The following is a 288,358-nucleotide window of genomic DNA, read 5'->3' as shown; positions in this document are numbered from 1 at the left end:
ATATTTACATTTGTTAAGCAGGCCTGAAGAATATCTATACATTTTAAAAACCATAGTTACACATATTTGCACAAAGAAATGCACATTTCTAGTTACAAATCAAATTTGAAATGTTTACATACACATATATATGCTGTACATTAGTGTTTGAGTATGGTGGTTATGTAGAAAAGAGACAATTCTTGAGTAGTCTTTGAAGATAAGATAGTTATCTGTTGATCTTATGCTCGGGGGTAATTAATTCCATAGTTTGGCTGCTTGAACAGAGAAAGATATACCACCTATGGTCTTTTTCTTGTATGGTGAGGTTTTGAGGCGAGGTGCCAATCTTGAGCGGTGGTTTCTTTGTTGCATGTATTTGGTGATTGTATTCCTGATGAAAAGTGGTCCTGTTCCATGTTTTGCTTTGTGGGAGCTACAAAGCAGCGTGAAGAGGGATCTTCTGGCAACTGGTAACCAATGTAGGGCCCTCAGGGCAGAGGAGATGTGGGCTTGTGGCTTTTCACATAGGAGTAGTCTGGCATAATGTTTATGTTTCATATTCCTATAGGTTGGGAAGGTGAGGCCCACACTGCCCCAGCTCCTCTACAGGCATAGGGCAAATGGCGATTACTTTGGGGATCTGTATGGAGGAGGCAAGACAGCACAAGGCAAGGAAGTCCCTCACTACACAACTTGACCTTGACACGTAGGCTGTCTTGTATTGATGCACCAATGCAGGGCATCAGAGCACTCACACAAGGTGCAGTATTGATGTGATGTCATGACGCATGCTAGCATCCATTCACACATATACAATTCCTAAGTCATAGTGAAGGCAGAGGCCTATCTTGTACCAGATAATCCTGCTTATTTTCTGTTGCCCTTTACAGTTAATGTTATTTCCCATTTCATGTCTGTACCTCAACAGATCTCTGAGCTTGTTTGGCATTAGTCTCTTGATTGTTTTTCCTGCGTTGTGCTACCATTTTTAGATATATGTGGCTGCTATATACATCGTCTGGAAGTGAAATAGTTGTGAGGTAGCCCCCTCAAATGGTACTGGTGCGCCTGCGTCTACGTACATGTGCGGCCTGTAGAATAGCCACACAGTGGCCAATGCAAAAGGATGGGTACCCCAAGCAAAATACGTGGAGGAGCAAACATGGCCTTGGGTAGCGAGTGCTCCTGAACAATGAGGGGGTCTTATGCTTAAACCCAAGCACCTCATGATGAGATCACCATTGTAAGGACTGATTGTGTGTGGTAGATGAACTCATTACTGTACCCAATGCTTCGATTCAAATATTGGGTGAAATAGCTCCCAACCCCTAACTAGGCTGACTTTTATAGGCTAGCAGTTTTGGATTGTCATCTACGTGCGTCCAAACGCGCTGTGCTGCACCGTGGTGCAGTGGCGTAACACAGGCCCCCGCATCCCCCGCGGTGCAGGGGGGGGGGGCCTGAGCCGCCGGGGCCCCCTCTGCACAGTAGTCAGGCCTGGGAGCTCCGGATTCAATCCGGAGCAGGGCCCCACCATGTACCTTGCAGGGGGGCCCCCTCAACTTTCGTTACGCCAGTGCCGTGGTGCATGCAACTGGACGGCAGCCCACACCGTCTGCAGTCACGCTCTTCCAGCTCCGTAATGGGAACCTCCGGGTCACTCACAAGGAAGCAATTACAGCCCCCGTCAGAGCAGGATGCCGGATCTGTGGACAAACCCATTAAAGCAAACAGATCCCAAACCGTGGGGTTTTAAAGACATAGTGCAGCTTAAGTATAAACCAGGAACAGGCTGTTGCTGCTCAGCACAGCAGCCGTGTCACCCCGTTCCTTCCCTTACATCAAACAAGAGAAAGGCATGCAATTATATGACCCAAACACGTGTTTTTACTTCCATTAGTTCCTTGTTCTTTGCAACGCAGGAACTCTGATTGGTCGAGGTGTGGGAGGGTAAGACATTCTTGTTGCTAGCGGACGTGTCTCTTGGGAGAGCACACAAACCTGTCTATGTGTGTAAAGGCCTTCATGAGTCATCGCCCAGGGGGCCCGGGTGACGTTGCTCAGAAATAATACCCGAAATGAATGAAGTTACTGTGTGACTGCACAGTGCACGGGCTTCCACAGGCCTACCTTGTCTTACGAAGAAAGGGCAGTGCGCACACCTAGCAGGCAATGCTTTCAAAGTTCTATGTGAAATATTTTTTTACAGAGATACGCATTAAAAATGTTTAATAACATATTTGGAGTAGCACGAGGGCATACTATTTCTCTTTAAAGGCTTTGCAGTGGAAACGTTCCTCAGTTATAACATTTTAAAATGCAGACTTCATTATTTGCAAAATGATATTTTGTTTTCCAACACTTTTGTTCTCTATTATCATAATGACAGCCTTAAAAGCGCTCCAAAAGTTTATGGCCGCTCCAGCTGTGTTTACTGCAGAGAACAACTCTAGTTTCGCCTCCTTTGTGGGGTTTTAGCACTCAAGTTCAGTCACAACAAGCATTTACAATGCAATGGTCTCGGCAATATTATAGGTAAGAGCTATTGGTATTGCTCATTATTTTTTTATCGAATGAATGAATGAAAATAAGCTTTCTTTCGATAAAAACATATCTTAAAAGCACATACAAATATAGCATGGACAAATATGTGAGACCGAGAAATAAGCCGTAAAAATGTAATGTCGTCATATTCCCAAAACGAGCAAAAAGTAAAAAAGTACATAATAGACAATATAAATAAGACAATTTAAAAAGGGAATGCGAATAAACAGTAAAAACAATCAGGCTACTTGGTTAAGGGCTACAAGGGCTTTGGATCTTATAAGCCAAGACCACCTCAGAAATTTCGATATTTTTTTATCATTTTTGTATCCCTAAATAAATGGCATTGTCATTTCTATTGGCATTAGCTTTTTTTTTTGCATATGTGATACCTATTGCATTAGCAGAGAGAGAGTGATGTAGTGAGATAGAAAGAGAGAGAGAGAGAGAGAGTGAGGTATTGAAAGAGAGAGTGAAAGTGAGTTAGTGAGATAGAAAGAGTGAGGTAGTGAGATAGAGAGTGATTGAGGTAGTGAGTGAGAGAGAGTGAAGTTGTGAGGTTGTGAGCTAGAGAGTGAGGTAGTGATGTTTTGAGAGAGAGAAGTTGTGAGATAGTGAGGTAGTGAGATAGAGTGGAGTAGTGAGGTAGAGAGAGTTATGTAGTGAGAGAGAGTGAGGTAGTGAAATAGTGATGTAGTGAGGGAGAGGGATGTTGTGAGGTAGTGAGATGTAAGCAGAGTGGTGTTGTGATGTAGTGAGATAGAGAGAGGTAGTGTAAGAGACAGTGAAAGTGAGTTAGTGAGATAGAAAGAGTGAGGTAGAGAGATAGAGTGAGTGATGTAGTGAGTTAGAGAGAGAGTGAAGTTGTGATATAGAGAGTGAGGTAGTGAGAGAGTGAGGTAGTGATCTTTTTAGAGAGAGAAGTAGTGAGATAGTGAGGTAGTGATATAGAGGGGAGTAGTGATGTATAGAGAGTTATGTAGTAAGAGAGAGTGAGGTAGATAGAGAGTGAGGTAGTGAAAGAGAGGTAGTGAGGGATGTTGTGAGGTATTAAGATAGAAACAGAGAGTGATGTAGTGAAGTAGTGAGATAGAGTGAGGTAGTGAAAGAGTGAGTGTAAGTGACTTAGTGTATTTGAGAGAGAGAGTGAGGTAGTGAGGTGGTGAGATAGAGAGAGTGAATTAGTGAGTTAGAAAGAGAGAGTGAAGTTGTGAGGTAGTGAGAGAGTGATGTAGTGAAGTTTTGAGAGAGTGTGTTGTGATATAGTGAGGTAGTGAGAGTGAGATAGAAATAGATAGTGATGTAGTGAAAGAGACTGAGGTGTTGAGATAGAGAGAGAGTGAAGTTTTTAAGTAGTGTGTTATAGTGAGAGATAGTTACTGTGGTAGTGATATTGTGTTGCTGTGAGAAAGAGAGAGTTGAATAGTGAGTTAGAGAGTGAGGTTGAGAGTTAGTGAGAGAGAGTGTAGTATAGTGAGAGATAGTGAGGTAGTGAGAGATAGTGAGGTAGTGAGAGAGAGAGAGTTAGGGAGAGAGAGTGACAGAGCCACACACATACAAAGTGTATCCCCCAGACATACATACAGAGCCACACCTACAGAGTCAGCCAGACACAGATAGAGAGCTATCCACACAAATATTCAGAGCTACAGACATCCACATACAGAGCCACTGACTTACACATACAGAGCTAGCTAGAGACACAGAGTCACCTAACACACATACCGAGCTAGCCACATAAAGATACTGAGCCATCTATACACACACAGAGGCACCTATGCACTTATTGAGCTACACATACACTGAGCCACACACACGCACAGCTACACACATAGAACCACACAGACATACACAGACTTACAATGCAATACAATGCAATGGTCTTGGCATTGTTAAAGTTAGAGCTGTTGGCATTGCTCATGACATTCTTGTATGTTTTTGTTTTTAAAACATTTAAAGAAACGGCCTTGTTATTTACGTCAATAGCTTAATCACTCTCCAATGTGAGACCTATTGCATTTGCACCCACACACAGAGCCACACACACAGAGCCACCTACACATACAGAGCCACACACACAGAGCCACCTACACACACAGAGCCACCTACACACACAGAGCCACCTACACACAGAGCCACCTACACATACAGAGCCACTCACATAGAGCAACCTACACATAAAGTTACCCCCACACAGAGCATCCCACACACACAGAGCCTCCCACACACACACACAGCGCCTCCCACACACACACACACACACACACACACACACACAGAGCCTCCCACACACACATACAGAGCTTCCCACCCACACACACAGAGCCTCCCACACACATATACGCTACAGCCAGGGCTTTAAGAGGGCCGGGTCTCACCAGTGAAGAGCATCGGCAGTTTTTGAAATGGGGCCTTGAAACGGGTCTCTATCGGGCTCTGTTTTGTGCCCTGGCACCAGCGGTCCGTTTTTTGGCCAGTTTTGTGTCACAGCAGGCACATTGACGTGCGTGCTCACTTCTCTCTTGTGGAGAAATTAGCTTTAGCGTTGTACCCTTTAAAGATTTCCCTTCTCTTGTTTTTGCCAAATCGATGCTGTCCGGAATAGTTAAAATATGGTAATGACTAGCTCCACAAAGTGGTTTCGTGGGCAGAATAATTTCGGCCTCGCTGGATGCACGCGTAGTTTACAACACAGGCAAATTACCAAGGGCTAAATCTGAAGTTCTGCGAATCTCAGTCGTAATTTACGAACTATGCAGTATTTATGCAAAAGCCACTATTGTATGCAGGTGCCAGTGTATGGTGTAACTTCGCGAATAATCATGATGTGCACAGGGTCACACTGTGGAGAGCACTGGCGGAGATCTGTAGCCCCCAAGTATGGCACAGTATGGTGTGATGGAGTACCTATATAGCGCCTACTAGCCCTGAAGAGGCGCTAGAGCCGTGTTCGGAGAACAGCTCAGCGCATCCAATCCCTTTTCTTTTGCACTTTAGGACATGTATGCCTACATGTATGGGGGGGGCTTGTACAGCACCAGAACGCATACTATGAAAGTAGGCCAGATATGCTACTGTCCCCGGGCACCGAACACCCTGAGTGCTCTGGATCCAGTGGACACTATGCCATGGGGAGAGGGTGGGGGGGGGGGTGTAACATAGGACGATCACTCTACACCGCATTAAGGTTTTGAAACCTCCTTTTAAATCGTCTCGAAAATTCCGAGCGATCTCATAATTATTAACCTGATAAACACCTCACTGACCCTACTACCTACAGATCCTACAGTACAGTTCCCCCGCCCATGCACCCCCACCCCCACATCCCACCTTCGTCCAGGTAGCTGAGCCTCTGCAGCTCGGCCGGGACCCCGGCCACGGTCTCCAACCGTTCCTTCAGCTCCCGGAGCCGGGTCTGGGGGCTGCACCCGGGGACAGAGAACAGCTCCCCGCTGGCTTCTAGGCACATGGTGACTGTGTACTGCCGCCCGCCGTGGGAGGAGGCCAGCTTGGGGAGCCCCTGGAGCCGGCAGCCCGTAGCCAGAGGCCGGCTCGGGGAGGAGGCGACGAGGCCGATGGGGCGCGCCATTGCCAAAGCAGAGCCCTCAGCGCACCCGCCTGGTTCGGTGTCTTTGGGAGCGGGACAGACGCGTCGCTAGGTGACAGGGGCCATAAGTCCTCCTCCCCACACAGAGGAAGGCATTAACATCTCAAACGCCTCACTAAAAGAGAAAACAAAACTCATTCGGGCGGGGGACATTTTGGGTTGGATATCTGAGGCTGGCAGATTCAAAATAACGTTCATAATAATATGAAACCTTGCTCGCTTTTTACATCTACCAGTCAGACGCTGAATGCGTTTACACGATATGTTTTGAGAGTTCCGTAGTTATATTGTATCATTGCTCTTATAGGGCATACCCTGTTGCAGTGCCGCTGAAGAGCATCAGACGGGTGGGCACGGTGTTGTATAAATTGTTTTATTGTTTTCGAGTAATTGCGTTGTAATTACCTTTACAATATGCTTCTTACTCTGAGGCGCCGAAAAAAATAATGGAACCGGGAAAGAGTTTAATGTCTGTGTTAAAAAAAAAAAAGAAATCCGAACAAGAGACGAGAGTAGGGGGGCGAAGGACAGAAAGGCAGGGAGATAAGAGAGCATCTATGGAAAGAAAACACACACCGCCGCCTTTCTCCGAGGCGAAGCAGAAATGCCTTGGAGAAACGCAGCGGCGGTTTCAGATTCGGGGGCGTGTTTTTCTTTTCTCTCCTCTTGCCATTGGCTGGAGGAGAGAAAAACACGCCTAAAAAAGGGCGTGGCTAAAAAGTGGAAAGAAGAGCACGAAACACGCCCCCGAATCTGAAAAAGACGGAGCCTATTTGGAGGGACGGCTCTCTCCTCCAATGGCTGGCCTCCGTTTAGGAAGCTAGCCAATGGAGGAGAGGCAAAAAGAGAGGCGGGCTAAATAGCCACTCTAAGAATCATAAGATCTCCGGACTTCCGGTTCTGCCTTTGGCAGAGCGGACGGTCCCTCGACCTAAAAACAAATGGTATGCCCACTGCTTCAATTGGGAAAGAAGAAGTGCAGGTTCACACCCAAATAAACCGTGGAATTTAGGCGGGGCTTAGGCGGGTTTAGATGAAAACATGTAATGGGCTCAAGATCAAAGGTCGATAAAAGGAGTACCATCAAAACTGTGTAATAGACTAGTGACATCTGCGATGCAGGCCCTCTCTTACCCCCGTTATTCTGAAGAATTCATAAGTACCTGTACTCCGTACCGGTGAGTACTAGCCCGTTTAAAGCACTGTGTGTGACACATTTAAACGTGATGTTTGGGACACGGCATAGAGGCATGTTGCGCTCAAAATGGCAATTCCTAGCCTTGCCTTTTAGCCCTCCCTTTGCAGCCACTATTGTATCTCAGAGTCACATGGAACCTACACCTGTAGTCGAGCAACCAATTGTGGGCAGCAGATCTTCCAAAAGAGACAGGTGATTCTGTGATGAGGTGGATTTGTGATGACCTGATAGGAGGGGCTTGCTATCTCTCTTGGAACTGACAAAACAGGCAGGTTTGGTGTGAAGGAAGCTCCTACTGCCTGGAGGCTCCTGGTAGGTGCAGTGCGCCAGGGGTCGTCCATAGGTAACATGTTGATGCAGAAGAAGTGAATTGAGTTTCCTATCGTGGTTTCCAGGGTGTGCCAGTTTCAACTGGGCCTATGCACTGTACTGAGTGTAGCACAGAGGCAGCAGAGAGGAGATGAGGAGAAGAGAAAACCTCCTCAAATGGAGGCCAGCGAACCCCCGCAGAAAGTGACGGCAAGGCCACCTCCGGTGAAAAGGACCAATGGCGATTGGTGGCCTAGAAAATAAAAGCAAGATTTTTTTCAACCAAACATTGCTATCAAACTGATGAAGGGGTCAAAAGAGATAGCGGCAGCTTTGGAGATCATTGTGGCGAAACTAAACACTGTAGAAAAAATTGTCGGTGCTGTGGAGTCGTGTTCCAATCAATTTGAGCTGAGAATAGATGAGCTGGAAATTACAACAACTGCATTTAAGGCGAGAATATACAGGACTGAAGAACATTGGAGGCAGTGGAAAAAGAGGTGCAAGAGCGGTGGTGTTCCACTAAGGTATACCTGGTGCTGGTACCAGTTGAAAGTAACTTCCGAAATTAACTTCAAATACTGAACCCACATGGAGAATTGAGAACATTGAAGTCTTGAAGGTTTCCCTCCGTGGATGCCGGCAAGGACATCACCTACGTAATGTGATGATTTCTTGAACAACACCTGATTGACTTGTCCCATCCTGGACTCGCCCCGATGAAGGGAGCCTTTAGATTTCCTTCTTAATGGGACTAGGGAAATTGCTGTATCCATTGTCATGGTGATGCTTGCGGTTCCAGCACGACAGAGACCCATCTTCAAAAGATAAGAAGCTTTGAAACGTGTGGTAAATTCAAGGGATGGAGATGCTGCTTTTTTCGGGCTTTATAATGGTGACTCACATCAGCTGTTAATGATTTCAAAGAAATGTTTGACCATGGGAATTTCTTAAAATAGTGCAGAGAGTCAAAACATTTTTACACATATGGATGATTACAGATCTTCCATGATGAATGTTAGAGGTGGCTTCCAGTTGTACTTAGTGCAGTATCTTTTATTGTCTTGTTGCAGGGATACCTCCTCTTTTGGCCCCTCCAGAGTCTGTTTTGTTGTAATAAGGTTCTGTGATAAGGAACATGGGTTAATCATAAGTGACTCCTGCCTTCTCCCCTCCCTTTGTATTCTCTGCTCCCACTCTTCACTAAGATGGGTTTTGAAGGAGGGTCCAGCAACTACGTTGATCCCCAGGCTGATCGCATATACTTACCTAATTAACTTGGTGCTTCAACTAGACTATAAGATGAGCTAGAGATCAGCTGGTAAGAAATTAGCTTGGTGAAACAATGGACTGTGTTTGTATTTTGAGGTCAGCAATTACTTGGTGAAGGAATTTTTTGATAAAGCTAAAGGCATCAGGTACTGGAAATGTTTCTTCTAGACCACATATGGGGTTGTTGTGGCAAGAGTGTTCCTCATAACAGTGGCACAACAAAAGGTTTCCAGGCATTCCTGAGTTGCTACTTAAGTTGCAGTCTGTCATACCTCACAACAGTATGGCTGTTGGTCTAAGTTTCCCTTGGGAAAGCAGTAACAATTGTGTTTTGTTGAATTCTGAAATAAAAGGAATTTTCTTTACATGGTCTACACTTTCACTCCCTGGTACTTGTAAAGAACATGCTGAGGTTTTGAAAGCTGCAAATTGACTTCAGGTCCTATTGTTTATCACACGCCTGCAGTGACTGTGTCGGTTAGTTCTTTGTAATGAACCCCGCATATTAGGCTATGACACCTTCCCAGTAAAACAGTTAATTGGACTAGCACTATGGGGAGAGGAGTTGGCCTAATGGGTAGGGCGGTCGACCTCGAATCTGAAGAACCGGGTTAGAGTCTCAGAAATGACACTGAACATTCTGTGATTCTGGGCAAATCACGTAATTTCCCTGTGCCTAACAAAAACGAATGTGTCCTCATGTAACACAAATGGTGCTATGTAAAGCGCTCTGATACCCGATTCGGGTCAAGTTTGCGCAATATAAAACTCAGTGAAATAAAAATAAAAACTCATTCTATAGCCTCCAGGGCTCAAGATATAGAACTACGACAAGAAGAGTGATTGACCTTGCAGACACTTTTGATAAGTAATCAATACAGCTATTGCCTCCTTCTCCCACCTCAGTCATTTGATTCCCATATACATCTGATTCACGACTCACCCTTTCTTTGCTGTGGAATGTACTTCCTGACTGTGGTAGACAATCTATACTTAAAGGTAGGTAGGCCCGCAACTTGATGCAAGTTTTATCTAGCCTACCCTGTGGCTTCACCTTTATATTGTGCCCCAAAAACAAATGTCGAATTATGAGCTCATATTGATTAGAGCATTAAATACATTTTGATAACATTTTTACATGTTTAGAAGATTATGAAGGGACTATTTTGTTGATATAGGAAAAAAATCAAATGCATTGTTCATATGGAAGCTTCGAGGTCCTGTTGTTCGTTTTAACACAAATACAACTAGTGACAATGAAACAGGACTGACCTGCATCTTGAACTAAAAGAAATCCAGTGGTTCATAACATTCGCTTATTTTGATAGGATTGTTACCAAGATTTTGCCTAAATGGTAACACTAATTGCCGCTCTAACATACAGAGGGACCATGTTTCAGTGTATTGAAATATACCATAACCACGAGGAACTTGTGGCCATCAAAGAACTGAATAAAGCATGAAGAAATTTCTTACCAAGAGTCAGACGTAAAGTCAAACACACACAGTCATAAATCGTATTCTCCTTCAGCACTCTGATGTTCTCTAGCTAAGTTTGTACTATAAAATGCTCACAAATTAATACATGTATACATTCATACTGTACAAATGTGCAGTATTGACGGATCATACACAGCGCTTTGCAGTTCGTTATGCAATTCAATTGAAATGTTTATTGCAAAATTAATTATTGCCTCGGTTTTAATATAAGCAGTTCTGTGAAAATTCTCTATTGACATAAGTGTCTAATCGAGTACGGCAAGCCCATGAGTAGCGCAGTGTGTATGGTGTAGAGGTTGAGCATTTCTAAAGCAGTGTTTAATAATTGTAAGCTAACCTGTTTAATGAGTTTATAACTTCTGCTCCTAGTTTATCGCTTCACTGCTTTAGGATGTAGAACAAAGACTATCGCTGAACACATTGTCTTTAGAAAGTTGTTCTGCATTCTCATCACTGAGAATAATTTTTACATTAAAATCGCCTGTGAGTAAAATGAGAGAATCTCCTTGTTCAGCTTTAGTCCTATTATTATATTGGCTAATGTACAAAAGGACTCTTGCTTGATAGATAAAGCTGTGTTTACAAATATTTTATAGAACAAGAATCTATCCCCCTTTCCACTTGTTGAGTGAAATTCTGGATTTACCAAAAGTAAGTGGTTCAATATAAAGTTCAGCTTCACCACATTGTGTTCCAGGCTGTTGCAAATGAAGATAGAAGGCCCCCGGTGGAATGACCCTTGATTTGTTTCGTGCTGGTGTCATATGTGCTGACACAAGGAAATGATGGACGGAGCGCTGAAACTTTTCAGACTCTCACCCCCAGTCAAATATCTGGGTTGTTGAATCCATCATCGTTCTTTAGCTCACTTGGCCACTTCAGCCAAGTGAGCTGAAGTGGCATCTGCATTTTTCAGAAAAGATTGACTACAGGAACATATACGAATACTCAGAGACTTACAGAGAATCCTGCTCGCAACAGTACATTTACAAAACAAGATAAACTAAATTTGGTGGTCAGAATACTGCCAAGTCAATCCAGATATATGTATATTTTGTACAATGAAAGACAAACCATACTTATTGCTTTTAAATCACATTCATACCTCAGCGGAAAATCAGTTTGCTCCTATAGAGATAATACTGCAGTATTGGCTACAATTAATGAAAAGAGACCCACAGCCCATGAAAAATAAACTGATTATAGTAACACCAATGCCATCCTTGGAAGCTGCCAATAAAGCAAGCATCTTAAACTCACGTGCAGTACATGTCCATTGGGGCAGTGTGCTGCTAATCCGCAAAAAATGATGGGCAATTTGAGTACAATCCTAAATTAAAGACACAAGAATTCTTACAATATCCAGAGGTAATTTCTGAAGCTCCATCTTCAAAACAATGCCATGCGTATCATGCCTTTTTGTATAGTGAAAGATCAACGCATTCTGATACAGGCACAAAACAATGGTACTCCGCGGCTTGTCGTAAATAAATTATTACGAGTTTCAGAATTTCTAGAAATCAATACAATCATGCATGAAGCAAAAGGCTGAGTCCGTGGTATCAGGTTCAAAAGGGCTTTATTCAAATAACTCGAGTTATAGGGAGAATAGTTCCATCACTACAAGGGATCAGGACCAGGGTTCTCAAAAAGGTATTCTCAAACTTTATTCACAGAGTACAGTATATATATGTTTGTAATAATATACGTAAGCAAGAGCGCTTCAGGCGGAGCAAGAGAAAATGAGATAAGAGCATGTGGGCGTGTAAGTAGGCGTGAAGGTGGGCGTCCACTTGATGATAATAGGTAAGTGTCATAGGTGGGTGGATGCCTAGAGGGGGTTGCGTGATCAGCTGGAACTTTACTGGAACTTTGCCTTACTTGTGCTCAACTCGAGCATGACGTGTAACTGACGTGTAAAAGGGTTGCTATGCAACCGGGGAGTCTGTAGTCTAGAAGTGAGACCTTCAGTGTCAGGGTGACCAGCACATCTCGTATTATCCGATATCTAAAGTTTGGAGCAGGGACTGATTCGCGACATAGGTTGCCCATCACCAAGGGCCAATGTGGCATTTATTTCTTCGTTTACTGCTGAAGTCTTGCACGGGGGCTATGGGCTTTTCACTGACGTGAGCTTTGAAATCACACAAAAAGAGACAGAAAGGCTAGGCTTTCTCCTTTGCAGATGTCATGTTTATCCCTCCTTCTCCAGGCAGGAATGTGGTTTCGGTAGGAGTAAGCAGATAACCGTGCTCAATACTGTCTCGGACAGGGCCCCTTTGGCTGAGGCCCAAGTGTGCAAGGCCAAGGATACGCAGCTACAGCTTTCAGAGCGTTCTGAGGCCTGAAGCCTCTTTTCGGCTCTGGCTGGGCCACAATAATGGAAATGCAGGAAAACATGATGCAAACGTGTAGGCCTCAGAGCAGATTTGTCGTTTCTCTCATGGGAGACTGGATTATGGCAGGCCACGTTATAGCATAAGCATCATGATAGACAGGCCATGGAGGGAAAATACGTAGGTGACATGTATGTGCACATGAGTGTGGGGGAACACCCGGGGACACATAGGCCTCATGATATTTTATTTTCCTCAGGCTTCTGCGGCAGTGGAAGGGATATTTAGGAGTTGGGAATTGAAAATTGAAAAAAACATACATGGGAAGCCCTTGAATGACTCAATTGCACAAACTACAGAGCTAAATGCACTTCTCTTATCGTTGTAGAAAACTAGTTAATCAGTTCCTAACTTTATCATAAACGATTCATCATGTTGGGTGCAGGAATACAATGGTGACTTAAAACACTGGGAAACCAATAATGACAAAGACTCGCAAGGAAAATGATAAAGCTAAACAGCTTTGAGCGTAGATCGCTGCCCTTTAGCGACAGCTTCCATTGGTGTAGGTCCAGGATATGCTGGCACACCAGAGTCGGGGAGTTCATTTTAAAGTTTGTAGTGCATCATATGGTTCAGAATTATGAGGGCGCACAAAGGTTACTAGCTTAACTACATTGGAAAATACGTTTTGCAAGTCTTGGGTTAATTTGCCCCCCGAGTGCTCCACTTCTGCCACTACATTGGGACTTGGTAGTGAAACACATTGTGCTGAAAGAAAAACTTAGGCCACTGCTATACTGGTGCAGAACTTTGCATACAGATGCACTCATTTCATATAGTTCAGCTCGTGAAGAAGTAGTCAGATTAGACAGCCACTGTAGAATTCTCTGGCCCAAATATGTTAGATCTTGGTTGCATTTACTTGACTAGGATGAAGTATGGAACAATTCGAGAAGGAGCCCTTTGATAACCAATTGAAAACCTAAAAGAAAGCATTTATTATACAAAGCAGAAAGATAACTTTTTAACCCTATGCATGGATGCATCACTGGCAGCTTCTTAGACTTTAAATGTATATCTATTGTGTATGCCTGTGAAATCTGCCATGCAGGAGCACGTGTAAAGTAGCCACGATGACCCAGCTGAAAAACCAAAATTGAACAGGATATATACCCAAAAGTCCAGTCATCACACAATGAAAACGTCCTGCCTCCTGGCTTTTCGGTGAAGTACAATCACTTCCTAGGACACGCTGGGCTCCCTAAAGTTAGCATACCTAAAGTAGGACAATGCAACATACCAAATATGTCTAACCAATTAAATCAAATAAATGCCACTCATAAAGGGATAAACTCTATGCATGCTGCGGTATCTGCAATGTTACATATTCACCAGGAATGTAACTGGTGTCTGTTGATGCCAAAAAAACGAAACAATATGTCTTGCAATGTAAAATTTGTAACAATAAAAAATCAAACATCAACAATTGTGAGACGCGCCCCCCCCCCCCTCCAAATTTGCTGGACAAAGCAGTGTATCTCTTCCAAATTGTGTACCTGGACCACGTAATTCTGTTCCAAACAATAGGCAGATATATATATATATATATATCCTAATGGCAGTTTCCAGTAGGTAGTTATAGTTCGGATGTAGTTTCCATAGGAAGAGTGTTTTTTGATTTGCCAATCACTTTGGCGTCGTTTGACGAATCCTCGCAAAATTTTCAGAACTAGTTTGACACTAACTTTAGCTGGTCTTTTGAACATTTCGAGCTGATCCATCAAGCGGGAAGCAAGAAAAATGGGGAGTCCCAAAACCTGTTCTCCCCATGTTAATTTCCATAGGAAATTTTAGACAAGGATACAGCCTGAAATGCTGAACGAAATTGCACCAAATTTGGCAGAAAGTTAGCTGTTGGTGCAGAAAGTGACCATTATGTTGAATGGAGTAAATCCATTCAGTAGTTGCTGAGTTATTTAAAGAAATTTCCTGTTGAATATATAGGGACCCGGTGGATCCGCAACCCCTCCGGATCTCGCGCTGAGATCTGATTGCCTGCCAACTCTTCAAACCAGGAAGTGTTGGCAGCCCTCTTGTGACTCGTTGAACCGAGAAAACCATAAAAAAAAGAAAAGGGGGCAGGGTATAAACACACTGACCCCCCTTCGAGGTCTCTGGGGGGGGGGGCGGGGCGGGCCACAGGCACGCTGCAGGGGCAAAGAAGCAAAAAAAAAACCAATTCTGCGTGAGGCGCGCTGGATCCGTGAATCCCACCGAAAATGTACAAAAAAAAAAAAGCACGGCTTCCCGCGCTTCGTTATTTGGCCCCCGGGTGGGCCAGGTCCTGGGGCAGTGTACAAATAAAGGAGGGGGAGGCGCTCAAGCACCCCACCCCCCAGGTTTATTATGGCCCAGGGACCGCCACCTCCTCGGCGCTTATTTTATTTGAAATGTGGGGATGCCTCTTCGGCAAACCCCATTCCCTGGGGACCACTACCTCCCCAGGGCAAAATAAAACATTAATGGAGGGGGGCACATCCCCCCCCCCCCAGGCAGCCCTGGAGACCACCACCTTAGAAGGAGAGTTACACATTATGTTGCCTGCAGAACTCTGAGGTCATCCTTCTGGAATCAGGCGGCTGTCCCTAAGGTCACTCTTTCCATGTTCAGGTGGCACGTGGCTGGAACATCTTACCTGTGACTCTTAAACAGGTGTCTGATGTACTCACCTTTAGGAAGATGTTGAAAACCTGGCTGTTCCAGCAACAATCTTAAGGATTTCGCTCCCCTTTCAGGGTCTGCAACACTCTTAGCTCCAAGGTTCTTCAAGCGCCAGGACACTCTTCTTGAGTAGCTGGGCACTCTACAAATATTTTATATCATATCACCTCCCTGGGGCTAAAATGAAATTGGAGCGGGGGGGGCATGGGGCAACTAATTAAAAATTAAATACGTGGACTGCACAGTCACGGGAAATACCACCTCCCTAGGGCTAAATTAACATTGGAGGGGGACTGTGCAGCTCCCCTCCTGGAGCTAATAATAGCCCTAGAGACTCCCACCCCCCAGGGCCGCCTCCTGTAATGTACCAGGCTTCTCACCCCCGGGACATTGCAGTTTGCTATGACTAGGCACAAGCTTCACCGCTCCTGCCAAGCCATAGCAAACACTGCTCCGCTTTGAGTAATTGAGAGCATGTAAAATGCTCTCACTTATTCGAAGCAGAGCAGAACTGCGTGTTTAGCAGCTCCCTCTGTCCAAAAGCAACGCCGACTCCCCAAGACAGGGGGAGCCGGCAGGGACTGGGGGGGGGCATTCAGGCTCCCCCGCTGTCTCCTTTTTGAAAACAATAAATAAAATAATAAAATAGGGGCAGTCCCCGGGGGATGGGATCACCGGGGCTGAAATAGAACCAGGGGGGGGGGGGTGAGGGGGGGGCGCCCCCACTCCCTTTAATAAAAAAAAAAAGTTAAAAAAAAAGAAAGGCTGTGCACCGGAGGATGGGGTCCCCAGGGCTGAAATCTCTCCAGGGAAGGGGGGCTACACAGTGCCCTTCCCTAAAAATAACAAATAAATAAATACATTTTAAAAAACCCAGCAACTCCCCGGAAGCCCCACCACCTTTCTCCACCACTCTGCAAACGTGCCTCCTGGTGCGCGGCTGTTTGGGGATGAAGTCCCCTGGACTCGAGAAGGTCCTTGTGGGTGAAAAATCCCTCCTGTTACCTCTAGTAAGTCCCACACAGCAGGATTGCTAAGAGGTTGTCATAGGCCACGCCCCCTTTCTCCACCACTCTGCAAACGGGCCTCCTAGCACACTGCTGGTTGGGGGATTGAAGTCCCTCTAGCTCTTGAGGGGATCAGGACTAAGGTGCCAGCTTCTGATATGTCTCAGGGTACCCACCCCCGGGACATAGCTATGTGCTGTGGCTTGGCGGGAGCTTTAACCGCTTGCAGTGAAAATGCTTTTGCTTGTTGAAAGTGGGGCACTCGTCTGTTTCTCTGCCCGCTGTCAAGCAAGCAGGGAAACAGATAAATTGCTCTCAGACATGCATGTTTAGCAGCTCCCTGTGTGTGCAAGCAAAGCCGGCTCCAGGTCTTCCCTTGACCAGAAATAAGCATCCTGGGACCAGTTTCGGGGTAGCAACCCTCATCAGCTAGGCTAGCTTGAATCTGGTGGCATAGCGAGCACGGAAACCACATCTGAGCATACCCTTCCCACTTTGGGTGACAAATGCAAAAAGAACAGATGATGGACCGAATGCTGAATTGATCAAAGGCAGGGAGCCGGCAGGGATCGCAGGTGCCTTGAGGCTTCCTGTGGTCCCAGAGCAGGCTGGGTGCCCTGAGAGGGACCAGGGTCCCCAGACACATATGGCTGGGCCACGGCGAATGAGGTGCCTGGGGCCAAAATCAGCCTGGGGTGGGGGAGCCTTGTGGCCCCCTCCCCCATTAAATTATGGCATGGCCCCGGCGGATGAGGCCCCTGGGGCTGTGTGGCCACCCCTTCCCACACAATTTGTTTATATAGGCCAAGCCCTGGGTGATGAGGTCCCCGGGCAAAAATTGGCCCAGTTTGGGAGGCTGCATGTCACACTCTTCCTCATTTAATTTTATTTTTTTTATACAGGCCAGGCCCTAGGTAATGGGATCCTGGAGGACCAAATTGGACCATGCAGGGGGGCTGGGTGCCCCCCCCCCCCATTAAATTTAGGCCTGGCCCTGGGGGTTGGGGTCCCCGGGGCTGAAACCGGCCCAGGAGGGGTCTGGGCATCCCCCCTTACCCATTTAAATATAGGCCGGCCCCAGGGGGATGAAGTCCCCTGGTCGAAACCAGCCTGGGGATGAGGGCCGCCCAGAACCCCTCCCTCATTAGATTAAGGCCTGGCCCCTGGGATAGGGTTCCCTTGGCCGATATCCGCCCTGGGAGGGAAGCTGTAAAATATTTTTAAACTGGCCCCTGGGGGATGACGTCCCCGGGGCCAAAATCGGCACCTCTCACACACCCACTTACAGAAGTACACAAGGACTCACACGCCCACTCAGAGACCCACACAGGCATTCACACAACCACTTCCAGATCCATACAGGCATTAACAGACCCACTCACAGAGACTTACACACTCAGTTACAGACCTACTCAAACACTAACACTCCCACTCACAAACCCTGTCAGATAATGCACCCACTCACAGACCCACTTAGACATGATGTGGAGGTTGCTGCGGGGGTTGGTCGAATGCAATGCATGATGTGGAGTTAGAGGCCTTTGGGGGGGGTTGGCTGTGGCCAGGCCCTGTGGCCAACACCCACCGTGCACAGCCTTTAGGCGTGCACGGTGTTAGGTGCATGCAGGGGGCCGCCCGCTTGCCCTGTGGCCAACTCCCTGCTGCGTTAAAATAACCATAGAAATTCACTGAAAAAAGCTAAGGTTACAGGGACATTATAGTAGGCTCAGATTTCACTGGTACAAAACCAGAGAGAGTCAGAAGTTCTGCTGAGCTAGCAATAACTTGCACCCCCCGCAATGCACATCTTATGACCTCACATATTACATCACTCATGAATGGTCAGTGACATCACTGATGACCTCATCCAGACAAGCACTTACTCACCCACTGACACCCTCAAACTATTTGTGAAACAACCTGTCACACATACTCCCAGAACCATAAGCCACTCGCACACCTATTCACTCACCCATATATGCACTGACACACCCATTCACATACCCATACCGCCACTAACATACCCACTCACTCATCCAGGCAGTCATTAACACACCCACTCACTACTCCTAACACTCTCTAAGACAGACATTAAGCTAGCCATACCCCTACTTACACAGCCACTCACTCAGCTATATAGTCAGTGACTAAGACACTAACTCACCCACACAGGCAATAAGACACCCACTAAGTGAGCCATAAACACTCACTGAGACAGTTACTCATTGACAGATACAGTTACTGGCACACCCACTTACTCACTCATGCAGCCACTTGTATGTACACAGCTATGGCCTTCCCTCTTGGAATACAGTGTACCAGGGCAACAGCAATTGCTCTTTCTGGCAGCCCCCTCTGGCATACAAGGTGATTAACTTTTGGGCAGCACACGGGTAGACGGCTCGATCGGTATTGCAGCAAATATCATGGTGGCCCCCTCTTAAATACAGGGTAGGAGACTTTGATCAGAACACAGGCCAACAGCCCGACCAGTGTATTAGTGATTATAGCTTTGCGGCTGCCCCCTCTGGCAAAAAGGCATACGTGGTCGCCGACATTGAACAGAAAATGGACGATGGCCCGATCAGTGCAGTAACAATCATGTCCCACCTGAATTCAGGGATGCAGTCTCCTCCTGCTCACAGGGTCATCTGGTCTTGACAGGCAGGCAGATGCTTGTGTTCCAGGCTCCAGGGCATATAGTTCTGATTTCCTTCGTTGAAGTCCCCTTACCCAGCTGGGAGACTGGCAGTCCTTGATCCAAAGTCCCAAGTGGGGAGAGTAAGTGGCCTAACGGCTAGGGCAGCCGGCCTCAGAGCTAGAAAACCGTGTTTGAGTCTCAGCAGGGATGCTCAACATCCTGTGATTCTGGGCAAATCACCTAATATCCCTGTGCCGTACAAAGAAAATGAATGTGTCCGTCTGTAACGCAACTGGTGCTCATGTAAACCGCTCTGATACCTTCCGGTCTAGTTCGCGCTGTATAAAAAAAAGTCCTGGTCACACAAGACAGATGTATTGCTGAGCTTCTCCACGTTGAGGGACAGCCACTGCTGAGTGTTTGGCAGCTGACAATTTGAGAGACTCCATTTCCAGACACTGATGTGATTTAGTGTCTCCTGTTTTAAATTGCTCAGGAAGCAGTATATCACAGCAGGAGCAACACCAACCCAGATAGCTCCATAACACAGTCTATAGGAGGTACTCATGAATTACACCTCAATGTCACCCTCACACACACACATATATACGCAACAAAAGGTTGCAAAAACCTCCTGCCCTACTCTTTATGATTCTAATATTATCCCCATCTCCTTCCTGAGATGTGCCCAGTCCTCTTTCACCAGTGAACTTTTTAGAATCAAAGAGCCCTTTTGTAGAATGCATGGGAGCCTGGATTGCCTTTCCTCTAGTGAATGCCACACCCAGCTCACAGGAATGTGACCTACAAATGTGTCTGGGGGCTCCTCCACTTCTTCATGCCTTCTCTAGGCCTTGGGTTTCCAATATGGAACAAATAGGCCTCCATGCGTTGTACAACCCACAGTCACACATACATCACAGCACAATCCTAAATCATGTAAGCACACATACAGTGCTATAACATTATGTAGGCCATGGGTGAGTTAAGCACCCAGCAGTTGACCTTTACATAGGTGGGACGGTAGGCCCCACTCTTGTGACACAGGTAAAAAGCCTGTTCATGCAACTGATCCTCATTACTAAAATGTGGTATGCTGCCACCAATTTGCTCATGCTACTTAACTCCTAGTAAGGGCAGCAGCTGTTTACCACTGAAAAGGTTGGGGGCTCCTCCCGGTCTAACAGTTGTATGATGGAACAACGCATTGCCTTTACCACGCATTGCCTTTACAACACAGAATTTTACCACACATATACGTTAACCACACATGCCTTACCAACCTAAAGCAAGTATAGACCAGGGGGGTATGTGGAGGGTGTGTGTTACCACACACTTACCTTAAATATACATACCTGGCGTTGTAATGGCAAGCATGAGAAAGGCATATTCGTGGTAAAGGACTGCGTTGTAAAGGCAATGCAAGTTAATGGATTTGTGGTAATGGCATTGCTTGGTTCTAACCGCTTGCTAAAGGCTATTCCCCGGTCTTACAAGACCGCAATCCGTGAGACAGGACTAGTTCATGGTGCACACATATGATCCGTGTTTCAGCAGGACCAAAAATCAGCACTAGGGATCCAAATATCATCACATATAGGGGCAGTCATGGCAAGTGTGCACATCTGTTACCATGTGAGGGACTATTTCATCCCAACAGTTAATGAATTTGAGGTACAGGGATTGGAATTGGTTCATCCTATTAATATCATGTACCGATGTAGAAATGAAAGGAACAAAAGCAATGATATTACTGCCATTACCAAGGAGTAACAGAACAAAATAAGTGTCAGTAGACACAGTGAAACTGTATCATATGATCCATCCTGTATAGCAGACCAGTGCAACTTCTGAAGCCACCAATGACTGTGCAACCAGCAACTCAGTTGAAGAATGGGTTTGGCTTGGTTTCCCCTTCTAAAATTGAAGAGCAATCAGTCCAAAGCACAGATCAACAAGCAGTAAGCACCAAAAGAACTGTTAATAATGTGGGATTTCCTACTGCACAGCCTCATCAAATTTTAAAGTGAGTGAGATGAGAATTGTGAATGTACTAGTATGTGTATTGCTGAAGATTTGAATAAAGAATTATTAGAGTGTAAGGTTATTCATTTAAAAAACTTTATGTTAGAGAGTACACACTGTCAAAGAAAAGAAACTAATGAAAAGTCTATCCGTGCAAAATAAAGAGAAGAAATGTAAAAATAGTACAAAAGAATATATTAGAACACTTTTGGACGTATGTCTGGATAACATTGACATCAAGGTATACATGCTTTCTGTACATATTATATAACCGGTTATTAGAATATACCGACAGCTGTGAGTGTCTATTTCTGGGATCTGCGGTGAGGTTTCAAATATCTACAAATAGATCCTGCAAATATAGGTTTGTCTGGCAGGGTTGTATGACTCATAACGCTGTGTATCTGGATGAGCCTAACTCCTTTTAGGATAGGGTGACCAGGCGTCCAGATTTGCCCGGAAGGTCCGGGTTTTTCACCAGCTGTCCGGGCGGATTTCAGGAAATTTTGCTCCTGTCCCAGTTGTTAGAGAGGGTCAGCTGAAAACGGCGGGAGGTGTTTTTTATGTTGGTCAAAGCAGGGATAGTGAGCAGTTGTTTCTAGAAAGCGAGTTAATTACCAGGGAAGCTTCTGGGTTTAAAAATTGCATTTAATGTACGGTCTAACTACTTTAATTTTGTGCTGAGGAGCGCTGTCATTCTGTGCGCTCGCTTGAAGTAAAACGTAGTCCTTCTATTTTCATGAAATGTCCCGGTTTTTGGCTTAACAATTCTGGTCACCCTATTTTAGGAGAGTGCCACCTGTCTTTTTCTCTTTTCTCTGAAGGAGGTGTGCCAGCATTACCAGTTGGAGCTATGAAAATCAATCCAGTTGTGCTCTCTCACAAAAAAGGGGAGGTTCACACCAACCTGATATAGTAGAATTCTGTTACTGAGGTGCTTGCTGTGAGAATGTGGATTCCTAGTTGGAGAGGATGCGAATCCTCACCAAGTAATAATGTCACAATTCCGTGCCAGGTCCAGTTATGTCTCAATAATTTTAACTTGAGCGAAACCCTTGGTATCTGTAGCAGAGAGCATACAGGCTTAACTTAGGAGAAATCTGTAAAGCTTTTACCAGTTAAAATGCAGAAAATACAACTCAATAAAAATCCCACTGCAATATATAAAAATAGAGTAAAATGTAATGAACAGATAGACAATAAAATGCCAAAAATCTGATCTACAGAACAAGAGATTTGATTCTTAGAAGTTTTAACTCAAAATCGTGCCTAAAAGTGCAAATCACCAATCACGGTTATCTGGTCATATTAGACCAGATTCAAGTAAAAAGTTAAGGGTCAACTTGAGCTACTGCCGGTTGGGGACAGGGACCAGGTTTGGCCCAGTGGAAAATGTACCTACTGACTTTCTTTCTGCAGAAAAGCCCTCATCGACTGGTCGTCGGCTTGTCGGTTGCATGCTGGGTCCAAAAGAGTGTTTAATGACGGCGGCCCGGTGAAGCGTGGGTTCTCAGTTTCTCTTAGTGGGAGCCTTGGCTTTAGATGGAAACTTGGAATGGTTGTTATCAACGGTAGGGAAGTTCAGAGCGGACGCTGGATGCTGTTCGCTGTTCGCCGTTAGCCTCAGCAAAGTCCCTTTATGTTCGGACTTAGAAACTTTTCCCGGAAATCAAAATCCTTTCAGCCAAGGTAACCGGCAAGTTGAATCCAATCAGCTATTCGACGTCAGTGGCTGTGGCGTTGGCTTTGGTCCCAGTCTCGGCTGGTTCTCAGTAGGAAAAGTTCTGAAAAAGTTTCTAAGTGTCCCATCTTGCAAATCTTAAGGTCAAAGGAGTGCATTCTCACACCTTGTAGGGAACACTTGGGAGGTTAGGACACACTCTCCCAAAAGTCACCACCAGGGTCTAGGGCAAATGCAGTTGGTACTAGTCAATTGTGAATCAACATGTATCCAATGCAGCAAGAAAATCATATCAACACCAACAATTGGAACAGTGCCCACTTCCGCTAATTGGGAGAAAGCCTACATTTTATGGAAACTTCCCTTATTTTAAATCTGCACCGAAATACAGAAATGATGCCCAAACATATTTTTATAACCTGAATGGAACAAATCTCTCAGTTGTATGTTTACTTCTAGGCACAAGGTTATTTATTCATCTGAATTTTTAGATAAATATGATGAGAAAGGCCATTCTGTTTGGAATGCAACTTTACTTGCAAAATTGGTATAGGGAACAGAAAGTGGCAGATTCAATGGTCAGATACTTCGCTTCTTGCATAGTATTTTCCATTTACAGGTCTTGGTAAAGGTGAGGGATTGTCAACGCCTAAGATGCTGAAGGGTAATTATTCTCACTCCCCAAATTGGAAATAGCATTAAATGAACATGAAATTCAAGCATTATGTGATAAAGATAATTTCAAAAATGTGCCTCCTGAATCTGGGTGAACTTATGTTTGGAGTTTGCAAGCAAATAATTGTTACAACAGATTTGCTAAAGGAATAACAGGACAGTTGGAGAATAAAGTAGACACTAAATATAACAGAACGTACACTTACACTTCTAGTGTTGGTAAGATGTGTCAAAAGTGGTGAATGTTTATCACTAGAAGATCTAAAACAATAAGCAGATTCATTGCATAAAACTTTAATGTTTATGCTTTGCTTAAAGTTTCAAAAGGCCAGAAAAGTTTGAAAGTGCGGAGCTTGCATTATTGCATAACTCTGCTGCAGAAGCTCTTCAGAAGATAGGAGAAAGAGGTATAGAACACACTCACTGTTATGAGGCCTATAGAATTTTGAAGTCTGATACCTCAACACCTATAGTTTTTTCGGTATCACGTTATTGGCACGCTGTGTGGCGGAGGAGATGTTCCCTTACCTCATTTAACGCCTAGGGCCATTTAAACAGATATACCTATTAACCTTCATCACTAGTACTTTTTTAATCACTTAATTTTTTTATTCTTTTAGCCCTCTTTTAAATATTTGTCTTGGTAATTAATGTAATTTACAATGAAATATCATTTAATATGAATTGTAACTGTTTACTTCTATCTTTTTATGATGTATGTTTTTATGATCTACCATCTTTTATGGTCCAAGACCGAAATAAAGATCACTTTGATTGATTGATTGGTTGGTATAGAACATATTTAGGGAAGATTTACTGTAGTAAATAGTGCTTTAACTATGATAAATGATAATGAAAAATTATATGAAATTTTAGAAAGTACTTCAATTGTTTTTGATGCTGTGTAAAATATGACAAAAAATTATAGATATGAATAGGAACAGTTTAAAATTATATTTACCTCGCAGACCTATTTACAAGAAGTGAAATTGTATAGGCTTTCATGACGAAATTGAAATATTTTATAGAATCTGAGCAATCATCAAAATATGCTATGCATGCAAGAATCCACGTACAATGTAATTTTGGTACAAGAGTGTGAACTATTCCTTTATACTCTTAAAAAAATGAGTATTACACAGTTAATATAGTCATTTATTATGATGTCTACCAATATGTTACAAAAAAATCTGTAAATGTCAGATCTAAAAAACCTAACCAAAGGAATGGGGATTCCGCTGAATGTGCGAAAAAACAAGACCCCTGTCCGAGGAAAAGAAAATTCTTTTGAGTCCCCTCACTCACCCAGGGTTGCCCCTAGGTGACATGCTTCATCATTGGGGCCATCCCAAACAGCTGCTGCTTGGGGCGTGCTGCGACTTGCGGAACTACGTAGGAGCACTTTTTTGTGAAGAAATGTGTAGTGCAGTGTTCGTGGAGTTGTGAAAGTGATGTTAAAAATACCTAGCTAGTGAGCTAATATTTTATTCTCGCTCCTAGTTGGTATGGATAAAAAGGGGGTTAAATAGTAGGGAAAAGATATAGCTATTATGTGTATACAGGCCACAATATTCAGTCGACATGTTTCAAGGTAGCCCCTAAACCTCTTCTTCAGGACCACATGGGGACCATGCCCATGCGTGCCACTCCTTGTGAAAACCTATAATAAAGTGAGGATGCACACCTAATGTGTGAGCACCCGATTCAAAATACATACGGTTTAGTCTTTGACTCGTAGTATCTGTTCAGGGAATAAAACAGTGAAAAGTTAGCACGTAATGCCTGCCCACCTCTCACGCGGGCAGGTCCATACCCAATGAGGTAATCCGATCAATGTACTCTTCTATGGTTGGTGCCTTTAGAGATGATAATTAATGAGTGGTTTAATCTAATGTGACATAATAAAACACATCAGGCGTCTCCTTTGTGAGAAAGCATAGTTAGATGCAGAGATATAACTATAAAAACACTTGTGAAAAAGCTGGACACCACATGACATACAACATATAAACACAATGTTCTCAAAATTTCTGGAACATACGTATGCTTTGGCAATACTATGCCTCATGGTCTGCCAGGGTAGAGGGGCTTTTGGTCATACCCTAAAGAGATACAGAGCATTGTAGTTTAACGTGAGCAAAGAGAAGAAAATAAGAGAACTACCAGCAAAGCATATTGCTGTGTCTGCCCATAACTTGGATGACAGATGCTCAAAGAAACAGAAAAATAGTTCTTTGAAATGTCCGGAAAAACCTGTTGAGGAAAAGGAACTGACAATGTTGTGTTTACACATTATGCCCAACAATCCAAGAAGAGATAAATACACTTGCTGGCAAATATTATCAATCTCTTGTATGCAAATATTCACAAACTGACGAGCATAATCTCACTCTATCGAAGCAAGATTTAGGGCCTGATTACGAGTTTGGCGGTCCCAGTGCTTAAACACCATGGCGGTGGTCTGAAGACCACCACGGCAGCGATCTCCGCCCGCCCTTTTACGATGTCACAAATGGGCCAGCAGCGTCTTTCTGACAGCAGTGAATGTTTTTTCATATTTATCAATGCATGTGTGCATTTTCTGACTGCACACATGTATACATATGCATGACACATGTGAAAAACTACCTTCTACCCATTGCTAGAGTCTGGACCATATGTGCCCAGTCCAGTCAATAGGTAAATACTAAAAAAAAAAAACTTACCTGGATTTTGCCACCAAAAGGGTCATTTTCTTTGGTGTCAAGATGCTGCTGTGAAGGGTGAACCTGGAGGGAGGGATCCACACCAGAGACTGAAGGTTAGAAAAGGAAATGGGTGAGGATGCACCCCAAATCATTTGTTTCAGACGACTCGAAGCAGGTGGTATCACTGCCTTGGATGGCTGGCCAGCAAGCCAACTCTTAATTCGGACGGTGGAGAAACGTATATGTTCCACCCTATAGCAGCTGCTTTTCCCCGAACTACTCTGCGGCGGTTGGCGAATGGCTGGTAGCGGAGCTCTGGCGGTCTTTCATTCTGAAATTGGGAAACATTGTAATATGGCAGGCAGACCGCTAAGTCGGCGGCAGTGAATCCGATGCAATCGCCAAACTCGCAATCAGGCCCTTAATGTTGGAAGCAGCAAGTGATTACTTTGACAATTTGCACATAGTGCAATTAGAACAGTATATCCATGCTTGCTTATTTGTTCATTTATTGAAGAGCTAGGAACTAGTTTTCCTAATATAACGGACATAAAAAGACTTATTAAAATAGCAGGAAAAACATATATTTAGGGTTTTTTAAAGAAACATTAGGGTCAGCTTTGCATACACTAGGGTATATTCTCAGATTCTTCACATTTTTGGCTCCAATTCTGATTGTGCATGGAAGGGCGCCCCTTCCCCGCAAGTAAAAGAGGGTTAAATGTTTTGCTAATGGTACCGTGGATGAGTGTATGTTAAGCAAACTTACTGGGTGCCATTAAAACCTGATTAAATCTACAGTTGTTCTACGGCTCCACTCCAGTGAAGGGGTTGTTTGGAACTGGCAGCGTGAGTGTCATTCGTGAAGTTCATACTTTTAAAGCCCCCTCCCCAGAGAGATTAGATGCTACTTAAGGGTTAATTAGGGGCAGAAAAACTGAATAAAATTGTGCAAAATGAGCTAAAAAAACTCCTGGGGAAGGGCACAAATTTATGAGGACCTCACTCAGTTTGGTTTTACCTCAGAGAGGCTCTGGTCCGCTTATGCCTCAAAGTGGTTTAACACAAAAGTGAGGAGCATGAAGACTGGGAAGCAGCCACAAGACATTACCTGTAAATCCACCTCAAGATTCTTTTTACATATGCTTCTACGGGGGTGGCTTAGAGATGTATGCTTTGAGCCTTGATTCAGATTCGACTGCACGGCTATCTCATGTTATTGAAAAAACGGAATCCTGTGCGGACAATAACAAGGGGTAAGGTGACTAGACCGCTCCCTACACCGGGGCTGACAATGAAATAATGGGAGAGGCAGATGCTAACTTGTCAGCTCTGGTGATGGAATGTCTGATAGTATGCAGGTATCGGCAGAGGGGGTATCGGCAGAGGGGCGTTTGGGCACCCCCGGCTTGATCAAGGCTGCAAGATATTCAATAAGATTGAGAGCAAAAAAGCATGTGAGGACTAGTGCCGGAAGGATGGGGGCTATAATATTCTGATGCCAGTAGAGAACAGCCTCAGAATTGACAGCGGAAGGTCAGCCAATTGTAGCAAGGTTGGACGCTTCTCTGGACCAGATCGGGATCTCAGAAATGGGAAGCTTGCTTGCCAAGACTGTTACAAAGGATAAGATTGGTATTGAGCCTCAGGAAATTATCGTAAAGAGGTTAGGCAAGCTGCAGCTGCTGAGGAAAGTGCTTTATGTAGCCACACAACTCTGATCTCGGGGACATCTAACTTGATTAGCAGCGAAATTATAAAGCCTGCACTTTAAACCATGAGGAGTCAAGTCATGGGGGGGATGGATACCTCAAGCTCTGTATTATGGCTGCTTAAACAGGTATTGAGAGAAGTCAAAGGGCAAATTCAGCAAATTGACTTTGCAAAGAATTGAGGATCAACTGACGCAATTCGCAGATCTCTACGAGGAACTAAAACAGCGGGTATCCCTTTGTGAGGACAAACTTGAAACAACTTCCTCATTAAGCTCAAGATTGGATCAGTTGATCAAGTCCCTGTGGGGGAAGCAGGAATACCTGAAAAATCATTCAATGTAATCCAATCTAAGGCTTGTTGGGGTGCCCGAAGGGAAAGGGGAAAATTCTGGCATGGTGGCCCTAGTTGACTGATTTTTATGTTATGTTCTACCTGAGGACCCGCAGGATCCATCTAATATGTGGGCCCATAGAGTACCTTCCCAGATCCCAAAGATTGCGAGATACCCCTGTACCATTTTGGTTAATTGCTCGGATCACAGGGCGAAAGAGAGAATTTTGGACAAGGCCATAAGAGGAAGGAATTTTCTGTCCAAAATTAATATACGTTCAGGATCTTTTCAGATATGACAATGGCACTGTCTGCAGGCGCAGAGAATTCAAAAACATGATTGAGTAATTTTAATCTGCAAGCACTCACGCATTTTTTACACAAACAGTTACACATAAAGTACTGTTTAAGGGTAAGGCTCAGTCATTCCTTGCAGAGATTCAGTGGGTGGGGTGAATTGATTTGGACCGATGTATATTAATTACTTATCTGGTAATGGTGTTTCGATGCAGTCTCCTTGTTTTTGCATATCATTGAGCCTAGCTCCACGAGTTGGTTGGTTGTGGAAGGAGTGTAGGTAGGGGCTGGAAAGAAGAAACACTGTCATGGTGTTGTTCGCCATTTAACGGAAAGGGGAGCCTTGTGGGAGGAAAGGGTGGACCTCATGTCGTGGCTTGGGGGAGTTGGAGCCGGTGGGGCTGGTCCATGTGGAGTGTGTGGGGGTTTGGGGGTGCATTAAGAATAAGGAAGTTCAGTATCAAGGGTTTTTTCATACGTAGGAGGGCAACAATGTAATCTTATTCATTTCTACTGGCCATTCAGTTTAGTAGCTGTAAACACTTTTTTTCCAATCATGTGTACCAAGTATCTTATCTTAACTTTAAATTAAATCATCAAACATTTTGCGGTATCTTAAGATCCTTAGTTCAATTCAAAGACATCACTTTTTTTGCAGACCCAGCCAACACGTTTCATCCCCTATAGGGACTTCCGCAGGCCGTCTTACTTGACTTAAAGTAAAGATAAGAGACTTGGTATACACGATTGGAAAAAAGAGTGATTACAGCTACTAAATCGAATGTCCAGTAGAAAAGAATGAGACTACATTGTTGCCCTCCGACGTATTAAAAAATGTTTGTTCAGGATTGAGTTTTGGGAGCAGTGAGAACTCTGGGAGTTGGCACATTACCTAGAAATAGAGTGTCCTGTGCACTCCAAGGATCACTACTGTCACTTTTGTGAAAACCTAGTGTCAAGGGTTTGTTAGTGTTTTCATAATTTATCAGAATAATGTATTTTCAATGGCCTGAAGGTGTGCAGGACTGGACAGGCAAGACAAGTAGCAATGCCAGGACAAAGGAAACCAGGCCGAAGTTTTATAAACTGGTTAGGCCATGCACTCTAAGGCACTTTAATATAGGATTTGAGATGCATTTTAATAAGGCAAGTATGTTACTTAGGGTAGGACATGTTTTTATGTACAAAAAGAGGTGGAGGGGAGTTTTATGGATTTTTGCATTTTTTCCTCTTTTTGCACTTGTCCGCACAGTTGCACTTTTTTCTGAGCTTTTATTGCGCTCTTAGGTTGTTCTGCTGCTTGGGATACATAATTATGTAAAACGTTTTTATACATCCTTGTTGTAGTCTTAGCAAGAAGGAATGGTGAAGGTGTTATTTCTTAATGTGAATGGGTTGAACAATGTTAGGAAGAAACAATCGGTGGAAATTTGGCTAAAAATCATAAACCTATAGTGATCTTTTTGCAGGAGAGGTAAATCCCTAGCCACAGAATATCTAAGTTCGATATGTTTAAAAAATGGGCCGGTTTGAGATGCTTCTCTTCTGTGGAAGAAGCTCACAGCGGAGAAGGTACATATATCGGCAAGCATGTTCAGCTCAGTATAAAGCCTTGAGGGATGAAGAGAAAGATTTGGAGAACTGGATCAATCGTGAGCACAGAAGGTTTCTGCAGAATAGTTCTGCTATTAACTTGAAGCTGCTGGGGAGAGCAAAGGATGCCCTGCGAGATTATCATCATGGTAGAAAGTTTGCAGTAACCTCGACCTATAGCCTAAAGATCTACGAAGAAAATAATGTTGCTATTTCACTGTATGCCACTCCACTCAACTCTATTCCACTCCCCTACATTCCAATCCACTCTACGGCACATGACTCTACACTATTGCACTGTGCACCACAACATTCTACGCCAATCTAGTATATGCCAACCCACTGTGTGCCATGCCACTCTACGCCACTCCGTTCTACACTATTCCACTGTACTCACCTGTACGGGATGCCACTACACTATTCCACTCTAGAACACCCCAGTCTACATCATTCCACTAAATGCCACTCCAATTCACACCACTTTACACAACTGTACTCTATGCTATTCCGCTCTATCTCACTCCACTCTATGCCACTACCCTCTATGCTACTCCACTCTACATTACTCCAGGCTATTCCACATTACGCCATTCCGTGGTATGCTCTTCCACTCTACGCCACTCCACTGTACACCAATCCACTGTCTTATCTTCCACTATACGCCACCTCACTCCACTGTACACCACTACATTGTGCAATATTTCAGTCTATACCACTCCACGCCACTCCAGTGTACGCCACTCCACTGTGCCGCACTTAACGCCACTCCACTCCACTGTATTCAATTCCACTCTATGCCACTCCATTGCATGCCACTCCATTGCACACCACTCCTCTCTATTCCACTGTATGCAACTCCACTCTATGCCACTACACACTATGCCATTTCAGTCTATGCACCTACATCACTCCAATCTATGCCACTCCACTGTATGCTATTCCACTGTACGCCACTCCACTTCTCTTCACTCTACGACTCTCCACTGTACAACACTCTACTGTATGCTATTACAATGTACAACACTTCACTCTGTGCCATTCCACTTACACTACTCCACTCAACACTATTTAACTGTATGGCACTCCACTCTACACCACTCCAGTGTACCCTATTCCACTGTATGGCCCTTGCCTCTATGCCACTATACTCAATGCTATTCCAAGCTACACCATTCCACTCTGCGCTACTCCACTGTATGCCACTCCACTTTACACCACTCTACTCTACACTATTACACTGTGTGCCACTACATTCTGCCGAACTCCACAACACTCCATTCTACACTATTCCACTTTTCACCACTGTACTCTACACCACTCAAGTCTTCTCCACTCCACTGTGCACCACTCTACTGTATGACACTCCACTCTATGCTTTTCCACTCTACACCACTCCACTCTATGCTACTCCCCTGCATGCTACTCCACTCTACACTACACTATTACACTGAATGCAACTCCACTCTATGGTATTCCTCTCTATGCCACGCCACTCCAAATTATTTCACTCTATGCAACTCCCTTCTATGCCACTCCACTTTACACTATTCCAGTCTATGCCACTCCACTGTACGCTATTTCACTCTGTGCCACTCCACGACATTACACGCCACTCCGCATCTCCCCACTATAAGCCATTTCACTGTATGACACTACACTGTATGCAATTACACTGTACACAGCTCGACTCTATGCCATTCCACTTAATGCTACTCCAGTGAACACCATTGCACTGTATGCCACTCCGCTCCACGCCACAATACTCAATGCTATTCCAACCTACACCAATTTACTTCACTGTATGCCACTCCACTCTACAGGAATCCACTCTACACTACTAAACTCTATGCTATTTTAATCTATGTCACTCCACACTATTACACTGTACGCCACTACACTCTGCCCAACTCCACTTCACTCTACACCATTCCACTTTACACCACCATACTCTATGCCACTCCAGTCTTTGCCACTCGTCTACACCACTCCACTGTGTGCCACTCCACGCTATTCCACTCTACACCCCTCCAAATGTAATGTTCAAACTGATATCTTCACTTAACTATAACATCACTGTAACCTTTGTTTTTTCAGTGAATTTGAGGTTTTAAAAAAAATGCAAATTAAAATATTACCATATCCAACTATGATGTCACTTTATCCGTTGTTTTTTTCAGTGAATTTCTAGTTTTTTTTTTTTAACGCAAAGTACTTTTCATTACCATACATAACTTTGCCATCATCCCGCCGCACATGGCTGACCTTCAGCTGTGCGCAGCATGAGGTAGGCTCCAGAGTCTTCCATGTGCCCAGGCCCGGTGTCCAAACCCCTACCTCCACTCGGCCCCTATGTGCGGCCATCTCCTGCCATTCAATGCCTACAGCTGTCTGTGTGTGGCTTAGGGTTGGCCACAGGGCTAACTGCACCTTTTGAGTGTGAGATGTACCACCCTAAATGGCTATGGGTATGCCCACACATGGGTCCCTTGCCCACTGTGCATCTCGAACCAAACTGCATCCAACTGAAAAGCCCCAATCAAGGCAAAACCGGTTTTGGGTAGCTTGTGTTCCTGTTCAGGGAAGACCTGTCCTAGAAGTTCAGACAGGACTGTTTCTATTGGAGGAGGGTACTGATATGCAACTGGCTGTGTCCAAACCGAGTTGGCATGGTGGGCAAAATAATGAAGGGTTAGAATGCTACCACAAGGGATTGCCAGTGCTTAGACATTTTGCAAGCATCCTCCCGTCACTTTGGGTGTGTCTTTTTTCTATCGCACAGTCAGCCTTGCGACAGTGAAAAACAGGTTTGGGGCTTTTTCAAGTAAAAACCTTAAATATATATATCCTGCTTTTAAATTCTATGCAATCTGCCTTAGAGCTGGTGAGCGCTACATTAGGAGTAACAAAAAATAGGGGGGGGGGGGGGGGGTTGATCATGCAAAAAGAGGCATTTTCTTCCACGTGCAAACAACTCCCAATGCATTTAAAAATGGGAGGGGTCTCAGAATTTGCCAGTAAAGAATTGAGCTCTTGAGAAGTTCTGATTAAGACAGCTGGAGAGAGTGGATATTGGATGTTACCAAAGATATATGTGTCCTTGTCTCACTGCTCTGCAGTAGTTATGGCTAAAGATGCATATCAGAGTTGGGATAGGAGCCACTTTTTTCTATTTCTTCCCAAAGTTTTCTAGTAATGTCATTTGCCCGTTTGTTGTAGGTAGGGCCTGATCGGGCAAGTAATATGGCGTGAACACTATTTTAGAAATTTGTTGCGATGTTTGATGTTGCATTGACCGGCATGTGCACATATCTTTATCACAACTAAACCTATGCAGCTAATCAAAATGTACCCGATTGACACAAAGTCCCTGCCATGAGATCCTGACTCGAAACCGTTGTCTGATCCTCAATATGGGTCTGTGGAATGCTGGAAAGTGCATCTCTTTCTCAGGTTTGAATAGTTTATGTCACATTCCAGGTTTCAAGTTTTTTCTATTTATCGATGTATTGTCCACGACAGTACATGGTTAATGAAGATGAGATTAATTAAAAAAGAAGAGAGAACCGGACCACTGCAGTCCCAAAATGCAAGAAACCAATTATTCAGTACCTAGGGGTGTTACTCAATTATGTGCGTTGTCTCAATGTTCTATCAGTGGTCCCGCCAAATGAGAATGTAATCTGGTCTTCAAAGAGTGGTCAAACTAGTGGTCAAACAGTCACGGTAATCAAAGAGGTAGTCAGAAATCAGAAGCATTGAGAGCAAAATCCTTTTTTTTGATAAACCAATTTTATTGTGTTCTTGGTAACAACCCGCACCCTCCATCGCAAGCGCAACATTGCAGTAACCTTTACACACTATCTGCATCTCCCTGCACAATAGTCCATCACCCCCACACTATAATATGACCATCACTTGCCCCAAATATTGGCGTGTTTTTGTGTGTGTATCCCTAGTGTGGTATATTGGTTCTATTTTGGCACACTAGTGTAGTCCTTCTCGTGATTCTGCTAGAGTAGGAGGTTAGGGTGATTTTGAATTACGAGCAATGTTCTGCTTGGCTACCAATGTGGTCACTCTCACGAGTGTCCGCTCAAAACAGGATCTGCCAAGGCCCTCCACAAAACTAAGACCCATTTTCGGGGTGAGCACTACCGTTCTGTCCAGAACCTGGCACAACGTCCTCTCAACACCCTGCCAAAAGCCCAGTATTCGTGGACAGGCCCACACCATGTGAAAGAAGTCAGCATTCACCTGGGGACAGCGCTGTGAAAGTTTTCCAGCCCTCCACAAGCACTTGGGCATAAGATACGCAGCATAAAGGTAATATAATTGAATTAATTGCAATGTAGACGAAATGGCTAACTCATGGGGTCGATCAGAGTGTCTCGCTAGTCCTCATAATCTAGTGGGCCTGACTATCCCACCCATTTCTGGCAAAGATAGAAAACCTACGGTTTCACCAATGTGAAATACACAGAGGAAACTGCCCCTTTACCAAGACTGCCCATCAGAATTTACCTCAAGAGGGTTGTCCTTCGGTAGCACGGTCAGGGCTCTTATGTTTCATTGAAGTGGTCACAGGAATGTGAGAGAAGTTTCCCGAAAATCAAATAAGCCATTTAAACAGATACTGAAATCGCCTATTTCAATCCAAAGCTTCACACAGAGGTTGTTGTTGATGCTAGCCCCGTTCAGGCAAAGCACAGCAGACACCCCCATTCTCAAAGGCATGTTGTGGCATATGCCAGTAGAAATTTGTCGCAAACAATACGTGCTTTCAACCGAAGAAAGAAAATGTGGATGTGGTATGGGCTTCTGAACATTTCCATGTATTCCTGTATGGAAAGCCTTTTACGCTAGTAACTGATCAAGTTTTATTGACTTTCTTTGGAAATCCAAAAGCCAAGATACCTCCTCGCATTGAACAGTGGGGACTCTGATTGCAAGTGTATGATTACACCATTGTGCATCGTCCAGGGAAGGATCAAAACCCTGCAGACTACTTTTCCAGAGTGCCTATAAAAGTACAAGGTACTCCATCCAAGACGGCTGAAGCTTACATTCATTTAATTGTAAAGTCAAATGCACCATCTGCCATATCATTAGCCTAGATCATCACCAGCCTTGGCAAGGAGGGCAATCAGCCACCGGCTGATGGGCCAGTTGTTGAAGACTGTTGGTGGGCTGGTTTTTTGGTGACCATCTCAGTCTCCACCGCATGGGCAAAACTTCAACGACTGTGGTTAAAGCCTGTGCACTGTAGTTAAAGTCTGTACATACATATAATGAGCCTGACCTGACGGTGCTGCATTGACAGAGGCATGAGGTGCATCTGCCCTCTGACACTCCCTAGGTGTGACAGGGGCCTCAAGGAGCTGCTGATGGGAAGCCATTAGCACTTCCTTTGCAGGGGAGTGGGACAGGGGAGGGGACCAAAGTGAGTAGTAGGGGTTGGTGAGGACCAGCAAGGGGGCTCTTCAGTTATTTCCGTCTCCCCCGCATGGAACAGGCAGAGATAAATTAGTCTTTGCTGTTCTCCCTTTCCGACCATAAATCAATTATTGCAGTCAAGAGGGAGAGATTGTGGCATTAATCGACTTTGAAACTGGGAATCAGAGTTGGAGTCCCAGCGTCTGCTCAACATCCTGTGATTCTGGGCAAATCACGAGCCATAAACAGTCTGTAATGTTATCTGGTGCTCATGTAAAGCACTCCAATGCCTCTGGGTCAATTTCATGCTATATAAAACTGCAAGTATTTGAGGAAAGTGACACTTTTTTGCATTTACACCCTAGCATAATTCTCTTTATCGGAACTTACACAGATGTTAGCAGTAAAACAAAAAACAGATATACCTTTGACCAGACAGCTTTGAAGGGCCTTTCTTTCGTACTGTAAAAAATAAATTTTTAAAAGCTCAGGGTGAGGGTAAAAAGCAGTCTAGGTCTGTGCCATGTCCTGTTTCCCAGCAGACATTAATCAAACATCCACAGCAAACTAATAGATTAAATAATAGCACTTGAGCATGAGTTCCTACTATTTTTCATAATTGTGAGCTTCCAATGTATATTTTTTCCATTGGAAGCCCTATAAGCCTTAGAATACTTTCATTACTACAGAGGTTTGCCAACACCGAGCTCCATGATAGTAACTAAGCAGTTTATTGAGAACAGTTGCAATCTACAAATGCGGCTGCCTGGGTCGAATTGTGACCCCCAATACCGCCCTGATCATCACTGTCACAAGCCATGATAGTGGCATGCTGAAGCTGAAAGATATATGTACCCATCAGTCGTGGAACCGACATGCTCAACCTCTCACCAGTGATGGTGAATACCAGAAGTACAAAAACGTAAAAGATGAACGGTCTGTTGCTCAGGAAGGATTTATACTGTGAGGGTCGAGATTTCTAATTCCTGAGAATTTAAGACGGAAGATATTTGAAATGGCTCATGAAGGACATCGGGGTATTGTTGCCACCAAGAGAGCTCTCAGAGATAGAGTCTGGTTTCAATATTGAGATGAAAGGGTTGGAAAGGAACTCTAGACCAGTCATCTATGGAACTGCCTCTATACAAACAGTACACAACATACTCTTACCATGTCACAATTCCCTAAGCATGCATGGGAGAGAATAGCCATTGATTTCTTGGGTCCACTCAACAATGGACATCATTTATGGTAATTGTGGATGAGTACTCTCGATTTCCATTATTAGAGGATCTCTCATCAACAACTTATGAGTGAGTCATTGAGAGACTTGACAGCACTTTTGCAACATGGGATGTTCCAGCCATTCTGAAGTCTGCTAATGGCCCACCGTAGAGAATTTAAAGATTTTCTGGAGCATCTGAACATAAAGCATCAGAAGATCACACCTTTGTGGCCGCAAGCCAACGGTCTTGTTGAGGGTTTTACTAGTACGCTAAAGAAAGCAGTACAGTGTGCAAATTTTGAGAGGCTAAATTTGCAAACAGTATTGAATTCCAGCCTTTGAGCCAATAGATCAACACCTCCCGTGACCATGGGTAAAAGTCCTGCGACTTTGATGTTCGGGAGAGCAATGATAACCCAGTTACCTCAATGGATCAACAAAAGTGAAGGAGGTGATAACGCAACTCAAATGTTGGACTTGGTTAATACAAGAAAGATGAAAACCTATTCTGACAAGAGGTGACATCCAAAGAACATTGAATTTAAGACAGGCGATCTAATGATCACCTACCAACTGCGAAGGAGAAAATCTGATGCTGCACTTTTCCATTCTGTGCCCACCAAAGGACATCTGGTGAACTTCCCAGCATCCTGGGCAGTCTATAACCAGAGACTTTTTTCACTTTCCGCATTCGATTCATCGCTCTTCTGATTTCGTTGATGAAAGAAAGACTGAACCTGAGAAAATAACGGCTACCGTTACTTCTTCACCACCTTTGAAGTTCTCGGACAGTGAAGATGACAGCAACCAGATCAGGCTGAGTAATTAAAGTGCCAAGAAGGTTGATTGAAGGGGGGGGGGGGGGGCAGTGAGGGAGGGGAGGGGGGGGGGGGGGGGGGAGAGAGAGAGAGAGAGAGAGAGAGAGAGAGAGAGAGAGAGAGAGAGAGAGAGAGAGAGAGAGAGAGAGAGAGAGAGAGAGAGAGAGAGAGAGAGAGAGACTGTATGTATATATATATATATATATATATAGAGAGAGAGAGATATCTATATATCTATCTATACACACACTTGGTGATTTGTAAGAATTTCTCTTTTTTTCATTTAACGGAGGGGGAGTTGTAGTGTCTGGCGATATTTTAGAACTGAATCCTTTTGGCCCCTAAGTAACTCCGCAGAGCTGTGACGTAGATGTCAGAGCACACTGCGATGAAAGCTTGTTTTAGAATGTTTAATTCGCAGTTACACGCAGCAAAATAAAGACGTGTAATACCACACTTCGTGTGGGGGGTTACTGGTGGGTACTCTGGCTGGGAAGACAGTACAATGTATTGCTTAGAAACATTTTAAGTAATAGCAGTTGATGCTAAGACACTGCATGTGTTTTCAGCCAAACGCCCACAAATGATTCTACATAGTAACGACTGACTTGGAGCCTTTCTCACGGTAATGGTCTAAAGCCTGAAACTGGATAGATAAGCTTATCCCTCCTGAACACCCTTCATTTTTCAGAGGTGCTGGGACATTCTTCCTGCCATCTTAGCTTATATGGCTTTTCTATCAAGCATGTGGGCAATCATGACCGTGTGTACAGGGAACAGGTTTCAAGGAAAGAAACAATGGAATCTAGAGTGTGTCCTGCAACAGGTGTACGGCCTTCAACTTCCCGGGTCAGCTGTACGGCTACATGATTATTGAAAACTTATTGGAAAGATAATTATCAGGTAGATCAAACCAAATGTTCAAGGCTCCTAGGATTGTTGATAAAGGATTCTGGTAGCTACTGATTATATGAGGTTTTCTGGGAATTGTGGGTCACTATCTGGAGGTCTATAAATTAGTGCAAGATAGCAGGAATAGTTTTTGTATCTAAGACGGACTGTTTTGAAGTAAGTGGCTTCAGAGTTGATGAGTACTCATTTCTATATCTTCGTTGTGTATTATAACAACTATTCCTGCTCCCTTGTTTTGTCGGTTTTTTGACTGAGATTTTGTAGCCTCGAAGAACGGTGCAGAGTTATCAGCTCACATTCCTCAGGGAACCAGGCTGCTATGATGGAAAAAAAGGCCAAGACATTCTGTCTACTGTAGGTCGTGCCTTTCAGTTGCATGTATTAATACTGATCTCTGATTAAATAGCCTACCTTGGGGGTGGTCTGACTGACAAAGATGAGGAATGCTCTGTGAAGGGGGAAGGATTGCTCGAATGGGGGTGGGGGTGGGGGGGGGGGGGGGTTGTGAAGTGCCCAGGATATTTGTTGATATTTTGCAGAAGCCCCTCCACAGAGCATGGGCACCCTGGGCACTTCACAACACCCCTCTCCTTGCCCCTTCAGCAATCCCAGTGGTTGGCAGTGGCTAGCACATGGGAGTCGTGGGCTGTCGGGTCACAACACCATGATGACTGAGAGCTAATGAGCCGCAGGTTGCAGGGCTGCACATTTGGCAGTGGGCGGCGGCTACAGACTAAGATAGGTGCAAGGGCAGCACAGAGGAGCATGCAAAAGCGGCTTTGCCCAAGCAGCAAGAGCTTTCGCCGACGCCACTGGACACGGGTGAGTGAACTTTTGCCAGAGGCTTACTGACTATGGTCTGAGCATAGTGGCTACTGACATATGGTGGGTGTGGTGGATGCTGCTGGTGCATGCCCGGTGGCCATCTGAGGGGCTCTGCAACACCAGGTGCACGGGTGTAGGCTGGTAGCGCATGTAGGGAAACATCACCCAAGGAGAACGAGAATCAAGGTGTGGGCTTGGTGACAAGAACATTTGAAGACAACTGACCAAGCTGGAGCTCAATAGTGAGCCAGCACGGCTGGCGGAGCGTTCCCCAGCATCTCACTAAATCAGAAGAACAGAAAGGGAGATCCTTGACACACCTTCCATACTTCCCTATCAGATCAGAAAAAATGGAACTAAAAAGATTGCTTCATTTGGTGCATAAAGTGGAGGTGTGCAGGCTAACCAAATACCGAATGATTTTGAGGGGGGGCCACATGGAGAAAGGGCCCAACGGTGATGTGAAGCTATGCCTGATGTAGGCACAGACCCTCCAGGCAGAAGCCCGCAGGGCCAAATGCTGGTGGGTTGGTGGGGTCCAAGCAGGGTCCTACGCATCTAAAGACTTGACAGCAACCTTCAGGAAATGGCAGGGGTGAACAGTAAAAATGAATCATCAATAAAGGATATGTGCCAACAACCAGTGTAGAAGTGAAATGGGCCAAAACTTGGAGATGGTGATCGGGATGGAAGTGAGCTGCAATACAGGAGGAAGGCATAACAAAGAGTTTAGGTTTCTAGTGCAAAGTTCGGAGGATTTCAAGGTTGTGATACTTTGCTTCAAAGTAGAAAAGAAGCAAGATTTAAAATAAACATGCAGGAATATCACAAAAATTGAGGCAGAGTGGGCACTCTGGAGAGAGTGGTGGATGGGCAAAGTTCAGAAACCAAGGTCCAGGTGGCACACCATTTAACATTCGAGGATCAGCATAGAGTCCTCCAAGGGAAATGTGAAGACATTGAAAAGCGCTGCTGGCAGAACAATATCCATATCAAAGGTATCCCACATACAGTACAAAACCAGACAATCACGGACTACACCAAAGGCCTTTCTGTAGCTATCCTTGGAGAACCAGATGCTCAGGCACCAGGTACTAAAAGAGCGCACTGGTGACCCTATTGAGGCAGGGAAGCAAATTGGTCCCATATGTCGTGGGGAGGGTGCCCATCTAGAGGGACAATGAAAAAAACGCTTTGGGGTGGGGGGGGCTGTAGGGGGTCCACTATCCTACAATGGACAGAAGAATCATCTCTACCTAGATCTATCATCAGTAAAACTCAGACAAAAGGCTTTCCTTCTGGTCACTGAGAAAGGAAAACAGAATGCAAGTGAGACCACACTTTGAAATTGATCTTTACAATGGAGGGAAAACAGCAAGCTCTAACATTCAAAAACAGAAGTTATTAATGTTGAAAGGGAGTGACAAAGATAGTTTATCTCATGTTCGCGGAAACTTAACACCTTCACTACTCTCTGAATGGCAAACTGTGAAACACGAAAGATCCTATTCAAGATACAACAAAGCATAAATCCTAGCCGGGAGAGACAAAGTCATTCAATACTTCAGAAACAGTGGCAGCGACAAAACTGAAAGTCACTTTGGCAAGACCTTAAGGGGCCTGTAGTAACAGTGAGGGGTCCCGAACTATACATTCAATAGATATATTTTAAGCAAGCAGGGCCTGCAAAGCAGCTCACTGTTCTCAACAAATTAAAAGTATTGAAAGCAAACATATCATCTTCAGGAAACCCACTTAAGCAGAAAAGACTGGCATAGAATGAGATCCATGGGACAGTAAAAAAGCAAGAGTGGCGATCCTATGCACCGCCAGCATGTGCTATAATATTAAAAAGATTGTGAGACGCAAAAGAAATGGGAGTCCCCAAAGGAATGGATCTACCAGTGGTCAATGCAAGTCCCCATGCAATGGCTACGATTGCCCTTGGTTTGATCTGTAACTGTCGTCGGCACTAGGCCTAGCCACACAATGGTGCAGCGCTTTTATCAGCACAAGTGGGGCAATGCTGGGTGGTAGGTATTTTGTGGATTTCTGCGGATTCTGGAAGTTTCCATTACAGCAATGTCATAAAAATATGTGATTTTGGCAAAGTTTGAGGCTTGCATGGCGTTGTGGGTAAAAAAAAACACCTCATGGGATCCACGCAAGGCATCCCACCCTGGACTCCCCTAGATGTCTAGTTTTCATAAATGTGCAGGTTTTCTAGGTTTTCCTAGGTACCGTCTGAGTTAGGGCCTAAAATCCACAAATGCCCACTCTGAAAAAAACACAGGCCAGTTTTAAGTGGAAAAATGTGATTTATCCATGTTGCATTTTGGGCCCTTTCCTGTCGCAGGCACTGGGTCTACCCATACAAGTGAAGTACCGTTTTTATCGGAAGACTTCTGGGAATGCTGGATGGAAGGTACTTTGTGGCACCCTGCAGATTCCCGAACTTTCCATCACAGAAATGTGAGGAAAATGTGTTTTGTTGGTCACAGTTGAGGTTTGCAAGGGATTCTGGGTGAAACAACCTGGTGAGAGCCATACAAGTCACTCCACCTGGATTTTCCAGTTTTTAAAAATTTGCAGGTTTGCTAGGCTTCCCTAGGTGCCACCTGAGTTAGGGCCCAAAATCCACAAATATCCACTGTGCAAAAAACGGGTCCGTTTTTAGTGGAAAAATGTGATGCATCCATGTTGCGTTTTGGGACATTTCCTGTTGCGGGCGACAGACGGACACACACACTACTATTTTTTTAATCAGAAGACTTGAGGGAATGCTGGGTGGACGGAACTTTGTGGCTCCATTGAGATTCCTGAACTTTCATCACAAAAATGAGGAAAATGTGTTTTTTAGTCAAAGTTTGAGGTTAGCAAGGGATTCTGGGTTAAACAGCCTGGTGAGAGCCACGCAAGTCACTCCATCCTGGATTCCCCTAGGTGTCTACTTTTAAAAAATGTACAGGTTTGCTAGGTTCCTTAGGTGCAGGCTGAACTAAGGCCCACAATCCACAGCTAACCACTTTGAACAAGCATTGGCATAGCCAATAGGTCTCGCCTTTGGGACCCTATAAGTGTTTAGCCATGCAACAGTTGATGTTGTTACACCACGGATATTGTGCTGGATAACTAAACACATATAAGGTCCCTAAGGCGAGACCTATTGGCTATGCCAATGCTTGTTCTCTGTGCTATAATTTAGTAGCCAGTCTTTCAAGCTTTTAAAAATTGTTTTTTAAATGAATGAAGTCATCTGAAAACTATGGTTCAGATGGTTTAGTGCGAGTTGTTTTCAATGACAAATACAATTAAATACAGTAGCAGTGGCTGTTTTGTAATGGCATTGTACAGCATAAATTGTTGTTCTAAAGTTTAAACATGGCTGCCGTATTCAGAGCTAATGTGTTACCTATCTTGAAATAGTAAAATAATGAATCATTTAGTACAATACCATCCTATAATTGGCGCCTGGTTTTGAGGCAGTGGCCAGGAGTGTTGCGGCACTCTGTAGATGAAATGAGTGGCAAGCAAGCAGCCAATTAGCACTCTCTGTGGACCGGCATAAAATGAAAGGAGATATAAAAAGGATAAAGTAGAAAACTACAGTATTTTCCCATCATCCCTGAACCTGAAGCACACTAATTTTCAGCAGTATGAGCACATGGGATGAGACAAATGCTAACACTCCTAGGGCTAGAGAGCCAATGGCTGAAGTGGGCTGACTCACTTCTCCATGTCGTATGCGGTCATGGATGAAGGCAGAGTTTAAATGACACTCATTCAGACCAATAGCAGTCATTACAAGATGGCACCCTCCCGAGTGGCAGCGGCTCTGAGTGAGTGGAGGGCTTGGCAAAGCTAAAAGGTTTTCATAGATCACACATATTGCATTGCCAATGCTTCTTTTTACATCTAGTTTAATAATTGACTTTCTATCTTGGAGGGCATGAAGGCAGCTGCTATGTCCTACTAATATACCACTCTCCTAGCACCAGAAGCGTATGAATAGTAATCTTCGCTGGCCGCCAATCCATCACAAGTAAGGGCGGACTGCTCCTAGAACCTGTGTTAACATGCTTGTACCTCTCACCATCTGCTAACACATCATTAGAGCAAGAGGTGATGACGAAAGCTGCTGGATGTGTTCAGCCTGCAGAGACCCCATGCCGTCATAACTAGAATCTGTAGAGCAAGTTCCTCTGATGCTTGTGTTTTTCTAAAACCAGAAACATTGCTAACCAAACAACTGCAGATCAACAAGAACGCAATGCTTCTGTCATAGATTTCAGTCAAACCCAGTGCTTTCTGGGAGTTTTAGACCTTATTCACTTCAGTTGATTGGTTAATAGTACATCTGAAGCAATGACGTTTAAAGGAGAAGGCAAGAACCAGAGTATTGTGCTCTTTGTGATAGTCACCGTAACCTTTACAAAACCATGTATCTAGGAGATACTAGTAAACTGCAGGCTTTCACAAGACACAGCTCAGTGGCATCCATTTCCTACATAAAACCACAGAGAAGAACCCCTTCTGTACATGAAGCAGGACCCCATTACAAAAACAGAATTGACCGTCTGCCTTATATTACACAGCAGATTAGCAACAAAAGCTCACACAGAAGCACTCCCCGCTGAACACGAAGAAGCCCTGCAGCACCACGTACAGTTTGTTGGCTCCCAGTTCCATGCCTGGCTAGTTCATCCAGTCCAAGCCTTCCTTGTGTATTCTGGGACTAGGTGTCCCTGCGAGTACAATTTTAAAATAAAGGCTACAACTCCCAGAATGTAAAGCAAGACCATGAGCAGGAGGAACTACCCTTGTTTGGACTTAAGAAATTGTGGAGCTATGTAGGAATCAATGTCTGCTCTGGGAGAGGGTGGCGCTCTGAAGAAGGGGACACGGTTGTGTGCATGCACAGTGGCACAGGCTCCCTAAGCCCTTGCTGGCTTTAGGCAGGAAGCAGCGACATGCCTGGCTGTGAGGCTAGCCTGTCAATGCCTCAACTCAGCCTCCAGCTGGTCATGGCTTGCTTTACCTAGAACTCCTGAGTGTTGTGATTGCCAGCAGCCAGGGGCTTAAAAAAGCAGCACAATCCAACTCTGAGAGTAATAAAGGTGAGACCAAAGGGGACTAGCAGTGAGGAAGAAGCGGCCCTAATCTCAATTCTACATTGGACAGGGAGAGCTACAGGACAGGCTGGTAGCAAGAGAGGGACAGAAGCAACACAGTAAGTAGAGAACAACTTAGTCCCATCACCAAAACCTATTAATGGGAACACATATGGGAAATGTAACCTTCTACAAAAGGCCAGGAACGAGAAGGCCAGCTCATCCAACGAATGGAAGTCCTTAAAAACTACAAAGAAGCCAAAAGCGGAAGGGAGCTTAATGTCACACTCTCCATATACATCTTATGTGTATGTATGTAGTGTATTGCTAAATGAGGTCCACTACAAAACTAAAAAGGTACCGGTGACTACAACCTAAACCTATTTTGCTTCCAGAAAAATTAGATTGAAAAAGACTCTAATATTGCACAACACTCATTATTCAATGTCTGGCCTACAATAGGGACATACAAGTTCAGGAAAATGGACACAAAGGTCCATTGTGCATGAACGTCATATTTATAAAAGTGTAAATTAGGTAATGCGTAAATTACCTATGAGTAGTAAAGGAATGAACATGAATTGCTAAAAAGGTCGTAGAGCACAGACATGCAGAAGTGTAATTTATCAAGTCCGAATGTACACGTCTAATTCAATGGCCATGTGAATGGGCTCCCCGTGTGTAGACCAGCACACATTGCCTCCTTTGTTGGTAAAAGTGCCAGACACACTAATGACAAGCGGGCATTATTGCTCAACTCGACCAAGCAGCAGCTGATTAACTTGAATAGGTTGGGGCGACAGCAGAGTGTAAATTTTTCAGGAGGGTTTTCCAGCTAGGAAAATTAAGCAAAAAATGAGGTTCACCAGTACATTTTTCAGCAGCCCTTTCAATAAAAGTGACTAAAAAGTGGTAGGTTTTCCAGGCAGACACGGAGTACTCTTAAAATAATTGAGTCCCTCAAGTACACGTTTGTAAGCATGAACCTCTGCAACATTTTATGACCAAACCCCACAAAAAACAAGCATTGCGGCACCGGCGCTTTACTTTGAACATTAAAAGTAAAGCGCGGGGGCCGCGATTATAGTAAAAATAAAGAAATAGATGTTTTTTTCTATTTCTTTACTTTTGTGAAAGTCATCACGGTTCTAATGACCCGTGAAAGACAGCTGGCGGCCGGCTGCGCGCGTGAACGCAAGCTTGTCGCCAGCCAGCAGCACTTTGAAAACTCACCTACTAAATGTCTCTCCGAGCAGCGGATGCGCGCTGACTCAGCGAGACCTAAAAAACTGGTCAGTTTTGACTGGACAAATGTGATGTATCCATGTTGTCTTTTGGGACATTTCCTGTTGCAGGCACCAGACAGACAGACATACTGACAGACAGAGAGACACACACACACACACACACACACACACACAAATGTTATAGATCTATGTTGGTATTTGGGCAGGTTCCGGCCGTAGGCACTAGGCCTACCCACACAAGTGAGGTACCATTTTAATCAGAAGACAATAAGAGTAGTATAGAATAATAGAATATTTGTTATTACCAATTGGATTTCACAGCATTTGTGCCTTCCAAATGTAAGCCAGTATGCAAGAAAGAAGACCTTTTGAAAAATACCCTCTAAATTATAGCCTCGTACAGGTACCCACAAATTCTGAGATGTACAAATAACCACAGCTCCTAAATTCCATATTGTGTGCCCATTTTAGAAATACATAGGTTACTTTGATAACTATTTTTGACTCAACACATTTCACCATATGATTTGGTCTATGCTCAGTACACTTTAAAAAAACATTACACGGGGAAGCTCAGTTGCTGGCTCTAGGTACTTGGGTAACCTACAAACCCTAAATATGCCCATAACCAACAAGCATTTGCAATGCAATAGGTCTCGCATTTTCAGGAGTTTGAGCTATTGGCATTGTAAAGTTTAAGTTTGGTTTTTTAAAAACATAAATAAAAGGCACTGTCATTTATAATGCCAATAGCTCAAACTCTTATAACTGCGAGACATATTGCATTGCAAATGCTTGTTTAACATAGTGTGCATATGTAAAACAAGAGAGGCTGAAATGAGTAACTTTAAATTGTTACAGTAAGTACTCATTTCATCTCCCGTGGCTAAAAATCAATAAATGTGTTCTGTAATGGAACTGGTTATCGTGTAAAGCGCTCCAATACTTTCTGGTCGAGTTTGCGCTTTTAAAAAATAAACAGCCTGATGCCACATGTAAAGGCGCGGGCTGGCTGCTGGTGCTGTTGGCACCTAAGCACTTCACAGATACCGGCTGGCAGAAAAGGTGCATTGCTCAGGCAGCCACGGAATCACTTGAAAGGTCATAGCACAGACTACCCAAAGGTGCTGTGATGTCATAGGAGTGACTGTTTGTGCGCTAAGTATTCAGATAAATGTCCGAGATCTTAAAACGGTGCCCTTTGTCTTTGCATATAATGTGTAGATCTCAGACATTTCTCTGAATACTTAGTTATTATTTGGCACTGATCTAGCGCACAGTCACTCGTATGGCATCGCAGGGCATTTGTGTAGTCCGAGCTAAGACTTTTCCAGTGATTTATAGACACCACCGTGCTGGCCAGTATGATCATCAGAAACAGGCAGGGCGCGATCTTCATGCAGTAATAATGAAAGAGAAAATAATGTATGTAGAAAAATGTCTGAGCTCTTAAAATTGTGCCCTTCGTCTTTGCATGTAAGGGTGAATGTTTATGCGTTTTGTGATCAGCCGGTTAGAAGGTGCGAGATATAATGCAAAAATATATATTAAAGGAGAGGAAATTGTGGAGTATACAACAGCATTTTGTGTGTTTCATAGCTCATGTGGAAGTAGGGAATGGACAGATGCTCATACACATTTCTTATTTTAGCTTGGAAATTAGATATAATCATCCCTGAAGTGAAGTGTGCACGCAGCTTTTCATCCACAGAGGCTGCTCTTGGTAGGAGTCGCTTTCAGCCTTTTCTCAATATTTGGCAACATTGTTTCATTTAACATGGAAGACAACTCGAGGCGCGTATGCAGAGCCTGTTTCGTATTTCACAGGCTGACACTCACTTCGCGTTTAGCGCAGTGTTCTAGAAAGTCATGTTTGGGCTGGGGGAGGGGGAGCACAGGGAGAGAGAAGGAGACATGCGGGGGGGGGGGGGGGGGGAAGTCTGCTCTTTCCAGTGGTCAGTTGTTTAACGAGGCAGCCCTACACAGGACCTTGTGAAATATGAGCAGCTGTTACAAGCAGGAAGGGGGTGGCAAATGGTGTGCACGTTTGCGGCCGCTTTGATGTCCTCAGTGGCCGCGCGGCTCACTGAGGACATCAAAGCGGCCGTGAAAGTGATCAGGCAGTGCTTTTCAGGCTGCCAAATGGTGCGCGCGCCTGGCGCACATGCACTGTATTTGGAGGCCTGAAAAGCACTAGTTTGCACTTCCAGATCCCCCTTTTACAAAAGCTCTCGCGAGAGCAGCGCTGTCTCAGGCGAGACCTAAAAAGGGTCTAGAAAACGTAATGGTACATTGCTTTTGTGAATCGGCCATTGTGATGAAAAGTTACAGATTAAACCATTGTCACAAATGGCTGTTTTTTCCAAATCACTTTCAATATTTCTTTATTTCAACAGTTAGTTTATTTGGGAAAACCTTTGAAAAATGCAAGAACTGTGGAGTAAAATTAAGATTTTTGATTCTACTCTGAATGTTCCTCAAAGTTGGGAAGATGGTAACTTTGGCATAGCAAACACTTTGTTGATGTCATTTTTAACCCCTTCACTGCTAGGCTTCACCCCACATAGCCCCCCCCCCCCCCACCCCCACCCCGTGCTAAGCCTTTTTTTGGCTCTTTGGGGTAGTTTGCGCTGAGGCCCCTGTAACTTTTTGACCACATACGGCATCCACGCCACATTTGGGTGCTTTTCTACCAACACAATGGGGATTTTAAAGGTACCCACTTTTTTTGGATTCCCCAGGAAGGGACCCAGAAATTACCCAAACTACAGCAATTTGTTTTTGGGGGGGCGGAAAAATGGGCTGCCGATGAAAGCATCTTTGTTTTCCCTGCAAATAGTATCAACAAAGGGTTTCTGGTGCTGAAATCACCATCTTCCAGGTAAAATAATGCCCCACTTGTGTGGGTGGGGCAAAGGCCTGTGACTGGGAAGAGCCAAAAGCATAGAGATTAGGGGTATAGCACAGAGAATTCTAAGTGGCAATTTGTTTTTAAATTACATTTTTTAGCCAATTCTGCAGTGGACACCCACACAAGTGAGGTATCATTTTACTCGGGAGACTAAGGGAATGCGGTTGGGTAGGACATTTGTGCCGGCACGGTGATTCCACACAAAAATACGTGAAAGATTTGGGTTTTTTCAGCTAAATTTGTTTGCAGGGGAGTCTGGGTAGGAAAACATGAAGGATTCATGCAAGCGATACCTCGCATGACTCCCCTGGGTGTCTAGTTTTTAGAAATGTGTGGGTTTGGTAGTTTCCCAAGATAGCCACCGAGCCCTGGGCCAAAAACCCAGGTGACCCCCCATGCAAAACCAGGTTGGTTTGTAATAGGTAATTTTGATGTCTCCTCAATAAGTTTTGGGCCCTTGCCTGTCGCGGGTACTTGACCCACGCAAGCGAGTGAAGAAGCATTTTTATTGGGAGACCCGGGGAAACACTGGGTGGTAGGAAATTTGTGAATCCATGCAGATTCCAGAACTTTCCCACACAGACATTTTTAATAACTTTGAGGTTTGCAAGGGATTCTGGGTAACAGAACCTGGTGAGAGCTAGACAAGTCACCCCATCCTGGATTCCCCTGGATGTATAGGTTTGCTAGGTTTCCCTAGGTGCCGGCAGGGCTAGGGCTCAACATCTGCAGCTAGGCACTTTGCAAAAAAAAGGGTCCGTTTTAATTGTAAAAATATAGTGTGTCCATGTTGTATTTTGGGTCGTTTCCTCTTGCGGGCACTAGGCCTACCCACACAAGTGAGGTACCATTTTTATCGGAAGACTGTGGGGAATGCGCGGTGAGTGGAATTTTGTGGATTCAAGCAGATCCCAGAACTTTCCATCTCAGGAATGTGAGGAAAATTAGTTTTTTTTAAACTAAGTTTGAGGTTTGCAAGGGATTCTGGGTAACAGAACCTGGTGAGAGGCACACAAGTCACCCCATGGATTCCCCTTGGTGTCTAGCTTTTCACAAATATACAGTTTTGCTAGGTTTCCCTATGTGCCGGCTGTGCTAGCGCCCAAAATCCACAGGTAGGCACATTGCTGGAAACAAGTCCGTGCCTAGCGGGCTTTCTGCCACCCAGGAGGGGGATTCGGGGTGTTTGCCACGATATGCCCCCATGGGGGGGGGGGGGCAGAAAGACTGTGGCTATTTGTTTTGGGGATGGGGGCTTTCGTATGCCCATTCTGGGCAGCCCCCACGGATAAAAAAAAGCCAGCGTAATCGCTGGCTCCTAGTGGGCTCTGACGCCCCCTGGGGGGTAGATCAGGGGCTACTGCCCCCATCTATCTCCTGGGGGTGCAGAAAGACTGGCATTTTTGAGGGGGGCATTGGCATGCCCATTCTGGGCAGCCCACACCCCTGAATAAAAAATAAATATTCCCTGATGCCTATGGCTTTCTGCCCCTTCCCTGGAGGCACATGGAGGGCCTTTGCCCCTATATGCCTCTGGGGGGGCAGAAAAACTGTGGCAATATGGGGTGAGGGTATTGGCGTGCCCATTCTGGCCAGCCTCCACCCCGAACTTTGAAGGAATTAAATCCCTGGTGCCTAGGGGCTTTCTGCTGTCCGGGGGGAAGGGGGGGGGGGGGAGACTAAGTAGGGGCTATTGTCCCATATGCCTCCCGGGGGGGCAGAAAGACTATAGCATTTTTTGGGAGGGGCAGGCATTGGCATACCAAGTCTGGCCAGCCCCCACCCCATAGTATATTAGAAAAAAAAATCCCTGGTGCCTTGTGGGCTTTCTGCCCCTCCCCGTGGGGCAGATAAGGGACTACTGCCCCCATCTGCCTCCTGTGGGGCAGAAAGACTGTGGCATTTGGGGGGGGGGGGGCATAGGCATGCCCATTCTTGGCAGCTGCCGCCCCGAACTTTGGAAAAAAAATCCCTGGTGCCTAGTGGGCTTTCTGCCCTCCTCCGGGGGTCAGATCAGGGGCTACTACCCCATCTGCCTTTTTGGGAAGGCAGAAAAACTGTGGCATTTGTGGGGTTAGGGGCATTGGCATTCCCATTCCGGGCAGCCCCCACCCCAATGTATATAGAAAAAGAATCCCTGGGGCATAGTGGGCTTTCTGTCCCCCGGGGGGCAGATCAGGGGCTATTGCCCCCATCTGCCTCCTGGGGGTGGCAGAAAGTCTTATGCCTTCTTTGAGGGGGGGTGGAGGGGCATTGGCATGCCCATTCTGGGCAGCCCCCACCCCTGGCATTTAAAAAACATCTCTGGCGCCTAGGGTGCTTTGTGCCCCCCAGGGGGGCGGAGAGGCTGTCTGGCAAAATGTTATGAGAGGAGCAAAGGCACTTGCCCAAGGGGCTGCTCCCCCCCTCCCTGGTGGCTAGTGGGTGGATCCCTGCTTAGAGATCGCCCTCCTGGGGTGATCCCCAAGCAGAGATCCACTAGGGAAGGGTACCATTGAAAAGGGGAAGATGCTCCCCTTTCCAACGATACCTCTCCCATGTTTTTCGGTGCTTGGGCTGAGATAACCCCACAAGCACCGAAACTGTGAAACTGAAACCAAGTTTCAGTTTCGTTTTTACTGTAATGACAACAGCGCGCCTTGCTCGCGATCGTCATTATAAAGTGTGCTCATGACGGAATGGTTCTGTCATGAGCACACTTGCACTTAACAAAACGTTATGGAGGCCTTAGCACGAACTACTCTAAGTAGCCAAATAACAAGTGCTAGCTCTGTAGGTGGGAGCACAGGGAGTGGGATGGCCAAGCAGTTAAGGCGTTAAAGTTGACATACTTTTAACTTTTACAAGTCCTGGTACTGAAAAACTCTTAAATTCGTTTTTCACTTCTGCATGGCCTCGCTCTCGCTTTTAAAAAGATGCAATTTTCTTGTCCTAACCATTTGGTGCATGCTGCCTCCATCCTCAGTCACATGACTAGGTGTAGCTGGCAGTTGGTCTTTGATTATTGCTCCCAGACAGTGAGACAAAGGAGCATAGGTGTTGCCAGGATGGGCCATCTCAGACTTGATGAGTGGAAGAAGCTGTCACCTACCATGCTTGCACGTCACAAACATCCTGCCTGAGCACACTAACAAAGGGTTTGGCACTAGTCAATTGTGACCCCAGATAAGCTGTGGGGCCAAGACAGCGAGGCAGGGAATTCCAGACACAATTACCTAAAAATTGAGAAAATGGCAACTTTCATTATCGAAGATGGAGTCATGCCTACTTAAATCAGAGTCAAACCTTAGGACTTTACGTACGGATAAGTACAGGTTATTTGGGGGTTTGCTTAAAAGAGACTGGGATTGCTGCTTGAGTAGGATTTCACCCTCCCCAACCAGTAACCCAATTTCCAACAATAGCATATGGTTGACGGTCAGGGCTATGTATAAATTGGAGTAAATGTTATGGTTCCATTGACAGATAACACCATCAGGTCTAACAGAGTTCCCTCTGAAATGGTGAACTGACCTAGTAAGATATTTGGGTGATTATGTATCACCAGGACATTGCTACCATAATGTCATAGAACTATGGAAAATGCATGCCATCTATTAGAGACCTACTTTATAGATGGATTAAACTCTCACTTATGGTAGCAGGTAGGATTGAATTGATGAAAATGGTGGTTCTTCCTAAACACCTTGATATTACGCTGGCTTGAGTTGGTAGACTGCTGAAGATTAGTTGGGCCAAATTGCAGAAGCCATATGACCAGGGCTGCTTTGGCGCAACACATTTTGGTGTGTATTATTTGGTAGCGCATGCACCATTTTCCTATCACTGAATGCACAATTGTAGACAGGCCTCACATTATGACATGGAGAGAGGACTAGTCACGCCAATTCCAAGATAAGCCGCCCTGTATCAAAAGCAGTCTCAACCTGGTCATGAGATTGATACAGCTAGGTGCATGAGATAGGCGTGTCTGGCTGTATTTGAGGTGAGCATGGTAGTATATTCCCTGCATGCTACAATTGTACACTTCTTACATACCTAAACAGAATATAACCCGAAACTGAAGACACAACTGAATAAAAAGAATTTGAGAGTGATTGGGGATCTCTTCCAGAATCAAAAATGTATCATGTTTCAAGACTACCTGTGTTCATCCATAAATTCCTCGCTAGAAATTCTTACTTATTCCAATCTAAACGAGTTGCAAAGAGAAATGCTGCATTCTTTCCCAGAGTCACCGGCAGAATGGGACATATTACGTTTTCTGCTGGCAAACCCCTATCCAAAAAATGTGGTCATCAGAAAGTTTAACAGTATTAAGGGGGATTGGAGAGTTAAAACTCCTTACCAAGCTGAAATGGTCATGCGACATGGGAGTTGATCTATCGAGTAACAATGAGCCTACTGTTGTGAGCAGACCCAAGAGGTTTCCCCAATAGTACCCATAGATTGAATGTTAGACCAGTCAGCATTAGAATGGTCTTTCTCCAGACATTGTACCTATTGCCTCTAGTTTTTGTTGATTCTTGTTGTTGGCCTTAGACTCTGCACACTTTATCACTGCTTACCAGGGGGCTTAAGTGCATGTTCTTCTCCCATCAACTTGATGACATTGGTGTATAGCGGATTGGCATATTTTTGTGCTGGTAGGTACCTTGTAAAGTGATATACCATATACCCAGAGCCTGTTCTTCAAATGCTACTAGTGGGCTGCAGCATTACTTGTGCCACACAGAAGTAGCCTTTCAAAACTGTCTTGGGCCTGCCACTGCAGGGCCTGTGTGTGCAGTTTACTGCCACTTCGTCTATGCATTTAAAACCACTTGCCAAGCCTTAAACTCCCCTTTTATAAGTCACTCCTAAGGTAGTCACTAAGTAATCCTAAGGGCATGGTGCTATGTAAATAAAAGGCCGGAAATGTACTTTCATGTTTTGCATGTCCTGGTAGCGAAAAAACAGCCTTTTCCATTTTTTTTCAAACATGTTTCTATTATCATTTCATACCTTACATGTAACTCATAGCAATACATGCAATCGTTGTCTTCGCTTGTATCCCTTGTGTAGTCATTTCTTATTACAGAATCAAACGTAAAAGCAGAAGAATCATCACTGTGAATGCTAAGGAGTGTATTACCATGAGTTATGCAACTTATTTCAAACTTTTCCCCATATACTAGTCCCCCCACCCCCTGGATTCTCTTGTTTATCGTGAGGCCATTCCTCTCTAGGGAATTGTCTTATTAAGGTCCCATGAGTTTACCAATAGAGAGGTGAGACAGTGAGAGATCCAGGGTTAAAATACAAAAGGAAAGGTAGAGAAAGCAGGAAAAAATAAAAAATTTAAAAATAATATGGCCTGGTTGAGAACCCAGGTGACATCGGTATGTGTGTTCTGCCGTGACAAGAGCTCTAGAAGGAGTGGTTGCCTCCCTCAAACTTGGAAGAGATGTAGTGCCCTGACTCTTGAGGGGCAGGTGGTTAGCGGGAGCCCTTTGGATGGGTAACTGACAAGTGGGCCCCAGGTATATTCAAAGTTTTTGCATTAATTCCTGAAAATGTCACTCATGCATTCCATTACGAGTGCCTGCCATAAGCGTGCGTGCCATCAAGTCCTGGCTGGTGCCTCTTTCTTTTTCCAGGCTGCAGCTATTGCCTTCTTTGCTGCCCCCAAGCAAAGCCACATTATGGCTTGATCGGCCGTCATCTGATGTTTCAGGATTTGAGTCTCTGAGACTCAGGAGTGCAAAGTCTGGAGTTTCTGTGATCGGGTACCCCAGGATCTCTTTAATTTGGGCCAGAATTTCCATCCAAAAAGTCCGAATTGTCGGGCAATCCTACCATATACGGCAAACGTCCCCTAGTAAGCCACAGCCCCGCCAATTTAGGTCGGAGGTATTCGGGAATATCTTTTTTGCTTTGGTGGGGTATAAGTACCAATCAGAGTATCTTATAGTGTGCCTCTCGTTGCCCTAGAAAGTCGTTGTGTCGTCTGATGTCCCTCCATAAGCCTTTCCATTGCAGCTCTGTTATGTCATGACCTAACATACGTTTCCAGAATTCTGGATGTCGTTGGGGTCTAGACAGTAGTGTCTAACAGCAACGAGTAGTGAAATGAGATAGCCCCTTTTACTGTCCCCGCCCCCTTTATGTATCGTTCTATTGCCTGAGTTCCCTCGTGCTTCTTTCTCTGATGTCTGGTTGCAGGGCCCAGTGTCGCAACTGTATATAGTGAAAGTCTTCTGTGTGTGGGAGGTTAAAGTTTGTGACAGTTTTCAAAGGTCAGGATGTCCCAGTTATGGAAAATGTCCACTAGGGTTCTTTCCAGACATCGAAGGACCCAGTTGTAGCGCAGGAGGGAACACCGGGTTGTGATGTCTGGGGGTATATGTGGAGGGAATGTTGTCCATTCAGTCTGTCTTAGTATTGCGTTGAAATGGGGTTGAGGCCATTAGTGCATCCATCTCTGCTTCGGGTAGGGTCAGGTTAAGCAGGAAGGATTTGGTAAGGTTAATGCATAGCCCAGCCACCTCCTCGCAGCTTTTCAACTCTTCTTGGAGTGTTGTAAGGGAGCAATGTGGGTGTGTAAGTGTGAGAAGGATATTGTCAGTGAACAAGGAGATCTTGTGCTCATCGGGACCAAACTCAATTCCTTTGATTTGCCTGGTTCGATGCTGAGGACGGAGTAGCGGAGACAGTGGATAACCCTGCTACTTCTGCTTCCCTAGAGAAAAGGTGTCCGAGCTCGTCCCATTGACTAAGGTCCTGACTTTTGTAGCGGCAAAGTTGGCCCTTACCATGTTTATGAAGGTCTCACAGAAGTCAAAACCCTGGAGGGTTCAAAAGAGGAATGCCCAGTCCACTCTCAAACGCCTTCTCAGCGTCTAAGCCTAACAGAACTTCAGGGACTTGTTTTTTAGTGGACTTTCCTATGAGGTGTATCACCCTGCGGACGTTATCCTGTGTATGTCTGCCCTTAATAAAGACAGACTGGTCCGGGTGTATTAGTCCTGGCATCAAGTCCTCCAGACGGGTGGCTAGGATTTTGGAGTATAGTTTAGCATCGAAATTGAGGAGGGCTATCGGGTGGTAAGAGCCGCCCTGCTGTGGGTCTTTCATTGTTTTAGGACTCACTGTAATAAGTGGCTCTTGCATGGAAGGTGTCACCTGCTGAGTATTCACAATGTGGTTAAACAGTACGGACAATTGGGGAATCAGTTCTGCATTGAATGTTTTGTCAAAGTGGGCTGTCAGGCCATCTGGGCCTGGTGATTTGTGCAATTTTAGACCGGTCAGGGCCAAGCGCACATTGTCCTCTGTTATGGGGTCTCCTAGTTGTTCCTTCTGGGATGGGGTGACTTGTGGGAGGTCCACCTCTTTAAGGTAGTCTGCTTGCGCCTGCAGGTTACGTTGGTCAGCAGAGTACAATGTGTTATAGAAGTCCCCAAATTGTCCTGCTTTCTCGGAGTCTTCCCTTGCCTTGATGCCCGCTGGGTCCCGAATGTCCCCAATCTATTCCTCCTCCCTCTTAACCTGCAGCTGTTGCGCTAAGTGAGATCCTACCTTGTTGCCCTGTGCGTTTCAAGTCTGCTTGAGTCTCAAAAGCATAATTTCTGCTCTGTTGGAGTAGATCACCTGCAGCTTCCCTTTCAGGGCAGTTACCTTCCTCTGTATTGCCATTGTGGGGTTAGTCTTATGTGTATGTTCTACGATTTTCAGTTCTTATTCTAAGTTTATCCTTTCCTCTGCTCTTTAAGGGAGGGCATCAGTGTTATGCATTGGCCCCTCGCCACTGCTTTGAACGCATCCCATGTGGTTCCACATGACGTGTCGAGTGGGTTATTTAATTGGAAGAACTCTGATGGATGTTCTAAGTGCCTCTTTTAGTGTTTTATCTCGGGCTAGTGCGTTGGGGAAGAACCATCTTCTAAATGTCGGCGCTGGGTGGTACCAATCCAAGGAGGCCGACACCGGAGCGTGATCGGAGAATATAATGGGTTGTATGGTGGCATCTGACGTATTTATTCAGGGCTTGACTCATAAAAATGTAATCAAGTCTGAAGTAGGTGCGGTGAACGTGAGAGAAAAATGTATAATCTCTGTTGTCAGGGTGTGCCTCTCTCCATGTATTTGAATTTGAATTTAAAATTATTTATAAAGCGCACGTTCACCAGCGGTTTCATGGCGCTGCAACTAACAGAGATCTGGGCGAGGGAAGCCGAAGCTGATTTAAAAAGAAACAGAAACTGCTAATGAACTAGTTAAAAAATTTAGTAAACAAATGAGCTTTGAGCTGTTTCCGGAATTGCGGATAAAGAGTTAAGGCTCTAAGCTCAAGAGGCAGGGAGTTCCAGAAGAGTGGAGCAAGGGTCCCAAATTTCGATCCTCCCCATTTCTTCCTCCGGAACCGCGGGACTGTGAGAAGGGATTGAGTGGATGAACGCAGTTCCCTGGAGGGAACATAGGGAATGATCTCAGATGAGATAAAAGCCGGGGCCGTGCCCAGTCGTGCTTGGAAGGTGATGGAAGCAAGCTTAAACTGGACACGCGCGCGGACAGGGAGCCAATGTAGGGACTTGAGGAGGGGAGTGACGTGGTGAGACTTTGGAAGTTTAAACACCAGGCGCGCCGTCTGGTTTTGGATCTGCTGCAGACTCCTTAAGCTATATGCAGGTATACTTGCATATAAGGCGTTGCCGTAATCCAGGCGGGAGATGACCATTGCCAAGGTGATCAGTTTCAAAGCGTCAAAAGAAAAAAAACGGGACACCTTGCGTATAGTGCGCAGTGAAAGAAAAGAAGAAGAAACCACAGAACTAACCTGGGAGTGAAGGGTGAGTTGAGAATTGAGATTAATGCCTAATGTTTTTACTGAGGTAGAGGGGACAGGTGGAGAGCCAAGGGAAGGGGGCCAAAACAAGGAAGACCAGAGCTGGATGAACCACCCGTCAACACCAGCTCAGTCTTGTCTGGGTTGAGTTTCAGATGGTTGTGGTTCATCCAGTCCCGGATATGAATCATGATAGATTGGAAGTTAAGAACAGAAGCAGGGGAAGAAGACAGATTAAAGACAAGTTGGAGGTCATCCGCATAATTAAATACGGTGACCTCCATTTGCTGCAGTGAGAAAATAAGAGGGGCGATATAAAGATTAAACAAAAGAGGTGAAAGGGAGGAGCCTTGGGGGACCCCGCACTGAACTTTCCGAAAGTCCGCAGTAAAATCACCCAGGCGAACTGCCTGGGTGCGGTCCCTCAGGAAGGAGGATAACCATACCAGCGCGGTGCCCCCGATCCCCGCCGCCCTGACACGGGAAAGCAAGATGGTATGATCAACCGTGTAAAAAGCGGCTGAGAGATCGAGGAGAACCAAGGCCTGGGTCTGGTTAGTGTCCATTCCCTCCCTGAGGTTGTCGAGGACCGAGAGGACTACGGACTCCGTAGAGTGTGCGGGGCGGAATCCGGCCTGGCGGGGGGCAAGAACCCCGTACTTCTCCACAAAAGAGCTCAGAGCGCAGGTGACATGGCGTTCGAGCACTTTCGCCAAGAAAGGCAGGAGAGAGATGGGGCGAAAATTGGCAGGGACTGAGGGGTCTGCGCCTGGCTTCTTCAGGATGGGAACAATGACTGCTGTTTTGAGCGGATTGGGTACCACGCCCTGGGAGAGAGAACTATTGAGGAGGTGAAGGGGGGGGTCTGGACAAGTAGTAAAGATGTGACGGAGGATGTGGGCAGGGCAGGGATCTAACGGAGAGCCGGATTTGACAAGGCGAATTATGGAGGTCAGGGATTCCTTGGTCAAGGAAGGGAAAGTAGTGAGTTGTCCCTTGGGGGGAGGACACTGGGGATCCACAAAGGTAGGAGAGGGGAGAGGAATATTGGCTTTAATAGTGGCTATTTTCTGAATGAAGAAATTGTTTAGGGAGTGACAGAGTTCCTGGGAAGGGGTGGGCTTCAGAGTGGTTCTGTCGGAGAATGCCAGGTTGTGCACAATCGAGAAGATTTCCCTCGATTGGTTCTCAGCTGCGAGAATTTTTGAAGAAAAATAGGTTGTTTTGGCCGCCAAGATAGCCTTTTTATATTGAGTCAGAATGTTAATGAACTCCAATCGCAGTGAGGGGCAGTAGTTTCTCCTCCAGGCCCACTCCGCTCGACGTACCGCTAGTTTGGTGGCCTTAAGATCTTCATTAAACCACAGGTTGGCATCCTTCTCCCGCTTTGAGGTGACCCGTTTCAAAGGGGCAATAGAGTCGCAGCCTGAGGAGAGCCACTGTTCAATGGCCGTGAACTGGGAAAGGGTGGATAGACCTTGTAGGGAGGGGTAGGAGGTGGTGAGTAGGGTGGATAAATTTTCAGGGTCTATTCGCCCCCAACCGCGGACCCAGATGTTCTTAGGAAGTGGGGGCTTGGCCGGAGGATGTGTGGGAAGGGCAAATGAGATCAAATGATGGTCTGACCACGTACAAGGTGAGATGGATAGGGACTCTACGGGACAGTTCAAGGACCAAATCTGGTCTAGGATGTGACCCTTGACATGGGTAGGAGAGTGAATATGAGATGTGAAGTTAAGAGATTGAAGGGTGTCTGAAAATTCTTTTGAGGATGGGCATTCTGCGAAGTCTGAGGGCCAAAAATTAAAGTCACCCAGGAGCAAAATGGAGGAGTTGTTAACTGTGATCGTGGCCAAAACTTCCAGAAAATCGGGGAGAAACAATAAAGGGGATTGAGGGGGACGATAGGTAAGTATGCAAGTGAGGGGAGGTGTAATAGAGGTGGTACGGATAGCCAGGTACTCCGTAGTGGCAATATCTGGCAAGGAAAGAGTTTGAAAGGGGAAGTCAGTTCGGGCGATGACCGCAACACCGCCCCCAGCTCTACCATTATGGCGATCCGCACGTAGAGCGTAATATGCGGCTGGGAGAGTGGCCAATAGAACGGGGAGGGAGTCATCGCAAAACCATGTTTCTGTTAAAAAAAGAAGATCTGGTGCATGAAGGTCTAGCAGCACCGATAGTTCATGCGAGTGGGCTACTGCAGACCGGGTGTTTAAGTAGTATACCGAAAGGGTTTTAGAGGATCCAGGGTTAACATCACCCACAGGGGGGTGAGGGGGAATGTGTTGAAGGGGAAGGATGGCGGGAGAAGGAGCAGGAGACAGGCCGAGAGAAGAAATGCGGGAACAGGTAGTGGCTGGTAAAGACCATGGGCCCTGGAGGCTGCGGAGTTGGGCGGGGGAATGGGTGATAAATTGGGCAGAGTGACGTGCCCCTAGCCGCGGACGGGCGCAGACGGGCTTGCCTTAGGCGCGCCTTCGGCGCGCAATCGTCACGCCTGCTGCGCACGTCCGCTGCGCTTCCGGCCCATACACATTGTTTTATAGGGGCGTTTTAGAGGGAGTGGAGAAAAAAAAGGGGGCGTGGCCGGCGAAGTGGGCGGAGCTAGCTCGCTCGCTGTTGATGGCGGCAGCGAGGGAGGATTCCCCGTGACAGCGTCAAGATCGGCTGTCTGGGGGTCAAGAGTCAGGCTGGAATCCTAGCTTTAGTGCAGGTAAGTAAAAACACAGAATTACACAAGTTTTAAAATTCAATTAGCAGCACTCCCGGCTTTCCGCCTCAGGAGAATGTTAGTGTGTCTCTTAGTCTCATCTCCTGGAAGTCTTGTTTTAGCTGTTTCGGGAAGCTCCCTGTGGGTGTTCTGCATGGATGTGCGCTGTCAGTCCCCAAGTGCCAGGTGAGGTTGAAATCCTCCATTATGCTGGTCTCCCACTGCAAATCCCCCCAGTAGGGCTAAAGTATTGTATTAGAATTCCTCCCGATTTGTATTAGGTGCATATACTGAAGCTATTGTGCATTGTTTCCCCTGGATCCGGCCTCCTACCATAATTATCCTCCCCTCCTTGTCGGCTTTGTAGTCTTCGGGTTGGAATTTGAGTGGAGTGGAATTGCAGGGCGACTCCATTGTGTTTAGTGGATGAAGAGTATTTATATATTAACAGATATGCCTGGTTTTAGACTATGATCTTCCGCCCTCTTAAGATGGGTCTCCTGGAGTGCAATTATGTCGTAGTGTTGGTCAGTGAGGTATTTCCAGATCTTCTGGCGTTTAGAGAGGGCGTTCATGCCCCTAACGTTCCATGAGAGTGTGGTTAAAATCATTACTGTGAGGTGTATCTACGTGCACATTTGTGAACCTCCTTTTATACCCCACCTTTCCCTCCTCGGCTCCCTCTCCGACCAGGCCTGTCTTCTCCTGAATCCCTGAGCCATTCTCGCCACGTTTTGTCACCTGATTATGTGCTTCCCCGTATCCCCAGTCACCCAGGCCTCCCAAAAAAGGAATAAAAGACCCTAAACAAAAAAAGGAGAAAAGAGATCTAACTGTCTAAAACTTAATGATGGGACAACAATCCCCATAGTATTCCATTGTTGGGATAATGGTCATGCATCAGAGGAGAATTGGACCAATGTCAGCCAAAGTGTCTAAAGATGTTCACATTGAGAAGTTACGATCGTGAGGTCTCGTTTAGATCTGTTGATGTAGTTCCAAGGTATGTGGCCGGGGCCACGGCGTGTGTGTGGATCGATTCCGTAGTGGTCCAATAGCAAAGTTCATGCGGGGGCTGTTCCATCTCTAGTGTTTATATTGTTTCCCCAGTGTCCACTTTTAGGTCCCCTTCACAGAACCGGTAGTGGAACAAGCCCCCATGTTGGTGTGTGTCTTGTCGGTCATGGTTATTCATGAGTGTTCCAATTGCCATTGTTTCTTCAGTGCGTTGGGAGATCGGTGAGTACTCCATACGTTTCTGTTCTGTGTGCCTGTGGGAGTGTTTTCACTTTGGTCTCGACTAGCGTCGTCCATTGGCATCTAAAGCCCCAGAGGGTGTGTTCCTTCTTGAAGTCCGTTATGTGGCCTACTTAATTACAGAATTCAAAATCCAAGCCAAAGGGATAGGTCCATCTATATCGAATATTATCATGTCTCAGTTTTTCGGTGATGGGTCTAAATTGATGCCGTCTCATGAGAGTCGCTGGTGCAATCTCCTGGCACAGGTCACATTTGAATCCCTGGAACTCCACTGTATCTTTTTTCTTGGCAGCTTGTAAGGTAGCTTCTTTTGTATTGAAAGAGTGTAATTTCACCAAGATGTTGCGTGGTAAGGCCTTCTCACCCTGGTTGGGTCCTCCAACTCTGTTTACTCTTTCTAGTTTGATTTTAATGGTTGGCGTCACTAGTGTCTCTGCAAAGAGACCTATTATGAAGGCCTTGAGATCCGTGCCCTCTGCCAGAATCTGGATTCTCATATTCTTGCACCGTGACCTGTTCTCTAGATCTTTATTTTTCAGGAGGACCTCCTGTAGTTGAGATTGCAGGTTCTTCGAGGTGGATGTTATGTGATCCAGTTGCTACTCAAGGACTGTAGCCTTGGTCTCCCTATCCACCACTGTAGCTCCCACCGAGTCGAACGTCCTATTGAAGCGTGACAAGTCTGCCACTAAGGTCTGCCCTTAAGGTTTCTAGTGAGTTTTCCATGCCAGCCTTAAGTCCCTCCTATAGTTCCTGCTTGAACTTCCTAAGCGACGCCTTCGTTAGCGCCATTGCTGTCTTCCTTCCTGTGGCCGGCTGTGAATCTTTAGTGGACGAGGGGGGTGAAGTACGTTGAGACTGTTTTGCTGTTTTTTGGGTGGCATAAGGGTGCTCCGTCTCTGCGTAGTTTTGGTTGACGTCTGGTGCCACTTTGGAGTCGACTTAAGCGGTTGTGCAGCTTCCTGGTTGTGTTAATGTCCCCGGAAGGTTCGATCTGGTGTACTTGTCGAACCGGTGGTCGCCATAGGGCTTTGTGGGAGGGCCTCTAATTGTAACCTGGGCAGAGACCACTCAGCGTGTCTCGCATCCTACCCCTGCCCTCACTTGTCATGGTGGTGGGTTCTGGCCTTGTGGTTGTCATGGCACCCCTTATGCCTGTGGGCCTGTGCGTGTCCGACCAGTGTGCTTATCAGGCGGTATGCTCTCTGGACGTAGTAGTGCGGCTTAAGTTTGCTGAGAGAGCCCGCCTGCTCCCCTTTTCAGCCCTGTTGAGATGTCCTCTCTTATGGTCTGTCTAGCTGGCTGTATTCTGGCTCCCTTCTCACTTACCTTGTGCCTTGCATGGGTGCCATTTGAAGGTCAGGGGTAATGGGGCTAATGTTGATTCACCAGTGTTCTTCAATGCGGTATCCTGCCAGGATCCAAAACGCTGTTTGCAAAGCAGCTAATCAGTGGATCCACTGCCATCAGCACTCCCTCCTGCTGTTCGCATTTCACTAGGCCCCTCGGGGTAGCCAGTGCAAGGTCAGGCACGAGGGACTGCCGAACGGCCGCCAGTAATGGTTTCACCGGGGATTTCCTATGCTGTGCAAGCTTCAAACTTCGCTGCCGCTCAGTAGCCCCCACATCGTTCAAGCGCTGTCCACAGCCCTCCCGCTGCAGTCGTACCGGAGGGTCTCGTGGACTCACCTAGCGCTGCTCCCACTCTCCGCGTCTTCGGAACTGGTCGCCAGTGTGCCTTTCGACTCTGTGGGGGGAGTGGAAGGGGGTAGCGGCTCCACTTCCATCCTCCACCGAAGCTGTGGGTGCTTGGCTTGTGCCGCGCGGGCTTTCCTCTGCATCAGACGCGGGCATTCTCCTCAGTGGGGCCCATCTCTCACCTGCAGCTCATCTGTTGCCTTCCATCTGAGCACCGCCTCACCGTTTTGCCATATCAGATGTGTCCTGGTCACCCACACTCCACTGCCAGGTAGAAATCACTTATTCACATGTCAAAAAACTATTGTTTTCTTCTACAAATCAAGGTTCGACCGCAGAGCCATTGTGGATTATGTCCACACGGCCATCTTGGCTGGCCACTCCCCCGTATTTCATTTTTGATTACTGTGAGGCCTCCTCACAAAGGCTAGCATTGGGAATGCCTTAATACACTTTTAAGCTGAAATTCCTGATCAGAGAGGAGTAGCAATTTCAAGCTTCATATCTTTGGAATGGTAATAATGAATCCTACTTACTGGTGACGGATTTAACATTTCTGTTTTAGAAATGCCACTTTTAGAAAGTGGACATGTCTCTGCACTTACTGCTCGTTGTGCCTAACAGGCTGTAGCCAATACACGTGTGGGTTGGGTGACAGCTACACTTTATGTATTCCCCTAGACAGCCACCAATACAGGAAGGTGAAGCTCATCTGCATTCTGAGCACTCATCTGCATTCTGGTGGGTCTTCCTGGGCAGGGACGAATGGGAAGTGCTGACACTTATTCTTCAATAGGTAGTGTCCTGTCCACACACAAAGCACTGATTGAAACAATAGATAGCCAGGCAGGCCAGACTGGGTTGAAAGGGATCCTTGTGTACTTTAGATAACTGCTTTGAAGTTACCCCCTACATCAAAGGCACTTTTGGGCAAAAGTATTGGGTGTCTGACCCCCTAAACTCAGACACTTCTGGATCTTATACTGAACCTCTGTCAAAAGGAATGCTGTGCTGCTTAAAAGACTCAAATGAATTGTGTTTCTGGAAGCACTGCTTTTCTGCTTGTTGCCCTGCAGCCTGCTGCTCCCGGATTCTGCTGAAGGAGAGCTGTACTCTGCCTTCCCTCCAAGTGCTTGCTAGTTTGCCTCCTGTTTTCAGAAGTCTGAGGGACACAAAATAATTCCTGAAATTCTGCTGGGTTTTGGTCTTCTGTGGGTCCTACCTTTACCCTTGCCTGAGGTGCCCTCTCCAAGTTTTGGGCCTCGGAAGTGGGTCCTGCAGTTGTTTTGCTACAAAACTGCAGCATAATCACCTTTGCGCTGAACAGAACTGCCGCATGGCCTTTCAACGCCGTCGCAGAGGCTGTTCAACGACAGCGGTTCTACAGCCTGTGGTGCCCGATGATGACGTTCTGTGTGGCTCGACGACCACAATTGGCTTCACCTCAGCAAAGCTCGCCGGAGACGCAGTGACCCCTCTGTGTGAAATAGACCGATGCATCGTTCCCTCAGCATGGCCTCTTTGCTCCATCCAAGGTACTTTCTCTGCAGGCCCTAAACGGGTCCTGTATCCGGCCTGCCCTCCATCGTGGTAAGCCTGAACTTTGAATTTGCACCAGTCCCTCGTGACCTCAAGTAACCTTTTGACCGCTAGTGACTTTGAAGCACTGTTTTTGCATTTAACCTTTATAATTCATATCTCAACTTCTACCGATTGGATTTTTGTCATTTCGGTCTTGTTTTACTCAGATAAATATTCTCTATTTTTCAAAACCTCTATGGAGTATTTTTGTAGTGTATTCATTGTGTTACTTTGTGTGTGTGTTTGTATCTTGCACAAATACTTTACACTTTGCCTCTTTCGATAAGCCTGACTGCTCTGTGCCAAGCAACCAGAGGGTGGTTCCTGCCTGGCCTGGGTGCATACAAAAGCCCACCAGGCATCCCATTTCGAACACTGATACACTACGAATATCAGCACAGAGTCTTCTACATTGCTGTTTCTATGGTTCAAATGACATTACATATAATGCACACTGCAGTAGAAACTCAAGCCCGGATGTGGATTTTGTGCACCAGATCTGTGGATACCCAAGAGTGGCCCGGTTTCAGACAGAAGTGATAGAGGCAACTGGGACATTTATTAAAGAATAGCTTAATATTTCCCAGATGGTGGCCTTGCTGGTGTACGTGAAGGAGGCACACAAGCACAACAGGAAATTATCAGCAATTGCTATTCCGCTGGGAAGGAGCAAAGTGGTAATAACATTGGTGGGTAGGACAGGGCAAAAGGTTGCCTCGCTTTAAGGAGGGGATGTTGTGTGGAGAAATGGTAGAGCTTTGTGATACAAGTTTACGGCCTCTAGCCCAAAATAATTCTGGGCGCCCTTGCAGGCATATCTTGTTGGAATCGAAGATGAAGAAATAAACAATTAAGTATGTTATAGATGTTGTGGATCCCCTCATGGAAATGAAGGTGATAAGACAACACCGCCAACACATCTGCTGAATTTGTCCCATGATTGAATGCAAATATGAGGGAATGATGGGGCAGCCAGCTTGAACCATATGGGGGAGAATGTACTGATGTGGTTAATATTCAACATGGTCCTGTAATTCCACTATTATCATAAAATTGTGGCTATTTTGGCTGCAAAAAATATTACAATAAAAATCTTTTACATAAAAAAAAATAGAAAACTGAAAGGCAACAAGTCTTGGGCCAGGGGGCTACATAGCAATATTTTACAACAAGTTTTGTTCAGTGATTGTACTCATTCTAACACACGTATTTGATGAGATTAGGGCTGTTAGACCTGGCATATTGGCGTGGGTCTCCCTTCCATTTTTCACCGTTGCCTCATGTTTTTGCTGGTGTTAGTTGCTCAGGGCACTGTTCCACTGCTGTCCAGTGCCACAGTGCATGTGCTCCCTATTGTAAATTGATGCATGACTTGTGATTCCATGATTGGTTGGTTTGGTTTACTTGACTTGTCAGACCCTAGTACAGTGCACCAGGAGTGCCCAGGGCTTGTAAATCCAAATGCTGCTGGTGGGCTTGCAGCACTGGTTGTGCCACCCACAGAAGCAGCCTGTAAAAGTGTGTCTAAGGTCTTCCATTGCAGAGCCTGCGTGCAGTCTGGTACTGTCATGCTGACTGGGCAAGTGCACCCACTTGCCAGTCCCTAAACCTTCCTTTTTCTTCATATCAGACACCCCTATGGTAGGCCCAAGGGCAGGGTGCATTGTAAGGATAAGGTAGGACATGCCCTGGTGTGTGTGGCATGTTCTAATAGCGAATTACAGCCATTTTTGTGAGAGAGAGAGAGAGGAATTAAGTGTGAGGATGACAGGCGACAAAGGGAAACGAGGGCTGCAGGGGTAGAGAGAGAGACGGGGAGAGAGTGAAAGAGCGGGAAAACAAGAGAGACAGGCGGAGACACAGAGTTAGAAAGACATTCACAAGGGAGCATCTAAGCAAAGGATGAAAAAGATAGAGGGCGGACGAACGAGCAGCGCTTAGAGGCAAACAGAAAGAAACCTAAAACAAGAGAGGGCGGATGAACGAGCGGCGCTGAGAGGCAAACAGAAAGAAACCTAAAACAAGCATCAGCAAACACGCGGATGCAGCATCTGAAAGTCACAGAGAGTTGCAGAGACATCCAACGACAGGGAGAGAGGAAGAAAGTGCGAGGATGACGGAGAGCGACAAAGGGAAGCGAGGGCTGCAGGAGTAGAGAGAGACTCGGAGAGACGGAGGGAGAGTGAAAGAGTGGGAAAACAAGAGAGAGACGGGCGGAGACACAGACTTAGAAAGACATGCAAAGGGGAGCATCTAAGCAAAGGATGAACTAAGAGAGAGGGCGGACGAACGAGCCGCGCTGAGATGCAAAAAGAAAGAAACCTAAAACAAGAGAGGGTGGATGAACGAGCGGCGCTGAGAGGCAAACCGAGAGAAACCTAAAACAAGCAGCAGCTGTTTTCAAGCACTTGTGCTTGTGCTGACATCCGCCTTGCGGGAGCGAGCAGTGGCGAGCGGGCCATGTGTTTTCAATTAGCAAGTGCGCCGCTGCTCGCTCCCGCAAGGTGGATGCCAGCACAAGCACGAGTGCTTGAAAAGAGCGGACCGATTTCTAAAGGTCATCTCCTAGAGTAGCGCATGCACGCTGCCTAGGCGAGACCTAAACAGGCTTGAAGTTAGAGAGGCACACGCACATGCTGATAGTGAGGGGGTTATAGACAGGCAGAGTGAGAACAGGCAAAGAACAAACAGGAACAGAGGGAAAGAGACAGACAGACAGAACAGCAGTGAATGGAGAGAGGTATCGATGGGGAAACAGTGCAAAAGAGGGACGCCGACACTGGTGGATAGAACAGGGCAGAGAGGAGTAGAGGTTTCTATAGAGGTCTGCTGTTCAAACCTTCCACATAAAGACTGTCAGAACGACTTAAAAATGTCCAGTGCACATAAACAACCAACCAAAATGTTACAATCTCAGAATTAAGTTACCTGCATTAACATTATATCTGCAAAAATGGGAATTAGGATGCTGCATCCCAAAAACAGATTGTGGACACAGCCTCTGCCTCTCTTTCATCACATTGGGAGTTCTGACAGTGGGAAAATCCCTATCTCTGCAAAACTCAGAATGATGTACAGTATAGACTTCCATGGCAGAGTCTGAGAAGAACACAACCATCACTTTAGAAATAGCACTTGCATGTGCATAAAACAAATACAGAATATACATGTATTCAAATGCAAACTTTCACTTTGTATAGTGATAAAAACTCATCCAGATATTTAAACATTGTCCCACTCACCACTGTCCACGTTAGAGAGTATCTAAAGAACAGGTTTTGTCTTTCTTCAAGGGACGGTTTGGGACGGGTAAGGGTGTGCAGTGTTGGCTAAGGCTTCATAGAGGATGGTGTAGGGGTTAAGTTTACCTTTTATGAGGCCTAGCATCCTTACAGAAGTCCCCAGTGTAGTCACAAGCTTATGGAACATCCCAGTGTGTTTCATGAGAGCATTCCAATTTATTTGGGTCAAAAAAAATAAAACAATATCTTCCTAATAGTGATCTGACTCAAATCTTATCCACAGACCACAGTTTAATCTGCAATCTCAAAGCGGTGGATCGACTGTAGCCGGTGAATAATAGACTTGCATAGTTCTAATGATTTATAATGCATTTATAAGAGTTGGCTTTGCGAAGCTCACGGATAACTTCATCCTGTGGGAAACACTTGTTGGTATAGAACTCTCAGACTAAAGGATACTCTGTACTCTTCTTTGGATTGGATGACATTATAATGACGATAAAAACATAAATAACATAAATAGGATCCGATTACATATCTATTGATTTGGAAATGTAGTTAATAAAAATAATTAAAGACTCCAAACATGACATTGGTGTATACAAACATTCCATCTTAAAGGTGTGCTGTGCTAATCTCCAATAGAACGGATTTTTTTTAATTACCACCTCCGTACAGAAAGCATCTGCAATTATTGTACACTTTACACAGCAGAACTGCTCCGCTCTTACAATGCATTTGTAAAATGTGCCACACTTAACAAAACAGAGATGTATTGTATTTCTAATGGGTTTTAAAGACCGGACTTTGAAGCACCGTGCTGAAATTTACATAGTGATACTTTTATTAAGAAAGGAGTTGTTTACTCACATAAATCCTAAAGGAAAGGACGCCAGGTTACATACCTCAAGCACTAAACACTTGCGAATTACCAAACGCATCATTAGTAATTGCCAAGAGAGTGCAAGTGGCCCGTGCTTGGTATGATTCAGTGGCGCACAGTTGGGCCGCTTGGACAACTCTTTAGAAGCCAGGGTCGGGCACCGAAGGACCGGAAACAAGCATGGCTAAGTGGGGAAGTAATCACCCGGCTGCCTCCCTATCTGAAAAAAGAAATGTGAATGTAAGTTTCCAACATATATGCAGCATTTATTGTTCCCGGCAGGACCGGGATAATGCCTCTAGCCACGTCATCCAGGGAGGCGACTGGATGAAGGTGGAAGCTGCAGGCGTGGCAAATGAGCAAAATAAGAAACACACCACTTCAGGAAAACGAAAGAAAAAAGCCGTAGAACATATCGCGCACAATCTTCGTGAAATAAAAGCAAGAAGCATTGGCTGCACGAGCGGCCGCGAGGCGTGATCTGTGGGGGGGAGAAGCGGGAGTTCTGTACACGCACTTGGCCCCTTCTTAAATTGGATAAGAAAAATGGTGTGAAATAGCAGCAGGGAAGGGGGCGGAGAGGAGGCTCTGAAGGAGAGCGGCGTAAAGCCATATGGCTGCTTTGCACGGTGTGCACGCCTCGTGCCCTGTAACTCTATGCCAGCGGTAGCACTTTGATAACTCCCTTACTAAATGTCTCGCTAGCAGCGCATGTGCGCTGGCTCAGCAAGACCTAAAAAGGACCATGCTCCCCAAATCGCTCTACTTCTTTTAAACAATACCCCTTCTATCACACAGAGCTTAATAAAGCAATTCCAATCCCGGTTAAATTATTTCATATTGGCAGTGAGGAAAGCTACAATAAAACACACCACAGTATATTACAATATATTTGCCAACAGAGAAAGGAGGACTAGCAGTTCAGCACTTAATGTATTACTATCAAGCAGCTCAGTTTAGATTTCTCAAAGACTGGGTAAGGAATGAATCAGAAAAAAACCCTGGTGATGGATAGCTATATGAAAAAGCACAGACGTTAGGATTTATACTCCTCACCAATAACAAGGGCAAATTTAGCTGTGTGGGATAAGTTAGTGACAGCAAGGGGGGAAAAAGCCATTATGTTTCTATTCATGCCAATATACTTATTTCACCACAGAAATATTAAGGGGAGGAATCACATCCTAGTTAGAGAAGTGATGCATAATGGTGGGTCCCCTCTTCCACAAAGGGATAATTAACATTCAAAAACCTAAAAAAGGTAGATGGCATTAGGGCTCAAGAGAGGTTCCATTACTCTCAGGAATATCACTGGATACTGCAATCAAAGATGAAGATAGCCGCCAGGTAGAACAATCATTGGCATAGCCAATAGGTCTGGCCTTTGGGACCTTATTATTCGGGCTGGACTGTTCCCATGAGGCACAGGGTCAAGACTGATTTGCATAGGGCCATGTCTGAACTGGGGTGGCGTGGTGAGCAAAATAACCATGGATTAAACCCAGATCTGTGACTGGGGGTGAATGTTTTGCCAATGTGCAACATTCCGTCCATCATCTTGTGTGTTTTACTGTTCGCCCTATGTGGGAAGGGTATGCCCAGACTTGGGCCCCGTGCTCACTACGCCACTGGAGTCAAGCTATCCTGGCTGAAGACGGGTGAAACCCCGAAACCGGTCCTAGGATGCTTGATTCTGGTCCAGGGAAGACCTGGCTTGGCAGTTCGGGCTGGACTGTTCGCATGAGGCACAGGGTCAAGATTGATTTGCATAGGGCCATGTCTGAACTGGGGTGGTGCGCAAAATAACGATGGATTAAACCCAGATCTGTGACTGGGGGCGAATGTTTTGCCAATGTGCAACATTCCGTCCATCATCTTGTGTGTTTTACCTTGTGTGATTAGCCATGCAGCACATTATCCCCACTCACATGATCACCCACTCCAACACATAGCATACTGGGACCAGTAGGGCCTGCTAAAACAAAAAAGAAGAATAGCTGAGACAAGAAGTCTATGGTGGTGTGAACGGGTTCAATAATTTCTCCATTTGTTCATAGAAAAATTGTGCTAGTATAAAAAAAAAAGAAAAATGACAATATGGTTAAACGAAGAAAAACATCCACAAAAAGTAAAAAGCATGCTTTTGTTTCTTTTCTAACAATAGTAAAAATAGTAAGAACTCTCCACTTGCCACACAGCCGCATACTTATTAGAAAGAAAGCCTATAATTCGTGAAAGTTTAAATAAATAATGCCTAGAGGTTCTATTTTAGTAAACACCATGTTGAAAAAAAATTAATACAAGCAACTGCTCCTGATTTGACTAGTGCTTTATAAACTGCGCACCACTGTACCAGCACTACTGGCTTTGTGAATAGTTGTAAATTGCTTAAGATAAAAAAGCAAAAACTACAAAATCATTGTATATAATATGGAAAATGCGTCCGTTGTTATGTGTTATGGTGTGGCGTAAGGCTAGAGGTGCCGCTTTTGGAGCAGAGAAAATAGGTTCGAGACTGACTTCGGCTCAACATTAAAAGAGCTGAGTACACAATCATGCTCACTGAACACAAGCACGTATTGCTAGGACACAAGTCCTTAACCCTCGCACTGCGCCTACCCGGTGCGACTTACACCCCTGCCCCCACCCCCCCTGCCCCAATGGCGATCCCCCAAAGAACTTAGCCAACAAGAATGGTACAGTTGTGGTCGTTGTTGGCCGCAGTTTTATTCTGGTTACATACATCTGGCATGACATCGGTCATATCGGGTTATTTGCGAACTGCCATTTCTTTGGACACAAAGCCGTGCCCCCCCATTCGTAGTTCGTTGCACTTCCAGTTCGTAAAGGACCCGACCCCCCAACCAGATCTGTTGTTGTTCGTTAGTATTCTTCCTCTGGTCCAATTACCACTGGGACCACCATTTGGTTGGTCACCCAAGCTTTTCTGCGTGTAGGGAGGGGTAGCTTTCTCTCCCCCCGGAGTTAGGCCCCAACTCGCTACCTTTTGTGCCCTGCCGACAGGCCGGGTCTGGGCCGCGAGCGCCGTCTCCGTTTGCTACCCCTCTTTCGTTGGCCAGGCCACATCACCCTGCCGTGCGGCATCCCAAGGTGAGCGGCCCTCCTCCTACACACCGCCCTGTCGGTGTGTCTCGTTAGCCAACCATCGTACCGTTATTCCGCAAACGCTCGTGTTGCTGTCCAGCACTGCGACATTGCTGTATCGTAGGTGTGGGTGGGTGGGATTTGCAGAAACCACGTCGGTGCGCCGCTCTCCCTGCTCCCCGAAGTTAGGAGCGCCCTGGGAGAGCGGCCCCTTATATCCCTCATCTTCTTTTTCCCGCCGATCGTGCCTGCCCCCCCATTGGGGGGGTTTGCATCCTGTCTCGCCCCCCCATTGGCTGCGGGGGGGAGTGGTAGCCGCGAGGCCAGCGCGTGGGCAGGAGGGGCTACTGCTCGCCGCTTTTGGTCGCCAAGGGCGCCCAAAACCGGTTCCTTCTTGTCACCTTGGGCGCGGCAAGGGTTATGGCGCCGGCCCCTGAGCCTCTCCCCCCCTACGGGGAGGAACGGCGGCCTCTGCAATAACCCTCGCACTGCGCCTACCCGGTGCGACTTACACCCCTGCCCCCACCCCCCCTGCCCCAATGGCGATCCCCCAAAGAACTTAGCCAACAAGAATGGTACAGTTGTGGTCGTTGTTGGCCGCAGTTTTATTCTGGTTACATACATCTGGCATGACATCGGTCATATCGGGTTATTTGCGAACTGCCATTTCTTTGGACACAAAGCCGTGCCCCCCCATTCGTAGTTCGTTGCACTTCCAGTTCGTAAAGGACCCGACCCCCCAACCAGATCTGTTGTTGTTAGTTAGTATTCTTCCTCTGGTCCAATTACCACTGGGACCACCATTTGGTTGGTCACCCAAGCTTTTCTGCGTGTAGGGAGGGGTAGCTTTCTCTCCCCCCGGAGTTAGGCCCCAACTCGCTACCTTTTGTGCCCTGCCGACAGGCCGGGTCTGGGCCGCGAGCGCCGTCTCCGTTTGCTACCCCTCTTTTGTTGGCCAGGCCACATCACCCTGCCGTGCGGCATCCCAAGGTGAGCGACCCTCCTCCTACACACCGCCCTGTCGGTGTGTCTCGTTAGCCAACCATTGTACCGTTATTCCGCCACGCCGCAGGGAGGCTCCCGTCTTCTTGCGGCTCCCCCCCTACGCTCGTCCCCTTTTTTTTTTTTTTTTTTTTTGGGTGACACATATATATGTGTTTTTTTTTGTTTTTTGTTTTTTTTTATCTGCAACCTGCCAAGGCCATCGCGCCCCAAAGGTTGCCCCAGAACATCTTCATCCCTTCCTCGGATAGATGCACCCCATCTTTGCCATACAGCTCCTGGCGCCCCAGGTGAATCAAGCCATGTCTGATTGACTCCATGCCGTTGGCACTGCAAAATTTGTGCATGGCAATGTTCAGTTTCCTTCTGCTGTTCTCTACTGCTTTATGGGACTCTGCGCCCCTCCAGTGACCCCTGCTGACTATTTCTGACCAGATGATGGTTGTTCCCCCGAACGCCGCCGATGTCCTTACGAGGTCTTCCTGCATTGCGTGGCTTAACACTCTCCTCCCCATGCGTGTCAAGTCATTACCCCCGAGGTGGATAATCAGTATGTCTGGGTGCCATGCTGCATCCGCCAGGAGATGCTCGAGCGTCGTCGTCAGCCTGCTCCAGCTCATCCCTGGTTGTCCCAGCCACCGGATGCACGTGTCTCTGGGCCTTTCCGCCAGCCTGTGGCCCGTCTGCCGCCACCAAGTACCCATCCTGGCGACGAACGAGTGGCCCACTACCCATACCAGCCGAGGGCGTTTTCCTGTTGAACAATGGGGCGCATATCAGATCATCATACAGTCTCTCCTTTTTTTTTGGTTTGGCATTCCTGTTGCGTGCCACCCTGCCGTGCGGCATCCCAAGGTGGCATGCTGCGCGCCACTGACCCTGCCGTGCGGCATCCCAAGGCGAGTGGCGCGACCCTATCCGCAGGTTTAAAGCAGCTGCGGCCTGATATACGTTTTGTAGGCCCTGGACCGCCATCGGCCCATTTCTTGGATTCTCGCCTCCGGCATGCCGTGTTGTGATGCTGCCGTTGCTGCGCCGATCCTGAACGAGTGGGAGCGAATGCTCGCGAGGGCAGCCCTGCTTTATCCAGGGCTTGGCGCATCAATGTAGTAAACTGAAACCTGCTCAGGTTACTACCATCCTGATGCTTGAACAGCGCTCCCCCGCCTGTGGGGCGAGCCACCATGTATTTCCGCAGGCAGCACACTGCGCATGACCTGTTGCCCTGGATGCACCTCAGCTCCACCACCGCGCCCTTTCCCTCTTGGTCGGTTTTTGACCTTCGCAGCTTTATTTGCACTGAGGCTGGCCCTGGCTTGACGTCCTCCGCTTGGATGCCGCGCTCGGCCGGCCCCTGCCTCCTGGGAGCCACTAGCTCGCTAATGCGGAAGGCGCCAAAGAACGCCACCGAGAATGCTGCTTGGAACAGGAGTAGCTCAAAGTCATCCTTCGTGCACCATGATAATGCTTCCAACAAACTGCCTAATTTCTCAAAGTCTATGGGCCTCCTGCTGTCCACCCTTTTTCCTTCGGCCCGTCTCCACCCTTTCATGGCTGCTTTGAGGTACAAGGATGCTGTCGGGTCCTCCCCCGTATGTATTTTTGCAAAATGGGCCATAGCTGCAAGATGTGCCTGTGCCCAGGACCTTGTCTTTTTGCTGGCAAATGCCCACTGTATAAAGCGTTCTGCCGCCTTCCTTGTCCCCACCCTGTCGGTCAGGGACTGGACCCCACCTATCTCCATGACTGTTGCAGCGTACTTTCTGTAGCGCCTAGCCGCCTCGGGGGTAAGGGACTGGTTCACCAGGATCGAGAGATCTACCCCCCCAGGTCCCACAGGTGCGCTGGGAAAGGCGTCATGCATTTGTCTGCCCTGGGCGCCAGCTCCCTGAAACGGTCCATCTGTGACCTGGACAGGGCGTCCGCCACCGTGTTGTCCACCCCCGGGACATGGCGGGCCTTCACCTCCAAATTGCCTTCCAGCTGCAATTGAACCAACTGACGCATTAGCCTTAGGATATCGGGGCACCTAGCCGCCCCCTTGTTAATGGCTTGCACCACCCCCTTGTTATCAGACCATAGTGTTAGTTTCATGTTCTTTAACTCCTGTTTCCATATTGTCATGGCCACCACAATGGGGAACAATTCCAAAAATGTTATGTTGCCTGTGAGACCTATTCTGTGCCATCTCTCCGGCCACTGCCTAGCACACCACTTCCGGCCAAGAATTGCCCCAAATCCCGAACTGCCCGCTGCATCGGTGAACAAGGCTATCTGCCTGGCTGTTACCCAGCCCTCCCTCCATATGAGGACGCCATTGAAGATTGCGAGAAACTTATCCCACATACATAAGTCTTGTTTGACCCCCGTTCCTAACCGCACGTGATGGTGCTGGTGTGTGAGGCCTGCTGTCAACTTCGTGAGCCGCCTTGCGAACACCCTACCCACCGGGATAACCCTGGCAGCGAAGTTAAGCTTCCCAATCAGCCTTTGGAGTTCCCTGAGCGTAGCTTTCTTCTTACCGCACAGGCTTCTCACTTCCGCCCTAAAGTCCTCTACCTTGTCTTGGGGGAGCTTAGCCGTTCCGGCCACCGAATCCAACTCAATGCCAAGGAATGTGAGCTGTGTGGAAGGGCCCACTGTTTTGTCTGGGGCCAAAGGAATCCCTAGCGCCCCCGCCAGCTCCACAAACGCCGCCAACGTGCTCCCACAGATTGGTGACTGGGCGGGACCCGTGAACAGGAAGTCATCCAGGTAATGGAGCTTCCCCCCTTTTGGGTGTCTATCGTGCAGCGCCCATTCCACGAATGTGGTGAACATCTCAAAGTATGCGCATGATATGGCGCAGCCCATGGGCATGGCTTTGTCAATATATAGGTCCCCTTCCCACTGGAAACCTAACAGATGAAAACTGGAGCGGTGGACAGGTAACAGACGAAATGCGGACTCTATGTCTGCTTTGGCCATTAATGCCCCCCTCCCAGCCATTTTAACCATATCTATAGCATCGTCCACGGATGCATAGTTCACCGAGCATGCCTCTGGGCTTAGACCATCGTTTACTGAAGACCCTTCCGGGAAAGAGAGGTGGTGAATGAGCCGGAATTGCCCCGGCTCCCTTTTGGGCACGACCCCCAGGGGGAAGATCACCAGGCCCTTTTGGAGGTGCCGTGGTAGAGGGCCCTCTATCCTGCCCAATGACTTCTCCTTTGCCAATTTCTTGGTGACCACCCCTGGGTGCTGCCTAGTGGATTTCAAGTTCTCCGCCCCCCCCAGGGGAGGTGTGCCACTGAACGGTATAACAAAACCCTCCTCGAAACCTTTGACTAATGTTGCAGCGTCTGTTCTGTTGTGGTACTTATTTGCCAGTTCACGCAGCTGATGTACGTTAATTGGGGACCTGGCTAACTGGCAATCCTCCAGACCCCCCCGCTCCCCATCACTGCTTATTTTTCTTGTCCTTTTTGTCCCTCTTCTGATCCTGCTTGCCTCGGCAGCCAGCTGACGGGTGCCCACCCCCGCACTTGGAACATGCGTGCAAGAACTTACATGCTGCGCCCCACGTGCAATCTCCGGCATCAAATCTCCAGCAAATTGCCGCCGGGCCGTTAGATGGGTTCGGTTTCCCCCCGCCAAACTTGGGTCTGTGGAACGCCTTCCCCTTCCCTTTATAGGAGGTCCGAAAGGACTGGTCACTCTTTCCTGCCCAGGCTTTGACCTCTTTGGCCACTAGCATCTTATGTATGAACCCAGAGACATCCTCCTCGTTCCATTCCATCTCTGGATGTCTCTGCATCTTCAATCTGAACCCTTTATCGTATTCTAGCCACGCATCACCAGGGAATTGCCTTTGGGCCCAATGAATGTTAGCTTCATATAGCCATAAATCCGCTGCGCAGCGCGGGAATTTCTCTACAATGATGCATGCCATAATTCTGAATGCATCTAACCAATTATCAAAGTTTCGCTCCTTCCTGGCGCCGCGCCTCTCCCTCCTGTCTTCCTCCTTCCTATCACAGGCTGTGAGGTCCAACCCCTCCATTTGAACCTCCAGCAAGGAAAAAATATCTATGAACTCTTTCCGCCATATCCTTTCCTTGACCGCTACCGGGATAAGACTTGCCAGGCCCGTAGCCCTTGTGGTCAAGGACGCAGGGCCAGGGGATGGCCTGCTGTAGCCTTCAGTGGCCTGAGACTCACTTGCTGGGGTGCTTACGCCGCCAGCGTATCCCCATGCTGCCACGGGAGACCCCGCTTCGCCCTGGCTACTCTGCCCACTTTGTCCTTGCAGTCTAGCTTGCCGTGCCCACCCGGGATCTATCAGGTGCCATGGCAAGCCGGTCGTGTCCTCTGCGCGCTGTGTCCGGGCTTCCCCAGCACCCTGCCCAAGACCCTTCAGCAATAAAGGCGCCATTGATTTAACACATTCCTGCACAATAGTTGCAATATGCTCACCACTTGTCGCTCTGCTGGGCTCTCCCTCGCTGTCGCCTTTTGGTGCGCCCCCGGCAGGTGGGTTCCTCTTTTGCGGCTTCTTTCTGGGCACCTTCCTCTGAGCCAGCCCCGGTGTGGCGGTCTCCGGCGCTGTCCTCTTCAGCTTTTTCGGTGATGGTGGGTCAACGTCCTCCGATGCCTGCGTTTCCGCACTCTCCTCTCCTTCGAGGCCCAGATGTGGCTTCAGCCACTCCCTGCCGTGAATCTCCGCCGCTTCTTTGATGCGCTTGAGGAGTTCAGCAATTTCTTCCGGCTGCCCTTCTGCCATTGCTGCCAGCGGGGTGCACCAAATTGATTATAGCTGATCCCCCTTTTCCAAGCCCTCCGAGCCGGGCAATGCTGGTTTTTGTGCTGCTCGTGCCTTGCAAGGGGGAGGGGGCGCGTGGTGCGCGTGATGCCACCAAGGCCTGCCGGCCCGTGACCTATGCCCCCCCGAATCCTTCCGGCGCGTTTCAAAAGCCGGGTGCACCCGCGACTCGGCGCGCGAGTGTCGATGTAGAAAGACGGAGCTGCTCCGCCACGCCCGTTGATGCCGAGGACTCCGATGAGCTCCTCCCTCTTTTTACGGGTTGTTCAGGGGGGGGCCCCTGGATCGTTTCTTTTGAACCTGCGTCTGAAGAATGCCCGGCCCTTCACTGCAGTCCTCCGCTCCACCAACTGAGCTATCAAGGGCTCCACCGGCGCGCAGTGCGCCTGCGTCGCTGCTACAGAAGCGGAGCCAGCTGTTAGGGGCACCGACGGTCCCGAGAGCGGTGTTAAGAGGTGAGTCTCACTTCGGGGCTGGTCCTGTCCGTCCGCTCACCTCAAACCCCCACCGGCGAAGGCTGCAGGCGGGTCTCGTTCCTTGTGGCTCCGGTAGACTCTTCACCCAGCGCTCTCCAGTTACTGGAAGGGCGCTTCGCTCCACGGATGCAGGTCACGACCTGATAGTCCCGCCACTCAGCAAGTTGGCTGCCCTGGTCACCACCGTTCGTACCTCGCCGTCTCCTTGCGCAGCACTTCGTCCGGGCAGTACTTCGTCCTTCGTCCTTTGCAGAAACCACGTCGGTGCGCCGCTCTCCCTGCTCCCCGAAGTTAGGAGCTCCCTGGGAGAGCGGCCCCTTATATCCCTCATCTTCTTTTTCCCGCCGATCGTGCCTGCCCCCCCATTGGGGGGTTTGCATCCTGTCTCGCCCCCCCATTGGCTGCGGGGGGGGGGGGGGGGGGGGAGTGGTAGCCGCGAGGCCAGCGCGTGGGCAGGAGGGGCTACTGCTCGCCGCTTTTGGTCGCCAAGGGCGCCCAAAACCGGTTCCTTCTTGTCACCTTCGGCGCGGCAAGGGTTATGGCGCCGGCCCCTGAGCCTCTCCCCCCCTACGGGGAGGAACGGCGGCCTCTGCAAAAAAACGAGCGGCCAGCGGCGCTCAGGAGCAATCAGCAAGGGAAATCAGTGAGGAGGGGTGGGGCGATGAGAGGCTCGGACAGGACAGCAAGTACTTAACAGCGGAGAGGGATGATTGGGGGATGGGGAGAAACCAGCTACTGAGCGCGTTCGGAAAGGCAATAAATTGCTTTGCCAGACGAAAATAAAAGTGCTCTTCTGCACATTGTCATTATTTCCGCATGTCTGAAAAATCTCGACCACTCTCTCTCGGTCTCCTCTTTGATGCGTGTCGTATTTCTCATGATTTTGCAACCACTGCCCCAGCCTATCTCAAAGCATGTACAATAATATCAGATTTCATTGCTTCTCGATCAACAAAGGGCAGGGGTTGGTCTGTTTACTGTTTTGCTGAGTTGCGACACTAAAGGCCCTGCTCTTGATCACACTAGTATGAGCAAGCGGTGACCGACTGATCGTGATAATGCCAGTTTTCTGGGCAGGTGTTCCTCCTTCAGCGTCTTTTGTACTCTCACTTAATCATTAAAGGAACCAATTTAAAAGCGCTGCAGGGCCATGGCACTCTGTGATAGAAACCTGTGTTAATGGCAGGGTTGCCTTGCTTGAGTACTTTGGCACAGCGAGGAATCTTGGATTGTAGGATTTTAAATAAATAGTTTATGTGGGAATCGACCCTCAAAGGTCACATGTCGCGCGGGGGTGTGTGTCCGTGTAAGGATAGTTTGCATCTGGCTGCGTGCGCCACGCCCCTCGCTCTGATTGCTGTAAGTTGCCCTCTAAAAACTGACCTGGAAAAATCAAAGTGCTGCTAGCAGTGAGCCCCGTGCTGTGAAGCATGACCTGCTGTGTCACAGTGAAGCGACGAAGGCGGGCCTCTGCACGGATGACGTGGGGAGGGAGAGGTGTGAGCGCGCAAGACAAGTGCCCAAATATCTGGTGCATCCCGAAAGCGCTACCGAAACACATAATTCTGACTCGACCCGTGCCAGACCCATAATGCAAATTCAATTGTAAATGTAATTCGGCTGTGGATACATGTGCATCTTTTAATAACTAGTTCGAAACAATCTGTTTCTGCTCGCAGTGCTTATTGGATTCATGAAACCGCACTCTGTTCAGAAATCTCCCCATAGATCCAGTTATCTCATGTGCAGCAGCGTAGTGGTGCATTGCCGTAACCAAAACCAACCAGAACTACAACTCCCAGAATGCATTGAGTTGTTAAAGTAAAGTCAGAACCTGAAAATGGCTTTCCGCATGACATGGAACCATCCCCGAACCTAATCTAATACAGACGTAAACCGATTGTCCGTTCTTTGAAACTGGATACACGACAATTCAAGTTTGTGAAATCCAAACGTGCTTGGTACAAAAAAAAAAAACAATTAAGTGAGTGTGCTTTGAAAAGTAGCAGAGGAATAAAAGAAGCAGAGGAATAACAGAAGGGGCCGGCCATTGATTTAACGTTCTTTTCTCGTTGGGCTCTTAGACCAGAGACAGCCCCTGCACACTGTGCAGATTAAACTAAAATGATACACATGGTGCTCGGTTCAGAGTCATAAAATCCTCTTCCAGCTGTGAGTGCAACTGATATGGTGTTAGGAAAAACTAATCTGACTTACGAAAACAAAGCAGCTTTCCTGAAAAGCCCGGGTTAGAAGTTTCCCTTGCAGGGGCGGCCACAGATTTTCTGGGGAAGGGGTTCTTCCAAAACGGAGGTCTGGCAAGCAAGGAACTGGCTACCACCGCCGGATTTTGGGTTAAATCTTGGCACCTCCGAAATTCAATAAGTGTGTTGATCTAAGGTGGATGCCAGGACTAAAGGCTTTCAGGCAATAAGTGAAATTAACTGAGCGCGAGCCTTCACATGCCACACTCGACTGCAGAGCAGTGAACTGGAACCAATATGTTCCTCGCTAACTTCATAATAAAGGAGAACAAGCATTTAAAATGAATGCTGCTCTCGGAGGGAGAGGTTATGGTTCAGCGGTGAGAGGTGCCGACTCGGGAGCTGAGGACCAGTGCTGGAGCCTTGTTGTTGGCTCAACATACGTGCGCGCGCTTGCCTTGAAGTACGGCAAACACACAGTCTGAATATCAGCGCTCGGAAAAACAAGCATTTGCAATGCAATAGGTCTCGCATTTATAAGAGTTTGAGCTATTGGCATTGTAAAATTACAATGCCTTTTACTTATGTTTTGGTTTTAAAACAAATAAAAGGCATTGTCATTTACAATGTCAGTAGCATAAACTCGCATAAAAGCAGTGTGTGGAGTGCAGCAGTGTGCGGCGTGCAGCAGTGTGTGGCGTGCAGCAGTGTGTGGCGTGCAGCAGTGTAGCAGTGTGAGGCATGCAGCAGTGTGCGGCATGCAGCAGTGTGCGGCGTGCAGCAGTGAGTAATGCAGCGTGCAGCAGTGTGTGGCGTGCAGTGTGCGGCGTGCAGCAGTGTGAGGCGTGCAGTGTGCGGCGTGCAGCAGTGTGAGGCGTGCAGCAGTGTGAGGCGTGCAGCAGTGTGAGGCGTGCAGCAGTGTGAGGCGTGCAGCAGTGTGAGGCGTGCAGCACTGTGTAATGCAGCAGTGTGCGGCGTGCAGCAGTGTGCGGCTGTGAGACCGGCCTCGTGGCGTGGACCCTCCAGACCAGTATGCAACCCTGCAACCACCCCTGATCCCCCCCGGTGTCACAGACTTCCGGCCACCATGGCCCAATAAACCAGATGACCGGCCCGGGCCCCAGCAAAACCCAAGACACTACCACGCATGCCGGCCAAGGGATAGAGAAACCCCCAAGCAAGACCGGGAGGTGCCGTCTCTGTCACACCTCTGATCTCCTCCCCAAGGAGGGTTTCGATCGACCACCAGGCCCCCGGTGAGCGGGCGCCTCGCATGCTGGGCGTCTGGAGTCCCTCCCAGACCAACCTGAACAGATCAAAGGGCCGAGCGGCAGGAAATCCCAACACGCCGCCCCCGGGCACCCAAAACCCTCTCTGCGAGAACTCCGGACTTCAAAGAGGAGGGGGAGTATAACAAGGGGTGCTGGAGGGACAGGCGGCAGAGAAGACCTGGACCTCCGAGAGCCCTGCTGACCTGGTCGCGGCTCGACCGACATCTGAACCCAAGGACGCTACCGGAGCCCTGCTGTCGTGGCTCCTCGAACTCTGAAACCATCTGAGCCCTGCTGACGCTGTCGCGGCTCCTCGAACTCTGAAACCATCTGAGCCCTGCTGACGCTGTCGCGGCTCCCGAGAATCGGATATCACCTGTGCCTGCTGCGAGACTTGCGGCGTTTCTACCCAGAAGGAACGGCAGAGATTGCCGAGTGCACCCGAATCCCCCAGCTCGAGGATTGAGAGCTGCGCGACGGATACTCCACAAGAGACACTGACCCACAGACTGTCCCGCTACCCCACTACCCCCTTCACGACACCACCGCTGCTGGTGGCATTGATTCAACGGCTGTATCACGGATCATAAAGATCCCCGGAAACTATCGATAAAGAATAATATCTCCCTGAGAACTACTGTGTGGTGTCCCTCTGTTGAATAGTGTGAACTTAGCGGGTCCGATCCAACATAAGAACCCTTCTCTTTCTCGTGTCACGAAAAATAGCAGGAGGATGGAGCTAGGCGGGAACACTGGGCGCGCTTTCCCTCTTTCGCCTGTCATATCTATGTGTTATATTCCCGGTTTGAACTGGCTGCATGCTCTGCTGCTGCTATCTTAGGGCAGGGTAATGTGGTATAGGTACCTTACGGTGTACGACGTGTCTATGGGTGCATTTTAAGACCGGCGCTCCAATGCCGTCTGGTCTAATTTGCGTGATTGGGTCAGGCTGCATGTTTCATCCGTATCGAGTCGGTATTGCTTTCGATTCCGGGGGGGCGAACGCCACGCTCTCCTGCGCTGGCTGCTGCAGGCACAGTGCTCGGAAATACACACAATGTGCTTTAATGCTGCCCCCCCCCCCCTTTACAGGCGTCCGTTGCCCCGGAACCGCGTGGCGTGCAGGGGCCTCCCCCCCCCCCCTATTCACAAGGCTGGCAGAATACGCGGGACACAGCCAGACAGTGGGTGCGTGTCGTGTGGGTACACTTCCCGCATGTTAGGGTGGAGCGATGGTCATTCAATAAAAAGAATTATAATTATCTTCCTGGAGAGAAATCAGGTTTTTGTATAGTTGAGGTTTTGACTTCGGTGCAGTTAGTGCAGAGGGTTAATGGGCCTGCTGCAAAGAACGTGTGCCAGGTAGGTTGCAGAGTGCGTATGATGTAAATAGGTCAGCAGGTTACTGTGTTCAAAAGAGGCATCCTTTTGTGACTGGCAATGTATATCTTAAAGCCCTAATAGTCAACAGTGAGCTACGAACGTTCATCCTAGAGCTGAATAATGGAGTGCAAACCCGCCGAGATTATGTTCGTTATGAGGGTGCGGGGGGGGGGGGGGAGGGGGGGTAGGAACCCGTCATCGTAGAATGGGGTTGCGTCTTCTAGCTCACGGTCATACGTCACTGCCCCGGTGCCGCTGAGTGTACCCCGCTGTAATGTGGCCACCCTTCCATAACGTTACTGCTAACCCCCCTACACTGTTCGGACAGGATCCATTCGAGGGCAGGCTGCGCACTGCCCTTCACGCGCTGCTCTCATAGGACAGTTATTCCTTTCAGGGGCTCACCACGATCTCCGTTTTCTTGACATGCCACCATGTTCAGCTATCTTGTCCCCCGTCGCGGTTCCCTGCCGTCTCCTCCTGCCGTGTTTGGAAGTTTATTATGCTTAAGCACCGGATGCTGCGTTTCTTCCCGTGGCAATTCCAGGCCCCACATAAATGTCTAGATAACTCGGGGGATTCGTTATCTTCCTGGAGAGAGATCAGGAATTTGTATAGTGGGGGGGTTTTGACTTCGGTGTAGTTAGTGCAGAGGGTTACTATGCCGGCTGCAAAGAACGTGTGCCAAGTAGATTTCAGAGTGCGTATGATGTAAATAGGTCAGCGGGTTACTGTGTTCAAATGAGGCATCCTTTTGTTACTTGCAAGGTGTATCTTAAAGCCCTAATAGTCAACAGTGAGCTACGAACGCTCATCCTAGAGCTGCACACACACCGCAAAACATTAATTATTAGAACATTGGTTAATGTTGCAAAGAGGGTTATTTTGGCTAGAAATCGCCTGAGCTTGTGCTTCTCCACACCAAGCAACCTTGCACTACACTGGGTGATCTATGATGAGTCTGTACTCATTACGGTTTCTGGTAAGCGTTTTGAGAACCATAGGGCTGCAGGCAGACAGCATTTCTCGTCCTAGAGCATTTCCAATGTGCATCTCCTGTGCAACTCTTCCTTGTGTGGCGGCCAGGAATATTCAGACAATGTGGTGGGGCTCTCGCATAAGTATACAGTGCATGGCGGCCGATTTCTAACGTCTGCGGTGGCAAATTTAGGCATGACAAGCGTTGGGAAGCTCAATGGGTCTAGTTTTACTAGTTTTAGCTTTGGCCGATGGTAGTTTTCGTTAGCCAGATTCGGAATAGATGACTTGGCAGGACACTAGAAGTGGATGTCGGTATGTCCAAGTTGGGGCAGGTTTTCTTGTGATACAGGCAAGCTTGCATTGCGGCGCACCAGTGCCAATAGCTTTCGTTATCGGCCCGGCAGCATCGTGCATAGGCACGCATTTAATAGGAATAAAAACCCACATTGCTTATGCCCTTATGCAGTGTCTTATGCAGACTCCTGCGCCGCTGGCAATACAGCAGCTTTTCCGTAGGTCCACATGTAGGGCTTCATCTTTGTGTTGTCAGTTAAAATAAATTTTGAGGGCCAGCCGTACCTGCGCCACACGGTCACAAAAGTCGTGAGGCCGCTTCACCCAGCCATGTCTCTGGAACCATGCAACGCCGTGGCTCATTTTGTATAACCCAGTCTCAACCATGATGCAATGGTCCGCTTGTGGAAAGGTGTAACACAGAAATTGAGCTACCAATGTTATTATTGTAAGTTCAACGCTTGAGTCAAGAGATGCTGCTGTCTTTCATCTTTGCCTTGCTATTAGAAAACAGCTGGGGTAAGGTTTCTCTCAAATCAGTCATAGTGGCGGCTTAGTCTATAGAGAAGTTGCAGCCTGAGCTGTGTTGAGGCAAGTTGTAGGCCTGGGTTTGTGTGTCATACAGAACATCTTGAAGGTATTTTTGTGAGTTCCACGCTTAAGTCAAGAGATGCGGCTGCCTTTCATCTTTGCCTTGCTATTAGAAAACAGCTGGTGTGATATTTTCTGCAACTCAGTCATAGTGGCAGCTTAGTCTATACAGGAAAGGCAGCAGCCTGAGCTGTTTTGAGACATGCGGGAACCGGGTTTGTCTATCATACTTAAACATCTTTGAGGTTATTCTCCCTGTTCCACAGGGTGGCCAGGGAAAGCTCAGAGTGACATGGTTTACCGAGACTTAGCCTGGTGCCGCTTCTGCGACCTTGTGAGGTTTGTTTATGTATTGTATCATGGTGACAGAGGCTGTCACTGTTTGATAGGCACCAGGGCCAGATGACATTTAAGTGCATTGTATGCTGGAAACTAAGGAGCGGGTCCATTTAGTAAGCATAAGGAGCACGGGGGTGGGGCGTTTCTAGCTCTAAAAGGAAAGTTGAAGACAACCCAGTTAGGTTTCAGTGCAAGGCCACATTTGGTGGGGCAATACCAGGCGTAAAGCATTAAGCCAGACAGCCCTGGGAATTAGGCAGGCGTACGATTAGCTAAGATTTTGTTCAAACTGAGGGAGAGCATATCGACCACAATTAATTGTGGAACCAGAAAAAGCTTTACAAAGCAATGCTGTAGATTTCCGGTAGAATGCTGTATGGATAGGCTTCAGGGATAAGGCCATGACCTTTCTGGAAGGGGCATTCTTCTTCGACCTGTGTCGAACTGGGAAAGGAAGTAAGGCGGGCTGGATAACTCTTTATTCTACCTGCGTTGGCACATCTTGCCAGGAGTGATTGTCAAAGGTTTTGCCTTCAGCCAGTCTAGGTTAACACCCATCCACCCCAAGCTAATTGTTCATGGTGATATTGGGCCGCATTTACACAGCCCAGTATTTGGCCCCTGGGGTTGTCAGTGTCATGAATTACAAAATTTCACTGAACTGGAGGTGTGGCCGGGTTTTACACTAGCAGAAGTTTGGGAGTGCAAGCCTCCACCTAGGGGGTGGCTGACTGAATTTGATGAACTACTTCAAACGTTTCACAGCACTGCACGGGGGAGAGTGGCAATGACCTGTGCATACTTCCACCAGACACCCCAGAATGAGTGTCAATTACCTGTGCATACTTCAACCAGACACCCGTGAATGGCATGCCCTCATCTACATGGTAATAATTGAGAGAGCAGAGAGCGACCATACCTCTTGAATTTTGCACTTAAACTTTCTAGTAATGGAAAGGGCTTAACACCTTCTGAAATGAGCAGGACCAGAGATGTGCTGCTCTCCACTGACATTTGACAGGTTAATGGGCAAGGCTAGCGGAAAAGCCAGATGTATTGTCATCATTTAAGGCAGACGTGTCCCAGGTATTGGCAAGATAGAGACACTGCCAACCATGAAGATATGAACGAAATCATAACTGGGGCTCGCAACAAATTATTTGATAAAATAAGAAGTTTCCTCTCAAGCCACTATGTCGGTGCCACGAATTACCTAGAGCACAGCTACACCGGTATAACAAGGACTGTAGGCAAACCTATTAACTCCTTTCAGCAGCAATAAAGTCCAAAAGCTAGCTCCTATTCAACAAGCAAGGAAATTGGATACGCGGTCCCAGTGGAGAGCAAGAAAAGATTGGGATGAACAGCGGGAATAGTATAAGACTCTAGCGTCCAATTTAATGTAACTTAATTTGCAAGTAGAAAGGCTAAAACGAGGAGATGTTGCTAAGACATGGGTCAGTTTGCAGTAAACAATAGGATAATACGATGTGTAAGGGAGCAAATTTAGACACCCGAGATGTCAGCTTGTGTTTATATACGTAGGTAAAGTGGTTAACTCACACGTTACCTTCTCCCTGCTTATTGTGTTGTAGCTGTTGGGAACACAATTCCAAGCCAGGAAGGCACCTAATTTGGCCAATTGAAAAATCTTAATAGGACTGCAGGTCCATAAGCGCCTATTTCACCAATGCCTTGTTACCCATGCCATATTTTCCAGCCTGAGAAACAGATTTAGGTGTTGCTCTTCTCGCTCAGCCTTTCCTTGGAGCCAGGGAGTTAAGAAAAGTTCACAAATTTGGGTCCTCGAGCTGAGAGATGTATTCTTCGGCAGCTCAGTCAGTCATATTGGCTTTATCCGGAGTCATCATAAAAGGCGTCCAATTAGCAGTTACGATAAAATGTTTTGCCCTGCCGAGAAATCATGCAATCCTCGCAGCAGCAACTCAGGAACCATGACGCTATCTATACATCACCTTTGTAGACAGAGTGGAAATTAAAACCTTCTTCGTGCTAGGATATGAAGGGAATCGATGGATAGATGGATTGAAGAATTCAGCTATGGTTCAGTTCTGGCTCCATATGTAGGTGCTAGATTTTCCCATAATTACGTTGGGAAGATCTGCAGTGGCATCGCTAAGAAAGTTAAGAACACCAGTCCCGTCTAAGCTGAACGGCAGTGGGGCCAAAAGACATCCTTTGTTAGTCTGCCCTGGGCTTCTGAGTCATGTTGCAAATTAATGCCGTCATTTACGGGTTACAGAACAGGACCCCTAATTTAGCCCACTAAAAGCTGGCTCGCAGGGGCAGGGCACCTATAACAGCGAAAGGAGGAAGGGGGGCTCTGGCAGCGACGGAAGCCTCCCCAGAGCTGTGGCGGAGTTACAGGGCGATCTGGAGGCAGAAGGGTACAGTAAGGGTACCTCTGCGACAGGCGGTACAGTAAGGGTACCCCTGTCCGGCACAGTAAGGGTGCCCGAGCCAAGGTCCGGGAGCCAAAGGAGGTTCTGCGAAGACCGCGACGGCGCCTCGTTAGTCCTTCGGGCGGTTGGGGGGCCTGACCAACCGGGGGTGTGCCACAACACGCTCCGCCCCCGTCAAAAGGGGCAGGAGTATGCGACAGATCACGTGATCCAAAGGATGATCTGAAAATATGTGCCGCACTGCAGGGCATCGACCCACCGTGCGTGCTGGCTCGACAGGCGGGCGGAGCAGCGAGGGGCTGCTAGCCCTGGATCGCCCGTAAGATAACCCACTTATCGTCATACTTATGTTGTATGAAATAAACCTGCAGCAGTTCTTCACCCACAATAAAGTGTCAGTGTAATCAAAGGGTGACGTCTGTGCATGCGTGTTGAGTGGAGCGGATGGCGGTGTGGTCACTATGCCGCTGCCCGCGTCCCGCGCAGGGGGACATCAGCAGGGCAGCCTTCTAGTGGCCGCCCGTCGGAGCCTCTTCTCTCCCCCCCCCCCCCCTTTGCTCCGCCTAGCGTGAGGCTGCACCTCGGGGAGGGGAGGCATCCAATGGGACTGGCTGGGGGAGGCGTGCCACCAGGGTGGGCGAGGCCAGCCCCCCCCCCCCCCTTTTTAGGCGCCTCACCCCCTCTGATCTTCCTCTGCTTCCTGCGCCGCTCCTCCCGGCCACTCGCTTTCCCACCCTTTCCTCTTACCCTGCGCAGCGGAGGTAGCGCGCTATTTGAATGTTTTAATGTTTTTCCTGCGTTGCAGGCGGAGTTACAGGGCGATCTGGAGGCAGAAGGGTACAGTAAGGGTACCTCTGCGACAGGCGGTACAGTAAGGGTACCCCTGTCCGGCACAGTAAGGGTGCCCGAGCCAAGGTCCGGGAGCCAAAGGAGGTTCTGCGAAGACCGCGACCCGTTAGTCCTTCGGGCGGTTGGGGGGCCTGACCAACCGGGGGTGTGCCACAACACGCTCCGCCCCCGTCAAAAGGGGCGGGAGTATGCGACAGATCACGTGATCCAAAGGATGATCTGAAAATATGTGCCGCACTGCAGGGCATCGACCCACCGTGCGTGCTGGCTCGACAGGCGGGCGGAGCAGCGAGGGGCTGCTTGCCCTGATCGCCCGTAAGATAACCCACTTATCGTCATACTTATGTTGTATGAAATAAACCTGCAGCAGTTCTTCACCCACAATAAAGTGTCAGTGTAATCAATGGGTGACGTCTGTGCATGCGTGTTGAGTGGAGCGGATGACGGTGTGGTCACTATAAAAGAAGCCGAGGAATAACAGAAGACTCTGAACCGAGCACCATGTGTATCATTTTAGTTTAATCTGTACGATCCTAGGAACGAGACCCTTCCAGGAAGGGCCTCTTCACCCACGCTCGGCCTAACTTAGGAAAGGTGGGTCAAAGGGTGGTCAGGAACGTATTCCGAAGCCGCCCGGAGAACACCCTTCCAACATTTGGTGGCAGACGACGGGATCCGCGCCGACACCGAGAGATCGTACAGTAAACGGCTGACGCACAACAGAACAGAGATGGAAGAAGAAACCGCCATGAGTACCGCAGGAACCAACACAAGCCCGACGTTCCGAGATTATTATCGAGAACTAAAACAGTTCTGCAAAGACCTTGGAATCGCTACCACCGGATTAAGCACTAAAGAAGATTTCCAGGAGGCGTTGAAGACCTGGATCAAGGCAGGGGCTTCCCTGCCCCAAACCGAAGGAGACGCCCAAGAAAGAGGACCGCCAAACGAACCACAAAGCGTTCCGGTAAGGAGCAACGCCACAGAGGGGGGCCTATCCCTGGAAGAGCCAGCGGACCGAGAGAGGGGCCGCAACCATGAACTAGAACTAGCCAAACTAAAAATAGAGGGAGAGCTAAAATTGGCCGAAAAAAAGTTAGCCGTAGAACAATTACGCTTACAAGGTGAACTCGAGGAAAAGAAACGCCAGCGAGAACACGAAGAAACTAGAACACGAACGCAGCCTAAAGGAGATCAAACTCAAGGCCAATAGTGAGGAGTCCAGAAACACGGGAAACCAACCAACCTCCCCCGCGGGGGAACCAAAAGTCCACATCCTCAAGGATGTGGTGAAGGAATACTACAAGAACGACGACATCCAGCAGTGGTTCAAGGCCTACGAAGTCGCCATGACCTCCCACTGAGTTCCACAGAAGGATTGGGGGGCTGGCCTGTGGAGCCGGTTCCTGAGCGAGGGGAGAGACACCCTGCTGGACCTGCCCTCCACCGTGCTAAATTCCTACAGCCACATGAAAGAGGCCCTTTTAGCGAGGTATGGACTCACCCCCGAGATGTACCGGCAGCGGTTGCGAGACTGTAAAAAGATACCCGGTACTACGTGGGTGGAATACGTGAACTTTCACAGCAGGGCCCTGGACGGGTGGATCAAGGGCAGCAAGGTCTCCACCTTTGAGGAAGTATTTGACCTGATAGCATGGGAACACTTGGCCGCAAATTGCTTTGTGGAATTACGCCAGCACCTCCTGGACAGCAAGCTCACTGACCCTCGGAAACTGGCGGTCGAAGCTGACCGATGGGTGAACACCCGGGCCTCCCGGGGCCCCGTGGGAGACTACGGTCGCCACAGTCAGGGACCCCCCCGCCAGAGGGGCGGAGGGAACCAAGGCAGACCGAGGGAATCCCAGGTGGGCCCCCAGCATAGTCCCCCCAGAGGGCAACCCCCGCATTTTCCAGCACCACCTCCAGCCAGCACAGGGCCCCCGGGGAGGCCAGGACCCCGAGTCAAGATCACCTGTTTCCGCTGCCAACAGACCGGACACTATGCCAGTGACCCCCAGTGTCCCATGTACCAACGACCCGTGGCGACACTGTCCTCCAGCCCGACAAATGGCCTCCGTAGCCCTAGGGGAAGAGATGGAAGACTCCGAGGAGTGGGAACCGGCCGCCATGGCCCTGGTCTCCCTAGGAGACCGAGAGATGGTTCCCGGAACGCCCCTACCCGCCAACACGGAAAAATACCGACAACAAGTGACGGTCAACGGTCACCAAGTCGAGGCCCTCCGCGACACCGGGGCGAGTGTCACAGCGGTCCACTGTCACCTGGTCTCCGAAGACCAGATCCTGCCCGACGCCTTCTATCCAGTCATATCTTCGGACAATTCCGAGAGCCTCTGCCGGATGGCCCTGGTACCCTTCGGATTGGAGGGGGGTGGTGGGGGGGGGGGGAGGGGGATCAGGGGGGGGGTCACCGGAAAATTGAGAGTGGCCGTCCGAACCTCCCAACCAGTAGACTGCCTCCTGGGCAACGACCTCGAGAGCTCCCGGTGGGGGCAAGTGGAACGAAGAGCCCATGTGGAGATGATGGGCCTACCCGAATGGGTAAGCGCCTCCACGCGCTCCATGTCTGCCTGATCGCCTTCCCCCGAGGGAGTTGAGGCCCTACCCCTGAACCCAGTCGCCGTCCCCGAGGACCAGGACGCGCTACCCGAGCCCGACGACCCGCTTCCGGAAGAAGAACTCGTTCCCAATGACGGGCCAGCGTATCCATACCCCGAGCCACTGACCGAGCTCGTGGACCTACCCGAGATGGCCCATTGGCACTGCGAGGGAGGTCCCTCCCGAGAAGAGTTCTGCAGGGAGCAAGCCACCTGCCCATCCATCATTGGACCCCGACAGCAGGCCGAAGCCCAGGCAGCAGGCGACCAGTCCGGAACCCACTGGGTATATTGGGAAAGCGGCCTCCTGTACAGCAAACAGAAGTCGGCAGAGCTGGGATCGGCCCGGGTACTGGTGGTACCCCTACGCTTCCGAAGTTTCCTCCTAGGCCTAGCCCATGATGTACCCCTGGCGGGACACTTAGGCCAAGACAAGACCTATCATTGCCTGGTTACCCACTTCTATTGGCCCAAAATGCGAGCAGATGTAGAGGCCCACTGCAAGTCATGTCTCACATGCCAAGCCAGCGGAAAAAGCAGTGGGAAGCGCAAGGCTCTGCTACAACCCTTCCCCGTGGTTAGTACCCTCTTGGAGCGGGTGGGGATCGACATCGTGGGACCTCTGGATCCCAGAACCGCCCAGGGCCACCGTTTCATCCTCGTCCTGGTGGACCATGCCACCCGCTACACCGAGGCCATTCCCCCTCCGCACCGTGACGGCCCCTGTGGTGGGCCGGGCCTTGATGGGGATCTTCTCCGGCGCGGGGTTCCCTCACGAAGTTGTGAGTGATCGTGGCACGAACTTTATCTCCAAGTACATGAGGTCCTTGTGGCAACAATGCGGGGTGTCATACAAATTCACCACCCCATACCACCCCCAAGGCAATGGCCTAGTCGAACGATTTAACCGGACCCTCAAAGGAATGATCTTGGGCCTCGAAGAGCCCCTTCGCCGGAAATGGGACATCCTCCTCCCTTGCCTCCTGTTCGCCTACCGGGAAGTTCCCCAAAAATCCCTGGGGTTCAGCCCATTCGAATTACTCTACGGACACCCCGTCCGGGGACCCCTGAGCCTGGTCAAAGAAGGCTGGGAGACGGCTCCCCGGGGAACCCCTCCCGATGTATTCCGCTATATCCTGGCGCTCTGCAACCAGACCCAGAAGTTCCGGGAGCTCGCCAAGGCAAACCTCGAGGCTAGCCAGGAAGAGATGAAGCGCTGGTATGACCAAAATGCCATGCTGGTCAAGTTTCAGCCGGGCCAACAGGTCTGGGTAATGGCCCCGGTGAAACCCTGCGCCCTCCAAGACAGATGGACTGGACCCTTCAAAGTGGTCGAGCCGAAGAGCCAAGTCACGTATCTAGTGGACGTTCAGTCTCCTCGGAACCCCCTCCGGGTCCTCCACGTGAACCGCCTCAAACCCCACTTCGCGAGGACGGAGTTGAGTTTGCTCCTGGCCACCGACGATGGAACTGAAGAAGACACAGAGCCCCTTCCGGACCCCCTGTGTGCCAAGGAGAAAGATGGCTCCGTGGAAGGGGTGAGGCTTTCGTACACCCTCACCCCCCAACAGTCCAACGACTGCCGCAAGCTATTGAGACAATTCACAGACCTCTTCTCCATCACCCCTAGGGTCACCGACTGGTGCGTCCACAACGTGGACACCGGAGACAGCCCGCCGGTCAGACACCAAGCCTACAGGGTACAGGGTCCCTGACCGGGTCCGGACCTGCATCCAGAAAGAAGTAGCCAAGATGCTAGCCCTAGGGGTGATTGAACCCTCCAACAGCCCATGGGCCAGCCCGGTAGTACTGGTCCCGAAGGCAGCAGCCCCTGGTGTCGCCCCCGAACTGAGATTCAGTGTAGACTACCGGGGACTCAATGCGGTCACCCGAGCGGACGCTCACCCTATCCCCCGCGCAGACAAACTCATTGACCGCCTCGGGGCTGCTCGCTACCTCAGCACCTTCGACCTGACCTGCGTATACTGGCAAATTGCGCTCACCAAGGGAGCCAAGGAGCGGTCCGCCTTCTCCACTCCGGATGGGCACTACCGCTTCAGAGTCATGCCTTTTGGGATGAAAAATGCCCCGGCCACCTTCCAGCGGCTGGTGAACCGGGTCCTGGGCGGGCTAGAGGGGTTCAGCGCAGCGTACCTAGACAACATCGCAGTATTCAGCTCCCAATGGACCAAACACCTCCAGCACCTCCGACAAGTACTGTTGACCCTGCGCCAAGCAGGCCTAACCATCAAAGCCAGCAAGTGCCAAATTGGACAGGGATCAGTGACCTATCTGGGATACCAGGTAGGAAGCGGGCAGGTCGCCCCCCTCCAGCCGAAGATCGACGCCATCTTGTCCTGGGAACCCCCCACTACCCAAACAGAAGTCCGGGCCTTCCTAGGCCTCACCGGAGGTTTATTAAAAATTATGGCAGCATCGCCGGCCCCCTCAAAGAGTTAACCTCCAAAAAACACCCGAAGAAAGTGCAGTGGACTCCCCCGTGCCAAGAAGCGTTTGACGCCTTGAAAGCCGCTATATGTACCGCTCCGGTACTCAAAGCCCCCGACTACCCTCAGGAATTTGTGGTTCAGACGGACGCCTCGGAGCACGGCATCGGGGCAGTCCTCTCCCAATTCAACGACACAGGCATAGATCAGCCCATCGGCTTTATCAGCCGAAGGTTACTACCTCGGGAACAACGGTGGAGCACCATTGAAAGAGACCTTCGCAGTAGTCTGGGCCCTCAAAAAGCTACGGCCCTACTTGTTCGGAACCCACTTCCGAGTGCAAACGGATCATCGACCCTTACGGTGGCTGATGCAAATGAGAGGAGAAAACCCCAAACTGCTACGATGGTCAATCTCCCTCCAGGGGATGGACTTCACTGTGGAGCATCGCCCCGGGGCTGACCACGCCAACGCCGACGGCCTGTCCCGATTCTTCCGCTTCAGCGAGGAGAACCCCCAAGTGGATGGGTAGTTCTACCGCCTTTCAGCTGGGGGGGGGGGGCACGTGTGAAACCGGCATCGTGGCGTGGACCCTCCCGACCAGTAAGCAACCCTGCAACCACACCTGATCCACCCCGGTATCACAGACTTCCGGCCACCATGGCCCAATAAACCCGATGACCGGCCCGGGCCCCAGCAAAACCCAAGACACTACCATGCATGCCGGCCAAGGGAGAGAGAAACCCCCCAAGCAAGACTGGGCGGCGCCGTCTCTGTCACACCTCTGATCTCCTCCCCAAGGAGGGTTTCGATCGACCACCAGGCCCCCGGTGAGCGGGCGCCTCGCATGCTGGGCGTCTGGAGTCCCTCCCAGACCAACCTGAACAGATCAAAGGGCCGAGCGGCAGGAAATCCCAACACGCCGCCCCCGGGCACCCAGACCCCTCTCTGCGAGAACTCCGGACTTCAAAGAGGAGGGGGGGGGGGGGGGGGGGGGGGGGGGGGGAGTATAACAAGGGGTGCTGGAGGGACAGGCGGCAGAGAAGACCTGGACCTCCGAGAGCCCTGCTGACCTGGTCACGGCTCGACCGACATCTGAACCCAAGGACGCTACCGGAGCCCTGCTGACGCGGCTCCTCGAACTCTGAAACCATCTGAGCCCTGCTGACGCTGTCACGGCTCCTCGAACTCAGAAACCATCTGAGCCATGCTGACGCGGTCGCGGCTCCTCGAACTCTGCAACCATCTGAGCCCTGCTGAAGCAGTCGCGGCTCCCGAGAATCGGATACCACCTGTGCCTGCTGAGAGACTCGCGGCGTTTCTATCCAGAAGGAACATGCAGAGATTGCCGAGTGCACCCGAATCCCCCAGCTCGAGCATTGAGAGCTGCGCGACGGATACTCCACAAGAGACACTGACCCACAGACTGTCCCGCTACCCCACTACCCCCTTCATGACACCACCGCTGCTGGTGGCATTGATTCAACGGCTGTATCACGGATCATAAAGATCCCCGGAAACTATCGATAAAGAATAATATCTCCCTGAGAACTACTGTGTGGTGTCCCTCTGTTGAATAGTGTGAACTTAGCGGGTACGATCCTAGGAACGAGACCCTTCCAGGAAGGGCCTCTTCACCCACGCTCGGCCTAACTTAGGAAAGGTGGGTCAAAGAGTGGTCAGGAACGTATTCCGAAGCCGCCCAGAGAACACCCTTCCAACAGCGGCGTGCAGCAGTGTGCAGCGTGCAGCAGTGTTTCGTGTAGCAGTGTGAGGCGTGCAGCCCTGTGGCATGCAGCAGTGTGCGGCGTGCAGCAGTGTGCGGCGTGCAGCAGTGAGTAATGCAGCAGTGTGCGGCGTGCAGCAGTGTTTCGTGTAGCATTGTGCGGCGTGCAGCATTGTGCGGCGTGCAGCAGTGTGCGGCGTGCAGCAGTGTGCGGCGTGCAGCAGTGTGCGGCGTGCAGCAGTGTGCGGCGTGCAGCAGTGTGCGGCGTGCAGCAGGGAGTAATGCATAAGTGTGCAGCAGTATGTGGCATGCAGCAGTGTGCGGCGTGCAGCAGTGTTTCGTGTAGCAGTGTGTGGCGTGCAGCAGTGTGGCGTGCAGCGGCATGCAGCAGTGTGTGACGTGCATCAGTGTGTGACGTGCAGCAGTGTGTGGTGTGCAGCAGTGTGCGGCGTGCAGCATGCAGCAGTGAGTAATGCAGCAGTGTGCAGCAGTGTGTGGCGTGCAGCAGTATTTCTTGTAGCATTGTGCGGCGTGCAGCAGTGTGTGGCGTGCAGCAGCGTGTGGCGTGCAGCAGTGTGAGGCGTGCAGCAGTGTGAGGCGTGCAGCAGTGTGTGGCGTGCAGCAGTGAGTAATGCAGCAGTGTGCAGCAGTGTGCGGCGTGCAGCAGTGTGCAGCATGCAGCAGTGAGTAATGCAGCAGTGTGCAGCAGTGTGTGGCATGCAGCAGTGTGCGGTGTGTGGCGTGCAGCAGTGTGCGGTGTGCGGCGTGCAGCAGTGTGCGGTGTGCAGCAGTGTGAGGCGTGCAGCAGTGTGAGGCGTGCAGCAGTGTGAGGCGTGCAGCAGTGTGAGGTGTGCAGCAGTGTGAGGCGTGCAGCAGTGTTTCATGTAGCAGTGTGAGGCGTGCAGCAGTGTGCGGCATGCAGCAGTGTGAGGCGTGCAGCAGTGTGCGGCATGCAGCAGTGTGCGGCATGCAGCAGAGTGCGGCATGCAGCAGTGTGTAATGCAGCAGTATGCGGCGTGCAGCAGTGTGTGGCGTGCAGCAGTATGTGGCGTGCAGCAGTGTGTGGCGTGCAGCAGTGTGTGGCGTGCAGCAGTGTGTGGCGTGCAGCAGTGTGTGGCGTGGTTTGTAAACAAGAAAAGCGGACATCAAAGGAAGGGTGGGAGGGAACGAGCATATGGGGTGTGAGTTATAACGAAAGTTCTGGCAAAAGCAGTCTGCTGCTTTCAAGTCCGATGCCAGCTTCGCGCTTGAATGCCTCACATGCACTGGCCATAAACCGCATTCCTAAGGTCTTGTGCCCCTTACTAAATCTCTCTGCATGCGTGAGGCGGCGCAGGAAGTAGCTGGTGGCAAATGGAATGCGCGTGGTTGTGCGCGTAACCGCCACCCGATCCGCCTGGGAAGCCTTTGGGAGCATTTTCGGAAGCCCCTACATAAGTTTCACTGAGCAATCGCGTACGCGATAGCCAGGCAAGACCTAAAAATGAAGCTGATGAGAAGTGAGGGGGTGGGGGGTGCTTCACGCGCTGTAGAAAGCCAGATGGCAGCTGTGCACGTCGCACGTGCTTGTGCGCGTAACAGCAAGCTGGTGGCCGGCAAAAGCCTGTGGGTAACACTTTGAAAACCCCCTTACTAAAGGTCGAGCAGCTGCGCATGCGTTGCTCTAGGCTCGACCTAAAAACCGATATATAGCCCAGAAACAACAGGAAAAGGAGCGGGTCAGACATATATAGACAAGGAATGAGAACACATAGGCACACACATAAAACTAGGCGATTCACCAAAAAAAAAACATTCTGTAAGATCGTGTTATGTTGGTAACTAATCTTGCCCAAGAGGTATGAATGTGAGGAGACTTAGGGACCTGCTGGGTAGGTTCACCAAAGCAGGGACCTCAACCTTTATTGTGTGGGGTTGCAGTGAACTGACAAATTATTGGAAGATTGTGTTGGAGCAAATGACCAAATATATCAAGTGAAAATTTCCAGGGAACCGGGAGTAGTACTACTGTGGGCAGAAGGTAAGGGGGAAAGATCACTGGGGACACCCGAAGACAAACTAATAGTTATGGCGATAAGTAGCATTCTGGGTGGTCCTGGGGTGGTGAAAATCCAATAATGTTATACTTTGGCAGTACTGGATTCACAGGATGTGGGAACCTCTGGCATGGGAAAAGCTTTCACATCAGAAGATAAGGTGTATGAGATCGATTGGGGCCCTATGCTGGGTTACTTACAAACAAATTCAGGGAATTGATATCTCTGGGTAACCTCAGGGTGCTTCACTTGATTTCAGAAGAGAAACGCAAGAAGTGACTGGCGGGTCGGAATAGTTCCATCAAAACTCCTGATGAATCTTAAAACTGCCCAATAGGGGCTGCATGATACCTATGGGGAGGACGACGAGTTGGGGAGTTAGAGGGGAATGTTGTGTTATGTTGAGTTTATCTTTTCCTCTTTTTCCATACCTAAAAGGTAATGATTAATATGAACCTCGTTGGCCTTGGGATTTAGGGGAGAATATGTGAAAGCATGATATACCAAATAAACAGAGTTAAACATAAATAGCATAAATGTGTAGATACTACCCTGAAAGTATCCAAGATGATGAAATCCCAACAACTGCATGTTAACTATGGACCTACCTGTGGATGACTGATTACCTCTAACTTACACACACAGATGGATATTATACTTTATCACTACATGCTATGAGAAGGTCACTTGATGCTTTCTTTTAAGGTATGCAGCCCATTCCACAAGAGGCGAGGCAGCCATTGCTGATTACACAAGAAATGTTCGTCTTTGAAAATTGTAGACCAGTCACTTGGAGACTGCTGCATAACTTTGTGGAAGGCAACAGAGAAGACAGGAGCTGCTGCTGTTTATTTTAAATGAAGCCACGATTTGGCCAAGAGGACTACTATTGAGCGAGGGTAAAAATAACCGTATTCCCACATCGAGTGAACCCTGGCTGGGGTCTGGGATGTCATGTTACATAACTAATGAATACCGTTTTGGACACGCCATGTGTGTCTTTCTTTGAATACATTTAAGGCTAACCTTTGGTCTGTTTTAGTGCTGAGGAAGACCCGCCATGATGTATAGTGAATAACACTTGATCACAGGGTGGAAACGTCGACAAAATACCTTATGTTCTATGTCAGCTATCCTTGGAATATGTAAAGAAGATAAGGATACAGTGAACAAAACATTTTTGGGACATTTTGATTATTTGTGGCTCCAAGCTCTCATGTTTGTGTATGTGATCACCGGGAGATTTGTAATTTTCACTATGTATATGTGAATGTGATGTATTGGTCTTTGTGTTCTCTGGACAGCCGTTGAAAAGAGAAATATGAAAAGAGTTAGATATACATGTTTTGATATATGAAAAATAATATATTTAAAACAAGTTAAAGGTTGTGTTGTGCCAGTGGTTTTTGTAAATCATTTTTCTTTAAAGATGTGTTTTTTGAGTAGAAGAAGTTTCACACATATTTGAGGGATCATTTATAGGCCCTTTTAGTATTTAATGTTTAATGAAAAACATTATTTTACAATTACCCTTAAGGAGATTTCGTTCACCCGACTGAACTGTTTATAGCGCATAACTTTGTGAAGCACTATTGTTGTAATGTCTTTAGAACTACCATACAAATGGATCAGCCGTCTCTTTGCAACTTGTTAGTTTAATCATTATACTTATCCACTTGTTTCCCTCCTAATTCCTAGGATACTGGTCTCCTGGTACAATGTATGTGCAAGTCATTGTATTCAGTGGCATGAATATTAAAGAAGATTCAATGATAAAAAAGTCTCCATTTGTAATCCTAGTTCGCCGTTCATTAAAGAAAACCTCATTCCTACCCGGAAGTGACGGATGATGGATTTTGTTATTTGCTTTGTCTAATTTGCCAGCTGCCCGTCTTAAAAGGGCCGTGGAAATTCAATAAGGCTGTTGCGGATCTGTCCTCATTTATTGTATTTTACTCCACCAAAATAAAGCCTTCGCAACAGTGTTTCAGATCCGCTGCATTTTGTAAGCATAATGTTATTTTGGCAATTATAACTGGAATTTGAGAAGTACAGAAATTGCTGCCTTTGGTTAGGCCGTTGTTTAATATAATTTTAAAAAGAACTTCTCTTTAAACAACTGATCCAGGATCATGCATCAAAGCAGAGCTATTCAATAATTAACAATTAGTTAACAGCCTAAGGTGGATACTACCAGGTTTTATTTCCGTATGGATAGGTGTGCTGAACATAATGAGTACTTTTCTGAGGAATTCCAGGCCAAAGCAACATAAAATCCATTCAGCTATGGTAATGTTTACATCATTGTACCATTAAAACGGAACAAACTAAATTCGTGGAGTGCCGGTTACCAGCCAACAACATAACCTCTGCCATTCCCTAGTCCCAGTGAAGGTTTAGGGAATATGCTGCAATAATCTCTCTGGAATAATTTAATGCTCAAATGTGCTCCTATTATTTTATCAATATCAAAATGTTGCAAAATTTGCCCAAGCTCTTTATTGTCAAATGGAGTAAAATCTACAGTTCATGTGCCTTCTACAGAACAAAAACACTGGTTCATATTGTCAGCTATTTTGTGACCTACATGTTTCCTCAATTCTCAAGTGCGCCGTGCAGTCACTCTTTTTAAAATATATACTTCACATGCCAGTGTTGCATACCACTGAATCTTAATTAAGCTCAACTTTTAGACTAGACAAATGGACGTAACCAAATATTTTAGTGCTTATTTCTCCTTTATCTATTAGGGTTACCCAAGAAATCGAACTAGCCTCCTTCAGCTATGAAATCATGAATCCCCTTCGGCCCTGTAGTAGCTTAGCATAATTCTTCTTCTTGGCAAGACGCGTAGCTGGTGCATGGTTGCTGTCTGTTGTTGAATATCACCTCTACCATGCAATCATAATCTGCCTCGGCAGTGTCCATGGGTCAGTCAATGATTACAATGCTGATTTCAAACTCAAAGGAGGCTTCAGTGGGTAACTGTATTGAAGCATACGAATTAACCATAAACCGCAAAAACAGATTTTATATTAGTGTTTTATTCAAGGTTTATTTTTAGTGGTTTCAAATACAGCATATTGGGTTTTCTATGCCAACAGAATGGAAGACTCTAATGTACCCATCACACTGCTAAAAACAAAACGCAAGACTAGAAGAAAAGTCTCATTTAGGGTTTTTAAGCAACACCACTGTGCAGAAACAGTAACAATAACTGTTCCCCACATATGGCTTTTTCTAATTAGCTTTTCCAATGAAAGGCAATCACAACACAAAATAGGACATTGACTCGTACCAAGCGTTCTCCACATACAGGGTGAGCAAATATAAAGAGGGTGTGTAATGTCAAAAGGTAATAAACAAGACAGTTATGAAACACATTACTAAAAACTCCCTTTTACATACGAAGTCTGCATGCTCTGCAATGGACTGTATGCTCCGTCATGGGTAAACTTTGCGAATTTCATAAGAGATTATTACCTTTTACCTTAAAACTCATTATCTTTTACTTTAAGACTGGTAAACTTTTTCGAAAAAAGTCATCATGATTTGTCCCGTTATAAATAGAACTATGTAAAAAACAACAACAAAAAGTGCGACGGACACCTTGACCTTGAAAGCATGATTGGAACATATATCCGTGAAGGACCTCAGTGATGTGCAAAGGCAAGTGATTTCCCGTTTGTTTTTTCACCTCCGAAATGTCATCCTTTTCTCGAGGATGAAAAAGCAACATTAGCATCCCAGACAAACACTGAAAGGTACACTAGGTTTTGAAGGTAGCTATGCTGTCAAATATTTGTAAATGATTGCGCAGTTCCCAATTCTATGGCTCAAATTCAAGTCCTAAACCAAGCTTGTGGCCACCAGCGTTCACGTTCTTCCCATCCAGCAAAGCCGATAATGTCAATTTGATACCTGTGGGACAGGAGTAAAGAAATAAAAATGTAAGACTGCATCATAAGAACATCAGATGTCATAAAAATACCAGACGGAACGCTGCTATATATATATTTTGCTCTTTTCACCATTATTAACTAATGCATACTAAATGCAGCAATATGAAAAATGTTGGTTGTAATGTGATAACGAGGTTAAAAAAAACAAAATTGACTCCATACCGGAAAACCTTTTTTGCATCGTTACATTTCTGAATTGAAAGTTAATGTATTGTTTGTAATCAGATCTTTTGCTCTCTTCTGTGCTGCTGCTCAGCATTATTTAGGATGTTACTCATGAATGTGTGCCATTTATACTTAGGGAAGAGCGAACTTTAGTGGGACCAAGCAGTAGATGTGACCTGAGGCAGGTGCATCTTGCTGCTCTCCTCATCAGCATAGGGAGTCAGAAGGATCATTCATGAGCTATCTGGAGCTTCCCAAGGCCTGGATGGGCCTTCCATGTGGCAGCTCATTTAGCCAAGTAATTAAGATCTTAGGAGTATTTGATCAGATTGATTACCTCTACTGTCTATGGCATATAAGCGCTTACGCATTGTTGGCATTGCTCTGCAGCATATATCTTACAGATTCTAAAGTTCCACACCCTTCCTTAAACACACCACGTTTCCTGGCAGAAAAAACACCACCTCAGGAGGCAAACACAGTACACAAAGCTATGTCATCGGCAGACTTGAAATCATGAAGTGCATTAATTAACCCCTTCGCTGCTGCGGACATTCCGCTGCAGCGCTGGGGGGGGCAGGGGGGCAGCGCGGTGGGCCTGTGCTCATGACGGAGCCGCTCCGTCATGAGCCACAGTTGAGCTGTGCTCATGACGGAACGGTTCCGTCATGACTCCGCCCATTTGCGTTGTCGCCCCGCACAGGCGGGGAAACAGCGCCGCGCTGGCGGAGCGGCCGCCAACAGGATTGTCATGACGGAACCGTTCCGTCATGAGCACACGCCAACCGTGGCTCATGACGGAACGGTTCCGTCATGAGAGGGGAAGGGGTTAAAAGAGCAGGAGACACCATTTTCACACCCCGCAATAGATTGCACACACATTCACAAGTCTAACTCAGAAAGGACCAGAAAACGAACCCATCTCATCAAGGGACTCGCCATCTGCCATGGAAAAAAACTTTAAGCACTCTTACCCTTGGGGTACACACTACAGAGAGAAATCTACTGCCTTATTACTACCCATCTACTTTAAGGCCACACAACTGAATCGTTCCCAACCCCTCATCCTAAGGGCAGTATTTAATTGCTTCCTATTTAGGTTTGTGCTATTCAATACTTGAAAATATATTTCTCATTCCTCAAGCAGTTAAGTTCCAAAGCACAACCTCAAAGTAAAATAACGTTTTGTTTAAATAGATACATGCAACCCAGGGCAACGTCATGACTAGCTGAAGCGCAAGTTTCATACCCACATCAAATGAAGCTTAAGCCCTGAGATACCAAACTGGCCAAAAGTGTGAACAAGCATTTACAATGCAATGGTCTCGGCATTGGTAAAGTTAGAGCTATTGACATTGCTCATGACATTATTTTTGTTTGTGTTTTTTGTTTTTAAAACATTTAAAGAAACGGCATTGTCATGAGCAATGCCAATAGCTCTAACTTTACCAATGCCGAGACCATTGCATTGTAAATGCTGGTTTCCAGACTGCAGTGACAGCAGGCACATCATGTGCGGTGCTGTCATGAGTCATGACGTCATGCCAGATGAGCGTTGTAGAGAAAGGGAAATCCTTTAAATAGAGTCATGTTCTCTCTGGATTCCCCTTCTCTGTTTGAAACACATGGAGCAGCAACATTGTCGTGGTGTCAGCAGGGCTTTAAGCGGAAGCTTTTTCAATATTATATACAAGCCATAGTTGGTGCTTATTGATCTTATGCAACTAACAACCACCGATAAAGCCAATAGTCCTGACTTGCTGTAGGTGTAATGTTACTTGTTGTATTATATATATCTGGAAGCAATGAAAGAAACAGCAAAATACAAGTCGGGCGACACCCTAAGCTAATCACAGATTTTTAGCATACGTGTTTTTAACCCACGTCCTTAATTACATTGGCCACGCCCCTTTGAGAGATCCTCCCCCCCCCCCCCCCCCCCCCAGTTTTTTCATCCCAATTAAAGCCCTGCCCACCCTCGAAGGTTATGTTTCATCCCTCCCTTTATCACGGTTTAACAACTTCCTGTTCCTTCTTTGTCACTTTCCTGTCTCTCATTTGCCCCTGGTGAAAGTCTGATCATGAAAAATAAGTTCTGGTCCTAAGATATGAATGCCAGTGTGCCAGTGCCCACCATCTGCATCCAGGGACAAATTAAGCATTGCTTCCTTCCCCCACACTTAAAAACACAAACTACATCCCATACGGCAAATATGCCAAATTAACGTACACAGGCGTGTATGGCTTGGAAGGTCGTATAACCGTGGTAGGGCGGGTCCGGAGGGTTGCCACTGACGGGTCTGGTGTATAACGGGGGTCCGGAGGGTGGTGCGACTGGCGGATTTGGAGGGTTGTGACTGGCGGGTCCGGGGTAGTGCGGCGGGTAGTATGACTGGCGGCTCAGGGGTAGGGCGGCAGGCACGGAGGGCCGGGGTAACGCGGGTCGGGGGGGGGCGGGGGGGGGTTGACTGGCGGCTCCTTGGTATTACGGGGTCCGGAGGGTGGTGTGATCGGCAGCTCCGTGGTAGGGCGGGTCTGTAGGCGCGTGAGTGGTGGGTCCGTGGGGTTGTGACTATCGGGATAGGGCGGAGGGCCGGGGTAGGGCGGGTCGGGAGAGTTGTGACCGGCGGCTCCGGGGTAAAGCGGAGGGCCGGTCCGTCGGGTCGTGTGACTGGCGGGTCCGTAGGGTTGTGACTGGCGGCTTCGGGGTGGGGTAGGGCAGTTCCTGTTGATCATGATCTAGCGGGCGGCGTTGTAAGATGGCGCCCGGTACACAAGCGAGTGGAGTGTAGGCGGGTGCTACAATCAGACTGCGGGCCTGACCTTCGCCGTGGACCAGCGGGGACAGCTGCTCGTAAACTGGACCTTGCCTCAAGGGCGCATTGTGAATCGTCGCTGATGCACTGGATCTCCCGCAGCCTTGGCCAATGTGACTGATGGAGACGAACATGTTTAGGGATGCCGCCCTCTGGGTATTTGGGTATTGGGGCATGTGGGTCGTTTACCCTCTCATTTCCGCCATTTGACATTACCGGACCTTGCATGGCATTGAAGGGCGGAGGGTTGGGGATCGCTTTCGAGGAAGATATTCACTTAACATTTGCCGTTTGCAGGGCTCTCAGCGTCATCTGGCACTGTTGGGAAACTGACTGCATCATCGTAGTGCAAGGTTGCCGCTAAGGACAGTAGTGAATCCTCGCGGAGGTGATTCCTCTAGCTCTCAGCCAAACACCGGAAGACACCACTGCCTTTCTCCGAGGCAGAGCAGAAATGCCTCGGAGAAAGGCAGCGTCCTTTTCGGATTCGGGGGCGTGTTTTGCTGTTGTCTCCTCCCTGAGACTTTTCGGAAAAAACACGCCCCCCGATCCGAAAAGGACGGGGCCTAATCGGAGTGACTGACCTCTTCTCCAGTGGCTGGCCTGCATTTACGAGGCCAGCCAATGGAGAACAGGGGAGAAGAGGGGCGGATTGAAGCCCCTCTTCTCCAAGTCATTAAATCTCGCGAGCGAGACTGCGCAAGCGCATACTTCGCTAGCCGAGACCTAAAAAGGAGTAAACAGTTACCAAAGGACAACGAAACGAGCCAAAGATGCAGAGTTTGGAGAGAGTAAAAGGGGTCATTTTTGTGTCAGAAGGTCATATGAAAGTTAGTTTTACTTGGAGCAGGAAGCTAAAGTGGGTGAAGTTAGTCAGACGTTTGAGAAGGACAAGGCTTTTAAAAAGAGCAAGGACACAAATGCAGGAAGGAGGGACAGATGGGTGGGAGAGGGAGGTTGACTGATGTCTGTCAGAAAAGAGCAAGTCAAGCCAAGGCTGTCCCATTCTACCTGGCCAATCTTGGAAAAGTAAGGTTAGGAGTAAAAAAGGCTTTAGGATAAAGTTTATGAAGTTGCAAAGTGCACACAGAATACAATGCTGCCCTTGTCTCAAATAAAAGATCAAAATACTTTAAGATGAACTGCAAAGAAATAAAACCACACGCACTCCATCAAAAATGTGCAAAACTGAAGCATCGCGAACAGCATTGTACCACTCCAGAGCAATAAAGGCATAATACTGTGGCAAAACTCAAATATCCATTGACTCCTGGAATGATCTGAAAATGTAACTAGCCAACACAATTTAGGAAACCGCATGGATCTGCATATCTGTCTCCCATCACATCACTGACCATCCAGGTAGATGGAGAAAATGAAACCAATCAATGGTCGAATTTAAGAGCCCCAAAAAGCAAGTCAAAACATGTTTAAGTCCAATTTCCTGAAAGCATAAAACTGAACACGGCAGTAAGACGAAACCCAGGATTAAACAAAGGATAAGAGAAATCTTTATTATCCAGAACATGGCTACTTCCTTAGGTGGACACTACTAAGAATCAAGGAGCAAATGCCTGGCAGGAAACAAGCAACCGAGCTCAAGAGTGTGGCTGAAGGATCTAAATCTCATGTGGAGCTGTAGACCCGAAGAAGTTCAGCAATTACTCCATTATTGGGTGAGTTTGCAGAGGCTTAAGGGACATGGTGAGGTGCTCCAAGAAGTTCAGAAGAAAACCCTGCTTCCAAAGATCTCTCAGTGACCCAAAATTCTCTGAGACACGGACACACATGGAATGATTAGGGGAACTTAAGCTTGTTTGGTGGTAAAATGTACAGAATGCAGTAGAGGTGGGAATGCAATTTAAAGTACCGGTAATGTATTTCCTTTGTCCTAGGACTGCAAAGGGAACTAAAACAGTACATTTGGTTTTGATAGCTATACCAAGTTATGGAGGAATGAGCTAAAGGACTTTTCATGTTCTACCAAAGGGATCATTCACCCTCTCCTGGTCTTTGTGAATGTGCTCCTCCTAGGTATTCAGCCAGTTATAAAATATTTATTTTTTCTAAGAAAAATACATTTTCTCTTTTTCAAAGTAAAAGCACAAATAATGAAAATTCTCCTGGAGGAAAACTTGGATGACAGGTAGTAAACATTTCATTTATTGGAGCATTTTGGATGTTGGGCTGCAAATCCTAATACATAGTTAATGATACTGATAGTATTCATGTAGCACTGAACATCCAGTTGCCTTGAACCTTGTAGGATGACTCACGAAAACCAGAGGAAGATCCGAGTTTAGCTGTGTTAATATCTAATCAAATGTTTAAGAGAAATGTGTTCAGCATGCAAATGGCCTGGATAATTTTGTCTTTCCAAGAATAGAAAGATTGTTAATAGTTCAACTGTACGGCTGCATCTTTGTGTTATGATTAAAAATCATATTGTGGCAAAACCTTGAAATTCACACTTTTTGTCTCCTAACCCAAGGTAAGTTCTATGTTATTCTAATCTTTATAAAACAAACTACCAACCAATATGCTGCCTAGATCAACAAGTGTTTTGAGAGAAGAAGTCATGTAAAACAGTTCAAAAGATCTTTCTGGATACTTTCCATAAAACCCATTTTAGAGTTACAGAACTGGCGAGAGGCAAAGAAGTCTGTTTTAAAACTTAAAATGGCTGTAGGACATAAGATCTGGGTATATACTTTGTTAGAGGATTTTGATAGTCTTCTCACCTGCTGTGCTGCTTAAGTAAAACGTGTACGTCTGGCTTTTCTTCTAATGATGTTATAAATTAATCTCAGACTGAGAAGATTTATGCTCATCCAGGTGAACACTTACCCTTGGTTTGGTAAATCCTACATCTTTTACTTTTTTTTAAAACACCATTAACGGGCAAATCACAGGTTTCTCTGAAAACAGATGTGAAAAGTCTCCACAAAAGTAGTTCATGTTATGTTCTAATAAAGTTACATGTAAAACCTGAGATGTTTTTACAAACTTTCCTTCACGAGCTAAGCTGCAAGTACACCTGTCTCAATCAACGGGACGTGAGTATTGCTTACAGAGTATGGGGAAAACTCGTAAAAGGAGGATTTGTGATCATTACACATGGAACGTTTGAATCACTTTTTATTACAGTACCTAGATGTGATAAATGGATAAGGCTAGCTATTGATGGCGCATATAGACTCCAGCAGTGGAATGTCTGTGCTAGGACACAAAGTTCAGGGTAAAAAACGGTCTAATGGTGAAGTAATGCTTGTTACTTTGAATGCAGTCTGACAAACATAGGAGTTAACAAGGGCATAATTTCGGTTTTGCATATGTTCAGACTTACTACATAGTAAACATGTATTAGTTTCTCTCATGGTAAAGAAATTATAACATAATAAAACCAATTCATGACAGATGTAGAAAGGGAAAATGAAGGTGGGGTGGGTGAAAGGAGAGAAAGAGCTTTACATTAAAGCTGGGCTCTCAATGTGTCATGAAAAGGAAAGTAAGGTTTATTTGCCTTGGAACCCCAGTCGCACTCATCTGATTCCATACCTCTGTACTCACCTGGCTTTAGAGTCTGAGTGTACCCTAATCCAATCAGGCTGGAGTTATTCACTTTAGCCTGCAAAACAAACACGTTGCATTATCAAAATGTATTTAGGTAACTGTGTTCAAATAAATATACAGTTTATTACCAAGAAGTAAACAAGACGTCTGATTTCTGCATTGTATTGGGATTGTGAGAATATAGGTTTCTCCCAGATCTACTACAAAGAAAAGATAAGTTACTTACTTTTAATCTTAGTGTCCATCATAGCTATCCTCTTTAATTCAAACGCCACGCTCTTGGCAGTTTTGGAAGGATGAACACCTGTATGGAAAGCATTTCACAGGGAGCTATTTCGTTTATCTGACCTCTTATTTTGTCAGTGAAGTACATTAGAGCTTTCTTCAGATCTAGATGGTGAAACGATTTCTAAACTGGAGTGGAAGGATTAGGAAAAAACAAAACAAAAGGGAACATTTGTAAGGTAGACATCAATATAATTAAATGTCTCCCTCACAGGGTAATTACTGGCCGTTTTTTCACTCTGCTTGTGAACCACACATCTATTGTGAGCTTTAGCTTTGTGCCGCATTTGCCCATATTTTTATTGTGTGTCATCTCATTATTCTATAACCTTTGCTTAGTGTCTCTTGCTCCGTTTTCACTCCATGTGTGCTTCTCTGCCCGATTGTGACCTTCGTCTTTGTGCCAGACCTTGGTTTTACCACTTTTTTTCCACCCCAGCAGCACTCCTCACCTGCACCCCCCTTTCAGTCCTGCCCACTACCCCTGCACTCCCTCCCCCCGCTCCCCCAAGGACCTACTAAATGGATGCCCCATCGGGCTACCCAAAGGCAAGCCAGTACGTGCCTGTCCACACCTGGTCAGCACCCACGACTAGGGACCCTGGTCGTCCTCCCCCCTACCCACCTCTGCCATGTCCCACTCCATTGTGCTCTCAACCTCGACCACGCTTGCCGCACTGCTGCGACAACGCTCCACACAACATGGAGGAACGCTGACAGGTGCCTCCTGCAAGCTCTTATGCACTCTGACACCCTTACACCCACCACTTCCACACCAACAGTACTCCAGTACCTCACACTCGCACAAACCAGCCACCAGCTCCCACAGACCAACTGGACGTCCTGCTAGACTCTGGCATGGACATGACCCCCTTTCCCCACCGCCAAGTGGGTGCTCAGACCCACCAAGGGCAGCGTGTTGGCAAGAGAGATCCACAGTTGTGGAAATTATCCACAACTGTGGAAAAAAAGATGCTGTCAAGCCACTACTTAACACACCTAACCTGGGCTCCACTGACCTAAAAACTTTGACCTAGTTCTCTGCTGCCTAGCCCCGGCTAAATTCTTGGAAAAGCACCTGAACTCAGTTGATAACTTATCAGGAACAAAATGATCTGCTGTATGCCTCACAGTTTATGTTCAGGAGTAACCATGGGACTGAAACCGCGCTGCTGTCAACTATTAAGGACATCCATACCATGGTTGATGCAGGTCAGGCTACGGTTCTGATCCTTTTGGTACCATCTCTCCAACTTCGCTTGTGGATGGCTGCAGGAATTGGGGGTCAAAGACTTAGCAATGAAGCTCTTAAGATCTTTTTTCAGTGATAGGTCACAGATGGTATTAGTGGATCAATTTTGCTCTGAGTCCATCACTTTCCCTTGTGCGTTTCCTCAGGGTTCTTCCCTGAACTCTATATTGTTCAATCTTTAGGTCTCCCCTCTGGCCAAACTCATTAGGTGGTTTGGACTACAGGCTCCTTCATATGTGGATGATGCACAAATAATCGTGTCAATCATCAAAGATTCTGAGGTGATTTCCATAAACCTCACACATTGAATGCAGGCTGTAGCCAGCCGGAGGGAAAAAAATCTCACTCAATGGAGACAAGATGGAGGTCTTGATCTTCGGGTGTCAACCATCCATTTCGATCAAGCTCATGGTGGGCAGAAATGCTGGGTGCACTACCCACTTCTACAGACTCAGCAAAAAACCCTCAGAGTACTGATAGACAAAAACCCATCATTTGAGCATCAGGTCAATGGGGCAGTCTCTACCTTTTTTTGGACAATCAGGACTCTCAGGAAGGTGTTGCATCTCTCTACCGACGCGTAAGCAAGTGGCTCTGGAATTGATTTTATCTAGGATAGACTATTACAACCTGTTCTACTTGGACATCAATAAAACTGCAATAGCCAAGCTACAGCTGGTTCAAAACGCAGCAGCAAGATTGGCACTGGATATCCCTAAATTTCAGTCTGTGGCAACAGGGATATCGAAGCTCCACTAGCTACCTGTGAACAAAAGTGTGGTCTTTAAAGCCTTATGTATTGTTCACAAGGCACTGCAGAACACCAGGCTTGTAGATATTATTTCTATGTTTCAACAATCTATTCCTTCCAGACTGCTCTGATCTTCCAGCCATGATCATGTGACTGTTCGCAAATTTCGAAAGGCAAGGTGGGGAAGCAGAACTTTCTCGGTGGCCGCGTACAAATTATGAAACCCCCACCCCGTTACATCTCTGGGTCCATACCTCTTTCTGCAAGGCCTTACAACCTGGCTCTTTACATCTATTGGAGCTATGTGTCCGAGTTCTTTCATACCATTTTCCGCTTTTTTCTTCTTCATAACCCTATTAGCGCCTTGAGGCCTCTGGGCATTTATACGCAATTTCTAAAACAAATTCATTTAATTTCAATCACCACCCATGCAAGACGCCACACTCAAGCGTGCTCCTTAACCACCAGTTCACCAAACAAGTCACAGCAATATGGTACCTACGGCATGACCACGCTCCAGACCTGCTCTTCCCCAAAGAAACATGGTTAAACCCAACCTGTGCACTGGACATCGCTACAGCCATCCCCAACAGCTACAAGACTGCCAGGCAAGACCATCAACACACGCACAGAGTCGGCATCATATTCGAAGACACCATCAGCTGTACCACCTGCACAGACAGCCCCACCAGTTACATGGAGCACCTCGCATTTAAGATACGCATCACAGCCAACTTCTACCTGGGTGGAACCCTCCTATACATACCATTAGGACCCTGCACAAATTTCGTCAGTAACATCAGACTTAGTCGTACCCTCATCTTCAATACCAGCACCCTCATCCTCCTCACAGGTCTTAACTTTTACCTAGAAGACCACATGGACCCAAACTCTGTGGCCCTTCTAGAAAACCTCAGAAACCAAAGCCTAGCTCAGTACGTCAATGAACTCAACCACACCACTGGACATTTACTGGACCCGATTTTCTCCTGAATCAGCAACATTACAGATGCCAATCCAACAACTATGGGCAGACCATAGCTTCATCAGTTTCAGCATACAGATCCTGCACTACCACAGACCTAGCACGCCACAGCTGGAAAAGCACCATTGTACCCAAGCAAGTTGCAGAAAGCCATCAAGAACCTCAACAGATGGAATTACTGCATGTGCCGACACCCTGGTTCCCCTTAAGTGCAATCCAACAGCAAGAGCCTGACCACAGGCAAACTAGTACACAGAGGCACTTAGGCTGATGAAACTCCACTGTAAGAAACTGGAACACAATTGGAGATTTGAGACAGCACAAACAGCAGCAAGAAAATCTTCACCATCAAAGATTTCACCACCATCTCGTGCTGCCTCCAGCAACATCACCCCCATGCAAGACCTTTGCAACAAGCTCTCAGAATACTTATGTAACAAAATCACCTCCATAAACTGCAACTTCGTCCTTCAAACAGACCCAGTCACTGTCACTAAACTTATCCTGGAACCTGTCCGTGTCTCCCTTAACCTCCTGTAACCGAGCTGGGGGAGCCTGAACCTTGGGGTCACTCCTTAGTACCTTCTTGTGGACCCTAGCACAGCGACCAAGGTCCACTTCCTTAGGAAGCTCACTGGGGTCAGACAGCTTACTGTTAATCAAATGCTGGCAGAGTCCTGTAACACAGTCTAAACGTGCTCTTTTGCAATCACGTTATACAGACCCTTGATAATCCTACACATCGCTGCCCTTCACCCAACCATCCAGTGCCTTACAAAAATAATCTATACAATCCACTCAGGTCTGTGGGAATAGTTTCACACTGTCCCTAAACTTCTGCCTGTACTTCTCTGGGGTCAAAACATTGTTTCTGATCAAGACTGCCTTCAAGGAGGGATACCTCATCCGGTCACTCCCATCTAGGGCTGGTAGGGTGTCCCTCCGCCCTGTAGGGATAAGCTTCCAGACTAGCCCCAGGGATCTTGTGCATCAGCAAAGCAATCTCATAAGTTTCAAAACATTTATCTAGGTCATCTCCCACTCCATTATCAGGCACCAGGTCCTTGGGTCTGAGGGCACTGAATATATTCTGTCACCATCTGTGCTGGACTCAGCCCTTCTGGCTTTCACGTCCAGCTCTTTAAGGCTCAGCTTCTTAGCCAACATTACCTTTTCCCCTTCAGGACCAATCTTTTTTTCTCCCAAAGCTCGCTCCATTTCCAATTTAAGATTTCTTTCTTCTCTCCTGTCCTCCAGCAACTCTGGTGACAGGCCTTTGGTAGATACACTACTTCCTGTCCAGGGGGGGGGGGGGGGGGGGGGGGGGAGGGTGGGGGAGAAAGGGGGATGAGGGAACCACTGCTCTTGGCAGGGTGTGGCCCCTGGTCCCACAGGCAAATCCAGATTTTAAACTGAATCCTGGATCAGCTCCTGGTCATCCTCAATCTCCTGTTCATCTTCCTCTGGTCTCCCAGGCCCTGCTAGCAAAGCTTCTGCCCAGGCCATCAGCGCCTTTTGCTGCTCCACTTTCCTAGTGAAGCCCCTTGTGGAAAGCTCACCCTCTTTACAAAGCTGTTTAGCCAGACAGAGAAATTATTATGGATTTGTTTTTTTTACCAATCAGGGGAAAGGTTAAACTCAAATTGGTCTGAGATATGCTAGTAGTGTACACAAATCACTGTATGCATTGCACAAATACAAGTTCTATCCTCAACGCTGATCACCAATGTTAGAAATTGGGTTTATGGTTGGCAGAAGTATGCACCCTGTCCAAGCAGGAACCACAATCCAAGGCAGTGTAAGTCAGCAACACTTTAAATTAACCTGAGCTCACCCTCTGGCAGTTTGGCACTGAGCAGTCAGGCTTAACTGAGAGACACTGCGTAAAGTATTTGTGCATAACAGTGAAAACACCACAAAAGGACTCCACACCAGTTTAGAACAATAGCCAATATTTTTAGGAGTAAACAAAATAAAAATCCAATAAGAAGGAGACAAGATAAGAATTTTTAAAGAATAAACTGTTTAGTAGTGCTTAAAGGCAGATAGCCCCAGTTGGCGCTATCTGGTCACGCTTGACTGGGGCAAATGCAAAAGTTCAGGCTGACCACGATCGAGTGCGAGCCAGATACAGGAGCCACACTGGCACGCTGAACAGTACCTTGGATGTGTAAAGGATGATGTGTGGAGGAAAGGAGGTGATGTGTTGCTGTCGATCATAGAGATATAGGTGATGCGTCATTGGGAGCTACACAGAGTCCGAGGAGGTTGAAAGTCAAGATGCGATGGACATCGAGGCGATGCATTGCCATTGAACCGCTGGGCAATAGGCGATGTGAGCAGCATGAAGTGATGCGCTGGCGCCGAGCAAAGTCGGAGATATGTCAGAAATAGGGGACGATGCACTGCGTAGTCGGCAATGTTGTGTCCACGTTTTGGGCAGCAACGCATCAGTTGTCAAAAGAAATGCGCCAGTTACAATCCGCGCAATGTCGTCGATGCCAGGATTTTCTGGGTTACAGCACAGTTTACCACTTTTCAGAGCAGAACACACAGCAGACAGAGTCCAGGTGCTGGTTGCAAGCTGCGAGGTGGGGGTGGGGGGTCTTTGATGTACCTGAGACTTCAGAAACAGGAGGCAAGCCAACAAGCCCTTAGAGACACTTCTGGGATGTAGAGAGCCAGGTCCTTCTCACTCCCAGGCAAGAAGAAGCAGGCAGCAGGCCAACACAGCAAATGAGTTCAGCAAAGTTGCAGTCCCTCCTGGCAGCACAGCAGTCCTTCTTCCTGGTAGAATGTCCTCAGTTCTAGAAGTGTTCAGAGTTAATGGTGTTAGAGGTCCAGTATTTATACCCAGTTGGGCCTTTGAAGTAGGAAGATGTCAAGAGATGCTTTGAAGTGCACAAGACCCTGCCTTTCCTATCCTGGCTTCAGGCTCACTACAGGGGAGTATGCAATCCTTTGTGAAGGGACAGGACACAGCCCTTTCAGGTGTTAAGTGTCTGCTCCTCCCTCCCATCCTGCTGAGGATGACCCACCAGCATGCAGATGGCTACTCAGTCACACCTACCATTCCTTTGTGCGTGGTGCTCTAGGAAGGCAGCTGTCTTCCACCCAAGATGTGTATTCCAGAAACAGGCAGAAAGCACCAAAATGTTTAAGTAAGAAAATGTCAACTCTCTAAAAGTGGCATTTTCAGAACTGCAATTTAAAATCCAACTGCCCTATAAGTTGCGTTTTTTAATTGTGAGAAGCAACCAAATTTAGTTTTTTGATCTTTTCCCAATTAGAAACTACACTTATAAAATGAAACAAGGCAGTCCAAATGTTATGGGGAAAATGGGCCTTGCAGTAGTGAAAAACGAATGTAAGTATTTCACTACCGGGACATGTAAAACCTAAAAAAGTACATGTCTCACATTTTAAATACATTGTACATTGCCAATGGGCTGTCCTACCTTAGAGGTGACCTATATGTAATACAAATGAAGGTTTGGGCCTTGCAAGTAAGTTAACTTGCCTGGTTGACATGGCAGTTTGAAAACTGCACACACAGGCTCTGCAGTGGCAGGCCTGAGACATGTTTAAAGTTCAACTTGATTTGATGGCACAATCAGTGCTGCAAGCCCACTAGTAGCGTTTAATTTACAGTCCCTAGCACATGTAGTGCACTGTACTAGGGACATATAAGCAAATTAAATATGCCAATTGTGGATAAGCCAATGCTACCACATTTTAGGTAAAGAGCACAAGCCCTTTAGCACTGGTTAGCAATGAGAAATAGCACAGATTCCTAAAGCCAGCAAAATCAAATTCAGCAAAAAGGGGGAGGAGAAAGGCAAAATATTTGGGAATTGACCCTGCAGAAAGGGCCACTTCCAACAGCACGGCTGTTCAGTCAGCTATACTGTTTGCATAACTTCCGTTCCATAGAGTGGTTAGCAAACAATATGCAAAATATTATTTTGTAGCACTTGGATTGTGTGTCAGATGTATTTTTACAGGATGTCAGATTTGAATGTGCTTTAGAATTCATCATGACATATTATAATTATAAACTTTACTGTCGAGATAGTTTTCAAGTAGAGAATAATGATAAAGTTGAACACTTAATCTCTCCAGCTCATCCTGCACTTTCTCAGATTTCAAAAAATTATCTTCAGAATATAATACTTTTATTAGGTTAATTTTAGGGCCAGCTCACTACAATGTGGCATCATGTTACCAGATATTCCACAGGCTGAACCATTATTGGATATCTCTGTATCGGTGCTTAATTTTAGCTGGTTTTTGTTGGTGCTTGGCACCAGCACTTAATTCTCAACATCAACAATTATGACAGTCCACCACATGGTGACACTGTTTGTCTAATTTTGAGGTGAGCACAACATTAAAGTGTTTAAAAATGTTGTATACATAAAAAATACCAGATGCCCAGGCTAGATCTGTAGCTTTGGGTGGCCTGGAATAGTCTGAATTGTCACACTTGTAAGCGTGTGATGGTTAGTAGATATGTTGGTACTGGCACTGGCAGCGCTGACAGGTGCAATGAGGGGAGCAAACTACAATAGTCTACTGAGAGGGGCCCTGGAACTTACTTTTTTCCAAACTAAGCATTGGACTTAATGGCATACAGAGTCTGACATTGCCTTAATGCCAGGATGAAGGCAATATTCTTTAACAAAGATGTTAGCAGTTTGCTTATGTGCAAGAGGAGTTTATTTAATTTTGGAAAAGAGTACATTCAGTTCCAATATTGACAAGGTAGTCTCACTGAAGAATAGACTTTCTTGACTCAGTAAAAAATCATAAAGGCTGGAATGGTGAAAAAGTATATCTGAGAAGAATGTAGGCTGTAGAAGGTATTAAAAGGAACTTAGAGGCCATTCGTACATCATACTTCGGTATGAAAAGACGATAAGGTTGTTCAGATTATTGTTGGCATGTTCTTGGATCTTCCATGCTACTGAAACACCATGAGCAAAATGTCTTCCATCTGAACATACAGTAAGATATGGCTGGTGGTCTCAAGAAAAATGTATCTAGTGGACTATTTCATTCATTGTACTGCAGCTATTCAGGGGATTTTCTCTCAAAATTAGAAATAGCAGGACACTGAGATGAATGTTACTGCTACTCCAAGGCAGAAGATACGGTTGATAAGGAAACCTTCTTGGAAGCTGAACAAATGGTTGAAGACGGTTCAAGAAACCACATTGGCATTACATTCATGAGCAACCTCATTTTGTACACTCTACTTGGCGAGGAACTTCAGAAACAAAGAAAGAGGGAAAAGGATGTAGAAAATGCTATGCAGCGGATTAAGAGAGTATTGCCATCAAAGTCGGATTCTGGGTGCACAGAGGAAACGTCTCTACCTTCTGGGTTGTTGCTGTTGCAGATAGCTCAATTTGAGAGGGAACACACGCAGACAAATATTTACCAAACCTTTTGTTGCACAATGATGATACATTTGTCAAGCCAACAACGACTGCCAGAATATCTGACACTTACTCAAGAGGGTCCTGGACCTCGTTCCTCCTCAAATATTGAGGTGACATAGGATAGTTGTGTCATCTTTCTGAACAAGTGCATAGTCTGACATGCAGTAGAGAAAGGATTTAAGGACCAGATTGACTGCATTCAACACCATCATATGTCCGGATATGAAAGTGCAAGTCACTGTAGGAAAATGCCACCTTTTGACATGGTCACCCCCATTTCTTGCTCACTGGTATGGATGTTGATTGGTTGTTTACTGATGGGACCGACAATTGCAAAGACCCGACTTGGCAAAAAGCTGTGCATCCTCCCTGACACATGGAGGACTGTTCAGCACCTCGCCAACCATCTAGCATCTGTCTTAGGGTGGAGGGGCCATCCCCCTGCATCTATAGGCGCCGACTACGCTTGTCTAGTACATTGTTTTAGCTGGCTATCAGGCTCACCGAGGGAGCATCATGCCGGGAGGAGGTCTTGGGGATCTCTCCAGCGAGGTTCAAGACACTAGACCCTCCAGGAGCCCCACTGCACTAATTACCTTGGTACTGAAGCACTTGCAGCAACCAAGGCTTGTAAGTGTCCAGTCTGGACACCAACCTGCCAAAGGCGACCTGCATGACGAGGGACTTACGGACTAATAAGGCTTACACAGAGGCCCTGCGGTTTTGTTTTTCCTTCCTCTACTGATCAAACCAAGAACCGTGAGAACCTCCAACGCAAGTGTCCAGCTGGCCAAACACCTCTGCACCCGAGACCCACAGGCCGAGTTCACGACAACCAACTGCCCCACCTGTCTTTAAAGACCCTCACGAGCCAAGCTACCCTTTGGGTTTTGTCGGATTTGCCCCCAAGTCCCCCCTTGCAGCCTTTGTTTTCAGGTGCCCATTGCTATCAACGGTGTAGAATTGGGGCTACCAACCCGACCAGCACCTCTGCACCCAGCCACACCAAGGCAGGTAAACTAAAACTGATGGTGGTTCTTTGGACCTTGGTCCCCTAGCACCATAGTTCCAAAGGGCACCCCCGAACTTCGAAGCATATGTTTGCAGTGTACGTTTTTCCTCCCAAACCGTGTTCAAGGCTCATAACTCAAAAACTGTTCATTTGACTATTATTACTGTTTTCTTGTAAAATCCGTACGTCCAAAAGTACTTACCTGATTCCGATGATCTTGGTTTCTAAAATTATATAAAAATCAGTGTTATTGTTCTTGTCTCGGATTTCTTCTTGAGTGTGTGTCTCAACAGCTTGTGTGTACAACAAACGCTTAACACACTACAATTAGCCTAAACTGCTTGACCACACTATCACAAATAGAGCACGTGGGATTATTAAAGTAAGCCCTGTAAACCAATAAGGGTCTTCTGGACTTTTGCATGGTGTGCCATTAAATTGGAAATAACACTTAGTCAACTTCCTACATTAACTATCATATTAAAAGTAATTTGGTAATGGAAAACTAACTATTCCGCCATTTCCGCGTTTGGTAGCACTAGGACCCAGCATATCACCTTCACAGTGGTTAACCTGCTGTAGTTAATGCTGGAGGTCTCTGGTGGTTACCGGAAAGCCTTCGAGGACCTTCTGGTATGAATTTGCTTTGTGAAGCCAACCATCCAAGTATAATTAGTCATAGATCTCCATTGTCCATAGATGGGTTACTAACTAATCATGCATTTATTAAAGGAGGCAATAAACCTGGTATTCAAATCAAATCATAGGATATTTATTAAGCGCACATATCACTACAAAAAGTCTCATGGCGCTGGTGGATAACTCTGAGATGAAATAGATTTGGTGCAGTTAGATATCAAACAGCCATGTCTTCAACTTCCTACGAAAACAGTTATCATCAATTGTAATGCGTAAATGAAGGGGCAATTTGTTCCAGAACGTGGGGGCAAGGAAGGAAAAAGATCTGCCTCCATTAGTGGTGGTACGAATTCTAGGAGATGCAAGAAGTGCTGTGTTACTGGATCTCAAAGTTCTACCAGGTAGATACCAGTTTAACTTTTTGGCCCAGAAGCCCGGACCTTTTACATACATATTTATGCGTTAAGCAAAGAACCTTAAAACGTATTTGCTTCCTTACGGGCAGCCAGTGTAGGAGTTTCGGATTAGGTACCGATGAAGATCTTGGAGGAAGATTGAGTACCAACCTCGCTGCAGTGTTCTGCAAAAACCTGCATCCTTGCGAAAAGGTTATCATTTGTGGCAGCAAGCAAGGCATTCCCATAGTACATACGGCTAACAATCAGTCCCTTTCTCGCCTCCATCGAAATCCCATTTAAAAACTTTGCGCAAATTACGCATAGTACCAGAACAGGAGCTAACTGTCTTATTAATATGGTCTTTCATAGACAATTTATTGTCCATTTGAAAATCGAGATTACGCACCGTTGGAGTAGGACAGGGGCCAAGGTTTGAGGGCCACCAGTCATGTGACCAATGCTCATGAGCCCTGCCGTAAAGCACTCTCAGTTTTTTCTCCATCTAGCTACAGATGGTTGATGCACATCCAATTATCAATGTGAGACATACAGTTCTTAAAACGGAACTTCGCTTCCATTGGATTTGGACCAATGGCAATCAGAATCTGAGTGTCGTCAGCATACGACACAACATCAAAGCCATAGGATCTAATCACTTTGGCCAGAGGGGTCACATAAAAGGTTAAAGAGTGTTGGGACCAAAATAGAGCCCCGAGGTACTCCCATCCTGACTGATCTACTACACAAGATGGTTTCTCCTAACTGTACTATTGTAGTACGATCGGTAAAATATAGTTTTTGAGCCACTGTAAAGCCTTTCCCCTGACACCAATCTCCCAAAGCCGACGTTCTAGAATGCTGTGGGAGATGGTGTCAAGCGCTGCTGATAGATCTAGCAGGACGAGGATGGATGACTGCCCTCTGTCGAATGTTCGTCTGATGTTGTCCGTTACTTCCAGCAGACCTATTTCAGTACTATGGGCTGCCCTAAAACCAGATTGTGAGGGGTCCAGCAGTCCATGGCACTCCAAGTGGTCAACGAGCTGTTTGTTGACCAGTGACTCAAGCATCTTACCAAAATGGGGGGAGCAGCAATATTGGGCGATAATTAGAAAGAACTTTAGGGTCTGCTGTAGATTCTTTTAATATGGGCCTGACTCTGGCAGTTTTCCAAATTTTAGGAACTTCAGATTTTGACAGTGACCTATTAAATAAGTCGGTGAGACTGTCTAGCAAAGCTGGAGCTAAAATTGGAAGGATTCTTGGTGGCAAAGGATCGGTAGGAGAACCTGATTTTACTTTTATGATTGCTTTAGTCACTTCTTCAAAGCTACACAGAGTAAATTCTTCCATGATGTGAGGGGGATCCAAGGCAGTTAAGGAAAGATTCCCGGAAACATTGATAATGTTTTGTGGGGGAAAGGAATTATGAATTGCTATGATCTTATCGAAAAATTTGGAGAGGGAGTCTATCCAGTCCTGAGGTATCGCCGATTGCGGTAAAACGGATGGAGTAGTAAATTCTTTTAAGATTTGATAGAGCTCTTTGAGTTTGCCGCCTTCTCAATACGGTTTAGGAGAAATAAATTTTTTGTCTGTCTAATATTTTCCATATACTTGGTGAACATCTTTATATGATACGCGGTCAATAGGGTCTTAAGTTTTTCTCCATTTCCGCTCCGCAGTCCTACAAGAGAGCTTTGCTAACTTTAGTTGATTAGTGAACCAAGGAGCGGCTCGAGTTTTGACTAACTCTAGTGAGAGGGGCAATTTTGTCCAGTGCATTAGCTATTGTTCTTTCTAAAAAAACTGCTCTTTGATCAATGTTATCATTTAGACTGGGTTGAGTCGAACTGAAGTGAGTAGTAAAAAGAGGTAACGTAACTTTATGCCAAGATCTTCGCCAAACTGATTCCTTCCTGGGGACCGAATAGATAGTATGGTTAAAAATAACAAATTTTAATAAGCTATGGTCCGACCATAATAGTGGTAGTGGAGGCTCAACCCTAACCTTATCAGAGTTTGTTAGTAGTAAGTCAAGCGTGTGGCCCGCAGTATGTGTGGGCCCAGTTACCAATTGGACTAGTTCCAGGGTGCCGACACTGGAAATTAGCTGCTCTGTATCTGGATCATGTAATAGTTCCGCATGATGATAATTAAAATCTCCTAACAAGAGAAAATAATCGGAATCTAGTACATGTGGAGCAATTATCTCTAATAGCTTTCGTGAAAAATAATTTTTGGGGCCGGAAAGTCTATATACTAAGGCTCCTCTCCACGTTCCTCCCAACACCTTCCATTTTAAAACCACACAATTCCATTTTATTCGTACTTATAATTTCTAAAGAGGTGATGTTCACATCCGGAGCAGTAGCATAAGCAGGCCGCCTCCTCTATTCAATTCCCTGTCCACTCTTATTATGTTGTATTGTAGAGGAAAGGCAGTAACAACATCTGGAGAGGCATGCTCGTGCAACCACGTTTCCGTGATAAAACAAATGTCAGGTAATTCAGAGTCAATGAGACTCCATATTTCAACAGCATGCTTGGGAATAGAACGAGCGTTAAAATAAAGTGCTTTGAATGGTTTGGAAGTTTTGGAAGAGCTGGGGATACATGATACAAGAGTTTCAGTAAGGGGGAGCGGATGTATTAGAACATAAGATCCTTTGTACCCCACTAATTGTTATAGCTTCTGGTATAGCTAGGTATTTACGAGATGAGTGGTCCAGATCTTTCAACTCCTGGCTTGAGTATTTGAACAAAGTCATTTTGGAGGCTTACTAGTACGAGAAGGAAACCGGGGAACTATGATTAAGATATATCAAGCAGGGGTCATGGCAGCTGGCAGCGGTTGAGCGCGGACGGGCGCAGACGGGTTTGCCTTTGGCACGCCTTCGCAATACAATAATAATACAATAATACAATTTGTATTATGCACAAACTGCAGGCCCAGCAAGCCTGCAAGAACATTAGCGAAATCAGAGAAGAGGGCAATACACACACCACCGTGGAGAACAAACAGTAAGCCTTCCATTCTTTCTATCAGTCTCTAAATGCAGCCCACCAGACATCCACAGAGTGCCGAGAGGCGTTTCTGGAATCTGTCAGCATATCTCGATTCTCTGTGGACTCGGCCACAGAACTCGAAAAACCCATCTCAGAGGGTGAGATTTTGGAGGTCATCAATCAATACTTACATTCTAAAGCTTAGGTTTACCCACTTTTCTATATGTTTTGCTTCACAGCTTCAACTTATCCTCAACGCTATCTTCAATGCCCTCACAACAGAGAAGAGGGCCACTTAATGCATGACAGAGGCATTCATTGTGTTGAAACCAGGCAAGGACCCACCCTTTTCTCATTCTATCGGCCAATTTCCTTACCTACTCCGACATAGCTCTTTTCAAAAGTCCTGGCCGACCAAATCAACAAAGTGATGCCGGATCTGGTCCATACCAACCAAGGAGACTTCTTTCTTAATTGGGTCACATGATAAGACTAAACTCGCCCTATACCTCATTGATATAGCCAGGAAAACAGGGACTGCAGCAGTCCTCCCATCACTAGATGCTGAAAAGCAGTCAATAGGGTGGACTGAGAATGCTGTTCGAAGTCCTCCAGAAATTTGGGCTGGGCAATGGGATACTGGGGTGGACCATTGCACCTTACTGCAATTCCAGTGCCAAGGTAAAAGTCAATCCCAGTGCCAAGGTAAAAGTCAACAGTAAATCAACAGCACCTGTTCATATCCGCAGAGGCACCTTGGCCCCTCCTGCAGAAAATTAGAAATGACATGCAGATTTATGGCATCTTTTTCTGGTGAGATACATTTAAGGTGACAGCCTTTGCTGACAACATCCTCATGACATTCAGCACCTCAGTGTTCACTTTTTTTGATTTAATTTTTTTTTTTTTTTTAGAGTTATGTTTAGCGTAAACTAGACCCAGACAGAGTATCAGAGCGCTTTACATGAGCACCAGTTTAGTTACAGATGGACACATTAATTTTTGTTAGGCACTGTGAGATGTTATTTCTCCAGAATCGCAGGATATTGAGCATCGTTGCCGAGACTCGAACGCGGTTCCCCAGCTTCGAGCTCGACCACTCTGGCCGAAACGCTACATCCTCATTGTAGAACTTAACACCCTGATCCCTCTGAGGAATTTCAAGCAGGTGGCAGCCTACAGATATGACCAAATCAGAAGGCTTAGTCTTGGTGGGAGGGAATCACGCAGCGGACTCCGTAGCCGGAACAATGACATTTTGTTGGACAGCAAACTATCAAATACTTAGTCATCCTCTTGACACCAACCCTCTCCACTTGCACTAAATTCAAATTTGAACTGCTCTTGCACAAGGCTAAGTCTTCACTGTGGGGCCTGGAGAAGTCACTTTCTCTCATGGGTTGGGCACTTTGTGGCCCTTAAAATGACAAATATGGTGTATCGTATACTTCTTCCAAGCGATGCAACTCCTCATGAACAGGGAAGATACTGCTAACCTCCAGGTTGCTTGTATGTTGTCTGGTTTCGGACTCTTTGGCAGTAAAAAATGCAAGTAGGGGGAAGAGGTGTTCCCCTGCACTAAGAACTTTGCCCACATGATTGTGGCAGGGAGATTCTCTATAAAATACTGCTTTGTTGGGATCTTTTCCTGCACTGCCTTCAAAGTATCAACCCCACCTGACCCGAGACCTGGTGGCAAGGATGTGGAGACAGACTTCATTGTGCATATCCTGTTGTTATGTTCCTGTCGGAAGGACTTCTGGGATGCTTTTTTTCTGGCAATCTTTTGTCCTCTTTGGAAGACCCTCAGAATAATTGTATCCACTCCACTCCAATCCAGAAAGATTGCAAATTAATTTTCCATCTTCTTGCTGCCAAGCCCACCATTCTCTCTCTTTGGGGGCATAAACGACCCCTACATAAGAACTTTAGCTCTACAAGCTCTGGCATCTGCTGGCACACAAAAATATTGCATATGATTTTGTGGACAAACGTCAGATCTTTCACAAACTATAGGGCCCTGTCCTTTTTATAGTTGAATGCGGGATTTCACCGTACGACATGCCTGCAAACGAATCAAGCGTTAGGTCTGCTCGATCCAGTAGTGTTGCCTCAATTTGGATCTTCTGAAACTCTAAACACATGTGTAATGCATCGTTGTTTACCATGCAATTGGTTGGGGTGGGATTATGAGTAGAGGGAACAGGAGGGTTATTGTTTGGGTAGGTTTACTGTAGACAGCATTTCCCGATTGTTTATTTGTAAAACATCAGTAAAAATAATCGAAAGCAAATTCAAGTCAGGCGCTCACAAGCCCCCCCAAACAGAAGCCCATGAGTTAGAAACAGTTTATCAATACTACACCAATGACATTTGTCTTAAAGTGGAACTTCCAGTGTCTAGCTTTTAGGCTTCCTGCTATGGGCTTGCAAAGGCTGAGCTTCACAAAAAGAGTGTGCGCTCTCCATTAATGCATGCAATAAATCAATAAGGTGACCCTAGGCATCACAACCCTTAAAGTCCAAGAGGCTAGACAGCCTGACACACACACATTTTTGTTATTGTATGCAAGTGCTCCTGGAGACCAAAAAAGAAATTCTAAATTTTATAATTGTAATTATTAAGCTAAAAGTTCCGTTGATGGGCCACATTGTGACCAAGTCTGAGTCAATATCACTATAATCAATGAAGATCTATATAAAGAAATAAGGTCTACAATATTACTGCTGCTCTCATACTTACAGAAAAAGATGCATCAGAGTCAATCTGGTACTTGGCAGCTATTCCAAAGCGTGTATTGCTATTCCCAGCCGTCCAGGCAAGATTGACAGCTGTTTCCAATTTATCATTTACCTTTTGGTAAATTGATCCACCAAAATCTGTACCATCATTCCTGTGAAATAAAAGTGAAATGAGAATCATGAATTGGACTTATTACCAAATATATAAGCCACCCCTTTTCCCCTTGAGAGGTATGAAAGTATGGATCTGAAACGACATTTATTCGGAAACGGATAGCAAAATTGTGTTTACCCGGGTAAAATATTGAAGATAATCCAAGAGGTTGATACAAAAAGGCTTGTTTCGTCATATATGTACAAATGTTTTCTAAGATATTAGAAAACCTAAGGTGGTGTGTGGTCTTGTTCTTATATGAGCAACAAATCTTAACAAGATACAAGTCATATTTGGGCAGGAGTAACACTGTGTCTTTAGTGCCTGCATCAGTTAAATATTTTTACAGTGACTTGTTTAATTCTTTAAATTTCTATCCTTCAATAATGAGAAACGTGTAATTAGTATTATTGTTTTTAAATAATTTGCAATGTTACCTGGATTTTGAAAACTAGCAACTCCTGTCCCTACCATTGAAGCTTCTGGTAGAGCGCTTTCAGCACTCTATTTGTATGGGTGCATTTTAGTCATGGTTGTCATGCACCTACACACAAGTATATCATTTGCAGTGTTTTATGATTATGAACATGTATTCAGCACTCATTTGAACATCCATTGTAGTGCAATGTTATAAGATGATTATGTATGTATCGTCATGCCTGCATATACAGAGAGCAGGACGGTTTATAATCATATAATGCAATCGTTTTTTTTGTTTAAAGTTCCCGACTTTCTAGGTCCAAGATTGTACTTGTTTTTGCACCTCCTTGGCTTCTCAAGAAATAAATAATGAAATGCATGATGTTTTCAAGGAATAGCAGTGTTCTCATCCTACTGCAGGTATTGGAATGCCAACTGATTATTTTCAGATTGGAGAAGATACAATGAATGCTTTGAAGACAGTTGCAAGCGAGAAGGGAGGATATCTTTCGTGTCTGGCTGGTCTGGGAATCAAGGACACCACGCCGAACAAAGAAGTCTTAATTAAAGAGCGTGAACTTCCCCAGACAGAAAAAGTTACAATGGAAAGTTTTAACAGGATGAAACAAAGAATCGTATTCTATATTGTATGATGCGCAGGGACAGAGACCCCACACTTCTGCTAGCTTTCGGAGAGAAAGGAGCATCTTAGAAGTCGCTCCTAGCCTTAAGAACCTTAACCCATTTGACGTGAGAACTTCTCAGGAAGTCAACACGTGCTGACACCTTTGGGAATAGATGGAAGGGTATTCGATAGCATCTCCTACTAGTACAGTGTAGGGACAGATTTGTTTTTATTTCTAATGAAAAAAGATTTAGACTCTGCTTCTATCTTGAGCTGTGTCCTGATCCTTGAGCTCGCTATTTTATTTCTGTTATGCCGAATTACTTATATTCGTAGAATCGGCTCTGTATTAATTTTCCTATATTTCTATATGCTAATTTTATGATGTTTATACATCTTGTTATTCTTGGCCTCATAATAAATTGACAAACCTTACAGTCTGAGTCTGTGGTACTTTCAGGTAGGATATGGTCATTATGTTATGTAGTGTTTTTCCCCTACACCACTTTAGTAGGTAAATAAAAGATCCTGAGCGCTAATTGTTAGGAGGAAGACAGGGGTGCAATTTAGCATAATCACTTCTGTCTTGCAATTTCTGGTGGAGAGAAAATATTTCCTCCACATAAGCTTATTCTTCCCTGCTGGCTGCACTTCACTGAATTCTCGCAAAGTAATCCCTTCCCTGCTGAACCATTTATATATACCATTGAGACCTCAGACAGCCAACAAATGTTCTTATTAAAAGACTGAACAAAAATAAAATAACAGTAACACTTTTGCACCAGTCTTAAGCAACATATTCCTATCCTACAGAGGTACGTACCTAAGGCATAAATTGATATTAATGGATTCAACATTTTATGTGCAGAGTGTGAAACCTTGACAAGCCAGGCCCAAAAAATACAGATCAGGACGTTTTAAAGCAATTTTACAGACTAATATTAACCCTAGTGTTGTAGCTCTAGAGATTTATGGTTAGTTTGGCATTTTATAAACATGAAACAATTATAGGTGTCAAGAAAACTAAAGTTAAAAAAATAAACGCTACAGCTAACTGCAAAGTGATTCCGAGCGTTCAGAGCTCAGAGGCTGCGGAGCCAAGAAGGAGGAGATAGAAAGCATTGTGAAGCTTGAAGATAACTTCAAAGATTAAATCATGTTGCTTTGAAAATATTAGCCAATTATTTCGAATGGAGAAAAGCTTATCAGACAAAAGGATGGTCAAAAATCCAAGATCGAGATACGACTACGGAACAAAGATCTTTATCATGGTGCAGAACATTTACATGTGAAAGAAGTGATCCAATGTGCCCTTATATTTAGCACGCCAGGTATGGAATTCTACACGGTCTGTCTCTAGCTCAAAAGTATATGAGATATTACAAACACCTTTTTATTAAACTCTACTCACACATTGGTATGAAGCTGGAATTCATCCGTTTTGTAGCCGACTGCAAAGTTGCTTTGGGAAACTCTGGACTTAGTCGTTTCAAACGTCATCTGGTATCCAGCCAGCCACCCCTCATACCCGAACACTGCAGCTCCACGTACTGATGATCCAGCAATATCGAAATCCATATCACAGCCAAGATTAATGTGCTCTCGTTTGTAGGCAGACTTAATTTTGGCATTCTTCTTTCTAAACAAACCAAAACAGAAAAATAACATACAAAAAAAAAATCGTACAGTGATCTTTATGGCCTTACTATATTGGATGCCTCGATTGTTTCTTTTACATACATAGAATATGGACCTGATCAGTGTTTTTCGACGCTGTTGTTTTGTGTGCATGTCTTGTTTAGTAGGCACTTGTTTGCCTTGGGTGATGGATTACTTGTATATGAGCTTCTATTGGTCTAAATGGAGCAAGATAAGTTGATAGTGGGTTACAGATTTTGGCATCCTGAAAGTGAATGAAAAATAAGCTCAGATATGTGTAAACTATCAATTAAATAACAAGACACACCCCGATTTTAAAAGAACATATATTAGCAAATAAAAGCATCTGTATTGAATACCCATGAATCAAAAAAAAAAAAAAAAAAAAAAAAAAAAAAAATCAAGGAAAGATAGATTATGTAATGTGTGCTAATTGGCACACTAATATGAAATTTACTGTGCTTTCCAGGGACAGTAACTTTGAATTATGCAAAAAATTTAATAATTCCATGATGTCTTGCAATACTGTACAATTATGAAAACCTGTTTTCAAGAGAAAGTTAAAAAAAAAAAAAAAAAAGACGATTGCTGCTCTGTTTTAAAACTGCTTGGTTTACGCTTTAAAAAAGAAACAAATTAACTGCGCTATGTGAAGTACATAGACAAAATTAGGCCCAATTTACAAAGAAATGTTTTGGATGTTACACATCTCTGTAGGTAGCCAACATTCAGTGGATTCCCGCAGATCAACTGGAGTAGTTATGGAAATCTGCTCATGTGGTAAATATCCACAGGTAATCTTCCTCTACAGTTGCTACTGTGGATATGTCCACAGGGAGGGCAATGTTCAGAAGTAAATATAACATATGTCTGCCTTCGCAGAATTAACTATTTTTGTCTCTTTTTCGACCTGGAAGATATTATTCCTGCTGGATAAAACCGGCTTACCTACACTTGACACAATTTGGAGATTTTACGCACTCTTTACCACGCCTGAAGAAAACTAATTAACTATCATCCTAGTTCTCCCTCAAGGGTATTTTCTTTGAATTCATAAATTGAAGAATATCTCTGCCCATGTGCAGGATCCCAGAACACATCTTTTAACAATCTATTTGTAAACTGAAGCCAAAAACTATACAACACACATAGCTGACTAAAATATAGCATAATTCCTTAAAATGAAAGAAAGAAAAACAAAGTCGGAAACTAATCCTATTGGCATTACACTGCACATGAAGGAATTCGTGACACTGCTACACTCCTTTTAGGTTTCTGGAAGTTGCAGAATACCCTGCAAGGTAATATAGTTCATGTAGCACTTTGGGACACAGACTAATGCCTCTCAGGTGAGTAAGCCCTGACCCATGCAAAATACCATTAAGTCAATGAAGACCTCAAAGATAAAACAAAGGTCAAAATTGTCCTCAAAGTTGACAACGAGCAACAATGGTGGCAGGAAAAATATTTAATGAGGCCATTCCGAGACTGCTACTCAGTCAAAGACCACATTGAAAAAACTAAATAAGGGCATCTTGTCATTCTCCCCAGAAGTTTCTGCTTGGCGCTCAGGCAAACTCCCTCCATGTTTTTTAACCTTATAATCGAACATAAAATATCTCTCTCCTCTCAGCAGAAAGGAAAGTTGTTTTTTGAAAAAGACAATATAGGTTCCAGTACGTTTTGATTTAATATAAGCGAACTAATTTGTTTAATGTCATGGCAACTAGACAGGAATTTTCTGGACTGCACCAATGGGTATTTCTGTAATGGGTTACCTCTTCCACCCACTCATATTTGCTTCAAGCACAGGGACTGCGTGGGTAAGAAAATTGGGAAGGAGTCTGAGGGATGAGCCAATGTGAACTCTTTAAGACTCAATAATGCTCTTTTACAGTTACGAGTATTCGTTCCAGCAGTGAGGACTTCGGACAGCTGTCATTTCAGTAGGCACCTTGTTCAACTAACAGTGCCCGAAGAAGGATTTCGGTTCCACTAGAACAGCACAACTACATTTCACACAGACCGTTCCAAAAAGGCAGCAGCGCTACGGAAGAGGAATATTCTGTCACTGAACAGTAATAAAGGTGGTGGTCGAAGGAAACAAGCATTGGCATAGCCAATAACTCTCACCTTTGGACCTTATAAGTATTTAGCCATGCGGCACATTATCCTGGGTGCTGTGCCGCCAGGGATTGAAGAATTATACAAACACTACACATTGGGTCATGCAGTGGGTCATGCAGTGTGATTCAGGAATACATGCTTGTCTCCGGAAACATTTATGGTCACATTCCAAGGCTTTTTAATGCACAGACAAAGACAAGTGCCTCGATGCAAGTCAATAGCAATAGAACATTCTGCGTGCGACTGCATCACCAGATAATTGAACAATCTATGGAAAAAAGCAGTGAAGTACTTTCAAATGGCCGAGATGTCACATTCCTCCTCCTCCGGACCTCTATGCTCTAGGCACCCTTCTCCAGAATTTTCTATTGAAAACAGTGCTTGCAAAATCAGTTTACCAGCAAGCCCCCGCCCTATGTTACAGCCCCCTGGGTATAAGAGCACTGGACATAGCAACAACAAAATGCTCCATTTATCGGGCAGAGGGAAAATAATGAATAAACAGGGATGGTGACAGCATCACTTAATCTCCATGCACCTAAAAACAAAAAAATTAACCCGACCTTGTGTAATGTAACTATCGCTCATGTAAAGCGCTTCAACACCTTTGGGCCACTTGAGTTCGCATTAAAGAAACAAGTGTCAACTGCGACAGCAGTTGACCAAGCTTTGCCCTGAACTGTGCTGCAAGTTTAGCCTGCTCGAGGTCTAGTGACCGAGGCTTGCTAAAGCAACAGGCAGCAAAGTGGGAGAGGTTTGGGGGAAGTCCTTGCACTTAGAACTCAGAGAAAATTAAAGAGGTGGTTTTGAAAAAAGCGTCTGAAGTGTCTGACATTCCATCTCAGTATTGGGACCTGGAGATTAAGGGACGGGTGCTGAAGCTGAACCACCGAAGACAGGCAAACAGTGACACGAGCAGGAATGAAAGAAAAAAGTAATCTCTCAAGTTAACACAGAAGTGTAATGTTAACAGTAATTGGGAGGTGCTCTGTGGGAGGAAACTAAACACAAAACCGATGTACAAAGAGGAAGGATTAACCACTAGCAAGCAAGCATTTTTTTAACAACAATCGAAGGGACGAATAAAAAGGCAATGGGTGGGCTGTAATCCCAGAGTGAATACAGCCTCGACCCCGGGGGAAACTGGTGAGTGCACGTTGCCTGGGGGGGGAACTGGTGAGTGCTGTGCCAGAACTAAATTCAAGAGGTCTCCACTGAGACCAGCACAGCATGCTGAGCCCACGGCACTCAAGCAGCGCTGTAACTTTAAAGCAAGGGAGTAGCTCTTGTTTTTATTTTGTTTTCCCAATTATCGCTTGAGATGCTTAAAAGAAGTTCCATTAAAGTGGTGAACACAGCACTTTACCAATGGTAAACTAATTAAAAAAATAAATTGAGAGAAGAACAGGAAATAGAACACCTACAACCAAAAGAAATGAGAAAAAGTAAAGTGACAAGCACAAGGACCAATAAGAAGTGAAAGCGGGATGTAAGTCTCTTTAAAGATACACTCAATACAATAGATTTCACAAGCACGGCGCAAGCGCTGTGCAGGTGAAACCTAAAAATGGTACAGAATCATACACATTTTCTAAGAAGGGAAAGATCATCTTCATTAAGGACGTGTGCACCCTCTACAATACACACATTATCTGACTGCAGCTGCTGCCAAAAGAGGCACTGCGTTAACTTGCCAGAGTTCAATAAAATACACGTGGAAGACATCTTTCCGAGATCCTCCTGAATGAAAGCTTGGACAATCAAAGGTGAAAAATCTTCTGACGTTTCCCATCCCAGTAACTGTGGCAGTGGGTGTTGGGCGAGAACACAAATGGTGAATTCACCTGCACGCACGCAGGATTTTTGTGAAGAATGTTTGGAGTGCTACCTCCCCCTGAGAATTCGGAGAGGGTGGTAACGCGGTGCATTTTCCAGCACAATTGCTATCATAAATTGAGCAATAAAAATACCAGTATGTGCATGCGTTTTTATAGCACCACCTTAAAATATTTCAGATTTCCTGGTCTGCCGAGAAAGCCTGAACTCCCATGGGCTGGCCAGTGGTGCTCAGGGTCAAGATTATCCTGTGAAACATTTGTAAAATGATTGGTGCGTTACAAAAACAAATGATGCTACTGTATATGATAGAATTCTTATAGCTCAATGTGCATGTATGTCAGGATGAAAGGCGAGGAACATTGAGGATAATGGTCACATATAAAGGAAAGACCCAGTTGTTGTGTGGGTGCTCTAACAGCAGCTGCAGTCAGGTCAGGCATTGGAACACTTCCTTCACTTCTTCTCTGCTACAGAAGAATCGAAGACCGAGAAGTCACTGCAATATAAAGAGTTTTATTGGGGGGGGGGGGGGGGGGGGCTCATCGGTTGCATTATGTTTTTTGTTTCTTGAATCCTCCAGGACCTTATGAAACTTAAGCCTGGTGTTTGGTTAAGCTAAATATGAGAGAAGAGAGAAGCAATGGTACCTACGAGGGCACTTGCCTTCCTCTGTTCATGATTGCTCTATGATGCACTAAGACATCAGCACAAGAGGAAGTCAGAATGCAGCAAAATGTCAGCAAATTTATGTTGGGTAAAATGTAGCACCAGGGCAGCAAAATGCAATTTTGTTTGAGTGTGCTTCATTGCAGAATCACTTCAAGGTTGCTATATGAATTGGAGCATTACTGAGCCAAATAACCATCTTTCCTCAGAAGAGCTCATAAGCATTCAATTTTAAACATAACAGAATGCCATTTTATCCAAATAAATGGTTTACTTGAAAGTTTTCCCTGAGCCAACGATGACACTTGTTTTCATCATATCCAAGCTTCGGCCAAAGCTCAGTTTCTAGGATGATACGGTATCACTACTTTCTTGGACAGACCAGTAGTGATTAAAATGGAGTGCAGGCTTCTATCATTGTTTCGGATAACCACCTCAGTACTGGGTGATTCCCGGCGAGTAAAGAAACCCCTCGCTGCATCATTTTGTGAGATGGCAGAGTTGTCTCACTCTGGTGCCACATGCGCTCCCTAGAGGTCAGTGGCGGCTGGTATTGGAAGACTGTGAGGAAGGAGCTAGTCAGAAATTATTATATATATTTTTAAAACACACCCATCTGCCGCCTGCCGTCGCTGCCGCCTCCTCTCGGTCCTCTTCCCTGCTTCCAGGGCAGGAAGCAGGGTGCACCCGGCTCCCAGTCTCCCGATAGCCAATCACAACGCTGCACAACACTGCAATGCAGCGTTGCGATTGGTCTGAGCACCGTGGGTTGCGCTCAACCAGCAAATGGGAGGCGAGGCTGGGCATGTTCTCCATGCAGGCTGTAATGCAGCCTGCGTGGAGAACATGCAAATTGCACATTAATGTTTGGCCAGCCCCACAGGGAAAAAATAAAATGATAACTTAGAGTTACATTTTATTTTCCCTTTAGTGACACTGCTTAAAACTTTCTGTAAACAGCGCTCGAGCTGTAAACGTGTCTCTAGTCAGACTGGGTCACCACGGACTGAAAGGGAGAGAGGACAGGAATACAGAGAAGGAAATGTAAGGAGGGCTCGAGGGAAAAGTGGCCAGAGATCAATGAGGGAGTAGGAGTTTATAAAATCCTGAAGGGAAGAGTCAGGGGTCTTGAAGAAGAGTAGACAAAAAGCAGTTTAGGATGAGAGTTCGGGGACTAGTGGGGAGCATCCAGGGAGGCATGACTTTCCACTATGGGTCATGTTTGGAAGAGACATTTCCCTGCACAATAAGGTATTGGATCACCCTCACCTATGTAATACACGCGAGCTGCTTTCATAGATGTAGAGAAAGCAGAGAGTATGAAGACTGATCGAAATCTCACCGTACCAGCTCACAAAGGAACCGCCAGACTGATTCACCACCACATGGCTTTTAGTTATATGTAGCGTTGGAGTACACCTGCGGTTGGACTACAACAGTTGTTATATTTATCCAACACTGTGGCACTCACGTCTGAGTTAGTCCTGATTCAATTCGAATCGGGACCTCTTGGTTTCATGCGGTGTTCTGCAGCGGATTCTTTAGGCAATTGAGTTACCCCACAAGGAAAGCAAGGAACACCTTGTGCGCTGGTGAGGTCTCTTGTCACCACTTTTTAATAGATCTGGTCTCTGGTACAACACACGATTGTGGGTTTTGTCAAAGTTGCATATGCAGAAAATGCCTGATTTAATATGAAGCTGGTGTGGCTTCAGCATTACATAAGCATCTCTTTAGCAGACAATCATACCAGGTTACATGGGACCACCTACAACATTTCTTCTAGCTCACGCCAGGAGTGAGGAAAAATATCTGCTGTAAAATTTGGCTTGAAAGGTGGAGAGGAGCAATTTCGCCAAGCCAGAGACGGAGAGTGAAGGGAAATGGGACAAAAGAAATAACCATGAGATCTGGATTTACATGTATGGCTTCCAGGCAACACCCTTCTGAAAGGCGCAGGTGTGCAAAACGCTGCGGAGAGTGGCAGGGTGGGAGTGAAAGCCAAGCACTGACCAGTCCTCAAACCTGAGAAGGCATCAAAATGGGTCTTGCCGCTGGAACTTCTGAGTCTGGATCCCATGTGGATTTAAAAAATAAAAAAGGACATTCTTTAATGGTTCTACAGTACAATCTACATGAACAATGCAAAGCAGTGAACCCTTGATGTGAGAGTTTCCTATTGAGAGCTCATGTACATTGGAAGTTCTCCGAAGGTCTAACGCTCGGTACAATTTAAACGCTGCCAACTTGATAGCTTCAAGTCATGACAATTGTCATTCTAGAGCCCACGGGCAAGCCATGCCAAGCACTACATATCAGTCGTCACAAATTAACCTGGTTTAATTTTCTTTGATACAGTCTCACCTACGATTTGTTCTTATAGAATTGAACTTCATTTCCACAGGGCAGGTCGAGGGAGAGAAGAGCTGAGCAAGTTGTGAAGGCACAGTGTCACACTGCTGAATGAGACACATCCTATCCAATAGCTGCAGACTCCACCAATCCTTGGGGCATAATAAATGTAAGTACACTGCAAAGCAATAAAGTATAATCCTGGCGGCCTAAATGGAACCTGTACCTTTTATGGCCCACAGGGTCATACTGAGATTCCTAACAGCCATTAAAGTTTTGGAAGCCTCTTGTGAACGCCATTGTTTGTGAGGTCGAAGCGACTAGACCGCTCACCTGTCTAATTTGCTAAAGACATCATGGGGACATTCAGAAACCTTCCCTGGAAATGTATTCTGCCCATTGCTTACCACTGGATTTGTTACTCACATTTTCCGGCTTTCTATTTGCGGGCTTTATTTGTTTTAAGTCGTCCAAGGTGAGTTTGTCCCTCCCACGGAGGAAAGACTTTTCTCACCAACTCCCCTTGCATTCTTCCACAAGTGCTCCTCTGAGTAAATAGGCCTGTAAATCTTATTCTAATCTTGTCACATCTGCTGTGCATTCAACGACAGAGGTCAAATAGCAGGCTCCATCTTCTGGGTGAGCTTGGTGTTTCCTTTTCTTTGTCTGACGTCAAAGTGAAAGGATTTATGTGACAATCTTGCTAGATACAGGGGGTAGGAAAGGTTTTTTTTGTGGCACACAACATTTAAATGAACTGTGCAAGTACTTCAGAAAATATCAGAATTAGGAACACACATGAAGCACATTTTCGTTAATTCTTAAGTGTGTTGGAAAGAAATACTTTGAATATGATCAAAACGAATCATTACAATAGGTGATACAATTTCCATACATTATCGTTTGTGTGCTGTGCAGTCAACGTATTAGTCATTTCAATTGAAAATGTGTTGTCTGTAATGGATGTGCGCTACCACACCATGCATACTCTATTCTTCACAACTCCACACCACTTTACGCCTCTACTCTAATCTCTACCACTCTATGCCAATGCACTCTACGCCACTCCACTGCACTCTACGCCACTGCACTCTATGCCAATACAGTCAAAGCTAGGGGTCACCAACCTTTTCTGTTAGAAGCATCGCGAGCTACTAACAGTAATGATGTAATGGTTCCCACCCCTTTTAAGGTTGTTAGCAGTGATAACATCAGTGCATTAAGTAAGGTTGCCATCAGTAAAGTAAAAGAATAACATTATCAATTTGGAATGCTTCTATATGGGTATTGTATAAAAAATATAGCTCCAACCCCATGGCACAAATTAAATAATAGGATTAATAAATCACTCAACTCAAATAACCGCTTTAAATACATTTTGAAAATTCAACCACTTTTCTCCAAACATCAGCTTATGAATTATGAAAATATACACATTTTCATCTTGAATACATGCTTTTGTACTTTTGGTATGCATAGAATATTTCACCAAGCAAACGTTTCAAAAATAGTCTGGAGTGCCCCCAGCAGAGCTACTCACAAGTACCCGGAGAGCTACTGGTAGCTCACAAGCTACTCATTGGAGAAGTCTGCTCTACACTAATACACAAAACACCACTCTAATCAACTCTGAACCACTGCACTATATGCCACTGCACTCTACCCTGTACCAATCCATTCTACGACACTGTACTCTATGCCACTACACTTTACTCTGCTACACTGCATTCTATGCTACTCCACTATGCACCACTCTAATCTGCATTCTATGACGCTGCACTCTACATCAATATACTCTGCAGCACTCTACACCAGTCCACTCTATTTAATGCTTTTCCATGCAATTCCACTCTGCACCACTACACGCCACTGCACTCTACGCTATTCCAGTCTAGGCCACTCCAGTCTACTCTGAAACACTCCAATCTATGCCACTGAATTCTATGCAGCTGTACTCTATGCCACTCCACTGTGCACCCCTCTACATGACTCCACTCTAATCCATTACAATACACAACACTCTATGTCACTCCACTCTACAACACAATTCCACTCCATGACACTCCACCCAACTCTCCCTTACGCCACAAATGTTTAGCTTTGCTGAACAGCAGTCACACTGGTGTACAACATGGATAAAACACACTTGCAAAGCCAACAGCTCTTGCATAGGCGAGACCTATTGGCTTTGCCAATGTTTATTGACAGGTGTGTGCTCTCAACAGACCATGTGACGAGCTGGGAAAAGGTGGGGTGAATTGGCACCCCTGCTGATTGACACAAACTCAAGTAGCACAGGGATGGAACCTGAAACGCCCAGGCTGTAATCAATTAAATAGAGAGGGTGCCATGTGTCATGGGAGGATGTAATCCTACAGTCTAGGAGGCCACAGAAAACCAGGGCTGGAAAAAGGTAAGCCCTAGAAAACGTGCAATAGCTGAGACGCGCACTAGAACATGGGCCAGTAAAAAGTATCAGACTATCTGAACCCTCGCAAAAAGTGAGTGCAGTAGGTTTTGTTTTATATAAATAAAATAAGAGGTAGAAAACAAGTGGGAAGCAGCCCAGAACACCATGTTAATGAGCAGCAGCTGCACTGTGGTTCTATGCAAGACCTCGAATGAGACAGCTCAAAACGTAGATGGCAAATAGAGCTCTCCAAGCTGTGGACTGTTTCTTAAGCACATCTAGTAAGTGTGCTAGCACTCTCCAAAGAAAGAACGTTCCAATAATATTAATTCCCCTGAGAGGCATAGCTGCTGTTATTCCTAGCTAGCCAACATCTCCTTTAAAAGTTGCTTGAAGAAAGGGAGTGAAAGAGAAAGATGCCACAGCTTTCACAGAAATTAGAAGATGATGTGGACCAAGGGTCTTTTTAGATTCTTCCACTGCTGAAAGAGGTGAAGAGAAGCCTTTCGGAGCCCCAAGTTTATTGGGAGCAAAGATGTATTTTTTATGCGGTCACCTTAGGAGATGTACATGGAGATCCTTCTTGCACAAAGGTCTCCTTGGAGTGACCAGAGTGTAAAAATGGTGTGGGCAAAAGCGTAAACCTACAAGGTGCCTTCAGACTAGCTGAGCACAAGGATCCCAAAATGCTTTTATAGAGGAGTTGGATACCTCAAGGCAAAAGAGAACATACAGTCCATCATAGGCAAAAAAGGAACTAACGGGTCCAATTCCAGGAACAAGGCTCTAGTATGAATATAGGTGAGCTAATAGCAACAGCACAAAGTCCGAACTACTCATAATAAACTGTACTTGGCATTCAGAATATGGGAAATGATAAGTGGGGTACAAGCAGGCAAGATTGGGTCATTTTCCAAGGGTCTGTTTACTAATAAATAGGAGGCTCCACTGCATGCAAGCTAAAAGAATGTCTCCCTCGACCCCAGTGAATCCTGGAGGGCTGCTGAGGCAAGGAATATGGGGAAAGAAGCATGGGCAATCTGCAAATGGGCACCATAAGAAGATAGATTGCTACAGGAGAGTACAGAAAGCTAGATTGATCACCACACCCAGCCCTATACAGGCAGTCCACTCATTGGGGAGGCTAATTTTAGGGGCAAAATCTAGAACTACGACAAAAAGCATGCCATACTCTTTTTCCACTAAAGTCATTGGGGGCTTGGCATTTTTAAGAGAGGAGGTGCAAAATCCTGACGCAATGTGGCACCAAACTCAGAGCAAAAAGGCAAGGTGACATTCCACTAGCAGGCACATCTGCTGGCTTTGAGGTGAACAGCCACTTGGATCCATATTAGACACAGTGTGGTACGCGAACCAAGAAGGACCTTGTATGGCAGCTAGCCGAAGGGAGCTGGGAGAAGAGAGCTCCACTTTCTAGACGATGATGTTGCATGGGTGTTCTGCAATGCTAACAGACATGACAATATTACGTATAGGAAGCATTTTCTTGCTTGGCCTTTGATCCAAGGAACCACTCCAGGAGTAAACCATGAATAGCCAAATGATGCAGCTTTGTAATATGTGCTGAACCAAAGGATAAGGTGTTGTAGGCCAGTAAAGGGCCTTGATAGGCAGCATAAGCAGAAATAAACGCTTCGAAATAAAATAGTTGCCTTAAGAGGATGGTTGAAAGCCTGAAGCTGAGCAAAAGACATGCCCTGGGTTAAGTCTCTCTAGAGGAGAAACGTCAGCGAGGCCTCGCGTCAGTCAAAGAAATCATGGAAATCCTCAAATCAAAGACAGACATACAGGCATTCCAAGTGACCCCCAGAATACAACTCGCTTCTGAGGAAGAAGAAGATTCCAAAGGGTACTTCATTCTAGGACAAAGACTGAAAGAGAAATTCAAAAACAGATTAAGTTCTGAACAAAACTTCTTCCACATACAATCAAGCAGAGTGGAAGTATGAAGGGATGAAGGGGGTAGTTTCAACATACAATTAGGTCACATGTGATCCTCACTTCCAATTTACGGTTTTGCCTAGACAGCGCATCCGCTGTCTTTGGGAGACATGTTTACACACAGGTGGCTTATAGCCCGCCCATCATTGCATAATTTGAGCCAGTGGTTTCCGGTGCTCGGCACCGGCACTTAATTGTCAGCACTTGCTTTAGTGACAGTCTACCACATGGTGGTGCTGTCTGTCAAATTTTGAGATGAGCACAACAGTGTTTAATAAGTAAATATACATTAAAAATGAATAATACCTGCAGGTCACACCATTATTATAGCTTTGGGTAGCCTGAATAGTCCAAATTGTGTCACTTGTAGGAGTGAAACCGTTAGTGGTTGTGTTGGTTCTGTCATTAGCAGTGATGGCAGGGACAGTGGGTGGTGAAGACTGCAGAGGCCTCTCAAGAAGGCCCCTGGCACTTGACTTTTTTACAAATTAAGCACTGACACCCTTAACGTACTATTTGTTAGCTTCAGCATCGTTCTAATTTTATATGTCCCAGTTTGTCACGACATGCAGGAGTCATGTCCTCTTCTGGTGTTTGGCCCTCCCCCAGAGTATGGACCAAGAACTTGTGTCCTTTCACGCTCCCATTTTTTGAGCTACTTTTTAGTTTGCATTCAAGCACAGTACTTGTGTTTTTAGTCCGTCTCCCATATCCCTGATCATGTTGCATCTTTTCCCTCCCACCCCTTATCCTGCACTCTATGCCACTGCACTCTGCGCCATGGTACTCTACTCTGCGCCATTGCACTTTACGCCACTGCACTCTGCGCCATGGTACTCTACTCTGCGCCATTGCACTTTACGCCACTGCACTCTGCGCCATGGTACTCTACTCTGCGCCATTGCACTTTACGCCACTGCACTCTGCGCCATGGTACTCTACTCTGCGCCATTGCACTTTACGCCACTGCACTCTGCGCCATGGTACTCTACGCCACTGCACTCTGCGCCATGGTACTCTACGCCACTGCACTCTGCGCCATGGTACTCTACGCCACTGCACTCTGCGCCATGGTACTCTACGCCACTGCACTCTGCGCCATGGTACTCTGCGCCATGGTACTCTACGCCACTGCACTCTGCGCCATGGTACTCTACGCCACGGTACTCTACGCCACGGTACTCTACGCCACGGTACTCTACGCCATGGTACTCTACGCCATGGTACTCTACGCCATGGTACTCTACGCCATGGTACTCTACGCCATGGTACTCTACGCCACGGCACTCTACTCTGCGCCATTGCACTTTACGCCACTGCACTCTGCGCCATGGTACTCTACTCTGCGCCATTGCACTTTACGCCACTGCACTCTGCGCCATGGTACTCTACTCTGCGCCATTGCACTTTACGCCACTGCACTCTGCGCCATGGTACTCTACTCTGCGCCATTGCACTTTACGCCACTGCACTCTGCGCCACGGCACTCTACTCTGCGCCACGGCACTCTACTCTGCACCACGGCACTCTACTCTGCACCACGGCACTCTACTCTGCACCACGGCACTCTACTCTGCACCACGGCACTCTACTCTGCACCACGGCACTCTACTCTGCACCACGGCACTCTACTCTGCACCACGGCACTCTACTCTGCACCACGGCACTCTACTCTGCACCACGGCACTCTACTCTGCACCACGGCACTCTACTCTGCACCACGGCACTCTACTCTGCACCACGGCACTCTACTCTGCACCACGGCACTCTACTCTGCACCACGGCACTCTACTCTGCACCACGGCACTCTACTCTGCACCACGGCACTCTACTCTGCACCACGGCACTCTACTCTGCACCACGGCACTCTACTCTGCACCACTCTAGAATGCAGCGGCCTAGAGTTCCCTACACCACTCTACACTCGGCCATACTACCCTAGACCACTCCACACTTCTCTGCACCACTTCACTGTGCACCACTCTATGCAACTGCTCTCTACACCACTGTACTCTACCCCAGTGCACTTTACGCCACTCTACCCTATCCTGCACTACTCTATGCTACTGTGTTCTATGCCAGGCCACTCCACTGTACACTATGCCACTCCACGTTACTCCTCTCCACTGTATGCCATGGAATACACTACACTCCATACTACTCTAGGCTATCCCTCTCCACTCTAAGACACTACTCCATTCAACTTTACGCCAAACCAATGTACACCACTGTTCCCTACGCCACTATACCCCACTTCACTCTAGGCCAGGTTACTTCATGGCATGTAATTCCACTCTACCCATCTCTAATCTATGCCACTCTACTCATCTTTATGCTAATCCAATGTAACCCACTGCACTCTACACAACTCTACCCTATGCCACTCTACGCCAGTCCACTCCACTCCACGCTGCTGTACAACATGGCTGAAAGACAAAGGCAAAGCCAATAGCTCTTGCATAGAAGAAACCTACTGGCTTTGGCAATGCTGATTTAATTTTGCTTTGTGCTACGGAAAGAAGTTCTGGACTGCGGTCAGGATATCCTACGGTTCTCAAGGGTGTATAAACACGTGTGCTGCCGTTCCTTGTAAGTTTTTTCTGATACAGAAGTTTAAAAGCATACATCTTTTGCCCAAGTTCACTTATGCTTTGGCACTTTTTGGCGGCAGGGATCCTTTCTACTGACTAAGAATAAGGTGGAAACTGTATACCACTTAAGTCTTATGCTAGGTAATTGGAAGACTAAAACTGGGAAAATACGTTTTATTTTAACCAGATTTTAAAACTCAACATGGGAGATATCTTAATAAATAAGGAAAACCAAGGGACTAAGCTTGTTAAACAGGCCTGGCTTTTAATAGACTGGCCTAGAGTGAAGCGTTCAAAAAGTGACAACTTGGAGCCGACAAAACGAATCTGCAGTCATTATAGACCACTTCATTACACATGGTGAAAAGCTACTACAAACGGAAACTGGCTGTACCAGCTTCTCCTTTCCATGCGAGGTTAAAATGGGCATATAAATACTTTTAGAATAAAAGAAACTTCTTTGCAACAAGTTTTGGTCAAAAAAGCATCAACACTTAACGGGAGACGCGAATGGTAATACTTTGTAACGAAACAGGATGGGTCATTCAAGGCAATACATACACAAACATCTATAGTTTGACAGCAAAGTCAGCAGGAGGTCTAAGAAGCACGTATTAAAGCTCTGGAAGCAAAAGAGGAAATCTAAAACCACAGGAAGCTACTTACTCCAACTTGCAAACCAACAATCTGTTTGGTTAATCAATACCAGACAGGGTAGGTTTACAAGAAACTATGGAAACGCCAGTAGGTCTTAAGTGCGCAAATCAGAGATTTTTATTTGCATCTAAAAGGTGCAGTCACAATTCAACCACAATATTAACGTGTGCAGTATGTTCTCATTTACCAGCAAACATACTTACTATACCTTACCTTTTGTACCAGAGAGACCCTTTGTAAATACAAACCACTCCACCCCCCCAACAGTTACCTCATTCCCTTACTTTCCACTGACACTCTCTAAACACTTGGGGCCTCATGTAGGTAGCCAAATACCGGTCGGTAACGGCCGATTTTCGGTAATTATACCGTTACCGACCGGTATTTTGGCTATTGGTATGTAGGGGGACAATTATTGGTTTCGGAATTTACCGAATCGGTAAAATTACCGATTCGGTAATAATACAGAATCGGTAATGTTACCGAATCGGTAACTTTTCCGAATCGGTAATTTTACCGATTCGGTAAATTCCGAAACCAAAATCGAGATGTAGGGGGAGTGTGTGGGTGTGTTTAAGAGTCGGTATTTACCACCAACTTATAGTTGGTGGTAAATAATCAATGTATGTGTTTATGCATTTTTACGCGCGTAGCAGTGTGCAATGTGGCATACATACATGCCCTTAGGGCATGTATGTGTGCCACATGTGTACACATGGCCGAATCAGGGGTGCAACAGGGTGTCAATGTGACACCCTGCCACCCTTGCATGTGTTCACCACATTACCGAATCGGTATTTACCGATTCGGTAATGAGGCATACCTTCCCATCAATGGGAAGGTATGCCTCATTACCGAATCGGTAAATACCGATTCGGTAATTACCGAATTGTAACGAATCGGTAAAAAATACCGACTCATTACCTACATACGAGTTACCACTTCTAAAATACCGATTCGGTATCGTTCGGTATTTTAGAAGTGGTAACTGGTATGCTACCTACATGAGGCCCTTAGTCCCTTACCCTTTTTCTACAATCCATTTCTACTCACTCCCAATAACTAACCCTTACAACCCACCTATAATTCTCACACCATGCCATTAATACTGTGACCATAAAGTCCGTACCCTTATTATCATTTTCCATATGTCCTCTTCATAAATTGTTTGAATCAAAAATAATCTACTTTACTGCAGCAATATCCATGTTTACCAATCTGTCCACGATAATACTTTAATCCAGCAGATAATCAAACAGAGTGCCTCCTTACGCAGATCACAGGCGTGGTTTCACATGGTAATCACCGACTAGTGAAATTAGATCTAATTCAAGGGACTTGGTTTGATAAACAATTTATGTACAGGGCCGAGCTGTTCTCCTTCCTACAAGATACATTGGTATGGTTCGTACGTGTACATTTTTGTAGTTGCTGTTTAATTACAGGCTCAAAATCACCAAACTTCAAACTGAACAGTACACACTATCATGCACAGTAGTGAACCTTCCAGAAGGCCGACTTACCCAGTGTTGGGAGAAAATGACGAGTCAAACGTCAACTTCAGTCCTTTTGCAAGCTGAAGAGAAAACACATTCACCAGTTCATTTAGTAACACAAGTGGAATGAAGCCTGAACTTCAAAATTGTGTCTTTTCTTGCTTTAATTTGTACCTGGTCCTCAATTGTGATTTCGGTGCCCAGGGTATTGTCGGTGTTCCACTTCTCCGTAAATGTGAGGCCATATTCTGCCCATTTGTACTTTGTTTCAAGGCTCCCAGTAACTTTACTGGTCTCAGAGTTTGCTGAACCGGAGCTTGTAAATTCCTAAACACATTGAAAAATACATTAATTGTGAACATGTAAAATGAAGTGAATTTCGGTCTAAACATTCATAAAAAATTCAGATTAGAATATACAGAGTTTGAACCGTTTTTCATAAATACCACAAACTATGCTGCCTAAATGTGTGTTTTATTGTTAAGGATCCTACACCCTCACATGAGGCTCGGGGTAGATCGTCTGAAAGGCTGTATGAGATGGTGAACTAATTTACAAGTATGGAAATCAATGAATTCCTCAATAAGGACGCAAATTACAAACAAGAGTGATTTACAATTTGAAGGCCCCGTACGTGGAAATGTTATTCATTGTTTTTATTTACGCCTCCAAGATAAGTGTCTTCCATCCTACAATGGTAAATTTAAATAAAAAAAAGAAATGTTTGCTGCGTAATGCCATACATGTGCATATGTGTGGTGAACCAGGACATGTTTAAGTCATCAAAATGGGCTGCTGCAACGTCATGATACATATGCGTGCATGCATGAGAGCACATGCACACACTGCGTTGTTATAATATCTGTATTTGTAAAATGCACTACCACCCATTAGGGTGTTTTGGTGCTGAGCGGGTGTGCACCCAAGCCCACCTTGGTAGGTTAGTTAATTGAAAAGTTAGGTCTTCAGCTTCTTGTGGAACTCAATAGAGTGGGAGGCTGTTCCATGCTTTAGGAGCAAAGTAAGAATGCCCGGCCTCCTGATCTGTAGTGTGATGGCAGTAGAGGATGAGAGTGGCTGCCGAGCTATGGATGGTTTATAGTTTTCTAGTGATTTGCTTGGTGATATAGGCATAAAGAGTGCTCCCATAGTCCAACTTGCTGGTGACTATGGTGTAAGTGGCAGTTTTTCTATTGTTGCTTGGGAGCCATTTGAAGATCTTCCTCAGCATCTTCAGGGTGTGGAAGCAGGATGTAGTGACAGTATAGACTTGTTTGCCGTCGATGATTATTACGAGGTTCCTGGCGTGAGTGCTGGGTGTGGGTCTAAGTTCGGCCGGCCACACCCCATGGTGAGGTGTTCTTGCTGCAGATCAGTACTTCTGTCTTTTTGGTGTTGAGCTTGAGACACTTACCTTTCATCAAGTTAGTAAATTCAGGCATACAGGAGGTGAAGTTTTTCTCGTTTTGGTTTTGATTGAGAGGGAGAGTATGAAGTGCGTGTCATCTGCATAGGAGAGGATGCGGATATCATGTGCACGGATGATGTTGGCCAGAGGGATCATGTATGCATTTAGGAGGGTGAGGCTGAGCATTGTTGAACCCTGAGGCATTCTGCAGATGAGATTGTGGGTTCCCAAGGTATACGGTACCAGGCTGACAGCTCTTGGTCTATTCATTAAGAAGGAGCAGATAGATTGGAGAGCCAGTAATTTGAAGCCAATCTCATGCAGGTGCCGGATGAGCATGGGGTGTCCGACCATGTCAAATGCTGAAGAGAGGTCCAGGAGAAAGAGGGCTGACGCGTCTCCTCTGCCAAGGATCATATGGATGTGGTCTGTGGAGATGAGTGCTGTTCTGTACTGTGGTCAGGCCTGAATGCAGACTGTGGGGTTGAGAAGCGGGTGGCAGCTGAGGTAGTCGGTGAGGAGTCAGGTGATTAGTTTATCTAAGACCTTTGCCGGGTTCGGTAGGAGGAAGAGGGAGTTGTGGTTGGAAAGCGTGGCTGAACTGGCAGCAGGTTTCTCATACAGGGGAGCGATGGGGGATGTTTCTAGGTGTCCGGGAATTTGATTGAATTGTTGAAAGATAGGTGTTAGTGCTTAACTGATTGTTAGGAGACCTTTGATGAAGGGGTGGTGGGGGCAAAGGGGAGAAGCCCCCCCCCCCCCCCCCCAGTGGATTATCTTCATTATAGCAGCAATTTTGTGGGTGATGAGGTTAGGGTTCGTTCTTCAGCTTGATGGGAAGTTGAATTGCAATGGGGAATGGATCCAGTTGAGGGTCGAAGTTGCGGTGTATGGAGGTGATTTTCAACTGAAAAATTCAAAGAACTTGTTGCAAAGGTGTCGTGAGGTTGTGATTTTTCATGGTAAAATCTTTGAGGATGGCAAAGTTTTCCTTGCTGGTGTTCGTGCCAGCATCAATGTGTTTTGCAAGTGCTGTGTGCTTGGTATTTTATATATTCACTGCAAATTAGAACAGGAATGTTGCCTGAGAGTGCTGCCGTCAAAATATTATATCTTAAGGAAAACACTCTATGCTTGTCCACAGCAAGTTGTTTTGTTTTGAAAACAAAGTACTAAATGCATTTCATAGAAGTGGGCGAGCCTCTGAAAGCCAGGTCCGAACCAGATTCAGCTCGAGGTGCTGATGAAACCTCGAGCCCACGATGAGCAGAGCTTTCATGTGGCGTCTGCCTGCAACCTTTGCTATGGCATTAAAGCCAGAGCTTGCAACTTTTGAATTGGAGACCCAGGTTCAAATCTCTGTCAGCTGAACATCCTGGGAATTTGGGTATATCACTTAATCTCCCAGTGCCTTAAAAATAAAATGAATGTGACCTTGTGTCAAGTAACTGGTGTTTGTGTAAGGCACTCCAATACCTTTGGGTCGAGTTTGAGCTATATAAGAACTGCAGGAAAATACACAAAGAGGTAAGAAACACAGCTTTAACGTAAAAAGGAGAGGCAAAGTGTGAGAAGCTGGCCTGGTATAGGATGTCCACTAATGTAAGTGGGCACCCTGCACCAGTCCAGACAACCCTTATGGTGATTTAAGAGGTCTTAGACAACCTTAGAAAGCTCTCTAAGTGGTAGCTGTGGAGAGCAGCCCTCTTGTTTAGTCCAGAAGGAGTGTAAAGCAGCTTGTTTTACCAGAATGCAATCTTATAGTATAGATTAAGTGAAAAAGAACTACACAAGGTATTTATAAAAATTTGTATTTAATATGTAATACTCTCGAACACCTAGAAATATCTCCTACCGGGGTGGGGGGGGACCAAACCATATACTAAGAAAGTGGTGTAAGAACCACGACTCTGGTGAAGACAATGTTGAGAGGATGTAGAAGTGCTGGGGAACCAAGGTGAGTAGATAGGGACCCCACGGAGAGAGCGTGCAGTGTAGGAACATAATCGGGCGCTCCATACAACTCTACATGTAAGCTGCGGTTGGACCCTGAAGAAACCCCGTAGAAGACAGAAGGTTGGAGAGCCACCCCACCCGTGGATACCCTAGTACCCACGTTACCAACACCAGGGAAGCCGGGTGCATACCTGTGAAGGGGTGTCGGAAAACGCTGTCGAACCCAGTGGAGGACTTCAGGAAAGTGCCGCTCTTGAAGAAGGAGAAAGTGTCCGGTGGAATCCGAAGATGGATTCTAGAGGAGAGGTACCTGCAAGCAGAGGGAACAGAGTCTATGTCACTCAGGAGTGACCAGGAGACTTTGAAGACGAATGCCCTCCGATGTCGGATGTTGCAGGGTGGGTGACGATGACTGACTCTGCAGCTGCAAGGACCAGGCGACGCGGAGGAGGACCAGGAGCCGTGTACGAGCTGTCCCACGAAGGATGTAGAGTGCTGAGGGGTCGGTGTCCGGCCGGCGAACCAACAAGCCTTGGCAAATGTAACCACCGCAGGAAGTGAAGGAGCAACGTCGGAACCAGCAAGGTCCAGGGGACTCGCCACAAGCAGGGAAGTCAGGGCAGGCCTGAGCAATCAGGGGAGTCCAAAAGAAACAAGTGTGACCCTCAAGTGGACCCACAGGCCGCAGGCACTTGAGTCGCGAGAGGAACTCAAGCAGCTCACCGTAAGATGCAGGCCACGATGAACATGATGTGGTGTAGCTGAAGATTCTGGTCACTGGAGGTGATCGTGGTTGGGGCTACTTGGAGCCTGAAGATCTTCTTAGAAGGAAGCCAACAAGCTTTTGCAACTGCAAGTTGACACAGTGTACAGGGGTTCGGTTACTGCAACCCCCACAAGCGATACTGGCCTCAAACTTGGAGAGAGGGAGCTGTGGAACACCACCACCTGTGTTGCAGACCCTACAGAGTTCAGAGGAGCTCAGGATCAGCAGACCAGTCGACTTAATTGCAGTGCCTGCGAATACAGGGGAGTGACATCTTCACTCCAAGGGAGATTCCTTCAAGTGTCTTTGATGCTTCACAGGCCTTGGGAGGGTCCTGTATGATGCACAGGCAAAGACGATGCAGCAGAATGGAAGGGAGACAAAGTCAGGCCCAAGCTGAGTCCAGAGTACCCAGACGGTAGAAGAAGTGGTGTCTGATCTGAATCTTATCCCACGACGAATCTAGGGACCTACATCCAGGTTAACCCTTAGGTACCCTAGGGAAAGAGATGGGAAGATTCAGGAGACCCTCCCAAGGGAGGGTCTGGACAGGGGGCGTTTACTCCCATGTCCTTTGTCCAGTATTGCGCCAGAGTGGGAGTCAACGGCTCCCAGGACTGGTTTGAACTGGACTATGCATGGGGACATGTAATGTGCTCCTCATGCAGACTGGGTGGTGCTGGCAAACGCACCCACCCTACCCTAATACACTAAATCCTGTCTGGGAGGTGGTCACACCTCCCTGTGACAGAATGCCTATTGTTCTGCCTTCCCCTGCTCGACCTTGGCTCAGCAGCAGGAGGGCAGAATCGTGTTTCTGGTCGGCAGCAACCCTTTTGTGCTGTTCGGGTCAAGAAGGAGAGTCTAACGGAGGGCTCTTCCAGTGCTTGGAATCATATCTCCCACACCATTTACGGTGTGGGAGTAGGATTACAACATGTTTGATACCAAACATGAAGGGATTCGTTGCAGCCGTTTGAGATGTCATTTGCGTAATTACGCGGTGCCCATCTATATAGTATATGGCTGCTTCACTGACAACCTGGGAGAATGGATTCCGTAGGATGCAGGGGTGTCCTGCTCATGTAGGGGGCACCCTCTCACTTCAAACCAAGCACCCTGCCTTCAGGAATGCAGAGGGGAGACTTATAGGTTTTAAGTGCAGTGACCCTAGATATAGGAAACCTATAGCTTTAGTAAAAGGTGCAAGCACCAACTTACACAGGCTGCAATGGCAGGCCTGTAGTTCCATTTTGAATGGTCTCTCACAGGTGGCATAATACATGCTTCAGCCCATGGGAAACCTCTGAGGTACCTTTGCCCCGGGTACCATATACTTGGGACTTCTAAGGGCACCCCAGTAGCCAATCTGGGATGTACCCAAGTACTGAACATAATTTAGGGAGAAAGCAGATATACTGGGGTCCTGATTAGCAGGATCCCAGTCAGACTAGTCAAACACAGCTTAGCACCAGGCAAAAAGTCAGGGTAACCATAGAAGCAAACCCTACTTTCCTACACATAGGGATTCATTTCTTCATTGATTTGTGCAGAGGGAAACCAAAACACCTGGAACAATTGCAGCTTTCTGCTTAAATTGTGTAATCTTAGGCAAATATTTGATTTGACCAAAACTCCTTGTTCTTCATAGTCACATGTTAAAGCGCTTTCAAATGCGTGCGTTCAGAATACAAGCTGTACAAAAACAAATTGAGTTTTATTAAATAGACTATAATGTTGCGGGCTACATACAGGGTTCATACGACAACTGTCTTTCGTCTTGGTTCACTAATGGTAGTCCCCCAATGTGAATATAGGGGCAGATATGGTACCACATTCACTTTTAAAAAAGGGCACTTTTAATAAATGCTTCTTTTGAAAGAGGTTTGTTGCATGATTTACATAGCAAACTTTTTTGAGGGCTAGGCTAGTGCCTGGGCTGTAAGAGCCAAGCCAGACCCTTAGCTTTGCTCTCCCTGTTAATTTTTTGCCTCACACATCCGAACATTATATTAACTTGTTACTCTCCCACACCCACTCAGCTTCAAGCTATAAATACTGCAAGGAAGAACCACATGACATGGTACTGTAGCCAATTATTTTTTTTGCCCTACCATGGGGATTAGTAGAATACTGATGCAGGGGCTGAAAGATAGGAGTGATACCTTCTCTGCAGGAGACTTAATAAGTAGACTGGTAGCCACATTATCAACACACTATAGTCTGCTACCACTCAGTCTACAAAATGACTGTATGTGGCATCTGAAGCATGAACAAGATTATTGTAGAGGCCAAAGTTTCTATGCCAGACATAAATGGCATTAAATCTTGGTACTGGATAAAAGATGATCTGTGACTAAGTTTATCATCAATTATCCCACCAAATTTGTGGACCTGGGGTAGCATGTCACAGACATTAGGGAAACACAACTACCCTGGACAAATTGATTTAAAGTCTGAAATTGCTAAGTTATAGAAAAGTGATCCATCAGACATCATTCTCCGTCAGAAAGGGTGGAACTGGAAAATCATTGTTGGTTAGCATGTAAATACACGTGGGGGCCCTTAGCAAACATATTAGAGCACGGAGATTTGCAGCAGACTGAGTTGGTCAAGTGGCAAGAATTAATGTGCAGTACATTAGAGTTAGGGTCCCTAGTGAGGAGACAAAAATGGCCTAGTTTGACATCTTAAGCTCTCCCTAACTGAAGAGAAGCCTAGTCAGCTACTGGTTATGTCGTCATGCTATTTTAGGCATTAGGATCAGGAATCCCTTACCTAGAAGGAAATTTTAGATCGGGTAGTTTTTGTAGCAGTTTCCTTAAAACGCGGATTACATATACAGTTCACCTTTTCACAGGGAGTCAAATATAGACTGTGTGAATGATAACATAATGGTTGCTCCACCCCACTTGACTAAAGACCGGGTTGACTGGACGATGGCTTTCAATGCTCTTTCTACCAGTTCTGTTAATTTGATTCAAGGTTAATGACATGCTTTACTTTTCCTAACTTAATGATACTTTATCAAGTACAAAAGGATGTAATGCAAAGCCTACCTGCAGGACTTTGAATCTGTGGCTTACAGGATGCACAAAGCTTTAACCAGTGCACTTATCAATTGAGCTTTCAACAGCACCAACATTTTTCTCGTATACTGTAACTCATGCAAGGTAAGATTTAAAAAAAGAAATTGAGAACCGCAAAAATAAAAATAAAATCAGGATAGATTGGCATAGACAATGAATGCATACGGCTTTCCTCATCAAAAATGTGTGTGTAAATGCGAAGGGGTTATTGGTGTACAAAACTGAAAAAATCTGAGAATAAATATCACCTTATAAAGCAATAAATAACCAACTTTTTTATTTTGCCAGTTAGTCTAAGTCTTCTAACTTACTTTGTCATTACATGGCTTTTCAGCTGTACACAGTTTTGAAACACTGTCTTAAACATGACATGAAACAACATGTCCTACACTTTACGAGATAAATTCATTAATTAATGTAACTCGACTCACCAGTCCATTTTCAGATTTTGTTTTCACGTCAAGCTTGATTAAACCAAAACCTAAAAAAAAAAAAGACAAAAAAGTAACATGTTTGGTTAAAAGTAAAAGCTCAGTTTCTCCTTTACAGATGCCTCGTAGCTGCTGAATTCAATGCATGTTTCTGACCTTGGTTTTCAAAGTTCTGTGTACAAGCTCTTATTTTCGTGTATTTGTCTCTACATTCTGTAACTTTATCTGGCATGATGTCAATCAGTAGTAGGTCATTTCAAATTACCATGAATGGGTGTTTACAATCATCTTTCTGCACATCAGATTAGCTTTCAGAAGCGAAGGCAACAAGGTGCTGCCTCTATGTGAATCTAACAATGAACCTTTAAAGAGTCAACATTTCAAATTCCAATAATGTGCACCCTGCCAATGGAGTTTTTATGCTTTACTCATTTCCACAAGAGAAATGTTTGAATAGCCTAATATACTGTGATCTACACAGAGAGTGTGTGTATGTGTGTGGGTGTATGTGATATATATGTGTGTCTGAAAACGGAGGCATTGAAGGGCAGGTTCCAAAAGCAACAAAAGTAGATTTTGAAAAATACATTACACCTTGAGCACAGGAAATCATGCCAGCATCTTTTGAAAAAAGGATCAAGTCTTATCGCTTCAAACATTATTAAGCATTGAAAAATGCAGAGTTGCGAAAAAAAAAAAAATACATACAAAATTGGCTATGCAACCGCATTATCTCTGGCCCTGTCCCAAACCTACTCAAATGACTGCTGGTATCGAACTCATAAGATATATATGCATGCCACTGTCTTACCAAGTGATGTTGGAACAATTTTAAGAGTGGGGGTGTTGCCAGTAATGTGATTTTATGTTGTATCCAACCGTCGCACAAAAAAACAAGTGTAGTAAATGTACCACGCATATACAGCATGAGAGTGGTAAGGGTGTGGTATGTACCCGGTGGTGCATTTGGGGGCAGTGGTGCGGCAATGCACTGTCATTTGCAAACAGCACCTTTTCCGTTCAAATGTCCACTACAATTTGTACAGACATGCAGTTTCACTGATTAAACTACATGGCGCACACACGATAATGTGTGGAGATTGGGTTTCAGCCAATATGTATCATTTGTGCATCACCAAGTATAGTGTATTTTGATGTCTTTCCATCACACTTCAACATTATATGAAATGTGCTTCATTTGTGCTTTCCTCATTACGGAGTTATTTTGAACTATGGGTACAGTACATTTTCAGGTAAAGTTTCATGTTTTGAACACAGAACAACCAGGATAATTCTAAAATCGTCAGAAACTGCCTTCTCCAGAAAGAGGAGCAATTGGTTAAAACTCAAAGCAAACTTTCGTTTCCAGTAGTTTCTTACTCAGATAAAGGAAGTGGTGGGCATTCAAATGCATCCCAGAGTTTTAATTAACATGAGACAAACTGATCTGCTGCTTGGTAAGTAACGATTTTGAAAGTAAACATGCCAACTAGATTTGATGCATTTCTTAACGGAAAAAATGACCCCTGCTAATCAACAGTTAATGTCAGGTTGAGGAAACTGGTATGTAAGCAAATAATGTATTGCATGATTAAAAAAAAAAAAAAAAAACCTTACAATGAGAAAACAACCACAATTCGCATTGGATAACACCAACTTGACACAATCTAATAATATATAAATCCAAGGACACTATTTCTCGCACATTAAATCCCTTGAAGACAGAAGACGCTGGGATGGAATCCAAAAACTAAGTAAGCCTCAATGAAACCCGAGACAAAAGAGAATTAAAGCAAAAATACACCACTTCGCAGTAGGGCTTCAGGACTTAATCCCTTCCTCAAGGAACAGGTAAGGTACCAATAACCTTCTTCCCTCAAAGAAAATAGAACGCACACAGATTAAGTGCAATAAAGTCTCTTCACCCCTTGAGTATCATAATGCAAGTATATGGTGGCCCACCAGTAATCACCACCTTCTTCTTACTGCATTTAATAGTAAGCATGGGAATAGAATTGTTTGCTGGACAATTCTAGTAACGAGGCTTACTAGACGAGGCAGAGAACAATTTAAATGGTAAGAATGCACATAGGGAAAACACAAAGTTTCTTGGTATCCCATTCAGTGACCTCCAGCTCAAACGATCTGAGCTTTAATTGGGACTTCACTAGCACCCTGAAGCAGTACATGCCATTATATGCCATGCCACTGTTCCAAGAGCTTTCTATGTCAAGGACCCTATGATTCCTACTCCAAGCTTCTGTTCAAGGAATGAACAGCATAATAATAGAGCCCTATTTTTTTTAAAGAAATTTCGGGGCCCTCTTAGGGGAACCTACACTAGCTGACCATCAGAGACCAAGGGCTGGTTTTACAAGCCAAAATCAAGTCTAATCTAAGCCTGAGAGGCGGAGCCAGGAAAAGCAAACAGTATTCTATAAGCAGTGTACTTAAATAAAGCTATTGCACAAATATCCTAGGGCCAGTCTCTATCCTGTACCTTAAAAATTGAAATAATTTACACTTAATTACCTAAATAATCGATGGCGGAGGAGTAGGACTATGAAGTTTCACATGTACGTGCATAAACCAGGACTTGCTGTTGAAGCACTATTTCTAGTGACGTGAAGACTGGGAGAGCAGAGGTCATGAAACAAAGTGCCTCAAATGTTGTAGGTTGCTGCATGGTCTACCTCGTTATTGCTTAGCAACAAATTCCGATAAAGTGGTTTGCTTCTTCCAAGAACCTATGTTTTAGTGATATTTACATCCAACTTACTCAAATCTTCCATCTGACAATATTCTTTCAAAAGAGTTTTGAAAAAAAATGACAGTATCGGGGATGTAGTGAAGCACGTGTACAAGAACTTTGCTCATGAAGCGCATATACACACGCACACACTAATGTGAATGGCTGTCCTTCAAAAAGTCCATATACCATTATAAATCTACCTTCTGGATCTACTCGATAGGCTACAGAATTAATTACTTCCCTGATCCATATCAGTGCCCTTCTGGCATAAGATGAATATTTGGTGTAAAAAAAGCTTTCATATATACCTTCATACCCTCCACTTTAGTCAAGTATGTCTCTTAAATACAAGCTATCTCTAAGCCCTACCTGAGTAAATAAGTGTGCATCGAATACCTTTTCAGCGGAATCCCGGGTCCTCTCATAAATGCAGGTTAAAAACGATATATTTAAGTCTGCCCAACACAGATGCGGAAGCAGGACCACCCGACTAGGAGTCGGGGTCCTGCTGGCCGCATTACGATGTGATCACTTTCACTGCGGTCGCAATGTGTATTTCTTGTATTGCGGCATGTGCTGCGGGCTGCAGCTCATACCTCAATACAGAAAAAACACATCTGACCTACCCCTGCACCATGTGGCAGCTACCATGCGGTGCCTGCCACATGGTACAGGGATATGTAGGGGGGCACCATATCAGAGGTCCAAAAGGGAAGAGGGGCTCGCTATGGGCCCCTAAGTCACTTTCCGCCTGCCTTTTCATGGCAGGTTGATCGCCATGAAACAGCCAGCATAAAGGGACATTGTAATCCCTACGGCGGTGCCTGAGCAGGTACAGCCACTGATGTAGGGATTGCAGGCCCTCCGACGGTTGGATGCGTGGCAGTTGGTCTCTACGCCTGCCCTTCATCTGCCGTCATAATGAGGAGGGCGGTACTGCAGGGTCCGATGGCGGTGGGACGGCCATCGACAGCCTGACAGTGACGGCCCCACCACCATCGTTACGAGGCCCTTAATTTTCAGCACTGCCACTGACAACAATCCACCACATGGTGCCGCGGTTTGTCTAATTTTGAGATAAGCACAACAACAGAGCTTAATAATTCAATATTCATTAAAAAAGAATAATCTATGCTGCCCACATCATTCTTATAGCTTTGAGTGGCCTGGAATAGTCTGAACTGTCACACTTGTAGGAGTGTGATGGTTAGTAGTTGTGTTGGTCATGTCATTGGCAGGGGCAATAACTGGTGCAAGCTGAAGCAGCCTCCTGAGAAGGATACCGGCATTTACTTTCTTTTTACAAATTAAGCACTAGGTCAATTGTTTAGATCTTTGGAGACCCTGGAGCCCCAAATCATCTAGGCAACAGACACCGTTTCCAGAGCAGTGTTGGGGATTTCCATCCTTTTGTGTGTGCAATCCATTGTATTGCCCCTTACATATTTTCGTAATTCTGAATGAACCCCTCCACCCACGGTTTGCTGCACCAAACAGTAAATCACTTCCAGTATGGTGCTTCAGATAGTGCAGTCAGGACCTCATGCTGTCTGTCGTGAACAAGGAGGAGTAATATATCCACAAGCGTAGAGTCCACATGGCTAGGTCTGTCCATACCACTCTCCGCTTTTGAATGGGAAAGATGGGGAGGGCTCAGGTTCCATCTTCCTCAGGACTCGCACTGATTTTCCCCGATTGCTGCCTTTTCTACGTGTGTCTGCCTTCCCTGCCAGTTTCGCAAGGACTCTCTGCCTCCAGTGTCGACTCAGCAACTTGTGTCCCTGGCTCCGTCAGTACCAGCTCCACAAGGCGATACCTATTGTTCATCACTCCTAGCGTGTCTTGATTCCAGGACTCAACACAGCAGTTTAATTTGTGTCAGCAATGTTTCAGATCCACCCTGCCAGTTTTAGGGCTTAGAATGTCGACACCAGTGACAGGCTTTGTCAGGATTTAATTTGCAGTGATGGGATCTAGCAGGAAGTGTGTATTCAGCCATCTTGCATAGCTACGTTTGCCAATGTTTACGTTTTATAACCTCTGGAAATGATTCTGAATCCTTACATGCAGGCTCCTTGCCTCTCTGTTGTAAAGACAAGAATGTATTGCTTCTAAAAACTAAATACGATGCACCTGTGTATGTTTAAGATTAGGATTTGTTTTCAGAACTCTCAAACTTCAAGGTAAAGTAGGTAGCTTTTAGTTGGTTCCCGAGGGTGGTCCAAAAAAGCTTATGCAAAGCTATGACAAAGCTTATCAAGGGTGCTTGAGCTGGGGTAAAAGTTGGGCATGGCATGTTACTATTCAAGAGCGATGAGATCCTTTCAGTACTTGAATGAGCAGCTTGTACTGTATCATATGTCTGGAAGTTGGAGCCACCCTGCCATGTTGAGGCGAGATTTGTTCAGTGTCTGCAGATCACAAAGGTAATGGTTTTGTGAAAAATAGAATATATACTAGAGGAGTACTGCAAGTTGTCAGGGTAGTCTAGATTTAAATATCTGGATGGCAATGTTGGCATATTGTTCCGATACAGCACAGGTAGAACACATTTGCTGTTGAGAATGTAATGAACTAATCCAGTCACATGCTGGAATCACACTGCACCCATTCTTTCCTAGAAGAGAGGGAGTGTGTCAAGTTAGTTGGAAGATCATAGGTAAGGAGCAGCCATAAGGCAGATGAGGCAAGGAAATAGATGATGTCCATCTTTGAAGGTGTGAGCATAAAATGAGTGGCGAGCCACCCAGTGCCTGAGTACTGGGAGACAGCTGCAGATTTTAACTTGGGAAAGAGGAAGGGCACCATCAACTGGGATCTTGTCATTTAGTAATAACCTTCCCGGCACCCACATCACAAACACTGAACATTTACACTGCCGGGGAAGCAAAATGGCGGTCGGCTGAGGCCACCGTTCGCAGCACCATGACACAGTGAACCATGGCAGGACTTAAGAAGCGGCTGAGGGGAAAGGGAGAATGCTGCTGCCCTTAAAAACAATACTTGCAGCTCTTCAGAGAACGCTGGCAGATTGGACACACAGCTGTCAAACTGAGTATATGATTACTGCAGGACGACAGTAACTGTCCTCTGCCTGTTGTAAATTGAGCACTGCCTTGGAGGCTATCGACGCTCGCGGAGCTCACTCACCAGGAATTATGAAGCCCAAATCCGCTCCTCCCAGGGCTCAAGGAAAGAGATAGTAAACTCCATCGATCAGCCATAGCTCCGGGACAGAAGGCGCCATCTCTACACGCGGGGATGCTGAGGCAAGTGCTGGAACTATGCGGCGCCCTGGATGGCGAACACAGGGGCTGAACTGGAATGAGAACGCCTCAGAGGGGAAGGGGAGAGGCAGAGCTACGCTCCAGCAGCGCCTGCCTGGCCACACAGTAGCAAACCTGCTGAGGGGGTCATAGAAGCGTCCAGGGCTAAACAAGCCAGACGGAATCCTAGATGCAGACAACTCTAGTGGGAATGCAGAGATCATCGACGGATCTGAGGAACAGGGCGAGTCTCCCTCGAACTGCGGGAAAGTGGAAGCTGCGTTTACAGGTACACAGCAGCATCTGGAGGCCAGTGGGAACGGAAGGGAGATTATGGCAGGCATGAGGGAACAGAAGTAGCTGAGGGGAGGGGTGCAATGATTTAAGGAAAGGTTACTTGCTAAGTACGGACTCCCCTCAAACTGAAGCTAAATCAGACTTCTTGCAGCAAGGGAATGGCAAGGAGGGGGCGCCAATGGAAATAGGGAATCCTTTAAAAAAGGTACAAGAAAATGCACATCTTCAGCAGGATGCCTCTGGGTCCCTAGCTGGGGCTGGGCTGCATGCACAATATAGCATGGAAAGCCAGGCAGGAAGAAAAAGGAATGACTCGGAAGCCACAGACTGCTTCTTCTCCTTTTCGGATGGTATCTGTTCAGCGGATGAGTTTTTATCACTGACAGACTCTAGTGAAAGCTACAATAGTGAGGTGAACTCTGCTGCAGATAAGGCAACAAGCAAGAGGAAAGGAGCGCAAGAAGATCTCAAATGGGACTACTCTCCAACTTCCCAGCTGGTGGGTGCCGCTGCCGGGAAGCTAGCCAGCGAGCCGCAAGACAGTACAGTCTCGACGCCGGATGATCATGTCTCACTGTGAGGAGACAAGGCAAGACAGCAGACGCTCGCAATCGGCTCTCCGAAACATGCAAGGCACAGTCCGCAAAGTCGCTAAAGTTGCAATAACATCAGTGAGCGCCTAACTGAGCTTGAGGCAAGAACCAGAGACCTTGAGGAGGACCTAGCAGGGGCACAAGCACAAACAGAAGCGCATGAGGCCAGACTGATAGACATCCAATGGAAGCTAGAGGAGACATCCAATGGAAGCTAGAGGAGCAAGAAAATCAGCAGCAGTGGAACAACCTCTGCTTCATGGGCATTCCAGAGGGAGGGGAAGGCTCCGATATGCGTCTGTATATGATAGATCTACTTGGGAGGGCATTCCCGGACTTGGAAGGCTCGAACTGGCAACAAGAAGTTCAGCTGGCTCATCGAGTTCCCTTCAATATGAAAAATCTTGCTGGGTCCGATACGAAACCCAGGGCTATCTTGGTGTATTTTGGTAACTTTGTACTGTGGCAAAATATCTGAGAGAAGGCTAAACCAGAAAACAAGCAAAAAGTAGATGATATTGCCTTCTTCGCAAGGCCGGATTTCTGCCACAGCACAGTCAAAAGGCGGTGGCGCCTGAGGAAGATGTTCGCCTCATTTCAAGCCAAGGGTGCTCAAGCATATCTGATGAATCCTGCCAAGCTGAAGGTATTAGCAGGAGATAGTACACAATACTACACTTCGGAGATTAAAGCGAAAGAAGCTTTGGCAAAACTTAGAGGATAGGGATTGCAAGGACTTACTGTAAGGCAAGGGGACTGTAAACATAGGATCAAGCTCTAAAAAGGTGTCAACTGAGCAACTGTGCTGTGATAAAGGGTGATAAGAGGGGGCGATTTGCTGCCTCTAAGCAGGGCATGGAATGTTTCACAGCTGAATCTGATGTTGGTTTTCTGGTTCTCCTTTATACACATGTAACTAAATTACCTAAAGAGTGTAGCTATCACAAAGATTTTTTTTCTCTCTGTTTTTTTTTCTTTGTTTTGTTTTAGGATAATGACCGAGGTTTCACTGATTATGGTGCTGTGCTGCTCCATCGCACACACAGAGCTTCGGTCTGGAAGCTTCCAAGGTGGAGGGTGAGCAAGGGGGCTGGGTACTAGGAGGACGGAGGGCAACGGGGAGGGGGTCAGGGGTGAGGGACGTGGGTGGGTCAGAGGGGTGAGGGCGGGGGAAGAGAAAGTCAGGTAAAAATGCTATAGAAGGAAAAAACATATTGGGGAAACCTAAAATGCAAGGGCCTATAATGATAAACTCCACAGACCATTATGGATAGGAAAAGACTTAAGATCTGCTCAGTCAACGTGGGTGGGCTAAATGATAAAAGCAAGAGAGGCAGAGTACTTGAAATACTAAAAGCTATCAATTCGGATGCAATGTGCCTCCAGAAAAAACGCACATTCCCTGGAACAATAGGAGTGTTCTTGAGATCAGGGGATATAACCTGTTGGTATGCTCTACCCAGACCTCTATGATAAGAGGAGTAGCTATATATAGTAAGGGGTGTGCGGAAATAGCTAAGCAGACAGCAGCTGATACATGGGGGCGGTGGGCAATCGTGTCACTGGCCACGGGACTGACAGTGGGGACTATATACGGGTCAAACCAGGACGATTCTAAGGTTTGTTAAGAACTTGAAATAGAGCTGGTCTCCTGGCCAGAGCCGTTGATAGTGTGCGGTGACCTAGACATACACTTAGAGGTTGAAAAAACTCAGACCCAGAAATATGGAGGGAGGAAACCCCAAGTATTTAGGGCTTTGACTGCATTTAGAGCTAGCCAGGGGCTCATTGATGTGTGGGCAGAAAAGAACTTGACTGATCCAGGGTACACCCATTACTCTCATCCCCATAGGAAGCATGTGCGCTTGGATTACTTTTTAGCCTCAAGCAAAATACTGGATAAGGTCGAGATTAAAAAGCTACCACAAATCTTTTCGGACCATAATCCACTTCTGCTTGAGATTATATATAGGGCTGGGGTGGGTTAAGAAGCAGAGCACTTGGTCATTTGATAAAAAGTTGCTTGCTAATGAAGAGTTCCATGTGCACATAAAGCAGTGGACTACAGCTTTCTTTGATGCAAACAGATACAGTGCCTCATGTAGGACAGTATGTGGGACACCTTTAAGGCCGGTCTAAGGGGAGAAACGATCAGCTATGTGGGTCAACGCAGGAAACAACAAAAGGAAGAGGTTGACCTGTTGATAAAAAAGATAAAAAAGCTAGCAGGATTAGAGGCAGAGCATGTAGAATTGATCAGGAAGGGAGGGCAGGAAGACTCAATTAAAGACCACATGGTGAAGCTAGCGATAGTAAAAGCGGAAATCAATAGATTTTTTCAGGAAAGGCTGGCTCAAATATATCAGGCATATTGGGGGGAGATGTAGGAGTATGGGGAGTCAGCAGGAAGGTTGCTTGCATTGCGATCAAGACAAAAAAGTGCCAGGAATAATATTGTAGAAATAAAGAACAGCAACGATCAGCTTGTTACTGGGGCGGAAAAGATCATTGATGTTTTTCCATGAGTTTTATTGTAAGCTGTACCAAGCAGACTCTCTAGGAGCGAGCCTGATAGACCAAGGTGCTAGGTGGCCAGAACTAACCAAAAAAGATGAATCAACAGCTCAGGAGCTGGACAAGGAACTTACTCTGGAAAAGGTTCAGGAGGCTATAGGATCTCTCCCTGTGGGGAAAGCAGTAGGCCCTGATAAAATTCCGCTTGAAATATATAAAATTCTTATATATGAGGTTGCCCCGATTATGCACGATCTGTTTTTGGGGGTGCAGCATAGTGGGATTCTGCCGGCATCATGGCAGGGAACGAATGTGGCAATATTTCCCAAAAAAGGAAAAACCAACAGAAGTACTAGCCTCGTATCGCCCGATCTCACTTATGAACGCCGATGCCAAGGTATATTCGAAGGTTATAGCGAAGCGGCTACAGGGTGGGGTCATAGCGACATTGGTATCACCTTGGCAGCATGGCTTTGTTCCGGGCAGGGGACCACAGACTACATCAGGCGGGCCATTGCAATACTTGACATAGCAGAAGCAGAAGCTAGTGAGGTGGCAGTGGTCCTCCTGGATGCAGAGAAAGCCTTCAACTGGGTATCATGGCAATATCTTGGGTGCCCTGGTAGAGAGGGGGCTGGGCCACGGCTAGTGACTGCCATCCAAGTCATGTATTATAAACCATATGCCCAACTGCAAATAATGGGCAATACTTCAGGGAGGATTGAGATCGCTAGAGGGACGCAATAAGGGTGTCCCTGCTCCCCCATTCTATTTGCTATTTAGCTTCATTTATCAACCAAATCATACATAATCAAGCCTGTAAATATCAAAGGATATGAAACCAAGATGTTAGCATGCGCGGACGACATCGCAATAGTTACCATAGATCCGGATGCAGCAGTAAGGGAAATAGAAAGTATGGCGGAGGAATTTGGTAAGAAATCTGGATACCTCTTGAATAAGGGGAAAACCCAAATTATTTGTTCCTCTCACTGCCATCTACAGGATATCCGTAAAAGTGAAGCAGCTACCTATCTAGGGGTAAATATGACATCCGATATGGATACACTGTGGGCAATTAATATTGACCCAGTCCTGGAAAAGATGAGTGTAGAACTCAGACACTTGGGTCAATTTCATCTTACAATAATTGGTAGAATTAATATAATTAAAATGAAAATATTTCCTAAAACATTATATCTTCTACGGGCAATACCTTTGGAACTGGCTGAAGCCAAGATAAATAAAATTAATGCATTGTTTTCCAACTTTATATGGGGCTACCAAAAGACACGACGAGCAATGAAGTTTCTGACACTCCCTCGTGAGCAAAGTGGATGGGGTGCCCCGAACATCTTATTCTACTACTGGGCCACTATACGGCAGCAGATGGGCACTCTTCTTCTACCAGGTCAGGGTAGGACAGAGACTCTGGGTGTACCCACTATATACCAGCTGTCTTTAGGGAGCGAGGCAGAAGGGTTATTTCTGCGACAACTTGAACCAAGTTACTATAAAAAACAATGGGCTAAGTGTGTCAAGACGGCCTGGAAGGTCTGGAAAAAGGTGAGCAGGCTCTTGAAGATACCCAGGTATAACAGATACACTCCCTTGTGGCGCTCAGTTGTACTACCTGAAGCAATGTATGTTTGGATGGCTAGAAGCTGGGAACAGGCAGGTATAGACCGGGTTGTAGACTTGTTTCACAATACAGAGCAAATCTCATTTGCAGGGCTTGTCAAGCAGTATGGTATCAGCAACACCACAATTTAAGTATATGCAGTTTCAAGGGTATATAAAAAGTCTCTCCAGGGATTCTTTCAACCTGGATAAAATCACAATATTGGAAACGATAAGTCAACACTATAGTAGGATGAGGGATTACTATCAGGAATTAATCAAGACCCTTCCAGATGATATGGAGAAAACAGAAGCAAAATGGGCAGAAAATCTGGTTGACAAGGAGGTTGATCTGGACATGTCAATAGAACTAGGGACAAAGATCTTTCTCTCAGCGAACGTAAAGGCCCGCATTATAAAACCCTCTACAACTTATACTATACGCCAGCCAAGCTTCATGGCTGGGGGAAGAGGGAGAATGATAAGTGCCCCAGATGTGAAACAGAGCCGGCAGATATTATACATATGTTTTACTCCTGCACAAAACATACAACCCTTAAAGACGGTATAGAGGATTTTTGTCTATAGGCAATTAATAAGGAAGTTACTATCACCCCAGCCATGATGCTTCTACGGTACGACAGCCAGGCAAATCTTGATGCAGCACGAAGATTTCGTTTTTAGAACAGTAACTGTAGTATGGTTGTTGGTAGCCACAGCTTGGAAAGACAGAGCCACCTACATAGCAGCTATGGCTTCATCAGCTTCTGAATATTAGCTTGCAAAAAGTCTCATTGTATAAGTGTAAAGGCCTAAGCGCTATGAAGAAGGGTATGAAGTTATGGGAACCTCTAATGTTATGGTGGAATAACAGAAGCCTAGGGGGCAATCTGTAAAATCTATTAATATAAAAATTTTAAAAATGAAATGTTAAATCTGAAATTATTTTCTTTTTATCTTACTGTGACTTTTATTGTATGTATAACTATAATGTAACAGTACTAATATGTTTCCATGCCTCTACATATTTACCTGACTTTTGAATAAAAAAAAATAGTTATAACCTTTCCTAGTACAGAACTGCACCCAGAAATAGTTTCCCACCCCTCCTCCAGCAGGGTTCTCTTATCCACACAAGAAGCAGAGGGTTTTGAAAAGTTAAATTTACCATATCCCTTTGTGAACACATCTCTGGCAGCTTTCCCTAGGTCAACATAGGTCGGAGGGATGGCCATCTTCTGTCAAAAGAAAAGAAAATTTGTGTTAGCATAGATTCCTTCCTGAAAAAGAAACTTGGGACACATTTGATGTCCTATTAAGTGTAAATATATTGCAATGCTGTGAATAATTCTTTTAAAGGAAATTTTCATAAATATAATGCTGTCATGACTCTACCCTGTTACAAATGTGTTTTTTTTGTTTAAAATGCTTCGTTGAAACTTGTAACTGTTTATGCGAGAAGTAAAATCCATTAACTGCAAAATATTTAATGCCTTTACAATTTAATAAAATACATTTACATATTATGAAGAGAAATAGAATAATAACAGTCAAACAGTCTGTTATAATATGAAAAAAAACTGCATCATTCGCAAAAGGTTTTTAAATAATTCTTTTTAATTGTAGGAATAAGACCAGGTAGGGGTATAAAACGTAATTCGATAGATTATGATAAACCATAACTTGGCGAATACTAACAAGGTCTTGTGCCTTATTTCCTCATTGGAAATGGTTTTTAGTTACGTTACATTGTTTTGGAGCAGAAACTTCTCTTGCAAGGTTCTGAAGAGTGTGCACCCCTGTTCTGACCCTCATGTTGCGAGTCTGAATATTTGTGATTTTTCGTTTAGGTGCACCAGACAATCTGTGTATGAAGAGGGCCTGTCTCGGAATAGCAGAAACCGAAGGGGGCTCTGTGATAAGTAAGATCACATGTGCTCCTCGCTTTCTGAACAGGGATGTGGAGGACTGGCAATGGAGTCAGCAATTGATTATACCGGCAAGATGGACCTTTTTCCAGGTTGCCTGTACAGTGAGAGTGGACTACAGGTCTCGTCTGTTTAAAAATAATCTGTCAGTCCCCCATAACCGGAGGCCCTTCGCTCCATCCATGTGGGCCATTGAAGTCGCAAGTTATGTGTACCATAGGTTTGTGAAATATGATAGGATGGAAGTTTGCAATCTTTTTGTCCACACGTTTACAGAGTGCAAGAAAACATTGTAATTTCGCAACAGTTTATATTTCTGATGGACAGTTACGATTTTTGCCCTACAAATGCTCCTTAAAATTGATAGGTATCTCATTCCAAAAATCGCTCAAAATCAAAGATTTTGTTAATTTCAAAACATCACTTTAAAAACACGGCTACAGTATTCTGCACCAATTCTATGAGACCAGCAGATTATAGGGCAAGCAGAATTATTACAAAGCGCTACCAATAGACTCGCCTCTCTCTTTACCACGTAATTACATCCATTTTCTTAAATGTATTAGACTGCAGGTAAACATACGATTTAGAACTAGAGTTTAGAAATATGTGCAGCTTATATTTCCTTCTGAGAATAACCTGTAATCTTATGTTGATGTACTACATTCCAGCCTACAGTGCTAAGGTACATGTCAAAAGGACTTTACCTTGTAGTCATGGCTGGGTGTGGCTCCTCCTACCTAACCCTTACATGATTTGCAGAGATAAATTACACACACACACATTAAAGACTACATCAAAAATAGTTGTGTGTTTTATCAAGCCAGTTCTAATTTGGTTTTCATAATTTTCCTCCACTTTAACCCGAGACTGCCCTCTTTGCATCATGGCATCTCTTTTTAGGTTGCCACTGCTTGGAGAGGAGTTATCAATAACAGCTCTTTGAATACATAACGGGACTCTAAGCAATTGCAACATTCTCGCCTAAGGAAGGGATAATGCCCGAAATACACTGTGGGTAATATCACCATTACCTTTGGTTGCACAATTACAGTGTTGGAACAGGATTATATGCTTGGAGGAAAAATTGTAATTATGATTATGAGTTACTTAGGAATCATTGGGTCAATAAAGATATGGTTTTATAACTCTGACAAACGGCTGATGAACGTGAGCAAATAAATATAGTTGCTTTTTCATTGGTGCCCAGATGTCCATTCTAGAATCTCCAGATTGTTTTTTCCGAATATTGCATGTTTACCCAGACACAACAGACTTTTCAGAGTGCTGAAACTACATATTACAGCTACAAACGACATATAAAATATAATGTGATTGAAAAGAGGGGGACCATTAATTTATGTTTGATGTTCTGAGTAATAACAGTCCACATCCTCATCGGGCTCTCCTTTGCCATCTTCAATACAGAGAATGTAGAAGATGACAAAGGTGTCATACTATCCACATCTGTCTACTTCCAACCACTCAACTGTGGTCCCCACCATAATTTCTCATTTAAGTACTCACCCAATCTTTGACTATTTCTAAATTGGCACGGGACCGTTGCGCACAGTAGCTTTCCTACTCGCAGTAGCTTACTCATTCTTGGTGCCATTTCGGGGGTCAGTTACTATTTTTCATGGCCGTTGCTCACGCGAAATGTAATTAGGACCTTCCCCACCTGTACCTCGAGGTACATACAACAGGGTTGCCCCACCTGTACCTCGAGGTACATACAACAGGGTTGCCCCACCTGTACCTCGAGGTACAATAATACTAGGGGTGCCTCACCTTTTCCTCGAGATACAATACTAGGGCGTGCTCCACCTGTACCTCGAGGTATTCGATACTAAGGGTGCCCCAGAATGCGATCTGTGAATTGAAAGTACCACTACGCTTTGTACCATGCCAGATGCTCCACTGATTCGCACATGCTACCAATCTAGTCATAATTTTCATACCAAAAAGGCAAATATCTCTGAATATAGAGGAAACAGTATTTTTATGGGCAGCTATGTCTGAAGCATGAGTAATTTTGCAGCAAAACTACTCGTTTTAACTAACTGTATGATAATTGGATTTGCACATTAACGTATTTCAAAGTTATGATGTGTTTAATGTAACCAAGATGGTATGTGGGTCTCAAAAAGAGATTCAGACGTCACAAAGTTGCAAAACAAGAGACAATTTTAACTATGTACAAAACTACCTGAAGGCTTGGACCGGAGTGTTCATCACGCATTAGTCCCCTTAAGGGTGCCCAATTAAGACTTGCATGTTTCTGTGTATTCTGTGACGACCGCATACTAGCCACAAAAGGCATTCTGAGTCAGTGGCACCAGCAGGCCAATGAATGGACAAGGCAACCCAGCTGAGCTCATTCTATCAAATCAGGAACCGAGTGAACGAGGGCGAGTCCAGTGGTAGAGGGCGCTGTTGAGAGAGTGCCCTAAACGGTGTGAGGGCTCACCTTCCGGAAGCACGCGTAGAATGGCCCCTTTCCGGCTGGGTGCAGCGGAAAGCAATGGAGCCAGTGGTTTCTACACCGATCTTTCTACTACCACACAATGGAACATTTTTGTTTTAGAAGCGTTTAGATCTGTCTTCAAGCTCCGCAGCAGAGCACAACACTGTGCAGTTCAAAACGGAGACAAGTCCCTTTAAGCCCAGTGTTTAAAAATTGGCGTTTGCGCGCTCTAAACGTCGGGGTGTGACTTTTAACAAAGAGGTTCAGTGTGCTTAGAAACAGGAAAACGCCCTGGTCTCTCCAAACTGTTGGCAAACCACACGAAACATTTTAGGTATAGACTAAAGGAACGCAGCGGGCAGCTATCCAAGTTGTCTATTCACGTTTCATGCAAGAACAAACTGGTATGTGCGGAAATTAAAAGAATGCTGCCCTGGCAGTTGGGGTTTGCCAGAGGAGGGATGGGCAGAAACCTGTCTGCGTGTCATGGAAGTGTTTGATTTATCTGGTTCGAGCTACGAGTGTGATAAGAGCATTAACAGAACAATGACTTCAAATTACCATTCGCCGAGTGCATTATGTTTATTTGGAAAGCAGCAGGATAGCAACCTTTGTTGTCGGTGGCTCCTTCAGAAATTATCTATAGAAATGGACTCCACCGTTTGAACAAAATGAGGCGAGACAGCTTCGGTTGGCATGCATCTGCTTCGCAATGAAAACCATTCGGGGTGGACTGCAGCTCTGGTTTTCACAGTTGGTTTTAGTGGTCATGGTTTGCCCGGGAAAGATCTAAGTAAACCAAAATGAATTTAACCACCAGACAGTGAACATCTATGCCCACGCACGTGTGCTAGGGGTAACCCTGCCCCTGGATCATGAGTTGCCAAAATTCAAGTCACAGCCCATGGATGGACCAGGTGGGTTTAAGGCAACAAAGGTACTAGGCCGCTGCACTTTGAGGGCACAGCAGAGGGCCCATTATGATTCACAACATGCTCTGCTGCAATGTACTGATAACTGGGACGGTGATGACATGCAAGGATGGGCTTCCATAGGAGAATGATGCAACATTAACATCAAAGAAAAGCCATGCTGACACTTGTTGAGCCAATTTTACAAGGTCCACGGGGGACGAGCCAACTAACTGCTCGAGTTTGATATCAAACACTAACCTCAGCTGTGGTCAAAAGAACAGAAAAAAACTCAGGAGGAATACAAGGGATGATACCCAGAAACACGGCAGCTTCCTGTATAGAAGGGAGACTGAGGTTTACTGCACAGATGACAGACTTATCGAAAAAGTTTCTGTAAAAATCCGTGCCATCTCTTCTGGTGTCTAGTGGGGTCAGTCTGGACTCTGGAATCACTCGGTGAATACAAAGAAGGAAGGGTTCCCCCATTTTGCATTTTGGGAAAAAGACACTGTGGGATGATTTACAGAAGGGCAAGAAGGAACCACTTCAAAAGTGGGTAGGTGTACCCCTAACAACGCTCATCCCACTAGTAAGGGAGCAGCCAGGAGTCACTAGCAGGTACCAACCAGGTGTCCCCAAGGCATCCTCCTCAGAAAACTCTGGAAGAAGTGCGAAGAACTGCAGCTACTGTTTGAGACCTGTAAGGAACCTGAAAGCCTGTACCTGCTTCCACTTATACCCAGGACAAAGATGTGAACTTCAATGGTCATATGGCTGACCACCTGTGTGGCTACAGAGACGACAAGCTACAAGTGGCCTTTCCCCTGAAGTGCCTAATCGATCAGTAGCAGCTGTATCTGGAATCACCTGGTGGCCTCTGCTGGAGTGAGTCTTGACCCCCAAGTGCGTTTCTGAGGCTCCGGGACCCTTGGTTGTATGTAACTGTACTTCTCCTAACATCTCTAAAAAGTTGAGGCTTAGAAAACATTTGGACTTCAAAAGCTCTGGACTTCTGGGAGCAACCACTCAAGCTAATCCGCCTAAGGCAGGAATTCATTGGGCTGAAGAAACCGCTTTCTCTCACTTGGACTCTCCACAGCACCAAATCTTTTTTAGTGGGCCCTCCGCAAGAAGGTATCCAGCCTTGTGGAACTCATAGTCAGACACAGCCTACAACCTTGTCCCACTGTAGGATTCCGACTTCCACTCGAGGCACTACGTAAGAAGGTAAAATTACCAACTGGGCCAAACCTGGTTGGTGGACCCGACCTGCGCTCCATTGCATTTGGCTTGAAATCGCTCCCAAGTCCCGGTCTACGACGACCATACACCATCATTGGTGCTTAGTGCTTTTTCTCCTTAAATCTTCTTCACTTCATATTTCCGGTTCCCCTTACTGCTATTTTTGTCCTTTTGGTGTAATTTTAATTATTAAATTAATAATAACATTCTTACATTCAATAACAAGGGGGGCAGCTCACATATATCCCTAAATAGGAATAATGGAAGATGTTTAAGGCATATTGAAATTCAATAATTGTGTTGCATGGTTACTTTAGAGGTGGTTCCGGGTACAGAGATACAGATTTAGTAGTAGCGTGCAGCTGCCGGACTCTTGGGTGGAATAAAGTGTGGTAAGGGTGGGTGCCAAGCAATGGACGGTACAGCACTGGTGTGAGTTTGCAAGGAGTTGTACATGCAATTGAGGAAAAAGAAAATAAGTAATAATAAAGCATGCATATATGGGCTAGGGGAGCAATGGAAGAGCGGTGTTAGTGAATTTTGGTATTGTGCGGTGGTAGTGAGCTGAATGGATTGAGGAAGGAAAATGGTGCACCCCCAAGGAATGCTGAAGTAGAACTAAACACGTATTGCCCTCACGTCAGCAGTGGAACGACACCAGTCAACTAACTATAAGTGATGTAAAGCTGCAATGCTCTTGGGACGGGACAAACTCAAGAATAAGAAGGAACGTTTCTGAATATTGAACAGGGAACTAACAGACAAGAAAGCAATCTAATCATGAGCAATGGGTCCGACTTAAAAGCCCACTATGGATACTCTATCGTAGCCAATAAGTCTTCGATAAAACAGCTAAAACAGTTGGTAGGGGACGCCAAAAAATTAATGTGTAGGTTGAAGGGATTTGACATTATGGCTTGCTTTTACAAAAAAAAAAAAAAATAGTTTACATAGCAGAGGGTCACTGAGTGCAGATATTTTATTAACCAAAAGTCAATGTGACAATGGGTTAAAAAAAGACATCTCAGTCCCTGCACTGATCAGCCATACATGCTGCTTTCAAACTCTTAAAGCTTGTTGCATCACCATTCCATAAGTGCAGCTACCAGACATCCATAATTATGGCAGACTGGGACACAAACCTTCATGAGAAGTCTATTAAATACATATGCCACTGTTTTCATTTGCCCATCGAAATGCTGCAAAAATCTTGAACTATAGCTTAAGAATTAGTTATAACCTAGAACATTATTTGCAAAGCTTTTAGTCATCAGCTTTGCAGAAAAATATGAGTAATTGTAAAGGAATGAACCGAATAGGCTGGATGTATTTTATTTAATTTCTTTAGGAATTCTGGTGCCAAACAATCCACATATAGGATCTAACAGTGTGCATGCACCAATTTTTAAAACAATAAAAACAATACGCTTAACTGCAGACAAATTACAGGAATTAACCTTACATGCTCTAGCAATGTAGCTTTTATAAAGAGGGTCAATAGAAGAGGAGTTGATGCAAAGTTGGGCATCACTTTGAGCTTCAAATTTGAATGAATCTAAGACCGGACACTTACATAAACTACTATAATAACCCTAAATTCTGTCTTCTGGCAGACATGCTTCAAATACAGTTCCTTACACAGTTGTAATCACAAGCTGTGATACTAGCCAATAGGCCTGGCATTAAGTGGGTCTGCACAGAGAAGACAGATGGATGATTAGGAGGGTAGCTGTAGTAGTAATTTTTGAGGGAGACTCTAGATGAAAGGATGAATAACTATGGGACACGTGGACAGATTGAAGAGAACACATGAGCAGGGCGGATGAATGAGTACCTAGGAGTGTGAATGAAAAGATGAACAATGTGAAGAGGAATGGGTTGGGGAGTAATTCCAATTTTATCATGCACCTGCAGTAGGATGAGAGGACTTCTTGAGACTGTAGTAAAGGGCTGTAATGAAATTTCGAAATTATGTGTCGGGCAAGAAATGTTGACTTCAGACTGACCACGAACCATTGATCATTTTAAATGGAAGAAAGCTAGGGGATTTACACCATGTATTGCACGTTTATCATCCAAGTTGTTGCAATTTGATTTTGAACCAGAGTATATCCCTGGCAGTAAGAATGGATGTGTAGATTAGTTTTCACATTCGTCAGAGGTTGTCGAATTAAACACGGATGAGAATGAGGACGATAAGGAAGAATTTATTGTGGCAGCTGTAGATCTACCACAAATGTGTGCGATTTCTGAAAGTAAGTGGCATCAAGCTGTGAACAAGGATTCCTCCATGTTGTCAGTCATGAAATATATGGAGACAGGTTGGCCGAGAGGGAGAAATCCAAGTTTTGATTTCAAGATATCTGTTAAAGTGGCAGGTGACTTATCGATAGAGGATGGGTTTGTTAATGAGGGCTGGCAAGTTGGTTCCCCCAATGAGTTTAAGAAATGGCATTATTGTACGAGCCCACCAAGAAAAGTGGAGTAAAGGATGACGGAGGCAAGGTAAGATTCCTCAAGTACTTTAATACATCCGTTAATGAACACCTAGGGCAAAACATGGGCTGCGTCTGAACTTACAACTGCCACATTCACTTACAATGTTAACATGGAACTCACACAATGAGGTTCCAAACTCTAAATTCTACAATAACTACTACAGACTTCTGTTGTAGAAGAGGGAGCATCAGAGCGGATCTCTTCCCGATTAGCAGAAACAGCATACAGGGCAATACAGGGACCGGGTGAGCGTGAAAGGCAGGAGTAACACGGACATGTGTGCAGTTTTACCATCCACTTGCAGAAGCTGCAACCAACTACAAAAACACCTCTTTCTTGGGACCTTTAGACATTGAGTAAAAGGTCCCAGTGAGGAGTTGAGGGGTGGAGGTGGGGGAGCGGGGTAGTCAAGTTTTTGTACAGGAACTCCCCCTTTAAATCAAATCGGCACAGCACTCTGTTTCGGGAGCTGGGTGTGTAATTTAATCAGCACCAATATCTAGTGGAGTGGTTGCAGTCAGTATTCTTGGTTAGTGAACTGGCAGTATTGGAGCTGTATTTGGGTGTGACTTTTCGCAAAATTGTAAAGACATTGATGGAGCAGGTAGTGAAAAATGTTGTATACCTCCTAATTATATAATCTATTAACTAGATTATTAAACGAGTATTGCATGTATACTAATCAACATTATTAAAACTTGAACTACACATGGGATTTGCTATTTGCATGGCTATATAACTCTTATAACTAAAATCTGTACGCATAATAACAGTAGTATATGTGGTAATAGAATACGGCATGATATATGTTGCTTTTGTGATGTTTGCGTTCCTGATTTGGATCGAAAAGGTGAATATAATGGCTTTAAATGTCGATATATGCTAGATAAATACAAGCACATAGAGGGATTAGCAAGGGGTTAGCATTTGGATCACCAATTCCATGAATTAATTATACTTTGTGTTTGTTTCGCTTAAGTTAGCGTTTGGGCCTAAATCCAAGATGGCCGCTGACACCACACGACGAAGTGGCCACAGTCTCATGAGGCGCGGAGTGAGCTGCGCATGTGCAAGAAATCTCCTAAACCTCGTAGCGACCTTTGCACAGACTGTCCCTGGTCAAGGATGGCAAATGGGACTTTTGCCAAGAAAGGGGAACAATCAACCTTACAGTAAACCGGAACAATCCGATACTTGGTCTAACAAGTGACATCACCCCTCGAACTGTACAGAAAATCTGGGAATAAGAATCGGATGATCCCAACCAGCCAATCACCACCGTTCTTTGCCTAAAAATTGTATCATGTTAACCTGGCTTTTATTATAAAAATGAGGGGTGGGTTAGCAAAAGAGGTTGGTTCGTTCACTGGGTTTGTGACGCTTTTCCTGATGATCCAGATGCTGCCCGATTGTTTGATGACTGCAAACTTTTCCAAAATCTACAGGCTAAGATAGATGCTTGCATGGCTTCTGGTCCTTTGATAAATCTGAGTAGAGGACTTTGAGCTTTGGCCTGCTTTTCGGACAATTTACAGCAAAATTTGGTTATGCAGAGCCAATGAATTAGAGGACTTCAAATAGCCAGATTAGGTAAATATGATGTTCTGCGATTTACCTGAATTAATCAAGAAATTTAAAACTTTGACGAGACAAATGCAAATATAAATTCTTATGATAAATTTAGATAAACTATTATTGATTAACGAGAATGAATGGGTTTGTGGTTTTTCATTAAGAGAAGGATTCTGAATCTTAAAAATGTGTATTAGCTGGTTCTTAAATCACCATCAACCAATCCAACTAAATTGGTCCATTCGACCAAATGGGAGGAGTGCCTTGATGTATGAGATTAGAGATCAGTAGGCGAAAGATGTCAATGTATAATTTGTAAAATAACTTCTCTCCCTATAGGTTTTTAGGTATTTCCCCTCACATGTCCAGCGCTTGAATTACTCATCCCTCCTGTGTGCGCAGACTCGTGAGTGAGAGACGTACGAGTGTTGGTGTTATGGGCCCCACCAATGACTACGTGTGTGAATGAGCTAGTGTGACATCGGGTCTGCGACGCAGGGAGAGTATCGGTAAATGTTATTCTCCATTCTTCCCAGTCTTGCGCTGGATCAACATCACAAGCAGTGAGAATCTTTGGGCTCTTACTTACCCCTTTTTGCATGCTGTTAGGAGCTCCAGGGTTTGTTGAGGCATTTGAAAACACCCAAGAATTCCAGGTGCATGTTAACTGCGGCGTTTGAGAGTACCCGTGAGGCTGCCAGGCACTGTTCCAGGCGTGTGTGAGGTATGCGCGTGCAGTAGGCTTTGTGGTGTAACAGCTGAAGGGCTGGAACATGTACTGTTGGTTTGATACGGTGGCCGGCAGCAACACCAGGAATTGTGTACCTGCATCATGTTTTTAAGTGTTGTCACGACAGGATATTAGAGCAATAAATTATAGAATATCGGAGTCGCTAGGTTAATGTTGAGGAAAATGCAGTCATTATGCATCTAACTGGACAGAAAAGCATTTTTGAACATTAGTCAACGTTCTGGATGGCCCACAAGGTATTTGAGGTAAAGTGCAGACTTATGTGGGGTAAAGTAAACAGAGCTGTCTGATGTGAGGACAATGTACGGAAACATGAGGTAGACTTGAGCAGCGCATCCTGGGACTTTTGGAGTTGCTTTTAGAGTGAATGCGGTTCTTGATTGAAGATGATTGGGCCTTGGTAGCGCCAGGGATCAGTTAAGCAACCAGTGAGGTTTTGGAGAGAGGACCACACTGGTTTCATGCCGATACTCTGATTTCATATCTACCGGCAGTGTGCTATTTGGATGTTCGGGTGAGAGGTCACTCACAGGGATCTTTTTTTTTTTTTTTTTAAAGGTTTTTATTGAACAGAAAAAAGAATACAAGCATGGGCCTACAACCACCAGGGCCGGCCGCTAGAATCAAAAAGGATCACACAGTGTTAAAGTCATCAACCGACCCATGGTCCCCAGCCCATTACAGAAGCTCCGGATACTCCTAAGGGAATCAGGATACATACGTTTACCATAAATAACAACTAAAAACAAAAGGCGAGGCGTAGTGACATGAAGTGGGCGTCAGACTACAGCAGGGGAACCCTACATCCGACCACCAGATGGCGGTCAAGGGAAAGGAGGACTAAGAGGTCAGGGGGGGTCACGGGAGAGCCAGGTCTACACTCGGATATTCCAAATACGCAAGGAACCATCAAGGGTCAGGGGGACAAGGCAACCTCGGAAGTGTCCACCAGGGGGGGGAGCACAGATATTTCCCCGATACTGATTCCATTGCCCCCAGATTCTACCCCATGCCCCCGGTTTACCACGAGCCACATACACAGTCTTCTCCCTGAACATGCACCAGTCCATGTTCTCCTTCCATACAGACACGGTGGGCGGCCGCTGGGAACCCCAAAGCTGCGCTATATCTCTCTTGGCAATCATGTTCCCCAGGGCCGCCCACCGAGTCTGGGCCGCGTTATAATCATTGGGCTCCCACACATTCAGAACACAGCGACGCACCTCCGGCAACAGAGCCACCCCGGTGACTTGTCCCATTACCACATTCACCCGGCGCCAGTATTCCGCCACCTCGCGGCACTCCCAAAGGATGTGGAGAAAGGTGGCACTAAGCCCACAGCCCCGCTTACAGAGCCCGTCGTCAGAAAATCCCATCGAAACCAAACGGGGACCCGTCACGTAAACCCGGTGGAGAATCTTAAGCTGGACCAGACGGAGACGGGCCGGGATGGCCACCTCCTTAGGGGACGACAGTGCGGACTGCCAGTCCTCGTCGTCCAGCTCCACCCCATCTCCCGTCCATGCCTCCCGAAGACGCACCAAGAGGTCAGCCCGATTATTAATACGTTTTTTTATAAATTAGAGAGATAGTGCTGTCAGGCACGTGACCATCGAGTATGCGGTCCTCGAGGGGCGAAGAAGCCGGGACCTTGGTCCCTACCCCAAAGACCGAGAGCAGGGCATGCCGAACCTGGGCGTAACGGAAGAACTCCCTTTCAGTAAGCTCGTATTCACTCTGGAGCGCCTCGAAGGTTTTAACCGCGCCCTTAATCCATAGGTCTCCCACTCTGCTAATACCGATCGTGTCCCAACGCTCAAAGCCTTTCGTTTTCCAGAGGCTTCCCAGTCGGTCGGAGGCAAATAAAGGAGTGGCACAAGTTAAGCGCTCACTCCAGCCCATGGCTACATTAGCCGCCTTCCAGATCCTTACCGCAATCTTGGTAGGGCCCGTAAGGGTCCTTCCAGCCGAGCGGGAGTAAAGCGCCCTATTATAGTTACCGCCGGGAAGCAGGAATTTATCCATCTCATACGCCGGGTTCAAGCCAGGCGCATACGTGGCATGGTTAATGGCCGATAGCTGTGAGGCCCAATAGTACCGTCTAATGTCGGGAAGCGCGATGCCCCCGTCGTACCAGGGGAGAGTAAGCTTTGCCAGAGCGATACGCGCCCGCCCGTCCCATACCAGTCTCCTCTGCAGGCTCTCCACCTCCCGAAAGTAGGCCACCGGAATGACGTCGAAGGAGTTCTGAAGTGCATAAAGGAATCTGGGAAGGGACATCATTTTAAACAGCGCTGCGCGACCAAGCGGGGACAAGGGCAGCTTACACCACCGAGCCGTATCCTCCCTCAAACGCCGAAGTGGAAGCAGGAGGTTCTGCTCGTAGCGAACCGCCGGGTCCAACGAGACGTACACCCCCAGGTATTTAAAGCCGGACTGAGATAGTTGGATCGGAAGCCGAGGCGGCAAGAGAGGAGGGCCACCAGAGATAGGATAGACACAGGATTTAGACCAGTTAATCGTCAAACCCGAATTTCTCCCAAAGGAAGTAAGAACATCAAAGAGAACATTAAGCGACTGTCGCGGCGAGGTGAGATACAAAAGAATATCATCCGCGTACAACGAGACCCGATCCTCGAAGCCCGGGGCCCACCGGATCCCTCTAATCGAGGGCTCCCAGCGGAGCCAGGCAGCGAGCGGTTCCAAGGCGAGAGCAAAGAGCAGAGGGGACAACGGGCACCCCTGCCTCGTACCCCTACCGAGAGCGAAAGGCCGTGAGACCCGCCCATTGACAACCACCTGAGCCATTGGTCCAGTGTAAAGAAGCTTCACCCAGCCAAGAAATCCCTCCCCAAAGCCGAATTTGGTCAAGACAGCCCAGAGGAATGGCCACTCTATGGTATCAAAGGCCATCGTGGCATCCAGAGAAACCAGTACGGCTGGTTCGGAGAGGTACTCCGCCCTAGCGAGGGCGCCGTGGAGACGCCGCAGGTTAAGAGCGGTGTTACGATGAGGGATGAAGCCGCATTGATCAGGATGGATCAGATCACAGATAACGCTCAGCAAACGATTGGCGAGGACTTTAGCCAGTATCTTAGGCTCGGCGTTTAATAGAGAAATAGGCCTGTAGGAGGCACAGCGGTCTCGTGGCTTACCTTCCTTGGGGATCACGACTATAGTAGCCAGACGCTGGTCGGCGGGAAGGGAACCCGTCTCGAGGGACTCCTGGAACATACGACGGAGGAAAGGCGCGATTTTATCCGGGCGCAACTTATACAACTCAATAGGCAGGCCGTTGGGACCCATAGCCTTGCCAGAGCGAAGGGACCGAATCGCAGTGGCAATCTCGTCAACAGACAAGGGGGTGTCCAGCTGTTCACGGTCCTCGACGGACAGGCCGGGCAAAGCAATATCCCGCAGCAGAAGGCGAGAGTCTTCCTCATCCCTATCCGTCACCGGGGAGTACACGGCCCGGAGGTGGTCAGCGAAACACTCCACAATCTCACCAGGCTCAGTCACACACGCTCCATCCGAGGCCCGAAGCTCCGGGACCACACGATTCACTCTCTCCTTCTTGTCCAGCCAAGCAATCAATTTACCCGCCTTGTCCCCGGCGTCGTACAATCTACCCTGCTGCTCCCTATACATAGTCTTGGCAGCATCAGTAACAAGAGACCTGTATTCAAACTGCTTCAAGCTGAGGGCATGGAGCCCGTCCGGAGTGACACCCGCCTCCAAGGCCGACTCCAGCCCCGAGATGTCAGTCTCCAGCTTCACCACTGCCTCACTCTTGATCTTCTTAGCCACCACTATCTGGGCGAGGGCGTGTCCGCGGAGCACGGTTTTAAAGGCTTCCCACAGGGACATTGCGGACGACACCGACCCCTCGTTTTCAAGGAAGTATTGGTCAATCGACTTGACCAGGCTGTCGCGAGTCGTAGGGTCTCGCAGGTACCAAGGGTTAATGGGAGCGATCCGCCCTGCAACTCACAGGGATCTTGAATGTGTTGCCAGTGACTTTTTTTTCAATGCTATGCTGAATTTTAATTTTAAAGCTGTGTGGGAAGTGTACACATTATGTTAAGTGTTCTGTGCATCCCTATTTGGTTTTAATGCTATACTGAATGATTAAGTATGGTGTCCTGTCTACTGCTCAAATTTTGCCAATTGCTAAGGTCTGCTGCTAGTATATTTCTGTGTGCGTGCGTGTAGAGTGATTGGGAGTTAGTATTTTTGTACTTACTGCGATATGCAATGAGTTTAAATTTTGTGTTCTGCTCCTGTAGGAGGGTGCAGGAGTTTTAGGTGAAGAGTAGTGGTTATGATCGAGTCTGTGTTTTGAGTACCTACCCGTGGTCCTGTTGGTGTATGAACAAGGGGGTGAACTTGAAGCCTGCATGTGTATGGGGTATAGAGAGAGAGTTGTGATAGTCTAGAATTTAAGATGATCCTCCCTCAGGCGTTGAGGGGGATGTTGTAAGGGTCATGCTGTGGGGCACCCTAAATTTTGCAAAAGTTCTTCCCCAGTGGTTAAGGATTGTTTGTTTGTGAGGGTCATGTTGGGTTACAGCCTAAATTTGCAGAAGTCATTTCTCAGGGGTTAAGGGTTGTTATTGTTGAGAGATTCATGTGTTGCACCCTGAAATTACAAATGTCCTTCCTCGTAGTCCATCTTTGATTCCTCCTTCAGTGGTTGAGGAACCATACATGTTGCATTGTAGTCCATCTTTGATTCCTCTTTCAGTGGTTGAGGAACCATTTTTGCATGTAGCATTATGTGTGGCTATTATTTACTTTGCAGCCCTATATTAGTGTGTGTGAAGGGTTAGTTATTGGACTTCTCTAAGTAATTTATAGGGTTGAATAATTTAAAGGATTAATCGACTATCATTTTCTAGTTTGTATCGTTCTTGCATCTTGTTATTTTCTAAAGGAAGGAGATGTGTTATACTCCGCTAAGCTTTGGATGTATTCTGTGCACGTCTCCATTGTTCCCTGCTCTGCTCAACCAGTGTGTGATGTCATGGAATGTTGGTGATTAGATGGAGGCTGGGTGACAGAGTGGGCTGAGCAAGGAGGATACTGCTCCTGGTGGGGTTTACTTTAAGAAACTTGCAACCTGTAACTTACTTGTAATCCTCTTCAATAAATCTACAGTTTATTAATTTATCTAAAATGGCTACCTGATCCCTGCCTACCAAGTGGATATCTTTCGTTTACAATACTGGCAACGAGGATGGAATACGAACCGCCGAGTGTCTTTACAAAAGTTTTCAGTTACATTTGAATGCAATATAAAATCCTTCCGACAGTCGACAGGAATAAAATACACCCAAATTAGATTGGAATGCGACTTTTTTTTTTTTTTTTTAAAATCAGAGTACTAAATTAGGAGAACCAAATGTAGGTGGAACAGCTAATGACATGGTTAAGAGTTTACAGAACCATCCCTTTCATCGCACCATCTGAAGAAGAGGGGAGTGAAAATCTCATTTGTGGCAAGGTTCACAATGGCTGCTTCTTCTGCAGAAATAACACCCGGTCATTTTGTTTTATAGCGAGTTAAAACAATAAGTCAAGAATAAAAAGGGGCAAGAGGGAATTTTCTGAATTCTCCAACCCTTTCAACTAGGTGATGTGTTGTGGAGACAAAAAAAAAAAAGTGCTTGAGATTTGCCGGAACGTGTTTAGAAATAGTTTTTCAAAAATCATTAAAATTGCTCACTGCCCATCAAAATTGTGATTGCATGGCCTTAAAACGTGCGACCCATATAAGCTGCACAACAAGTACAAAATATGTAAATTCCTAAAGCCTTGGAAAAGCTGGTTTATAGGGAGAAAACTGGCTCATCGTTAGGCCACAGATAAAACCCAATAACTGAGTGAAGGTGTGATTATTACAGCATGTTCACACCTGGAATGTGCTTTCTCGCGTTCACGTTGCCCACCATGCACACGGGCGAAATAAACGCCCCAAGCATTACATGCAATAATCACAGGTTCTTTGTTTTAGATGTGATGCTAAGGGGGATTTATGTCCACCTCAAACGTGATTGCTTCCCCTCACTCAGCAAACAGTGCTGTCAGATCCGATTAGTGCAGGCCAAGACACTTCACAAAGAAGCAGAGCAAACTATGCATCTCATACTGGAAACATAACTGAGATGAGGAAAACATGGGTGTGACTGACATTAAAACAATGATCGCAGGCATTAAGGATGTTTCCAACAAACAACAACTAAACTACGCTCCAAAGTCAAGACTCTCAATCCTAGGGAATTCTCTTTCGAATGCTTGACCATGTCTGCATTTATGCCTGTTTGGCAACGGATGCAAAGCACGCGATTATTATTTACAATGCTGTCTGCCAAACAAAACCCCTGTCCTGGGTTGCTGACCAGCACATGATACTTTTAGCAAGAGAGAACACCACGGCACACTTGATAAACAACCCCCAAGCAATAGATAAAACGATAAAGTCGACCCTAAAGTCAGCATCAGGAAGGTCAAAGCTGGCTTTAGTTCAAAACTAAAGGACAACAACAATCTGTCTATAGAGGGCTTTTAAATCCAAACCTTAGAACTGTATTGATTGATCCCTGCCATAGCAACTAGACTGATCTATGGTAAATGGAGAGGTGACCATGCCTTATAGCGCTGGAACACTGCCGCTGATTAGCAGTGGCCAGAATGAATGACAGGTCAACAAGGGCCAGAGTGTCTCATGTAAAAGGCAGGAGTGGCTAATTTAAAAGCATTCCCTAGTGCAAACTCGACCTAGAGGTATTGGAGCGCTGTTCATGAGCACCAGTTACATTTCACAAGGCCACATCGAAATGTTTGGTAGGCACGGGTGGGGAGATTAAGTTATGTGCCTAAATCACAGGGTATTGAGCAGACGCAGAGACTAGAACCTGGGTCCCCAGCTCCAAAGTCGGCAGCTCTGGCAGTTTCGCCACATATAAGCAGTGCTTTAACCATGATAAACAAGCATTGGTAAAGCAAAATGGTTTTGCTAATGCAAAAGCTATTGGCTTTGCCAATGTCTTTCAGTCATGTGTCAGAGCAGCATAGCTGCTGTGCAATAGGACTAACATTTTGAATAAAAGCGCTGTATCCAGGCTTCCAGCATGTCTGTTCTTGGTAAGCTTGGAGAAATTAACCAGATTTTACTGATTGCAAAAAGGTTACCCATGCGAGAGTCATTAATTAGCCCATTGGCTGAAAAGAGTTCTATGACTCTCATGCCACTAGGCCTTTCCCCCTAGAATTCTAAGCCCTTTTTGGCTATTTGGGGTAGTTTGCGCTTAGGTCTCAATAACAATTTTTCCACACAAGTTATCAACGCCAAATTTGTATTTTTTTTCCGAACATTCTGGGGATTTCAAAGGTACCCAGGGTTTGTGGATTCCCCTTGAGGGTACTGAGAAAATAGCAAAAAATATAGCTAGATTATGGGTTTTAAGAGAAAAATAGGAAACAAGTGCTTCACACAGAAAGTTTCTGTTTTTTTCTCCTAAAAATGGCATCAATGATTGGTTTGCTGAGCTAAAGTCACCGTTTTCCCAGCTTTCAGGAAAATGCAGAGCCGAATACAAAAACATTTTTTCCACCACAGTTTTGGAATTTTTCAAAGAGGTAACCCATTTTTCTTAATTTTAGTGCTTTCGACCTAATCCCAGTTTGTGGTGGAAAGTGGGGTGATCCCAAAAACGCTATCGATTTCTAAAAACTAAACAAAATTCTGAATTCAGTAAGGGGTCCTTTGTGTAGATTCCCTAAAGGTTTTCCCAAAGAATTTAACTGTTGAAATAAAAATATTAAAAAACAAATAGTTAAAATGATTAGAAAAAGAACGGTCATTTGTAACAAGGTTTGCATTTGTAACTTCTTGTCACAATAGCTGATTTACAAAAGCAATATACCATTATATCTTCTAGAGCCTTCTGATCGCCGGGATATATAGGGTGTGTAGGTTTTCCAAGAATGCAAGGTACTCCGAGACAGCAACTGAAATGAACCTTACAATGTTATTTCATTGTGCACGGGGTATAGAGCGTGCGCTGCTCTGGAGGCATGCTGTAGTCAGGTAAGGGACTTGAAGCTCCACCCATTTCCCACCCACCTTTTCAATTGGCTGCTGTAACTGCCCTTACTAAATCATTGCTTTTTATTCATGAATAGGTTTAGTAGTCCCTCCTTGGTAACGCCTTGTCTGCATTTGTGACCTCCCAGGAGGACTGGACTTTCGACTGGTGTTGATACACAGTATGCTTTATCTAGGCTGTGAGCACTATTTTCTTTAATGATTTGCCCCTATTCCACCCACTACGTGGTTTCCTACAAGCAGCAAGCCACCCGCTTTTATTTTATTTACTAATGGCGGTCTGCTTTATCTATAGCGGCCTCGCTTCTTTATTTAATTTGGCAGGGCGGACCTCTTTAACATTAGCAGCCGCGCTACAAAACATTTTTTTTTTTTGCAGTGCAAGCCCCCATTACATTCTTTCCTTCACATAGTGACCGCGCCTCTCTTTAGACGCTGCTGCCGTATTCAGGTTACAGCGAGCGTGTCTAAAGAAAGGGGCGTGCCCACCATTAAAGTGAAAGCACGGCATGGGGCACTTTTACCCAAAAATAATTTGTGAATAAATGTTTGGGGGGGGGGGGGGGGGGGGGGGTTAAAAGCGCCCAATGACGTGCTTTCACTTTAATGGTGGCCACACCCCTTTTTTAGACACTGCTCGCTGTAACCTGAATAGGGCGAGCAGCGTCTAAAGAAAGGGGCGCATCTACTATGAATGTGGTCCTGCATTTGCGAGAGTTTGAACTATTGGCATTAGAAATTCCACACCTTTTATATATGTGTTGGTTTTGACAACACAAATAAAAAGTCATTGTCATTTACAATGCCAATAGCTTAAGCTCTCACAAATGCGAGACCTATTGCACTGCAAATGCCTGTCAAAAATGTTGGTAGCTGCGGATTTTGAGCCCTAGCTCAGTTGGCCCCTAGAGAAATCTAGCAAACCTGTACATTTTTGAAGAGTAGACACCTTAGGGAATCCAGGGTGGTGAAACTTATGTAGCTCCCAGCAGTTTTTCCTACCCAGAAGCCTTTTCAAACCTCAAGCTCTGACTAAAAACATACATGTTCTTCACATTTCTGTCTGTGGAGACATGAACATTTCCTGTCACAAAAATGATCTGACTTGGCAATGGGAATAGCAGCGTTGTGTTTGGCCAGGGATCCACCGCCACACAGGGAAATCTACCAAACCCACACATTTCTAAAATTTAGACACCCAGGGGAGTTAAGGGTGGCACCTGTATACGACAAATATTTCTTCCCTACAATGCCCTGTAAAACTCAAACTGTGTCTAAAATTACACATTCTCCTTGCATTTCATGATGTACACCTGGAATCAGCAGGCATTCCCAAATTCCTATCACCCAGCATTTCCCCACTTGTCCCAATGAAAATGCTACCCCGAATGTGTGGCTAGGTGTAGTGCTCGGCAACAGGCATGCATCAAACCAAGGTCAAGGGAGTCTCTCACTGACCCTGTTTTGAGTTGCGCCTGTCAGGAGCACTAGGCTGAGCCACACAAGTGGGGTAGAACTTTTAACAAGACAAGTGGCGAACTCTGGATGGTAGGAATTTTTTTGATCACTGAGTGAGGTTTCACAGAAATGCAAGGGAAATGTGTGATTTTAGTCAAAGTTTAAGATTTGCACAATATTGTGGGTAAAAAAAACCATCATGGGATCCGTACGAGGCACACCCCCTTCGAATCCCGTGGATGTCTAGTTTTCAGAATTGTCGGAGTTTGGTAGGCTTCCTTGTGTGGCTAGTGAGCCCAGGTCCAAACCCCTATTGATGATTTCTCCACATTGCATTTTGTATCACAGACACTAGACCCAACCACACAATTGGGGTAACATTTTTATTTAAGTGAGGAAAAGTAGGGTGGTGGTAGGCATTTTGTGGAACTTGCAGGTTTCCAGACGTTTATGTCACAGAAGCACTGTGTGATGCCCGGTCGAGCTGGCCAACCCCCCCGGGGGGGCGGGGGAATATTTATCTCCTGGTTTCCAGAGGCCTTTCTATCCCCTGGAGGGACTTTTGGGCCTGGGAAGGGGTAGCACTGGACAATTAAGAAAGGGCAGCTGCCACCTCGGAAAGTAGTCCCTGGTGTCTAGTGGGTTGTTCCTGCTTGGGGAACGCCCTCCTGGATTTTCGGGTGGGGGTGGGGTGTTGGTAAACGCGAGATGATGGGATAACAAAAGTGGGACATGGAGAGGGGGTATGTGGCTTGGAGAAGTGCTACATATTTCACACGCAGATTACATCCTAACCACGCTTGCAGGTAAGGTTGTTTTACAAGGGAGAGTGCAACCAAAACTACTTTGGGATTTTATACTTTTGGGGAGAATACACGTTCTGACATGGTAAACTATGGGTGGGCAGTAAGTCCACTGTATGTAAACAAAATGCCTTGCATATAAAGCGAATGCGCTATATTGGCGAAATCTAACCCTTGTATGTTTACCAATCGATGTCCAACTCACTAAGATAAATTGCTATAGAGCCAGCTAGACATGCGTTTTCTCCCAGCTTGTTGACCAGAATAAACATCTGAAGTACATATCTCTCAATCACATGGCAGCGACGACACAACAGGGCAGGTTTCGATCTGACTTATCGGCAACTGAGGGACTTTAGTACCTCAAACCAAAGTTGGCTTCTGCCGTTAATGCGGGTATTGGTGCCACATTCATTGGACCCAAAATTGAGCGCTACATGATTGATGAGGGTCACTTCACCACTCTCCTTGTCCTGAGGAAGATCTGCATGGCTGAGGTACAAAATTCCCTCGGTTGCCGATAAGTCTGATCGAAACGTCGACGCTACCCCCAATCGCACCTGGACCATGCTCCCTATTTTCCCTATCACCCCCATTTTCAGTCAAAGGAAAACTCTTCCTATAAGTTTATGAAAAATATATTGCAAATTAATGTTTTGTATATGGCCAGGTTGCATTGAACTGTTTATTTGATATCAGTTTTGTACAGTTTTGTAAATCTATGCTCTTTACTTTCTGCATACCTTGAATTCTCTTGACTCCTCATATATATCTGAGAACCCCCCTTTACACGTTCCTTAGAACACTTTCCTTCTTTCATAACCCTCTAAGGTTTGTGTAAACCTTGTTCTTTTAATTATTAAATAAATATATTGTAATACAACAAAGTGGTTTTTGCACATCTTGTTGTCTTGCTATAATTCAACGACTTATAGATGGTTGTGAGCTGACTATTGTAAGCTCTAAAAGGATGAAATAATAATTATCTCGTGGGGAGCCTGGCTTCAGGCTCGAGCTTTCAGTAGCTCGCCCAACTACTACATATATGTCACACAGCAATCAACACATCTAAAACAAGCCAGACCTGTTGGATTTTAGTAATTAAAATTGAAAAGGTTTCAATTCTGAAAATAGGAATGTGAATTAAATATTACTAAAGGTATGTGAAGAGGTTGTGGTTTGTGAAGAGGTTGTGGTTTTTGGAGTATCTCGTTACTCGAGTTATCCCCTTCACACCACTTTCCTCTGCATTTTCTCGCTCCGTTAGATCTTTTTTTTGCCCAACAACTTTCTGAAATCCATATGCATAACTCGCACTTTCCAACAATTACAATAGGCACATATGCGACCATTGTTCTGTGTGCTCTGTAGAGAGGCCAAGGAGTGTATGTGCATGCACACCTTTATGATTCACTGACAGATACTGTGAGAACCATGTAGCACCTTCTGTTTCAATTTCAGAGCTTTCAATCATGCACTGTAAAGCACCCACCCACAACCTGATTCACTCAGACACCTAGAAGTGACTCAGTTTAAAGAATGTACTGTAGAACAGTCATATACTGCTTTAAAAAACTACAGAAATACATCTTGAAAAAAAGAAATATTCTTAGGGAATGCAAGAGGAAGTAGCAGGAAATGTAAACAGGGACTGCATCGCTGACCTGGAATACCTTAAAGGCTTTTACAGACATTGAGAAATCGATCAGTGTTTTGGGAGTAAAGTTAAAGATATGAATAAAGAGCTCAATACGGATCAGGTTCAAATTTGTCAAAGGCGGATCTTGCCGGGTATCAAACACCAGGAACCAACCCAGTTAAAGCCCTACCTATAAACCTTATCTACTGAGTGCGTATTGATGGGTATGGCAGACATTTCTCCACAGTACATGTTCACACACACGCTCCATTGCAGATCATTTTCGACCGGGGGTTTGTGTGCTCAACTGGGGACCAGCACCCCTTTTTAACCTCGCCCCCCCCCCCCCCTGGCCGTTTACCGCCTCCCACCCCGATTGGTGAAAGGCAGGTCACATAGCACAATTACAGCCGCAGTTTAAACAACAAAAACGAGAACTGGCTTTAAATTGTTTTGATCTTGTTTTTTTCTAAAATAAACACTGATCATCAGATGTTTGGCAACTTATTTGCATGCTAAAGTTCACTGCAGGAAAGAATCTCTTTGTGTTTTTAGTCATCCTGAGCTACAACCTTTTTGTGTTAATCTGATATATACTAAACCGCTTCTAAATTGTTTTTGCAACAAATTACTAACTGTTTGGTGTGCTTACTTTTCTAATAGTCTTTTTTTCATTCTGCAACCATACTAACTCTTTTATATAAAAGAGCAATACACTGAGGATTTAAGCAATGTGTGGTGGGATTGTGTGATCGTGACTTGTAATAAGGAATAAAATGATCTCTGCCTTATGTTAAAAGGATAGTGCAAGTCACCTCGGAGTCCCATGGCCTTCTAATGGGAACTCGTCCTTTGGCCTCATTGCTCTATTTGTTCACAGAATTCCTTGGTGACTTGTTGTTTCCTAATAATGTACAGTTGAGACATACTTTAGTTCCTATATATGCTATAAAGATGGTCCATCCCCCACAAAAATTAGAACTCTAACACCCTGAAACTTTTCCCAGTTATGCAATTTATGGTGGTTAATTCATGTTCCTGCCGTGAACATCGTTTATGCCTAGGAAAGTAAATTAGCATTTACCCTTCCAATTTAACTCAGTACTTCAACCTAAAACTTCATCAACCTCCCACAGTTAAGGACGGGTACTGATCCTACCCAAGTGAACTGGCTACTGTGAGAAGTTGGCCTGATGTATGATGTCACTAGTTCTTTTTTTTTTTTTTTAATATATTTTTATTGGTTTAAACAGGGAAATCAAGAGAAACATAGTTACACTGTGATATGGGGAAAAAAAAGAGACGGTCATACAAACAATGGAAAAAAACCAATTAATCACTGCAAGTAGCATATTACAAAGCCAGCTATACACTTCAAAATAACGGTTAAGCGATACAGTAAAAAAACATCTCTAGATCTCTTCAGTTTCCCAAATTGGGCCCCATATCCGAAGACCTCTTCTTTTGGCTCTATTTCCTTTACACTTATAAAGTGCCTTCTCTAAATTAAAGACATGATGAAGTCTTGAAAACCATTCCTGAAAGGAGGGTGGTTCAGGATCCTTCCAATGAGTTGCAATGGTTAAACGAAAAATGGCCAAGGCCATAAAATAAAAATAAATTTGGGGAGAATCTAGACCTAGACTATCATCAATCCCTAAAATGATCAGAGTTGATGTTAGTCGTGCCGAACCACCAGTAACCCGATTAAGAAAATTCTCTATCTTTACCTTCACATTAACAAGTTTATTACATCCACTAAACATATGTATTATATCTGCAGGGCCGTAATCACATCTGGGGCAACAATCAGTTTCCCTTTTCCCCCAACTGAAGAGTTTAGCCGGGGTATAGTATAACCTAAACAAAGTTTTGAAATGTTGGGCTTTAAGGTTAGCTGCAAGAAATATTTTTTTTGACAGATAAAGAGACCTACAAATATCCACATCTGGGTCCCCTAGTAAGCCTGCCCAGGCACTTTCGGAACTGACGATATCATCATGATTAGCATTCAGCAAAATTAAATATAAATCCTTTATTCGAGGCTGCCTATGCCCAAGCCAATCAAGCATTGGTATATCGTCGAATCCAGTTAATTGAAACTTTGCGGTTTTAATAATCTCCCTAAATTGTAGATATTTAAAAAAAGTCTTAGTTTCCACCCCAAATTGGCTTTGAAGCTCTTGAAAGGATTTTAGCTTGGATCTCACGAATAAGTCTCCGATTAGATTTATACCAGTCAGTTCCCAGGTTTTTCCTAAATTATCATAAAATAAAGGTGGAAAAATAGACGAGCGCCAGATAACATGATATTTATGTATCTTGGGGATCCCCAGAAATTTACTTATTTTGCTCCAAACACTCCAGGCAGTTCTGACTATTTTGAACCGCGTTCTCTTATAATAGCTGCCATCTAACTGCCTTAATAAAACGCCTGGTGCATAGTCTCCTAATGCTAATTCATAGACAGATGGAGGGGAGTCCGTGTTATACTGTGCAGAGATTGTACCTGGTCCAAATTTTGGTCGAAATAAACTAACCATTTGCTGTAGCATTACAGCCCAAAAATAAAATTTCATATGAGGGATAGCTAATCCACCACGGTCTTGTGGCAAAGTCATCAACTTTATAGATCTTCTAATCTTTTTGTACCCCCATACAAACTGAGAAAATAACCCGTCAATTTTTTGAAAAAACTCTTTAGGGGGCTCAATTGGAATGCATCTAAAAAAATAAAAAATTTTGGGAAACATAGTCATTTTAATGATATTAGCACGCCCTATAATGGAAATATATAATTTATCTATGCGCTTTAAGTCAGTGCTAATCTTAGTTAACAACTGTGGGAGATTAATATCCCAGATAGTAGAGACGCCCGCACTTATATTAATCCCTAGATAGGTAGCCTCAGAGGATCTCCTATCATCGTTAAGCGGGGTATTATCAGAGCAAACAATCTTAGTTTTCGCAGTATTCAACCTGTATCCAGATTGACGGCCAAATTCTAATGCAAGAGCCTCAATACGGACCAACGCAGTCAGGGGGTCAGGAGTGATTATAGCGATGTCATCCGCATACGCTAAGATTTTTGTACTAAATCCCCTAACCACTATAGGTTTAATAGCCTGATCGTTAAGCATGGATCTTATTAGAGGATCTATGTACAGAGCAAAAAGAATCGGGGAACATGGACATCCCTGTCTGGTGCCACGTGAGATCTTAATTCTCCCAGATTCCATCCCCATCATTTGTATTTTTGTATATGGTTGTACGTACATTGCCTTTATGGCAGTCTGAATACGAGGACCAAAGCCATTAGAATTTAGAATCTGCCAAAGAAAAGCCCACTCAACCTGATCGAAGGCTTTCTGTGCGTCTAGTAAAATCAAAGACATTTGACCCCCCAACTGTTCGGTAATATCAAATAAGGAGATCACCCGACGCACATGATCCGTTGTTCCACGCGCGGGAATAAAGCCATGCTGCCATGGGCTAACCAAAGAAGCAATTATTATTGAAAGCCTGTTGGCTATAATTTTAGAGTATAATTTCTCGTCGGTGTTAATCAAAGAAATAGGTCTATATGAGGCTGGATTAACAGATGGTTTCCCTTTTTTCAAAAAAACAATTAAATTAGTGTCTTTCCAAGAATGAGGTGTAGTACCATGATATTGTACTGCTAAAAATAAGTCCAGAAGTATGTGTGATAGCTCGGAGTACAAAACCTTATACAATTCTATAGGAATTGCATCAGGACCAGCAGCTTTACCAGATGCCATAGACTGTAAAGCCTCGTCAACCTCCGCTTGTGTAAAATCTTTTTCCAGTTCCTGTAAAATTTCAGGGGTAAGAGTGGGAGTAGGGGTAATTAAACCCTGACCTGTGGCAGATTGTGGATCAGTCTGAGATTTATAAATATCTCCATACAAATCAGCAAAAACTTGAAGAATGTCCTGGGGATCTGTTACACTACTCCCGTCACCCCGTTTAACCTCCAGGATATTGTTAGCCGCCGTCCGCTGTTTTAATTTTAATGCAAGGTGCCTTCCGGTCTTTTCCCCATATTCGTAGTTCTCCCTGGATCGTGTTTGATATATTTTAGCATTCCTACTATTGTATATTCCGTTTAATTTAGCTTTAACCTTTATCACTTCTAGTTCAGCTAGCCTCGCAGCATCCTTATGTTTATTAACAATTGATCTAAGATGTAGTTCCTCATTCATAGAGAGGTCAGCCATAAGTTTCTGTACAGTCACCCTATGCTCTTTCCTAAGGTGTCCAGCAAAACTTATAATTTCCCCCCTTAAATATGCCTTGAACGTATCCCAAACAGTTTCCCTTGACGCACTATACCGATTTATGTCAAAGAACTGCTTAGTTGAACTCCTGAGATGATCTACAAATCCTTCGGTTACAAGAAGTTTCCTATCAAAGGACCATTTACTAGGACGATTCAGAAATGCCGAAAGCTCCACTTCTAAAATCAGCGGGTTATGATCTGACAGAATCTTTGGGATTTTCCGTATATTGGCATGGTCTATAAGGGAGGTAGAAATATAAAAATAATCTAATCTAACATATTTCTGGTGGGGGCAAGAAAAATAAGTATAACCGGCATCTCCTACTACCTTACGGGTCCACACATCAACTAATCCATGGCTCCCAGCAAAAGCTTTAAGAGCCTTATATACCCGAGGCTTCCTACCATCATACCCCCCCAAAGATATATCCGAAGTACCTAAATGGATATTAAAATCCCCACAAACTATAAGCGGGGAAGGCCAGGCTGCCAGCTCAAGCTCCAACTCACCCCACAAATCCGAATCATCAAAGTTGGAGCCATAAATTGTACATAGAGTTACCCTACACGGTAATAGAGCAATAGCCCATCTCCCCCACCTATCTGCTAAAGTTCGCTCCGTCTCTGGCATGCGAGTGGTAGTGTGTATAGCTACCCCTCTTGTAGTGGTAGTTTGACGCGAGCAGACCACCTGTTTAAACCCAGGGATACTATTTAACCCTCTTTTTTGAAAAGGTATATGTGTTTCCTGTTGACAGATAACATATACCCCCCATGAGCGGATAGCTTCGGCAGACCTGTACCGTTTACCAGCATCGTTCAACCCCCCTATATTCAAGGAACAAATTCTCAACCTACCCATCATAATAACTTTTATTCCAGTGCAGTGACTTAAAACATCTCAATAATACAGTATCAATCAACCTATACTCTTTACCAAATTTCCCTGATTTCCCTGAAATTTTTTTAACTCCCCCCCCCCCCTTACCCTCCCCACCCCACTCCCTAACCCTCGACTACTCACCCAACCCACCCACCCCACCCAAGCCACCCACCCTGCAAATGAAGGCAACAGACCAACCAGGTCTGTAGAGGATGAATGCTGTGCTCTCCCGAAAATAAACATAACTTAACTTCCTAAGACTTTCTAACACGCTCTCAATCATCTGAAAAAAAGAATAGCGGGGGAATCACCCAAAATCTGATATTAAGCTAATTACACCCCGGGTTAAACTTTCCCTCCTGAATCCAAAAACTCCTTTGCCTTAATCTCGGATGTAAAAAAGCTTGTGGTATCCTTCCAAATTACTTTTAAACGAGCAGGGTCTAAAAGAAAAGCCTGAGCTCCTTTCTCTTGGAAGGGTTTAATCATCTGACGTAGACGCCACCGGCGTTCCACGGTGACATGGCAAAAGTCGGGTCTAACAAAAAAAGAAAAACCCTCAGCTTTTACTTGGATATCTGGTCTAGCTCTTTCAAAAACGCTTTGCCTCAACAAAAAATTCCCAAAATATACCAATAGCGCCCTTGGTTTAGCATTAGGACGGAGAGGTGGACGAATAGAAAAGGGGACTCTGTGCGCCCTTTGTACCTCCTTATCCCAGTCCCAGCCAACCAAATCTGGCAAAGAGGTCTGCAACAATTGAACAATGTAAGAACGAGAGTCAGACCCTTCCTTCCCCTCTGGAATACCCAAAAATCTCAGATTGTTCCGCCGCTGAAAATTTTCCCCCTCCTCAAGTTTCCACTGATTATCCATTAATCGTGCCTCATGAGCATCTACTTGGCCTTTGGAACCAGCAACCTCTAATTCCAACACATCTGTCCGAGTCTCAATGTCAGTCATGCGGTCACTAATATCCTTACAGGTCTTAGCGACCTTCCTGATAGCCCCTTGGAGTTTACGATAGGCATTCTGTGACCTCTTGCTTTCCGCCCGGGACTCCTCTCGATGTGCTGCAACACATTGCATAATCGACTCTAATGTAGAAGGAGCTGCATTAAGCCCAGCTTCTGAGCCAGTAATTAAGTTGGGGTTAATACTGCCCATCAATTGATCTCCGAGTGTATAGTCCCAATTCAGATTCGCCTGTTTCTGGCCTTCAAGACTCGTTGGACAGAGATTCAGAGAACGTACCGTTGTCACAGATTCGGAGGCAAGATGGCGGCTGAGTGAGGAGGGAGGTGTTCAGCCGGTTGTGCTCTCCCGGAGTAAAGACGGAAAATTCTCTAAATCACGACGATATTTTAATGCCTCTAAACTAAGGATGCAACACGTTTCTGAGAGCCCTTGCTAAGACAAAGCAACTCATGTACAAGGAGTGTAGTGACAGAACGGATAACTTACGCGGCTGGGTTTCGGCACTGGCCCGATACACGGAGCAGCTGCTTCCTCGGTTGGAACGCATCGAGAGGCTCTGTACCTCCCGTTTGCCGATCACGGCTTCAATCTGTCCCTCAAACATGGGGCCAAAGGTGGTTCCGCGGGGGAAAGGTGCAGCGGATCGACCAGGGCAACCGGCAATTACTTCGGAGAATGACGCTCCTGGTCGCGGACGCCGACAGAAGCACAGCGCTCTCCCAGAGACCTCCGCAGACAGGAAGGGGAAGGGCGGGTGCTCTCAGCCCCAGCCACATCGGTCCTCAGTATCGGTAATCGACCTGCTGAGAGGGCAGGCTGCGCCGGCTGCCTGCAACAGGGATAGCAATGCGTGTGGCAATCGCAACGCTAGTGGAGACGGCAGAGATGATGGGGAAGAAGGTGGAGCTGGGGCTTTCGAACCACCAAGTAAGGAGCGGTGCAAAGAGCTGCCTGGAGGGAAAGAGGGGGGGAAGGAGCCCATACTAAGCATGGCTGGCCCGGGTGGCAAAGGCGAACCTTTGGACTTACAGCTTAATGCTGCTACAGTTAAACAGAGTGCTTGTCCAGCCCAGGACCAGGGCCAGGAGAGTCCGTTGGTTTCATTGGAGGGTGGGGGGGAATATACCCCCCGTTCAGATATCTGTGCCACTGCCAAGTCAGAGTGAGGCTTTGTTGGGGGAAAATAAGAGTACTCCTGTTCAGATGAAAGATCATGCCCCTAGAAAAAAGGGGGGTTTCAGGGGCCACCGAACTCCACGCCAGGATTGCGATAGGGATCTTGACTCAGAGGCAAATGACTTTTATTCTCTCTCTGATGTAACGTGGTCTGATGGTGCCTCTGATTCAGGCGGAGATACCCTGTCTAGCGATGAGCCACAATCACAGTCTAAAGCTAGATGTCACTAGTTCTAGTGTACACCTTATATCAGTCCAAATACCCTTATGGTGATTGGTTGTAAAGTCAACCTTATAGACCAGCTATCCTAGTGGTAGCATGGACAAGAGCAGTCTTAGGCTAAACTCTGAATGGCATGTGAAGCCAGCTGTGATACCATATATAATCCCTTGAATACCAAATGAAAGGACACCACAACAGATATATATATATAAAATAAAGTATTTATTCTAGTCAAACCCTCAGCACTCTTTATGAGATTAGAGGTAAGTACAACACAGTCTTATTTATGCATACATTAAGTCACACAGGTAAGTAATACAGTTAGGCCCTAGGGGCCACGCAAACCATATACTAAGTAAGTGGTATAAGGACCACTGTCACGGAAATAGGATAGGCCTAGGGAATCACTGGGGCTACACTATACTACCAAAGGTTAGGAAGTGGAAGGCCCACGGGATTCAGGTGCAGAGTGGAAACACTCGCGCGTAATGCGTAAAAGTCAATAGCAATAGTACAGTTTAGAATTAAATAGATTTAGGACACTTCCGGAGTAGCTAGGAAGTCGAGACTGGAAAACTAGACACTAGGATAGTCACTATCCTGATGAGCACCGGAGTACCCAAGTTACCTAGCCCACAGGCTGCGGGTGCATAGGGGTGAAGTTGCGTCGGGATTCGTCGTCGACTCCTATGGATGCCTGAAGAAAGATGCTGACAGGCAGTCAGTGAAGAGTGTCCGGTGGATCCCAAGGCTGGGATCAAGAAGAGAGGAGACCTGCAAGCAGAAGGGACAGAGTCAAGGTCACTAGCCAGTGACCACGTGGAACCAGGAAGGAACCAGGCGATGTCGTGAAGATTGCAGGTGAAGGTGAAGCTTGTCGCTGCAGCCACGAGGACCAGGAAGCGTCGAGGACGACCAGGACCAGGAGGCGAGCTGTCCCACGAAGGCTCTTGCTGTCGGCGGCGAAGTTGGACTAGGACTCACCAAGCCTTGGCAAGCGGAACCCACGCAGAACGAAGGACTTGCTTCTGGTGCAGACCAGGAGGGTCTGGGATGCTTCTCTTTTTCAAAGGAGCAGGAGCCAGTCTGGAGGAGCCAAACAAGCGCTGAAGATTACGGGATGCGTCGTCACAAAGGCCACTAGCCATCGGGCTAGCAACCGGACAGACGCGGCAAGCAGGAAAATGCAGAAGGGCCCCACGCAGGACTCGTGGAGTGTGGGGGGCTGGTCTTCGGTGCAGATGGTGCTTGGGGTTGGGGCTTCTCAATCCCCGGTGCACAACTTCGAGGGTGCCTCAGAAGCTGCGCTTGAAGATACTAGCCACTTTTCCCAGGTAGCCAGTCCCACGTCTCTCGTCGCCTCCACGGATCTCAGCTCTGCTGTGGATGTGGATCAGGGTCGGAGAAGTCTGGAAGTCAAGGCTCTGGTCGGGCTCTGCAGTCGGTTCCTCGTAGAACTTGGGCAAAGCAAAGGGTAGTCTCTTGATGGTGCCTGTTTGCACAGGGTAGCCACTCCTTGGCCACAAGGGAGATTCTTCAGTCTTCTTCTTTTGTCGAATGTCGAAGGTCCAGAGTTTCTGTTAAAGTTTGCAGGTTCAGGATAATCTAAAGTCTTGAGGCCCAACTCCCACTCTTATACTAATCTGGGGGGCTGGGATACCTGCTAGGTCACGCCTTATGGGTGGGACCTGGGAGGGGGGTGGTTACACCCCCTTCCCTTTGTCCAGTTTCGCGCCAGGACTGGGGCTGGAGTGCTCCAGCACCGGTTTGAACTGGACTATGCACGGGACACCTTGTGTGCCCCAGGCATGTCTCATTCCTTTCAGCCCTCCCTGCCCCAATACACTAAAGTCTGTCTGGGGAGGTGCTAGCACCTCCCCAAGCAGGAAACCTATTGTCCAAGCCTCCCTTGCCGGGATCACTCCCAGCAGCAGGAGGTCAGACTCGTGTCTGTGGCAGCAGCATCCATTTTGTGATGCTGGGGCTCTGGTTAACTTTTAACCGGGTAAGTAGGTTACAACATGTCTTCTCCCTCTAGAAGGGAGGGATAATATCCTCATCCCCAGAAATGGGATGGGGGTATTATTCCAAAGTGTTAGACACCTTACACGACATGTTTTGATAAAGCCAAACCATAGTTACCATAACCGTTTAAGATTATAAGGCACTTTAAGAGTATATGGTAGGCTATATCATAGAACAGCTATAAGGACATGGTTCCGAAAGCTGCAGACAGGCTCAGCTCATGCTAGAGCACCATCTCACATGTTACCAAGCACTCTGCCTCCAGGATTGTTAAGGCCTGCCATAGGAGTGGCTGATAGGTACACGTGTCTATATGTAAGTTAGGTATAGGAATACTACACCTAAGCAAGGGGTGATTACACGACCTTGCCCCAGCTGAGTGACCAGCCAGTTGTGTCATAATGGAAGGCCAGGGGTGGCATAATACATGCTGCAGCCCCTGGTAGGCCTAGGGTACACCTATGCCCTGGGTACCTAGGGTACACTGTACAGGGGCCAATAAGGTGATCCTATTCCAATGGGTTATGCACCTAAAGTACATAGTATCAATTTAGAGAGAGAACAGCAGGGCTGTGGGTCTGATTAGCAGGCCCACAGCCACATCTAAGTCGAAAACCAGTAAAGCAAAAGCAAAAAGTGGGGGTTAACATAGAAAGCAGACCCTACTCTCCTAGAGCTACCACTAATCATTCTTCTTGGAAACTGTGCCTCATTCCAGCAGGAGCAATGTTGAAAACGCTGAATTTGTGCAGGCAAGTATCACTGAAAATAAAAAGTGGTAATATGTACAGCGGAGGGAATAGGAAAGCTGGGAGTTATCAGCTTAGACTAGAGTGAGAGACCGATATAAACTTTTGGGGAGTAGGCTAAGAGGCAGGCTAGGTGAATAAACTACAAGATACTGAAAAAAAATATAACTAGTTTGAGGTTTCTATTGACACTGCAAGTGACTGCAAAATCAACTGATACGAACTCTTAAATACAAGCAATAGCAATGCCAATTGGTTGTGCTTACTTTACATGAAGTGTTACAGCAAACAAATGATGGACGGAATGCTGACAATGCAAACATTCTCCCCCAGTCAAAAGATCTGGGTTAAATTCATCATTCTTTAGCCCACTACGCCAACCCAGTTTGGACCCAGCCATATGCAAATCAGTCTTGACCCTGTGCCCCATGGGAACAGTCCAGACCGAACTGCCAGGCCTGGCTTGGCAGCTTGGGCTGGACTGTTCCCATGGGGCACAGGGTCAAGACTGATTTGCATTTGGCTGGGTTCAAACTGGAATGGCATGGTGAGCAAAAAAAACGATGGATTTAGGCCCAGATCTCTGTACTGGGGTGAATGTAGGACATTGTTCAGCATTTTGTCCATCAACTGTTGTTTTTACTTTACATGAAAGCAAGACCAACCGACATTGCCAGTGCTTGTTTATAGTAGTCTTTAATGCCTGTAAAGATTGATGTTAAAACTTCTAGCGGTGTGCAAAGCTTGCATTTTTTTGTGTATTTACATGAAATTTAAAGAAAATTAAGCGTAATAATGTGAAATACAAATCCATAATTTAAAGCAATATTTTAGCATAAACTGCATCTGTGTGTCAATTTTTGAGACAGGAACACATTTCATGGTAAAAATATTAGCACAAAAAGTGGTTGTTCAATTCATTAAATTAATGTCCAATTAAATACTTATTTTCATATTAAATAGAAGTATTTTATTTTTGATCTCCATGCATTCAAAGAAGTATTACAATATTCATAAGCAATAACACAATCCCTTGATGTCAGGGCTCTAGTGTTTTACCGGCAAATCCCTGTCCCACTCGCTCATTCCCCTTTCACTGGTGGCCACATCCAGGAAATGTTCACTAGTAGGCATTACTCAAGAATCCACCCGACTTTTAAAAGTAGGGCAAAGTGTCTTTGGGGCTGAAGCATCTATAGCAACGAGTCCCTCCGGGGCCCGGTACACCCGTAACAAGTCTTACCCGCTCCAGGAACGAGGAAGCGTTAAGCATCTCAGCGGGTGCCCAAACCGGGGGCACTCGCAATGCTTTAGTCCTGCTCGGGTTGAGTCAGGCTGCATGCCGGACACCAAGAAGGCACAGGCTCTCCCAGAGCGTGCATGGCCAGCTACAGCAGCGATCGGAGGTGCTCCTGTGCTGTCGGCAAAGTAAGCTCAACAATCTCTAACAGGGAAGGAGGTGGGGGGGGGGGGGGGGGGGGGGGGAGTTGTTCCTGGTACTCCCAATCTAGTCCAAGTCATGTGGAGATGCACATTTGGCACCTTCCTCAGTCCACAGGACAGGTCGGGCAGTCCTCGATGCATGTTTCGATCCAAAAGTCATAACTGTTCCGTTGTCCGGGCGACAGTCTGAATTTTGCAGCTCACTTGGTACCGGCAATCCCTCCTGGCATACAGGGTTGTTGTGGTACCTACTAACAAGGCACCAGTCACCTCTGAATGGTAGTCTATAACATCTCTCGCATTGTACAAGGGTCGCCATAATGATGCGGAACAGGTTTCACTTTCCTCGCACAGAATAGAGCTCTAGGCTATCTTCATGGCAGCCCTTTCCTGGCATAAGGCAGGAGAGGGGTGAACATGGGCAATGACGTTGGTGCAGCAACCATCTCCTCACACAGAGTCCTCTCGGAAGGGCTCCCCACTTGACTTCACACCCTCCAACACTCTCCCCTTACTCATAGGACACACTGGTCTTGGCAAGCAGGCAGGTTCTGGCGCTCAAGAGGAGGTGGTCTTGGTTTACCTTTGTGAAGTCCCCTCACACAGCAGGAGGGAGACTAGCGGGTCTTGGCCCTCAGTCCTGGTCACAGGTGAACATCTTACAGAGCTTTCCCTCCCCCACATAACCAGTCTGGCTGCTTGGTAGATGACAAATGTTTGGGGTCCCCACCTCCCTTTATTATAGTCCATTTCCAGACACCAAATTTGATTTAGGGTCTGCGTCTGACGTTTTATGTTAGGGTTCTGCTTCTATTTAAGTGTACACTTTCTCTCCCTCTTGAAAGGCTGTCTGTCACAGCAGGAGAGTCTCCTAAGCTGATCGTCCTACAACACAGGCTATGGGAATAACTAGAATTTGTGTGGGCCACAGAGATATTCCATCAAAATGTTAATCCAGGCCTGAGATGTGTCCAGGCCCCTTCCTAGTGATCTCACAAAATCAAAGAGCGGCCTTTGAAGTGTAGAGGGGGTGTCTCTCTCTATTTTCCAGTGTGTCCTACCTAGCTCACAGGAATGCAGCAATACCCAAAATTGTTGGGGGCGGGAGCTTCTTCTCCTCATGTCATCACCTGCAGGCCTGAGTTTCACAAAACAGAACCCAGTTTCCTCCATAAATTGTAATATTGCAGGCAGACTCGCACTCGGTGTACATACACAGCACACATACTATCCAGTACTGTCGCCTCTATGCATTGTGCCACCCCCGAAGCACATACATTCAGCACACACAATCACTCTGTACACACTGCTCAGTACTGTATCCTTTCTGTATTGAGCCAGGGTGTGCTATCTGCAAACCAACCCACCGATAGCACACGCATACATTATGGGCGCACGGCACAAAACTTCATCCTTCATTTATTATACTTACGGCAAGCGCACACACACACACCCCAAGCACAAGCGCTTTTTGCGCACGTACTGCACAGCAGTACGTCACTCATGTAATGTATTCCTCTCTGTTCTATATGCACCCAGTACATGCACTCACCATGCATGCACTGCACAGCACTGAACTTTAGCCCTACCCAGGAACACATGCATCTAGCACAGACTCACTACTCCGGCACTGCACAGCACTTTACATCTAACGGATGTAGGCCAAGGGTGAGTTAAACACGCAGCAGTGGAACTTTAAAAAGGTTAGGGAGTCTTTAGGCCTCACTCCAGAGACAAAGATTAAAAGTGACCTTTTCACTCCTACTGATCACAATACGGTACGCTGCCACCATGGCTCCTGTGCTGCTTAACTCTTGGTGAAAGCAGAAGCCTTTAACCACCTGAGGGTAGCGCTCTGCGCATCCCTCCCGGTCACACAAGATTGCAATCGGTGATACAGGCCTAGGTTATGGCACACACACATGATCCATGTTTGCCAAGGACAACAAAAATCATCATTAGGGATCCAGACAACAGTACAGTTTGGTTACTCAGCACAGGGGTATACGTTAATTGACGTGCAAAGGACTTAGGACTTTTCCATCTCAACATGATTGCTTGTGTCTGGACTTAGGCAGTGATCCAGGGATATTTTGCTTTTTTTTTTTTACATTTGAAAATATTATGATCTTATAACTTAACTGGTAAACATCTGCCTCTAGGATCTCACCTCCAGTGATTTGACTAAAGGGCTTGCCATCCCATGGGTAGAGTAGCTAAACTGTTTAATATTACAAAAGAAAGAAAAGAATAACCCATTCAATGTAATGTGAAAATGGTGAAAGTGTTTCTACATTAATAGCACACAAATATGTGCCCTAGAGTTATATTACAAGGCTACATAGACCTCTATAAAGCACACCCAAAACCATCAATTGGCCATGTACTACCTGTCAAAGAGCTCCGGTTAGTAAACAATCTGCGTTGGTGTATGTAAACTAATAATAAACAAAAGGATGGACACTTCATAAACAATGGTTCCATCAAATTATAACAGCCATTTTTCAAAATAGTTATCGTTTTCACAACAGACAAACTTTTTCAAAGGTCTAAGAAAAACCTGGTTACATGTTTTTTGGAATACCTGAAAATCAGAGTTCTATTGCACCCGGTCTGAAGTTGTTTGAACCGTCAGAGCCAAATGCCTTACTTAAAGAACAACTATAGGGAAAAAAAACACAGGGTTAGGCTGCAACTTGTCTGCTGTTGCCTGGGCAGTTCCAACTGCCTCTGACACCTGACTCAATTGACTATGAAAACAAATGAGGACTTGTCACCAGTCGATCCAACTGCCATCAGATCTGGTATGGCTGTGGGACTTATCCTCCAGTTGCCCTTCCCTTTACAGTCTGAAGACAGTCAACTCCAACTAACTAGCTGCAGAAGTGTCCCGAGGGTCAGGCAAGGTCCCTCATTCTTTGGTTTGCTTTCTGAGTAACTGAACACATAATGGGCCTGTAAAAGCCCTAAGATGGCAACAAAGGTGGCCATCCTAGATAAGTTTCTTATTAGTTCCTTTTGAATTAGCTGTCCTGAAATTATGATTATGTAGAGAAATTCCTAAACAGCCAGTGTGCATTTTGGTGAAAATTTTAGCATGATCCCTCCACTGTTGGAGATCAGCCCTTCGCCTAGAACTGCACTACTGTGTTTGGAGCTGGGGCATCATCAACACCTTGCTTTAGCAGCTAAAAGAGGGGGGAGGGGTGGAGATTTTGATGGACCTCTTGCCTGCAGCACAGCAGAAAAAGACTCAATTTACGTGAAAGGGTTGGTGGGTATGTGAGTGAAAGGATGTGTGGGTGAAGGGGGGATGGATGGGGAGTGAGAAGCTGGATTGCAAGTTGAATGAGTGAAAACCTGAATGGAGAGATGGCAAGATGGATGAGTGAACGGAAGAAAGGATGGATGGCTGAGCGATGAGTGCAAGGGTGGATTAATGGGTGGATGGATGGATGGCTGAGTGAAAGGATGGATGAATGACAGTGTGAAAGGGCAGATGGATCAATCAATGGATAGGTGGGTTGGTTGATGGATATGTGGATGATTGAGTGAAAGGATGGTTAAGTGAACGGGTGGATGGATGAGTGAAAGGGAGGATAGATGGAGTAAAAAGGAAGAAGGATGTATGAGCAAAGGGGTGGATGAGTAAAAGCATATATAGATGTGTTAAAGGGTAGATGGAGGGGTGGACGAGTAAAAGTATATATTGGATGAGAAAAGGGTAGATGGATAAATGGAAGGGTGGATGGCTGAGTGAAATGGATGGATGAGCAAATGATGGATGGATGAGCAAATGATGGATGGATGAGCAAATGATGGATGGATGAGCAAATGATGGATGGATGAATGACAATGTGGATGGAAAGACGAATGATTGAAAAGATGGATGAATGAAAGGGTGGATGTATGGTGGAAGGATGGGTGGGTCGATGGCTGAGTGAAAGGGTGGGTGAATGGGAACAATTGAATGAGCTCCATCCTGTCAAGAATCTTTGCTGTGTAGTATGTGCAAGATGACAAGTGTGTATGAGGGGCTGGATGACAAAGGTTTGATGGATAGGTTCGGGGACGGTTGAATAGGTTTTGATATGGATGGGCAGATAGATGAATTGGTAGATAGAATGTTGAGAGACTAAATAATGGATGAAAGAATGGATGGATGACGGAATTTAAAGATGAAATAGTTGGTATCAGTGGGTGGATGGAAGGATGAACGGATAGATGCCTGGAATGGATGGAAGAGACAAGAGAGCTCTTCTGGGGAGGGTCATTATGACTTGTTTCGCTTGCTTGGTGACATACAGCTTTGAAAGTGGGGGGGCATTTAAATTTTCTGACTACTCCCTTGGCTTGGAGACACGTTTCAGAAAAGGAAAAAGGAAAAAACAAAAAAAACAAAAAACACGATTTTGTGTCTCTAAAATGACCATTCAATTTGCAGCCTGCCCTCTCTAAATAAGACTAGTGGGCAAAGACTAAGCTGGATGTTCTGAATAACTGAAAATAGTCTCGTATCTCATGCTGCATATATCACTGACGGATGTCAGTAAGTGCTCAATACACAAATATAAATCAGTATCCTAAAACAAAGAACTATATATATATTTGTTTTATTACTTCAAATGTACTTCTGCCACTTCCAAGCATTGAAAATATAAGGTGTAAGTATTACCCAGTTTAATGGTACTCAATCTACCCATCCTGGAAGAATGGAATGTTAAGTCAGCCTTGCTGGGATTCACACTGAGGACCTGCAGATCACCGCATATTAAAGCAGACATGGTTCTACTCACTGAGCCATCCTGGTACAAAAGTCACATGCATAAAAACTATGTTGAAACGTGACTTCAACAACAAAAGGCCGAATCCACAAAGCACTGTCTATATTTAAGTGTAACTTTGTTATGCAAAAATAACCATGAGTGTTAATTAGTAATACTTTTTCAGAGAATCAAAACTGGTAGATTTTTTAATTCAAAGGTATACTTACGAATGCAACAAATATGCCAGCAGAGAGGCACCGTCAGTCACACTCACAAGCTGAGGTAATGGCGAGTGTGTGGGCCCCTCTGGGTGGGGTAACCTGTCATAGCAGAACACCAAACTTCAAAGGTTCTAGGTATTCACACGTCTTTTACATATTTAGTTCTTGAGTGGAAGCACATGACGAGTTGGTCCTGTCAAAGATCAAGTGCTCTCTAGGGCAAAAATCTTCAATAGCACACGTGCTACACTTGAGGAGAAATGTTTAATCCAGAGGAAAATCTACACGTAAATATTGCACACACCAGGATATAAACGAATGTTGTTGGTTTACTGGTGCACTCTGGTTCCTACCTGAATCCCCAGAAAGCCAGAAATCTGCTATAAATGCAGAATTAAACCTTATGGAACCAGATTATAAAAGCAGCACGTAACGATCCCTGCAGCGTAAGCCAGACCCATTTTTCTTTTGGTACCAATGTCCAAAATCCAACATGCCTACTGCTGCATAAACCTGGTCGACCCAGCAGCGGTCTCTCAATTTACATCTCAGCCAAGTTAAATGTTAATATAGTGCAACTGACATTTGAAGAAGATTGGATTTCTGGCGTAAGGATTGACAACCTCAAACAGACCGAACAACTAATCCTGATTAATATCTACATCTCACCAAGTGTCAGGGAGAAAAAAAAACGAAGTTTAACCATCTAATCCAGGTTCTGTGTAACATACAAAGTAACTATAAAAGACCAGCCTGCCTAGTAACCGGTGATTACAACACAAACCTCTTTCGAGATCATCCGGAAGAGTACGACGTACCGTGGCCAGATACTTTGGAACAAATAAAACCCACTGGCAATAAATACAGCAAACTAGGCGAATATATGGTGCTACAACTCAGTGCTCTGGGATACACAATCCTAAATGGTCGCTTCCCCAAGGATAATCCTCCCAACTGGACAAGATCAAATGGTCATACCCATACCTTTTTAGACTATACCATCTGTAACAAGGAAATCCTTCCCTTCATCGAGAATTACACCATAGTTGCTCGAGGAGACAGTGACCATCGTCCCCAAGTGACCACCTTGTCATTTCATTTAGTACACCACGCCATGGCAAGTTTGACTTCAGAAGGTAACTATACTGAAAATCTCAAAAGGCTGAAGTGGTCTGATCCGATTATACCAGCAATAATGAGCCAATGTAGAGCCCAGTGAGATTCAACGAGTATTGCTGCACCCCTGCCTACTACCTCATGGCAACTCTTCTCCCGGGAACTGCTTAAAAAGTCCAAAAAAGGAAACCAGGCAATAATAACAGCCGAAATCAGGAAATTAAAATCAGTACGTAATAGTGCTCTAAGACAACAACGCAGGCTCCCAGGGGAAGATCATAATCTTAACAAATATAAGCAAGGCCAAAAAGCACTTCGACATGCAGTATTCACCGAGAAAAAGAACCGCTCCGAGCAGTTCTGGCTAAAATTGTTACACGCAAGTAAAAATCATAACCCAAAATCCTTCTGGTCACTTGTTAATACTAAAATACACAAACAAGGAGGACAAAGTAGCGCTAACATCTCTGAAGCTGAATGGGTTTCCCACCCAACAACTCATTTTGAGGAATCAGAAAAAGACGTCCCATTGGCCAGACCACTAGCCACGGTTCCACAATCCAATTCACGCCAATCACTTGGCATAACGGATGCAAGGACTCTAGGAAACCATGTTGAATTAACATCGACAACGGATACGGAATCTTTGCTTCAGTCTATAGAACCGTCACAAAGTGCTCAAACAACTCTGGGAATCATTACAGAAAAAATCATTCGAATCATAACCGAGGGTCGTTCAGACGGAGCTCCAGGGCCGAATGGTCTCCCCCAGTTTCTGTTTAAACAGGATACAGAATTCTGGGCCAACCAATTGGAACCTCTTTTTTCCTACTGCCAGATCAAATCGGTAATACCGGAATCGTGGCAAGGCGCCATTATTCATCCAATCTATAAAGGTGGTAAGAGATCAGACCCAAAAAACTATAGGATGATCACCCTACTGGACGTGGAATCGAAATATTATGCTAAGCTGCTCCTTCAAGACCTGGCATCCTGGGCTGCAAAAAAATATCTTATACCTTTCAACCAGACAGGATTTTTGCAAAAATCAGGCACTATAACGAACTTGCTTACAATTTCTGTCCTGCTGGATAAAGTGGCGGCATCAGGAACGTTAATGCATGGCTGCTCCGTTGATTTTAAGGCTGCATTTGACCGCGTACCCCGAAGCAGACTATGGCTCAAACTGCGGAAATGGGGGATTCCACCGGCTTTATTACAAGCCATAATCGCGTTACACACCAAAACATGGGTCCGTATAAAACTCGGGGATGGATCATACATCTCAAGGAAAATACAAACTTCCCGCGGAGTGAAACAAGGGTGTGTGTTGGCACCCCTTCTTTTCAACCTTTTCATCTCCGACTTGTCAGAATCACTTGACGAAGTTAATTCTCACCCCCCAAAACTCGCCGGGACAAGAGTTAGTAATCTACTGTACGCGGACTACCTGGTCCTGCTTAGTCACACCAGAGTTGGCTTGCAGAGACTACTTGATTGGTTGTCTCTACATACCATTGAAAACGATCAGGAACTGAATTTAACAAAGACAAGGGCAATAACCTTTGGGCAAAGGAAATATCAAGGTGGCGGTTGGCGATATAACGGTAAAAATGTTGACAGAGCCCCTTCTTACAAGTATCTGGGGGTTCACCTGGACAGAAGGGGAACATTCTCTAAACATAGAGATGAGGTAGAAGCCAAAGCCCTGACAATCCAGGTGGCTTTTAAGACTCTTGCAAGGCAACTATCAGGCCCTAGTCTGACCCCACTTATAACTGTCATGAAGGCAAAAATCATCAATTTCCTCACCTATAGCCAGGAGATCATACGGGGGAAAGACAACAGCCACATAAATAAAATAATAACAAGAACATTCAAACAGGTGCTGGGTTTACCAAAATCCTCATCTCCCGCCCAAATAAGTCTCGAGTTTGGTCTTCAAGACCATCAAGCAGTAGGGCGTGGAGCGTATATCAGGCTGTGCAATAAGTTGCGTACCTCCGGAGAAGGAACCCTGGAGGCTCTTTTATGGGTGGAAATCTCAGCCGGCCAACTTGGCAGTTCATTCCGGCGCTATCTGAAAGATTCTTTAAAACTCCTCGACATAGAAGAAATCTGGTCCTCTAATCCATCGCAGCAGGCTCTTAAAATTCACATCAAAAGAAACGCCTGCCTTTGGTCCTTTCATTCGGATAGAGCCCAACTGGTGCAACGTAAGCACGTCTGGTCAATTTTAACAGGATTCAAGCCAGGGATTATGGCACCCCACCTGTCATGTACCTACTCAGTGCTGTGGAAAAAACGATTTTTGGCACTCAGAATGGGTGAAAGGCCATTCCTGTACCATCTGCCAGGATGGCGTTGTGCAAATCCCAAAACAACGTGCAGGGGTGTGGGAGTAACCCAGAAACAATCGGGCACGTGGTATGTCTATGTCCTGCAGTCCATGACGAGCGAAAGAGCTTGTTAAAGAGCGAATGGAATAAACTTGGCATTCGTACGTGCCGGCAAGCCATCCTTGCATCAATGAATCCGGATAATCCACAGCTCAACATCCGGTTCACCAAGTTCATTACAGGAACAGCAAGAAAATGTATACACAGTGAGCGTCAGCAAGCCATTAACGGTTAATTATTAAAGGACAGATTAAGCCCCACACTGTTTCACTTGATTTGCACACTCGTCCGCACCACCCAAGAACAGTAGAACACGGTCTTCGGCGTACGGTCCATCTTGCTTTCCCGTGTAATCTTGGAACCTCCATACATTGTACGCAGGGACCTCACAATATAAACGGACTCGCACCACTAGGGCCTTTACCACAAACACGGACTCATATTACAGTGTTATTAATTATTGTCTTTTAATAACTAATGTCTGCCTGCGGCCCTAGTAGATGATAAAATTAGAATGGAGGATTATGGCCCTTAACTGTTCTTTAATCACTCTTTTTAAAAAAGGGTTGTACCGTTTAGATGAGTTAATACTTTTGATCATTATAAAAAACAAGTTTCTAGGATTTTAAATTATTTGTGATGGCACACATGTAAATATTTTAATAACTATTCTTGATACACGTTATTATGGTAGCATGTTCACCATTGTAATGAATTTTCATTAATCAAACAATAAAGTATTCTCTCTATAAACATGCCTACAAGTTTCCTTACATTGAAATCCATCGTAACAGTCCCGAACCAATATCTGTAATGCCAACATGAAACAAAATTGTTCAGTAGATAAAGTTTTAAACTGGCAATACTGTGGAGAACAGAGATAAAAAGAACAGGTGTTCTTTAACACTCCCCTATTGGCTGTCACAGCAGGGTGAATGCACAACAAGCACCTCCCCATCTCTTGTAGTGAGGACCGTATTTGATGCTCCATGCATATGTACGTACACAGGAACACAGACAAATGCAAGCTGCAAACACAGAAATTCAACTTCGAGCAGATGACAGAAATTACTGGAGTCGCAAGTGAGCTCAAGGGAAAACACACAATGGCTCACCATGAACCAATTTTATTACAGGAAAGAGTTGATTATTTCATGCCCAGTAGAAAAACCAACACAGAAATGCTACATATGCCGGTCCACAACAGAGAGAAATTCGTGTGAACAAATCACCAAAAAGTAATGTGAGGCACCAGCATTTGGAGCACATCACAATAAAGTACGTTCTTTGGGCCACAGTTCGCTAAGTTACTGATGGTGCAAAGGTTAAGGTTTTAACTGACCAAACAATAAAACTTACTTTGACGGTGGAAACCTCAAACAGCTCCATCTAGGACGGATGCAGAGTGCAGCCGTTTTTAGCTATTCTAGGCGCTGTATTTAATACAGTCTCTCTCCTAAAGAAGCTGTCTGCCAATACAAGAAGTTGTGTGTCGGTCCAGCCAGTAAACAATCTTAAAAACCTTGCTTGACTATTGGGCGCCTACAATAAATCATTGATAAGGACGACGCCCCAGGAGCTTTTATAACTTGTATTTTAGGATGTTCCAATCTCAACTGAAACAAGGTGGCAATGGGTGTAGTCGTCGTCAATCTCAACTGAAACAAGGTGGCAATGGGTGTAGTCGGCGTCATACTCCCATACACAACAGGTGCACTTCATAAAGTATGTGGTCTCCTTCAGCTACTCACAAAGGCACTGAACATAGTTATTTTCTTTTTTTTTTTTTTACTCGGGAATGAAACCTAGGGGCACATCAAGGGCTTTATCTCTGCTTTTTTGGCTTTAAAAGCCAAAAAAGCAGAGATAAAACTAGCACCCTATCAACAACAGGGTGCTAACATGCAAATTTGCATGTTAGCACCCTTTTACTCTACGCTTCCCCTTGCATCTCTAATGAGATGCAAAGGGGGCGTTCCAGAGTAAAATAATAGGAGAAATGTCGCTGAGCGACATTTCTCCTATTATCAAGAATATCGCAAACCCAGTTAGAGACAAAAAAAGCAGCGCTAACCGCGGTTAACGCTGCTTTTTTACGTCTGGTATTTTTCTGATTTAGCCATGATATCCAATGGAAGGAGGATATCATGGCTAGGTTTGTCTGTCCCTATCAACAAGCTAACGTGAGATTATCGCTGGATTTCCAGCGATAATCTCACGTTAGCCACTTAGCGTGAGGATTTTTATCGCTATTGAGATAAGCGTTGCTAATAGCACGCTATCTCAGCGATAAAAATCAACGCTAGCCGGCGATAATTATCCTAGCGCTAAGTGCGCTTAGCGATAATTATCGCCGGTTGTTGTTGATATGCCCCTTAGTACTTCCGGGTGTAATCTAAGAAACGATGATCTAACTACCAACGCGTAATATGTGTTATTACTCAACTCAATTGAGCAAGTCATCGACCTCAGAGGGATGAAAGGTTTATTTAACACATTCGGGAGTCAAAACTGTAAACTACGTATTACACGTGTGGGGGGGGGGGGTACTTCAATCCAATTATCTATCAAAATACACCAGGCGCAACTGGGAAACTAGAAATAAATATTTGCTTAAGGTTTTTCAATCATACCTCTTCCGTTGCCCAAAACGGAAATACCTGTTTGTCCTGCATCCACCCCTTCTTCAATCCTGCTTAGGATGAAAACTAAATGGCTCCCCGCAAACCTGATCCTCGACAGAAGCGGCACTGCTCTCTCCTGCCACAACGCCTCTCCACATACAAACTGCCTGTCACACAAAAGTCTAGTTTCCCCTTCAGTGTGTTTGGCGGGAACTTCCACTAAACTGGACAAATCTGTACCGTCATCCCATTAAACAGTACCATGTCTATCATAGGTCCACCTTCATACAGGAAGGGCGTGGAAAAGGGTCTAACAGTCGACGTGATTCTACCTGCATGCAGGTGAGGAGAAGTTAATAAGATGTGCACATCCTTGGCTTTGGCGGATGGAGCCTACCTGAGGGCACTGTGCCCAGTTGACACAAAGCACTGACAGCACGTGCACGTAGTTGTACTCGGGCACTTTGACGGAAAAATGTTATCAATTCACTAGCAGCGCACTCTGTCGATTCCTGCTACTTAAGAACGGGGCAATGGGCGGCATTTTCTTCAGTAGATATATATCCTGGTTGCCCAGGCCATTCTATGATAGGCACAACGTGAAAAAAAAAAAAATCGGCATAACAAGTACTCGAGTTTTTGGCCCTGGTGTCATTAGCGAGTGGGAAGTCCCGCTTGACCCTGGTGCTTTAGATTTTCTGTGTTGTTTCGAGTGCAGGTGGATAATTTGTGCCACTCACCCATTAATCCCTAGACTCAAATGTGTATTAATTATCTACAAATCCAGATAAAATTTGTCGAATGAAACAGACTAACTGGCGTGGCATTACGCAAGGCAGTCGTAACGGCTCCATTAGTCTGTAATTAATCACAGGAAAAAAAGGTAGCCCTGTTGACTGTCTCCTTCGCTCGTGCAATGCATGCTTTTTATTTCCCTACTTCCTATTACTATGTAGTAATTTAGCTCACGTGCTAGAACATTTCTGAAGACGCCACATTTACAACGAATACAGCATTTGCGAGATAATAAATTCAAGAATTGAATCCGTAATGCAGAATATGATTTTGTATCCATAAAGCCCACGGGCAGCATTGTTAATTTAAAGCATTTGCTTTGAAATAGCTGATAACTAAGCCTTTAAATTCGAGCTGCCTGTTACCATACCTGGTGTAATACTGCAAAAGGCTGCAGTGTGTATATTTGCAAGCCGGTCTGTCTGCTGTGATCGCAGAGACAGCCGCATCGGGAAGGGCCCGTTCAGCGAAGCATAAAGTCAAATCCGACTAGGCCGCTCGTTCTCTACAATAAGGTCACCTCCAGGACTGTGATGGAGGGCCGCGAACAGAGGAAGGTCTCGCTGCGCAGACATCTGCGGCCTGCTCATGACCCACAAGCAATGCTGCTAGAACCAGCAGGATCTATTCTACTGGCTAAAAAAGCACGGATACAGAAATCCTACACAGCGTTTGGGGTCATTCGTTCACATTACATGTGGAAACGGCCTCATTACGAGAGACAATTCTTCAATAAATACTACTGTGAACCCAAGCAGTCAGTCGGCCGAGCAGGAGATGTAGATACCATTAATTGTCCGTGCAGTTTCTGCGGCATGGGGGGGGGGGGGGGGTTGAGGGGTTCTGAAATGTAATAATGAGTATATATCGGTATACAAAATGTACATACACTATGATCGCTCAATCACCTATTCGGCAAATTACAAATACATTTTACTGTACAGTGGAAGTAAAATTAAAGGAGCATGAGGAGGATTTTAACAATCGATGCCCAAGAAACAAGCAACTAGTTAAATACGGACTGTAGAATTAACACTTAGGCATCACTTGCCTGCATGCCCGGAAATGGCGTTTTTGCTACTATTTTTAAAGGGTACCGGATTATCAGTGATGAAGGGAGGGCATTTAAGTGCCACACCGAGAAATGAGAAGCGTATTTCAGTTACACGAAGGGGGGTGGGCTGAACAGGTAACAGCAACAGCGCGAAGGGAACTCTCCAATTTCTCCGGTTAAAATAAAAAGAGGGCTCGGAATGCCATATATGTGACAAAATAGGGATGAGTGAGGAAGAGATGGGAGTGGCATAACATGGTGACAGTGACCAAAGGGCACGTTAGAAATACAACTATGGATATGCATTCCGCACACAAGGATTGAAAGGGCGTGCATACTACACACGGCTGGGCAGGGCATGTAACCGAAACTGAAAGAGAGATGGGAAGGTCATGTCACTAGAACACACACACACAAGAATGGAAAGTTGTCCTGACACACAGGGATGGTCAAGACATATCCCATGAGCACACAAATAAACGGGAAGGACATACAAATTGCACGATGGTGAGACAGGGATATGGAGGACATTTTACAAGGGCGCACAGATAAATGGAGAGGGCATGTGGTGACATAGAGGGATTGGCAAATTATGTCCCAGAGACACAAACGGATGGTGTCGGGACCTGAAGGGCAAACCACGGTGACCTACAGAGGGATGATACGGTCACACCGACACAAGGGACGCGCAGCGCACCTGTCACAGGATCTCTCCTCCCACCCCCAAGCAACCATCAGAGATCTCCGTCTAAGCCCGGCCTGCTGCCACACGCGGAGGACTTTTATGTCCCAGCGGAAGCTTGTAAAACGTTGAAAAGATGCGCTTTGCACCGACCCACGCAAGAGGAGACGGACTAACCCCGGTTTTGAAGCACAATATGTAGCCGCGGTCGCCCGGCTTCGGAAATAGCCATTCTTACCTTTACTGCAAAGCCGTGGAGCTGCGACCGGGAGAAGAGCGACAGCAGGTCGAGAGGGGTGGGACTTCCGGAGGGCCGAATGACAGTGCGTGGGGAGATGGGCGGGTCCTCTGGGTCTCCAAGTGACGGGAGTAGAATGGGGCGGGACTCGCCTTACAGCTAGTAAACTATACAAGAAGACGGCCATTTTGGGGGGAAAAGCGGCACATTCGAGGCCGGGACCGGGTTTAGTACACCTAACATGGCATTCGCGCGAATGGCACCAGTTTGCGATATTGGGTATTTATGTAATTCGTGATACGATACGTTTTCTCTTCGCCACTGGAAACCCCTTTTTATACACGATTATCGTGTATAAAAAGGGGTTTGCTCTTCAGAGATCAGTCCTTTCTCCTCCTGTAGAAAACATGTAGAATACACAATTCCCACCTGAGCAAATAAAGATTGAACCAGCAGCATATCTACCAAAGGCAGAGGCTGTAAATTGTAATCTTGCTCTTAGGTTGTTCTTGTCTCTTTCGGTGATTTTGTCATGCTATGTTTTTGACATTCATACACTACCTTTACTATGACGACATATCGCATTTTCAGTCTCTCTCTCACACACCCACTACCCCCCCCCCCCCACCCTTTGAAAAAGGCAACTGGTGGAGTTTGTACTTGAGGAAAGTAGTAAGATTTTAACTTGGTTTTTAAAAGAACCTTCGAAATTCACTGGAAAAACAAAAAATAGAGAAATTCGCCAGTTATGTATATCTCCAGGACATCGCGATCTGGTTATTTAAATTTTGCAGCTATCAAGCAAAAAAATAGCAGCCTAAAAGAGCAAAGTTTGCAGGATTTTTGGAACAGGCACAAAATGCGCCTGTCACAAAAATATGTATCGCATGCAGAGCCAAAAACCAGAACCCACCCGCCTTGCAGCAGTAAAGAGGGATGTCTATACTAGTGTCAGAGAGGACAGATTTCAATTTTAAAGATGTTCTGTCTCTGACACCAAACTGACATCTCACTTCCTAGCGTGACGTACACAGTGGTATAAGGAGGTATTACTGTAGCACCTCCATCCTCCTCCCATCTTATTTTAAGGTGGCGGAAGGGCAGAAGTGGCTACTGTAACAACTCCATCCAGCACCGTATTCACTCTGTAAGTGGTGCGTGAGGCGAAGGGACGATCACACTGTGGCGGTGGCAGAAAAGCGGGTGCTGTGGGTGTGGTGCAGATCAGAGCTTCCGAATTCCCTCTACTTCCACGGACGGAGTGATCTCACAGTCACACACGCATACACACATCACACGCTGGTGGGGCCCATTACACCAACATTCATCCTACCACTCTTATCCGTGCCATGTATAAGGGGAAACACACCTTCTAATACCTATCCAATCTGCATGTACTTTGAGGTCAATGGCATCTGCTTAGTTGCTTAAAAATCTAGCGAAAAACATTTAATAGAATACACAAATAAATTCAATAAACATGACCAGAAATAATCACCCGACACAGAGATTCAAACAGAATTATTTGTTTATCTAAAATTGTAAGAAAAGCCAATTAAATGCAAATTCATTTCTCTCATATTTACCTATTCTGTCTAAATGTCAGATCCTAAGTCAGAACCGGTCCTTTGTAGAAGAATTAGAGTTTCCTGCCGTCATGTAGAGTCATCGTCCTCTCCGTCAGCATAGGGACCTCGGATCATCAGCACGGGAAGAAGTGGCGCTAGACCTCTCTAGCCTACTAATATTTATACTAAAATTTACATTCTGTAAAGTTACAATTTATTATTCAGAACGGATGAATGGCGGAAATAATGTCATCTTGGTACATTTACGCTACTGTGCGAGATTTTCTCACACATAGATTGTTCCAAATAATGAATAGGAAAATTGAATGTCCATGACTAATTCGATACATCTACGGATGTCTCTACTGGATAAATTTGTATCAAATGGTGGGATCATTATAAGTTCATGAAGTCAATATTTCAAAATTGCAACAACTCCATCTTCCAGGGGCACTTGGCAGATTTCCTGGACTTGTCATCATGCTCATGACTTTTCAGTTCATCGGAGGTGCAAGGTCACAGGCAGCGCGAAGCCTTTTTGTAAAATTTCCATCTACTCGAATGCAGGCTGCGGATGGTAGCCATTTTCGGGTAGGCCACAGTAGACAACTTAAGTGGAAATAGACATAAAACAAAATTACTGCACGGAAATGATTATGTAGTGTTATTCCCCTGCGAATACCCTCATGTGTGTGTATTTATCTAGCCATTTGCGACATCAAAAGCCATTAATGCATATTAATTATAAGCGCAAACACAATAACATCACATAAGCAACATCGATTTCTGTCAGTTTGCTCACCAACTTAGTTCACTTATTATTTCAGCCATGCAATAGCGTTCCCACGTGTAATTCTTTTGTTAATAAGGTTGGTTAGACAACATTTGACAAACTTTTAATAATTAATAATTAATCAGTAGTACTTTTAGTTATAACATGCGAAAATGAAACAGGTATTCGGTTTTAAAGTAAAAACCCTGCTCCATCAATCCCCCCTTTGGTGATATCTAATCACCACAAAAATCAAAACCCCAAAAATCAATTTAGTTTCCCCTTTTGGAAGAATTCAAAATATCTTCTTGTTCACTTTTTTTTTTAAACCCTTGTTTCCATCTCATCTTCCTTTTTAGGTCTCGCCTGAGACAGCGCTTTAGCGCTGCTCTGGCGAGACTTATAGTAAGCGAGTTTTGGAAGTGCAAACGAGTGCTTTCAGGCCTCCAAATACAGTGCATGTGCGCCGGGTGCTCGCACCATTTGGCAGCCTGAAAGCACTCGTTTTATTTCACTTTCGCGCCCGCACGGGCGCTTTGATGTTAGATCGCGATCGCGATCACTTTCACATCCGCCTCCCTTCCTCCCTCCATGATTGACCCTCTCCTGCACTATCTGAAAAACCCTTGTACTTTAGTGTTTCACGGTGAAAACAACCCGTGGTAGGCGTGCTGTGCTTCTTACCAACAACAGTGGGAGTGTGCCGATGCTTTAATCAAAACAAACACACATTGCAGCAGCAGGACACATCTGCACTCAACGAGTTAAGGGTTTGAAGGGGGGGAGGGGGGGCAGAGAGAATGAGACATGCTGGGCCGGTGGCGTTGCAAGGGTGGCATGGGCCCCAGTGCACGCATCGAGGCCCCCACTCCGCCTCAACCGCTGGTTAGGTAATACAATAAAGCGATAGTGAAGTGCAACCGGCCGCGCGGGTCCCTGGGCCCGGTGCCCCTGCACCTGCTGCACACTGATTGTTATGCTTCTGTGTAAGTCACAAATTGGAATCCTGACAAGAACCCTACGCATTGCATTCTTTAGATGTTAATAAGATGAGTGCGTTCAGTTGGGAAACAGTAACATGTTATTGATAGCGATTAAAAAATGATCGATGAGGCTATGAGATCACTATCAAATAATCCACATTATTACTCGTCGTTAGACTATGTGCTATCAACTGCTAGGACGATAGTTCCCCAGTGTTTAAAAGTAACTGGCAACAGCAGAGCGCTTCACACTTAATTAGGCAGGAAAACGAAGAGTCTATATCGCATCATGTGACATCCTTTTCATTAGATGTATTGTGAAGGCAAAGAAAAATGGGAAATAATTATTAAAAAAAGGTTAATTTTCAGTAGTCTATTCGCGATGCGCCGTATTTTTCATATTTTATTCAAATCTGACGGATGCACCTTGTCCAGAAGCTGTCTTTGGAAGTTACGCTTGGCAGATCTTAATATCATCACACGTTTTATTTTAGACAGAAGACATTTGTTTCATCACTTCAGATGTGTAATCTTTGGTGCCTTAAGGCGCTTTGCGGCGTTTTGCCTTGTCGTCTTTGACTTTCTCAGCAGTCGTGCCGTTTCTATTTGAGCAGCGGTCCTTTCGATAACTCGCTGAAAACTTTTGTATGGAATAGTTTACTTATGCATGTGTTATATAAACTTTACCAAATTAATTTGGCCAGTAATTGATAATGTTAATAAAGGATGGAATGCGCAGGTGCTTATTACATGCTTAGGACCCACAGCACTTTCGGATACTAATTTGCTTCCGCGCAGTTCTGGTCTATGAGCGACAGGAGCTCCCTTGTGTCTCAGTAAAAAAGCTTAGTGGAATCATGCACTCTATGCAGATGGACGCCCTCGCATGACCTGAAGGTTACCGGCCTGAACAGTGCAGGGCTCAGTCAGCCCATATCCTTCACTGTTCAATAACATCTGCGTTGAGTGATGGTTAACGGAAGCCGAGGGAGGTTCAGGAGCGTCACTCTGTACTGAAGGAGGGGCCGTGCTTAATACAACCCGGTGGTCTCCGGTGCTCCTCACTGGCGCTTTATTGTTAACATCGGCTCTTATGACAGCGACACATGGTGGCGCTGTTTGTCGTATTTTCTTTTGAGGAGCACAACATCTGTTGTTTAATAATTAAATATGCATTTAAAACACTAATACCCGCAACCTAACTATAAGAATAGCTTCAGGGGCATGTATTAGTCATTTTAATGTATATTTAAAGTTTAAACTGTCATACTTTTTATGGGTGTGATGGCTAGTAGTGATAGTACAGTCATTGGCAGCGCTAGTGGGAGCAATGGGTAATGCAGGCAACAGTGGCCTCCTGACAATCGCCCTGGCACGTCTGTTTCGCTTTTTTTTTTTACAAATGAAGACCGAAGTTTGGGCCTTCTGTGGTGCCCAAGAACATGTTAGTAAAGAGACCCTTTAACCATGCCTCTGGTCTGCTGAGGCTCCCAGTCGCCACACTATCGAGGAGGACACTGCCAAGCACCCTTCGAAGTCGTGGCCTGTGCCCTGCATATTTCAGTGGCTGGGGTAACTCGCCCTTCCAGGGGGCTTAGTTCATTACATAATTGGCCTAGCCACATGTTTACATCCTGCAGTGGGTAGGAAAAACTTAACAAACGGAGAAAAAATGTTTGTTCACGGTCATTCCAATATGTAATGTTGAATATAACATACATTACGTCATGATACGTCATCAAATGGAACCGCCAGCCTCCTATTTCATTTCATTCGCATCTTCTCAGCCACTCGATTTGTAAGGCTTTCAAGGGGCCTGATTGTTTGTGCATGCAATGATGTAAAACTTCAAAGTGGGATTTTTCAGCAGCATTTTTAGCAGCAACATAGACGGACGTTTCTGATCAATGGTGGAACGCCAGGTTTTCTAAATGACTCCATTATATACATCTTACGCTTAAAGCAAGTTATAGTGTCATTGAAATGTTCGTTTTTTATTAAAGCTTTTCTATAATTTTCTTTCATCTGAAATAGGATTTTTTTTCTTCCGTGACGCATTCCTATGCTTAGTTTTACAAACGACGTATCTTGTCGGGAATGTTTTGAAATGCTGTTAAAAGGCAAAAAACATCGCATTGCCCCTTGAAGCAAGAAATCTAAATTTTCTGATGGAAAATAGCCAAATGAAATGATGCTGCCCGGCTTTGCACTGTCACGTCTTCAATCGGGTGTAAATCTATTCATTTTTCATGTGACACATTATTTAAATTTAATTTCCAGTTGTTGCGATGCATAAGTAGCACACAGTAAAACGTTTTAAAGTTTAAGCAGGTTTTTCAAAGAACGGAACACAGAATAGATTCGGCCAATGCGATCTTTGAAATATGTGCACGGCAGCAGAGATCCAACAATTCCATCTTCACTTCAAAGTGATTTCGCATGCAAACATTTGTCAGAGTGGAGCCCGGGCTCACAAAAGATGCACGCTTTGATTTTATGGTGCGCCGCCATTTTAGCGCGGTGATTATAGCGCGCGTGCCAGGAGGCGTGCCAGTGACAGAAGGGCACCGCTCTGCCTTGTGTGACAAATGCAGTTGACACAAGATCCATATTAATGTTGTCAAGTTTGCCTTGATGTATTTAAGCAGATTTTAATTATTTTTTAGAGACGAAAGCCACGAAATATACGGCTTAATAGTTCTTCAAAGCAAGCCTAATTCAACGTGTGAATATAAAACCTCTCATAACAAGCATTTGCAATGCAATAGGTCTCGCATTATAAAAGTGTGAGCAGTTGGTATTGCTAATAATAATGCAACACTAGCTATTGGCATTGTAAATGATAATGGCATTTATTTATGTGTTTTTTTAATAAAATAGATAAAGGCATTGTCATGAACAATGCCAATAGCTTACACTTTTGCAAATGCGAGACCTATTGCATTGCAAATGCAATAGGTCTCGCATTTATAGGAGTTTGAGCTATTGGCATTGTAAATGACAATGCTTTTTATTGAAGTTTTTTTTTAAAAACATAAATAAAAGGCACTGTCATTTATAATGCCAATAGCTCAAACTCGTATAACTGCGAGACCTATTGCATTGCAAATGCTTGTTAGTTTATATATACATGCTTTCTCTTAGCTCTTCTAATTCTATTTCTTGTGGATCTCTTTCTGGTTTCTTTTGTCTCCTTTTAACATTTTCTTTTGTGATTTTCTTTTTATTTCTTCTATATCTACAACACATACACCCTAATCTAAGGATCAATAATGCAACAATTACACATGTTAATGGAAATAATATCTTACCAAAAATGGTACTACCTATTTTAGCTATAAAATTCTTAATAGCAATCATCTTATTAGCCATTCTAGTCCAGATACTTTCAGCTTCCAGTGGTACTAATTCTTCAAGCAAATCAGTAATATTTATGATATAAACCTTTAGATCTTTACTTTCGTCAGGAATGTAAGTGCAACAATGTTGAACTTTCAGCATTCCACAGACTCCACCCTCTTTTGCCAAAAGAATGTCAAGGGCAAGTCGATTTTGCATCGCCATAGCACGCAAAGCAACCATTTCTGTATTAACCAAAAGAAAGCCTCCTGCGGTGCTTGTTGACAAGCGATCCACCACTGTTGACAGCTTCCGAATGCCAAATGCATTCAAAGAAATTCCCACTGCTGGAATTAAAGCTCCAAAAATATCTCCTACAATCCCTGTCCATGTTTCTCTTCTATAGCGTGTTAATAAATTAGTTTGTTCAGCATCATCTACTCTATCCATGTGAAAAATCTTTGGAAAGACCAGGCCAACATAACATGTACCAAACCAATGGTCAGGCAAACGGTAATAAGCCTTGTTCCCACAAATATAATACACTCCCGGGAAAACTGGATCTTCTCCTCCTCTAAATCCCTATCCGGTTGCAATAAAGTATGTATTATGGCACTTACTCGTCCCCATGAAATAATAATCATACTGGGATCTCTTCCTGGTAATGCACAATTTTCCTTTCTGTGGGGCATCTATAGCCATAGTTGGGACTGGCTCCATTTTCTTTCTCAATATCCCACATTGTGTCACTCATTTTATGCCCTTCTGCTTTCTTGTGCATGTTCAATCTTCTTCTCTCAACCATGTCTAGAAAATTCTTTTCTTCTCCCTTCAAACTGCAAGTTAAATTATTTCTAAAAACATATTCTAATGTTAATTCTTTGGTTTCTAAAAAAAATCTCTCCTAAAGTGTTAGCTTCCTTTGCAGGTTTCATTGCTTTATTCATAGGCAACTGCCCAAGAATATTATCTCCATTAGAGATATTATAATCTAATTTCCCTAACTGATAAAATATACTAATCAGTACACTACAGGAAATTCCATACGTAGCCGGAAGATGATGATAAGTCACTCCTTCCGAAACAGAGGCAGGTAATTGCATGCAAACGTAGCAATCCCTTACTTCCATTGTCTTTACGTACTCATACAACAATTTAGAAAAGGCATTGCTAGAAAAATCATTAATTGACCTATCCTTATGTATATGTATATTGCTAGTTCTAGTCGGTACTATTTTCTGTGAACTTTTCCCTATATTAGTTTTGTTCTCAGTATGACCTTCTAAAGTGTCTATAGTGACTCTAAATGAAATCAATAGAGCAAGCACGCTCCAAAGCAACATTAATAAACCTGTACAGCAGCAGCACATCTTATACCATCTTTTCAGAAAGGTACATCTACTTTTATTATTCTCAGTGTTAGCCATTTTGTTAATTTGACCGTGTCTTTTGACTTAGCCTCTACTACTCCTCTACCGAACTTTTAAGGGCAGCAAATACCCAACAGATTATTACAATCTACTAATTTTTAGTATTTCTTTTTCTTCTCTTCTCAAAGTGATTTTCCTTGGATTTACAAAATTTGGATTTTCATCACTTTTCACTGTCTCTTCATCATCATCATCATCAAACTGTATCAGGTCCTGAACATCCGTCTCTTCTCCAATATCGGACAAGATAACTCTCAGGATTCCCACACCTTCTTCTTCAGCAACCTCCTTCAGTAAAGCTTCCTCTGGACTTCCTTGGCTGTCCGCCTCTTCTCCTTGTTCAGGCAGTGCCACATACGTCCATTCCGGTGACTTGTACCTCTAGTTTGGTTTTCTTATTCATTTAGTTCTCTCAGGTATCTTTGTTTCTTCTTCTTTGGTTGGATTTTGACTTGACACTTCGTTAACTTGTTCAGCTTTCGAAGCGTTAACTCGTGTCAGTCTGTACCTTAGTCTCTTTATCTTATTTGGCCATTAACCGATATTTTCTTGGATGTTAAGTCCATATATAGCTTTGAGCCTGCGATTGATTCAATCCAACCAACACTAGCAAAGAAGCTTTACCTGCAATTCAGATATGGCACTCTGCCTTTTTTTCACAATATTGGTAGGTGGAAAGGTGGAACAGCACGCCCCTGCCCAGGCTGCCGTTTAGAGGATGAGACCCCTATCCATGTTATCCTATTTTGTCCTGCTTACGCCTATATTAGGAAGAAATGGATTATTCAGTTGTGTAAGAATATGGGCATAAAACAATATTTGTTTTTTTTTAGAATACTAAAAACAGATACTGATCCAGTGATTGTCTTTGCAGTGACTAAATGCTTACATTCAATGTGGTTTTTACGAAGGAACTTGATTAACAATGATGTTTTGATTCATGATCAAGTATAATGAACTCCGAGAGAATAGCTATATTTTAACTTTTTAAGAATAATTTTGTTATATCAATTTTAGAATTCTGAAATTATTTATAAATTTTAAAGTAACAATTGTCTAACAACCATGAAATAATCGGTGATTACAGGTATGAAATGGATTGCTTGATTTGTTGTCTTGTGTACTTTTATGTGCTTTTATGGTAAATCTAACCGCAATAAAGCTTCAAACTGAACTGAACTGAACTTATTTGGCCAGAGATCACCTTTAGCATTTCTCTTTTGTTTTCCCTCTTTATTGTTTCTTTCTCCAAGCCAAGTTCTCTTTCTCAGAACTCGTCCTCCATGTATCTCATTGTCACTTTCCTCAGACTCTGTCTCAGTTGCCTCTTGTTCATTAACAGTTTTCTTTTCCCCAACAACTTTCTTTTCTCCAACAGTCTCTTTTTCCACCAATTGAGATTTCCCTACTTCTGTCCCTCCTCGGGTCTCCGACACGCAATCTTCTTGCTGTCTACTTGCCCCTTCACCTAGCTTGTTGTTGATGTGCCCTACACCTCCTCGGGGTTTTTCCGCAATCTGTCCCTCACTGTCTTTGTTTGTCCCTTTTTCTTCAATATTTATCTCAGGTGGAACTTGTCCAATTTCCCCATGTGATTCAGGTGTCTCTTCTGTTGGAATGTTCTTTTCTTTTCTTTCTTTCTTTTTGTGTTAGTCACTGTCAATTGGAACCTCGAGTAATTCTTCTGAGTCTGAACTTGCTTCTGCAGTTTGCACTGTTCTCTTCAGAACCTCTTCTGGTGGGATGAAAACTTCCCTTGACTCACTTTCCCCACTTTCAGGATTCTTTTTCCTTCTTACTGCCTCACTGTCTGCATCATCACTGGAATCTGATTCTTCAAAGTATTCTTTTCCAGTGCCGTCTCTTGGATTTGGAACTCTCAGTGTGTGACTTGCATGTATCCAATTTTTCACACCAGCACACTTCACAGCAGTCGTTGTGGTTAAGATGACTTGTCTTGGCCTTCCCCACCTTGGAACCAGGCAATTCCTTCTTCTGTGGACTTTTATCCTTACCCAGTCCCCTGGGCTCAGATCATGGGCTGGTTTCTTTTCAAGTGTGGTGGCGTCTTCTCCAACCTGGTGAAACACAGAATGAACTGCGTCAGCCAGGCCTTTACAGTAATCCAAAATCATGTCATCAGTTATTGTCATCAACTTGTTGACTGGTACATATGCATGTCTCATTGCACGTCCCATGATATTTTCATGTGGACTCAAACCTGTCGTTCTGTCTGGAGTAGACCTAATGGTCATCAGGACTAGAGGCAAGACATCGGGCCATTTCATTCCTTTGGCTAAGCACATTTTGCCAATTCTGTTTTTGATGGTACCATTCATTTGTTCAACCACACCAGAAGCCTCTGGTCGGTAAGCACAATGTAGCTTCTGCTGTACACTCAATGCTTCACAAATTAGACCCATGATTTCATTATAAAAATGTCCTCCTCTGTCTGATTCAATGGTTACTGGGAACCCGTACCTTGGGATGAACTCTCTTAACAGTAATTTGGCCACTGTTATCCCATCATTTCTTCTTGTTGGATACGCCTCCACCCACCTGGAGAACAAACAGACCACCACCAGGACATACCTCAATCTGTTGACTGGGGGCATTTCAATGAAGTCTATCTGCATTCTTGTGAAGGGTCCTCCCTCCCTGCCTATTGTTCCTAGGCTCACCACTGTTTTCTTTCCAGGATTGAATTGCTGACATATCAGACATCTCTGGCAGAGACTTTCTGCTATCATTCTAAACTTTGGACTGTACCAGGTTTGCTTAAAGGCTCTTATCATAGCATCCCTCCCCAGGTGTCCTTGGCCATGATACATCCTTGCCATTGTTGATAGCATGCTATTTGGCATGACTGGTCTTCCATCCCTATAGACCCACACATGATCTTTCTCTCTAGGTGCACAACCTGCTTTCACCCAATCTCTCATTTCTTCATCTCCTGCCTCATCCTGTAGCTGTTTTACTTCCTCCCATGTTCCCACCTCATTAGTAAACATCAAGGAACAAGAAGATATTTCTCTCTCTTTACACCTGTTAATTGAATGATTGTTTCTTGCACAGTATTGTGCTATGTCATTGGCGAACTTGTTTCCCACAGTTACAAAATCATCACCATGACCATGAGCAGCACATTTTACAACTGCTAGTTCTTTAGGCAGCTGTATCGCCTCTAGCAGTTTTCCAACCACTTCAGCATTCTTTATGGGAGTTCCACTTGAGGTCAGGAAACCTCTTTGTAGCCATAGCTGGCCGAAATCATGGACAACTCCGAAGCCATACTGGCTGTCAGTCATCACAGTCACTCTCACACTCCTCCCAATCTTGCATGCTTTTGTCAGTGCCACCAATTCTGCCACCTGAGCGGATTTAACTCCTTTCAAGGGTGATGCTTCCACAACTTCCGAGACTTTACACACAGCATATGCAGCACTCAACACTCCTTCATCTGTTCTCAGACAACATCCATCCACAAACAACACATGATCACTTTCAGGCAGTGGCAGATCTCTTATGTCTGGCCTTGGCTTCGTACAGTAATCAAGTACATCCAGGCAGTCATGATCAACGTCATTTCTCACTCCCACACATTCAGCATCAGGCAACAGTGTCGCTGGATTCACATTCACACATCTCTCCAGGCTTACATTGGTTGCACCAAGAATAATAATAATCCACATTTGTAAAGCGCGAACAATCACCCGTAAGGGTCTCTAGGCGCTGGGGTGACTTTCTCATAGTTAGTCAGCCGACTATGAGACATGAACTGTGTCCGGCTCCTTGTTAAAAGGATTGCCACATCATGAGGTACAAATACCCTTACAGGGTATCCCATTATGATTCCCTCACTTTGTTCCAGACTTTTGCAGGTAGCAGCTACTGCTTTCAGGCAACCTGGTAAACCCACAGCTACTGGGTCAAGAGTTGCTGAGAAATAGTTAATTGGCCTCCTCAGACGGCCATGTTTCTGGATTAACACTGAAAGTGCACATCCATTTCTCTCACTACAATACAGCTCAAATTCCTTTTCATAATCAGGCATTCCTAGGGCAGGAGCTTCACATAATCTGTCTTTTAGCTCTCTGAATACAGCCATTTCTTCTGGGTTTAGTTCTAATGGGTCTTTCACCTCACTTTTGGTCAATTTAATCAATGGTTTGGCAATCAGGGAAAAGTTACTTATCCACTGACGACAGTAACCCACCATTCCCAGGAACATTCTCACCTCTCTTTGTGTCATTGGGGCTCTCATTCCTCTAATGATTTTGATCCTGTCAATGGTCACTTTTCTCAGGCCTTTCTCAATATTATGTCCCAGATACTGGACTTCTTTCTTACAGAACTGCAGTTTGGCTGGAGATACCTTTAATCCTCCATCTGCCAAGTGATTCAGTAATGCAATGGTGTCTATTTCACAAGCTTCACGTATTTTTGATGCTACAAGTAGGTCATCAATATACTGGACCAAGACCGAATTTTCAGGCATTGTCAGACTTTCCAGAGATTTCTTTAGCAATTGATTAAATATTGAAGGGCTCTCTGTATACCCCTGTGGAATTCGGCACCATGCCAAAATCCGTTCTCCAAATCTAAAAGAAAATATTGGCTGGCTGTCATGATGCAATGGGATTGAAAAGAAAGCATGACACAAATCAATTACCGTATACCATTCTGCATCATGGGGAATCTGATACAAAATCACTGATGGATTTGGCACAATAGGACAACATGGCACAACAATCTTGTTAATTTTTCTCAAATCCTGTACTATTCTGAACTTTCCATTAGGTTTCTTCAGTCCCATTATCGGTGAATTACATGGGCTGCTCAATATTTCTCTTAACACCCCTTGCTGGATCATCTTTTCAATTATGGGTGTTATTCCTTCAATTATTTCAGGTGTCAATCTGTATTGCGGTATGTTTGGGTAAACCACTCCCTCTTTTACAGTAATCTTTACTGGATCTACATTTCTCATCAGACCCACATCTTCTCCAGTAAAATCCCAAACTGCTGCTTTCACTGTCTGTTTCAATTCTGGGGGTAATGCATCTGGATTAAATATTGCATATGTTCCCAAAGCCTCACATTCCCTGTTATCCATCGTCATTCTGTATAGAACATCCTCATCAGGTGTCTCAAAGGTTATTCCATCTGGAGTACAGAAAATAGTGCAATTCATCTTGCACAGCAGGTCCCTGCCTAGCAAGTTCACAGGACTTGTGTCACACACCACAAATCGGTGGATGTCTGAAAATTTCCCTATTCTAACCCTTACTGGTTCAGTAAGTAGAGTTTTAATCTGTGTGTTGGACACACCAACCACTTGGATTGCTTCGTCCGAGAGAGGAAGATTCTTTATATCAGCTGACCTGACAGTTGATCTCGTGGCCCCTGTGTCAACTAGAAAAGTGACACTTTCACCATTAATGTTCCCATCTACAAAAGGCCCTGCCTGGTCTATTTCTAGAGTTGGGCCAAGTACGCACTCTTCCTCTCCTCGGCAACATCAGAAGTCTCCCTCGGAGTCGCTTCCCTCATTTTTCAGCCAGTACTGAGAAACTGCGCTTGCGCGTTTTGGTTTGATTACCTGCTCTTCATCGTAGAATCCCGACTCTTGGCTGTACTTCTGAGATCCTCTTCTCTGTGGCAACGGTGGTTTTGGCACCTGATTCTGTTGCTTATCAGCCTTCTGCTGTTGCCGATGCTGACCACACCCCTCACTCTGCACCTGTGAATTCAATGATGGATTATCATCATTAGTAGACGGTGGATTCTTACACTCGGATTTCCAGTGCCCCAATTTTCCACAGTTGTGGCATGGGAACTTTTTCTTGGCTTCCTCGATGTTCCCCTTTCCTTTTCGATGTTCCCCTTTCCTTTTCCTGGACCAAACCTGGGTTTATTTCCTGGGTTATTTGCCTGTTCAACCAACTGGGCTTCCTGTCTTTCTGCAACTTTCACCTGTGCCCACATTGCCTTTTCTTTTAGCTTCCTCTGCTTTGCCTCAATCTCATCACTAAAGTATTTTGCATGTCTCAGAATCTCATCATACTTCTTACTCTGCCAGTCTACGGTGTGCTGCCGTATCATTTCACTGATTTCAGGTCCCAAACCATACACAAATCTATACACAGACTCAGATCCTTGTCACCCAGGTGTTCATCTCCACTGAACTGCTTAAAAGCTAGTATCAGTCTTTCATAGTAAGCATGGACTGATTCTTTCAATTCTTGGTGTGTTCGATCTATTTTAACCCAGTCTGTTTCCTTGGGGGGTACTTTATTTTTCAAGAAGGCCATAACCTGCTCATATTTCTTCATTACCTCCGGATCTGGAGCTCCTGTTTTTGGATCTCTTGGGTATTCCTTAGTAGGCCAGTCTATGACTATTTTACATTCTGCCCACAGGTCTGCTGGTACAATTATATCAAACAGACTATTCAGGTCAATCCACAGTACTTTTGACAGCTTTACAAATCTGTCGACCTGTCTGTACCACTCAACGGGCTTTTCCCTTAGTCGAGGGAAATCATTTGTAAATGATAAAATATCCTGTCTGGTCCATGGGACATGTACTTACCCACCTCCTGGAATCTCTCTCATGGGGTAAGCTGTCACTGCCTTCTCTTTTTCTTTCAGGGGGAATGCCGCGTAAGTTCTATCTGCCCCATCCTCTCGCTTTCGGTACCATCTGTCTTTCCATCTTTCTACATCTCCCCATTTCTTCAGCAAAGCAATCATTTCCTTAATCTGTCCTGTTCGGCCTGCATTGTTCAGATTCTCAATGTCCTTATCTGCAAAATCCACTCGGTAAGGCTTTTGTAAAGCTTTTACCTTATCCATGTCAATTCCCAATTCACTGGCTATTCCTTTCAACCTGTCATGTATGTTCTTTGCTCTCCATGTGATACTCTTGCACAGGAAGAGGATCTCCCCTTCCTGATAATTCTTCAGTGTTTCTGTAGGGATCGTTCCTACTATCATCTCTTCCATCTCCATACGTAGCCTAGCTACATCAATTCCCTGTGATTCCTTTTCTTTTCTTTGTAAAGTTTTCAGCCAATCATTCAAATCTTCAGCAGTTATCACAGATTTTTACGCACCCCCTGGTTCTGTCACTCTTTGCGGTTCTAAAATTGATCCTCTGTTCCCTTCCACACATCCAGAATTCAAACTTGAGTTAGCCTGCACACTCAATTCTCCTCCACATATGGTATGTCTCCACTGATTTTCTCCTGTTCTCCACTGTGTTTCTCCTGCTCTAATTTCTGCCTGCTCCGGAGGAACAATCAATCTATTGCTCACATATGGTACTGTCAAACCATTCTCACCCATCCTCTGCTCGGCATAACCGGGCCTATTGTCACAGGCACTGTAACTGCCTCCAGATTTTTAGTCAGTTCTCTGATTTTCTCTGTCAGTTCAAAGGTAGTTCTTGCTAGTTCTCTGGCCTTTTCTTCCTCAAGTTCATTCTCCTTTTCTATCTCTCTTTCTCTCTCTCTCTCTCTCTCTCTCTCTCTCTCTCTCTCTCTCTCTCTCTCTCTCTCTCTCTCTTTCTCTCTCTCTTTCTCTCTCTCTTTCTCTCTCTCTTTCTCTCTCTCTCTCTCTCTCTCTCTCTCTCTCTCTCTCTCTATCTCTCTCTCTTTCTCTTTCCGCCAGAGAACAACTGCTTTTCAATCCAGGGGTGGTACCCTCTGTCTTAATAATCCGCAAGGTGTCTCTCATCGGGGTCACTGCTGTTCCTACCTCTGGTTCTCGTCTATACGGGGGTGGTCTTTTATAGAGCATGTCCTCTAAGACATCATCATCAGACTCATTTGCCCCATATCTCCTGGGTTCTATATTATGTTCTTTCTCTGTACACTTTCTCCCTCCTGATTCCTCTGCCGTTCTTACAGGATATAATCCCTCGGTCATACTGGCATCACGCCACCTTCTCATCCAGTCATGATGGGTTTCGCGATCATACTTTCGCCCAAACATGTACCTGTAGCTACCCCCACCCCTCTGCTTTTCTCGTTCATGCATTTCATCTTCCCATTCAGTCAATGCCTCAAACTGCGTTGGCCTAGGCCGAGGCTCTAGATTCATCATCTGCTCCCGTAAGTTCCTTAGTATGGCCAGATTGAATGAACCATGTTCCGGGAACGCTAACACCCCATCATCCTTTGTATACTTCACCCAGTTATCTAACCAAATACAGGTATGATACCCATACTTCGCAACAATGAAGGATGCCGGGGTTCTTATCGGGGGCAATAACTGTCCTTCCCTAGTCACTATATCTTTATCCTTGTCAAACCAGTTCTTTACTTTACTAAGCAAGGATTTCTTCTTCTTTTCCTCAGCCTGGTAGTACATTTTTCTTATTTTCCACAAGCTGTTTGCTCTTTCTACAACTGTACGATCTCTTGTCCAATTGCAGCGCGACTCACACTAACGCACCAATCCTGGAGCGTCTACGTCACTGACTCAGTCCGCGAATCCCAGCGCGACTCACACCAACGCACCAATCCTGGAGTGTCTACGTCACCCTGTATGTCTCCCAATCCTAGCGCGGCGTACACTAGCACACCAATCACCGTGCTTCCACTGTTCTAACCCACTGTCCAATCACAGCGCGGTCTCCCTGACGTCAGCAGTCGCTGTAGTCGCTTCTGCTCCTGTCTCCTGTCCTTCTCGTCTACCCCTCCTTTACAAGACTACTCGGTAGACTTTGTTTCAACTTCTACGAGTCTGTTAGTTACAACATACAAACATCTCCATTGTCTGCTTCGCTAGCCACAGAACAGCAAAAGACCTTTCCCACGAGAATTCTGCCTTTCCCGAGAGCAGCGCTTACCTCTGCCCTACTACAGAATCGTTACTTCCGTTGATAAAGTAGCACATCCCTCTACTTTACCCTTCTAACAAGCACCAATTAACTGTATTCTCCGGAATGCTCCTAAGAGTTTCACAATTAACCAGAATGCCTTTTCATTCACGCACTTTCAGACCAGAAAATGTAGTTCATTCACACAGAATTCTGTCTTTCCCGAGAACAGCGAACAGTCTGTCCTACTACAGAATTATATCACACGTTAACAAAGCAGCGCTTACCTCTGCCCTGTCCTTCTAACAAGCTCCGAGAATACCTATTACCTCTCTAGTGGTAAGCTTTAACGGAATGCCATACGTATCCCTGAGACCTAAGACCAGAGCTTCACAGATAACCTTCGCTATCATACACACCTCTCTCACACAGAAAATATGTTTCTAATGGCAACACACGGCGATGCTACCTTATCGAACCCAGACAATGCAACGTGCAACTTCAATTGTCACACGTTTTCCCCTGTCTGCCTACAGGGCCAACAATCCCGCCTTTTTCCGAGAGCAACACTCCCTCTGCTCTACTACGGAACTGTTACCGACTCCCTACGTCCCAGAAGCCGTTCACACTACATAAAACTCAACACAACTTCAACTTATAGTGTTAGTACAAATATCAATCAATAATCAACAAGCCTATATACACGCAATTTCGCCAGACCAAGACAATAGCAAACCATCATTCTGCTACCAAGAAACTGGTGCAGATCAGAGCTTCTGAATTCCCTCTACTTCCACGGACGGAGTGATCTCACAGTCACACACGCATACACACATCACACGCTGGTGGGGCCCATTACACCAACATTCATCCTACCACTCTTATCCGTGCCATGTATAAGGGGAAACACACCTTCTAATACCTATCCAATCTGCATGTACTTTGAGGTCAATGGCATCTGCTTAGTTGCTTAAAAATCTAGCGAAAAACATTTCATAGAATACACAAATAAATTCAATAAACATGACCAGAAATAATCACCCGACACAGAGATTCAAACAGAATTATTTGTTTATCTAAAATTGTAAGAAAAGCCAATTAAATGCAAATTCATTTCTCTCATATTTACCTATTCTGTCTAAATGTCAGATCCTAAGTCAGAACCGGTCCTCTGTAGAAGAATTAGAGTTTCCTGCCGTCATGTAGAGTCATCGTCCTCTCCGTCAGCATAGGGACCTCGGATCATCAGCTCGGGAAGAAGTGGCGCTAGACCTCTCAAGCCTACTAATATTTATACTAAAATTTACATTCTGTAAAGTTACAATTTATTATTCAGAACGGATGAATGGCGGAAATAATGTCATCTTGGTACATTTACGCTACTGTGCGAGATTTTCTCACACATAGATTGTCCCAAATAATGAATAGGAAAATTGAATGTCCATGACTAATTCGATACATCTACCGATGTCTCTACTGGATAAATTTGTATCAAATGGTGGGATCATTATAAGTTCATGAAGTCAATATTTCAAAATTGCAACAACTCCATCTTCCAGGGGCACTTGGCAGATTTCCTGGACTTGTCATCATGCTCATGGCTTTTCAGTTCATCGGAGGTGCAAGGTCACAGGCAGCGCGAAGACTTTTTGTAAAATTTCCATCTGCTCGAATGCAGGCTGCGGATGGTAGCCATTTTCGGGTAGGCCACAGTAGACAACTTAAGTGGAAATAGACATAAAACAAAATTACCGCACGGAAATGATTATACAGTGTTATTCCCCTGCTAATACCCTTATGTGTGTGTATTTATCTAGCCATTTGCGACATCAAAAGCCATTAATGCATATTAATTATAAGCGCAAACACAATAACATCACATAAGCAACATCGATTTCTGTCAGTTTGCTCACCAACTTAGTTCACTTATTATTTCAGCCATGCAATAGCGTTCCCACATGTAATTCTTTTGTTAATAAGGTTGGTTAGACAACATTTGACAAACTTTTAATAATTAATAATTAATCAGTAGTACTTTTAGTTATAACATGCAAAAATGAAACAGGTATTCGGTTTTAAAGTAAAAACCCTGCTCCATCAGGTGTACCCGGAAAAGTGGACGAACAGCACGCAGGGGGGATAGAAAAGTTGGTCCCTGGATGTAATGGTGGTGTGTAATGGTGGTGTCATGAGCCCAAGTGGCACTGGTGGAAGGTGGGGAGTTAAAAAAAAGTTGGATGCTGGGCAATGGATGACAAAGGAAACTTGGACTATAACATACCATCTGAGTCCTGTATTGCAAAAGCAGCCGCTTGCAGAATGCATGCTTTCTCCTAATGGTTTGCATGCTGCACCTTCACAGAAGAGGAAAAGGTAGACAAAACCACTCTGTGCCATCCCTCCTTTTATTTACCCTGTGACAGTGCAGGATTATTTGAAGGAATGTTGAGACTGGCCTTTCTGTTTACATTTTGCAGGGACATTTTTTAAAATTCACAGGATTTTTGCAAAAGTCCTCATTTTGTGTGTCGTTGCAAATCGTGCAATTGCTAAATTCAGGAGGATTTGGTTATGCCTAACTGACATAAGTATAACTTGCACTGTTATAGATTTCAGATGTAATCAGTGATGTAATATGTGAGGTAATGGAAGGACGTTTGAATAAAATGCAGTTTAGGTTGTAATAAACATGTAACCATGTAGTATTAGTGTGCAAGCTTAAATAAAAGAAAAGTGCTTTTAGAATGATGAAAAATTTACACAGCTGCCATAGTTTCACGTACAAGGCCTCAAAAATCTTAAGTGGTATTGTTAAAAGTTTGTTCACTTAGAAATGCTAACATGAAATAATATTTTTCAGAAAATATGAGATCACGTACAATGGAGATATTGCAAAAATGTGTAACTTTTGGCCTCCATAAAAATATGCTGTTTTATAAAAGGATAAACGCAAAAATAACAATTGATAGACTGAATGCAGAACAATGTCATACATTCATCCCAGTACAGAAATCTGGGCCTCAATCCATTGTTTTTTTTGCTCACCATGCCATTCCAGTTTGGACCCAGCCATATGCAAATCAGTCTTGACCCTGCGCCCAATGGGAACAGTCCAGCCCGAACTGCCAGGCCAGGTCCTCCCTGGACTGGAAACATGCATCCTAGGACCCGTTTCGGGCTTTCAGCCCTCATCAGCCAGGATAGCTTGATTCCAGTGGCATGGAGAGCACGGGACCCATGTCTGGGCATACCCGTCACACTCGGGTGACAAACACAAAAAGAAAAATTGATGGACAGAATGCAGAACAATGTCATACATTCACCCCAGTACAGAGATGTGGGCCTAAATCCATCGTTTTTTTGCTCACCATGCCATTCCAGTTTGGACCCAGCCATATGCAAATCAGTCTTGTGCCTGCGCCCAATGGGAACAGTCCAGCACGAACTGCCAGGCCAGGTCCTCCCTGGACTGGCACCTAGGACCAGTTTCGGGCTTTCAGCCCTCATCAGCCAGGATAGCTGGATTCCAGTGGCATGGAGAGCACAGGACCCACGTATGGGCATACCCGTCCCACTCGGGGTGACACACGCAAAAAGAACAATTGATGGACAGAATGCTGAACAATGTCATACATTCACCCTAGTTCAGAGATCTGGGCCTAAATTCATCGTTTTTTTGCTCACCATTCCATTCCAGTTTGGACCCAGCCATTTGCAAATCAGTCTTGACCCTGCACTCAATGGGAACAGTCCAGCCCGAACTGCCAGTCCAGGTCCTCCCTGGACTAGAAACATGCATCCTAGGACCGGTTTCGGGCTTTCAGCCCTCATCAGCCAGGATAGCTTGATTCCAGTGTCATGGAGAGCATGGGACCCATGTCTGGGCATACTCGTCCCACTCGGGGTGACAAACGCAAAAAGAACAATTGATGGACAGAATGCAGAACAATGTTATACATTCACCCCAGTACAGAGATCTGGGCATGAAAGGATAACATTTTATAAAAAATGATTCACATATTTCTTGTAGATTGTATTTGAATACAACTGAGTGTTGCAATTGGTTAGAATTTAGTGCTTTTAAAGGGGAAGTTGTGCATCCATACACATTAAATCAGCACATAATTTATACAGTGACCTCTTCAACTAACTTGTAGTTCCTTTTCAGAATATGTCATTGCAAACATGTTTTATTACTCATTCAAAAAATGTTTAATCTTCTGCATAGCCTATTGTGTGGACTTTAGTTTTGAAGGATATAATTGTACAAGCATATGTGGTAAAGTAAAGCCATAAGCGGAGCTGAACCCTGCTCTACATTTCTGGCAACAAATCTATCTAACACAATTGATAGACTATTGTTCTTCAGGTGATATGATGCAGAGTAATATCATTCCCAGGAAAACCTTGGACAATGGTTGGATAGAAGAAGACAGAACAAGCAACTATTGCAGACTTTCAAAAAATATTTGTTTATATAAGTAAGTATTCCTAGATTAGGAGAGGCTAACTTACTGACTTGCCAACCCGACTGCCCCTTCACATTTGCAGACATTCTTTGTCCATTGAGCTTCGATTGAGAACCTTATCCCCTTTGCCCCAGACCCTGTGCTATATTGTGCTAATACTCTGTTGAGTTTCTTGAACTTCTCTTCATGGGACATTCTGCTTTGATATTTCTCATTTATTGAACTGAATTTGCTGAAGTTTTATGCTTGATCTCACTCTCTCGATATAGAGCTCTTCATATGTTCTATTTGACTCCTTTCTCTCATTTTTAGAATAGGGATTCTTTCCTTTATGGAATGGGCTTGTTGTTTTTATTACTTTATATACTTATTTGATAATAACCTGATTTATAATACTTATTAATGAATAAAATGATTATCTTATTAAAGGTGAGCTACTAAAATATTTTGAACTAATAAAACCTTTAAAACTTACCTAATTCTCTTCATTCACTCACACTTAAATTGATTACCGATTATAAATTGTTGATATATTGATCATTTGATTTCTCTTCCCGCCACAATGGCCAAGGTCCACACGACTGGCTGAGCGAGGATTATCCTGGATGAATGGTAAACCAAATAAAAATTCAACCTGATTCTCACTCTGGCATTAATAAGCAGTGCATCACAGCGGTACCAGTTATATTTATGTCAATTACGTAACAAGTACACGGACCAGGAGTTCTTGGGGGAACAGCTATTATCAAGTATTAGCTTAAAGACTCCTTTCAATGTGCCCTTCTTTGATTTTTTGACTGTATTTCAAGCAGTGTGCTTTACCTGCTAGATCTTAGCGAATCAGCCCAAATTTCAGTCGTATTTGTGGCCTTGAAGTGTTCTGTGGGAGATGAAATGGTTTTCAGAAAGTACCCGGCTTCTGTTGTATCCAATGTCTTTGCAAAGCTTCATGGACATCCTTGATGACCATAAATCAGATGATTCTAATAAAAAACAAAGGCCACCCTACTCAGTAAGAACCAGTTCTTTCAACACTATCAGAGAATGATTGGTTCTTATTGGAATAAAACATGTATAACTAATGCATTAGGTAGGCACAGTGGCCAATAAGACTGTTGAAGGATGTTGATAGAGAAGATAACACAAAAATGATCACACACTTGTTATGGCACATAAATTAGTCATCTGTATTTATACATATAAATGCAAATGGTACAGAGTGTCCCACATGAATGGAACCAGAGAAACAAAAAGAACAACACAGTTGTATGTACAAAAAAAGCAACAACAAAAAGTTTCCAAATATCACATAAACAACCAAAATAGGATAAATAACTTTTTCAAACAAGCCCTTTTAACAGGATGTATGACGGAACAATGAGGGCATTTACCTCAAATGCCTTTACAGAGATGGTAGAATCACAACAGTGTCTTTACAAAGCAAGTCTTTATAATGACTTTTTTTACCACGAGTACGTCTTTACCACGAAAATGTAATTTTATTTACAGGTAAGTATAAGTCTGTCTGTCTGTCTGTCTGTCTGTCTGTCTGTCTGTCTGTCTGTCTGTCTGTCTGTCTGTCTGTCTGTCTGTCTGTCTGTCTGTCTGTCTGTCTGTCTGTCTGTCTGTCTGTCTGTCTGTCTGTCTGTCTGTCTGTCTGTCTGTCTGTCTGTCTGTCTGTCTGTCTGTCTGTCTGTCTGTCTGTCTGTCTGTCTGTCTGTCTGTCTGTCCGTCCGTCCGTCCGTCCGTCCGTCCGTCCGTCCCTCCCTCCCTCCCTCCCTCCCTCCCTCCCTCCCTCCCTCCCTCCCTCCATCCATCCATCCATCCATCCATCCATCCATCCATCTATCTATCTATCTATCTATCTATCTATCTATCTATCTATCTATCTATCTATCTATCTATCTATCTATCTATCTATCTATCTATCTATCTATCTATCTATCTATCTATCTATCTATCCATCTCTCTCTCGCTCTCTCACTCTCTCTCTCTCTCTCTCTATATATATATATATATATATATAAATATATATATGAAATAATGAAATAGAGCATGCAGTAAAGTATAATACAATTATAAATTATAAACAGTCTCTTCCGATCCACGCAGCTCACACCAAATTATAGTGCAAGGAGTCTTGAACTCTCTTTTCTTCAATTAATCTTTATTTTAATTTTCAATCAAATGCATCAGCCCAGCCAACGCGTTTCGTCAAACATGGACTTCATCAGGGTTGGACTTAAGTCTTGAAGATCACTGAAGCAATCTTCTAATGCACTTCATATATGCCGGTATTCCCAGTGGCGTCTGTTAGTTCTTGAATGTATAAGGATTATTGCCTTCTATCCATACTGGCATAATCTCTGTTCATGTACGAAATGCCGTCTGTCTAGCCGTGGCCACAGTTCTGTGGATGATATCATCACTGATGTCATTTGAGATGTCATCAGTGATGTCACTCACCATGTCATGAGTGATGTAATATGTGAGGTTGTTGTGTAGTTCCTATAAACCTATATAGGATCTGTGTGTTTAGACAACATAGACTGTAGGAGCGGTATTCAGACTGATGCTAAATGCCCCCACCTGGTATGTTAGCTTGTATACCAGCTAGCTCACAGTGCCACTAGAAACCCCTCTTACCAAGGAGAGAATGGTTCTTGGCAACTACCGTACATGACAACTCTGTCCCATCGGGGATCGTGCAAACAGTACAGTACTTTTCTCTCAGTCACGCGTGCTCACTTTGTCTCAGAGAGATACACAGAATAAAAGGTGGGGACATTTTCAATAAATATTTATTGAACCAGCGTCATTCTAGTGTAAAATAGTTGGGCTGAAACAACTATAAGACAGAAACAGATATAAATGATTATAAGCACCAACAGAGTAAAAGGATGGCAGATCTGTACCACAGAGCTAAAACAATGAATACAGACAGGTATAAAAATACATGACAGTAATAATGCGTACTAGTACGATGCAACCCTAACTAGATGTACCTAACTGTACCTAGCATGTATGTAGGTGTAGAGCCAAGAATCCCTGTAGGATAAAGTCAACCCCATTACCTGAAGTGATAGACTGTGGAACCCCATTTTGGTCTCGAGAAGGACACCCAGCAAGGGATGTCAGACCACTGCGAGCTGGAGTGTCTGCGTTCAGGAACCTCAGCGTCTTGCGTCAGTGTGTCAGCATGAAAGTCCTTTTTTTCCTCTCCCTGTCTCAGCAAAGATATGGTGTTTATATACCCAAAGTGGTGCCCTCAGGGGAGCTACCTTGTTGTGTCATGTCGGACTTAGGATGACGGAAGGAATGACCCTTATACATAGTTATTATGCAGGAGATGGCAGTCCTGCTGAGATTCCAAGAATACTTATGCATAATGAATGAGGCTAGTTTTCAGGGAAAACCCCACGTCCTGTAAGCAGTACCCTAACTAGGTAAAAGGTCCGTCCCAAGAACTGTTATGTAGTGTAATGGTAGGGGAAATATAGGTGAAAGGTTTGGTTGCTACCTGAGCCGATATTGGGTACCTATATGAAACATAACACCCACTCCTCATCCTGCCGGACGACATACTAAAATTTTAATGTACTTCTAGGCATTTGTACGCAAACAAATAACTAGTCCATAAAAATAAGGCATAAACATTTTTAAAAAAAATGCTAAAATTGTATTTAATCCAAAAAACAAAACGGTGCCAATGCTGCACTTAACTCTACTAGAAATTGGACAATGAACTGAATGAAACAGTATCACTAACAACCCCTTTTTCCGTTGGGTTTAATCCAAAATATTTTCATACATTACATTAATCTTTTCTCTGTTATCAAAACATAATTTTAGCATATCAAAAGAGAAACCAACATTACAACATTAACATCGACATTTTTATGTCCACTGAGTATGTTTGATGAGTGTGTTTGAGGAGTATATATGGGTGATTGTTGTATGTAAGTGTTGGTGTCGCGTAAATGTTCAAAAATCAGTATATAAAAATGTCGATGTTAATGTTGTAATGCTGGTTTCTCTTTTGATATGCTAAAATTATGTTTTGATAACAGAGAAAAGATTAATGTAATGTATGAAAATATTTTGGATTAAACCCAACGGAAAAAGTGGTTGTTAGTGATACTGTTACATTCAGTTCATTGTCCAATTTCTAGTAGAGTTAAGTGCAGCATTGGCACTGTTTTGATTTTTGGATGATATTAGGCTTGGCCTTGCTGCCATTCCGCCAAAACCCGAGATTGTTCTTAAAATTGTATTTAAAGCAGTAGAAGTCATACTAAAATACGTTTGTATATATAGTTCGAACAACTATGAGTGTCTAGAAGCCCTGCCCTTCAGTAAAAAGAATAGTGTTAGGCGTTCGAAATTCCAAATTTTGGTTGTTTTGAAGAAGGCCACATTTTTCCCAGCACACAATGAGCCAAATGTTTATGTGTCCTGGCTGGGAGATGCAACATCACTGTTGGTTGCCATCGCAGACGTTGGTCCCTGCAACACCTCGCAGATCAGGTCAATCGAGCACAGATGATCTTCTGTATTGTCCTATTTACAAAGAGAGGGGACACTAGGAGCTAGTTTAGATGTCCAGTCCGAAGATAGCGAGAGACGCACAGGTGCATTGGCCCCTGCTACATTGAGGAACCTTCTCGAGTGACTCTCTCCGATCTCATGGGGTCATACCCAAGTTTTTAAGGAAAGTATTACTCCTTCTAACTGTCCGGCGGCACTGGATCAATTAGGCCGCTGTACACATTTCCTCTAAATAATTGTTTGGTCCTGACGAAGCGCTCTGGATCTCCTCCTGAGATCATAGAAAAGCGCAAAACATGTTGACCGGAGAATATAATCCATTAGGGATATATTATCTATCTAGCTACAAAGGGACATAATATCCCTTAGAGCAGCACCACACACTTTGTTTTTAGCAATGACAGAGGGATCACTTTAATAAAATTACTCACTCTCCCTCCAGCCATTTTTTTAAACACACCTTAGGACTTCACTGCCACTTACACCCACGCACCCATACGGCTTCATCAAAAGATCTCCAACAAAGAGACCCTTTGGGGGACACGTTGGGTATTGCAGCACCGGCCCGACAAGAAGCAAAAGCCCAATGATGAAGCATGACATCCTTCGGGGTGTGTGAGGGCATTAAGATGAGGACACACTGTCCCCCACACATAGAGTAGCACTCGACTCGAGTACCTCTCTTCTCCCTCCATTACGTTTCTTTATAAAGAACAGTGACTCCCTTTATGATATAAGATCTTCTGTATTGCCCACAGCCGATGCTGGGGAAGCCTGAGTGTTTGTAAAGGAGCCGGTATCCGTTCCAACAGGATCTGAAGCACCCTGTCGTGGCTCTAAAATTGCAGACATTAACATGGAAATATCCTGAGGACACAGCAGTACATGGGCTATTATCGGGTCCAGTAAAGCCTCCATGTCCGGTGGCGTAACCAATGGAAGTGTTAGATAGAGATCCAACACGCATTCTTGTCTGCAGAACAGGCACCGTAGGACAGACAGAACACAGCCAATCCAGACTGGTCTAAAGGACAGAAACCAAGACTCGCTCAATTCAGAAAGGCTAGGGGTGCCCAGATGCAGTACCATGCGATCACAGTATCAGCGTTCCAGGAGCGTTCTTTTCATCTCCGTGGTGACTGAGACGTCCATTGCGTAGCAGAAAAAATACAATCAGGATTCCTGCTATTAGTAACAGGATCAGCGGAAGTCCTCCAAAATGCTTCAGAATACAAAGTGTATGAAGTTTGGAATTACTCCGAAGACTGTCTGTAAGGCGCTTTCCAGTCCAAAACCTATGGTCTTAAATAGATGTACTATACCCGTCGTATTAGACATGTTTAAAAATACGTTGTACCATTTCGTGAGATGGAAAGGGCAGTTTGTTCGTACAAGTGCCTGTATCTCAGCTGAGGACCTTGTGACCTGAAGATCAAAAGTCTCTGGCGGAGATTAAGGGCACAGTTTTCTGTAAAAGCATGGCTTTCATTCGGCTCAGAGTATCAAACCGTATAAAGGAAACTTTCAACGAAGGCCAAAACGGCACCTCCCTGACTGTGTGGGTCCGTGGAAACAATACTTGCATACAACAAGTAACCATGGAGTTTACACTGACAAGATATGTGATGCCCGGAAGCATCCCACAACCTTGATCTTACAGCATCAAGTAACTTCCATTAGAAGGCAACTTGAACACCGGATTAATCACGGTAACCGGGAGACCTTTCAAATGACAGGATAGGGTTGCAACTGAACCGTTACAGACCCCGTGAAGCATGATATCCTGGCAGATGAGAGATCCGCTTAACCCCTTGCATGCCCGCCCCTTTCCCCGCCCAGTGCCGCGCTTTGTATTAGCGGGCGGAGTTCATGACGAGCTGGACTCGTCATGGGCACAGCGCCACCGCAGCCCATGACGAGTCCAGCTCGTCATGGGCACTGAAGGGGTTAAAGAGTTTTTGCAGTTTGTACCGCATGGAAACACTTCCATGTCCCCACCCTTGCATCGAAATCTATACGGCAATTCCCAAGATTCCATGATGAATTCCTCACCCATCGCTTCCTATCTGTCTGCCTGTTGTTCTAGGCAATACGGAAACTGGAAAGTTGTGACCAGTAATGTTAAATGGCCATGGAATAACCCTTCTGTGGATGGTAACTCTGCCACAGTGAAAGGTAACTGGTCCAGTTTTTCAATATGCAGCATTGTATATTTTGCTCCCCTTTGTGCCATAATTATCTGCTTCTTAGATTGGATGCAGAGAATAAGGACGTACTGTTGATAAATCGCCAAGGCACATAACCGGAACGCAATGATTGTAGCGTCCAGCTTAACAACATAATAGAATGTAATTGAGACTGTCCATGCTGTAGTATGGACAAATCCTGTTCTAGTATATCTATAGCAGAAGATACAATGTTGCCCAGTGAACAAATCCTGGATATTAATGTAGTCATACCATTATCAATTACAGCTAATGCTTTTTCTAGGTTAATTCTATCAATTTCACGGACTCTCTCCGCGGCTTTCTTGTTGAGAGATCTTCCAGATTTCATTAAAAACAGCGTATAAGAAACGTTTCTGACATGGCTTTCGGGGGCCCAATAAAAAGTCCCATAGATCCATGTCTGGATAAGCGTTGTTTCACCTGGGACAGTATTGAGGTTTTTTTGCCAATCGAGGCATAACTTCCCAACACTGTATGAAGTCTGCACCCCGTATGTTCTCGTTGTACATAGCGTTGGTCCAGCCTATGGAAACGAAACCCTTCGGTGGTACCTCTGAATCTTGTCTGACATCTATTTGTGTCTGTAGGCCAAACTAGCCATCCCTTCCAATTGTGGTCTGATGAATTGAAATGTATGCTGTCATCTACTGTGTCCCCACCATGTCTTGTAAAGTTTTGCCACCACTCAAAGTGTGATGGTGAGGGAATCCGAGGTGTGTTCAAGTCTTTGTTCTTGGTTATTCTAAGACAGGAAGTCTGTTGCACAGTGTCGTTCAGAAATATTATCTGCTGTGGAATGAGGCACACTCGAAGCAGTGCTTCCGTTCCCTGAACTTGCCATTCCTTAGAACCCTGACTGATTTTATGTCAATAGTATCCTTCCATAAGTTGAAACGCTGTTCAGACAGTTGGGAAATAAAGGATGCAGAGTGAATCTGTTTGGTATTAGTTAGCATATTTTTCTGTGCAGTGGTAGATGCAACCTTAAAGTAGTATGAGGTCAGGTCAGAAGTGTTAAACGCTGAAAAATATGAACATTTCTGTGCAAACGTTCTCAAACTACTTTTCGGAGATGTTGGGCATTGTTCCCATTGGTGGTATGTAAAAACATTTCATGGGATACTGGATTTATGTTAACAGTGATGACCATAATGTTGGTAAAAGTACATTGTGTCATAATCAGTTGTGTCCTTTACATTTCAATGCTTGAAAATGCAACGGATTATTGTAAATCAGACAACATATTATTTACAGTTTCAAAATCTCAATCGTCAGAAAATGTACTGGAGGTAATGATATCATTTAAAGAAATTTTGAATACATGAGGTATTTTAAAAAATTCTGTAGCACCAATTGCATCATATGAAATTCTGTCCCAAACTATACCATCAGGAATTGGAACAGCTGTAATGTTCACGTAGGACAGGTCACTATGCTCACAATGAGATAGCGTATGAGGTTTCAGGACCAAGTTCATATTTGATACTGCAGAGCATTCTGGGAGATAGTTATTGTTCATGAGTAAGCAAAATACAGTAACTAGGCCAATCCATAATAGAAAAAACAGTATTCTAGTTATCATCCAGAGTTGTAGCAATGGTGAGACCAGATAAGTCTTTTTCGGAAAAATTTAAAAATCATGAAGCTGTTGCTTACGGGAAACTGGAGCTGGCGTTGTCTCAGGTTCACTAGGATCAAGAGAGAAGGTATCAAATCAATGAAGTAGCCAGATGCAGTTTGATTTATTTTTGGTAGCTCAGCAGGTTTAGTTGAACTGGCAGGCGTCTCTTGTAGAGGCATATTTATTTAGATATCGGTGGTCGGCCGAATTGATATTTGTCGTGCATTTGTGTTTTGATGTTCTGTTTCTACAGGAACGAGTTCCATTTCATTATTGGAATGTCCGTTGCTAGGTATTGGTGACTCTTCAAATGTTATGAGTCTTTCTTTCTGAACTTCCTGTATGGTAGCGAGAGGAGAGCGTCAGATACCCAGGAGCCCACGAGGCCTACTATTCAGTATCGGCCACATAGTGTGGTTTGATCAGATCGATGGAGACAAATCTCTTTTCTTTTTTGCGGACAAGAGGCAGAAGAAGTACTGGTCTTGTTCCTTCAACAGCCAGGACAGGTACAGGCTTTCTATATGATGGCACACATTTTTTGTTGTCCACAATCTTTTCTCTGACCAGATCCCCGACTTTAGGGATCCAGGCAGGTCTTGCCGTGACTGATTTGACTTCCCCAGTGGCGGTGCGTTTTACTTGCATGTTGCTTTGTAGTGCCTGGAATTCATTGATATCATGTAAAACAGCCAAACATTTATTGATGCCAAATGGTTTTTCATCCCCCACTTTGCTTTCATAATCGAGATCAGGTACCCACATTCTCGTTCTAAATAGGACTTCGTAAGGAGGGACACCTCCTAGGGAACTTCTTGGCATATTGTTAAGGGCTTTCTGGACCCCATATGGGTGATTGACCCAACTACCAGCCGATCCTGATACCCTTCCTGTTAAAGATTGCTTTAAGTTCTGTTTCTTTCCTTTCCACGACCGAATTTCCCTCGGGTTAGTACAGAGAGGAATACTGCAGTGCAACACCCAAACTTCCAGTGTATTCCTTGTATGGCCTAGAGCTAAACACAGGGCTGCAGTCAGAATGTAATGTGCCAACTACGTATGTCCTTATGAAGGCCAAACCCACAGGAATCTAGAGCATGAATCCACTGCCATCAAGATATACTTGTAAGCCCCATCTGATTGTAGGGGGCCGTAGTGGTCCAAATAGAGACAAGAGAGTAGTCTGTCTGATATTAGTAATGGTGTCTGTGCGGGACGTGCCATGGGGGAACCCTTCATCTGCTGACAGATGTCGCACTTTAAGACATAATTCTTCATCTGTTTACTTAGTCCTGGCCACCAATAGCGTTGTTTCAGTAAAGAACCCGTTGCGGTACCTCCTGCGTGTGCAGAACCCAGCCCCTCATGGGCAGCTACTATTAAGCCTAATCTGCGATCCATGTTTGGTATTACTCTATCCCCCACTCCGGGAATTTGAGCATACGGGATGTTATTTGCATCCAACTCGCCTTTCGGTAAGGCTGTACTGTTTTTGTGTGAAGCATTGACAGCTACCAATATCTGTCCGTCTAGTCTCGTACTTGAACGAGTGATTACAGCTATGGCAGCAGTTCATACTGCCCCTTTTGCGGCTTCATCAGCCAATGAATTCACTTCAACGTGAACACCATCACATTGATGACTCAGCGTGTGTATCACGTGAGCTCTTGGTAGTTCATTTTTCAACTTAGCTACCTGTTCCCATAGCAACTTATGCTTAATGGTGCCACCTTTTGAGTCTTTAAACCCACTTTGACCCCAGTAGTGAAGATATTCATTGTATGACTGGACACAGTAAAAAGAATTGCACACAATCAGTGTGGGGAATTCTCAATCTGTATTTATTAGTGCCAGTAACAGTGCTTTTAATTCTCCTAGAGACTGTGTCTTCGTACTGCTAGGATGGATCTTGCCTTCCTGCATACAACCCTTCACAATCGCACTGTATTGTTTCTTACTTCCTATGGCCCGCTGAGCAGATCCGTCAGTATAAATAATATATACATACTGATCTAGGGGCATTATTTAATTCAGGAGAGGATATTCTTCTTCATATTGAAGAAATGCTTGTGTCTTAAGTGTAGAGTCAAATTTGTAATCTACATCTGTGGCAGTGAGAGAATTAGCCCATTGTATCCATCTTGGATATAAAGCTTTAGCATTCAGAATGCTTACTTTTGTAACTGCTTCTAAGGCCGGTACTGGAGTAACGACAAATATTCGTTTCCCCTGAGTAAGTGCTCTTTCTCTCAGTACAGCAGTCTGTACTGCTGTCAGAACTTTTTCTGTAGAAGCAAAACGTATTTCAGCGTTTGTGTACAAGTGCGATTTGTATGCTATGGGTACTGTTTCGCTTTCATTGAAGGTTAGGTAAGTTTACCCTGATTGACTCGCTATAACACAGATCACCAAATTTGTGGTTTTTACAAATGTGTGTAGGTGTTTTGAAACTATCATGTCAGCTTGTAGGAAAAAAGGATATCTGTGTGTTCCTGTGTCCAATGCCTAACTGAAAAATCAGGTCGTATTAGGTCGTAGAAAGGTTTTACTTTTTCTGCGTAATCTAAAATGTATGTTGTGCCAAAATTTAAGAATCCCAATATGGATTAGACGTTTTTCAATGATTTAAGAGGTTAGAGCAGCGCACACTGTTCTAAAAAGTTAGCTGCCAGGTTTTTCCCCTCATTTGAAAGCTCATATCCCAAAAATAGGACATTGAGGTGGGCTATTTATGATTTTTAAAGTTAAATTTATAGCCCTCAGAGGGGAACCCCAAAATTACGTTGCTCCCCCTGGTCAAGTGATCCTTTAAATCATCATCCATCAGATAAATATAATCTACATAGGACAATGCCTCTTCATCCAAATTCTGAAGTAACTCTGTTACCCCAGCGGAGAACAACCCAGGGCTATTCTTATACCCTTGGGGGAGTCGACAAAATTGACCCTGAGAATGCTGTCAAATATCTGCTCTCAGGTGCTAACTTATTGCAGAAAAATCCATTTGAGATATCTAATGTCATTTTGTCCACACAATGTTATTCATTAATGCGGCACTGTGTGCATTCTGTATTACAAATGTTTAAGTGCATGTGTTCAGATGTCTGTAGTCTAAAATTAGACTGTATGAATTATCTGGTTTCATTACGGGGAACAAAGGATTATTAATTGAAGAGGTGCAAGTTTCAATAACACCCTGGTATTCAAGTTAATCTAGGATCTCCCTGACCTGTTTTTTCACTTCTTGTTTTATTGGATAGTGTCTCTGTGGAGTTGGAGTGTTTTTTACTGGGATTTCATGGTGAGGTGACTCAGCATCCCACCCAACATGGTTGGGATATAATGCGGTAGCAAGTGCTACTGCCCACGCCTGCGTGTATGAATGTTTTAAGTATACTGGAACGATGTTAGAAAAAGCTGGTAAAATTACTGTTTCTCCCTTTGGGCACTCCATAACTACTTCAGGCGGCCAAAGTTTTTCGGCTAAAAGGATGTCATATCCATAAGTCAGGTTCTCCTAAAAGAGACCTTTAATTTTTCTGGGTTTGTCCCACTCCATTTGGAGTGTTATTTCATGTAACGTATGCGGGACACTTACCCTCATATCAGGTGTCTCCACCGTGATATGTTCGTTCAACTCCGCTGTCACCAGAAATTCCATCATGTTCTTGCGAGATAGTGTTACTTCTGCTGCGCCGTCTAGCATCGTGAGAGCCCATTCCCCGTTCAAAAGTTGAGTCCTCAGAATTCTGGGCATGTCTAACTTTAAGACCTGCTACTTTCTTCTTTTTAAATTGAGGTTTGGATTTTGGTTTCTCTTTTTTTTGGAAGTATAGTCTGAAGCGCATTGCGTGTCTGTGGACTTTGTACGCTCTTCTTGTCTGTGTTCTGACCGTCCTTCCCTCTCTGAGTTTTTTAATGAACCCTGAAAGGAATTAGAGGAACGTGTATCAGTATCCTGATATCCGTCAGGTTTTTTAACGTTATCACGATTCCTAAGGTTGTACCTCCTTTCGGAGGGCTCCTGTTGAGGAGACCCACCCCTGGATTGTGACATATTTTCTCTATTATTTTGTTTTTTATTATTATCCAATTTTTTCTTGGAAGAATCAGGTGCTTGCTTGGTGTTCTCTTTTTCAGGACCATCCATGAGTTGAGGTTTTGTTGCTCTATCTCCCAAACTATTTCTACCTAATTCAGTATAGGTGTCTTCGATAATTGTAGGTAATTCACGTTCCTGCTGTAAAGGAGTGAAACCCCTCCATCGTTGGCATATTGCCACTGCTGCTGCCTCCCCTTTTATGTTTGCTAATATAACAGCTGATATATGGGCAAAATTTCCTAACATTTGCATTCATAAGTTCAGAGCAGGTTCTGCTCCATACTCATGTTGTATTTGTGTTAATACATCTGGTCTTACTGCTAATGAAAGGATACCATGAGTTCTGGTATATATGACAACGAAAACTGTACCCCAAGATATACAATCCTCTATCTGGGGAGCTATACCCATTGGCAAGCAGATTGTTAGCATTCTGTGTCTTTCTTGAGGCCTTGAGTGTGACAATACTGCCTCTAAGTGTGTTATTTTCTGAGCTATCCAAAATGGCATTCCCTCATGTCTAGTGGGCATTTTACCCATAACTGCGTGTAAAGTTTGTGGATTTATTTTCGTTGTAGATCCTTGAATGTGTGCTGCTGGTGTAGCCCTTGCTGGCTGAAGTGTGAGTGTTCTCATCACAAACTGTGTCAGGTTTCTGTAAAGTTTTATTATTTCTTTATCAAGTGGACATAAGTCTGCTACTGGCATTGTGTCAATGTCTGGATGTGGTGTGTAAGCCACAAGGACTGGCCAAGTTGCTCCATCTTGATCCAGCAATCTGGGACTAATAATTTTCTACAGACAAGGCTCAATTTCATTACCCAACAAGGCCCTTCACGCTGGGTTAGTGAATTACTGAACAATTACCAAACTTACCAATGACCAAATTTTATCTTCATTTCTAATATACCAATTATGCCGATGCACTCTTTATATAGTTGACAGGGTTTGGCAAACTAATACTTAGTTCGAAAAAAAATTCTAATACAATTAGACTGAACACCTCTAATAAAGACAGACTCATTTATGTATTTATAATGTTTTATCTAGATAATGTGTAATAAATGCTCATCAATACCAAAATACAGTACAAATCATAGATCATCACAGAGTAACAATATCAGAGAAATAACAACAAAAATACATCTCAACTGACAGTGCATAAAGGAGTGGAAAGGCGAAGAGACAATAGGTTCAGAGACAAATACATTTGCAAATGATTATGCAAATTCAGTTTTATGTCTATACTAACCCAATTGAAATAAGAAAACTACTCTCTGGCCATGAGAGCTGTAAGGCCCCTCAAAAAGATTTGATGGGGCAAAGACGAAGTCAGGAATCAGGAAACAGGAACAGCCAGCTCAAGAATGGGAGGCAGCAAATAAGGCCTCTCCTCACGCAGGTAGGAAAGCAAGCCACCAACTAACCTAACCCCTCCCACCAGGAACCTCAATTATACCCTAAAACCCAGATGTCCAACCCACATTTGTGTCAGAACAAAAGATTTCTCTACACATGATTGGTTAAGGAAGGGGGTGTACTGTCACACCATTCTCATCATTTCCATTCCACTCAATGTCTTATTATTTATTTCTTCAATGTATCTACTTCCACCCTAAGAAATAGAAATTCAAGCCACTGTCATAGTATTAATTTCCTACATTCTGGTCATGTAACAAATTCTGTATCACATTTGTCCACTTGTGCCTCATTCAGAGGAAATGTTCTTTCACTCGATGAAAAAATAGTTTCTTCATGCAAACTCTTGGCAGACACACAGGACTTGTGAAGGACACTTGTCTTCCACCTTCCCCTTCTCGTTCAACATTATTTTCAGAATTTATACTCATTTCATTAACCTAAAGTTTCCTGCAAAGCAGAAAACCATTCTTCTATGGAAAATAAACACAGGCATTATTAATCACTTATAATGCTTTCCATTACGCACCCACCCAGTGCTGCATTTAACCATGCGCAACCCGTTTTAATATTATTTTCCTAGAAGACTTTAAAATAGTGCACAAAAACAGCATTAGTCCTTTTATTTTCATTTGTCAAGAAGCAATTGCAGCCTACTCTGGGGTTTTGGTCCGCGCTTGTGCAATAGCATTTTCCCTCATGTTAGGCTCTTTTCCACATTCGTTTTCACCGCACACTGTTAATCAATGATGACCTAATCACAACCATTTCAGTATCAATCATCAAAAACCACCAGCAGTATCTGTTGATAAACGATCAACCACTGTGGACAATTTTCTAATTTTATGTGAATTTAATATGACTCCAACTGAAGGTATCAATGCTACAAAAATATCTCCCACTATTTCTGAAAAACTCACTCCTCTCTTATTACGTATTAATCCATTCTTTTTTTAAACCTTTATTTACACGAAATGAAAGGCACAGTCATTATTCCTTTACATGCTGCAACTGAATGACATAGTCCACCGTTTGTAAATATTTGGTTATCTTGTATAAACATCACAAAAACATTTGTACTTAATCTATTACATACATAGCGTTACCACATTTAGCATTGGTCACAATTAATTATTCAAGTTCTTGAGGTATTAAGGATAGTTCACAAATATCTCCTCTCTAAGTATTCCAGCTCCCCCATTTTTTAATCCATTTTCTAGGACATCCCCTATGAACATACACTGTCTTTTCAGACACCATGACAGTTTCCATGTCCTTATACCATTCCGCCCCACCCCAGTGGCTGGCAATATTTCTCTTGGCTATCATGATACCCAGAGTAGCCCAGGTCTGCAATGTTGAGGTCAAATCTGTGGCATCCCAAATATTAAGTAAACAGAATTTGGGCTCCGTAGAGACTGGGTTCCCACTTACCCTCGTGATAAGGGACATAACTGACTCCCAGTATGACGCTGTTACAGGGCATGTCCATATAGTGTGAAAAAATGTGCCTACCTCCCCACATTGTCGCTGGCAGAGCGGGTTGTCTGCTCTTCCAATCTTACAAAGGGTAGTTCTGGTGTAATAGATTCTATGGAAAATCTTGAATTGTACAAGACGTAGTTTAGATGCGATCGCTACCTCTCTCGGGGACGCCAGCGCCTCCTGCCAATCCGTGTCATCCAATTCACCCAGGTCTGCCTGCCATTTGTCTTTAAGCTTCTTTATCGGATCTGGAATGTTATTGACAATTTTCCGATAGGTCAGGGATATCGCTTTTTTGTCCATGTGATCCGTGAGTAGTCTGTCATCTAGTGGGGAGGCCTCAGGCAGGGTGGTGTCGGGGGGAATTGCCGCTTCAAGACCGTGTTTAATCTGTTGGTAGCGGCAGTATTCCATACCTCGTTTGGAGGTGTGTAAATGTCATCATTGTTCCCCGCACCCAAAGGTTGCCCACCCTAGATATCCCAATAACGTCCCAGTTGTGAAAGCCTTTACTTTTTTCTAACCTTCCCAGCCTTTCCGTAACCCAGAGGGGTGTTGCTCGTGTGATGTTGTGCCATCCTAACTTTTTTCCACTGTTTTCCAGACCTGGATTGTATGGTTTGTCGGGCCCATCATGGATCGGCTCTTGTTATAGAGCGCCCAATGAGGCCCCGTCACCCCAAGCTGCAACCTGTCGAGGGCATAAGCTGGGTCCGTGTGGGGGACATGAATCCACTGATTTATCACTGTCAGCTGAGCGGCCCAATAATAAGACTGTATGTTCGGGAGTGCGATGCCCCCATCATACCAGGTGCGGTATTGTTTCACCATAGCTATACGGGCTGGTTTATTGTCCTAAAGGAGTTTAGTAACTTCTGCCTCAATGGCGCGGAAGTAGGTCTGGGGGACTGGAAAGGGTGCATTTTGGAGGGGGTAGAGAAACCTGGGGAGCGCCATCATTTTGAAAAGTGCCGCTTTTCCCAGGAGACACAAAGGCAGCGACTGCCAGTGTTTGGTATCGCTTTGCCACCGTTTCAGAGTGGTTTGGAGATTTAGGGTCATAAACACTTCTGGGTCATGGGTGATATGAATCCCTAAATATCTAAAAGTGCCCTCCACTATCGTTACTTCGCAGCCAACCGGGAGGAGTGGGGGGGACCCCTCAGGACGTAGAGCACCGATTTCGTCCAATTGATCATATATCCGGAATAACGTCCATAGGAGCCACAGATATCTAATAGACAGGACAATGAACGTCTGGGGGAAGCCATGTATAAAAGGATATCACCTGCATATAGAGATATACGATACTCATATTCCTCAGTCCATCTAAGTCCTCGAATGACCAGGTTCTGTCGGACCTAGGCCACCAGAGGTTCCTGCACTAGGGCAAAAAGAAGGGGCGACAGCAGGCAGCCCTGTCTCGTGCCGCGATGTAATGGAAAATCCCTCGACCTGTGCCCATTGGCCACTATATGGGCCATGGGAGCTGTATAGAGTTGCCGGACCCAGGAGCAAAATTCATCACTCCTGCTGTATCCGGCTTTAAAGGTTAGTGGTTACCTGTCGGGGTCTGACACCTGGCAACGCTGCAGACACTGAGTCCACTGTAGCAGAAAAATATGCCACTGGACGACGAGCCATACCATGTGTCTGCGTCAAAACTGAAAGTGCACATCCATCCTTCTCACAACAGAACAATGCAAAATCTATACAATAATCTGGCATTCCCAATGCAGGTGCTCGACAAAGACTATCTAGCAACTCAACAAAAGCCTTCATGCTTTCTTCATCCAGTTCGATCGGATCGACTACATCTTTGTGAGTCAATCTCTGTACTGGCTTGGCTATCAGTAAAAAACCCTTTCATCCACTGTCTGCAGTATCCAACCATGCCCATAAACATTCGAACTTCTTTCTGTGTTCTGTGAGGACCCATTTGCAAAATCACAGCAATTTGATCTTGTGATACTTTCCTGATTCCTTTCTCAATTTTATGTCCCAAATATTGAACTTCTTTCTGGCAAAATTGCAATTTTGCTGGTGACACCTTATTCCCACCTACTGCCTAATGGTTCAGTAGAGCAATTGTATCAGTCACACATGCTTCTCGTGTCTTTGATGCCACCAATAGGTCATCGATGTATTGCACCAATACTTAGTCTTCTGGCATAACCAATGACTCAGACACTTTTTCAAAATGTTATTGAAAATTGAAGGACTCTTCGTATACCCTTGAGGAACTCGGCACCATGCCAAAACACGTTCTTAGAACCGGAAAGCAAAACGATATTGGCTATCCTGATGCAAGGGTATCGAGTAAAAATGCTTGGCACAAATCAATCACTGTGAACCATTCCGCATTACAGGGAATTTGGTAAAGAATTACTGCTGGGTTTGGCACTATCGGACAACAAGGTACTACAATCTTATTAATTCTTCTCAAATCTTGCACAATTCTATACTTGCCGCTCGGTTTTTTAATTCCCATAATAGGTGAAGGACTCCCTAATATCCCTCTTAGAATACCCTGCTCAATCATTTGCTCAATTACAGGAGTAACTCCTGCTATGGTCTCAGGACTCATTTTATACTGTGGTGTTTTCGGAAGTTTTGTACCTTGTTTGACCAAAATCTGAATTGGATCAACACCTTTAATTAATCCGATGTCTTTCCCTGTAAAATCCCACACATCAGTCGTCACTGTATCTCTTAGTTCAACAGGCAAATCATTCGCTGTAAATAAAGGATAGAAATCATTCACTTCTGTCCCATGCCTTGCTAACATCCCTTTGAAAGCAACATCCTCATCTGGTGTTTGAAAAGCAATACCATCTGGTGTACAGTAGATGGTGCAATTCATTTTACACAGTAAGTCCCTACCTAAAAGGTTCACCGGACTTGTATCACACACCACAAACTGATGTAAATCTCTAAATTCTCCAATATGAACTTCCATTGGTTTGGTCACCGGAGTTCTAATATACTTATTTGAGACTCCTACAACTTGGATAGTTTCTCCAGAGAGGGGTAGGTTTGGAATTTCTCCTGCTTTCTCAGTACAACGGGTAGCACCAGTGTCCACAAGGAATGTAATATCCTCACCTTCCACTTTCCCATCCACAAAATGACCTGTCTGATCTACCTCTACAGGGCTTGACAAATGTACTCGACCGCTCGCAAATGCGAGTGATTTTTGTGAAGGGCGAGCCAGTTTTCAGGCCTACTTGACCGGCCTGGCGAGTGCTATCTGCCGCCACTGCAGTAGCAAGTGAAAGGCTCTAGGGGGCAGCACGCACCACCTAGCATAGTGGTGGTGGTGCGGTGTGCGGTGAAGGCTCTAGGGGGCAGCAGGGTACGACGCCAATCAAGTGGTGGTGCGGTGTGCGGTGAAGGCTCTAGGCGGCAGCAGGGTGCACGCACCACCTAACATAGTGGTGGTGGTGTGGTGCGCTGCCTATCGTTGTGTGGGTCCCAGGGCCGTCAATCGTGTAGCACGCGTAAAGCGCTACCAATGACGGCCCAAGACATAATTTTGGCCTGCCCCCGCGCTGTGCTGCTTAAAGTGCAGCAGTGACGCAGCACGCCACCACACGCTCTCTTCAGTGGAGTCGGGAGTGCAGGGCGATTTGGCTTGCCGTCTAGGAGAGGTGAGTCGCAGTTTTTTCCATTAATGTATGATTATGGTGATGTTGGGGGATATAACGCAGATAGCATAGGAATTGAATGTTCATGAAATTAGACGATTCTTCTCACCATTTTGCATTATTTCTTTATAGTTCTCTGCTCTGCATTTGTAACTACATAGGGTACTATGGAAGTACAGACACCACAATTTATCTTTCTCTTTCGCGCTGCTGAAGTACTTTTAATGAGGGGCCTAGAATTCCTCCCTTACTCAAAGTAAACTCTTTAGCGTTACAGTCATTCTTTAAACACCGGATCTCAATGAATGAGCGCAACATCCTGTGATTCTGGGCAGATCATTTCATCTCCATCATGTGCCTATCAAAAATGAATGCATCCTCATGTAACGCAACTGGTGCTCATGTAAAGCGCTCTGATACCTTCGGGTCAAGTTCGCGCAAATACTCCGAAAAAAATGTAGGCAGACAATCATAGGAAGAGGGGCTGTAATCTGCCCTAAGTTAATGACGCTGCCTCAATTTTCCAAATCGATAGCCATTAGCTGGGGAAGATTTGAATGTTGTCATTTATGTAGCTTAGACCCAGCTCACTAAGGCAAATGAAATGTGGGGTGGAAAGAGGGGCAGATAAAAGCTTTAAAAAAAGCAACTTTCCTGTGTTTGAATTACTGAAAAGTCCCTGATGCCCCAATCTACCGCCTCGTATGTAGCGACCGGTACACATTGCATGGAATAGATTTGAAGCATGGGAGCAAATGCTTGGTCCCAGGGGGGCAGGGGCCTAATTGCTGGAGGCGTACTTTTTTGCAAAGTGACAGGAAGGTATAATTCATTACCACTCACTGGCCGTAGCTTTTGGCATGATTAAGGTTGTGGGCGTAGCTAATTCTGGGACCTTAAAGAGAGCGGCCTTTCCCTTGAATCTGGACAGGAGAACGTGTTATCTGAAGATACAAATGAAATTAAATGAAATGTCTTCCCAGAGAGCTTATAATAATCCTGCTTATGCAAGTTGCATTAGAACATTGTGTGATGAATGTACTATGCTGACACTGACACTGTTTCTCGTTGCTCAAGTGGGTGTATTTGTGAATATTTGTATGTTTCCCTCACCTTCATTGCTTGATTTTGCTTGCAAGAAAGTGAGTACTTGCGTGTACTTCTAAAGGCGCTTGAGAAAAGTCCTTTTTACCATACTGGTAGTTAAGAACTTGTTTTTGTAAGAGGGAAGAGTGTATCCACCAAGGTACACACCATCCTATCGTGGGAGTTAAGTCAGGTTCTTGGTACATTGATTTTATCACCCTTTGAACGTATTCATAAAGGAAGTTTAAAGAAAAATACTGTTCACACATGTTCTGTTACCTATCATGTCTTTGCCCTTGCACACACATAGTGTTCGTCGAGTAGCATATTTCTTATCATTAAGTGTGGGGAGGGGTTATGATAGTCTCCTCCCTCCATCAATGTTGGTAATAAATAGCTTATTATAGTCTGTGCGTCTGCATATGTGTTTCACACCATGAGATTTATGTATACTTGTTTCAACAAAAGGTATTTAACCAAACGAGGATGCAAGTGTTTAAATGTATGCAATACGTTAAAAACCCAGTGAAGAGACTTTGTGACTATTAGTAATTTCTTATTTAATTTTTTTGTTATATGCAATCTGTGAGCCAGTAAAGTGTTTTTTTCCTGACAGTTCTTGTGCACTGTGGTAATAAACTCGAATTGCACCTTTGTATTGTAGTAATTAATGTCTGAATGTGCACTTATTAGTACAGTGACACTCATCACCTAGGTGCGGATTGTGCAGATTGTGTGACCGCTAATTACGACACCTCCAGTTAAGTTTCCCCCCAAAAAGTACGTTTAGGCCCAGAGTTAGGCCCTGGGAGGGGGAGTGAGCTTCACTATCGGAGTTGTTTCCATAAAAAGATGGCGCAATTGCAGGGAACAGCCTCAGCTGCTAGAATCTACAGGGCAGACCCCAATGTCACATTAAAACTAGACTATTGGTTTTGTCAGTGCCTATGCCAGGAGTACATTTTGGCAAGATTAAGGTTGTGTCCAGATCAGAGAGACCTGGTAGCAGGATTTTCTAATATGTGACAGTAAGTATGCCTGACCGGAGACGTTTTAACTGCTATGTGCGTGCCTGCCTGCAGCCTGGCTTAAGCAGTGTTGCAGCTGGCGTGCTGGTGAGCCCATGTGTCTGTGGTGGGTAAGTTGACCTTGCCTCCTTTTCTTTTGTTAGTCTTGTTGTTGGTGCATTGCTGTGATGTAAGTCCACCTTAATAGTAAGTTTATTTGTGTAGCGGAAATCCTGTCTTGGGAATTCGGAACAACTGGTGTGTCCTAGTAGTCCAGTGCCAAAATGAAAGTTGTCCCATATGAGAGCAAACTGTTATAATGGCACAAGCGCACCTGCATCACTGAGGAGCAAATGCAGTATTTGTGCAAGTAAATTCGGCAGTCTGAGAGTGAGTTTTATTATGAGGGCTGGGAAATTTCCATACTACTAACTGAGAGGAGTGAGCTTGCACAAAGCAACTCTATTATGAGTAGCTGCAGATGTTTAGAAATTAGTTTTTGATCGTTTCGCTGACATAAAGGGCTGCAAATGCACAATTTGGCCCCTTTATTTTACTGTTTTTCTTGCAGAGATGAGTGACCCCCGGGTAGTTTGAGCTTGCTCACTTGCATTGCCCACTGGCCAACAAATATACTGTAACCTGCCCCCCTAAACAAGCATAGTCTCGCCTTTGGGACCTTAAAAGTATTTATGCAGCACAATATCCTTGGTGCAACAACATCAACTTTTGCATTGGTAAAACACTTATATGGTCCCAAAGGCGAGACCTATTGCCTACCATCTTAAAATTGTACTGAGAACTTTTGCCTTGCTTAGGGTTTGCACACCCGTTTCGCATCTATTCATTAAGAAGGGTAGCATAAAAAATGTCAAGCGTCACAGTCCTGTCTCGGGGATCTGACTTTAAGTTACTAATTCTCAGTGGGTAAGGGAGCCAGTACTGTTGGTGTGTTTTTTGATGTGAGTGCTAAGACATAAGTTTAGGCTGAGTGGATTTCTTTTCAGTTCTGACTTTAGTTAAACCGTTAGGCAAGACCTTTTAACTTTACTGAAATTACAGGTTTAACCCTGCCCCCATCTGCAATACATATTAGAACCAGCACTTCTCAAGAGCAGACCGGTTAGTCCCGATAGTGAGTTATTTCAGTTGAAAGCACTGGTTGTGTTGCACATCGTTCAGTACCATTGATTATTATGGCTTAGAGCGCATTCCAAATTGGGGTGCTTTTACAGATCTGATCATGCACAGCATTAAGTAATTGGAGCCATGATCTTTAAATTAATTATGGAAAGCAAATGTTAAGCCTAGTAGTTTGTACACAGACTTCATGTTATTTTAAATTAGTTACAGTTATTGTTTTTGATTCTAGCTCAGAGCGGACAGAAGCAGTGCTGGCTATCTAGTGAGGACAAGGCAGACAACAGGCAGAGAGTGCAGCTGCAATGGCAAACATCAGGTTGTGGTTGGGAAAACCCACTGGAGCTAAAACGCCACTGAATAATGCAGGAGAGAGTTCAGCAGTTGAGAAAAGGAAGTCATTAGAAGAAATACACCAAAAGCAAAGGGAGTATGATCAAACAAAAAGACAGAGAGTTGTACAACAGAAATGGCTTGAAGATTTCAAGTGGGCAGTGATTGAAGAAAAGGAAAGTAATGGAGCTGTCCTAGTCGAGACCAGTTTTAAAACATCTCAAGTTTTGTATTGTGGAGTTTGCAGGAAATTTCCTCATCTCGCAGATACTAAGTCTTCCCTATATGTTGGTGTGACAGAAAAATTCAAAAGGGAGACGTTGGAATGGCACAACAAGAGCAAATCACATGAAAAATGCATATTACATGAAGCTGCAATTCAAAACCCACAGGAGACCTGCATAGCCAAATCGATCACAAAAATGCATGAAAAAAATATCGGGCACTTAAACATTTTATTTAATACAGCCTATTATCTTGCAAAAGAAGGTGAGGCTTTTATTAAGTTTCCAAAACTCTGCACACTGCAGAAAAAGAACAATCCTGAATGGAATTTTGAAAATTATACGAATGATCATGCATGCCGTAACTTTGTAATAGCAATTGCAGAGACCCTAAAAATGAAAATTCGATCCCAGATAGAAAATGCTAGGTTCCTCAGTGTTCTGTCAGATGGGTCAACTGACAAAGGAATTCAGGAACAAGAACTGATGTATGTACGATTCGTTTGTGAAGGCACCCTTGTTACCCATCTGTGTGACATTGTCAGCATGAAAAACTCCACTGCATCCGGAGTGAAAAATGCTTTAATAGTTGGCCTGGAAAGCATGGGCATATCTCTGGATATTCTGAGCCAGAAATGCATTGGTCTGAATACAGATGGAGCTGCTGTGAACCTCGGTAGTAAATCTGGTGCTGTGAAGCAGCTACTGGACGAAGTCTCCAAACATCAAGGATGGGACAATTGCGATCACATTGCAGTTGTGCACTGTGTAGCTCACAATCTAGAGCTTGCTGTGTGTGATGTTAAAAGAAAAAGTTCATACATATCCAAATTTGAAGATGTGCTCAAAGGATGTTTCAAACTATATTATTATTCACCTAAGCGGAGAAGGGAACTTAAAGAGATAGCTGATAATCTGGAAGAGCAGTTAAAACATTTTGGTGGCTTGCAGCAAATCAGATGGGTAGCAAGTCAGCACAGGGCAGTAACAGCGCTTAAGACAAACTGGGAATCTACAGTACTTCATCTTGAGTACCTTGCTACTGGTAGTGATGAATATTCAAACAAAGCCAAAGGATTGCTTCATGACATGAAATCAGAGAAGTTTCTTTATTTCTTGCACTTCATGATAGACTTCACAGAGCTGCTTCAGCAAGTGTCTAAGGCATTTCAACAAGAAGACAGTCTTATTTCTGAAGTTGCAAGAAGGATTGAGGTGCTTCAACAGAAGCTAATACAGCTGAAAACAAAGCCAGGAAAAGCACTAACACAATTTCAATTGCTTTTTAAAGATGGAAATTTTGCAGGGGTCCCGTCACTAACACAGGCAAAGCCTGCTAGAAAAGGCAGCTCTAATGAAACTAATGTCAAGGAAGACACTACTGAGTTAATAGAGAATGCTCTTTCTTTTATAAGTGACAGGTTTTTGAAGCACATCTCAGGCAAGCCACATTCTTTGTTTAACATTTTTGATTTTACTTTGTGGCCAGACTCTGTTGAAAAGATTAGAGGTTTTGGGGATCAAGAATTTAAGGACCTTGTTACATGCTACAAAAAGGTACTTACTGATGAAGAAATTCAGTCTGCCCCTGGAGAGTGGCTAGATTTTAAACTGTACGTCTTTCATCGGATGACGTCGCATAAGCCTGTATCCCTCTTCACTCAGTTATTGAAAAAATGTTAAACATGTCCTTCCAATTTTAGAAATCATGCTTTCCATCAGTCCAACGACAGCAATATGTGAACGGGGGTTTAGCAGCATGAACCGAAAAAAAAATGAGCTCCGTACGTCCCTTAAAAGTGACACCATGTCTGCTTTAATGCGAATCCAAGTAGATGGGCCGGAGTTAGACACTTTTGATCCAAACCCAGCCGTTTTGCATTGGCTTTCAGCAAATCCAGGAACAAGACATATTATGGGCCACAAACATCCTTGTCAAAACAAGACTGTTACTGAGTCAGAAGATAGCGACTGAGTTTATTGCTACTGACTCTCTATGTTCAAATCAGCACCATTTTCCTTAAAAAGTTAGTAAATGCTGGTGCGTTGTGTTTTACCATTCACTGTTTGGTGTCTGTCAATGATACTTCTGACAATTTGCCATGGTGGAACAGCTGTTTGTCTACTTTGGAGACACTCACCCCCAGTCACAGACCTGGGTTGAATCCATCATCGTTCTTTAGCTCACTGTTCGCCACCCAGTTCAGGACTGGCTATATGCAAATCAGTCTTGACCCCTGTGCCTCATGGGAACAGTCCAGCCCGAACTGCCAAGCCAATGGACTCCTGACAAAGGCCCTGGCACTTTTTTTTAATACAAATTAAGCACTGCCACAGCTACAGCAATCTAAAAGAAACTTTGAGGACTTGGCAGCACAAACTGATTACAAAATGAGCTACATTCTGCCTCAAAGCTGACGGAGCGCTAATGCAAATACAAGTGGACAGCTCAAAAGTTGACACTTTCATCCCGAACAGTAGTGCTTTCGCTGAGAGGAAACACAGGACAATGACAATCACATTGACACAGCCTTCCAGGTCCATGAATATGCAAAACTTGATTACATTTCTTCATCACCTCTTCTGAAGGCGCTCCAGTTTTAACATCTCTAGGATATTCCTCTTTTGGCCAAAAGTCTTTTTTAAAAGACTATGGGCCATATGTAGATAACCTAGAAATACCGATTCCTAAATACCGAATTTTACCGAATCGGTATTTAGAAATCGGTATTTCCTATGTACCTAATTTTTCGGGAACTCTTACCGATTCGGTAAAAATCGGTAAATGTTTACCGGTTCTACAACACCGACCGGTGTTTCCGAACCGGTATTTACCGAATCGGTAAATACCGATTAGGTATTTACCGATTCGGTAAATATCGATTCGGAATTTACCGATTCGGTAATTCAAATGAACAGCAATTGAGGAATCAGCCAATCCTGTGCAAACCCCACCCCACCCAACCAGGAAGTGGCCACACCCAGGCAGGTGCACACAATCAGCTGACTCTGGAGAGGCTGGGAGTGCAGAGGAGAGCAACAGAGCCAGTGCCGGAACTTGCACAAGAAATCTGACACAATTGCCAGCCAGGACTCAGAGAGAGATGGAGGGGAAAGCAAGAGGAAACTCAAATTCAGTCCAAAGGAACTGCAGGTACTTGTGAAGGAGGTGGTGAAGCAGCACAATAAGCTTTTTGGAAAGCAGTCCCTGCAAGTGGCAGAATCAGAGAAAAGAAGGATCTGGCTTGGAATCCAGGCGCAGGTAAATGCCATAGGAGTGACCCCCCGGGACATTGATGTGCTGAAGAAGCGGTGGTACGACATCCGTATCATCACAAAGAGGAAGATGGCTGATCTGAAGAAACAGGCCAGCCGGACAGGAGGAGGAAGGAACAGGGCACCTGCCCTGACTGAACTTAAGGAGCTCGTGGAGTCCACGATTGAGCCCGAAAGTGTCGTTGGGATTGGGGATGCAGACAGCTCTGCCAGAGCTGCTACCAAACAAGGTAAGACACATGCACAGCATTGTGCCCCCCCTTCCCCTATCCCAAATCCCCAATTGGGCAATGGGAATCCCACTCCAGTACAGGTGTTTGTGCATACCAGCAATGCATTATGGGAGATGTAGTCTGTGAAACCCATATCATGACAAGAATCGCACAGAACAACAAGGCATGTGACACACATCAGCGATAAGCAGGCAGTGGACAATGAGATAGTGTTGCAGAAATGTATTATGATGTTAGCAATGCAGGGCTGCAGGTACACTGAGCTGATGTTGAATTTCTGTCCACAGGCGATACTTCGCGCAGGACTGCTCAGGAGAAGGGAGAGAGGGCACCCCGGAAGGACGGCACAGAGAAGGCATCCACGAGTGCTGGGCAGACAACAGCACCACAGCCAGCCTCACCACCACAGCCAGCCACGCCACCACAGCCAGCCTCGCCACCACATCCAGCCTCGCCACTCCTGCTGGCCTCACCCGCATCAACACCACCTGCATTGGTCAGGTCTAGGAGGCGTGCTGTTGCCAGACTGCATGTGTCAGAGTCCTCATCAGAAGACTCGAGGGGGGAGGAAACATTCACTGTGCCACTGGATGGTAGCAATGCTGGTTTGTCCTCCGCCTCTGAGGGAGCACACACAGGTGCCAGACGCCGCCGCAGGGCTCGGGTGCGCAGTCCACCTCCACAGGGTGAGAGCCATGGTGTATTCTTAGGGCTGGAGGCCGCCATGGTGAAGGTGCAGCGCCTACAAGGCAAGGCAATCCAGTCAGTACAGCGCCAAATGAAGGGCCTCAATGACACAATGGGCAACATTGACAGGGGCATAAGCTCAATGGCTGAGGGCATGAGGGAGATGGCTGCGGGCATGCGGGACATGTCCCAGTCCGTCATGCTGCTGTGCACAAAAATGGATGAGGACAGAGCAACACGGCGAAGGGAGAGGCAGAAAATTGATCACCACACAAGGGCAGTGAACCGCCTCGCAACTGCCACTTCTCTGCTCTGCAGGCGCTCCGTGGCAATGCAGGAGGGGCTTGCGCACTGCAGCAATGATGTTTCAAGGGGGCTGGTGAAGGTGACCAGTGCACTTGAGGTGCTGCTTACAAGCCAGTCTGCCACAACTGGTGCTGTGGATGCTGGGGACAGCGAGGACACCACCAGTAGGAGCAGCATTACCCCCCCTGTCACAGACACACGGAGGAGCATCAGATGGCATGGGGCTGCCACTGGTCCCACAGCCAGTGAGGACACTCAATCACTGGCATCCCGCACTGTAGTGCGTGGGCGCAGACGCTGATGCAGCACACAATTACAGGACACAGTTGGGTGAAGGAACCCTTGACTTCCAACTATGGATGTCACCAATTTGATAGGCCAGTTTTGCCGTTGTGTTGTGGCGTAGTGCCGGCTAATTAAAACTACGTCATAGCATCCAACTACTGGCTGTGTCCCCTTACTTACTTAGAAATAGTTGCATGTGATCTCTGCCCGTCTCTCTCTCCCATCTGTTGCTGCTGCCACTCCTGCTGCGTTGGGCTCTGGCTGTGCAAACTCATCATCATTGTCCTCAAAATCTGTTATTTCCACCTCTGTACCTGTCTTTGTGGCAAGGTTGTGCAGCATTTCACAAGTGGCAATGATCTTGCAGCAGATGATGGGTGTGTACTGGCGTGCGCCTCCACTTTTGTGGAGGCAACGGAACCTGCTTTTCAATAGTCCAAACGTGCGCTCCACCACGTTGCGTGTTGATTTGTGTGCCACATTATATCGTCTCTCACTCAGGGTTGATGGGTGTAGGTAGAGAGTGAGGATGAATGACCGCACGGCATATGCACTATCGCCTAGGTGAGTAAGAGAGTACCATTAGTCACATACCTCAATACACATTCATATGCGGTAAGTATTAGGGAGTGTCACAGTGATTTACCTAGCAGGTATCCTTCTCCAAATTCTCCGGCAACCAGGCGTGTGTAGATCCCACTGTTCTGGAAGATGTAGGAGTCATGGGTGCTCCCAGGAAACTTAGCTACGATATCAGTGATTATGTTGCCTGCATCGCAGATTACCTGCACATTTATGGAGTGGGTGGACTTTCTGTTCCTGTAGATGTGCTCAGTGGCTGCTGGTGGGCAGATTGGAATGTGTGTGCCATCAATACAGCCTATGACATGCGGGAACTGTGCCATCTGGTTAAAGTCGGTCTTTGTTTTCAGCAGTTCAGCCTGTGTGTTTGGGAAGCTAATGTAGTGTTGCATTCTCTGCATCATGGCATCCAGGAACTTCCTGAAGAAACGGGACAGGCAACTCTGGGATACCCCACCTACCGCAGCTATCACCCCCTGGTAACTGCCAGATGTGAGTAGATGTAGGCTACAGAGCACCTGCACATGTGGTGGTATGGCATGCGCCCTTGTTGTTGGATGGTCTAGGAGTGGGTGCAGGTCCCTTATCAGGTCCATGATGGTTTGGGCGTGTAGCCTGTACCTTTCATGTATCTCAGCCTCAGTCTGTTGAAAGAGTGTGATGCGCTGTCTGTAAATGCGTTCCTCCCATCTCCAAATCCTCAGACATGCTGCCTGTAGACGTAGGTGCCTTGCAATCACATACAGAGCCGCCATGGTGTTCACGCTGTTGCATTTTGGGATTGCTTATATGCACTGTGGCTGATTACCACCTGCTTTCACTCAGTGTTAATTACCGACTCTTAAATACCGAATTTCATGGAATTCGGTAATACCGAATTTACCTACATCTCTTTTCTCGTTTTACCATTTCATATTTACCGAATCGGTAAATATGAATTCGGTAATTATGAATTGGAAATTTAGAATTCGGTAAAGATGAATCGGTATTTACCGATTCATAATTACCGAATCCTTCTTTTTGGACTCCTACATCTCAATTGGCTAAATACCGGTCGGTAACGGGATATTTGCCGAATTTCGGCCGTTACCGACCGGTATTTAGCTACCTACATATGGCCCTATATGTCCTGTCTTGACCAAGGAATGTGAACATATCCACCACCCGGAACTTATCTCATTGGATATATCATTTCAGCAGGTTCTGTCTCTCTTAACGGAAGCAAAGGAGATGCAGTCACACCCTGACTTGCAAGTGTTTCTTCTTTCGTTACCGCCCATCTACCTTTCCATTGTTACAATTTACCTTATCTTTTCAGAGTATTAATCAACTCCTTCATTTGCATTCGTTTACCAGATGCATTCAAACTCTCTAGATCCTTATCGCTAAAATCCAACCTATATGTCTTTTGTAAAGCTTTCGATTTTTCAATATCCACTCCATATTCCTGTGCTGCTTCTTCCAACCTCTCGTACATTTTTCGCTTTCAATTTAATATTCCTATACAAGAATAACAACTCATCATCCTGATAGTTACTCAACCTCTCCGGACTTATTGTACCAATAATCATTTCTTCCAGATCTACTCTTAACCTACCTATATCTATACTTGGTTTGGACTTACTAGGTGCCATTCCTCTAATCCAATCATCCAACTCTTCTGGCGAAGGTCCCACTGAACCCTCTGATACTGAAGTTGTTTCTCTCACATTTGACATTAATTTTCTAGGATCAATCTGAACTCTCCTTTTTGGCATTTCAGACACATTCCCATTTACTGGAATGTCAATCAGTGACGTACTCATCTCATTTGATTCTGGTCCACTAACATTCCTAACAACATTCACTGGAACTGTCAATGCATGCACTCTTGAAATATTTTGTCCTTCACTATACAATGGAACTATAGGACCAATTGTCACCGGAACTGACAATGCTTCTGCCTTTAAACTCATCTGATCAATTTTCTTAGTCAATTCTTCCTTTGTTATATTGAGCATTTGGATCTCTCTCTCCTGTGAACCTCGAGTAGCTGATGAAGACTGTAAAGCTAATGGAAGTTGTGAAGCTTGTGGTACCTGTGGAACTTGTGGAACTTCTATTTTAATTAATGGTTCAGTTGGAGTAATCCCATCCGGACTCTCCTGATATAGTGGAGGTCTCTTCAATAACATCTCATCTAATAACTCATCATCAATTCCATTTGGATACATATCTAGTTCTGAAGTCTTTACATTATTCTTTTTCTCCTTGCAATTTCCACCAGCTTGTCCCTCAACAACCATTACTGGGTATAATCCATCTGTGATTACTTCTCTCCTCCACCTTTTCATCTGAGCATCTCATTTAGCTTCTGAATACCATCTCTTTGTATTCTTATATTTCATCCCATTCCTATCTCTCACCCTTCGGTACGCCTCATGTTCCCATTCCTCAAGTGCCTCATACCGCATAGGGCTAGGATTCGGTTTTAACTAATTCATTCATCTTCTCAAATTTTCCCAAATTCTTACATTCAAAGTACCATGCTCTGGGAAAGCTAAAACTCCATCATCGTCTGTATAACTCCCCCAATTCTCTAACCATGTACACGTATGATATCCACGCTCTACCATCATAAAAGAAGCAGGCGATCTTGGAGGAGGTACAGGAACTCCCTCTCTAGTAACTATTGGCTTGTCGTTTAAATAAATCTTGTATCATTTTTACCAACTTAATTTTTCGACTCTCTCTTTTCACTAAATATTTCAGGAATCAAGGAAATCCTTCTGTAATTCTGCCCACTCTATTTGCTCACACTTGTCCAATACCAGCGCAACTCACACCAACCGACCCATCACAACACAACACACACCCGCTATTCTGACCAATGCCAGTGTGGCTTGTTGTAAGGTCAGTATAACTCCTGCGACGGACCCTCCCTTTATAAATGAACAATACGGCAATATACTACAAAGTCTTTCTAAATAATTTCTTATTAGAAACGACACAAAACGCTGCTACTTTGTCTGCTCCACTAAATGAAGATAGTTCAATCATTCAAGAGATCCTTTTACATCTAGTAAAATAACAACCAGCGTCACTCTACTCTCAGTCAAGTGGAAATAGGTCTTGGTACTCCTTTAGGCATATTTCCTAAAGTTTCAGAAGAGGACTTCACTATTACATGCAGCTTACTCACTTTCTTTAGAATAGGTCCCTTAAAATAATATCAGCAGCCTTTCACTGTTTGATATTACAACAATAGACAAAGTACTTCTCCTGTGCGATACTTTTCAACACGCTTCCTCTTCCCCTGAGGCTAAATCAACCTCCCGGGATCTTAGGCAACTCCGTATCCGTACTTCCAAACTACATAAAACAAAGACGCTAACACTTTATATTAGTAATCAAAATCCATAATTTAACCCCTTCGACGCGCATGACGGAGCGGTTCCGTCATGCACGTCGGTTGCGCTGTGCGCATGATGGAACCGCTCCGTCATGGCCCCGCCCGCGCACAGAACCTTCAGCGTGGCGCGGAAATCCGCGCCGCGCTGAAGGGGTTAACCATTTATTTGCCAAAATAATCAATATAAACCATCATTTCTAATATACCAATTATGGCGATGTAATCTTTATATAGTTGACAGGGTTTGGCAAACTAATACTTAGTTTTAAAAAAATACTCATAAAACTAAAATGACCACCTCTAATAAAGACAGACTCAATTATGTATTTATAATGTTTTATCTAGATATTGGGAAATAAATGCTCATCAATACCAAAATACAGCACAAATCATAGATCATCACAGAGTAACAATATCAGGGAAATAACTACACAAATACATCTCAACTGACAGTGCATAAAGGAGTGGAAAGGCGAAGAGACAATAGGTTCAGAGACAAATACATTTGCAAATGATTATGCAAATTCAGTTTTCTGTCTATACTGACCCAATTGAAATAAGAAAACTACTGTCTGGCCATAAGAGCAGTAAGGCCCCTCAAGAAGATTTGAAGAGGCAAAGACTAAGTCAGGAATCAGCAAACAGGAATAGCCAGATCAAGAATAGGAGACAGCAAACAAGGCCTCTACTCACGCAGGTAGGAATGCAAGCAACCGACTAACCTAACCCCTCCCACCAGGAACCTCAGTTATACCCTAAAACCCAGATGTCCAACCCACATTTGTGTCAGAACAAAAGTTTCTCTACACATGATTTGCGTCTTGTCCATTTCACTCAATGTCTTATTATTTATTTATTCTATTTATATACTTCCACCCTAAGAAATACAAATTCAAGCCACTGTCAAAGTATTAATTTCCTTCATTCTGGTCATGTGGCAATTCTGTATCACATTTGTCCGCTTGTGCCGCATTCAGAGGAAACGTTCCTTCACTCGATGAGAAAATTGTTTCTTCATGCAAACTCTTGGCAGGGACACTGGACCTGTGAAGGACACTTGTCTTCCACCTTCCCCTTCTCGTTCAACATGATTTTCAGAATTTATTTTCATTTGATTAACCCAAAGTTTCCTCCAAAGCAGAAAACCATGCTTCTATGGAAAACAAACACCGACATTATTAGTCACTTTATAATGCTTTCCATTACGCACCCACCAAGTGCTGCATTTATCCATGCGCAACCCGTGCTAATATTATTTTCCTAGCAAACGTTAAAATAGTGCACAAAAACAGCATTAATCCTTTAATTTTAATTTGTCAGGAAGCATTTGTGGCCTACTCCAGTGTTTTGATACGCGCTTGTGCAATAGCATTTTCCCTCATGATAGGCTCTTTTCCACATTAGTTTTCACCGCACACTGTTAATAAATGTTACTGACGGTTCAATTCGAGCAGGTTTTATTTCGTGAAAACCCTGCTCCATCAATCTCTTCTGAGCGGACCGAGTCTCACTTTTTCTTTTGTGTGTGGGAGGGCGCCTTTAAACCAGTTTATGTGCTTCTGGCAGGTGAGCGGAATTTCAATGTCCTCATACGGACAGTATTCATCTGGTGTTTCATCTTCCGTGTAAGAATGAAATGTATTTGTGCTTGCATCTGCTTGTGGGAATTTAATCCATGAATTGAATACCTCTGTTCTATATGATTCGTTGACCTCAATCACAAATATTACTGTCTCACCCCTAGCTGTGACTGCATATTCTGCTAGTTTTAAAGTAAGGGAAGTTCTGGCATTTTCTGAAATGTTTATTTCACCTTCTTGTTCTTCCTCCCCAGCTGCAGCACGTTGTGCGTCTTTGTCAGCCATTATTTTGAAGAAGGAAAAAGTTTCAAGGAAACTGAGATGAGGTTTTATGCACAATAGGAACTATTTGTCCTTCAAGCTTGACAAACCTACAGCCAATACATAGGATATGCCTACTCAGCTGTGGCGGAGAGTTTTCTTCCCACTCCAGACGTCTCTGGAAAAATGTGAGTAGGGGTCTCTGAGAATGGCATGACTGAACTACTCAGATTTGACCGTTAACCAACGTTGGCGGCGCCATGTCGTGTAGTTCCTATAAACCTATATGGGATCTGCGCGTTTAGACAACATAGACTGTAGGATCGGTGTTCAGACTGATTCTAAACACCCCCACCGGGTATTTTAGCCTGTATACCAGCCAGCTCACAGTGCCACTAGAAACCCCTCTTACCGAGGAGAGAATAGTTCTTGGCAACTATCAAACATGACAACTCTGTCCCATCAGGGATCGTGGAAACAGTACAGTACTTTTCGCTTAGTCACTCATCCTCACTTTGTCTCAGAAAAATACACAGAATTAACAGTAGGGACGTTTTCAATAAGCATTTATTGAACCAGCGTCATTCTAGTGTAAAATAGGTGTGCTGAAACAACCATAATGTCGGGGCTGGAACTCAGAACCACAGAAAAACCAGAATCCACAGGAGCGAGGATAGTGTCTCACTTCTCCTATCTAGGTATGTTCTCAGGTCTGCACTAAAAGTAAAAGACCAAGAGGAATACCCAAAAGAAGAAAGGAAACGTTAACAGGACCTCGCAGGTTACGGCTTCAATTGGAGAGGTATTGGTAAAGGGAAGGCGAGACTGTAGTAACAGAAAACAATAAACAAGAGAAAAAAAGAAAAACGTTAATCTCCCTGTAGAAAAAGAGAGGTAAGAACACTGACCTATAACAACCACCCCAATTGTGTGCTCTCCCAAACTTACACAGCGGTAACTCGCCCAGACAGTTAGGATGTTGTTCAAAACAGATAAGTAGCCACACGGAGTACCTCAGTCTTGGTGCAATCAAAGAAATGGAGATTATCCGTGGAATGAGGGCAGGTCCAAGAGGCTGACTCAGCAGGAAAAGTACAAGTTGAACATCTCAAATGAGGCAAATCCAAATGAAGTGTCAAACCAAAACAGCGCAATATTGGTTGACTCCGGAGATTCAAGAATCCGAAGCTATCATTCTTAATGCCCAATTAAGCACCCTAGGCGCAGCCGCGCCGGAACTCGGGTGAAAGGCTTGCAAGATACACACGAAGAAAACAAAGAAATAATTGTTCTTACTTGGGAATCGTGTGTCGGATGCTTTGCGCAATAAAGTTTCTCTTGACCGGAGCGTGTCCAAAAGGAAAAAGAGGGAGGGCTTCAGTGAATGACGACAGGTTCTCGTTACTGAAGCGGGTTGGGATTTATTTACCGATATGCGGAGGACAGCAATTGGAAGGCGTGCTTCCCCGCACGTGGGGATAGGTCAAGTGAGGATGACTCCAACGAAGTATAAGAATCCAACGTCGGGTTGTTGCTGGGACTCGCAGGAGCAGCGAAGCGGGATCTCAAGCGGGATACACACTCGTAGGCGTCTCATAAACAGGAGTTCACTGTGTGGTGAACGGGGGCTTAGAAAGCCAAGCACTGATTTCCCGTCTCCCGAATCGTTTTGAACTGGACGCGCTAGGCAGCTTGGGAAGGCACACAACCCCTCCCTCCAGCCTCAGGGTGTTATGGGACTTGTAGTGTGGTGTACGGGGAGAATGTCAGAAGGCAAGAGGCAGAACGGCTAACACATAAGACAGAAACAGATATAAAGGATTATAAGTACCAACAGAGTAGAAGGATGGTAGATCTCTACCATAGTGCTAAAACAATGAATACAGACAGTTATAAAAATACATGACAGTAATAATGCGTACTCCTACGATGCAACCCTAACTAGATGTACCTAAGTGTACCTAGCATGTATGTAGGGGAAATGCCAAGAATACCTCTAGGATAAAGTCAACCCTATTACCTGAAGTGAGAGACTGTGGGACCCCGTCTTAGTCCCTGCGAGGGATGTCAGACCACTGCGAGCTAGAGTGTCTGCGTGCAGGAACCTCAGCGTCTTGCGTCAGTGTGTCAGCATAGAAGCCCTTTTTTTCCTCTCCCTGCCTCAGCAAAGATGAGATGTCTATATACCCAAAGTGATACTCTCAGGGGATCTACGTTGCTGTGTCATGTCGGACTTAGGATGACGGAAGGAATGACCCTTATACATAGTAATTATGCAGGAGATGGTAGTCCTGCTGAGTTTCCAAGAATCCTCATGCCTAATGAATGGGGCAAGTTTTCAGGGAAAACCCTACGTCCTGTAAGCAGTACCGTAACTAGGTAAAAGGTTGGTCCCAGGAACTGTTATGTAGTGTAATGGCAGGGGAAATATAGGTGAAAGGTTTGGTCGCTACCTGAGCCTATATTGGGGTAACTATATGAAACACAACAAGGTCATAAGTAGTGCAATGCAGTGGCGTAAGTTATAGTTAGCTCAGGTAACTATAACTGCTGAATTTCTATGTTTTTGTACGAGTGAAATCTGAGCCTAACTATAATGTCCCTGTAACCTTCGTTTTTTCATTGAATTTCTAAGATTTTTTAAGTCTGTGATTTTTTCAGTGAATTTCTACGTTTTAAAAGAAATTCTATTTCTTAACTATAACATCCCTGTAACTTTTTTTGTGTGTGAATTTCATTGGTTTTAAATTTTATTTCCAAAACTGTAACCTGTAAGCTTTAAGAGTGGCTGTGTGAGTGGCTTTATAGGCGGGGGCTGGGTGTGTGAGTCTTTGAGTGGGTGAGTGAGTGGGTGTGTGAGTGTCTGAGTGGGTCTGTGTGTGGTTGTGTGAGTCTCACAGTGGGTCTGTCAGTAGCATACAAAATAATTGATCACCTAAATTGTCTTCAATGGGGCCATCAGACACAAACACCAGAATTATTCATTCTTGGCAACTAAACCACGTTTATAAAATATTGAGAGACAAGCATGTGCATTGGAATGAATTCAGTGAACGTTGGGAGGAGTACAGGCCCTCAATTTGGTGTGATTAGTTAAAGGTGGAAGGAAGACAAGCAAAACACTGATCTGATCTAGACTGACTGAGCGAGTGAGGAAATCTCTTTCATTAACCCCTAGTGTCACAACTGGCATTCCAGGTGTATGCTCTACGTGTATCAATGAGTTTTGCCCCTTTCTTATAAGATCTGTGCTGCTATGCTCTCTTGGGTACGTACACAGCATGCTCCATGATATCAAGGGTGGCACCAGGGTCGTGCAGCTAAGGCCTTTTGGAGACGTCATTCCTACGTAACTAGTAAGTAGAACGAAACCTGGGAGAAAAGAACAAAAACCCAGCATGTTAGAATAGTATCTGATGGTTGAAAATAGGTAGGAGTGATTCAGTCACTCGTGAACCATCATACCTCAATCCTGTAGAGGCAGGTCTCAAATAGTATTGTGATTTGTGACCAGGGCCACGGTTTCTATTCCACTCCTATTCAAACTTTAGTCTTTTTCCGTTTGTTACACCTCTTCTCAGCCACCCTTGACTTGCAAAGGGTAGTCATGGAATACAAACCTAGCCAACTAACTGTCCCATTTGGTGTTGGTTACAACCACTCCCGTGACTTCCAAATCTGGTGAGGCATTGAATAGCTCTGATTTAGCGATATCACTAACTCAATACTTGTTGAATGACACCAAATATCCAAATGCAGCAACGGTGGACCTCCTATGCCGCACCTCGTGCCAATTCCTATACGTGAGTTCGCTGTGCAAACTACCCCTGCGCCAGCCGTTGAGTGGCATCACTGTGCTCCAGATCAAAAACTAGTATGACAAATGGGGGTGCACAGCTCAAGAAGTCCAATAGGCCAAGATTGATAGAAAAGTAACTTCTTTATTCCCAAAAATTCTTTAAGATCATCAGATATAGAAAATCCAGCCAATGCGTTTCATTCCCATATAGGGAACTTCATCAGGGCTGTAAAAGTATAACACAAACACATATTTATTACACTCAAATCATAAGACACAGGACTAAAACCAAACACATTATACCAAAAAGACTATCTAAAGGGAAAAAGAGAGAGAACACAAAAATCAAGCACTTAACTGAACCATATAAACAAACATGAAATCATATTTACAAAAACATACAGATTTAGACATTTATTTAAAAATGATTTGTGCATTGTGTACTACCAATGAACAAGAAGTATAAAACATGTTGAGCTCTAGCGGGCCGTAAGTACAAATGCTTATTTCACCATAACAGAACTGTTAAGCCGATATCCTTCTTAATTGTACACCAAAAATGAGAAATAGCATAAATAACTTTAATTTCAATGTACTACCATGAACACTCAAACACATCCCGTCTATGGTTAAAAATGGACAGAATTAGAAGAGAGCAGATCAGAAAAGAAGAGAGAGGAGAAGGAGGAAAAAGAGGAAGAGTCACATTTAAAGTTTATAACAAAACCAATTCTAAATTTGAGAGAGAATAAAGTGAAAAAATAGAGTGGAAAAATATAGACAGACATAACACATAACATGTCTTACCAAAGAAATATATCATTTGTAAAGTACAAACCACAAAAGTGCCAATAGTATTTATTAATAGCTTCAGATCAGTTGGCTTCTCACAAAAGACAGTACGTTCCTATGACGGCCTGCGAGAAAAACATACAATTATTGGTACTGAAAAACGTACTCGCCTACATCAAAATATGTACAAGATGTTGATAGGGGGTAAGAGTAGAACATATCTAATACTGATATGAGCAGCCGGTTGGATGAAGGAAGAATGCAGGGTACCGGAGAGAATGACTCCACCCTGGTAATAACGACTTCAGTTGGTCATACTTGTTGAATGACAACATTTTGCGAGTGATTCTAGAGTCACCTTGTGTGGCTGTCATCATAATGCACCCCTTTTCATAAGCTCAGTTGATGACCAGGTTTCAAATGGTATTTTGAAGTTTCCAACAGGTCTTGAACAAGCATGTGATCTCCTTGCCTGATATCAGACGATGAAGCACAGACTGCATACTGTTATTGTGGCACTACTACCTGTCTTCTGTTTACAGTGTACTTTATTCCTCAAAATCCATGACCTATCATTAGATAGGGTGCTGGTAATGTACGGCTCACAAGGGCAGCAGAAGGCCTTTTCTTGATGCATGTACTGTAATTGTTATGGTTTGAATTGGAATCTCGAGTTATCTACCTGCTCTTGAACCAGCTTGTGATCTCCTCGCCTGATGTCAGACGGAGAGGTCCAGACTGCACACTCTCTCTTTGTAGTACTTCCTCATGACTGTTTCCCATATCCTTTAGAACTCTAGATCCATGGCAGATTCACCGCTGTGGTACTAATAATGTGTGGCAGATGAGGCCAGTTGAGGGCATTTTTTGGTTATTGTTTGTTATGTTACGTTATTGTCATAATATTCCCAAAGGAATATGATGAGGGTCACTGTGAGATCTTACGTTTTTTCCTTTGCAATCCTTCCTTTATTGTTCAACTTCAGCTGTGGCCGGCATGGCTCAAGGGTGGGGTGGTAGGGGGCGTTGTGCAGGGAGGGGGGTGTTAATTTAATTTAATTGTATTGTAATTGCATTTATATAGCGCTTACTACTTTCCGACGAGGCGTTGAAGCGCTTTTTCGGCGAGTAGCACACTACTCCGAACCCATAATAATAATTATTTTTAAACGTACCCTTCCGCCGGCCGGGTCCCGCATCTTCTCGGGTCCTGCTCCTGCTCTCCTGCCTCTGGCAGGAACAGGAATCAGGCAGCTTCCCTCCCCTCCCCATAGCCAATCACAATGCTGTAATGGCAGCGTTGTGATTGGTGGGGATGCCGCCCAGCCAGGGGCTTACGGGAGGCCATGTTCTCAATGCAGGCTGCGTTGCAGCCTGCATGGAGAAAGGGCAGAGTGCGCATGACTGGTTTGGGCAGCCCCAGAGGGCCGACCAAACAGTCATTGCACTCTCAGGAGTGTGCACACCACTCTTCTTCTGATCACAGAGCAGCCCCGCTCACCCGCCCACCCGCAACCAAACATAAAATGGTAATAATGGGATGAATTGCATACATTGCAACAATAGTCAGCAAGAATACCACCCATCCACTGACAGGTGAAACAGTGACACTCACTCATTCTGCTGATTGCAACACCACCAATGTGATTTACTGCATTAAATGCCTTTGTGACCTTTTGTACGTAGGCCAAACAGAAAGGAAAGTTAAAATAAGGATTACAGAGCAAAAGAGCATAATACGAAATGAGAATAAAAATTCCAATTTGGCAATCCATTGTCATGAACATCACCACAATATTGCACAATTGCAATTTTTAGTGCTGGAAACAGTAATGACCAAAGCAGGAGAAGAGTCCAGTAAAACGTTGCTACAAAGAGAGACTTTTTGGATTCAAATGTTTAAAATGATGACACCGCAGGGTCTCAATGATCAACTAGACATGAGTTGTTTTCTGTTAGAACAGTACTGCTGCAGATGTATATTAGAAGTCAAATTAAGCTTCATCTAGTTTTTTACAAACTACTTCAAACATGACACTTAGATCACAATAAGGTAGTGGTTTATCACATGAAACACAGATGTCAAAAAAATACCCTTTCAGGCTTAGATTGACGAATAAATTATGCAAAAAAGAAGCAGAGAACTCTGGGTAGTTCTCAAGCTTAAGTGGAAAGCAGCTCCTGTATAGAGCACTCTCTACACCAGCGACACTCTAGATCTGCTCACCTCAAATGTCTGCTTTTCTATCAAAGTCTTTAAGCATAGGATTAGCACAGTGCTATCCACGCCGAGATAGAAATGGACAAAGTCTTTTGCCATTTCTACAGCAAAGTCTTTAAGCATAGGACTAGCACAGTGCTGTCCTTGCCGAGCTGTAAAATGACAAAAGCCATTTACCACTCCAGGCACAGTATTACAGCTTTGAATTGGTAAATACCAACCAAGCCAACCTGAAATGAGGGTATTTTTTTGGCTTATACTGGGTGCTCCCTTGTGTCTGGACAACGCTATACCTCTCTGAAGAGCTCTAATTAGAGCGAAACACTGTGTCAGGGGTTGCTTTTAATCATTTCAGGTTGGCTTGGTTGGTTATTTACCAATTCAAAGCTGTAATACAAGCTTACAATAATAATGGTATTGGATCGGAGAACACAGCCTGAATGGTTTGTCAAGAGGTTATGTGTAGGAGGTTTCTTCATTGGGCACTCATAGGCAACTATGGATTAGGCATTTTTGTTTCAATATTTTGTGAGATTTGGTTTATTCATTTGTTTTTCAGTGGCCCCTAACAAAGGGATGTGAGGTCCTGAAATGTACAGGGCAGGAATAACAGTTGTTGAAAGAACTCTCATCTGAATGGTTGGATAATGATCATTATATTAACAAATAATGTTGTGCTAACAATCATGGAGATTTATTTTTGTTAAATGTCATATACACAATATGTATCATGAATGCAATGTAAAGTTTTAACATTGTAAAAATGATTATGTTGATAAAATAATCATAATACAATCATATTCAAAAGCATAGGAGTACCGGTATTATATGATAACATAATCGGTTGATATAACCAAAAAGCAATCGTGTATGTTAAATGCAATTAAAGCAGTGCACTCAGGCATCTTCAGGCTCTATAGTCCATGAACTGTACTACACTTGTAGTTCTCTAAATACCATGAGAACATGTCTTACCTTATGGATCTTATCACTCTCCCTACTCTCATAACACTCCCTTATCTTCCTTTGGATATCCAAATCCAAACCTGGCCCCCAAAAATCAACCCTTATTTTCTCCTTGGTTTTAACAATACCCCAGTGTCCTTCAAGTGAAATATAAATGATCCTGCTTCTTTCTTTACTAGGAACCACCAGCCAGTCCCCTCTGAAAATAAGATCATCATGTTATGCTAATTCTTCCTTAATCATCCAAAGTGACTGAACTTTCTCATTCAAGTCATTCTTTATCGACCACCCATTCTGAATGATTGAAATGACAGTTCTAAGAATCTCATCAACTTTGACCGTTGATTTTCACTCCTCTTCTGTGACTGCCTCTTCAGTGACTACACAAACTCCTTCATCTGACCATTCCAAATCCTCGGAGATTTCCTCCACATCTTCACTTACAGAAACCAACCGAGAAACACAATCAGCAATACAGTTCGGTACCCAGGGGAATGTATTCTACGGCAAACATGAATTCTTGCAACTCAACTTCGCATTTGCGTATCATCGCTGACACACTGTCCTGCCCTTTCTTCATAAAGATTTCCTTTAAGGGCTTATGTTCTCTTTTCGCCATGAAATGTCCGCCCCAAGGAAAATGATTGAACTTTTTTATGGCCCAACACACTGCTAAGACTTCCCTTTCAATAACAGAATAATTAAAGTCTGCTTAACTTAAAGCCATGCACTGATAAGCAAGAGTGTTCTCTGTTCCATATACTATTTTTAACAGTACAGCACCCAGTCCCTTACTGCTTGCGCTTGCATCTGCAACAACCTTAGTCTGTCTGTCAGCAACAAATGCTTTAAGATCGGCTGCCTGCCTTAAATCTGGTTTCATGCAGTCAAGTTCTTTTTGATATTCAGGACTCCATACAAATTGTATTCCTCTTTTGCACAGTTTGTACATTTCCAAGCATTTACTAGACAGATTATTTACGAACTTGTTGTAGAACTCCACCATGCCCAGAAATGATACTACCTCCTACTTACAAATTGTGTCCACTAACTTAGGTTTAACCTCCTCACTTGTCAACGTGTGTCCTAGATATTCAATTCCATATACATTTTTCTAAATTAAGGGTGAGCCCTGGGGTTCTAAAACTTTCTGAAACTGTCACAACCCATCTATTATGTTCTTCCCATGTTTTCCCATGAATCAACACATTGTCCTGGAAACAACAAACTCCTTCCAAGGTGCCTAGCATTGAATTCTTAACTCTCTAGAAAACAGAGGCTTCCGAAGCCAACCCAAACACCAAATTTGTAAGCCCCCATAGGTGTTATAAAAGAAGTTAGTTCTTGTGACAAGGGATGTAACTGAATCTGATAATAGACAAATGCAAGATCAAGAGTAGTACAAAATCTTGCACCTACCAAAGTGGCCATCATATACGATATGTTGGGTAAGGGATACTTGTCTACCACAATCTCTATGTTCAGACCCCTTAAGTCAACGCATAACCAAACAGCCCCAGAGAGTTTGAATACTACCACAAAAGGTGCAAGCCACTCAATGGCCTCAATGGGACTGATAACACCCATTGACTGTAAACTGTTCAGATCTTTACAAACCTCTTCCTATACAGGTAAAGGCATTTTCCTTCCTTTAGCAGTAACTGGGTTAGCTCCTGGCTTTAGTTTTATATAGTGTATATATCATATTTTTTTACACAACTCAACTTTTCTGTAAACAGTTCTGGGAAAAGAAATGCGAAATACGCACATGTTTGTTTAACTTGTCTTACTATCACCTGTGGTTTTGCATTGGGATCAAGGGAAATCCCCAATTCCTTTTGATGTAGCCACCCTAGGATATTGTCTCCTTTAACAACCACATACATTTGTCCATGCGACCACCATATTTCACACTACCCATGAAATACCCTCTTATTTTAATTTCCTGACCACTGTAACCGGCCAGGCTAATGTCCATGCGATGCAAAGCACTATTTCCCTGAAAAGGTTTTCTGTACACCATGTCAGAAACAATGGTGAGTTTGAAACACGAATTGAATACCATCTGTATTTCAACATCGTTTACTTTTACATTGTCTTGAGGATATATTGTAGGCTTCTCTTCCACTTGTAAAATGTTATTTTCTCATTCTTCCAGGACAGAATCATTTACTTGTAAGACCACTTCTTCCACAACTTCCTTCACTTTGCGTCTTTTGTTAGATCTATCATTAGATTTTACCAGCCTTTCAAAACTGAAGCAACAATTTGAAAGTGTCCCTTGAACTCAAATTGATTAAAAATAGATTTATGAGTGGGGCAACGGCCATATTGAAAGCACTTCCCTTTGAATGTTTCCATCTCTTTGCTCTGAGGTTTAACTTCTGCAGTCTTTATCGTTCCCTTCAACGTATACTCTTTCCGCAATTCCTTGACACAATTCATCATGTGTTCTACTCTTTTTGCTGTAGCGAGAACATCCTCCAGTGGCAGTTCATTTATCATCCACAGCTTTTCTCTTATTCTGTTACTTATACAGTTTAATAAAAATTGGTCTCTTTAATCCTTGATTGTTCAGCACCCCATACTGTGCCTTATGTATTACCAAGTATAAGGGTTATCTGTGTGAATAATATGAGAATTGTGCTGAACTCTCATTTAAATTGACTTATACCCTTTGATACTTATGGGGTGCTAAACCATTAAATATCAGTTTTTTATTTTGAGACTCCCTCCATTAGAAGTTGATCGGCGTTGAACTTCTGGGTCTGTGCACCACACTGAGTATTTAAACTTTCACCACTTTTGTTGGTAGGTGCGGTAATCTATTGCCTCAACCCCTTTTTGCATGTAATTGTTTCAGAAATTGGTCTCTGATGCATTCTTATAGTAATGCTCCAAATTTGCATGACATTGCCAACTTTCTTAACTCTGTCACATTCTCCTCAATGTATTCGTCGTCTTTTTGAACGCGTCTTCCAATATGATAGCGTTCTAAAATGGTACTTGTGTGAGGTAAGTAATGTAGATCCAATTATTTCATGACAGTCTCTGATTCTTTAAGATCATGGGCATTCTCTTTTCCCAACTCTGGAACACTCTCCACTAGAGCGTGTCCCTCAGCCCCTAGAGTATGCATCAACAAGGCTAATTTTTACACAGCACTTAAACTTGTTTCACATACCCTTGCATAACTGAAGAATACTTTTATCCATTTAGCCAACTTCATTGGTGGCTCTTCTGGACTGTTCAAGAAAACATTGGGGGGAATAACATTACGCATCTTAGCTCATATACTTTTTGTCCCATACTAGAACCTGAAAAACGCAATACTACACACAAAACTCTCTACTCCAAACAGAGATTTTCCAAAGCTGATGAACTTTGGCTTGTCAAGAGTTACACTCTCTGGTGCTTGTCGACATGGATGGCTAATGAACCTGTGTCCCATTTTCTAGTGGGACTAGGACTGGCTGAGTTCACCCGACAGAGCGGTGTCCATTATTTATGCCAACACGTCTTCCCCTTAAAATAAAAAAAATAAAAGCTTACACTATGCTGTCTGCTTTGCTGCAGCATTAGTTTTTCCTCTTAACGTTGTAAACATATGCATGTGTTGTCCATCGGCTTGTCTCACAAGTACCCTTTTTATTGTGCCAAACTATACTGGCCTGCTGAGCGCATTGAGGTAGAGTCAGTCTCCATACCACATGGATTCATCGTCACTCGTCACCAATGTGAAGTTTGTGGTATTGATTGAGACACAGACAGGAATGTAGTTAAGACAGGTATTAATTACTGCCTCAGTCACATCCCAGCTCCATCTGTCAGCCTCATGACTTCACAGAACATTCCAACACTAGAACTCTGTGAGGTCAATAAATGTGTTCTACAGAACCCTCCTGAAGGAGAGTTCTACCCAAATTGACGTACCCATGCCAACAAACCCACCCACATTACTACACATCCCCTTCCCTTCTACCCTTAAAAAACAAATGGAAGAAAAAGAAGTAAAGGGAAACTTACCACTAAGAACAGAAAGTGCAAAGGAAACAGATGGGATCAGAGAGGCCTTGCAGAAACATCAAACACATTACATTACGAAAATCCCATGGGTTCCATCTCTTTGACATAGTCCTCCAGGTAACATGGCGGTCTACGAATTCTGGCTTGGCATACTTCACCTGCACTCACCGGAACATCACCAATACTGCATGCTCGAGTTGCAGTTTCGGGCCCACTCCAATGTCACGCTCAGCACCCAAACCATGTCTTATTGCATTACTCACAGAAGACCTTCTCCCCCTGACATCATCTCCACCATTCTCCACATCACATCCCACACTGCTAATCTATTGTGCTATGCACTTTTGGGTTTGTATACCATCCTCATAGCCAAAAAAGTGTGGTGAAGAAGACACAGAGGCTCTTCAACTCATTGACTACTTTATTCACGAAGCCAAAAGAAAACATGATCCTCCTCTCGCCAGTCACAACTCGGCTGGCAAGAGTAGAATCACCACACAATACATGTGTTCTACAGAATCCTCCTGGGTGAGAGTTCTACCCACGTTGACGTAACCACGCCAACACACCCACCCACATTACTACACAGCTACTCTGAAAGCCCGAAAAGTTTGCTCAGCAGCCAACATGTTTCATTTCTGACTGCACCACTCAAGTTGTCTATGATGTCACATGAAATCCAGAAGTGGAAAATTAAACAATTTGATATTGTGTACGGCAATCCACAACATCTTCCCCAGCTCAGATCATCAGCAAGGATTCAAGGGGCAGCTATGCACAACATAATCTTAACTCTTTCAGTCCCTCATAAATGTACCTGGCACTCTACCTTGGTCCCCCATCATCGTCAACTATACTGTTCCCCAGCCCTATCCCCAACAAAAAAAACTGTCATTGTTTCCCACTTCACATTTACACTCACAAATGTCTTACCCGTACCTTCCCTTCCTCAATACAAAGAGTATCTGGTGCTCTAATCTTCCCCTCCATTCTCAGCAATACTTTCTCTTCACCGTTGTCACAAATACAAAAATAAGGGGCACATCACGATGCGAGTGGGACCGCCACTGACAGGCCATCAATGGCGGCCACAATGACAGACAGCCCTTCGAGCCGACTGCCGCATTAGGATGGAGGTGGTCTGACACTTGTCTGTTGGGGGATGGAACGCCTCCTCCACCAGAATTTTGATCCTGAATGGAGGCAATGGCTGCTTAGGCACAGCCATCAGGATGACAATGTCCATTTGCTTCAGCCTTTTCATGGCGTTCCATGCAGGGCCCCTGTCCCCTGTGGGCCACTGCTAAGTGGCCAGGGGGGCACATGTGGTGCCCCTCCAAACATCCATGCACCGTGTCTGTGTGCCAGGCACCATGTGGTGCCTGCCACACGGTGCATGGATGTTTGAAAAATGCCTTTTTCTACTGCAGCCCTTTTCCATCCCGCAGCACAAGCCGCTTTTGTACCTTTGACCGGCCACCCTCCCTCCCCGTCCTTCAGCCTTCCCTTCTCCTCAAATTCCTAAAGCTGTGCTCTCTGCTTTTTTTATGAGAGGGAGAGCAGGTGCCACGCTGACAACAAGTCTACCAGAGCAGCTGGTTAGCAAGGCCTGCTTTCTCTAACGCTGGCTGACGGCAGATGGTGGTTGGTGGCTACAGAGACCCAGGCTGAGCTGGCAGATTACTGCCCCTCAGTGCACTAGCTTCAGAGCTCACCTTCATTGCTGCTCTCATATTGCAGCAATGACCAACTGAAATTCATTGCAGGGCGGCACATGACGTACGCATCTCTTCCAAAGTTCCTGTCATGACGAATTTCCAACCACACGTCTCATAGACGCACAGGAATGGAGCAGCAGGCTGGGAAGCATGAGCAGCCACTGACTGAGAAGTCCACTTGACAGCAGCTTCTGCTTAAAAATGCTTTTAAAGGACCAAGCCTTCAATTACTAACAACCTGTTGTAAAGAACCTTTACTTCGCTACCTTGTTTCGGTAAGTGCACCGCACAATCTTTGCCCGAGATGGTGCCTCTGGATAAAAGATTTTCAAATCTACGTGGGCCCAGTTGGGATTCAAAATTAAATATAATGTAATTTGCCTCCTCATGCACGTTGTTGATTCGGCTACTAGAGTTTAGTGTCTGATAAGTAATTGTATATCTGTTTCATGCCTTACGTATTAGTTAGTGTGTTCATTATCTTTGTCTCTTTTCCCTGTTCACCTTTATGTTAGGGGCTGGGGCCCATACCCCACAGTTGGAATGTTTGGCATTTTTCACAGTTGTGGGTGCAGGGCAAGCGTTATTCTGTGAAAGGATGTTGATGAAGAAAGAATAACGTTTCCTGGTCTACCTGGTGTCATGTTTTGTGTGCTGCAGAATTCAGCACACATAGATAGAGCAAAAATGAGGAGAAATAAAAGTATTTCTCCTTGTTGTTCCATTCGAACGCCTGCTATTGCATGGAGTACGTTTTTGGCACTTCCTCAGATTTATTGATCCTTGTAAATATAGGGCAGTGTCAAAAGCAATGGGTGTTGTGGTGGAACACCCACAACAACACTCATTGCACACTCCTTTCACACAGATACCTAAGTGAATGGGTACCATATTTACAAAGTGGTGTTAACCCACAAAAAGTGGCTTAAAGCCACTTTATTAATTGTTGCAGGGCATTGTGCATAGTGATGTTCTGGTTGCGTAATCCTCTTGTAAATATGCCCCTGAGATTGTCATTGATGCTAGCCTAGTGGGTCCTGGTGCCATCCTTGCTCAGCAAGACAATGGCCCAGAGGTTCCACACTGGTTGATTTCCTATGCAAGTCGTAGCCTGACCAGGTCTGAGAAGAAGTAATTAAAGGAGAGCTTAAATGTGCTTTGGGCCTCTAAACATTTTCATATTTGGCAACCCATTCACTGTCATTATGGATCATCAGGCTGTCTTTATGATATTTGGTAGTAAAAATACCAGGATGCCCTCGCAAATTGACAGGTGGGATCTTCAACTGGAAGACTGTGAATTCAAGGTAATTCACCACCTAGCGAAAGACCAAAACACAGCTTATTGTGTCTCTTGATTCCTGCTTGGCAGCTGCAACACTCAACCTTTAGTGGCTCAGTAATATCTTGGGTGGATCATTAATCAGGTTTGTCCCGCTACTAAAAGCAAGGAGGAGGCTATCAAGGCTTCCCTTGTTTACTCAACTCTTAGTGTTGCAGACCAGATTGAGTCTGTCTAAAGACACAGATGCTGCTGTCTTATGGACCCGAGGGCTTTTCAAAAAATGCTATAAGCAATTAGCAACACCACCAGTAAGGACTCATTCTGCTGAGCACTCGTCTTTTAATTCCACTTTCCCTTCAGAAGCAAGTAGTGAAGCGGGTTCACGATGACCACTGGGGCATTGTTGTCACCAAAAGATTACTCCATCAAAATAGTGTGGTTCAGAAATACACCGACTGGGCTCCACAACCCACCACCTGTTGGTCTGGTGGCAATCGCCCCATTGAAAGAAACACGCTGTGCAGTGCTCCTTGCAATCATGTGATGCGTGGCTACACAGCTTCATTCCACTTCATCATCCCCAAGCCACAGCCATGGCTACTTGAAGGTCCCCATCACTTTCTGTGTCACACAGCAGCACACAGTGGTGTCAGAGGGAGTGGTTGTCTTCAGTGGTAAGTCGGAGGAGCCCCATTGCCATGTTATTTTCCATGCTAGGATTTGAGAAGTTTGAAGTACATCTTACTCTATTCTCTTCTTTTTGATCACAGCCCTGGCTCTTGACTTTGCGTGGATCGCTGCCGGACTCTGAAACAACAAGTATTTCGGTACATTGACTCCAGGGAGTGAATATAGAATGAACTATTATGTTCCCCTGTGTGCGTCACCCATGCCTGCATCCATGTGTGCCCCGGACCCCTTTACAGTTTTAAGAACACACATTCATAGCACCTTATGCCAAAGTTGAGGCACTATAATAGCTTGCAAATAGGCCCCTACAGGAAAAATTAGTTTCGGCATCACAATGGCGATATAGTAAAGGTTATTCATCCTCTGCACTGATGGCTCTACTAGTAGAAAAGCACTTGTCTCCGTGCTATTCGCAAATAGACCTTGACAGGAGGAAATATTTAAATATCACAGCGGTTAAAATCACAGCTATCAAACCTTCACACTGATAACTGCACCAGCAGAAGAGTGCTCGCATCTGCGCTGCACAGAAGATGCTCGCAAATGAATCATTCATTTCATCTAGTAATGGGCAATAATAGCTTTGTAGCAATAAGATGCTTTTATTTACAGAAGCAGTTGTGATGCTGGTCCACAACAGACCATCATGGCCACTGTGACTTTTGTATGTAAACCACATGAAACTTGTCCCAATGAAAGTGTCATATCTTAGGGGTGCTGAAACACGTCAGCACCCATGATAGGTAGGGTTTGATTTGCACACACACCCTCCTCATTTTTTTTTTACTTTGTGGTGAAGGGAACGCATTATTAAGTTGCTACCTACCTGCTGGCCTATTTCTATACACATTGTCAAATATTTGTTATTTCATTTGACATGTACCTGAGTTTACTACACACCCTACAACACAAAACAGACCGACCTTTTAAAATGGAGCCAGACGGACAATAGGTAGGGCTTCCCCAGGATGCCTCAGTGTGCCAGATGGGGATCCCAATGATCAAGAGTGGCACACTAGGTGGGCGAGGATTCATCAGACTGCCGGGATCGACTTTACAAGACCATTGATACAGGCGGCTAATTTTTGCTTCGTTTAATCTAATCTGTTTCATAAAAACATTAGACACATATAAATGCTACCCAATGAGCCCCGATAACCTTGATAATACTATCAGTAAGGTTGGCCTTGAAGCATGATCATCAGTGTTTACACAACTTTAAAATCTACTACAGCTCGTCCGGGTTATCAACCCGGGACCTCCCTGTTCATTGAATGTCATTTATACGTGGCTAATGTTTTTTTATTTATGTAGATGTCACTGTTCGTTAGAAATACATAGTAGACTGATGTTTAGACTTATTTTTTCTCATAAATGTATATATTTGTTCACTTTGCTTATACCCTGTTGCTTCTACTTTATAGCGTCTCCATCATTCACACAGCGTGCCCAGGCCCAGGTTGCACTGCTGTGAGCAGCTTCTGAGATGCCATTCCTATGACGCACGTCTTCTCTGCTGTAACTGTCATAGTATCGGAGGATACCGGATAAATCTGGAAAAATCGAGATCTATATTTCATAGGTACAAAGATATATATGTAAGAAAGCGGGTCTGATGTCAACATTTTGGTTTGCTTGTGGGGCTAACGGACTGGCCCTAATCGAAAGAAAACGACAGAGGCCCTCAGAGCAGTATGCTGAGCTGCTCCGGAAAAGCAGTCAGACTGGTGTCAGAAGCACCGGAATTCCCGAACCGCTTTAGCAACTGAGACTGAGCACGTGTCCCCGGCACCTGTTGGACCTGACATGTGACACCAGCTTTATTTTTAGGCCTAGCCTTAGCTTAGGCGTTGGGTCCAAAGTTCTTGGTGGGAGAAGATGCGGAGCAGCTATTGAGCAGCCCCACAGCCTGCTCTCCGGCTTCCGTATAGTGACGAGCTCACCCGCGCCAGTCATGCTACATGTGACACAACACATACATGTTCACAGAATCACTATGTGACAAAAGCAGCCAAGGCTGGGTATCATTCGAGACCGTTTTTAAAAAAAAGCTGTAAAACTTCTAAAAATTAAAAGAGGTTGGGGTTGGGGTGGCGCTGGGACATAACTGATGCCGACACGAAAAATACATTTCTCTATTTCTTTTTTTATTTAGGATTTTTACAAAGCACCGCGCCGCCAGAAATGAAATGTGTAGCACCCCTTACAGACAAATGGTATATACACTAGCAAATATGAAGTAAATTAAAAAGTATGGGAGTTCAAGAGCATCACTGTCTTCCAACAAGAAGGAACGGAAGTCAGGGATTCACCAGGATTAAAAGAATGTAAAACAAGTATTTCTTTGAAATTTTGTTCATTCTTGCATGGCAGTCCTAAGAGAGAAGTTACACTTGAGAACTACTAAATTAATATATGTAATTTCCAGACTGATTCCGAGCAACGGGGGCGTTACGATGGTGGTGATAATGCCACCGGCAGGATGCCGTGGCGGTTTCGCCACCATCGCCAATCACTTCTCCGCCTGCCATATAATGATGGCGGGCGGTGTACTGGCAGACGCAAAGTCCGCCAGCGACGGGACCGCCAGCCAGCATCCATCCGGTCCAGCAGCGGCTCCTCCATTAGGGCGGAGGAGCGCCGCCCCACTGCTTTCTCGCAGTGCGAGAAGCAGAAACATAAAATGGTATTTTTAATACCATTTTATGTTTCTGCTTCTCGCAGTGCGAGAAAGCAGAAGACAGGGGTATGCCTGGTTGCGGGGGGTCGGGTCGGGGAGGAATGGCTTGCATCACTCTGAGTACCCTGACTGTTTGGTAGGCCCTGGGGCCGACCAAAGCAGTCATGCGCACTCTACATTTTCTCTATCTAGGCTGCATGCAGCCTACATAGAGAAAATGGCTTCCCTACAGATTCCCGGCTGGGCGCTGTCTGGGACTCTATACCAATCACAATGCTGCCATTGCAGCGTTGTGATTGGCTTACAGGACGGGAGGGAGCATGCCTGTTCCTGTTTCACTTCAGGAAAACGCAGGATTCAGCCGAGGAGCAGAGGCGGCGCGGGACCCGATGAGGTAGGTTTTCTTCTTTTATTTTAACCCCCCTCCCCTGCGGTAACACCTGCGCAACCGCCGCCCCCCGCCTGCGAGTTTTGCGAGCCGTGACTGCTGGTGGCGGTGCCTAGCAGGCACCACCCCCCAGATTAGGATGCTGCAATCTGCAAGCCTTTGAATGGCGGTTCCTCCGCCATCGAAAGGTTGGCAGAGATTGACTTTGGGGGCCCGTTGCGGGCCCCTCTTGTGCAGGGGCACTTTCGTTTTGTGCTTGGGGGGCACCTGTGGTGCCCCCCACATTTCCCTGCACCAGGTGGTACACATAGTGCAGGGAAATACAAAACATGCACTTTTAACATTGGGGAAGGTGCTGCAGTCAGCAGCACCCGCCGTAATGTTAAAACTGCATTTTGGGCAGCACCGCCGCCATATAGGCGGGCGGTCCCTATCCCCGGGACGGGACTTAGGGGGTCATAATGACCCCCTAAGTCATTAGATATCACCAGACGAATGGGGGTCTGGTTTTGTAATTTAACTGAATGTAGCTGCCGGTGGGAGAGTGAGGGGCAAGAAAATGTGGCTCGTTTGTTGGTCAAGGCTCTATGGTCATACGCGGACCATGAGACGCATTTGTGAAATGCCTCGCTGCAAGACATATTTGTATTTGAAAAGAACGTTGCTTAGACATTTCTAATAACTACCGAAGAACAGATGCCTATATAGCAGTGGTAGTTTTTTTAGCCAGAATTTATAACAGAAGAATGTTTTTTAAAACTTTTTTTAACGCAGATTGTCATAATCAGAGCATGATTGATTCTCGTTATATACTGTATTTAGTAAGGCCAGCTCAGCTGCCTATCCATTTCGTCCATTTGCACATCTGTGGAATTAACATTCTTTTTTAACCTACTCTACTAATTATATTGGACTGTGAGTTCCTGAAGAGAACCCCAACGCAACATACATATCTTTGATCTCTGCCACAATCTTTTTTATTTTACTTGTACAACCTTGCATCAATATATTGACATATTTGTTCATGAATTAGGTGGCTGTACCCCCAACAATTTTAAAACACTTTGGCAAAACCAATAGATCTGGCTTTTTTTTCGTTGTATGTGTTATTTGTTCTAGTGGCTGTATTTTATTGTGTTATATGCTTCGATGCACAGCCTGAAAATGCGCATACAGGTGTCCATATTCACAGAGACAATACACAAATGCACATGAAGACATATCTATTCACAAACAACACATCTACAAACACGCAGTCAGACAACACATATGGGGCATTCGTAGGCACAAGTAGGTGTTACTTAGATGCTTGGACGGATTAATGGCTATGTGGTTGTGTAGAGATGGATGAATGCTTGGTTGTGGGCTGACGAATGAGAGGTTAGGTATGAGCGGATAGATGTCTGCTTGGGTGAGGGTGAATGACTGGCACCTGATGATGGATGGCTGGATTAAAAGTTGTGGATAGATGTGGGTACAGTGGTGGATGAATGTCTCTGAATAAAAGGATAAATAGTTGAAGCAAAGGTGAATACATGTGAGGAAAAGAGCGGGTATGTATGTGACTATGGGTGTATAAATGGATGACCAGATGTGATTTGGAGTGAGTTTTAAGATGCATTAATTTGGCTGCCTACAATATGTAATTGTAATTGTACTGATATAGCTCTTATTAGCCCTGACGAGCCGTTGAAGCGCTTTTTGGGGAGTGAACATGTGAGTCTGTTACTTGGATTGAAAAGGATAATGGAGGGATAGACAAGGGAGAGTCTAGAAAGTGTTACTTGGGATATCATGGTAGTTAGATGAGGTTTGGGATGAGTAAAGGAGAGATGAAGGAGGGAAGAGTCTCTATTTAGGAAGATCATAGTAGTAAAATGAGGTCTCGGATGAGTCTTAGGAGGCATACATGATGGAAGAATTTAGAAAGGGTTGTTTGGGAGATCTTAGTAGTAAAATGAGGTTTGGAGTGATGGAAGGAGGGCTAGAGGAGAGAAAAATCTAGAAAGGGTTATTATGGAGATTGTGGTAAATATTTCATTACCTGTACTATTTTTTATGCGGTAAAGTCTAGTAAGAATAACTCAGTAAAAATAAGAGGCAGAATCCGTGGTATTAGAGGTTCTGAAAGGCTTTATTCCTCTACAAAGGAATTATGGTTCGAACCATAGGCATCAAATTCCATCACCACGAGGGTTCAGGAAGGGAAGGCAATACATTATTGACAAGTAAAGATATTTATATGAAAAGCATTACATTAAGACAGATGCAGGAGGCGTAACAGCTGATAATACAGATAATAATACACATACGTAATGGAAAAAGGCGTACATATAGGCGTAACTAGAAACGTCATTAAACATGACGTCACAAGTGGGTGGATCCATAAGAGAATCCTGCAATGTCAGCAGAAATATTTGGCAGAGATGCGCGCGCAGCCGTATGACGTGTGATTGACGTGCAACTAGAGGGTGAAGGGGACTTGACATTTAGCTCTACATGTGGAGACAGAAGTCTGGGGGGTCATGTCAACCTAATCCCAAATCATATCTAATATCTTATGTTTAAAGAACTGTATTATCCAAAAGGAAAGGTCTCTAGGATGGAATCTATTCTATACTGACTGTTAGTGCGTGTACAAGCGTCTAAGTGTCTACATGAGATGCGAGGGGGCAGGAATCTTCCATGGCAACAGGGGCTATGAATTACTTGCATAAGGACAGTGAGGCCTGGCCCTTTGCTCGGTAGCTGGAAGAATGTTTACCTAAACTACTAGACAGGAATGCATCGGATGAGGAGCGGAGCAGATAATCTTGAAGGTGAAATACAGTTTTTGGCAGGCAATAGGCCGGATCAGGCACCGTTAGCCGCGCAGGGAGTAGGACAAAGTTCATGGATACAGATGCGGGCTCGGACTGGAGCTTTCAGAGGCAGAAGGCAGGAAAAGGCTTGATGGCAGAATTCAGGGCCTACTCGCCTGAATCTGTAAAATGTGGAAAGTGAACCACATAAAGTCAGTGGCCTTTCATACTTAGGAATGGAATATCTGACCCATTCATGGCGGATCTGAAAGAGGACATGTTGACGGTGGATGCACATGTATTTGCGTCTTCATAACTGGAACTGGAGGGAACATACATGTACTTGTAGCATGCACATGGAGCCGTTGGGGTCTAAGATAGGGGACATAACTGATCATAAAATTCATATTTCCTCATTCCCTCCTTGTCCCCTACGGACCCTCAGGAGATATCGATCTTCATCAATCCATCAATCTGTTCATATAGCATCATTTGTTCTTCTTTCTTCTTCCGGGATCTTGAACGAAAACTTGGATGCGGGATACACGATGTGGCACACAAACCACAAATCGCTGGCCCACATTGTAGACATAAGCAGCAACTGAATAGTATGAGAAAGCCAATACCTAGGAAGGATAGGATCCTCCATCCCCAGGCTGACAACACGCTCCAGAACCAACCGGACCAAGTCCAGGTGCCTGGACTCTGGTGTATCTGGCTTATAATCTTATGAAGGCGAGTTATGGCTTTATATACTGACGGCGAATTTTCTGGTATGAAAACACAGCAACTTGATCCGATGACCCTACAAGCTCCGCCCCTATCGGCCAGGATGACGTCAAGGACAAGACGATTTTGAAGCACAACAATCCGCATCGCAGACTGCTCCTCTGTTAAGTTGCCTAGGGCGGAAGTAGTCTCGTTCACTACTGCTTCAAGGGTTCTAGTTAATCTACGTATCAGCTTACTATTAGTGACCGTACCTATATAGGGAAAGAAACCTTTATTGAAATCTGTGTATTGCTCCCATGCCGTTTCAGTGTAATCGACCATCGGGAGATCTCTCTGCTGTCTATT

General features: G+C 44.9%; 2 protein-coding genes across 2 annotated transcripts; one reads left to right on the top strand and one right to left on the bottom strand.

Moving 5' to 3' along the window:
• Positions 1-100,377: 100,377 nt before the first annotated feature.
• Positions 100,378-211,219, bottom strand: VDAC1 (voltage dependent anion channel 1). The gene is made up of 9 exons (XM_085618026.1): positions 211,088-211,219; positions 163,204-163,273; positions 150,994-151,043; positions 143,518-143,670; positions 143,371-143,423; positions 126,996-127,223; positions 124,387-124,537; positions 107,867-107,924; positions 100,378-101,274 (listed from the first exon to the last, which is right to left on the bottom strand). The coding sequence occupies exons 2-9, from the start codon at positions 163,268-163,270 to the stop codon at positions 101,183-101,185; spliced, it is 852 nt and encodes a 283-aa protein (XP_085474152.1). The 5' UTR covers positions 163,271-163,273; positions 211,088-211,219; the 3' UTR covers positions 100,378-101,182.
• A 44,491-nt stretch (positions 211,220-255,710) lies between these two features.
• LOC146810967 (zinc finger protein 862-like) lies at positions 255,711-256,997 on the top strand. Its single transcript, XM_085615023.1, has one exon. The coding sequence runs from the start codon at positions 255,711-255,713 to the stop codon at positions 256,995-256,997; it is 1,287 nt and encodes a 428-aa protein (XP_085471149.1).
• Positions 256,998-288,358: the final 31,361 nt, after the last annotated feature.

Source organism: Triturus cristatus, chromosome 7 (genome assembly GCF_964204655.1).
Source record: "Triturus cristatus chromosome 7, aTriCri1.1, whole genome shotgun sequence".
Lineage (NCBI taxonomy): Eukaryota > Metazoa > Chordata > Amphibia > Caudata > Salamandridae > Triturus > Triturus cristatus.
This window is presented reverse-complemented; position numbering and strand designations above follow the sequence as displayed.

Coding starts and splice junctions, on each gene's coding strand:
- LOC146810967 (XM_085615023.1), top strand. CDS start 255,711: ATGAAAATTCGATCCCAGATAGAAAATGCTAGGTTCCTCAGTGTTCTG.
- VDAC1 (XM_085618026.1), bottom strand. CDS start 163,270: ATGGCCATCCCTCCGACCTATGTTGACCTAGGGAAAGCTGCCAGAGAT. Junction 107,925..124,386: donor ACTCTGATGCATCTTTTTCT/GTAAGTATGAGA, acceptor TTTGTTTTGCAG/GCTAAAGTGAATAACTCCAG. Junction 101,275..107,866: donor CACTCAGACTCTAAAGCCAG/GTGAGTACAGAG, acceptor CCTGTCCCACAG/GTATCAAATTGACATTATCG.